This window comes from Leptidea sinapis, chromosome 21, assembly GCF_905404315.1.
Source record: "Leptidea sinapis chromosome 21, ilLepSina1.1, whole genome shotgun sequence".
Taxonomy (NCBI): Eukaryota; Metazoa; Arthropoda; class Insecta; order Lepidoptera; family Pieridae; genus Leptidea; species Leptidea sinapis.
In genome coordinates this window covers 5,001,075-5,289,432 of record NC_066285.1, presented here as the reverse complement: position 1 = coordinate 5,289,432, position 288,358 = coordinate 5,001,075, and the positions used below count along the sequence as shown (strand labels likewise).

Sequence of the window (288,358 nt, the reverse complement as noted above, 5' to 3'; positions counted from 1 at the left end):
GCTATTATATTATAATGTTCAACATGTTTATTGATTTTTGTTGTTATGGCTGATGTTAATATTTTATATATAGTTGGTAGGCATGTGATTGGTCTATATTGTGAAGGGAGTGGAGATATCTGTAATTTTGGAAGCATATAGGTTATTCCAGTAGCAATGAAATCTGGAATTTTCTGTTTACCAATAATGATATCTGTAATATTTTTGGCCATGATTTTATGTAAAGAAAATAATTTTTTATACCAAAAGTTATGAATTTTGTCTATCCCTGGTGATTTCCAGTTATGCAATCTGGCTGTAATGTTATTTATGTCTGTCTCAGTTATTTCTGTGAAATCCATTTCTTCAATTGCATTCCATTTATTTTCTTCTTCTATAATCCAATCAGCTTTATCATTGTGATGTACTTGTTGTTCCCAGATGCCTGACCAAAACGTTTCCAGTTGTTCTTGTGTGGGCACATTAGGATTGTTTACTGTATCTGTTTTTAGTTTGTGTAAGTTTCTGTAGAAATTCTTTTCGTTAGTGCTAAACATTGTGTTATCATTTTTCCTTTCCTGTGCCTTTTTGTATCTTTTAAGTCTATGAACTTTGAGTGCTAATTTTTGTTTTAAAGTGTCTAAGAATTCTTCCGGTTTAATGTTGCTATTTTCATGTTTAGTGTGTGTGTTTCCTGTTTTAAATATTGCTTTAACATGCTTAATGATTTTACGGGATCTATTGTTATTGATGTACTGGGTGAGTCGCCCACAGTCTGCTCTGAGTTTTTCTATATCCTTTTCTAACCTTATTTGCCATGGTGGTTTATAACAGTCTTTGGGCCTTGTGCTTCTAATATATTCTGTGACCTTATAGTTAAGTTCTTCAGAGATAACTAAGGCTACGCAATACACTATCGTATGTATGTCAGTTAGTTTTGTGTCGTCGGAAATAAATCGGGACAGGATATCGCTATTAAACATATTGACTAGTTGAAATAGGTGAGAATTGTATCTAAGTTTAGGCAATTTTGGACGGACTAGTGGGTCCATTCCTGAATATTGTGTTAGTGCTGTTTTGAATTTATAACAAATTTCTTCTATTTCAGTGTTCGTACCTGGGTTATGGTCTAATACCGTATCAATGTCGTTTTCCATCATTATAGTAACAAATTCAGTCTGTGTAGGCATATTATGTGATGTCTGAGTGATATATGAGAATGTTTGTAATGATTGAGTATTATATGTGAATGTATTTAATGATTGATTGTGCTGTGTGTTTGGTATTGTTTGAGTGGAAGAACATGGAATTACATCGTTTGTTGGTTCACTAATGTTAATATGGAATTGATTTTCATTTTCTATTTCTAGTTGTGACTTTATTTCTTCTTTAATTTGATTTAAAGTTTCCTGATTTAAGAGTTTGTTTTTTACTATTACTCTTCTTTGATCCGCAATTCTTTGTTCTGTAACGTTTAAGTCCGGATATTTTTGTAAGAAGAGTTCATGCAACTGTTTTCTGTAGGTGGTTAGGTCGGTCTCTAATTTCGTGATGTAGTAATAGGTGCGCATAATGAATAGGTTCATTTCTTTACTCCATTTCATGCGCACTCTCGGTTTACCGGCTTTGGTGGACGCGAGTAAAAAGGCATTTGCCTCCCGCGCAGCATCCAAGGTCGGTGTGGGTGAATATCTGCTTGAAAGGGGTGAGGAGGGAATGGATGGTGTATATGAGATGGTACATGGACTATAAGGTTCCGTTGGAGTAGTCCTGTCAGTCAGTCTGTCATTTTCGGCTGTAGTATTTTCGGATGATCCGGTGGGAGCCCGCCTGTTCAGCTCCTCACCGCTGACGGTTCGCATGCTGAGACACCCAGCGCCAGCTCCAGGTGTGCCCCGGCGATCGCCCCCGGGAAGCGGTCCAATTTTACGTTTTTTCATCGAGCGTGTCTCCATATTGAATGGGTTGTTGGGACCGTTGGTCGGAAAGGTGTGTCTAGGTGTTGGTGACTTTGTAAAGTGTTTGTGCCTTCTACCTTAACGAGATAGGGTTTGGTCAAGAAGTTAATGACAATTTGTTCAAGCTTTCCTTAAGCCCCCCCACCACGGCAAGGTGGTCCCCTGGGGGGGTATTATTATTATTATTATTATTATTATTATTATTATTATTATTATTATTATTATTATTATTATTATTATTATTATTATTATTATTATTATTATTATTATTATTATTATTATTATTATTATTATTATTATTATTATTATTATTATTATTATTATTATTATTATTATTATTATTATTATTATTATTATTATTATTATTATTATTATTATTATTATTATTATTATTATTATTATTATTATTATTATTATTATTATTATTATTATTATTATTATTATTATTATTATTATTATTATTATTATTATTATTATTATTATTATTATTATTATTATTATTATTATTATTATTATTATTATTATTATTATTATTATTATTATTATTATTATTATTATTATTATTATTATTATTATTATTATTATTATTATTATTATTATTATTATTATTATTATTATTATTATTATTATTATTATTATTATTATTATTATTATTATTATTATTATTATTATTATTATTATTATTATTATTATTATTATTATTATTATTATTATTATTATTATTATTATTATTATTATTATTATTATTATTATTATTATTATTATTATTATTATTATTATTATTATTATTATTATTATTATTATTATTATTATTATTATTATTATTATTATTATTATTATTATTATTATTATTATTATTATTATTATTATTATTATTATTATTATTATTATTATTATTATTATTATTATTATTATTATTATTATTATTATTATTATTATTATTATTATTATTATTATTATTATTATTATTATTATTATTATTATTATTATTATTATTATTATTATTATTATTATTATTATTATTATTATTATTATTATTATTATTATTATTATTATTATTATTATTATTATTATTATTATTATTATTATTATTATTATTATTATTATTATTATTATTATTATTATTATTATTATTATTATTATTATTATTATTATTATTATTATTATTATTATTATTATTATTATTATTATTATTATTATTATTATTATTATTATTATTATTATTATTATTATTATTATTATTATTATTATTATTATTATTATTATTATTATTATTATTATTATTATTATTATTATTATTATTATTATTATTATTATTATTATTATTATTATTATTATTATTATTATTATTATTATTATTATTCCGATGAAGTGTTTTGAAGTTGGTAGTTAATTTAACCTGAGATTATTATGTCGTGTTAGCATTAAATATTATTGAAGTATTTATTATATGTCATGATTTTTATTTTGGTGCCTCCCAGCTTCAAAAAGTAGAAAAAAATATATTGTTGAATGTTGGTATTCTTTTAACGTTTCTATTCTATAAATATATCATATTTAACACTTTTATAAGAAATATACTCATTCGTGTGAAGGTATTTCGGTTGTCAGCTTATATGATTCTTCTTGTTTCATCCTTTAATTATATCTCATTTTATTTTTCAGTTTGTCTTGTTTCCACGCTACATTTGTTGCCAATTGGCCCTGCAATGTAACTAATGATCGTCTGATACAGTAATCATCTGCTGTGGAGCAACCATTAATTTAATGCTACACTGAACGAAACAAAATACGTCTGAAGGAATAAAATTAATAAAAAGATTTATATGAAATGGTTGTTGTTTTGTACTTGTAACTTATTAGGTTCAATATATTTCACCCTCCTCTTATTCAGAATAATCAATCAAATTGTTCATCGGTTACTTGATACACGTACATGTTCCATACTTGATGCGTTACTGAAGAAAGCTTAGACGGTAAAATTTCTTTCGTAAGTGTCACGTCTATTTCAAATTGAAATATACAATAATAGTATTGCTCGTTTTCCTTTCTATTGTATATTGTGATAACTACATATAGGTATAATTACAAAAATTTTAACTACAATAATTAATAATTTTATAGTCATAATTACAATGTTGGAAATATTTTGTTTTATCTATATATACTGGTTTTTAATCATCTACAAAAAGTAAATCGATTCCTTCATGTAACGGTAATGTCAGCAGACAAGTCTTACTTGTATTTAACCAATTATTATTGTAGTGAGACTGTCTATCAATTTGATACTATCATCCACAAACATCAAACTCGTTACATCAGTGGTTTGGTCCGAGTCTGCTTTGGGATCCGTCCCGTTGATAACTTATGCTAAAATTAAATTTTCTTGCGACGATGTCATGTCAACTATAGCCGGACGGATGAATCAGGGATTCATTTGTTGATATGCTCCACCAATTGGTACAATTGGATGACAATGAAAACTATGAACTCCATGATTTTAATATATGGTTATCAAATGAAAGAGTTTGCTCAGAGATGTATAGAAAAAATTGCTACATAAATATGGCATTAAAGCCAGTAAAAAAATACTTTGAAATTGAATGTTATACGAATGCATAATGGCAACGTCATATAACACACACATTATATTAACGATCTATCTTTTGTGGTAGATGATAGCCATGAGATTGTATTATTTGCTGATGATATTTTACTAATTTTTAAAGTGAAGCGACGTGCAGATATTGATGAAGAGGTAAACAATGCACTCTCTAAGATAGTGCGTTTGTTTGAGACGAATAATCTGCCCTTAAACAGTAAAAAAACAAAGTGTTTACGGTTCATTACACCAAACACAGCGGAGGTACAAACCTACGTACTTATAAATGACTAAAGATTGAAACTTGCGGGCACTACGCTTGTTGGGTATCACATTAGATTTACGCTTGTTGGGTATCACATTAGATTTAAATCTTCAGTGGGGTCCACATATTGCCCAATTAGCAGATAGACTCAGCTCTGCGGCATACGCCGTAAGAAAGATTAAAGAATGTTGCGACCACTAGATTACTGTACTTTAGTTATTTTCACAGCATCATTACGTACGGTATTTTATTGTAAGGTCATGCCAGGTCATGCATATAGACAGTCTCTCAAAGAAAAATTTAAAGAAATAAATATTATAATTGTTCATTGTCAGTACATTTATGAAAATTTAATATAAGTCCACAAGGATTGTCACCTTTTTGCTCATAATAGTGATTTAAAGAAATAAATATTATAGTTGTTCGTTGGTGTTCTGAAATTATGGATGAAAATTGAATTTTCTGAAAGATAAACTTCTTAATGTAAAATAATTGTTATAGTTGTAAATCGTTAAATTTTTTATGTCATGTAAATTGTCATTTTTGTCTATGATAGCCAATGATATTATATATACAATAAAGAGGTAGATATTGCACTAGCGCGAGCAAACTGTTGCAGACAAATTCAGACAATTGTCGTAATTTCATTTAGTCGGCATTAGCCGACTAAATGAAATTATGCAAACTGCTATTAAGCAGCGAGCTAAGCGGAACGTTTTCGTGGCGTGACAATAATAATCTAAAATGCCAACCTGTGTGTTAAGAAAATGTAAACACTATGTTTGCAATATATATAAGAGTAAAGGTATTTCATACCGTACGAAAGTATATAAAAGAACGTCGTATGTGTATTTTATCACGATTTTATTTCTTATTTACAAATAAATCTCGAATTATTAACGTGGTGGTTCGAGCAAGATAGAGATTATGATGTCAACTGCAGCGCGACAAGGAAAAATAGTATGTGTCATAGATTAATCAACCAGAAGTGAAACCGTAGGCAGAATACATAGCGTTCGTAACCGCTTGATTGCGGAACTTGAGTTTTCTTGTTAGTTAGTAAGCGTCTTTCTTAAATAATATTATGATGATTATAATAAGTTCTGGCTTTCAAAGTCTTATAATAAAGAATGAGATTCGTAATCATTTTTTGTTTCTTCCATTATCTTACTGTAATAAACCCTCAACAAAAATACATTCATAGATAATATAATATACAAGAAATAATAATTGTAAACTTAAAACTTTTTGGGAGCCGTCGTAAAATTGTAAAAATGGAACCCTTATTGTTAATACATTTCGGTTTTGTTTTGATATGTCTGTATGTTTTGTTTATTTTAAGTACAAATAATTTATATCATCAATATGGCTATATATTATAATCAATATTAAATTATTTTTTTTAAATCAATAACACCTAATTTACCTAATTTAAATGTAGTTTTACTACATTATAACTTTTATTACATGAACTCATGAATGAATCGTATTTTAGGCATAAATCACGGTGTACGGTAAAAAATCATATCCGTTGAATGATTCTGTGTTTTTGCTATGCAAATACGAAGCAATTAGCAAATTAGACTTATCTCTTTTTCACTTGCGATAATTGCATTTACTATCCTTCTTTGACGTGTAATCGTAATGTAGTGTGCTATTGCAATGTTAAATTATTCATGTGTGCGTTTGGGAATCATTTACAAACATCGAATGTTATGTATACTTTTAAATATCATTGATGATAGCGCAATAAATGAATATTGTATTTAACCATATATATGCAAGTACTTTTATTCTGATAAATCAAGCAATTCGTGCGAAATTATTCCCTAACCATTCCATAATATTCAAAAATGCACAACGTTAATGTTCAAGTTTTCACTTCTGCCAGTACTCCCGGAGTGCAACCCGTATTTTTTTTATTTAAAAGTTCACTTACAATATAATACATAACTGGAACAAGTTTGGGTGTCAGACAGAGACAGCTCCTTGAGAAACGCACAACGTAAAGGCAAGTTCAAGATTCCTTAAGATATTAGGTGAACTCATATCTGCCTAGTTGTACTTTTGGACAACTACATAAGATAGACCTATTTACATATTAATTACAGTATATTAATAATATTTATATATAAATACACGTCAGCTACCACCTCAGATATCTTACTGCAATCTACAAACTACGGTCAGACACCATGAGGAGCCTATTATGTAAGTTACTTTCATTTATTTATATTTCTGTTTATCGTAAGACCCACCTAAATTTGACAGTCACCAAATTGAGTATTGACAAAGCGGTCCACATAAAAGGGGCTAATAGAGTAATAATTTGCTGTTTGTACTGAAAACTAAATCGTTGTTTATGACGTGTCTCACGGAAAGATCTTTTCAGAAAGAAAAAAGACAAAAATGTATTCATTGGTTAGACTTGCAAAAAATCAAAATTATACGAAACTTCTTTATTCATAAAAAATATGAATAATTTATACGACTATATATACGGTGTGTGTGCATTGATGCATCTTCTGTACTCAATAACTCTTGTTTTTCCGTATTTTTATTTTTACTTACTCGTGTAAGGCGTTCAGTGTTTGACGTTTGAGTATTATTGTTGCATCACTTTACATATACTGTAACTGAAATGATTTGTAAAAAGATAAAGCCGTTAATGTTGATTTAAAAGAAAGGCAATGAGTTTCTTGCCACTTCTTCTTATTATTATTGCTCAACTTTTCTCAGCTTTTCTTATATTCTAATATTATACTATATTCGCGCCTTGATATGGCTAAAGGCTACTGGAAACCCAAGCGTTCGCAGCTATTTCGGTCAACGGATCAGCCTAGCTATCCAACGCGGAAATGCTATGCTATATTCTTGGTATTTGCCACGTAATGATAGTTTCAATTTTATGTAGCATTATATTATATTATAGTATTGTAAATATACACACATCAAAAAAGTCTAAGCAACATGTACTAATTTAAATTTTTGGATAGTTTTTCACATAACAACGTTGTATTTTATTTTTAAAATAATATTTTTAGGGTCCTATGATGTAAAAATAACAGCTGTTGTCTTTTTAAGTTCTTTTAATAACAGAAATTAACAATATTAGAATATATTGCAGAAACTAAGGTACACATAAGCAACTAAACATTTTTTTAACAAAATAAAATTTCTAAAGAAAATTAATTTATTGTGAAAGAATAGGATAATTTAATACAAAGTATGGGCTCCTCTGCTATTGATTGAACCGGCAATGATTATTCATTGAATTGGAATTGGATTATTAATGGAATTGTAGCAAATCCCTCAGCTGTTGGGTTGTTGTCACTCCGTCCAAGTCCTTCAAAACACGTCTCTGGAGCATGCGTGCTCGATAGGGCTGAGGTCTGGCGATTGTGCAGGCCAGGGCAATACCCGGACGTTCTCCGTTGCCAGGTATTGACTGGTTCGCCGAGCTGTATGTGAACGCGCATTGTCATGCATTAACGTAAAATCGGAGCCAAAGTTTTGTGCTAATGGATGGACATAAGGTCTGAGAATATCCTCAACGTAATTTTCAGCGTTCATGTTTCCATTTACAAAAACGAGCTCATTTCGCCTGTTCTTCATAATACCCACCCATACCATAACTGTTGAGCCGCTGTATGGATGAACTTCCTGAATGCACCTGAGCCCTTCAGTATTTCCGGGCCGACGGTATCTCACTCGCACCCTTCTTGTATCAGGCCTAAACCCGAATCGCGTCTCATCGGAAAACCTAATTTATCCCATTGTTCCTGGATCCATGTTCTGCGTTCTCTACACCATTCATTTCGACGAGCGCGATTCCCGTAACGCATCGGTGGGCACCTAATTGTGCGTCGAGCTCGTAGGCCGTACTCATGCAGTCGATTTCGCACAGTTTGGGGACTTACATCAACACCACTTGAATTGTGTAGCCTCAAACTTATCTCTCGAGCGGTTAACATCGGCTGGCGTCTTGCAGTCAGTTGTGTGTCGAGTCTTGCCGAGTGGTTGTACTCCTTTTACGACATGAATGCTGTTCAGCGGGTTCCCTTGTGTTATTGTAGCGCTGCCAAACACGACAAATAACACTTCTATGAACAGGCATTCAACAACAACGAGCAACATTTAGGCAATGCCGAGATACCTGAGATTGATTACTTCCCGCTTGCAACATCCCTAAAGCACTTTGCATTTAATTTGCCGTCAAATGACGTCCCATGACGTAAAGAATATCTAACAAATCAATTTTGTCGTAAATTTTATTTAAATGGTTGGTAAAATTATAAAATCAAGACTAAACGTAGCACTTAGATTCAAACAAATTCCCTTTCATTAAATTATATGAAAAAAATAAAACACAATCGAATTTTTTTTACAACCAGCTAGTATGTCATCAATAACAAAAAAGTTTTCATACCTTTGAGTGAATAAAGACTTAAAAAATAATTAATATAAATGGTAAATTTGTAATATGATGCATGTTGCTTAGACTTTTTTGATGTGTGTAGTTATAAGATTTGTTTTGTTTGGATAAAATATTCATCAATTCTAAAGAGTTAAACTAAACAATTATTAATACTATTCATAATTTTGAATTTCAGTGATAACTGTAGCTTTGGCGTGCCTAGCCTCTGTAATGGCTCTCACAGATATTCCCGGATGTAAGGAAGCATGTCCACAAAACGTCGCTGTTGTGTGTGGGAGAGTTGGAGATAAAGTATATGCCTTCAGAAATCGTTGCTAGTAAGAATCAATTTTATTAGTATCATCAACAACTGGCATGACTTGCAATTTTTGTTACATTAAGCAAATAACTTAGTGAACTGGGAGCAAAAGGGCTGCGCATGAGGCACTAGGGCTCAGTAGAGAAAACTCACACATTATCACCAGGACACTAACGGGGCACTGCAGATTAAACAAATACCTCTCAATCTTAGGTCTCACAGATTGCAGAGCTTGTGGATTCTGTAATAGTGCAGATGAAACCCCGTTATACATTATCTCTGAATGTGGTTCTTTAATGCGTAAACGTAGCATCTCTTTGGGAAGTACAATTCTTCAACCACTTGAGATACATCAGCTCACTGCAAGAGATATAATAAAAATAATGAAAAGAATCAATCTTAGCAGTGAGCTTAGGTCGCAGTGAAACAGGGCTGCACTGAACTGTACCAAAGCCACTTTACAAACCATAACTATAGTGAACTGCGTACCTTATATAATTTTTTACTTTAGAGCAGATTATCAAAATGATTGTACCCCACTCAAGTCGATCGATTTACTTGAATATTTCTACATGAACCAACCAGCGCTACACCCTCGAAGTGTTAGTCTGAGGTGTATCGTATTCGATATATCGACATTTATTTACATTTCGCCTACTATATTTCTAAATCTCCTACAATGGGGGGCGAGTCTATTGCTATATATATTCTCTATTCTATTGCTCTGTTATTTTTTAACTACAACATCAAATTAAATATGGCTTAACGTACGTTTACCAGTAGGAGGCTCCTTTGCACAGGATGCCGCATAGAATTTGAGTGAAGAAGCAGTATGTAAGCATTATTGTGTTTCGGTCTGAAGGGCGCTGTATCTTGTGTATTTTCTATGTAATTGAGACATACGATGTTACAGCAAATGTAGTGCTACTCGCAATATTATTTTAAATCAAAACTTCAAAATATAGAAAAATATTTTTTGTCTGTATTTTAATAAGTTTTTTTAAAAATATAAAAAATACGCGAAATATGTAATAAGGCATACACAGACAGGGCAGCGAAATCGTGCACTCGCATTTTAACGTTTTTTATGATATTATGATTCTTATTGTTTCATCATTTAATTTTTTTTTTCAGTTTGCCTTGTTTCCACGCTACATTTGTCGCCAATTGGCCCTGCAAAGTATCGGAATGATGCTTAAGTTCGTTCAGTAACACTATCTGGTGAAGACTCTGGTTCTGTCACCACCACCTAATAGCTTCACAGAACGTTACTGATTATGCCATAAGGCTTAAAATCAAATAAAAGATTTATATCAAAAGGTTGTTGTATTTTTAATGTTCTGTACTTTCAAACTTATTAGGTGCATGCTGCAACATATCACACCCTTCACTTTTTCAGAATTTTCAATTAAATTGTTCATTGGTTACTGGTTTCAAGTATACGTACCGAACTTAATGCAGTTCTAAAGAATATTAATTAATCAAATGCTTAATTGGAGGTATTTTGTTAATTCTAAAATTATTTCGACTAAATTACTGCTCGAGCGAAAAATCGTACATCGATCGGTCAGAGTGAGTTACCCAGGAGAGCTATGTCAAAGCCAAACCAAGTTAATTTCCCTTTTACTGAGAATTTCTTTTGCATCGTTGTGGTTTTTAAGTCGATGAAACGGAAAAGCTGTCACGAAAAAAAGCAGACACTTATATTCATTCATAATATTAATATGGGAGGGAGATAATGAGATAGGAAGTATTATACAGTGTTTTGGTACCAGGGGAAGTTGAAGAAGAGATTATCTTATGTATGAAGCGAATATACTATAATATATTCTTACGCCATGCGCACGACGTTTTACATAGACACCAGAAGGACATGTAAATATTAGTGGTGATAGTAATTTCTTTCATAGCGGTTGAAATCATGTGTCCTCCTAGGAACACGTACCAGGACTACATATGCAGTGTAGAGGTTCATGCACAATGCAGTTTTCACTTCTGACATGTGCTCACTCCACAGACGCTGTTCTGTCAAAAGAAAAAATATGAAGTATCGTTTTCTTCCCTTACCCTGTCTAATTACTAGTTAAGAAAAATTCAAGCTATTTGAATAGTTATATATTAATTATTTATTCTTAATTAATCTAAATTAATATAATCATTACTTTTATTTTATGTTTTATTTGTATACAGTAGAACTAGACATTTTAATCCTTACCTGTTTCTTTTTTTTTTGTTTAATTTAATGTAACATTTAAACACCAGTTACACTGGTACAATATAAAAGGCTCATCAGATATTAATTCGACCTTTTGTACCTGCATTTTGTTGAATAAATAAATCATTCATTCATTCATACAAACAAAGTACCGGTGGAGTATAAAATTTGAAGCGGCGAGTACTGTCTGATACACTACAAAGTGCCTGGACCTGAAGCTGAATGCCTGAGGCAGGATATATCTACCATCATCCGAAAACACAAGACTCCGAAACAGACAGACAGGAGTTTCAGGCACTATTGTAGTTAAACAAAAATCCTGATATCCTCGTGTTACCAACAGATAAGGGCAACGCATTTAAAAGTGAATAAATATTTATTTATTTACACATGACTTAATAAATATCACTCTTCATACCAAAATCAATAAATTAAAACTTATAAAATTTAGTTTTTTTTTTTTTTGTTTTTTTTTTTTTTTTTTTTTTTTTTTTTATGGAATACAAACGAGCGTACGGGTCACCTGGTGTTAAGTGATCACCGCCGCCCACACTCTCCTGCAACACCAGAGGAATCACAAGAGCGTTGCCGGCCTTTAAGGAAGGTGTACGCGCTTTTCTTGAAGGTACCCATGTCGTATCGTCCCGGAAACACCGCACAAGGAAGCTCATTCCACAGCTTCGTGGTACGAGGAAGAAAGCTCCTTGAAAACCGCACTGTGGAGGACCGCCACACATCCAGATGGTGGGGATGATATCGTAACTTGTGGCGTGTCGTGCGAAGGTGAAATTCGGCGGCAGGAATCAGGTTGAACAGCTCTTCGGAACACTCCCCATGATAAATGCGGTAGAAGACACACAATGAAGCGACGTCTCTACGCAACGCCAAGTGATCCAGCCGTTCACAGAGTACTGGGTCCCCGACAATTCGAGCTGCTCTGCGTTACACGCGGTCAAATGGATCGAGCTGATACTGGGGTGCGCCAGACCAGAGATGACAGCAATACTCCATGTGAGGCCGGACCTGCGCTTTGTAGAGCGCTAGAATGTGGGCCGGCTTGAAGTATTGCCGTGCTCTATTTATGACGCCCAGTTTCTTTGAAGCCAGTTTGGCTTTGCCCTCCAGATGGCCACGGAATTGGCAATTGCTCGAGATTTCGAGACCCAGTATTCCGATACTAGGCGAGGCTTTAAGGGAAGTGTTCTCGAAGAGCGGTGATACGGCAAATGGGGTTTTTTTAGTGGTAAACGCGCAAACTTGAGTCTTCTGGGGGTTAAATTGGACAAGGTTCAACTTACCCCATTCCGCGACCTTCTCGAGAGAGGACTCGATAGAAGACACAAGTTTCTCCCGGCACTAGTCGACGTTTTCCCGAGAGAGACCTGCATGGCCCGTGTATACGGCATCACCAGTGCTGTCGTCTGCATAGCAATGCATGTTGGCGGTGTCCAACATATCATTGATATGCAGAAGAAACAGCGTGGGAGATAGCACACAGCCTTGGGGCACTCCAGCGTTCACGGGCTTGGGATTCGAGCAATAACCGTCGATAACGACCTGTATGCTGCGCCCAGTGAGGAAGCTGGAGGTCCACTTGCATAAGCTCTCGGGAAGCCCAAATGATGGAAGTTTTGCGAGGAGCGCCTTGTGCCATACACGATCAAAGGCCTTCGCTATATCCAGACCAACTGCCAGGCCTTCCCCTTGCTTTCAATAGCCGCCGCCCATCTATGTGTTAGGTATACCAGAAGATCGCCAGTCGACCAACCATGGCGAAAGCCGTACTGCCGGTCGTTGATCAACTGGTGACCCTCAAGGTATACCAAGAGCTGGCGGTTAATTATGCTCTCCATCATTTTGGAGAGTAGGGAGGTAATAGCAATAGGCCTGTAGTTTGCCGGATCCGAACTGTCTCCTTTTTTTGGGATCGGATGGACAAGGGCTGACTTCCATGAATCAGGGACTACGCCTTTTGAATAAGAGTGCCGGAATAAACGCGTTAGCACCGGCGTCAACTCAGGGGCACACATTCTAAGCACGATTGGAGAAATGCCATCCGGCCCGCTCGACTTCCTGACGCCCAACGAAAACAGAGCTCGCCTAACAGTTTTCTGTCGGAACTGTACTTCAGGCATGAAGCTCTGACACCGCGGGATGGTCGGTGGTGTTTTTCCGTTGTCGTCAAGAGTCGAGTTGGAGGCAAAAAGAGTGCACAGGAGATCGGCTTTCTCTTTTGCCGTATGGGCCAGGGTGTCATTCCTCATGTGCAACGGCGGCATGGACGGCTGGTTGAAGTTACCAAGAGCAGCTTTCGACAACGACCAGAACTTGCGTGTTCCGGTCGGGTAACTGGAAAGCTGCTCGCCAATTTTGACGACGTGCTTCGATTTCGCACGGGCGATTTGCCGCTTAAAAAATCTGGAGGCACGGTTATATTTCCTCTTCAGAACTTTGCAGTTCGGATCCTTTGAGCCCAGCGCCGCAACCCAAGTTCGATACGCCTGTTTTTTGCAGTCAGATGCTGCTTTAACTGACGCATCGAACCAGGGCTGTGATCTGCCACCAATCGGTACTACAGAGCTTGGTATAAAAATATCCATGCCCTGCAGTATCACATCGGCTACTGCAACGGCGCAGGCACTAGGATCATCCGAAGGGAAACAAACCCTGCCCCAAGGGTAGGATGCAAAAAAGGAACGCATCCTATCCCAATCTGCTGACTTGTAGTGCCAAACGCTGCGGGTCGCTGGTGGTCTGCGACGTTGGCGTCGGTTAGTAAACTATTAAAAGTAACTAATTACAAATAGTATATATCATGAAGATCGCAATCTGCCCATGAAGATGGCAACGTTTCAACTCTGTATTGCCAAACTTATCCTCTTACAGAGGCACGTGTGTATGGGGGCCTTTTCTAGCGATACCCAGGCATAAACCAACTGAAATTGAGAAGCTGGAACTGATCGAGAAGCGTCCCTATGTAAGTCGAAGGACCTGAAATGGCTTGAAGCTAGTAACTGGATTTTCGTTCGCTGGCAGCAATAAAATGAGCATGACCCGAAATATTGTAACCTGATACTAATATCATTTATTTGACTGATTTTGCATGGTACCTTACCACGGTACTTAGGGGCGACCCTAAGCTTCTGTGAACGCAGGTTTAAAGGAAATGTTCATTTGAAAAGGGAACCCTCCAAGCATCCTTAACAGCTTCTGCATGTACCAGCGGCAGGCATCCTAATGACGGGAAGATAATTTTATCATATGAATGGCCGATACTATAAACAGAAGATGTAAGTGCTGAGAAAGATATAGTAGAGATTCTCCGGATGCCAAATTCGACAAAATAAATGGGCAGTAAGGCCGGGCACCAAAAAAATCTAACAATAAACAATTCAAGTTTTTTGATAAGAAATTTCGCTTAGAATCGTGTGAATAAAATTGAAAAATTTATATCATGATTCCAACGAGGGCAACATCGCAAAACATATGCTAGTTTGGGCTAAAAAAGAAAAAAACCGAATTATATGATAAGCCAAGGGGGAATGTATGCAATAATATATTCTATAGTTATAGTGTTTACTACCGTTTGGTCTGAAAACGACTCTTCCAAAATTGGTACACCTAAAAAGCGAAGATCTCGATCTCGAAAAATGTAGAGAAGCCAGATGGCTTCTCTACATTTTTTAAATTTGGGGCAATAATGTTGAAATGCTTATTTATCGCATCTTTAGTATTAAACGCTACCAAATCTAAGATAAAACGATCATATTTCACAAAAAATATCAAAAACCGAGATCTTTAAGAACTGTGTTTGTTTCACCTCCCAGCACCTACCACGCTTTTCCGAATGTCCATGAGCGGAAGCCTCACCACTTCCCACCGTCTCTTTGCCCCCTCACATTAAAAAAAAGAAAAACGGCCCTCAGAAGTCATCCAAGACTTTAAAATAATTATCAATTGACTTATACGATTCTCCTTTGTGTGTTTACTTATATTACTTGAGGACTCCTCCCTGAAAGAAGTTCTCTATATCAACCTTTGCAAAACATAGCGGCGCTATAATATAGTGATGATTTAACAATTATGTCCATTTATAATTTGTTTGCGACACTTGTTTAACTAATTCATTGTCATCTTTAAAACGTAGTTTATACTTCCTTAACAGATCAGATAGAGTATTAACGAGGATAACGTAGCCTGTGAATAGTATAAAAGTATATAGTGTTAGACATATCCCCACCATATTTAAGTAATATTTCAACAGTTGTCAAGATCATCGGCTAGAATCGCCGTTTCCCAATAATAGCACTCTAAAATGGAAATTAAGTAGCTCTGAGTATGACATAGCTCTCCTCAGTAACTATGACCGATTTACCAGTTACTGCACCGGTGAATATGGCCCATCACTTACATGATTTTGCGCTAGAGCGGTAATGTTTTCGAAATACTTTAGAAAAAACGTGTGGACTACAATTATTGCTTATGAGCATTCTTGAGATCTGCGTTAAGTGCAGTTCATGTAAGTTAATCCAGTAATCTCTGAACAATTTGATTGAAAATTTTGGAAAAGAGAAGGGAGAAATATGAATCGATATATGAATATTGATCCTAAAAAGTTTCAAAGTGCAGAACATTAGTAATACAGCAACCATTTTATGTAAATCTTTTATTTGATTAGGCATTCTTTAGGCATTTTATTGGGTTCAGTGTAGGAATTAGTTGGTGACAGCTGCAGACTCTTGACCAGTAGTGCTAATCAACTTCAGCATCATTCGTTACTTTGCAGGGATAATTCGCAACAAATGTAGCGTGGAAACAAGGCAAACTGAAAAATCAAATAAGATAAATAAATTAATTTAATAACTAAACAAAGAAGAATCATAAAATATAATAACCGTACCTTAACACTAGTACAAGATTTCGCTGCAGTGTATGTGCAAAGCTTATTACGTAATTCTTAAGAAAATATAAAATAGGTATTGACGTACAAGAAACAACTAAACTCACAATCCTTCAAAAATTGTCTGAAGCAAAAGTCTGCCTACGCGTATAGACGCGTATATGGCTAATAGTAGCCAGAGTTTTCGTTCGGTTGTGTTTTGACCGCGCTTTGAATACAAAGCCACGCAATGACAAAGTATTCAGTGAAAAACTGTCCAAATAACAGCATATCCAAACTTAAAAAGGATTAAGCCTCTTCAAATTAACAAAATTATGTAACTACTTTAACATTTTTAATTATTTCGCTAAATAATTTTACATTTCAATTGCTAAAACAAAATACATCGCCAACGAAATATTCGGATCTGTATACAATATGGACATCCTGGTCAGGATACATGTACCAAGTAACTACTAGTGCTCTGAAGCTGTCTGTAAAACAGTTTCAGCCTCCTGAAAACCTGGGTAACTATGTATTATTTTCAATTTTGTACTATGTGCTAGAGCCTCTGAGGGAATGATCTGAAAACATATTTCAGCTTACTGAAAACGTCTCGAAGTTCTAGAAAAGTCTTGAATGTATCGTTGGCTCTTTGATACGTGAGGATATATTCAAGTAAATTGGACGTCTTCTAAATTACTAACATACAAACTTATTTATTTTTATTTACTTTGTTGGAGACAAAAACAGAAACTAAAGATTAAATACATATTCATATTGTAACGAACCAAGATAATTACAATTGTTCCCTGGGAAAGTCTCACTGAGAACATAGATGTTGAAGATAAAAGTGACAATGCACAATTTAAAATAAAAGTTAATTGCAGGAAAGATAAATAACACTTGGTAAAAGTAAGTAATCCTGAATATACAAAGCAAAAATAATAAGATTTAAGTTTAGATTATTATTCAAACAAAACAAAATCTTTTAACTATATTTACAATACTATGACTACAGAAAATTAAAACTATCATTACGTGGAAGCGTACCTAAAATACTGTCAGCATTTCCGCGTTGGATAGCTAGGCTGATCCGTTGACCGAGATAGCTGCCAGCGCTTGGGTTTGTTAGTTTAGATTAATTTTAATATTTTTTAATATTAGTTTTGTAGGTAAAAAGGGAGCACGAAAATATGTCACGTAAAGATACGTTCACGGAAATTAATTTCAGATAACATTTGGAAGGACTTAATCTCGTCATTACAAATTTTATGGGGCGTTACTGCGTCATTTAACCGTCTTCGGTTACTCAAGGATTGGGTATTACGTTTTAACAGTTCATTGTAAGAGCAGCGTATACGAAAACGATAACTAAGGGTTCTTAGAAATTTTATTTTGAACCATTTCTAATTTTTGTATAATTTCTAATTTCAGAATGTAGAATGACACATATTCTAAATGCGATCTAGCTGGACTATCAAAGAGACAGATAAACGTGTCTTTGCGCTCAAAGGGCTTAGTATTTCTTGTTATGAAACCTAGTATTTGGTACGCCTTATTATATACAATTTCTATATGCATATCAAGTGTTAGTTTTGCATCAAAACACACACCAAGGTCTCTGACAGTTTTTGCTGAGTTAAAAATGTGGCCTCCTAGTTGAAAACTAGTAGTTAATATGTTTAAGTTTCTTGTAAATGTTATATGAATACATTTGCAAGAAAAGTTTATTAATTTTACAATATTGTTCAAATCTCATTAAATTAGACTGTATTAATTTTATATCGTTTTGATCCCGAACACAGGAGTATATCTTTAAGTCATCCGCATATAAAAGGAAATTGCTATGTTTGAAACAAGATGGGAGGGATATCATTTTCAAAGAGTACAAATAGTAATGTTCCTAGTATAGATCCTTGAGGGACGCCCGATGTGGTAACAAGAGGGAAGACACATGCCCGTTAATAACAACAGACTGAACACGACTTTGTAGGTATGAACTGAACCAGCGCAAAAGATTGACTTTAATTCCGTTGTAGGAAATATTTTTCAAAAGTATCAGATAGTCCACCTTGTCAAACGCCTTCTTGAAGTCATCATCAATGAAATGTTTAACAGTTGAATAAACATGACCCTGAACTAGTTTTTCAAAACCTTTGGAATTATTGAGGGAGTGGATATGGGTCGACAGTTCACAATGTTGCTCTTGGAACCCGATTTAAAAATGGGTGTTATGTTAGCATGTTTCCATTGAACCAGGAATACACCAGCTTCCAGAAATTTGTTAAAGATGATTTCAAGTGGGACAGGAATAGTTAAAGACATTTTTTTTAAGAATACTGGACTTATTGGATCTGGACCGGGCCTTTAATGGGATCCAGACTTTTTAATGTTTTACATATCTCAGATTTGGTGAGGTAAATACAGTTTAGTTGCATTGGGCTATCAGATATAACATCGTTCATAAGATGATTAATGTTGTAGGCTTCGGGTGATACCGGTTCAAAAACCGATTGAAAGTATTTTGAAAACATCTCTGAAAGTGGTAGAATTATCTGAAGACTCATTTTCTAATGTCATTGTGTGGGGATATTCTGAATTCGTTTCTTTAATATTAGATGTATATTTCCATTTTTTTTTCAATATACTTCTTATAGCAATCGGAGAGTAGCAATTTAACTTAACACGATTGTTAAGTTTTGATTAATGTCTCAATGTGCTGATCCAACTTCTTGGGAACCAGACTGGAAACCTGGTGATACTTGTCTTTTAAGGGGTACGTGACACTTAATTATGCTATTGATTTTTTGTAAAAATTATCAACTGCATCGCGGGGAGCTAAAAAATTTAGTTCAGAGAGTCTGAACATTAGATATTACTTCGTTAATAATATCATAGTTAGCTTTAAAGAAATTTCTTTTAATTTAGGCTTAAGAGGCATAGAAGTTGTTTTATTTATTGAACAAAATAAATGTAGTGGTGGATGGTGAGGCACAGTATTAAGTAACGGATCGTCTGTAATATTGACCATGCAGTTTAATATATTACATAGCACCAATTCTAGAATTCTATCGTTTTGGTTCACAATAGAATATATTTGTTTTAACTTCATAAGATATATAGTATGAGTTAATAATTTTGAGGGTTCCGTATCAGATTGAGAAGGTTGAAGAGAAGGAGCAACAGTTGACCATTTTAAGTAGGGAAGATTAAGGTCGCCAAGTAATAAAAGGTTATTTAAATTCATGTTAGTATGAACATTGGAGAGTAACCAAATAAACGATGGTTTTGGATGCAGCCGGTATATACCATGCACATAGAAGTAATTCGTCATATGTAGGGAAATATAAATAAATTTCTTCTAAGTCAATGGCCTCCAAATCCGACCTCCTAATCTGTATCAATGATTTCTTTGACGAATACTTATCACCACAACGTCCCTTCCTATTGGTTTTGACCAAAGCTAAGTTCCGATCCTGACGATAAGTCACATATTCGGTTGATTGTAACTTTGAATCTTGTATGGCTTGGGAAGGGCAGGTTTCAACTAGAACTATAACGTCATAATTACAAACAAGCACATTAAGTTTTAGGTCTGTAAATTTTGACTTTACGCCACCACAGTTTTGGTATAAAATCGTAATATTATCAGAAATCATACATACAAAGAGTGTAAAATACGCACGCTTTGATTACTTATTATAAATAAAAACATATATAAGATACGCAGATATCTAAGTTATTTGCATACTTTAATAAAAATGCAAGATGATACTTATAAATTGATTCTTACTAGCAGCGATTGCGGTACAGAGATATACTTTTTCCAACTCTTCCACACACCGTTGCGATGTTTTGAGGACACCTTGCGATACATTGGCTAACAGGATCGAGAGCCATTACAGAGGCTAGGCACGCCAATGCTACAGCTATTACTGAAATTGATAATTGATAATAAAGCACACGTTCACGTCAAAGACGCTATTCTCTAATAAATAGATTCATTTTGAGTAATAATGCTATACATAAATTATCACATAAGAAATGTATTGGTTTCATAAAAAGATAAAAAAGTTGATATTAATATTTATCAGACAATATTTCGTCATTGAAACGGTCATTTAAACAAAATTTCAAATTTTAAATAAAATTTGAAAAACAAAATTTTATGAACGATGTGGGATTCAAACCCACGACCTCCGGCGTTCTGTGCCGGTGCTCTAACCAACTGAGCTAACCGTTCGAGTACCGCCTCGTTATAAAATTCTGTTATCTGTTCAGCGACATCTCAAGTCAATTTCCTAATATGCAAATATTGGGGTTGAGCAGGTTATCAACTGTAGATCTTGTAGATGAAGCCACAACCTGAGAGTTAAACAATGCAAACAGAATTTTATAACGAGGCGGTACTTGAACGGTTAGCTCTGTTGGTAAGAGCACCGGCACGGAACGCCGGAGGTCGTGGGTTCGAAACACGCATCGTTCATAAAATTTTGTTTTCAAATTTTATTTGTGGCCTTGTATCGTTAATTTGCTCCTAAGAATTGAAGAGTTCCGTTACTTTGTCATGGATCCCATCTTACAAAAATTCCTTTGAAGTATATCATTTCCAATAAAAAAAGAATTATCGAAATCGGTTGGCGCGATATTGACTTAATTCGTAAATTTTTCGCTCACATACTTATACCAAATTAAAGACTTTTATGGTTTTCTCATGGTTGCCATTTTCAGATCTGGACCAACCAACCAATCCACCCGGGAAGCACCAGCTTTCAAATAAAAAAAGAATTATCAAAATCGGTTCGTCGACAAAAGTTCGTTCAACCCAGTCGACAAAAACCTACCGACGAATTGAGCACCTCCCTCTTTTTTTAAGTCGGTTAAAAAGATATGAAAGTAACTTACAAAATAGACTCCTCATGGTGCCTCACCGTAGTTAGTAGATTTCAATAAAATATCTGAAGTGGTAGCTGGCGTGCATATTTATATAAATATTATCAATATACATTATTAATATGTAAATAAGTGAATTTATTATGTCGCAGTCTAAATGTAGTACTAGGCAAATCCGAATTCAGCCAGCATTTTAAGGAATGTTAAATACCAAATTGCACTTTTCATGTAAGCCTCTACTACCCAATTAATGTAATTGCGAAACTGAAGTGGTACTGGGCAGGGCACATAGTTCGACGGACAGATGGCCGTTATAGCAGTAAGGTCCTCGAATGGCCACCACGTACCGAAAGACGCAAGTGTTGGTTGGCCCTCCACAAGATGGACCGACGTTCTGTTCAAGATCACCGGAAAACGTTGCACGAGGGCACCGCAGGAACGATCGTCGTGGAAATCTTTGAGGGAGGCCTTTGTCCAGCAGTGCACGACTTCCGGCTGATGATGATGAAGATGCAGTTGTATGAAGTTCAATTCGAAATTATTATTTTTACTGGCTTTTATGCTATTCAAGGGGCCATAGCTAGTGAAATTGCTATCAATGAGACTTAACACCTTATATCTAAATATATTGACACACTTCTTACACAAATTATCTTGCCCCAAGTTAAGCATATATAGTTACAAGACATTGATATATTTAATACAATATACTTACTTAAACATATAGGTATATATTCATATAAACATACATATAAGCATACATAAATACATTTAAACATCCATGACTCGGAAACAAACATCTATATTCATCATATAAATGCTTGCACCTACCTAAATATCCCAATTATAGTAGTGCCGCTCAAAATTTTTGGGTTTTTCAAGAATCCTGAGCGGCACTGCATTGTAATGGGCAGAGCGTATCAATAACCACCAGCTGAACGTCCTACTCGTCTCGTCCCTTACTGTGATAAAAAAAATATACGCTGTAGTTTTTTCATTTTCCTGACAAACCCTTTCTATAATAACCATAACACAGAATTCCGTAGTATTCACTGTCATAAAGAACAATGGCGAAATTTTACCTGACTATAAGAATAACCGTTTAAGGTTAGGATAGTTACAAAAAAAAACTTTGCTGATGGATTGACTTGTTATATAAAATGTATTGCAAAAGGAACCGGGGAAATAAATAAAATATTTATTTTATTTCCACTTTATAAGTGTCACAACTATGAAATCACATCCATTTTATGTTACATCAAGGAAAGCTATCTGTCAAAATGACTGACAGCGATGAGCGAATGATCAATGAGTTTCTATACCTGTCACCTATGATCTACCTAATATATATATCTACCTAATATATATAGATCTACCTAATATATATACCTATCAATTATTGTTACCGCGGTTGTCTTGTTTTGTGATTTCTTTATTTTAATAAGTAGTTTCTTCTTTACCTGGCTTGTTTTTGGACTCGAATAATATCTTTCTCCCGTTTTAAACTCTCATTTTGAACTACTTCTGCTGTCCGCTCTATTACCGGGCTATGATTTGCCCCACGATTTGGTCTAACGGACTCTGTTTATCTATACTAATATTATAAAGCTGCAGTGTTTGTTTGTTTGTTTGAACGCGCTAATCTCTGGTACTACTGGTTCGATTTGAATGATTCTTTCAGTGTTGGGTAGTCCATTTATCGAGGAAGGCTATAGGCTATGTTTTTTTTTTCAAAATTAGGGATCCGTAATAAAATTGCTATTTTGTAACACAAGGTGTAAAATCGAAAACCTATTTTTGCGTGCGCTGCAAAAACTATTGACAATAGAACAAAATGATGTACAGGCTATAATATAGGCAATATTTTATTACTTATAAAACTATCCCGTGAATTATACTTTATATGGCAAAACAACGTTTGCCGGGTCAGCTAGTATAATAATAAACATAAAATAGAATCTTTTGCTTGATTCATTTACTGCTACCTACTTCTACAAAATAAGATATTGGATTGAGAAAAAGACATTAAAAAACTAGGTACTTATTTTACCAGATTTTTAAGATTATAAAAATGGAAGTACTTAGTTTAAAAGTCGACCAGAGCCTTAAAATCGGGTGTTGGTTAGGTACACTTTAGAAATACCTATCTACGAATATGGATTGCTCATTTGACTTCCCTTTTATAAATCCTCTCTCTGGTGTGTTGAAAATAAACTGTTATTACAATTACACCATGTTTACATTTTATCATAATATAATACTCAGAGATGTTAACCGTAGACAGTTTAGTAATAAGGTATTAAATAATATTAACTATTTGCCTATGGTAACTAGTTCCTATCCTTAAAGATTTTTGGAATTGGTGTTATTCAGTGTTGTTGTTGTTGGAACATGTTATTTGGAATATAATAGATAAGTATAAATTATAGTTAGAACGCTTAAGTAATAAAAAGAAAAACCTAACCTTAAAACTCAAACAAAATAATCATTTATTTCTCCATTATCCCGGTTCCAAATTAAAAATGAATAATACCAGTAGATTTAGAAAATTATAGTGAATTAATTAGTACACGTCAGTTCTTGAGACGCTACCATTCAATTTCAAATATTTTGTAGTATGAAACTTCGCCATTGTTCTTTAAAAATTCATGAAAAATTTTAACACAGTCAGCGGATAATAATAACAAATGACCACTGTTAAATGATGTTGCAAAGGTCTAACTACAGAAAGTTTTGGATGCAATCACTAATTATGACAGTAATCACGACCATCGTGTTCACGTTGCATCCTTACCACCAATTAATTCAAGCACTAAAGATTGATGCATCCAATAAACGATAATTTATATTTATACGGTTTATCATTTATTCAATTTTATGAAATAATTTATATTACTTAAACACGATTCATATATTGAATGCAGCACCATACAAACTAATATGTTATGTATATTACAGGCATTATAAATACTCGATTTGATTGAAAAGTGTGGCCAATGAGTTTTTACGAACATATGGTAAATTCAGTACTATAATATTGACTATTCAAAAGCGCTTAGTTTAAACTTAATTGAATAAACTTTATTTGACTATGCAAAATAGAAAAGCATACACGGACCAAACTATTGATGTGACGAGCTCGATAGGAGAGAACGATAGCAATTGGTTAAGTACAGGTTCGACCTGTCCGCCACCATTACCGTTACCTTAAAGGAAACGAATTACTTTTTGTAGTTATTAAACCTTCATGTATTATATTAAAAAACATAATTTCCACCATTTTAATTATGTATATGTAGTTATCACGATATAAAATTGAAATACGTAAAAAAGCAATATCAATATTAATTTTAATTTTAAATTTGGACATACCCATTGTTTATTTTGATTGGTAACATTAAAAAAGGCTGATAGCCTAAGCATATGATCGGATTTGGTAAGGCCGAACCATCAGAGGTGGTCTGGTAGCGGACTATATTCGATGGTATTGTCATTGTTCATCGCACAAACAACACCCGACCGAATTGGTGCGGGGCGCCCTCCGGACCGGACGCACGAAAAAGTATCTTCGTAGTTATTTGAAAACTAAAATTAAGTCTATCAATATGACCTTTTTTATTAGGTAAAATAATTATGGCAATTTACAAAGACTAGCTGATTCCCGCGACTTCCTCCGCGTACACACATGCTTATAAAAAATACTTGTTTCTTAATACTTTAATAACTTTATTACTTTATATAAAATGAAGATACCCACGGGTAACACTGAAAATGTTTAGAAAATGAAAAACGCCTCAATAGGCGTTTTTCATTTTCTACATTGGTAGAAAGTTGCCAATACTTTTATTGTTTTTCGAAGTAATCTCCGTTCCTCTCTACACATCGTCGCATTCGATGGAACCACTGAGAAAATCAGTGGGCCCATTCTTCCTTAGGGGTCTCTTGCATGGCATTTTCGTACGCTTTCACCGCATCTTCAGGGCTCGTAAAGCGAATATCTCGAATTTTAAATTTAGTTCTTGGGAATAAATAAAAGTCACAGGGCGCCAGGTCAGGACTGTATGGTGGACGACTCATTATCTGGACACCTGCCATAGTCAAATATTAAACAGTCCGTTTTGCGGAGTGCGCTGAAGCATTGTCCTGATCATGACCTCGACCAAAGAATGAGGCAATCATCTTTTTTCTTTAACTTTTTTAAATAAGTTAGTCTTTGACGTTTCACAAGTAAACATATAGGTTTGTAAGTTCCATATATTTTAATCGTATAAATAGTTTTTAGCTTACTTTTCAAAGTCCGGCTCTAATATAACCATAGTTTAAATTGAACGATTGCGTTTTTAGATTGTACAGTGATAAATAACATTTCGTAGAACTTCTAATTCATTTATAAACTATTAACAATATACAATTATGTGCGGGCAGTTAGTAAAATAAAAATGACGGTGACGTAAAATAATTTAATGCGCGTCTCCGTGCAGTTTTAGCATCTGTACGCATTACCTGAAGAGCGAGTACGGCTTGCATTACAATTGTGGCTCGTTTACTGCCGTTTTGTCATAGATTAAAATAACTCTGATCTGTTGGACGTTTTGTGGACCCAGTTTGCATCTGTGAGACCGAATTGTATTTTGAACTAGCCGTTGTCAGTTAAAAGTACTATGAACGACTTTTTCTCTTTGATGCAGGATAATTTAATGTGTGCTATCAACAAAGAGCTTCAGCCAATTAGATTAGAATTGTCCTCAATTAACGACTCAATCAACTTTATGAGTAACCAATACGATGAAATGAAGATAGATCACGAAAGTTCCAAATTAAAGTTAGCCGACCTTGGAAAACAAAATACAGCCCTTACTAATACTATAGAAGACTTATGTATGCGTATTAATCAAATGGAACAGCAACTTCGTCAAAGCAATATTGAGTTGCAGTGTGTACCTGAACGTAAAAACGAAAACCTTATTGATATTGTAACAGTATTAGGAAAAGTCATTGGCTGTAACTTAAGCTCAGATGTCGTACTTCATTGCACTCGCACAACGAAGACAAAAGCGGATACTCCTAGACCTCGCTCCATAGTTGTTCAACTTTCCTCTAAACGGTTTCGTGATCAGGCTATTCCTGCCGTCTCTAAGTTTAACAAAGATAACACTCAAAACAAGTTGAACAGTACTCATGTGGGTCTGCCGGGTAATATTGTAATTGACGACCCATATAGCCGAATAGTTAGTGACCCTGACTACTAAGCTAGAGGTCCTGGGTTCGAATCCCGGTAGGTGCAACCATTTATATGATAAATATGGATGTTTGTTTCCGAGTCATGGACTATGCCTAGTTTGGGGCAAGATAATTTGTGTAAGAATGTGTCAATATTATTATTATATAATACAAATTTTTGTAAATGAGTACTTGTCATCTACTAACAAATCCTTGTAAGCTGCGGCAAGAATTAAAGCAAAGGAGAAAGGATATAAATTCACGTGGATTCGCAATGGAAAATTTAATAAGGAAAAATGAGGGTTCCCAATATTTTCTCATCAATAATAAAAATACGCTGGACAATCTTATATAGGTGTTAATTATTATATTATTTTTATTATGAAACTAATTTAAAATTCGATAGTTAAATATATACTATCAGAACTCAAGAGGCTTAAAAACTGAAACACATCATTTTTATCACCAAGTGTTATGTAATAATTATGATGTGGTTCTAACTGAGACCTGGTTAAATAGCAGTGTGGCGAGTAGCGAGCTTTTCGACCCGAGATACATAGTGTATCGAAGAGACAGACACGATTTCAAATTCAGTTTTAAAAGTGAAGATGGTGTCGTACTTATCGCTGTGTCGAAAAAATTTAGTTGACGTAGAATATCTAGTTGGGAAACAGACTTAGAAGATCTTTGGGATCTTGTTGATTTACCTTTTTCTAAGTTGAAATTTACTCGTCAGATAGCTTTTTATGTAATTTACATGACTTCACCAGTTGATCGTTCTATGCTGAACGGCTTTTTGGATAAATGCAGCTCCATATTAGAATGTAATCAAACTTGTAAGATTTGCGTACTTATAGATTTTAATTTGAGCAGCATTAAGTAGACTTTACTGAATGACGTTAATAATTAAAAAGTTAAATTTCCTAAAATAGGTCGCTCCTTAATTGATTTTATGCATACAAATAATTCAAAACACAATATTAATATTTTTAACCAATCCGCGAAAATTCTTGATTTGATCTTAACTAATTTGCCAGGCAATCACACGATGCCTTAAGCACTATTGATGTCTTGCATCCTCCCCTGGAAATTGATATATTATTAATGCGTGAAAATAAATTACATTTTAATGAAGATAACCCGCAACCCAATTTTCGAAGGGCAGAATATGATATTATGCGTTCAAAATTAGCACAGATTGACTGGGAAACTATGATGAGCAAACATGACAACGTTAATGATATGGTAATAATAGGTGAAACGGTTCCTTTAAAAAATAAATCTAATCATTGATATCTTTCTTGGTATGACCGTTCATTAAATAATTGTTTAAAAGAAAAAAATAAATTAAGATTGCGTTTCAAACATTACAGATAGAGAAACCCCCGAGATCATATTTAAGAATTAAAGTTGATAAGTTCACGTTGTAACCCGTCTGGCTTCTGTTTGCAATAACCGATATTTAGACAATTTTCAAAACGAATTTAGGTCTAACCCAAAGTATTTTTGGAATTACATTAAATCGAAACGTGGTGGTACTAGTGCGTATCCGGCTCTTATGACTGATGGTGAGGTGATAACTTCAGATGGCCCCCAAATCTGTGAGCTTTATTTTTCATATTTTGGCTCTAGTTATACAAATAATAGTGGAGAACCTTACAATAATTGTCTAAGCTCTGAATATTTCTATAAAGTCAGGGATAATAGTCCGTTATTAGTACCGCCACAGATTGATAATAATGTGATTAAAAAAAACTGCAATCACTCGATATCGAATAAAGGAGCTGGGCCAGAATGGGATTTCTTAAATTTTTGGGGTTGAATGTGCGTATTTAAATAAAACACTTTTAAAGGATTAAAACGCGTGTAATTGTAACGGTTTTACATTAGATGTTTGTGTAAAAGTTACATTTTTATTTTAGTTAACCCGACGTTAACTAAAACGGCGGACCTGATAAAGAAACACTCAAAAACACTCAATTTTGATATAAAATCTTTAACCACCACATGTGCTAAGCCCCCAAAAATGTATGGTTTGCCTAAAATCCATAAAACAAACAATCCATTAAGACCAATAGTTAGCCAAATTGACTCACCCACTTACAAACTAGCCCAACACATTGCTAAAGTACTGACACCTCTTAAAGGAGAAGGACACCAGTACTCATGTGAAGGACTCTTACTATTTTGTTGAAACTTTGAGAGACCTCAAATTATCAAGCAATGACAGTATGGGAAGCTTTGATGTTGAGTCACTTTTCACCAACCTCCCTTTACTAGAATGTACCAATATAATAAAACAAAAATTGCAACAACACAATATGCCTATTGAATATGCAGATATTGTACACCATTGCTTATCATCTGGGTACCTAATGTGGAACAGTGAATTCTATGTACAGGTAGACGGAGTGGCTATGGGTTCTCCAGTATCACCCGTTGTAGCCGATATTTTTATGGAAGACTTCGAGGAAAGAGCCACAGCTCCTGTCAAACCTAGAGTTTATAAACGCTATGTAGATGACACCTTTTTAGTGTTACCCACGGATAAAATATTTGTATTTCTAGACCATATTAACTCAATTCATTCAAATATTAAATTCACGTTTGAAAAAGAAAGCAACAACCGACTGCCTTTTTTGGATATTTTAGTTATACGCAAAGCAGACGGTTCAATAGGCCACACTATTTACAGAAAAGCAACCCACACAGATAGGTACCTAAACGGTGAATCCCATCACCACCCATCACAACTTCTTTCTATCGGTAAATGTTTGTTTCAGAGAGCCCACCGCCTATGTGATGCTGACCATCTCAATGAGGAGTTGCAGCATATACAGAAAGTACTCCATGAGAACAAACTGCGGCCTCCTCGTCAGCATCGGAACAGAATCAAGGTGCCAACAGTGCCACGTCAACTAGCCTACCTGCCATATGTAAAGGGTATTACAGACAGAATTAGCAGGATCCTAAAACGTGCTTCAGTTAATACTATTTTCAAGCCACACAAGAAGATCCAGCAATTCTTGAGACCAGTTAAGTGTAATATTCCACTGCAAGATGCAGGTGTCTATAAACTGGACTGCGACTGTGGCCTGTCTTACATTGGGCAAACCAAACGTAATATTTCAAGCCGACTTAAAGAACACATTGCGGATATCAAACACAGACGTCACTCTAAGTCAGCTGTATGTGAACACATAACAGACCGTCCTAACCACTACATCCGGTTCGACCAACCAAAAGTTTTGGTAAAAGAGAATAGATATCTCCCAAGACTGGTACGTGAAGCCATCGAAATTAAAAAACACCCAAATTTCAATAGAGAAGATGGTCTAAAATTATCTAACACCTGGGATCCAATAATCTCTAAATTAAAACCCATAACTACACATACCAAAAAAGAAGAGGACACTGTCAGTAAATTTTGCCAAAAACCAGCTGTGTACAGCAAATACCACCTCCGAGGAAATAAATGGCGCTAAACTTCATAATGACAACTATGGCAAATACTATCTTTGACTCACTTCATCTGCAGTCCCCCTGAAAATGAGATCTGGAAAGGTCTTGAAACGTCGGGTTAACTAAAATAAAAATGTAACTTTTACGCAAACATCTAATGTAAAACCGTTACAATTACACGTGTTTTAATCCTTTCAAAGTGTTTTATTTAAATGTGTAACATTCGCGTTAATCAAAGAAAATACTATATGCTAAGTAGTTGGTATTACCCCTCTCATCTATCTACAATAAATCTCTTAGTACGGGATGATTTCCGTTGTATTGTAAAACAGCTAAGGTGGTCCCCATACATAAGTCAGGCCCTCAGGAATCAATTCAAAACTATAGACCAATCTCCATTTTGCCCACATTTGCCAAAATTTTAGAATCCTAAATTAATCCTTTCCTACAAAATCCCTTCAAATTGTTCTCACAGCATGGCTTTGTACCTTTAAGATCAACAACAACCAATCACGTAGTTTTTTGTGAAACTATAACCGAACTACTGGATGCATATTTGTCTAGTCGTTACTTTTTTGTGGTGGTGAATGGTTTCAAGTCCTCTCCAAAATTTATTACATCTGGCGTACCACAGGGCTCTCATTTAGGGCCCCTTCTTTTCAATTTTTTTATTAACGATATCGTCACTTCCATCAAATCATCAAAACCTTATCTCTTATACAAATTTCACTTAACAACTCATTGGTACAGTGCATATTGGAATATGGATCCGTAGTTTGGAGACCTCACTATGCGACACACATGTTAAGAATAGAGCGAATTCAAAAAAGATTTATTTGGTATTTAATTTATTCGAACGGACTTTCAAGAGTAAGTCTATCTTGCTATTCTAATAGACTCGTATTTTTCAAAATGATTTCCTTAGAAGATAGGCGAACTCTAGTCCTTTTAACTGTCCTCAACTTCTCAATAAAATTAATTTTCGTGTCCCTAGTAGGTATCCCCGGAAGCAAATTGTTCCGCTAGTTCCACCGGATCGAAGATGTATATTTGGAGCAAACTCTCCTGTTCCTAGGCTGTGTAAGATGGTAAACACATATTGTGATATTAATATCACGTCTTCTGTCCATACAGTACGTAAATTATTTGTATGTAAGTTTCGTGACTAAAATTTAGTCATAATAATTATATTTCTTAGTCAAATATATAATAATAGTTTATTACCAAATAATTTAACCATTATTACGTGTCATTGCATTCTAAGTGGATTATTTTCATCTTGACTTATATCAACTTATTATGTTATATCAAATTATAATTTTGTGTAAATATAAAATATATTTATATTATATTTCAAATTATTTACGTTAGATTTAATAATTAATAACGCTATTTATATAAAAAATAATAAAATAAACCTTAAATAATCTAACAAAATTAATAGGCTGAGGAGCATCTGACCAACATTTCGATTTAGAATTCATAAGGTTGACGTGAATGGCAGGAGATTTCCTGGAACTTCTCTCAGTATAGGTATGACAGAGTACCACAAGGGTCTATTCTTGGACCGTTCCTCTTTCTTATCTATATAAATGATCTCCCTAATCTTATAGAGTAAAAACATAAGGTAGTATTGTTTGCGGACGACACTTCACTGATTTTCAAAGTGAAAAGAAACCAAGCTATGTACGACGACGTGAGCGATATTCTATCTGACATCGTGTACTGGTTAAGCGATAGTAATCTATTGTTAAATAGCAAGAAATCGAAATATATAAAATTTACCGTACCAAATGTCAAAAATGTAGATGCAAGTGTTTTAATAAACGGAGAGGTGATAAAACTGGTGGAATCTGCTATATTTCTTGGCATTACTCTGGATTCCAAATAGCAATAAGGCCCCCATATTGAAGGATTGGCGAAGTTAAAAAGTTTAGACAATTAACTGACAAAGATACGGCGTGACGAGTATACTTTAGTTATTTCCATAGTATTATGTCCTATGGTATATTGCTATGGGGCAGCGCTGCCGATATTAATACAATATTTGTGCTGCAGAAGAGGGCTATTTATAACCTAGATCCTAAAGAATCACTGAGATCAAAATTCAAAGAATTTAACATCTTGACTGTTGCTTCTCAATATATTCTTGGTAATGTAATGTAACTATGAACAGTGAATTTGCTAGAAACTGTCATAACCATAATGCTAAGAACAGGAACAGACAATCTTATAATGCCTAATACTCGCCTAAGTCGAGTTAGTAAGTATTTTGTGGGGCGATATAATATATGCTTTTACAACAAGATCTCAGAAAATTTTCAAAACAAAAGTATTACGTTATTCATAAGAATTGGTAAAAAGCGCTTGTGCGATAAATGTTACTATAATATAAATGACTTTCTTACCGTGATACCACAGATTGGGAATGGAGCGACCGCCCACAGGCTATTAAATAATAAGTCTAATTGTACAAATTTACTTATTGGTGAACAGATTTTTTCTATGAAAAAAAAGGCCGCTGAGTTTGTTGCCCCCATTCTTCTAAGGTCCTCAGACCTCAGCATTCATTTTGGATTGGGTGGTAGTTTTTGAATTTCAATAAGTGATGTCACATCCTATTTTGAATAAAAATATTTGAATTTCAACCAGCACCAGCACCGTGTAACTTCAATGATATTGCAAGATTGTGATAATCCTGGTCTAATGCTAAGGCATCACCTGGAATCTGCAGGATGCCCAACTCGTCACAAATTAGAACAAGTGTTCGACGTAGAAACATTGGGAACGTGTACAAATACTTTGGTTGGCTGACTTAGACGAGAGAGAGCTACATAGAGCTGGCCGTGGGAGAAACAGCTGACGCTGAGGTCCACACCCGCAACACGCAGCGTCTGCCCTTGGGCTTTGTTTATTGTCATTGCGTAACATACACTCACCGGGAACTGTACACGTCTGAAACGGAAGGGGTAATTATTCAGTGGAATTCAGGGTATAAAAACTCTCTCGCCAACACCACATCCCGTCAAAATCTCCGCTTCTATTATGTTACGTTGCAGAGAAGTAACTTTTAGTCTTGTCCCGTTGTATAAAGGTGGGGGACTCAGATTTCATTTGAGAATAATTGGGATGCCAATTTTTAGATTGATTTTGTGTGATGGAAGTCCAGGAGCGCTCAGAGAATTAAGGAATTCAACTCGGTTGATAGAAGTATACTCCACTATTTCTTCTTCAACATTCGTAAGTATATCCAAGTTAATTCTTACGGCTTGGTTATTTCATCGTGTCAAAATTCCTCTTTCACAAAGCCATGAGTTCTCATGCTTTATTATTTGGCTTTGGTCACCATAAACAGAAGATATGAGTTCTTGAACTGATTTAACAGTATGGCAGAGATTATAAGACAGTAAAATTGCCAACAATTTTTAACAATAAATCACAAAACTCCTATGCATTTGTGTTGCCTTCTGTTCGCGCCCTTGTGTTCACTATTATGTGCATCTGTGTGATGTGTTGCCAAAGGCTTGAGCTATTTACGCACGCTCTTATCTCGTCGGCCTTTGTTCTCCGTAGTACTACTGGCAACGTTTATCTAAAATTCCCGCAATATAGCGTTGTTACACCGCCCATTCGCCCCAGATCGTAATGTTTCGTCTACTTCCGCTGAATGATAGTTTATTTCCACAGCGTATTCTCAATTAATGCGTTCCTCTTCTAATGTCTGTCTTGTGCCAGAGTTTGGCGAGTCAAAATCTCCTGAGGATGCCTCGTGTAGAGGCGAAACACCTGTCAAATTGTTTGAAAACGAATGTTGGCGAAATTAACTCTCAAAAAAACTCAAAATATTTGGATAATTATGGATTTCTGCAAAATAACGCCTACTCCAATAAATTTTCCTTGTGTAACTTTAAAAAGTCATTGTTTACATTCGCGATATTACGACGGTAATTTGAATTACGAGTCTCAGTGTTTAATTATTGCTCGCCGTTTTAAAGAATTCTTTGTAACCCCGAAAGTAATTCACATCGTTTATTCGTGCAAATATCGGTATCACACCATTATCACGACACTGTATCACTGTAACTGTAATACAAATTTGAGTTTGTTACGTTTGTTATATTATGTGAGTGTAACAGGATCTTTGAAAGTGATTTTCACCCTACTCATGACGTCCAATTTTTTTTCAAAGTTAAAGTCAAATTGAAAAAATTACTGAGGTTACCATATGTTCTCAAAAAGTTGAGCACGTGGAAAGAAAATAATATAAGAATCTCAACGGCCACTCTTTTCAATCAAATACAGGAATTTACAATGGCTGTAATATACATAATAAATTAGTTTGTAAGGACCTCTTTAAATGGTATAAACTATTTTATAAAAAGTTATAAAGAAATGAACTGTATAAATATAAATTCTCGTATATTGGATGCATCAACCTTTAGAGCTTGAATTTATTGTTTGTCCAAGGATGCTTCGTGAACACGATGATGGTGATTACGGTCACATTTAGTAATTGCATCCAATAAATACAATGATTTATTAACTATAACAGGTTGATCTGGCATTTAATTGAAAATACCGATCACAGTAGGTACAATATTATGATTTGTTTGGTCTTGTATCCTAACCAGGATGAGTGATGACCATAACATCGTATTCAGATCAGAATTATAAATTTTTGATGATCATCATTACGTACTTTTCAATCATATTTAATTGTAATACAGTATTTCACTGATTTTTTTTAAGTTGGTGGTATTTTTTACCTGAGAGTATTAAGTCATGTTAGCATTAAATAATATTTAAGTATGTTATGATTTTTATTTGTATTTGGTGCCAACTTTAAAAGGTGGAAAAAAATTATTTAAAAGCTATACTGAACGAAACAAAAGATTTATATGAAGTGGTTGTTGTTTAATCAATATGTTTTGTACTTCAAAACTTATTAGGTTCAATATATTTCACGCTCCTCTTATTCAGAATAATCAATCAAATTCTTCATAGGTTACTTGATACACGTACATGTTGCATACTTGATGCATTGCTGAAGAAAGCTTAGACGGTAAAATTTATTTCGAAGTGTCACGTCCATTTCAAATTCAAATATAAAATAATAGTATTGATCTTCTTTTTTTTTGTTGTTTAATTATATATTGTAATAACTATATATAGGTATAATTACAAGAATTGTAACTACAATAATTATTAATTTTATAGTAATAATTGCAATGTTGGAAATAATTTGTTTTATCTGTACATGGTGGTTTTTAATCATCTACAAAAAGTAAATCGATTCCTTAATGTAGCGGTAATGTCAGCAGACAGGTCTTACTTTTATCATAGTGACACCGTCTATCAATTTGATACTATCATCCACACACACCAACCAACTCGTTACATCAGTGGTTTGGTCCGAGTCTGCTTTGCTATTGAATACGGCACATGGGATCCATCCTATTCATAACTTATGCTAAAATAATTTCTTTTACGACGATGTCATGTCAACTATAGCCGGACGGACGAAGCAGGGTTAACTTGTTGTAATGCTCCACCGATTAGTGCAATTGGATGACAATGAAAACAATGAACAACCATGATTTTAATATATGGTTATCAAATGAGATATAGGATAGAAAAAATACTTTGAAATTGACCGTTATGGTGGCCATATACGCTACGAGAAATCGTTACGATTAGACTGTGCAGTTCGAACGGTACCGATAAATCACTACGTGTATGTTATAAAACTGTGCAGTTTTGTCCGATTTTTTAGCACTGTGCAGTTGAACGGAACAATACAAAAATTTCAATTGATTTATCGGAATCGGACGAACTGTGCCGACTGATCGAAACGTGTATGCGCTCGTTCCGTTTTCGTGTTCAATTTTGTCGTCGATCGACATTCGGGTAGACGTGCGCACGCGTCATGGCGTCTCAAACTAATCGCGAATGGCTTGAAGAATTTATTGAGTTATATCGCAGTGAACCTTGTCTTTGGAATATTAAAGGCAAAGAGTATCACAATCGTGACTTAAAACGTTCAGCATATAGTATATGCTGCTGGTTGAAAAATTGAAAACAGTAGACCCTAGGGCTGACAAAGGTGCTGTTGTAATCCATTCTTAGAAAATTATGCCAGTCTTTTGGAAAAAGCTTTAATTCCGCCAACAAATTGACATGAGAATGAACTCTTCTTTTCATTAGCCATTCTTTATACCAGATGCTACCATTTTTCCGCTTCACTTTTTTTTCCTTCTGGGCGAATATTAATCCAATAATTGCTAAACCGTCGTCCGTCGAAGCCATCACTGACACGTGTGCGTCGGCGCCGCTTATTGTAAGGTCTGATCGCAACGATGTCTCGTAGCGTGTATAGCTTGTATGCCAGCTACGATAAACTGCACCGTTCGAACTGTACAGTCCGATCGTAACGATTTCTCGTAGCGTATATGGCCACCATAATACGAATACATAATAGCAACGTCACATAACACACACATTATATTAACGATCTACCGTTTGTGGTAGATGATAGCCATGAGATTATATTATTTGCTGATGATACTTCACTTATTTTTAAAGTGAAGCGACGTGCAGATATTGATGACGAGGTAAACAATGCACTCTCAAAGATAATGCGTTGGTTTGAGACGAATAATCTGCACTTAAATAGCAAAATAACAAAGTGTTTACGGTTCATTTCAATACAGCGGAACTTATGGTCACTACGGTCTTCTTGGGTATCACATAAAAAGCTTCAGTGGGGTCCACATATTGCCCAACTAGCAGATAGACTCAGCTCTGCGGCATATGCCGTCAGAAAAGTACACGAATGTTGCGACCGCTAGATTAGTGTACTTCAGTTACTTTCACAGCATCATGACGTGTGGTATTTTACTGTGGGGTCATGCTGCTGACATTGATATAGAGTTTGCTCTGCAAAAAAGAGCTGTTCGTGCTATATATCAGCTTGGTTATAGACAATATCTCAAAGTAAAATTTATAGAAATAAATATTATCACTGTTCTTTGTCAGTACGTTTATGAAAATTTTATATAATAATAATATAATAATAATGAAGCTTTATTTGATTCCTTGCAAAAATAACAATTCTTTAATCTTACTCTAAGTTACTGTCTCTAACTCTGGTTTTGTATGGACCCCTTTTGGGTAAAAGCCTCCTCCAAAGAACTCCATTTAGTTTTTGTTTTTGCAGTCTCCATCCAACTTTGCCCCGCCACCGCCACTATTACATCTGTCCACCTACCACAAGGCCTGCCTATCTTTCTAATGCCTCGAGGACCAGACCATTTAATTATTCTGTGTGTCTATTTGTCGTCAGAGTATCTGGCCAAGGATGTTTATATATATTTATTTTAGAATTTGTCAATCACTTTTTCTGATAAGATACTGCTCTTTACTGTCTGCTTGATGCTCTTTAAACTTTCTAAAATAGAGTATATAATTTTTGGCAATATTCTTCAGCTTTACGATATAAATGATGGGTCCCTATTAATCCGGGTATATAAAAATTTAAGTTTTCATGGTAAAGCTCTTGTTCTTTTAAGGTTTCAGCTTACCTGGTGCCTTTGAAAATTTTCACCTACTTTTTCGCTTGGGGGGGGGAGAAGAGGGTCCAACTGTGTTTGCTATGGTAAGTTATGCTGTGTTGTCTTAGTTTGTCTTTGAGCGGTTTGATCTGTCTGATTGGAGATTAATTTTGGCTTTTGTAGTATGTAGTCTTTCATTTTGCTAGCTTTATTTTTCTTCTGTGACTGTTTATTTTTATATTGACCTTTTTGGCCGTTAGGGTGCGGTGTTTCCGGATTATGAGGGATGCGTTTATTGTTATTATTGTTACTCAGCACTATAAGCTTATCATATTTAATAAAAGCTGTATTACCTTTAATTTAAAATACGTTCACAAATATCGTCATTTGCTCTTAATAGTGACTTTCATTATTATAACACTAGAAATAAGGGATTGCTTTAACTAGTTCTCGTAGGCTTCATAAGATACATAATAGCTTTAAGAGTAAATGTACTAAGGGTGTATGTACACTTTTATAATAAAGTCCCAGCCACTGTTCAGGCATTATCTATAAATATATTTAAATGGTTTGTTAAAAAATGGCTCTGTCGTTAATCCTATATCCTTCAGCTGAATATCTAAGTGGTCGGACAGCCTGGGACTAGATTATGATTATTTTACAGCAATGGGAATGACAGTACAATATTGAATATTTAATTAAAAGAGCGCAACAAAAGAATGCTGGGAGAGTTTCTTGCACCGCTTCTTCTCTCTCAGAGCGCCATTTGTTTCCGAAGCGGTAGTAGTATCTAGCATATTAGAAATGACATCAAAAATAATTTTAAAGGAATCAATTTTCATCAAAAAAAAAACGTAAAATTGGCCGACCATTGAAAAATTACAATTCATTTTATTGAAGTTAAAACTTCTTTTAGCATGGTACGCGTATTTTTAGAATAAAAATTGGTACCAGGCAATCAAAGTTGAAGAAGAGATTGTCTTATGAATGACAAAGATAATTGAATCACTACGTAAGTATGACTCGAGTATACCCTAATATATTCTTACGTCAGTCGCACGAAGTATTACTATATAGACATCAGGAGAACATAAATATTATGGGCCTTTGTCCAATAAGATCTATTGATGGATCTTTTTCCACTTTTATGTCCACTTTGATCCATTAATCAAGATTAAAAATCCACTATGTATAACGCATAGTGGATTTTTAAGCACAAATGAGTGTCAAAAATCCATTATTAGGATAGAATACACCAAGTGATTAAAAAAATATTTTTTAGTATAGTGTTTATATCTAATTAATATATATACTAGTTTCAACTATTTACATTAGAATATCAATTCATCGTAAACAGGATACCATTACTTATGATTACTCTCCAAAAAAAACCGAAATTTTATACGAGTAATAGCGAATAATAACTTCCGAAGACATGTTATAACTAGCTAAAATTGAATTATTGTATTCGAATTCATCTGTTTGTTGTAAAATTTGTTAGTTAAAGGAATAAAGTTAGCATTTTTCCTGCTTTTGGAATGAAACAATGATAAACGCAGTCCGAAAATATAAACGACCCGAATGAAAAAGCAACCCTCAGTTAAATGCAATATCAAAGCTTAGTTACCACTACGTCTACGATTGACTAGACTGTGACCAACTGAATCATAACACGAAGGCTCATTTCTATTCAGTCCAATTGTCTAAGTTTTCATGCAACGAGCAATTTTATGTGACCATGTCTCTGAGCTGCAGACAATTTTAGACAATTCGATTGTCCAAACGGATGTGGTATACACACTTTTAGCCTTCTTCATACGGCTCATGTACTAACTGCTATATCACACACCTCGAGGAGCATATTTATTAGATTATTGTATTAGAGAGAAGAAAGCGATTTCCCAATGAAGTTGTCACAGGAATTAGGAAACTTGTCGTCACGAGAAGTTGTTCTACCCTACAGCGTCTGACGGTACCATTTCTACTTTTGAAAAAATCTGTCTCCACAAACCTTTTGTAAACTCGTGAAATCATGGAAAGATTTACAATTAAATATACAGCAATTGTTTTTTGGGGGCCTTGCTGCAAGAAAATAATATTTTTTGCGTTTCAGACAATACGATTACATTCCAAATAGAAAAGTGTGTTTTAAATAAAAAGATTTTACGAATTGAAATTGTATTATGTACAATGGAAACATAAAAAATAAATTAAATTACAAAAATTAATGTAACACGGGTCGTTTTATAAGAATATTTAATTTTTTTTTTGTGTCCGTTACATATTTTTTTGTGTTTAATTGCATATTTTATACTTTAATGTCTCCGCCAGTGTATTTCGTAAATTTTTCTAACAAGTGCCCAATACATTTATTTATGTTTATAATTTCAGTTTAATAGTGGTGAATAAAGGCATAAATTTGATTTGAGCTGTACGTCTTCTAGAGTTTATAACGCTGGTACTGTATGGTATATCCAGCCCGTATTCTTGTTATATGTGAAATCACCGCATAAAACGTTTAGTAAAATTTGTATTTCTGTTGCTATTATCACCAATAAGAACGCTAGAATCGGAGAAAAGCAATTTGCTAGATTTTCTTCTAATGGTGCAAGGTTTTGATAGATTGAAGTAATATAGTTTATTTGAGTTTTGTATATCACCACCCTTACATGTGCAATGGATTTTTTGACACTCATTTGTGCTTAAAAATCCACTATGTATAACATCTTGATTAATGGATCAAAGTGGACATAAAAGTGGAAAAAGATCCATAAATGGATCTTTTCAATGAATCTTAGTGGACAAAGGCAAATATGGTAGCAGTGATAGCGAAGATAGAAGATGAACAGTAGATGTATCACTAAAATAACAATAACAATATGAAAGAGAACATAAATTTGGTATTGAGAGTAAGCTAGATACATTACAATATTAGCTATCGCTTTCACGTTTGCGATTTTTTTGTTTGGATCCAGTTCTAGTGTCTAATAGTAGTAATCTAGTGTCTTCTATGTACGGGTGATAATAATGTACATAAGTATCCATCACTACTCTGAGGTAATGTCTTTCATAGCAGTTGAAATCATGTGTCATCCTAGCAACACGTACCAGGACTTCATATGCAGTTTAGAGGTTCATGCACGATGCAGATCTTAATATTATTAATCAAGTGCTCGTTGTTCGTTGGTGTTCTGAAATTATGGATGAATTTTCTGAAAGATAAACTTCTTAATGTTAAATAATTGTAATAGTTGTAAATCGTTAAATTTTTTATGTATTATAAATTGTCATTTTTGTGTACGATAGCGCAATAAATGAATATTGTATTTAACCACATATATGCTAGTACTTTTATTCTGATAAATAAAGCATTTAGTGCGAAATTATTTCCTAACCATTACAAAATATTTAAAAATGTTAATGTTCAAGTTTTTACTTCTGCCGGCACTCCCGGAGAGCAACTCGTATTTTCTATTATTATTTATTATCTATTTAAAAATTCACTTGCATTACGAACTTGATACATAACGGGAACAAGTTTGGTTGTCAGCAAGAGAAAGCTCCTTGAGTAACGCACAACGTAAAGACAAGTTCAAGATTCCTTAAAATATTGGGTGAATTCATATCTGCCTAGTTGTACTTTTGGACAACTACATAAGATAGACCTATTTACATATTAATTACAGTATATTAATAATATTTATATATAAATACACGCCAGTTACCACCTCAGATATCTTACTGCAATCTACAAACTACGGTCAGACACCATGAGGAGCCTTATTTGTAAGTTACTTTAATTTCTTTTTATTTCTATTTATCACAGGACTCACTTAAATTTGATAGACACCCAATTGAGTATTGATAAAGAGGTCCAAATATAAGGGGTTAATAGAGTACTAAATTGATTTTTGTACTGAATTAAATCATTTTTAGGGACGTGGTTATGTTATACATTTTTGCCATCTCACGGAAAGATCTTTTCAGAAGGAAAGAAGTCAAAAATATATTAATTACACGACTATATTTACGGTGTGTATGCATTGATGCATCTAGTGTACTCAATAACTATTGTTTTTCCGTATTCTTCTAATTTTTTTTACTTACTCGTGTAAGGAGTTCAGTATTTGACGTTTGAGTATATTTGTTGCATCACTTTACATATATTTTAACTGAAATGATACGTAAAAAGATGAAGCCGTAAATGTTTATTTAAAAGAGTGGCAATGGGTTTCTTGCCACTTCTTCTTTTTATTAAAGCGCAACCCTCAAGGCGGTGGATATAAAAAGAAAAGTAACCGTTTTATTCATAAGTATCATCTCTTTGACCTGCATGATAAAGTAATTTTGATTATGAAGATTAATTATTAAAGTTCATATTCTTGAATTCAAAAGATATTATAGCAATTTGAATGCTTTTCTTATATTCTAAAATTATACCAACTTCGCGCCTTGATAAGGCTACTGAAAGCACAAGCGCTGGCAGCTATTTTGATCAACGGATCAGCCTAGCTATAACGCTAGCCAACGCGGAAATGAAAAACGGCCAGTATTCTTGGTATTTTCCACGTAATGAAAGTTTCAATTTTATGTAGTCATAGTATTGTAAATATAGTTATAAGATTTGTTTTGTTTGAATAAAATATTAATCAATTCTAAAGAGATAACAATTATTAATACTATTCATAATTTTGAATTTCAGTCATAACTGTAGCTTTGGCGTGCCTAGCCTCTGTAATGGCTCTCACAGATATCCCTGGATGTAAGGAAGCATGTCCACAAAACGTCGCTGTTGTGTGTGGGAGAGTTGGAAATAAAGTATATGCCTTCAGAAATCGTTGCTAGTAAGAATCAATTTTATTAGTATCTTTTTATTTATTAGTAGTAATGGGGGGCGTATCTATTGCTATATTTTCTCTAATGTATTGCTCTGTTATATTTTAACTACAACATATAATAGTATATAACTTACCGTACATTTACCAGTACTTTGCACAGGATGCCGGCTAGATTATGAGTACCACAACGGCGCCCATTTCTGCCGCAAAGAAGCAGTATGTAAGCATTATTGTGTTTCGGTCTGAAGGGCGCTGTATCTAATGAAATTACTGTGTATATGAGACAGACAATGTTGAAGAAAATATAGTGCTGCTCATAATTTTTATTTGATCAAACCTTCAAAATATAGAAAAATATTTATATATAATAAGTCATACACAGAAACGGCAACAAAATCGTGCACTCGTATTTAAGTTCCTGACGTTCTTTTTAAATCTTTAATGCAATAGCATTAAATTATTATTATTATTATTAATCATAATAATGATTCTTCTTGATTTCATCATTTAATTTTATCTTATTTTATTTTTCAGTTTGCCTTGTTTCCACGCTACATTTGTTGCCAATTGGCCCTGCAAAGTATCTAATGATGCTGAAGTTGGTTCAGTAACTCTATCTGGTGAAGACTCTGGTCAAGACTCTGGTGCTGTCACCACCAACTAAAAGCTTCACAGAACGTAACAAATTATGCCAGAAGGCTTAAAATCAAATTAAAGATTTATATAAAAATGATTGCTGTATTATTAATGTTCTATACTTTGAAACTTATTAGGATCGAGTGACACCCTTCTCTATTTCACAGTTTTTAATTAAATTGTTAATAGGTTTCAAGTTCAAGATTTCGGTTTCAAGTACACGTACCGCACTTAATGCAGATCTGAAAAATGCTTATTTATTGAATGCTCAATTAGAGATTACGTTAATAATTCTGAGTTTATTTCGAAAAAAATTGTGAGTTACTCAGGAGAGCTATGTCAAACTTCAAAGCCAGACCTAGTTAATTTCCCATTAACTGAGAATTACTGACCTTAATTACCTATTGAATTGAAACTTCTTATGCGACTTCCAACATTGATATGCGTTAAACGTTTAACGCTACCATGGAGGGAATATGAAAGCACTGTTGCGTTAAGCGTTAATCGCTTAGTAATATTACTAGTTGCTAGCTAATTAACAAACGTCGTCATGATTTTCTCTCTGGGGGAATGCTGATCAGGACTTCTCGTGTCCTGCAGCAAGTTTCACCAACCGCCCGTGGAGACGGGTGGGTCATTGGGGTGGGAGCGGCTGTTCCCTGCTGTAATCATCTTTATAATTAACAAAAACAAATATTAAGTATCCTAACAATATTGAAACAGATATTTAAAGCGCGTCTTAGAGTACATACTGTATACTGGTGCTAGCATCATCTATCGGCAAACGATGTAGCCACGAACAATGATGATCGCAAGTAGTACTTATTAATTCACAATTAATTTATTTATTGAAGTGAAAAATTCTTTAGCATCGTTGTAATTTTAAAGTAGATAAAACGAAAAAGCAGACAAATAAATTCATAATATTAAAATGGGAGATAGAAAGATAGGAAGGTAAATTGGCGGCAAATCTAAAACTCTTGTAACACGTGAAAAGTAACCTAACGCGAGAAAATTTTTGGTCAATGATTTAATATTACTTTCGTTGTTGGCTTACTCAACAACAAAGCTATGATAGGCTGCGATTAGCATTTCTTAATGATGACCCGCGTGAAGAACGTCCTTTAACAGCGACTACTGAAGATAAGAGAGTGACCTATCGGCAGATACGAGCAAGCCTATGCATTGGTATGAGTCAAGTTCAAAAATATTAAACGAACATTTAGGCGCCAGAAAGTTTTGTACCAGATGGATTACCCATACTTTAACCGACGACCAAAAACACCTTCGCATGGACTGGTGTCGCCAAATATTAGATTAGTTCAACGGCGGTTACTCAAATGCTGTATTTGACATCGTCACAGATGATGAAAGCTGGATATATTGCTAGAAACCCGAAACCAAAAGACAATCAGCTCTGTGGTTGTTTCCTTTCGAGGATCGGCCAACTAAGGTAAAGAAAGGACGACGTCAAGGAAAAAAGATGATTGCCAGTTGCGCTAGAAGAGGGAAGGATAGCTACTGCAGACTGGTATGGCAATCGCTGTTTGCCTGTTGTCTTGGAAAAAATTCGACAGCAGCGCCCTCAAAGCAGGATCCTCCTTCACCACGACAATGCTTCAGCGCACTCCGCAAAACTGCTGTAATTTTTCCGAAATAATTTACAACAAACGTGTTACCTACTGTTAAATTATGGCTAGTAAGCATTCTTCAAGTCGGTATTAAGTGCAGATCATGCACGTAAATCTGAATCTGAAAAAAGGAAGGGTGAAATATGTTGTACCTTGATTATAAAAAGTTTCAAAGCACAGAACATTAATAATACAACAACCATTTCATATAAATGTTTTATTTGATTTTAAGCCTTCAGTCATAATCTGTTACGTTCAGTGTAGCTATTTGATGGTGGTGACAGCATCAGATCCCTCACCAGACTCTTCAGGAGATAGTGTTCCTGAATCAAGTTCGGCATCATTCGTTACTTTACAGGGATAATTTGCAACAAATGTTGCGTGGAAACAAGGCAAACTGAAAAATAAAACAAGATAAAATTTAATAACTAAACAAAGGAGAATCATAAAATATAATAACCGTACCTTTACGCTAGTACAAGATTTCCCGCACTGTATTAATGAAACTAGCTAATTAGGTATATCTTAAGAAAATATAAAATAGTTATTGACGTACAAGAAACAATTAAACTCACAATCACTCAAAAATTGTCGGAAATAAATCTCTGCCTAAGTGTCTTTTAGCCAAAGTTTTCGTACAGTTGTGTTTTGACCGCGCTTTGAATACAATACCACGCAATCACAAAGTGTTCAGTGAAGAACTATCCAAATAACGGCATATCTAAACTTAAAAAAGATGGAGTGTCGCATTTCAGGTAAGTGCCTGTTTATATTTACAAAATTATGTGACTACTTTGACGTTTTTAATCATTTTGCTAAATAATTACATTTCGATTGCATAAACACAAAATACATCGCCGACGAAACGTTCGGTTTTTTATACAATATGATAATCATCATATTGTATACAAAATCGGGATACATGTAACTAGTCCTGCTCTGAAGCTGTCTGTAAAATAGTGTCAGCCTCCTTAAAACCAGCAACTATGTGTTATTTCCAATTTTCTGCAATGTTTTATAGCCTCTGTGAGAATGGCCTTAAAACATATTTCAGCTTACTGAAAACCTCTTCTAGATGTTCTAAGTTCTAGAAAAGTACTAAAAGTGTTTCCTTAAACACGTCTTTATAACAATATTGTTCTTGCATGACTCTTAGATGCGTGTGGAAATTTTCAAGTAAATTAGACGACTTGAAAATCACGTTCAAAAATTTCCTTACACTCACACATACATATATAGAAAGAGTGTAAAATTCACACGCTTTGATTATTAGATAACTAAGTTATTTGCATGCTGTAACAAAAATGCAAGATGTTGATGATACTAATAAATTAATTCTTACTAGCAACGATTGCGGTAGAGAGATATACTTTTCCCAACTCTTCCACACACCGTTGCGATGTTTTGAGGACACCTTGCGATACATTGGCTAACAGGATCGAGAGCCAATACAGAGGATAGGCACGCCACTACTACAGTAATCACTGAAATTAATCATAATGAATAATATTAATAAATGTTATCTGTAGAATTTTTAATTTACATATTATTTTTTTTTAATTTAGGGACGAGACGAGTAGGACGTTAAAATGATGGTATTTAATACGGCCTGGCCATTACAATGCAGCAACGCTCAGGATTTAAGAAAAACACAAAAATTCTGAACGGCAATACAAAAGTGCTCGTCACCTAGACACATAAAATGTTAAGTCTCATTACACCAGTAATTTCAGGCCGAAACACAATAATGCTAACAAATTATTATTAATATTATATTATGTGAAAGCCAAACAAAATATTTGAGATCAATTATGTTTTACGTTACAAAAAATGATTTACTTTTCAGGACAAAATACCAATTTCATACTAATTAGCCCCTAATATTGTACCCACTTTGTCGAAAAACAATTTGGTGTCTCTCAAACTGAAGTGACTCCTAGGCTAATTAGAAAGAAATGAAAGAAACTCACACAATAGAAAATTCATGGTGGATGACTGTAGTTTGAAGATTTTAGTAATATATCTGAAGTGTTAGCTGGCGTATATTTATTTAAATATGTTATCAATATACTTTATTATTATGTAAATAAGCTAATTTATTATGTCGCAGGCAAATGTTGTACTAGGCAAATCCGAATTTACCCAGCATTTTAAGTAATGTTAAATAACAAATTGCTCTTTTCATGTAAGCCTTTAGCAAATTGATGTAATTTCACACTGAAGCTGCTATAAGCATCGCATTAATACATTTTTTTATGTAATTAAGGGCGAGACGAGCAGGACGTTCAGCTGCCCCAGCCCATTGCCGCTCAGGATGATTGAAAAACCCAAAAATTTTGAGCGGCACTACAATTGGGTTTTTGAAAAAAAAAAATTATTGATTTTTTTTATGTATTTTAAAACTTTATTATTAATAATATTGATATTTAATGCAAAAAACTTCAAAAAAATTTTTTTTCAATTAATTATAAACAATTAAAAATTGATGAAATTTAAATAAAAATCACGTGACTATAAACGCGCCATGATTGGTCACCATAGTTGTGACGTCATAATGTTATAGCTATTTAATAACAGTACAGCGTTTACGGCTATTACACGTGTCTAGACAATAATATTAAAAATTTATTGCTGAAATACGAGTTGTTAGTTGGTTTCGATTAGCTATGTGTGATAAAGGATTTATTAAGGCAAAGTCTGATAATATTCCTGATGTTGATATATTTATGATCACCGATTTTTTAAAAAATGACGTTCGGTTTAATTCTGCTGAAGTTCGAGGTGCCAAGGCATCAAGGTAAGTTTGTTAAAAAATATATTATTTTTTATATGATAAATGAAAATATTTAATTATTTATTCTCCATTACATTACATGAAAAGTCAAAAAAAATTCAGGATGTTCAATGCCATGACTGTGCAGCTTCAGCAGGTAATTTATACTCCTATTAAATTTAAGTTTTTTGATGTTGTACTATTTGAATTTGTAAAACTACTAGATGACAAACTTTTCTGAGTATCTTCCAATAAATTTGGATGTAATTTTTGACGCAATGGTTTTATTGGAGATGTTGCAGTACTTATGCTACCAGTTTTAATTGGTGAGCAGGATTCATCGATTCCGATTGATAAAATTTTACATTGAACTGATACGCTACGATACTTAGGACGACTATTTACTTGTACAGCAATAGTACGGTGGTTAATATTAGTTTGTGTTTCAACAGTGACCTTTTGGCCAGGTGTTACATTTGAAGGATCAAAGTCTACTCCAATGTTTTCAACAGTACTGGCTGATACGGCATCAATGTTTGGTTCTGGAGGATTACCAATTTCCATATTTTCTGAAGATTCATTTAAAATTTCTTGAATGATTTGTTGTCTCCGTCGTTTTTTTGCAGCTGGTCTAAGAACCGTTGTAGTGCCTTGTCTTTTACGATTAGGTTGACAGTCAAACTTGTGTGGTACCACATCAATTTTAATCTTTGCTTTACCTCCCATCGTTGTATAATAAATGTAATTTTCCATGTCATCTTTCAACTAAAAAAAAAAAACAGAAATCATAAGAATTATTTATATGTTATTATAACAACAGAAAAACCACCATAACATAAAATTTAAAAAATTTCATACTATAGTCAAATACATAACTTCGAACGTTATAAAATTATAAATATATCAAATTGAATCCCAATCATTAGATAAAGATACATAAATTTATTATTTAAGCACTTTAATTTATCAATAAAAAATTTTTTTAATGCTATGATTTTAAAGGTTATGATTTGGAGTCCAGTTAAAAAAAATTATTTACTGAACTTTACTTAAATATATAATAATTATTTGATTTATATACTTAGATAAATAATAATTAATAAAAATGGTATTAAGAAATACTTACAACGAAATGATCTTCACAACAAAAAAAATTTGATTTTGTTTGGGGATTATCACGGTGCACTGCTTGAAACCATTTATTTCGACGTTTGTCATCTTGGGGAACATTTAAAAACATTTTATCAGGAGTTGCCTTTGTAGTATTCTTACATAATCGACGTCGACATTTTTAATATAAATTTAAATATTTAATAATGACAACAAAATTAAATAGATCAAAACACTGTATTTATTATTTTTCTATCAACTGCAATGAGTGAAAACTAACATTATGACGTCACACGCGCTCGGGTTTGTTCGGGAGTTGTCGGCGTGTCTTCGGTACTGGATTCAAAATTTTTTTTTTATTTTGAAATAACTTTTGAATTATTGCGAAAAAAAAAATAGTTTTGTTATAAAACTAATATATAATCTTTCCATTTATCACAAAAAAAAATTTTTTTCAAAAACCCAATTGCGCTCGTCTGCTTGAGACATAAGATGTTAAGTCTCAATTGCCCAGTAATTTCACTAGCTACGGCGCCCTTCAGTCCGAAACACAGTAATCTTTACACATTACTGCTCCACGGCAGAAAAAGGTGCCGTTGTGGTACCCATAATCTAGCCGGAATCTCATGCCTCGAGGTTAAACTAATCCACGACGAATGCTGTTTCATCTACAGTGCATTTCTCAAGGAAAGTTCTCTGGCGGACAACTCTACTTGTTCCCGTGGTGTTTCAGGAGGCCAACTCTAAAAATCGATACTCGATATATCGTGGCATTAGTCGTGTCGAATCCTACTCTTAGTTACATCGTATTCAATGTCGAATTGATGATTGAACGACCGAAACATATTTCGATATTATCGGTCCTAACCATACTCTTAGTTGAAAATGTCAGCGACGAATATTCGAATTTGACAAATAATCAAACGTCACTTTTACGATAATACCAACGACAGCCTAGAAGGTGTCGTTTCAAGTTTTTGGAGACTGAGCGTTTGGAGACCAAATAAAACAACCGCTTGAGTAGTATGAAGACTGTGAGGAATATGTGGAAGATGATCTCGCTCTAAAACTAATGCTATACCGTATATATGCAGTAAACCGATGTCGCTCATTGATTAAAATTGCATGAATAATGATTGACGCCCCGACGCTTCAGTCGAGTACGCTCGGCCTTGCTGTGCGGTTGTGTAACGCGGAGCATATGACTGATCACGTGAGTGTATCTGCGGTCGTCGAGAGAACGTGACGATGACATGACTACTGGTGATCTGTATGATTCTATGACTTGATGTACAGCATTATGAAATGGTTCTTATCAGAGCTAGTATTACGGTATATAAAATAAAATGTTCTTTTCAGAACGAATCTTTCGGCATACGCTTATTACAGTTGATATGCACGATTAATATTTCTACGATCTTTTCAAGTTAGATATTAACTAAGCCTAAGCTATGTTTTGACTTTTGCCACTTAATAGCGACATAGCACAGATAATATTTCATTTTTCAAGGTTAGTGCATAATTCATCCACTCTAACATCGATAAAAAATCAAAATATTAGTCTATGGTTACTATGTTGTTACGATAAACGATATGGAATACGAACATTTCTTAGAGTTACCGTACAAATTAATATGTGATGTATATTCCAGCCATTGTAAGATACTCTATTTGATTGAAAAGAGTGGCCGTTTAGTATCTTGTATGTTCTTCTCACGAGGTCAACTTTTCCGAATGGTAAATTCAGTAATATAATAGTGACTATTTAAAACCGCTTGGTTTAAGCCTAATTGCCTAATTGAAGTGACGGTCTTGACAGGTGAGCAGGATAGCAATTAGTTAAGTACAGGTTTGACATATCCGCCGCTATTACCAATACCAGGAAACGAATTACTTTTTGAAGTTATTAAAATTCATGTATAAAATACATAATTTCCACCATTTTAATTGTTTTTATGTAGTATCACTATATGAAATTGAAATATGTAAAAAAACCAATATCAATAATATTTTATACTTGTATTTAATTAGAATTTTATATTTGAACGTAGCAATTTTTTATTTTGATTGGTATTGATATTCGATGGTATGTCGGATTGTCCATCGCACAAAACAACGCCGGACCAATTGATGCGAGGTGCCCATCGGAGCGTATTGAGCGTACGAGTATAGAGTATCGATCGTAAGTATCAAATCAAAATCAAATCAAATCAAAATCAATTTATTCACGAAGGTCACGGAAATGACACTTATGAATGTCAAAAAAATAAAATATTTATCTTATTGAATCTATCTTCGTAGGTATTTTATATTAAAACTCAAATCAAGTCTAATTAACAAGGATTTTATTTTCAGGTCAAAGATATGACACTATATATAAATATGTATATGACATAATTTCACATGGGCCACCATCTCGGAAGAGGTTAATATTTAATGAGAAATGTTAAGAAACTCATCGTCACTCCTTTAAATCCACATTATGTTGGAGCTTCAAATTCAAATATTTTTATTCAAAATAGGATGTGATATCTTATATGATACTTATTAAAAGTCAAAAAATACCACTCATTACAAAAAGTATGCCTCAGACCTGAGAAGAACGGTCGCAACAAACCCATTTTGGGACCTACTAATAAACAAGGGCCGAAACGGTTCTGGCACTCGCCGGCCGTTGCCGCCGCCCTCTTTTGGGCAAATTTAGGGACTTCTAATCAAAAAAAAAGTGAGAAATAGTTTTGGCAGTTCTTTCTTGCTGACAACCAAACCAACGACCGATACGCAAGGAAATCTAAAGATGCAAGATCAGGGCTAGATTAGCATGCTCTATACATGCACTGGATTGAGATTGGCACTAGGCCGATAATTACCTTTACATAAGAAATAAGAAAAACTACCAGTAAGCAAAGCATTATCTAAGGTATTTTTTTTTCTGAATCTTATTTGTCAATTTGATGGACAGGGTAGTAATCTATTGTTTCTTTTTTCCCGTGAAACTCGAATTGTCTTAAATATTCATTGCAATAATTTAGAGAGTTCGTTACAGAGTAAAGGACTTGATAAAATAAAATGAATCAAGTGTCACTTGAATTCAGCAAATATTTATATTAATGGCCACAACAACCTTCTACATATTGGAAAAAATAATCCCCTAGTATCATATTTGTTAGACAATAAGCAACTAAAAGCGGTTGATACACAAAAAGACCTAGGAGTGATCATAAGCAATGATCTCAAATGGGATGCACACATTGTGGCTACTGTGAAGAAAGCCAACTAATCCTAATCAGAAAAGCATTCTTCAACATCACCAAGAAAACATTTTTAAAAATCTATAAAACTTTCTTACTCTATCTATAAATCCATATTTTGTTAAGGATATATAATTGTTGAAAAGGGTACAGAGGCGAGCCACTAAGTTGCCTAGGGAACTGAAAAATCTTACATATGAACAAAGACTTACACAGCTTGGACTCAGCACACTCAAAAGCAGGCGAGAAAGAGGTGATCTAATTGAAACATACAAAATACTAAATAATTATTATAATGTCCCAAATTTTGAGAGCATGTTTCCAAGGAAGAGCAATCCTAGACTAAGGGGACATGATATGAAGCTAGAATATCTATTAGCATCATCAAATCCATTAAAACACTTTCTGACCAACAGAGTTGTTCATATATGGAATAGATTACCCAAGGATGTGGTTATATCAAAATCTGTTAATCAGTTTAAGAATAGACTGGACAAACATTTGGATAGAAATGGCAAATGATATAGACGCATCAGCGAAAGCTGCTTAGTCTATTATAAATAATAATAATAACAACTACATCCCAAGTACCCTTAATACCCTGGATTACTAATGCTTATATATAAAGAGCGAGTTATTGATATGGATAGGGCTATGGCACGTTACGATAAGTTGATTGTAAAAAGTAATTGTTAAGAAATTCAGTACGATTTTTTTAACAATTACAGGAATGGTCTGGCGCCGCAATATAGTTAGTCGGCGATGTCTTTCAACTGTCGTTAAGTGTCGAGTTTGAGGCAAAGAGTATACCAACGGGAGGCTCCTTTACACAGGATGCCGGCTAGATTATGGGTAACACAACGGCTATTTCTGCCGTGAAGCAGTAATGAGTAAGAATTACTGTGTTTCGGTCTGAAGCGTGCCGTAGCTAGTGAAATTACTGGGCAAATGAGACTTAACATTAGTTGTAGTCTCATTCAGAATTTTTGGGGTTTTCAAGAATCCTGAGTGGCACTGCATTGTAATAGGTAGGGCGTATCAATTACAATCGGCTGAACTCGCTGCTCGTCTCGTCCCTTAATTTAAAAAAAAAACCTCTGCCATAAAGGCCAGGGAGTCGCTCCCCTTTCATAGCGATTACAAGGACGGTTCGCTGAAGTTACCTAAAGCAGATTCCAACAACGCCTAGAAATGGCAATGTTTCGGACGGGTGACTTGAAAGCTGCTCGCCGATTCAAGGCTTTATTTCCTGTACAGTAAGAACTTTGTAGTAAGAATCTTTTGTGTTGTGTGACAGTTTCTGCCTTAAGTGATGCATTGACCCAGGGAGGCAATCTGCAACCGAACTTGGTATGAAAATATCCATACCCTGCAGAGTATCAGTATATAAGCTACTGTTAGGTAGATATCTCCCGAATTGATACGGGTACCCTCCTGGGGTGAATAACTAACCCTTCCAACAACCCTGTTATAATGAGGAAGAGGGATTTGAGCCGGCTCTCGACACCAGCCTTTGTAAAACATACCGGCTTATATAGTGATGAGTTGTTTGCGACACTGTTATTATAAAAAAGCTAAACATATGTTGAAAACTAGTTTAAGAAAGGTCCTATAAAAATTCTGTGTCTTTTTGTTGTATCTAACATAATCCTACTAATATTATAAATGTGAAAGTTTGTATGTCTGGATGTATGTTTGAACTTCTTTAACGCAAAATCTACTGAATAGATTATTATTAAACTTTACAATAATATAGCTTACACACCAGAATAACAAATAGGCTATAATTTATAAAGCTATAGTGTGAATTATACAAAATATAAAAGAAGTGTGATTGTTACTAATGAATACAACTAGCGCCATCTCTTATCAACTAGCAAGGAAAAGATCAATACAATTTATATGGCAAAACAACGTTTGCCGGGTCAGCTAGTAGATCATATTCGTATGGAAGTTGTATTTTATATGATGACAAATAGATGACAGCTGCCAAAATTGCGTATCTTTAATTGTTCCTGTCCACTTCAGTATATGTCGTGCTTAGCGACATTTTAGTTAAACACAAGCTAAACACTGTTTTGAAATAAAAAAATATAAACTCATTAGACGTCATAATTGTTAAATCACTGACGTTATATAGTCACTGTTTAATGAGACACGTGTCTAAGCCATTTTAAATTATTTTCTTGTAATAACACCGTAAATTTTTAACTCATTTCTTGTGATACGACACCTACAGTATACTAAATTAACAGAATTAGAGTATTAACTTCCTCACGGCGGCCACATTTAAGTAATGTTTCAGCAGCTGTCGTGATCATCAGCTTGAACGGCCGTTATCTGTAATAGCACTGTAAAAGGGTAATTAAATAGCTTTGTTTGTGGCTCACCTCAGTAACTCTTACTGCGGAAGTGAATACCTCCCAACTGTATCACTAACATGATTTTGCGCTAAAGCGGTATTTCGTTTAATAGGCTTCTTAGTATTCTTCAAATCTGCATTAAGTGGAGTGCATATGTAAGTATACAGTATAAAAGGCAGGCATTTATGTTCTCAAAATTGATTCCTTTAGAATTATTTTTGATATCATATCTAATATACTAGATACTACTACCGCTTCGGAAACAAATGGCGCTCTGAGAGAGATGAAACGGCGCAAGAAACTCTCCCAGCATTCATTTTTTGTGCTGTTTTAAATAAAAATATACAATATTGTACAGTCATTTCTATCGCTATAAAATAATCACAATCTAGTCCCAGGCTGTCCGATCATTTAGATATTCAGCTGTGGAGTAATAGGATTTACGACAGAGCCGTTTTTTATAAGACATTTAATTTTATTTATAGATAATGTCTGAACGGACTGTAGTGGCTGGGACTTTATTATAGAAGTGTATACATTATATATACATTAATCCATAGGTTATGAACAATTTAATTGCAAATTCTCTAAAAGAGAAGTAAGTAAGGCAGTATATCTTAAGTAAAAGTGATGTTGCACCTTGAACCTTAAAGTTACATAATATAAGACATTAAATAATACAACAACATATTTAATATAAATCTTTTATTTGATTTTCAGCCTTCAGGCATAATCTGTTAAGTCGAGTGTTACTATTGGTTGGTGTTGACAGAACCAGAGTTTTCACCGGATAGTGTTACTGAATTAACATCAGCATCATTAGTTACTTTGCAGGGCCAATTGGCGACAAATGTAGCGTGGAAACAAGGCAAACTGAAAAAAAAAAATATATTAAATGATGAAACCATAAGAATCACAAAGGCTGATAGCCGTAGGTACTTTAACACGAGTGCAAAATTAGGTGCACTGCCTGTGGTCGGCTTATAATATATTTCTTATAAAAATGTTATAAATATTTCTTATAAAAAATACCGACTTTAAACAATATATTATTTCGACATTTTGAAGTTCGGTCTAAATAATAATAATGATTTATAAAACTTAAATAAAATTTTGTGCTAATTTTGGTTTTTGGTAAATATTATTCACTTACTTCAAAAAACTGCACTGAAATGTTGTATTATCTCTAATATATAAAATTCTCGTTTCATGGAATTTTGAGTGCATATTGGGTAGGTCTGAGAATCGGACAACATCTATTTTTCATCCCCCTTAATGTTAAGGGTGGTTCACACGATTTATTTTTTTATTTTTTTGACATTTTTTTTTAATTTGTTTGATTATGAGACAGTAATGTAAAAATTACATACAACTTCAAATTTTCACCTTTATACGATCAACAGCTACTTTTGCATTGCGATTTTAATATCGGCAATACAACGTTAAGAATTCGAAGAAATCCTGTCCGAAAGCAAAAGATCTTATCTCGGGAGATGAAGATAGCACCTAGAACCATGTCGCGTATTTTGAAAGATGACTTAGGACTTGCGGCCTATAAAAGACGAACTGGTCATTTCGTAACTTATAATTTAAAAAGGAATAGGGTGGTAGAATCAAAAAAAGTGCTGAAGCAAATTCTTTATGGATGAGATTTTTTTTACAATTGAGCAAAATTACATTTTAACAAATGAAATGACCGTTTTTTTACTCAAAGCTCTAAGGAAGCTTCCCAATTAGTTAGAGTGCAACATGGGCACTAACCGAATTTAGTGCTGTTTTGGTGGGGTATTAGCTATAAAGGAGTGACCGAGCCTTACTTTTGTGAAAAAGATATCAAAACATCGGCACAAGTGTATTAACATACCATTCGCAAGAAGGTAGTGAAGCCCCTTAACAACTCCATGTTCAATAACCAAGAATGACCCTTCCAGCAAGACTCGGCGACGGGTCATAAAGGTCATTAAATTGTTTAATTTTTATGTATTAAACTAACACACTTTAAAAGTAATAAATGTTATTTGCAATATATTTTTTTTTACTTTGTTTCAGTATTTATGGCAAGACTAGATATGTAAGGTACTCAGTTCACTAAGATATTTGCATAATGCAGCAAAATTGCAAGTTATGTCAGATGTTGATAATAATAATAAAATTGTTTCTTACTAGCAACGATTCCGGTAGGCAGATACAGTTTTTCCAACTCTTCCACAAACAATAGCGATGTTTTGAGGACACGCCGCGATACATGCGTTCACATTCGATTGTCCGACGGCCAGCGAGGCTAGGCAAGTCAATACTACAGTTATCACTGAAATGAATAATATTAATAATTGTTATCTCTTTAGAATATACGAAGAGTATCCTCATTACTAGTATTTCATTAAATTTAAGAACATGAAATTTAGAAGTTCATCTTTTTACTCGTGTAAAATCTACAAATATCAAATGTACGAAGTTTATGATAATTTGGCCTTTTCTCAATTCGTACCAAAGAATGGCAGTTGATGAACGTCCGATTATCAGACGAATAAATAATAAGTGATGTCTGATATTTGTTAATATTCTCCCACTAATACGTACGGTGAACAATTCAAATTATGGCCCAAAATCTAGGGCGAATATTTATTGAGGATCCACAAAACAGCACACACAATATTACTTAAAATTATATGAAAGCTAGCAGAACCGACGGACGTTGTTCTGTAACGATTAAATAACATACTGTTTTTATGAATTTGTCACCAATATTTCATAACATCACTACATAGTATAAAACAAAGGCGCTTTCTCCGTCTCTATATCCCTATGTATGCTTAAATCTTTAAAACTAGATAGAGTGATTGAAGTGAAAGGTTTATATGTATAAAAACATCCATTAAATAGTAGAGAAATACTGTTATTTTTGAGGTTTCTAATGTGATGTCGTAAATAATTACATTTTCTCCGCTAACATTGCAAACGCAGGCTGAACCCTACGAGATTTATCAAAATAATGTACTAAGTATTGTACACATTGAAAAGGTGTACTGAAAACTCCGCCATGGTATATGTCTATCTCTTATGGATATCCCACTATAACATTTTTTTGTCATTTACGAAGCGATTTTAACCAAAACAGCATTAATCCTTATTTTATTAAATACCTTAAATACATTGTTACATTAATATAGATCTATATGGCCCTTTACAGCATATGATTTAAATGAATATGTTCAAAGATATTACAGTTTAAAAAATTGCGTTTTCGGCGGTTCCGGCCGGCCGGGTCGGCAGGAGCGAGCCTATAAAAAGCGCGTCGGAGGCCGCGGTTCTCCCTATAGCACTTTGTCAAAACTACTGGATCGATTTTAATCATTTTTTCAGTGAATGACATAGGCTATATATTTTACACCCGTGCGAAGCCGGAGCGGGCCGCTAGTCATACATAATTTCGCAAAAAATGCTCCCTGTTCTGAATTAGTTTATTATTAGTTAATTAGTTAAATTGTTTCACAGCAAAATTGTCAAATCAGGCGTCAATAAATGATCATTTCTATATGAAAGTATGTCCATACAAAACAAATATTGTAAATAAAAAAATGGGTACCAAATCGAAATAAAAACTATCCTTCCCTTAAGTAGGACTAAACTGCACTCCATGAAGTAAGTAATTAAAATCCGTTCATCAATTTAGTAATTCACTGGAAATGATTAAGAGTTCAAGTGGCGTAATTTGTTCTATCTGGAAGATGAACGCTGGTTACGATAGTAATGAGCATCAGGGTGAACTGCGACCAATATGTGACAGTCACTTTATATATTATGTAGTTTATCGTTATATTCATGTCTTCATTTTATTTGGTTGTTGATTGTAATGTTATTATATAACCATGTTCGTTGCAAATAAATTCCTATATTTCTTTCTTCTTTTCTTCATGAACTTCTAGTGAGATGGTAAAAATAAACAAATAATGTGGGTAGACCAAATTTATATTTTACGTCAAAAGAAAAAAAACGTTCGAATTTTCAATACAAAACCGCAATTTCGTACTTTAGTATATTGTTCGCTTTGTCGAAGCAGGAGTTAAGACAGATTGTAACTCTCTCTGACTTGGTAAAACTTGCTAAAAGACACAATACACAATTTAGTTTCATTGAAAATTAAGTGAGTGAAGATTTGCTTATGGATAATATAAAAAAAATAACAAACAAACAACTGACTTCAAAAACATTATTTAATAACAATATATCTAATATAGTGCATATATAATATAAAGTATAAAAATAATTGCGTATTTTTATACAACCTAATTAACTAATCTAATTCTAGTTACGATTATTGTCATATTTGGAATCGGTGTCCTTCCGCCGCGACTCACTTTCGCCTCTCGCCTCCTCACAACTCAAGCACATCTCATCTATAACTATGTATGTAGTTACAAACCTATCTTGGATGACACCTACTCCAAAAATTACAATAATCGAAACTAGAATTTATAATTACGATTATTCGTAATTACTTAGGTTGTATAAAAATACGCAATTATTTTTATACGTTTTAGTGCATATTATATCTATTGTTTTGTAATAGTGTTTTTGAAGTCGGTTGTTTTTTGTTAATTTTTTTTTATTTTATGGGTTTTAGTAAATTTGAAGTACACTAACTAACAATTCAATCATGGATTCCGTAATCAGAACCTAACCAAACTATCTTTGAAGTATATCCTTTCAAATAAAAAAAGAATTATCGAAATCGATTGGCGCGATATTGAGTTATTCGTAAATTTATCATCCACTTTGCTACACGTATGTATAGCAAATTTAAGACTTTTATGGTTTTATCATGGATGCCAATGTCAGATCTGGACCAAATTACAATGGGACCACACGAAAAGCACCAGCATTCAAATAAAAGAACTATCAAATTCGGTTCACCTAGTCGATAGTTTTGAGGTAACAAACATAAAAGGCATAAAAAAGAACATACCGACGAATTGAGAACCTCCTCCTTTTTTGAAGTAAGTAGGTTAAAAAGAAATGAAAGTAACTTACATAATAGAACCTTCATGGTGTCTGAACGTAGTTTGTAGATTGGAAGTAAGATATCTGAAGTGATAGCTGGCGTGTATTTATATATAAATGTTATCAATATACTTTATTAATATGTAAATAAGTGAACTTCTTACGTACTAGTCCAAATGTACAAATAGGCAGACACGAATCTACCTAGTTTTTAAGAAAAGTTAAATTTTTTTTAATGTAAGCCTTTACCTGATTTATGTGGTTTTACTCGAGGTTAAATTGATGGTTAAACCGAGATTAATGGTGTTCATATACACTGCATTTATGAAGGAATTTGTTCCAGTGAACAACCGAACTTGTTACCATGGAATTTCAGGTTTCATTTACGTTCTTGCCCTGTGCTTCCCCGGGGCGTATAAAGAATAATAATAATAAATAATATTGGAAAACGGTTTTGCAGTGATATTAAAATGGGTGGACTCTGATCCCGAAACTAGTTATAACTGTATCTTCGGGGTCCGTGATTCCTCGACAAATGACAATGATCAATGAAATAATTAATAATAAATAGAAATAAAATGTGTGTGTGTGTGTTTGTTTGGCGTTTAATACTTAGTGAGTAGACTTTCCGTTTCTAAATATGATAATTGTTTAAGATAAGCGGTGGTTTTCTTTTTTACCTCGAAATTGCTTAGTGTGTAGATAAAACTCTTCTCATGAATCTTATTGTATAGCTTAGAGGAGAGAGCATCATATTGACGTTTCACGAAGGCCGTTTTACATTTTATTATGGAACATATTTGGGTGCGGCATCGTCCAAGAACAGTTACGTTGAGGGGTAGGGTCGCATGTTTTCTTAATATACTCCGAAGAAAATATAGTTGCCGGACCGTTAAAACTTGGCATTCTGAGTAAAGTAGGTTGGTAGAATATTGGATAGGTTTGTAAAGCATTATCTTTAGGATACCTCTTTGAGCCCTTTCTAGACTTAACATAATTGTTACGCGGGCTCCACCCCAAACAGGGATACAATAGGTCAATAGTGATTGGCATAGGGCAAGGTATACAGTTTTCACCGTATTAGGATCAGTCACGTGTCGTAACGTCTTAAATATGTATATTAATTTCCGCAGCCTCACTTTTAACGCTTCTATTTGTGTATGCCATTTTAGTTTAGAGTCTATGTTGATGCCGAGGTACTTTACGCTAGAGACAATATTGAGAGAGGGGCAGTTACAGGTGGGTGTTATTGAATGACAAGTATGTATGATGATATTTGAGTTTTCAAGTGGAACCGAGGAAGCAGATGTTAAGGGAAAAGGAAGAATTTGTGATTTTCGGATATTTAATGTGAGTAAATTAGTTGCAAGCCAGTCAGCCACGATGTTAACCACTTGTTGGGCGTGCTGTTGGGCACTACTCCAGTCATTACCATGCACAACGAGTGCAGTGTCATCTGCATAGGCATATATACTGCAGTATGGTATGTTTAGTTTGCACAGATCGTTGACATACAGCTGGAAAAGTGTAGGTCCCAGAATACTGCCCTGCGGGACACCGTAGTCAATTAACTCCGTGTCACTGATATGCTTGTCTATTTTCACACTCTGTTTCCGATTCAAAAGATAACTCTGGAAAATTAACAAAGCCTGACTTCGAATTCCATAACGCTCTAACTTAGTGATTAAGGTCGGAATGGATACCGTGTCAAAGGCTTTGAAGAGATCTAGGAAGATGGCAAAACATTTTAATTTATCATCAAGTTTACTCACTACATTACTAATAAGATTTGTGGTCGCAACTTCTGAAGATATACCGGTTCTGAACCCGAATTCATTTTTAGCTATTATGTCATATTTATTTAGAAATTTAACAAGGTGGTTGTTCAATATTCTTTCCAGGACCTTCGACAGGACTGGTAGAACCGAAATCGGCCTATAATTAGATACGTCCCCTTTATCCCCTTGTTTATAAATGGGACTGAATAAGGCTCTTTTCATTACCTCGGGAAACACACCCGTAGAGATGGAAATGTTGCAGATATGTGTGATCGGAGGTATTAGGCCTTTTTTGGTCGGTTTCATTACTAAGGGTGTAATGCGGTCCCAACCCGAAGCAGAGTCGTCTCGTAGTCCACAAATTATACGTTCAACTTCATCAGTACCAATTAAAGGAGAACAAGGGAGTTGGGTTGAGTGGAGTTTGTCAATGACTCTATTATTGTGTTATTAGGAACAATCTTAGCTGCTAGATTTTTAGATAAACTCACAAAGGGCTTATAAACTGCATTAACTGCAATATGAGGATCATCGTGTACAGTAAGGAGAGCCTGTGAGGACTCTGGTTTCCGAGTTGAACATTGCTTTTGGATTTTTATGTGCTTTCATGAACTCATTTTTTTTAAATTCACATTTCAGTTTATGCAACCGGTTACTGAGAAAATTACGGTATCTTTTATAAGTTGTGTCAAGAATGTGATTGGTAGGGTTTTGATATAATTTTTTATGTAATTTGTATCGTACATCATACATCGGAGTAGACCTGGAGTTATCCAGGGCTTTATGTTATGGCTTTTTCGAGAAGTGACTTTTATAGTTGTAAAAAGGGTCATAGTGTTGGTAATTATAGAAGTTAGTCGTTTAGCTGCCAAATCTGCGTCCATAGTAGACATGACAGAGGAGAAATCGGTTTTATCGAGTGCCTTCCGAACACCTTCTTAGTCTACGCTAGTTCTAGTCCTGTTGGAATTATCACCATGATGTAATTGATCACGGTCGATACATAGAATAATAGGAAGATGATCCGTAACAGGGGAATCAAAGACTACAAGACAAAGGGAATATAGCTTTAGAAGTGAGGTTCGATTTCAGAAGCATGTGGTCTAAGCAATTGTTTATTCTAGTAGGGAATGTGTGGGCTAGTAACAAACCTAGAGCAGCCGTAGATGTCAGGTAGTAATCCGAACATCAACATCATCTTAATGTCTATATTTATATCCCCCATTAAGGTAATATTTCGAAACGTATCTAAGCTGGAGACTACAGTTGTAAGAGAATTTATGAAGTTGTCTATATTGGAATATGATGGGGAGCGATAGATACCGATAAACGCAAGATCTTTTCCAATTGGGAAGAAGGATATGGGAGTTACAGGCCCAAGGGTATCGTAAGAGGCGACTAAGGGTTTTTTAGAAGTGGGAGAGCCAGCACATTCCGGCCAGACTCGACCGGCGGGAAGTAGCGGCCAAGTGTTTTAGGTTTAGGTTTTATTTTTTTTGGTTTTTTTTTCCACCATTTTTCGCATAGGTTAGTGTCGAGGACCGGAAGCTAAAACAACAGGATTATGAAAGCGGTGCAAAAAATATACTATCACAGGAGGGTACCGACTCTACCAGTACCGGAGAAACTCTCCCCTGAGCATTCTCGTTCGGGCTACCCCTCGTATTCTGCGGAGGGACTGTACCTCGCATGGCCGAGGCCAAACGAGGCAGTAACCAGTACAGCATCCCGCTCCACACTTAATGTTGACTTTTGCAACATCAGGGGAATCCACATCAATTTAAACAGCATCCACGGCAGAAGTGTGCTTGAAGACAATGTAAGCACACTTTTCTCCTTAGTCTTATGTCAACTGTATTTCAATTACCAAGTCTAAGTGTGCTATAAAAATGTGCTCAAATAATAGGTTATCGACGCAAAAAAAAGATGGTGTGACTTACCGCCGGAAAGTTTATTTTACTTATATAAGATGTCCTGGCAAAAAGTGTGAATAATTTAGTAAAACAAATATATTTTCATGAAATATGTTACAATTATTGACAAGTATTCACATCCCTTTCTCTCCCGCTTGTCAGAAGGAGACAGATAAAAGGACGTCATCAGCAAACAGCAAGAAATGATAACTATAGAGTCGCTCTTTTCTTTAAGGTCCCGTGTCTAGTAACTAGTAGCAGTGAATTTGTCATTTTATATTTTGTGTCCAGAAAGTTACAATGTGAACAAACTAGTGTTATTTACATGTTATCAAAGACATATCATTACCTAGCAATAATTGATATTTATTTATACCGCAAATCTGTAAAAGCTTATCTTTTTCAGCTTTTCCGTACACGGATTTTCCGGTAAAAGAAAAATGACGCCAGTTGGTAGCAAGAGAGAGTATTGAAGAATTTTACAAACCAAATAAGTCATTTGCTTGATTCATTTCCTTAAGGCTGATTTATATCTATGTACTAAAGGATTTAAGTGTTTAAAAATTCATACTCAAAATTGAAATATCTTTCGAAAACCAATATAGTCAAATTTACGCAAACACAAAAGTCCAATTTAGCCACATTTATAATTTGACAAAAGCTGTCATACGTTGATGTTGATGTACATACATTATATATGTCAAAAAGATGGAACCCTGGAAAAGATGTCTACTCATAAAGACATATTTGAACAAATGAAATTTATTTCAGAGAACTTAATTGTAATAACCAGTTTACCGAATTGTTTCATGTAGATAAAACTATTTTATTTGAGTGGTTGTTTCTCCCATTATAGGTTACCTTCTTAACTTATAAGATCCAAATTCATTTAGAGCGTTATGACGTTCATACGTAAAAACCTCCGACTAAACATATCTTGATCTGAAAATAAGAACGGACTGACAAACGTTAAACTTATAGCAACCCTTCAGACTTCAAAAAAGGAAGAGGTTCTCAATTCATCGGTATGTTTTTTATGTTTGGTTAGGTTAAGTAATAATCGTAACAAGATTAGACTACTTAGATTAAATAATTAGATTGTATAAAAATACGAAATTGTTGAATACTTTTTAGTGAATATTATATCTACTGTTTTGGAATAGTGTGGTTTAAGTCGGTTGTTGTTTGTTAAAATTTTTTTTCGTCAGTTTAAAAAAAATACCAAACTGCTACTCCACTGATGTCAACTCAGGTACTGTACAAATCAGGTTCTAAATTCAAAATACGCAGCTAAACTAAAAAAATATTATCATTGCTGTCTATTGACCAATAATATTTTAAACAATTGAAGTAAACGTAGAAATATATAGATATGGCAGTTGAAGTTCATTATGGTGTCATTTAAGGCATGTGCCATATTTCGGCTATGTTTTTGTATGACGTGAATTATCTACATAGGCTGCACTAAAAGTATCGGGAATGGAATATTTCCACTGTTCCTGTCATATTAAAATCTTTTAAAATGAAAAATACTTGTTTTTAAAAATCGAATACCATTTATTTATTTAAAAAAAGATTCTCGGTCTTGTCACAATTCTTGTCGCTTGGTCGTCCAAAAACTGCAGTCACCAAAGAAAACGTTGATGATTGAGGAAGATCGACATGTGACATACCGCGAAATTCAGGCAACTTTAGACATTGGCATGAGTCAAATACAAATAATCTTGCATGAACAATTAGGTGTAAAAAAGTTGTTTTCCCGATGGATACCGCATTTGCTCTGTGAAGAGCAAAAAACGGGTCGCGTTACTTGGTGCGTCAGAACTCTCGAAAGATTCCACGCAGATCCTCAAATGCTCTATACAACATCGTATCAGGTGACGAATCCTGGATATACGCTTACGAACGCGAAACAAAAAACGAGTCACGAGTTTGGGTGTTCGAAAATGAGTTAAAGGCAACAAAAATTGTTCGTTCACGGAGTGTTGCAAAAAAAATGGTGGCCACGAATGGTATGCTAGCATTTGTTTGCCACAGGTCGTTTCTGAACTCCGTAAAGAGAACTGCAACCGCCGCATCATCCTCCATCACGATAATGCGAGTTCTCACACCGCGCACAGAACAAAAGAGTTTTAAGAGCAAGAAAACATAGAATTATTAGACCATCCGCCGTACAGCCCCGACCTAAGCCCTAATGATATCTATACTTTCCCTAAAATAAAGAATAAATTGCGTGATCAGAGATTTTCATCATCTGAAGAAGCTGTGGACGCCTACAAAACGGCCATTTTGGAGACCCCAACTTCCGAATGGAATGGTTGCTTCAATGATTGGTTCCATCGTATGGAAAAATGTATCAAATCTCGCGGAGAATACTTCGAAAAGCAATAAATACATTTTTAAATAGTAATGTTGTGTCACTTCCTTGATTCCCGAAATTTTCAGTACCGCCCTGGTATATGTATAGAACGTCATTGGTTGTGGATGATAGTTTCAATTTGATAGACGATGTTACTACGATAACAATTAGTTAAATACATGATAGACTTGTCTGCTGACATTACCGTTACATGAAGGAATCGATTTACTTTTTGTAGATGATTATTAAATAATCATGTATTGATAACACAATTAATTATTTCCAACCTGTATGTTGTTATCACAATATGTAATCAAACAAGGTAAAAAATTAATATCAATACTATATTATATTTCAATTTTGAACAAAAGATATAATACCCTATTTTGCATATCTATTTATTTTATCGAGTTTGCACACCAGGTGCAGGCTCGCCGACCCGGGGCGCAGGTCCCACGCATCATCGTTGTTCGGTTCAATCGTCAGATTTGGGGAAAATGGGAAAATTTGGGTTCAGGCAACGATCCACTAAGGATGCCGTTGTGGCAGCTGTACGGAAGCATTTTAGTAATTCTTTGTTAGTCTAAGTGAGATGTTCATTCATATAAATGATTATTCTTTCACCTCCCATTCCGAGCGACCTGCTTATAATATTACGGATATGGACATGGATGGCATGCTTACTCCATAAACGTTCATTTAAAATAAGTTTAATAGAGAAAACATTTACCTGCAGAATCGAGCGGTGGCATTTTGGAATATTATAAGAGACTCTATCTAGACGTAAAAATTATGTAAGCTATGTACTTCTATTTGCTGATATTTGCAAAATCGAAAATTCAACTGCAAATTAAAGGAAACTAATGTACTCTTCTTTATAACCAAGTATATCACTTGTAATATTAGTAAAGTGTATGTTAGTCTGTACAAACTTACCAAAGCTCCATATTAAATTTGATTTTTTTAATATTAGGCGTGATGGCTTTGAATTAAACGTGATTTGCCATAAGAAATTCAGTTCTCTTACGTCCATTTGTAAGAAATAATAAATTAATTGTTTCACATATATTTTAACAATAAAATAACTCCGACCGAAACATCTTTATAAACGATATTAAATTTTTTACATCCTCTTTGATGATAATTGCAGTTTGCATTCTGTTTGCAAGATTTGGTATTGTTGAGAATAAAATTTGCCCACATTGCAATTCAAATGAACTATGGACCACCTTATTTTCGACTGCCAAACATTATTTATTTATTTATTCACATGGTAAGTGATGCCTCAATTATAGGCAAAAATGACATGTTATTCAATTAAATTAAATTAAGCCACAAAATAAAATAAGAACTATAATATATTATATATCTACGAATACAATCTTAATATAAATTTACACAAAATATTATCGAAAAATAACGATTGAGGTCATCCCTCCCTTGAAAGAACCGTTTTAATATATCTTTTAAATTTATGTAAGTTGTGGTCAAATATGTTGACTTCATCGTGATGACTATTATATTCCCTGGTAATTCTATTCAAGGGAGAGAAATAGCCTAAATTAGATCCTGCATAATTACAGAGAAATGGATTATATTTCTTACACACTCGCGGTTGAGTTTTTGGAACAAGTGAGGTTTAGTTTCGACATAAGATATGTGGAAATTTAAGGAACATACTGTTGAGCAATATTCTACGGGACTTAAGTGAGTTAAGGTGGAAATACTGCAGTCTACCTGTATAAGAAGGAATTTTTTTCGCTAGATTATTATGATTAAACCTCTTCTGAACTGATTCTAAGCGTTTGTTATATACATCGTAATGCGAGTTCCAAACGACCGTACAATATTCTAAAGTGTTCCGCACTAGAGCATTATAAATGGTGATTTTTGCTGTGGGTCTTTTAAAGGGCTTGGAGTTGCGTAACACAAAGCCTAAACTCTGAAAGCTTTCTTTAGTAATTGCATCAATATGGGAATTGAACCTTAACCTGTTGTCGATTTTCTGATTGACAGACTTGTGCTGGCTAGTGAAATCAGTGACTCCAAAATTTTATGTGATACTTCATCCCGGCCACCTACTCTTGATCACTTACTAAGAGACAAAAGAAGTTATAAACCATTATATAAATATATTAAGAATACATTAAGTGAACTGTGAAATGAAAAGTAAACATATTTAGATAAAAAAAAAGACTTGACTTAAAGGTCTTAATTACCAGGTCATAAAATCCCAAAGAAAACGCATTCTGTCAATTCTATGTCAAATGTTACAAATAATCATATTGTTACATTAAAAAGTTTATATTGTTCAAAGCGCCAAGGTTAAATTGGGAATATTTGAAGGTTTTACGGTCGTCCCTCATAGTGAAAGGAACGACCCGCCCCACAACACTGCCACTAGAAATGACATTGAAGCGAGTATGACGAAGCCATCTATCATAATGAAATACTAAATAACTCTACTTAAAATTCGACTTTTTTCGATAAGGTTAGAATAAATTATGAACATCACATATATTTGTAATAAGAGCAATTAAAAGCTCAAATCCGTTAGGGCAATAATTATAAATATATTAAAAAAATTAAATAGATATGCAAAAATAGTGAATAATATCTTTTGTTCAAAATTCAAACATAAAATAGTATTGATAATTATTTACGTAGTTTAATTATATGTTGATAACAACAAAGAAGTTGGAAATAATTAATTGTTTTATCAATACATGATGGTTTAATAATCATCTACAAAAAGTAAATCGATTCCTTCATGTTACGGTAATGTCAGCGGACAAGTCTAATTTGTATTTAACCAATTGTTATCGAAGTGACGCTGTCCATCAATTTGAAGCTATAATTCACACCTATCAAACTCGTTACATCAGTGGTTTGGTCCGAGTCTGCTTTGCTATTGAATACGGCACATGGGATCCGTCCTGTTGACAACTTATGCTAAAATTAAATTTTCTTGCGACATTGTCATCTTAACGATAGTAGGACGTATGAGAAAGGGTTCACTTGTTATTATGATCCACTAATTGAGCTGTTTTAGATGATTTTTTAAATAATAAGACATGACTACGAACGCTCATGATATGGTTATCAAATGTTTGGTTTTCTCAGAGAAATAAAGGCATACAGGCATTTCTTCTCAAAATTGATTTCTTCAGAATTATTTTTGATGTCCTTTCTAATTGTGAGTATATTAATACAAAACACAACTACCGCTTCGGAATAAATGGCGCTCTGAGAGAGAAGAAGGGGAGAAACTCTCCCAACATTCTTTTTTTTGCGCTCTTTTTAATCAAATATACAATATTGTACTGTCATTGCTATTGCAATAAAATAATCATAATCTAGTCCCAGGCTGTAGGATCACTTAGATATTCAGGTGTGGAGTAGTAGGATTTACGACAGAGCCATTTTTTAATTAAACATTTAAATTTATTTATAGATAATGCCTGAACAGTGACTAGGACTTTATTATAAAAGTGTATACATTTACCCTTAAAGCTATAATGTATCTTATGAAGTCGACTAGAATTAGTTACAAGCAACCTCTTATTTCTAGTGTTATCATAATCACTGTTAACAGCAAAAAGGTGACAATTTTTGTGCACGTATATTAGAATTTCATAAATGTACTGACAATGAACAGTCATAATATTTATTTCTTAAAATTTTTCTTTGAGAGACTGTCTATACCCAAACTGATGTATAGCACGAACAGCTCTATTGCAGAGCAAACACTTTATCAATGGTAGGAGCATGACCACACAAAAAGATACCGTACGTCGTGATGCTATGAAAATAACTAAAGAACACTAATCTAGCGGTCGCTACTCTCTAATCTTTATAACGGCTTAAGCCGCAAAGCTAAGTCTATCGGAGTAACAAAACAACTAGCAGAGTTAGGCAAGATGTGGACCCTACTGAAGCTTTTTATCTAACCTGATGGTTTCATAAAAAGTTTAGTAGGGTATCAACCCAATGAATGAAATGTAACAATTACAATTAATATTGCATAAGAGATAGTTAAGAATACTTTTAAATGGAATGTAAAACAAATACATAATTACTACGCAGCATAGGGGATGTGATCAGTTGATAAACACCCGAAGACACCCGAGCCGGCCTCGGTTTGGGGTTAAAATATGTAAATGTAACCTGAAACGCTACTGTAACAAGTTCGATTGTCCACTGGAGCAAATTCCTTGAAAAAAGCAGTGTGTATGAACACCATGCATCTCGGATGAGTTTAACCTCAAGTACAATCACATCAATCGGATAATGGCTTACATGAAAATGCCAATTTGGTATTTAGAACTTTCCTTAAAGGACTGGGTACATTCGTATCTGCCTAGTTCTACATTTGGACTAGTACATAATAAGTTCACTCATTTACATATTAATAAGGTTTTTTGATAACATTTATATATAAATACACGCCAGCTAATACATCAGATATCTTACTGCAATCTACAAACTACGGCCTGCCACCATGAGGGTTATATTGTGTGAGTTAGCTTCATTTCTTTTTATATTAGCCGTAAGCAAATCTACACTCACTTTATTTTCAATGAAACTAAATCGTCTATTGTGACTTTTATCAAGTTTTGCCAAGTCTGAGAGATTTAAAATCTGTCTTAACTAGATACTGATTCGACAAAATTTAAAGTACGGAATTGCTGTTTTGTACTGAAACTTACAACATTTCTTATTTGTAATGTAAAATCATACGTTATTTACTTATTTTTACCATCTCCTAAAAAATTCTATAAAGGAAAGAAGAAATATATGTATTTATTTGCAACGAATACGGTTACATAATAATATATTACAATAAATAAACAAATAAAATTAAGTCAAATATAGTGATATACAACATAATATATATATAAAGTGACTGTCACAAATTGGTCACAGTTCAGCATGATGCTGATTGTCTAATTGGACGAATATCAACTACCATTATTTGGTACGAATTGAGAATAGGCCAAATTATCAAAAACTTCGTACATTTGATTTATGTAGTAGACTTTACACGAGCAAAAAGATAGATAACATTCTAAAGATATAGCAATTATTAATATTATTCATCTTTATTCATTTCAGTGATAACTGTAGTATTGACGTGCCTAGCCTCGCTGGCCGTCGGACAATCGGACGTCAACGCATGTATCGCGGCGTGTCCTCAAAACATCGCTATTGTTTGTGGAAGAGTTGGAAAAACTGTATCTGCCTACCGGAATCGTTGCTAGTAAGAAACAATTTTATTATTATCATCAACATCTGACATAACTTGCAATTTTGCTACATTATGCAAATAACTTAGTGAACTGCGTATCTTATATATTTTTTTCTTTTAAAGCATATTATCAAAGCGTGTGTATTTTATACGCTATGTATGTATGTGTGCGTGTATCCTAACCAGCATGATCATATTGCATACAGATCGAAATTATTAATTATAAATGATCACCAGTACTTGTCTATCATACATAATTATAATACAGCACTTTACTAAAGTTTTTTGAAGCTGGTGTTAATGTTATCCTAATACTATATTTAATTAAGTATTGTATGTCATTATTATATTTAAACCCAACTTCAAAATGTAGAAAATGTATATTGTTGAAAGTCGGTATTTTTTAAAAGATTTTATCCTATCAATATATCCCAAAATGCTTAACATTTTTATTGGAAATATATAATAAGCCATCCCCAAAAGAAGCTTAAAGATATCTTTCACTTGTGTTGAGGTCATTACGGTTATCAGGTTATATGATTCTTCTTTGAACATTTATTTAATTTCACCTTCTCTTATTTTTCAGTTTGCCTTGTTTCCATGCTACATTCGTTGCCAATTGGCCCTGCAAAGTAACCAATGATCGTAAGATACTTTAATGATCTGGTCTGGAACCTCTACTAACTAATAGCTACACTGAACGCAACAAAATACGCCTGAAGACATTTAATAAATAAAATGATTTAAGTATATGAAATGGTTGTTGTTTAATTTATATGTTTTGAACTTGAAACTTATTAGGTTCAATATATTTTATCCATCTCTTATTCGGAATATTCAATCAAATTATTCATAGGTAATAATAATTAGTAATACATTTTTAGATAGATTTACATTCAAAGTGTGTATAAAATAAAATATATTTCGGTAAAATGACCTTTTGCAAACGTATATAAAATATTCATAAATATTCTGACAATGAACAGTCATAATATTTATTCCTTTAAATTTTTCTTTGAGTGACTGACTCTATTACCAAGTTGATATATAGCACGAACAGCTCTATTTTCCACAGCGAACACTATATCAATATCAGCAGTATGACCCCACACTAAGATACCGTACGTAATGATGCTGCGAAAATTACTGAAGTATCCTAATCTAGCGGTCGCAACATTAGTGAACTCTCTAATATTTCTATTCGATGCATGCCGCAGAGCTGAGCCTATCTGCTAGTTGGGCAATATGTGGATGCTACTGAAGCTTTTTATCTACCGTGAAGAAGACCGTAGTGTCCACAAGATCCAATCGCTGGTTATTTACAAGTACGTACTTGTATCTTCGCTGTGTTTGATATAAGGAACTATAAATACTTTGTTTTTTTACTGTTTAAGTGCAGATTATTCGTGTCAAACCAACCCACTATCATTAAGAGTGCATTGTTTACCTTGTCATCAATATCCGCACGTCCGTGACGGCGGAGCGGGGCGATGCACGGGCGGCGGTAGAGCGGTGGCGGCGCGGAGCGACGAGAACAAACTAACTAGTTTGATTTCGTCGCTCGCGCGGGTACAGTGTTGCATTTTTATCACAGTAATAAACGGTAGTTTTCTCTAAAACATAATAGAATGTCTCCATACTCATTCTATTGTAGAACTTTCTTGAATGACAATGTAGCTCGTAATAAAGTGTAGAAAATTCTCCCAAACTGCATCGTCGTTGATTTATTGGATGAACACCATCTCTAGGTAATAAAAATTCTCTCATAGGAGACTGGGCTGCAATAGTTCTCTTCGGCGTGAATTCATGTTTATCACAACACTACGTGTTGAAGTTTGTTTCGGGCACACGCAAGACACCGCTAACTCATCGCCCCGCGCCGCACCGCCCCGCCCCGCCGTCGCTCCGGCCGTCGCAAGTTTCGTACCCGCAGACTAAGAGAGACAAACTTATGCAACAACTGTACAGCGTCATCCCAGGTCTCACACCGCGGACCACAGACAATTTTTTTTTCGTTCATTCTTCCTTAAGCGATTCAAACTGAATCTTAGCGATTCAGTATAGGTACCTAAAGTGAACTGCATCGGAATTGAATCGCTTAGCAAAAGTTGATGGTAGGCCTTCGGAGACTGGAAGCCGTTAGAAAGATTGGATAGTACACGAATGTTACGACCGCTAGATTAATATACTTCAGTAATTTTCACAGCATCTTAACGTACAGTATTTTACTGTGAGGTCATTCTGCTGACATTGATATAGTGTTTGCTCTGCAAAAGAGAGCTGTTCGTGCTATATATCAGCTTAATAATAATAATAATAATAATAATTTATTTCTCTTAAAATCATAGTTTACAGCAGCTAGTGGCCGGAGTCACCTTTTAAGCAAATAATGCCTGTACCAGGTGTCTCCGCTCTTCCAATTCAGCAATGTGTTATATTTAACAAAAGTTTTATTGACATGGTGGTGAAATAAAAATAAAGTTATGAAATAAATATAAATTTAAAAAGGTTATGAAATGAATATAAATTAACAATTTAAATATTTGGAAAGTTACTTTTGAACACCTTAACAATTACAGCGACAAAGATTTACAATTACGATTTTTAATTCTTATCGAACATGTAAGTCACTTTTTATTATTATAAACATAAATGATAAATATGTGTAACTATGTGTGAGTGTGTGTGTGCGTGCGATACTGTGTGTTTTTGTGAGTGTTGTGTGCGTGTATATATGTTAAGTGCGTGTGGAATATTTTCTGTCTGATCTATGTAAACATTGGATAAGTTATTATACTCTGTACATTATTTAAGTTGTTTAAGTAAAATCTCCGTTGCCTCATAGTCGAGAGACTTTAACCACTTCTCTACGATTTTTTTACAATCGTTATATTGTTTTGAGTGGATATGTAGTTTTTTATTTATTTTATTGTAAATTTGAGCTGAGAGACTATTGTATTGTGCGCTAGCAAACTTTGTTTTTGTTCGAGGGACTTTAGTTACGTTAGGTTGCCTCCTACTTTGTTTATTATTTACGAGATATGGTACTTCTTTATGTTTTTTGATTAAAACATGTTTCAGAAACAGTTTCCTCACAGAGAGTAAACCGCACTCAAGGTAAAGTTGTTCTGTAGAATATCTGTAACGTTTGAAATACATGGCCTTAATCAATGCTCGTTGCGAGAGCTCAATGTCTAAAAACTTTATTTTTGCAGCACCTCCCCACACTGGAATGCATTAGGTTAGGATGGATTCAACTAGTGCAGTATATATTCTCTTTAGCAGAGTGTTAGAGGAATCACTATCGTTCTCAGATTTGTCATTCCTTGGGACCACGTACCTCAGCGAGCGAAAAACCCATATTAATTTTCTGACTCTTTCAGCCAGTTGCTCAAGGTGAGGGTACCAGGAGAGCCTCTGATCAAGTATGACTCCTAGATATTTGAAATTATCTACTTTATTGATTTGGGGACAGTTACAGTTATTATGTTTGCTAAGTTTACAGTTATGAACTTTCAGATTAAAGTTGCCATCGGGCTGATTATTATTATAAATACTGAAGCATATATAATTTGTTTTAGAAGTATTTAATGATAGTAAATTAGACTTCAGCCAAGCAGATATTTGAGCCATTCCTTTTTCAGCGCTATTTTTTACGTCTGCCCAGGTACTTCCAGAAAAGACAACGGCTGTATCATCAGCGTACGAAAAAATTTTAGCATTATCTATTGTAAGATTGCACAGTTCGTTTATATATATTAGGAATAAAGTAGGGCCTAATATGCTGCCCTGAGGTACACCATATGTTACCTCTGTAGCTTCGCTGGAATACTGTTCTAATTTTACTTTTTGTTTTCTTTGAGAAAGATAATCTTTAAAAAGATTTAAAGGCATACCTCTGATTCCAATATTTTCCAGCTTGTTCACAAGAATAGGGACAGAAACCGTGTCAAAGGCTTTTTTTAAGTCTAGAAATACTGTTATACACTTTGAATTTTGATCAAGATGTTCGGTTACTAATGAAGATAGCGCAGTTACAGCGTCTTCTGTGGATATACCTTTTCTGAATCCAAATTGCGAGGGAGTTATTATTTTAAATCTGTTAAGAAAGTTAAGAAGGCGAGAATTTATTAGCTTTTCTAAAATTTTAGAAATGCAAGGCAAGATAGATATAGGTCTGTAATTATTAACGTCATTTCTGTCCCCATTCTTGTATACTGGGGTAATAATTGACTGTTTTAAGGAGGAGGGGAAGATTCCCTTACTAAAGCAAAGATTTGCAAGATGGGTTATAATTGGTACAATATCATTCTTTACATACTTTAAATACTTAGTTGGGATCCCATCCCACCCAGGAGCACTGTTCGTTTTAAGACTCTTTAACACAATATCTTCTTCGTTAAGGTCTGTTTCAAGAAGTACGAAAGAGTTTAATTGAGTGACTGTATTATTAATTAGATTATTGAAAATGTGCAATGGCGTAGGATCTATATGTTCTGCAAGTTGCTTACCAATGTCTGCAAAGAACTTGTTTACGAAATTTGCTGATTCATAAGGTGAAGATTTTGTGTTTAGTAACTCTGTGCTCTTAGATTTAGTTTTACTTGAGTATGTGATGTTTTTTATATTTCTCCAGAGTAATTTATTGTTAGCGACAGATTTTGCAATGAGATCTCTTTCGTATTGCCTTTTTAGTTTTTTTATTAATTTATTTACATAGTTTCTGTATCTACTATATGTTATTTTTAATATTTCGTTATGAGGATCATGTTTTGACTGCATTTGTAATTTATTTCTGTTATTTATACATCTAAGAATACCGGGAGTAATCCACGGCTTAATAATTCGTTTGCTCTTTGGTATTTTTACTGTTACAATATTATTTTTTATAGAATCTGATAATTTTTGCAGTAGCTGCTCACTCAACACATTCGGATCAGTGCAGTTAAATAATTCAAGTAATCCTAAGTCTTGTAAATAATTTCGAGCCTTTTCATAGTCTATTGTACTTTTTATCTTATTGGCTCTCATAAAATGTTTAATTTTAGACAGGCATAAAAATGTAGTGTAGTGGTCCGTTGTAGTTGTATGTAATATGGCGATAAAAGCCGAGATTTTTTGTTTATTTATTTTTAACATAATATTTTAGCTTGGTTATAGACAGTCACTCAAAGAAAAATTTAAAGAAATAAATAGTATGCTTCTTCATTGTCAGTACATTTATGAAAATCTAATATACGTTCACAAAATCGTCACCTATTTGCTCTTTACTAAGAGTGACTTTCATTATTATAACACTAGAATAAAGGATTTCTTGTAACTAATTCTAGTAGACTTCATAAGATGCATACGTAGGTCACACTAAAGGTTTTGAGTAATTTAAAAAACAACAATCACCACAAAACAATAACCTAAATATTATGTTTATTGCTTTTCAAAATACTCTCCTTTATATTTTAAATATTTTTACATGCGATTGAACCGTTTTTTAAAACAGGAGGACCACAAAAGGCATGTTCTACATGCTGATTGAACGCTATCAATCGCCTCTTCGGAATTGGTAAAAGTGAAACCTCTCATCAAATCTTTGATTTTGGGGAAAATACAGTAATCACAGGGTGCTAGGTCGGGGCTATGTGCAGGATGGGCGATGAGTTGTACTTTTTCGGAAGCTTATCATCACTTAGTTTTGTTGGCCGTGTGTGAAGAAGCGTTGTCATGATGTAGGAGAACGCGGATTTTTGCGAACTTTTTTTAACAGACTGGTTAACAAATGGTAGAATGCCACCTCTTTTGACCTTCAAGTGGAATTGTGCAGATGGGAGCTGAGAAAAAAAAGCGATCTTTTTTTTACCAACGTTTCTCGCCTGCCTCACTTTTGTTGGCCTGCGGGCCTACCATGAACTCTTATTGCGATTCAATTGACAACCTAAAATGAACTGCATTGCTATTTCGTACCACAACGTGATTACAGCTATCTAATTTAGGTTGACGTCAAATCAACTGATTAAATCGCAATGATGTCAATTGAATGTCAAAAATGATATCAACTGAATCCCAAACTGATTTAGTTCGTTCATTCATTCGTACCATGATGTGTTATTTCAACCTAAACTGCATAGCTTATTTGTCAAGGTGACTGATTTGAAAAAAGTTGCTACTTCCTAAGAGGAAAGTGAATCGTGTTGTTAATGACTTTTAAAAAATAGTGAAAACATAAAAAAGAAAAATTTTGTTGATTAAAGATGAGATGAGAATACTTTATTGGACTTTTTTGTAAAACAAAATACTGAAAATAAATACCATACATGAAAATTCTAAAGACGAGGCAGTAAGGGCCCGGGCTTTAGCCTGTTCGCAAGAACGAATTAAAAAAAATGTACTCTATGGTCCTGTCAAATCAAACATCAATGGAGGTGCGTTTTACGAAAACACATAAGCAAACATTTAATTTGTAATTCAAAGAACTATATTTATTTATATTACTATTATTTAATAAGTATGAAAAAGGGCTTAATGGTTTATAATTTGACGCAATTGCGCAATCTTAAAATGTATTTTTAGTATTTTCTACGCAAAAAAACCGCTAAAATCATATCATTTTAGGTTTCGAAACGCAATTTTATTTCGTTCATAAGCGATCCAAACGCCATTCAGTAAAAAGCACTTCATGGTACGAATTTTAGTGATTCAGTTTGTGTACCTAAACTGAACTGCATCGGATTCGCATCGCTTATTAAAAGTTGATGGTAATAATAATATTGACACACTTTTTACACAAATTATCTTGCCCTAGGTTAAGCATAAATAGCCTGTGTTATGGGTTACAAGACAATGATATATTTAATACAATATACTTACTTAAACATACATATATTCATATAAACATACATTTAAACATACATAAATACATTTAAACATCCATGACTCGGAAACAAACATCTATATTCATCATATAAATGCTTGCACCTACCGGGATTCGAACCCGGGACCTCTAGCTTAGTAGGTAGGTATGGTAGGCCCTCTGTTCTCATTTTCAAACTCCCATTCACAAGATCTAAGGATTAAAGATTTTTCGTTCTTTCTTTCTTTCTTTCTTTCTTTCTTTTTTTTGTTTTGAAGGGTAAAATATATTGAGTTTCAAGTACAAAACATATTAATTAAACAACAAACATTTCATATAAATGTTTTTATTAATTTTATTTATTCATGCATATTTTGTTGCGTTCAGTGTAGCTTTTAGTTAATGGTAGCTCCAGATCAGATCATTAAAGTATCTTACGATCATTAGTTACTTTGCAGGGCCAATTTGCAACGAATGTAGCGTGGAAACAAGGCAAACTGAAAAAAGAAATAAGATAAAATTAAATAAATGATAGTCATTAGAGCTAATAACCGCAGGCACCAATACACGAGTTCAAGATTTTGGTGTATTACCTGGAGACTGCTTATTATTTCTTTTAAAATGCTAAATAGGGTATAATCAAATCATTCACTTTACTCTTGTAGATCACGTAAATGACACTTATGAATGTCAAAAATAAAAAAAATCTTATTGAATCTACTGCTACTTCGTAAAGGGTTGAGCTAATGAAAAGAAGTAGCAAAAACTCATTGCCACTCGTATAAATCAACATTTACATTGTATACAAAACAAAAGTTATTGAGTACAGTAGCTGCATCATCCATACACACCGTAAGTAAATAAAGGTATTAATACTGTGAGGATTTTATAAGAGACTAGCTGGACCGGTAGACGTTGTTCTGCATGTAATAAATAAAATAATGTTTTTATGAATTTGCCAATAATATATAATAACATCAAGAATTATTTCATAAAATATGCAGCCTGTTGTTGTAATGAAATTGTTTCATAGCAGAACTATCAAACCGTACGTCAATAATTTCTATCATAGAAAATATGTCACTACAAAATTGGAAATAAAAATAATTGTTCGAACGAAATCTGGCCGTTTAAAGTGGGTCAAAATCGCGCCCAAATGAGTCGGTTACGAACGAACATACATACAGGTGAAGCTAATATAAAGCGTGTAAAAAAAGCACATAGCTTGAAATGGCACTACCACAAAGGATAACCGATGTAAAGAAAGTTCTCGCGCACGTACCGGTCTGGGTAATCGTCACTCAAAGATAGAAGGATGCATACTTTGTCTAAGGTATCGATGATCGAGAAGATGGATCTACATATAGATGGTTGTCAAATGTCAAATATTATGGTTGCGAAATTTAATTTGTGACAAAACTTATGATTTCAACCACTCAAAAGTACTTCGTTGCTGCTCTTCAAGTTCAGTGATGAAATTAACGGTCACTTAGGTAATCGCAAACACGTCTTTGTCCTTTTTATTTACTTCTCCCGCACTCTAAATCATGAATGCTTGATTTCGAAACTTGGAAACTCTGTAATCAGAGGCCCGACCCTAAGTTGATGTGAGGATTATTTCAAAAATAAGTCATTTTATGTTAAAATAGAAGATGCCAAGAGTGATGTTCTATCAGTTACTGAAGGAACAGCACAGGGATCAGTGTTCGGCCCAATACACTTTATCGCGTATGTCAATGATATAAATAATATATTAAGCATTGTACATCATATCAATACGCTGATGACACTTGTCTTGTAATCGCTGATAGAAACATTGAACAAGCACTTGAGAACCTTCAGTTTGAAAAGTCAAACGGTCAAAGGACCGCCTTAACAAATGGTGCCATGACAATAGGCTTGTTCTCAATGCCGATACAACGAAATTGATGCATATTCGATCACCATATCTAAAAACTAATTATGACACAAACAAGAAGCTTATGGCGCATTGCCATATGTGTTTTCTTCAAAAGCTACAAATATGTAGCTGTCCCACTATTGAAACTGTTGAAAATCATACGTACTTGGGTTTAGCTATCGAGTGTTGTTTTAACTGGCTCCCCCATATCAATAGTGTATGTGACAAACTCAGAGCATTTTTAGCCAATTTAATTTTAATAAAGGGTAGAATACCATATAAAATATTATTATTATATAACTCACTAGCCGATTCCATTATAAGTTATGGTATTACCAGCTATGGCAGAACATTTAAGACCTACCTAGATAAAATACAAAACATTCAAATTAGGATAATTAAAGAAATATTCTCCCCAGTAGTAAAAGAACAACATAAAGCGAATGAATATTACGATCTCTTCAGGCACTGTAAAATCTTACCAATACACACAAAATTTAATTATTGTCTTCTTAAGGAACAATTTTTCAATCATGAAATTCAAAGTAAAATTTGCCATAAAATAACCACTAGGAAAATCACAAATAATGACTTAATAACATTAAAGTCCAATAACATTTATGGTTCGCGCACAACACAATATTTGGTTCCTCGGCTATTAAATGATATTGATCCATCTCTAAAAATTAGCATCACCAGAAAGATTTTTAGAGATAAGTTAAATTTGCAATTTTTGAACAGCCTGTAGCTTACATTCTAAGTGGGTCAAACATCGGGTTCTTTGTCACCGCCCACCGGCCGAGCGAATAGACATATCGCTTTGCGTGTGCGACGGAATAGCGCGATCGAAAGATAGCGGTGTCCCGTTTTCGCATAGAGATATGAATCAGCGATGACCGGTTGAATGCGAACCTGATCTAATGATGCTTTGCTTGTAAACATTGTGTATGTACTTACTTAAGTTTTTTCTGTTCTTATTTTAATTGTCATTACGTACTCAACTCATGTTAGCAATCCGGACAAATCTTCGTGATTTTTGGTTTGCTGTTATATTTATATAAATTTGTAATATTTTAAATAAATATGTATATTAAAAAAAATTGCATCCCGTAGCAAAAATACAAGTTATGTCAGATGTTGATAATAATAATAAAATTGTTTCTTACTAGCAACGATTCCGGTAGGCAGATATAGTTTTTCCAACTCTTCCACAAACAATAGCGATGTTTTGAGGACACGCCGCGATACATGCGTTGACATTCGATTGTCCGACGGCCAGCGAGGCTAGGCACGTCAATACTACAGTTATCACTGAAATGAATAATTATAAACAATATTAATAATAGTTATATCTTAAGAATATAAGATGAGTATTCTAATAGTATTTCACTGAATGTTATATGAAATTTCAAATTTGATCTATTGGTGAAATAAACATATTTATTTCCCCGATAGTAAACGCTTCTTTCGGTGTTGGTTGGTAAGAAGCGGTTCGTTTTGAGAAACCTTCTCAAACAATTTAGCTTCCACTAATCTTCGGCGTACCATTTTTCACGAGACGTTTCTGGGGTCATCAGACAAAACACCTTCGTTTTTAATCTGGTTTAGCAACACGCACGATAAGCAAATCTTCTCTGGCCGATGTTTGTATCGGGTGAGTCATTCTAAGAACGTTGTCGATAATTCCGTGTCTTCTTTAATGGCCAATAGCATTAAAAACATTTCCTTACAGAACATTTCAAATGGTCAGCTATTCTCCTGTACGTCCACTTTTGATCGAAATGCAAATTAATAATTATTTTTCTAGGTGAAGCGTCACAACTTTTATTTTGGCCCATTTTAAACAAAACTTATTGTACACAAAATTCCCATTTGATGTTTCCCGCCAAGTCGGTAGAAAATGCGAAGAAAGGAGTGTTATTAATCCAAAAATGGAACAAACCATGGATGTTTATCTAAATTATTTTTAATTAGCCGTCCAAGCGGTCAGTTACAAAATAAACATAGAAAATTTTAAACTGATTTTTGTGATTAAAGTTTAAGGTTTTTATTTATTTTAATTGAGTGTATATATTCATGTATGATTATTAATAATTGGATTTATATATTTTTCACGAACATTGCACGTCGATTTTAAACTTCCAAAATTCATATTATGAGTGTTTCGAATAATATGTCCACCACTGTATGTTGTATATATTTGTGTCTTAATTTTATTTGGCGCACCACACTTTATATTTACAATCAATAATTGTAATATAATATTATATATATTATATTACGATGTTCGTTGCAAATACATATATTTCTTTCTCTTTCCTTCATGACCTTTATCCGCTTCGTCGAAGCAGGAGTTAAGACAGATTTTAATTCTTTCTGACTTGGCAAAACTTATTAATAGACACAAAACACAATATTCTTTGATAATTAAGTGAGTGAAGATTTGCTTATGGCTAATTTAAAAAGAAATAAAAGTTACTTACACAATAGAACCCTCATGGTGTCTGACGGTAGTTTGTAGATTGCAGGAAGATATCTGAAGTGTTAGCTAGCGTGTATTTATATATTCATGTTATCAATACTACAATACAATACAAATTTTTAATCAATATGTAAATAGCTGAAGTTCTTATGTTATAGTCCTAATGTAGAACTAGGCAGACACGAATTTACCTAGACTTTTTAGACCAGGGTCGATAATTTTTTAAACCAAATAAAAATAATATTAGGATGAAACCCATTGGTAAAGAACGAGAATATAACAAAAATTAAGGGAAAAATAAATTACGGGCGATCTGATTCTTTATGAAATGCCTTTTGATGGCCATAAATTTTCCGAACATTTACAATTGTAATTTATATTTTTTTTACACCATTGGAAAGTAAAGATGTCAACGAATAGAAAGCACATAAACTTTTTGAAAAAAGCTGATATTTTGACGGGCGAATTTTTGATTGAAAAAAAGGGTTTTTCCCGATATTTGAGTCAAATTAAGGTGAAGAATTAAATATTTCAATTCAAATAAATTACAGTGTATTTGGAACATTAAAAGGTAACTTTTTACAATATCACTTTAAAAATTGTTTTTTTTTGTAAAAGTTAAATATAAAAAACCAAAAACTTGGTTTTTTTAATTTTTCACATAAAGTCAAAAGTTGTAGATCTCTTTATTACCTACAACTTTGTCAATTAACTTTTTGCCATAGGACTTGTAGTTTTGCCGGAAATCGAGATAAACCATTTTTTACCCTAAAACACCCCCCCCCCCCCCTTTTCCACTTCCCGACCTCAGATCGCCTGTAATTTATTTTTCCCTTAATTTTTGTTATATTCTCGTCCTTTTCCAATGGGTTTCAACCTACTATTATTTTGTTTCACTTTTTATCATTTTCAAAGGCTTCGGCACTGGTCTACTTAAGGAATGTTCAAAGTACCGATTGGTATTTTATGTAAGCCATTACTCGATTAATGTGATTGTACTTGAGGTTAAACTCATCCCAGATGCATGGTGTTCATATACACTGCGTTTCTCAAGGAATTTTCTCCAGTGGACAACCGAACTTGCTACCGTGACGTTTCAGGTTCGAGTAAAATTCATTTACGTATTTAAGGGGGCCCATAAGACAGGCTTTGGGTGTTTCACGATTAAAAGACTCCTCTATGCTCGTAATTCGAAAGCTTTTACAAGGAATTATGTTTTTTTTCACATTCCAGTCAAACGTATTTCTAACTGTTTGAATTCAACATAAATTGTGATCGTTTCATTTCTATGAGAAAATCCTATCATTTGATAACATGGGAGTTCGCAGTGTGATTGTCATCAGATTTAAACATTTATCTAAAATTTCAACTCAATCAGTGAGTCCTACCATCGTTGGCATGACATCGTCACAAGAGAATTTAATTTTAGCATAAGTTGCCAACATGGCGGATCCCATGTGTCCATTTACTGTATTATATACCTATATGTAGGGCAAAGCCAAAGTGTTTAAATTTTCTCTGAACAAAGCGATCGTGGACCACTGAAGTAACAAGTTTGAAAGGTGTGGATGATAGCTTCAAATATATAGATAGACAGTGTCACTACGATAACAATTGGTTAAATACAAGTAAGACCTGTCTGCTGACATTACCGTTACATGAAGGCTGAAGGAAACGATTTACTTTTTGTAGATGATTATGAAACCATCAAGCATAGATAAAACAAATTAATTATACTTTTGTAATAAGACTCATATGTAGTTATCACAATATATAAATTCGTAAAAAAATAATATCAATACTAGTTTATATTTTAATTTAAACGACAGCTTTATTTGCATAACTATTTTTTTTTTAATTACTTAGCAATAGGTAAATCTGAAGGCGAATTTCCTTTTTATTTAATTTCGTAGGGATAACTTTTCAGATTCATTAACTATCGGCCAAACTTTATTTTTGCTGAGTTGGTAAAGATGCCCGAGGTCAAGCCTTATCGTGATAAAAGACTACCCCTTTTATATTGATCAATTCCGATCGCTTTCTCTAAAGTTCTTGCTTTAGCCTTATGAGTCGTCGCCACAGTAGATCTAATCCAACACCTGGATTGGTATTATCAACTATCTAAAGAATGTATGCTGAATGTATCCATCATATTATTAAACAATGTAGGAGACACAGCCTCGGGAAACTTCAGATATCACGGGATTCGAGTTCGAGCAATATGCGGCAACAAGGACCTGTCTGCTCCGTTCTGTAAGGAAGCTTGTGGGCCACTTGCAAAAACTCGGGAAAAAATGGAAAGTAGTAGAAATAAAAGCTTTTTTATTTATTTTATATTTAATAACTGGAGGCAAGAATTATCTGAAATTTCAACGTCAAATAACGGAATCTTCCTGGTCTTTTTTCGTTAAAAAATTGTTGATGATTTCGCTCAAATCCAGTTCCCAAAGTTTCAGTGCTCAGGAGAGGTTCCACTCCTTCCATCGTGGTTTCAAGGCTTTTTTTTATCATCTAAATGTGATGTTTTAAATAAATAAAGGCCATTTCAGATTGTGTGATTTCACTGATTGCCTGATTGGAGTGAAGATAATATGGATAAATAGATCGATGATTTCCATGTAGTTCTAAAGATACACCGTGTGTTGTACAGAACGTAGAAAAGCAGTTTCAGGAACTGGTTGTTTGATGGGACATTCTCCAAGAAGCGCGCAACATCTCCCAGCAGAACGAGAGTTAGTTCCATGAGGCTTTGATCTTCCTCCCATCCGTTACATTTAGCGACTACTTTAAACTGCTGTTTGAATACCGTCCACGATGTTGCATCGTCAAAGACCTTTGTAGGCCTTCAAGCTTCAAATTCAGCTTTACAAAGTCCCGTAAGATTTTGTTGGTTCATTTTAGCTTTCCTGCAATTGGATTGTGTTTAAGCATTGGCTCTCTGCATTTTATTGGATGGAATATTGGTGGTAGCGCTCCTGCAATCTTTCCTGCCAGGCCTGCATAGCACCCATAGTTATATTGAAAACTACATATGTATATTGAAGCCCCTTGAAATTGCGATGGTACCAACATAGAGTAGGAATGGATATTTACATTTATCAGTCAGTGCAGATACAGGGGCAGTTTTTGTAGGTGCAGCGGTCGGATGCTGACAGTGTAGCAGTCGTTTGCTGCGGAACAGATGGTACTCCGCTTCTGTCCCCAAATGTTAACACGAGGAACAAACTTGTTATGCCTACTACTCGGTTGGGTCGAGTAAGTAAGTCTTTTGTTGGGTGATGTATAAGCTTCTACAATATGGTCCCAGAAAATGTACAAAACAAATGTGTTACGAAATTTAAAAGAATTGTTAAAAAAACGTTTGTGTGGGAAAGGTTACTATAACATAAACGATTTTCTTAATGACACCACGGACTGGGGATAAAGCGAACACCCTCAGGCTCTTTAATTATAAATGTTTATTGTACGATATCACATTGTAATCCATATTTTTATATAAAAAAAACCCGCGCCCATTCTTCTCAGGTCTGAGGCTGTAGTTTTTGACGTTCAATAAGAGATTTTGAATCCTATTTTGGATAAAGGTATTTGAATTTGAATTTTAATTGCTATGAATCAAGACTACATGATTTGGATTAATTCCGCAAATAATTTAAAACATGTTTCGGTTCCAACAAAGCAGTAAAACACTCGCAGTAATATAAACTAACTTCGAATATGCAAACTGCATATACTTACTTTTAAGCATGATAACTAAAAAGTTTAAAATATTTTGTTCTGCAGCAAATATTATTTTAAATCACCAGAAACTTAAAAATTGAAGAGAATCCATCGAAGAGTATCAATAGAAATCGGTACAGAGCTGTAGTAACGAAACAGCAAACAACAATAGCGTGTAACAGCCCCAAATGAATCACGCAGTTTTTATTTTATGGAATAGGAGGACAAACGAGCGTACGGCGGCGGTGATCACTTAACACCAGGAGACCATGTGCTATGGTCACCTGGTGTTAAGTGATCACCGCCGCCCACATTCTCTTGCAACACCTGAGGAATCACAAGCGTTGCCGGCCTTTAAGGAAGGTGTACGCGCTTTTTTTGAAGGTACCCATGTGGTATCGTCCCGGAAAAACCGCACATGGAAGCTCATTCCACAGCTTTGTAGTACGTGGAGGAAAGCTCCTTGAACCGCACTGTGGAGGACCGCCACACATCCAGATGGTGGGGATGATATCCTAATTTGTGGCGTGTCGTGCGAAGGTGGAATTCGGTGGCAGGAATCAGGTTGAACAGCTCTTCGGAACAGTCCCCGTGATAAATGCGGTAAAAGACACACAATGAAGCGACGTCTCTACGCAACGCCAAATGATCCAGCCGTTCACAGAGCTCTGGGTCCCCGACAATTCGAGCTGCTCTGCGTTGCACGCGGTCAAATGGATCGAGCTGATACTGGGGTGCGCCAGACCAGATGCCGGACCTGCGCTTTGTAGAGCGCTAGAATATGGGCCGGCTTGAAGTATTGCCGTGCTCTATTGATGACGCCCAGCTTCTTCGAAGCCAATTTGGCGTTGCCCTCCAGATGGCCACGGAATTGGCAATCGCTCGAGATTTCGAGACCCAGTATTCCGATACTAGGCGAGCCTTTAAGGGAAGTGTTGTCGAAAGGCGGTGATACGACAAATGGGTTTTTTTTAGTGGTAAACGCGCAAACTTGAGTCTTCTGGGGGTTAAATTGGACAAGGTTCAACTTACCCCATTCCGCGACCTTCTCGAGAGAGGACTCGATAGAAGACACAAGTTTCTCCCGGCACTGGTCGACGTTTTCCCGAGAGAGACCTGCATGGCCCGTGTATACGGCATCACCAGTGCTGTCGTCTGCATAGCAATGTATGTTGGAGGTGTCCACCATATCATTGATATGCAGAAGAAACAGCGTGGGAGATAGCACACAGCCTTGGGGCACTCCAGCGTTCATGGGCTTGGGATTCGAGCAAAAACCGTCGACAACAACTTGTATGCTGCGCCCAGTGAGGAAGCTGGAGGTCAACTTGCATAAGCTCTCGGGAAGCCCAAATGATGGAAGTCTTGAGAGGAGTGCCTTGTGCCATACACGATCAAAGGCCTTCGCTATATCCAGGCTAACTGCCAGGCCTTCCCTCTTGCTTTCAATATCCGCCGCCCATCTATGTGTTAGGTATACCAGAAGATCACCTGCCGACCGACCATGGCGAAAGCAGTATTGTCAGTCGTTGATCAACTGGTGACCCTCTAGGTATACCAGAAGTTGTCGGCTACTTATGCTCTCCATAATTTTGGAGAGCAGGGAGGTTATAGCAATAGGCATGTAGTTTGCCGGATCCGAACTGTCTCCTTTTTCTTGGATCGGATGGACAAGGGCTGACTTCCATGAGTCAGGGACTACGCCTTTGGAAGAGTGCCGGAATAAACGCGTTAGCACCGGCGTCAGCTCAGGGGCACACGTTCTAAGCACGATTGGAGAAATGCCATCCGGCCCGCTCGACTTCCTGACGTCCAACGAAAACAGAGCTCGCTTAACAGTTTTCTGTCTGAACTGTACTTCAGGCATAGAGCTCTGACACCGCCGCATGGCCGGCGGTGTTTTTCCGTTGTCGTCAAGAGTCGAGTTGGAGGCGAAAAGAGTGCACAGGAGATCGGCTTTCTCTTTTGCCGGGCCAGGGTGTCTTTCCTCACGTGCAACGGCGGCATGGACGGCTGGTTGAAGTTACCGAGAGCAGCTTTCGACAACGACCAGAACTTGCGTGTTCCGGTCGGGTAACTGGAAAGCTGCTCGCCGATATTGACGACGTCCTTTGACTTCGCACGGGCGAATTGCCGCTTAAAAAATCTGGAGGCACGGTTATATTTCCTCTTAAGAACTTTGCAGTTCGGATCCTTTGTGCCCAGCGTCGCAACCCAAGTTCAATACGCCTGTTTTTTGCAGTCAGATGCTGCTTTAACTGACGCATCGAACCAGGGCTGTGATCTGCCACCGATCGGTACTACAGAGCTTGGTATAAAAATATCCATGCCCTGCAGTATCACATCGGCTACTGCAACGGCGCAGGCACTAGGATCATCCGAAGGGAAACAAAAACCGTGCCCCAAGGGTAGGATGCAAAAAACGCAACCTATCCCAATCTGCTGACTTGTAGTGCCAAACGCGGCGGGTAGCTGGTGGTGTGTGACGTTGGCGTCGGATGGGCACTACACTCCTGACCAGGCAATTGTCGGACGTTCCGAGAGGGGCGTCGACAAAGACTTGGTAACCATCGGGATGTGTAGTCAGCAGAAGATCTAATAAGGACGGCATCTGGCTATCCACATCCGGCAGCCGCGTTGGCGACTCAACCAATTGGGACCGACCATACGCCAATGCAAAATTATGCACAGATCGCCCTGCGTAGTCTGTGGTACGTTATCCAAGCCATTCGGCATTGTGCCCGTTGAAATCACCCAAGACTACGATTTCAACGGAGGGGATCTGTGCAAACACGTCGTCAATTGCCGTTTGAACGCAGCCCATGAGGTGATCGGTTTCTGCGTTACCACTATGGGACCTGTAGACGCCCGCATAGATGCGGTCGCGGTCCACTAAATCTACGCGGAGCCAGAGAGTAGACAGGTCCCTACCCTCCAAATTGCCGAGACGGCGACAGCTGATATCCTCCCTAACGTACACACATACCCCGGCATGAGGCATAAAATTGTGCTCAATTTTGTACCCGGGGTACGATAAATATGACGTATCGCTAGGTCGAGATATCTGCATCTCCGTAAGGAAACACAAGGCCGGCTGCGCCGTCTCAAGGTGGTGGTGGACGGCGTTAAAGTTGGAGTGAATTCCCCTGATGTTACAAAGTCCACATTAAGCGTGGAGCGGGGTGCCGTGGTGTTACTGCCTCGTTTGTCCTTGGTCATGCGCGGTACTGTACCCTCCCCAGAATACGAGGGGCAGCCCGAGCGCGAATGCTCGGGGAGGGATTCTCCGGCTCTACAGGAGCCGGTACCCTCCTGGGGTACTTTATCTTTATAGTCTATCTCTTTATATTCTGGGGTAGTTATATGAGATCAACAAGGAGTCTTACCCTTCATAAATTACTTAAAAACGGGAAGTTCTCTCCAATCAAGAAATTGCTAATGAATTTGCTCATTTTTGCAGACAGATGTAGCACGCGCACTTTAACGTCCACCGTTAATACGCTTTACATATCCGATGTATGTATTTCAGCTGCAAACTTTCCCAAATAATTTACAATGTTTATTCCAGCACCTTTTTTATTTACACAGGTGCAAAGACATAGTAAATGGTTGGTGATAACTACTTGATCTTAAAGCTTACTTGTCCCCGTATCTGGCATAACCACTACAAAAACAAACATTACAAACAATAACAATATAAAACAACATTTAATAAAACAAAAACTAAAAAACAAATTTTTATTTCCATCGTAAGCCGTAGAAACAAATTCTTTCGGAATACAAGTAAAATTTAATAATGTTTGTTGTACTAAAATAATGCGATGATGACAGTGTTAACCATGACCGAATTTGCCTGTTTTACATCTTGTAATAAAATATGTTAGGTTGTAAAAAATACTACAATGCGTCTATTACTTGTTATGTTGGCATTCAGTGTTACATCTTCCATATAGCACTTTGTCTAACCCGAACTGTTCCCTCTCAGCTGCCACCTTTGCGTCGTGGAGGAAACTTGATGGTATTAGGTTGGCCTTCCTTGTATTGGCCGTTGCGCGTAAACCATCCACAGTATCTAATTATACAGTCTGAAGTGGTAGTACCTAGAGGCAGCCCCAACGCACTAATTCGTTCCAACGCTTGAAATGGGCCAGCCACGATCTGCAAATAAAACTTGCGATAGACAAAAGAACAATACTGCTTTATTGAATGAAATACTGATAAGATAGTATATATTTATTTGAAGTGTGTCATCTACAATCATCTTCGCTCATCATTTTCAGCCGGAAGACGTCCACTGCTGGACAAAGGCCTCCCCCAAAGATATCCACGACGATCGGTCCTGCGCTGCCCTCATCAAACGCATTAAAGCTATCTTGACCAGATCGTCGGTCCATCTTGTGGAGAGCCTACCAACACCGCGTCTTCCGGAATTATTAATTAATTACTTATCAATTCTTCTTAATCATCACTACATGGAAACAAATAAACTCCAAAAGGAATTCGTTTTGAAATGAAAATAAAACACAAACTACAACTGTAAAGTAAGATGGTATGGCGCAGGCGTTCAAATATAGCATCATACGGTACACCTAATTATGAATACATTTATTTCGTACCCATTTCTAGTTTATAACGATGTATATGACTATATGAAAGTATGTGACAAATAAGCATTTTTTTCCGCTTATTCTAAGAAACTACATGCAGGTACGGACAGTGGAAGCTCCTGCAGGTACGTGTTTTTTTAAACTAATAGTAAATGTACGTTTAGGGAGTTAGCGATGTATCCTACTAATATTATAAATGTGAAAGTTTGTATGTCTGGCTGGCAACCATACTTCTTTCAATTCTTTACGTAATTTTAATTTTAACAGTGGGAAGCTCCTTTGCACCAATGGTATCAATAATTTTTTATATTTTCATAAAAAAAATGCTCATTTTTTCTCCTCTTCCATTAAATATTACTAATGTAATTTATATAATACAAGCCTCGAAGAGAACCTAGGTTTTTTTATGGAAAATGTGGACAAACAAGCGTTCGGGTCACCTGGTGTTAAGTGATCATCGCCGCTCACATTCTTTTGCAACACCAGAGGAATCATAGGAGCGTTGCCGGCCTTTAACGAAGGTGTACGCCCTTTTTTTGAAGGTACCCATGACGTATCGTCCCAGAAACACCGCGCAAGGAAGTACATACCACAGCTTTGCAGTGCGTGGAAGAAAGCTCCTTGAAAACTGCACTGTGGAGGACCGCCACACATCGAGATGATAGGGATGATATAGGGTCGTGCGAAGATGGAATTCGGTAGCAGGAATCGGGTAAAACAGCTCCTCGAAACACTCCCTGTGATAAATGCGTTAAAACACAATGAAGCGACATCTGTATGCAACGCCAAGTGATCCAGCTGTTCACAGACCACAGGGCTCCCGACAATTCGAGCTGCTCTGCGTTGCACGCGGTCATATAGATAGTATTATAACTATACGTAATGTGGACGTCTGACAAAACTAGTTAAATAATTCTTAAATATCATCACAACTGCTACTCACCCTTCCAAATACAACATGTTTTCCGTCAAACTGCGGCAAGGGTTTGAAGATGATGTTGAATTGTCCATAGACTTCGTTGTCAGACGACACTGCCATTGAGAGCACCCCTACGTTGAATTATCTTTAAATACTGTATTATTTGAACGAGATGAAAACAGCATAACAATTTATAACACATGCATTTTTGGATACAGTGATTCAGCAGCGTTCCATTGACGACCCCTATAGCACAGTGGTTAGTGACACCAGCCTACTGAGGTCGAGGTCCTGGGTTCGAATCCCGGTAGGTGTAAACATTTATATGATGAATTCGGATATTTGTTTCCAAGTCATGGATTTAAATTTGAATGTATTGTATTAAATATATCGTTGTCTTGTACCCATAGTAAAAGCTTTGCCTATATTGGAGCAAGATAATTTGTGTAAAACTATGTCAATATTATTATTATTATATCATAAGATATTTACATGTTTTTTCGAATTCACTACAAATTCGAATGATGAATATATTTTAATAATTTGGTGGACAGAGTTATGCAACGTCATTTGAGTAGTTGACTCAAGTGATAAACCACATTTTCTCCTAAAGAAATCTTCAGTTTTCTTCGCACATTTCCAATGAAAGTTAAATTAAAGACTTACTGCTCTCTTACTAGTTTTTTTTTTATGTACTTAGTATTTAATTTACAATTTGTTTATGTGAAGCCATAGTATTGGCTATTATGTAATTATAAAGGGTGGGCCATCTAGTGTCTTAGTTTGAATGGGCTTTAAAAAAAACTCTGATTATTTTTCCAAAGTTCTATTGTTTTGTTGGAAAGGTTGAACTTTGTCACTTAAGAATGGAACACAGTATCATTCATATGACCACCATGTCTGGCTCAGTATTTCCCTATTCGATCAACCCAATTTTTCAGTACATTTTCGATTGTTTTGGTTTGAATCTCTTCAATGGAAACTTCTATTTCACGTTTCAACGCTTCAATTGTCTCTGTATGGTTTGCGTATCATTTATCGTTAATGTCTCCGCACAGAAAATAATCCAAAGGACTCAAATCACAGCTCCGAGCACCTATTCAAAATAGGATATAACATATTGGAAGTCAAAAACGGCTCATTCGTAAAATTAAATTAAGTTTATATTTCCTAATTTTTTTCGAGCATATAGTGTCCCATTTTGCAAATGTAACACATAAAACTAAATTCCTGTCAAAAACTATTACACAATTAATTATTAAACAACGAATACGGCTGTACGGGCTTGAACCCTTTGCCTATCCTAATAATGGACAAAGAAACCAAAAAAATAATAACGAATGACGTAAACGTCAGAAAAATTTAGGAACCAACTTCACCCTGTTAATGTGTAAAATGTTAAAAAAGTAATGCGCGTGCATCTTAAAATTTCACTCTCATCATTTTTTCAACGCATTTAGAAGTATAATTTCAAAAACCTGTTTTCTCTAAGAATCTTTTTAAAACCAATTAACATACATACCCGGAACTGTGTGTTTTAATTGGAGAGATTCAGGTTCCAATGGTTCGTCGAAGCTCTCCGGCACATAGCAACCAAACCCGTTGTCCTTGAGGACGTCACCACCCCGACAGTATAAATCTGGTACAATTCTGTAGGTATTTATTAAATTTTTAAGTTAATCTCGTTATAAATAAAGCATTTTATAAGAATTAATTAACAGACGAGACTTTGGAAATCTATTTCAATTTAAACCCTCTCAAAATGAATTCTATATTTTTTATATTTTACAGTTGCTTGTGACGAGAATTTCTTGTTTCATTTCATACAATACGTCATCAATTTTGGGTGTAAGTTTCGCACAGCCTTTTTTGTAGATATTTTAGCGGTCGAAAGCACTCGGTGCAAATAGATTTTCTGTGATTCTTGTAAATCCTATTGAGTGAGTTATTATTTTCACATTACTCAATCAAAGAATCAACTTAATAAAGTACAATTTTTTTTTTGTAAATAGTTTCCCACCATCTATCAATGTTTGCTGAGGTTGTCATCACTAGTTTTAGTACCGCAGACTCTCGCTACATGGACAACAGCGCTAAAATGGCGGATTTTAAACAGGGACAAAAGCACTTTAACAACCGCCAGTCCAGTGGTATATAGTAGAGATCAGTGTCAAAAAGGATGTGATATAATGAAAGTCAAAAACTACCACGCATTCCAAAATGTCTCAGACCTGAGAAGAACGGGCGCAACAAACTCAGTGGGCTTATTTCTGTTTTCTTAAAATAATTATTACAAAGAAATATCGTACACATAAATTTATTATTTAATAGCCTGAGGGCGGTCGTTCCATTCCCAATCTGTGGTATCATTAAGAAAGTCATTTTATGTTATAGTTACTCCTACCACACAAACGTTTTTAAAAATTCTTTTGAATACTTTTGTTTTGTACATTTTCTGGGATCTTGTTGTAAAAGCATATACATATATATTAAAAGTTTATCTCTGTTCCTGGTGTTAACATTATGGTTATGACAGTTTCTAGCAAATTCACTTATGTGCCTTTGTACATACATTATCAAGAATATATTGCGCAGCAACAGTCAAGATGTTTATTTTTTCAAATTTTGCTCTCAATGGTTCTTTAGGACCTAGGCTATAAATAGCGCGAATAGCCCTCTTCTGCCCTATATTAAGTTTTTTCTATTACAATAAGGGATGAGATGAATAGGACGTTGAGCTGATAGTAATTCATACGCACTGCCCATTACAATGCATTACCGCTCAGGATTCTTGAATAACCCAAAAATTCTGAGCAACACCACAATTGCGCTCGTCTCCTTGAGACATAAGATGTTAAGTTTGCTCGTTTGCCCAGTAATTTCACTAGCTAGTCGCCCTTTAGACCGAAACACAATAATGCTTACACATTACTGATTCACGGCAGAAATTGGCGCCCTTGTGGTACCTATAATCCAGCCGGCATCCTGTGCAAAGGAGCCTCATACTGGTAAAGTAAGTTGTAACTTCTGTTAGTAACTCCAAGTAACTTGATTACGTGTTTGTAAATCCTAAATGACTCTTACCTGAACAGCCTGGTCCCCTGGTAGGCGTGACCTTTGGCATCACCTTTGGCTAAGCTTAAAAACAGATGACACGTCCTTGGCACTATGTCACTGAACAATTCTATAGTCACGCGGCCTATCTTGGAGCCTCCTTGAACCCAGATCTCCATAGATACTCTGAAAAGAGTCTCATTAGTGTTATTATATTTCATATTATTTTAAACAATATCTATCGTCATTAGACTACTTACACATTGAATTTAACAATTATTTCAATCACAAATTACTTAGAACACCGGAAAGCATAATGTCAGACAAAGGAAGTCTTGTCACAAATACTAGGATCGGTGAATGTTGATGATGAAGGATGGATCGTTAATCTTGGTATGTCTTGTTCAACTCTCAGGTAGACCAAGATTTACGAACCATATGTCTCTCGAATGGTTGGCTTAGAGGAAGAGTGCTCGGACGAAACTATAGAGGTCGCGTGTTCGAGTCCCGTATCGTTCATAATTTTTGGTAACAAATTTAATATTATACTTCTCAGATATGTCATTAATGAAATGAATAAAAGAAAACCTTAATTACTTAAATTACTTACTGGTTCCGTTATGTTTTTCGCATGAAATGAAAACATTTTACATATTCTTACTTTTAGTCACTTACTTTGGTCGATATACATGTAAAGGCTTATCAAAAGCTGGATCTCGTATGTCCCGATCGAGTTTTTCAGTTTTAAATAATATGAAGGGCAATCTGCAAGAATTAATAATATCCCATTATAACGTATTTCAAGCCATAGTCCAGACAGTCCAATAACTTTTAGAGCAGAACCATTACATACACGTTGCTAATGTGCTAAGCAAAAATTTGGTTCTAATCTTGTGTACATGCTACTCGTATCCCGTACTTATTCACGGACGTTCCCAATATTCAGTCTATCTCTTACTTGAGATAAAAATCGTAATTATCGTTGACTTTTCTGTCCCACTAAACTTATCGACGGTAACTCACCTTATCCGTACACGCTGTCTGTCAATGGGACGACGTATAGACATATAGGGTATATTGGGACAGCTTCAGATTATTGACAGCTAATTACTGACAGTAGAAGGTAGTAATTTATCTCTATCTGTAGATAGTATATTGGGAACAGCTGTAAGAATGTTATTGTATAATGATGTGTTGTTGGTGTAATCATCTGAATGAAATGTAGGAAGACCAATAAAACGGTGGACTGATGGCATAGCATCATCAGCAGGAAAACAATGAATACAGAAAGCTCTTGACAGAAAGTTGTGGATGAAGTTGAAGGGCGCCTTTACCCAATCTGGGATCCATATTGATCCAGGGTTAGAATCCCGAATATGGATATTTGTTTCCGAGTCATGGATGTTTATATGCATTTATGTATGTTTAAAGTATATTGTATTAAAAATATCGTTGTCTTGTACCCATAGTACAGGCTATGCCTAGTTTAGGGCAAGACAATTTGTGTAAAAGTGTGTCAATACTATTATTATTACTATTTATCTCAAAAATCGTACTAACAAACTTGATTAAGCAAATAGCACTAACAAAAATCTTACAATATCTAAAATGTATATTTTCAAAGGTATGGAATAAATATTATAATTATTCTAACTTTGTTGGTATAAAAAATATTTGACGTCAGACAATATTTGACAATACATCTAGATTGACTATGACAGCTGTGCAAACGTCGAAAAAATATACTTTAGAACTAACCTCTGTTTTGGGCGATCACGCACACTTACACAAAGTATGATACAAATCGCGAGTGTAAGACTTAGCCTGTTACGCACACTAAACTAAAAGACCTAGCCTGATTTTATCCGTTGTATAACAGAAAGAGACTATCTAGATGTATAAATTATGGTAAGATCTGACTAAATTAGTTCTTACGATGCACCCAAGATGAGTTTGTGTTTTGTGTCCTTCCACATTCTCTCTAATTCCTTTGTCAAAGGCTGCTCTGATCTCTGAAATAATAATCCGTTATCGACTCAGTGCACTGCCAATTTGAATTTTAAATCAAAAAATATTTATTCAAGTCAGCTACTTTGATTGGTAAACTGAATGTTGACTCCAAAGACTGGCGCCGTGTATGTCGATTTTGTATACGAACATTTTGTTCTATACCTTAGACCGTACTTAAAATCATGATTTGGTACTTTTTTTATTATTCATAGTTTTATTTTGTAATTGTCTCTAATTTATTAGTTTTAATTGGAAGACAGAACAAAATTACAACATACAAAAATACTATCAGTTAAATACCATTTAAATAAAACACTTTTAAAGGATTAAAACGCGTGTAATTGTAAATCTGTTTTTACATTACATTTTGCGTAAAAGTGACATTTTAAAAGAAATATTATTTTAGTTAACCCGACGTTTCAAGACCTTTCCAGATCTCATTTTCAGGGGGACTGAAGATGAGATGATTCAAAGATAGTCTGTGTCTGTGTTTGAGACGTCACTTAAGTCAGCTGTATGTGTCCAAACCACTACATCCGGATCGACCAACCAAAAGTTTTGGTAAAAGAGAATAGATTTCTCCCAAGACTGGTACGTGAAGCCATTGAAATTAAATTAAAAAACACCCACATTTCAATAGAGAAGACCAAGACCCACAACTACACATTTTAGTGTTTTATTTAAATGTGTAACATTGGCATTATTTAAAGCTAAATACCATACAAGATAGGCTACAACTCCCGTAGTGTGTACGCAGCACGTCTATCAGAAATAGATACATAATCTTAAAGCATTAGGTAATGTTACGGATAATTATATAGAAAAGTGAGAATAATATATATTTAGGCAAATAAACGTGAATAATAATGGTAAAATTTAAAAATAAAATTAAAATGCCATTACCATTATTAATTATATTTTTTATTTTATGTCTTTAGTCTAATCTATTTTAAATGTAGTAGATCTATTTGTGGCAATTTTTAGTTTTGTTAGATTTAGTTTCATTTCATCACAAACTCTACCGAAAAATATCTTATCTTTGTCGGATTCGTAAACGCGTCCTTAATAACGAAATTATGGCTGGACGTCTGCAGCTTTTTTTATTAAGAAGAGCGCAAAAAAAGAATTCTGGACAGTTGCTAGCGCCGTTTTATCTCTCTCAGAGTGGTTTGTTTCCGAAGCGAGAATTAAAAATGTGATCAAAAAGAATTCTATATACAATTTTGAGATACAAATATCTTTATGCCTTTAAAAGCTAAGTAAAATGGTTCCGTTGACACTCTTTGGGTACAAGACCCCAATAAGAAGGCTAATCTTACCGCTATCAACAGTCTGGAATAAAAGTAAAGATTTTGTTTTCGTATTTCATTAAGTGCTCGTTGTCTTTGTTTGCATAACAGCTTATTATAAGTATCAGTTGGCTCCGGTCGCATCCAGCAATCTACAAAACCCTGCAATATTTTAACATTCCTCGGTTATCCAATCATTCAAATCAAATCAAGAATCACTAACAAATTTCAATAAGCGTTTATTTCTATATTAAATATTATTAAAATAGGATGCAATTATCTCAAATCTATTATTAATGCTTAGATTAAGGATTCGTCTCCGCTCCAACTTGATACCGCACTAAGAACAATAGCTTTCTTATTACGGCAACTATTAGATGTTTGTGTACGTGGCATCTTGACACTCAATGATTTTGTAATATACGCTTCGTGGACTTTCACATTGAAATTAATAAAATACAAAATACTTACTGATGATATGTGATCACAGTGTCTTTCTTATTTCTTGTATTATAACATTTACAAAGTTTTACCACGCAATCGTGCGTTTTAGTTACAATTATGTATTAGCAAACTTTAACATAACATGTGGCACGTTACCATCAAACGTTGTTAGAGACTGGCTCGAGTATTCCCACTTGGGCGTAGTATTAGTTGCCGCACTTTGCGACTACGCCTGCGGTATCTAGTTGGAGCGCAGTGGAGACCAATCCTTAATCTTAGTATTTTTGTATTATAATGCATTCGATATATTATATGTCGATGATTTAACGTTTATGTAAGTATACTATTTATGAATCTTACACCAGTCCGCTGAATAATATTAATTCTTTTCAGTAAATCCTTGTTTACGTTCATATTTTCTTCTAGCTGCTTCGCATAATAGTTGAGTCGGCGAGGCTTCAGATACAGCTCGGGAAATAGTTCGGGTGGACTGTCGTCTACTCTATGAAGAGTCATTTGTAGCTGCAAAATGGAAAAAATCACGTAAATGGTTCTGATTGAAAGTTAATCCTTATAGTTCATGTATCAATAACGGCCGTTTTAACCACAGAACAGTTTAAAGAGATGTATTTTACGTATTCTGTGGTTTTAATAGCGTATCTCTAGTTAGGAATACATTGCTGTCACCGTTGACAAGATCTTAATATCTATCCATAGTTATGTCCAATAAAGTTATAGCCCAATGTATGTATATGTCAATAAGTTATTGAAATGTAAGTAAGCGTAAAAGGATAGATTTGTCTACCTCTAGTAAGTTAAACTAAGGATAGATAGGTTATTGAAAACGGCCGTAAATGTAATACTCTTTGTCATTTTCTTTTTCATTTTGACAGTCAAAGATAGCATGTGATATTACGAAACATTAACTTGAAATCAATGACATTTAAAAGTATAGATAGGTTACGTAGACAACATTCGGTGTTTGAAAATGATACACTAACGCACACATGAATAATTTAACATTGCAATAGCACACTACATTACAATTACACGTCAAAGAAGGATAGTAAATGCAATTATGGCAAGCGAAAAAGAGATAAGTATAATTTGCTAATTGCTTCGTATTTGTATAGAGAAAATACAGTTAATTCATCAGATATGATATTTTACCGTACACCGTGATTTATGCCTAAATTACGATCCATTCATGAGTTCATGTAGTAAAAGCTATAAAGTAGTAAAACTACATTGAAATTAGGTAGATATTGTGTCATTGATTTTATAAAAAAAATAATTTAATATTGATTATAATATATAGCCACATTGATGATATTAATTATTTATATATAAAATAATAAAAAACATGCAGACACCAAAACGAAACCAAAAGGTATCTACAGTAATGGTCCCATATTTACAATTTTACTAACAACGGCTCCCAAAAAGTTTTAAGATTACAATTATTACATTTTTTGTATCTTATATTATTTATGAATGTCTTTTTGTTGAGGGTATATTACAATAAGGTAATGGGAGAAGAAGAAAATGATCCATTGATTCTTCTGCAGTTAGCAAGGGATATACTGAAAAAACTCCTACGTAAACAAATAGCACTCACTGTCTACATCTGCTACCTACCCTAAAACTTGTTTTAGTAGTTTGATAGTTCAGCTACCTATATACGCACTTGTTTATTAAAAATTATTACATTCACTGCAACAATGAGTTTTTTACATCATTTTCTAAAATATTCTACCTCGATCATCCCGCAACACACAGCATAAATATTTTGTCATTTCTGTACGTTAATCTATGATCGGCTTGGTGGCGATCGGCGTTGTCATGGCAACATATTTATTTTGTTAGATAAATAATGAAATCAAATAAAATGTTATAATTCATGATTTTGTGTATGTAATTCTATGATTTTATTTTTACTTTCGTAACTAGTGCATCTTCCCATAACACAAGACGGCATTTTAATGTTGTACCTATATCAAATTGTAAGCAATTCTGTCAACAACAAACGCGTGTTTTTTTTTTATGGAATAGGAGGACAAACGAGCGTACGGGTCACCTGGTGTTAAGTGATCACCGCCGCCCACACTCTCCTGCAACACCAGAGGAATCACAAGAGCGTTGCCGGCCTTTAAGGAAGGTGTACGCGTATATGTGTGTATGTGTGTACCGTTTTCGTATCGAGAGAGCGACTACGACAAAAGGAACCAATTGACTCAATTTAGGCGATTGATTTTCGTCGCGCTAGTGACATATCTACCTCTTTTAATTCTATAATATCATTGCTATAAATATGCTTTCCTTCTTTTACTACAGTCAGCTTAAAATTCGCTACTAGGGTAGCAGGTATAATAATAAAAAAATATATATATATACTTTACTTCTTTCTGATGGTTGCACCACGATGCGTAAAACTCCTTGTCCAGTAAAGGAAATCTTGGAGGCTACAATAATAGTATACACAGATAAAATATTTAAAACAAAAATAATCACTTAAAAACTATTGCATAATCATTCGCGCCATTCGGAAGCGCTTGACCAATCTTAGATATTGAATACAATTTGGACCGATTTGGACCGGTAGATTTAAAGAAATCTCAAAAATGTTTTTTTGGGAATAAGTTTTAAACTGCTTTACCAATCGATTCCAAAACCTAAACAGCTCTTAACAACAAAAAATCGGTCAAAGTCGGTTGATTCGTTCGTGAGCTATCGTTGACGAAAGAAAACTGAAAAAAGTGTTTTTTCGGAAATACTTCAAAATTCCGAGTTCGTTCAAATGAATGATGATGAGGCTCAAAAATGGAGGAATGCCACCAATCGCGTGAAAATCGGTTCATTCATTCAAGAGTTATTGGAGTTTGAAAGTTCAAAAAAAAAGTGTTTTAATAAACTTTTACCAGACTTGAGCTCGAAGAGATCGTCATAAGTACAATTTGAAGCATTTAGGTATGGAATCAGCGGGAAATTGCAGGGATGACCTTTAGAGTCAACCATTTTCCTATTTATCGTACACAAAAAAATATTATTTAATAACCTAATAGCGGTTGCTCCATTCCCAATCTGTATCATTAAGAATAACCTTTACCACACCAACATTTTTTAACAATTCTTTTTAATTTCGTAATACATTTGCTTTAAACATTTTCTGGGATCTAAGACTTACTAAATCGACTTAGCCGACTACTTGGCTAAGTCGATTCAGTACGTTTATGTTTATGTCTGTTCCTGGTGTTAACATTATAATTATGACAGTTTCTAACAAATTCACTTATGTGCCTATGAACATACATTACACTATCAAGAATATATATTGAGAGGCAACAGTCGAGATGTTTATTTCTTTAAATTTAGCTCTCGATGATGCTTTACGACCTAGATTATAAATAGCCCGAATGGCGCGCCCTCTTCTGCACCACATCATAGGCGCTGGTGGTAGCATTTTGACCCATGGTCGAATTGATACGAAAAATTTATATACATGTAGGCATGTTGAAACACATTGGTTGATTTTTAGGTGACTGTAAATAGATATTTTTTTAAAACAATTAATAAAAAATTGATGGGCGGAGTGCAATCGAATCGAAAGGACACAAAATAAATTTACGTAGGTTACAAAACTGGTTATATATAATAATATACTGATATCATATCGGTTAATATACATAAAATTAAATATCTTGAGTCCGACATCATTATATTGATACAAAAAATTAAATAATTTGTCCCAGGTTATGAATTAATGCATAAAATATAATATCCAGACGACCGAGCCTTGCTCGGATTTTTAAGAATGTGTAAAACTTGAACAATAAAAAAAACTAATAGGACGTCCGGATTCAAACCGGGGTCTTCAGCTTTCCGGATCACCCAATGTCCCATCTTAGCTATTACAGTCGTGTATGTAGTGGCGAAATTTACCTTTGTATTCTAATGTTATAGTGCTAGTAAATGAGGTTATCGCAAACAGACACAGCGGGGGACATTCTTTTATAATATGTAGTGATATCAGCCATCAAATGACTAGAAGACGCAGGGTTCACTTGATGGTAGATGGTCACCCCGCCCATTACATCTAATCTGAATATTAGTATTCTGTGACTTTGTGTTAGCACAAAGTCACAGAAATCGCGAGTGTAAGGCATAGCTTGTCACGCACACTAAACTAATATTCCCGGCCTGTTTTTATCGGTTGAGTAACAGCAAGAGACTAACAGACGTATAAATTATCTAAGTATATAATATAGTTGATATACCTATTGTTTTCTTTTACCGTTATAACACGTTTCGTCAGATTTTAAAGCAAATTCAATTTTAGTAGGATATTATTGGGGTTGTACTAAGTAACAGCAAGAGACTAACAGACGTATAAATTATCTAAGTATATAATATACTTGATATACCTATTGTTTTCTTTTACCGTTATAACACGTTTCGTCAGATTTTAAAGCAAATTCAATTTTAGTAGGATATTATTGGGGTTGTACTAAGTTTTCCGTAGCACGAATGAGGAAGTGAAAATATTATCCATGACAGAGCTTTAGTCCACGATTATAATATTACAACTCTTATTACACCGTTGTTTAGAAAATAACGAAAAAAAATTCTAACCTTAAACAGCTAAGTCACGTAAATAAAACCGAGAGAGCTGAGCGTAGCGGGCCGCGGCTGGCGAGTGCTAGAAACGAATTCGAGGCGTTTCCCTTTCTTTCCTCCCCATAAAATGTCCCAACCCTTTAAAATGTCATAATTTGAGGATATAATATTTTTTTCTCTGGAATGGTGCATTACCTTGTTATTAGAATGGTAGCATTATAATCGTGGACTAAAGCTCTATCAATTACAATATTGTTAAACTCATTTTTCGTGCTACGGGATACTAAGTTTTAACCTTGTTGGCGCCATATTTCATTTGCTCATTTCGGAACGAACTTGTAACTGTCAGCGTCAACGTCAATTGTCAAGTTCTCGTTGTCACTCCCTACTTCCTCGTCCCTCCTTCCGCACCCCGGGCCCGCTCCCCCAACCTCATACATTTTCTCGTCGGTGATCCGCGTATTCTCTTAATGTAATGGCGGACGCGCCACCTAACTAACCTCATCAGTGATAAGTGACCTAGAAGTACTAACGTAGAAGAAAGGATTAACATAAAGGCCAATTTCATTCCCCCCGGGGCTACAGAGGAGTACCAGCATTTACCAGGTCAGTTCCCTCCGTCCCTGAATATCTTTCCTCACCAGCACACCCAAACCTCTTATTGGTAAAATCACTAGCCTACGTAAACTGAATATTTAAGTGAATCACCAGCTTAAATTCCCTCGGCTTCCTGATTCGTGGAGGCCGTGGCTTCTCAGGTTCCGGTGGAGGAGTCCGCAGGAGTGGGTTGTTCAACAGCTCATCACATTTATACTCACGGAGCGGATGCATTTTCTACAGCCTTTACAGAATCTCGCGGTCAACAACAGGAAAATAAAATGTTTATGTAACTAAAAATTAACAAGGCTTAAGATTTCAGAATGATACTTTACACAAGAATTTAATAGGTACATATATATTTGATTAAACTTTAGTTTTACGCCAAAAATTTTCTTTAACAACATTTCAATTCATCTGTAGGTGAATCTTTAAGTCATAATTGACGTCTTAATGTTTCTAGAAATTTCAAAAATATTCGAAATTGTCTTCTGAGTAATGAGTAATTCGTAGATTAATATGTCATGCAGTCGACACAGGCTTTCTGTTGTCGTGCACCAATAAAACGAAGTATCATTACTTCTTACTTACTAACAGGTACTTTTTCTTCTCTATTTAGAGAACCGGAAAGGAATGGAGTCTATCTATATTCAAATTATTTTTATTCAAACTAGGATTCAAAATCACTTATTGAACGTCAAAAACTACCACCCATTCGAAATAGAGTGTCTCATACCTGAGAAGAAAGGGCGCAAGAAACTCAGTGGGCTTTTTTTATATTTTTATACAATTACATTTATAATTAAAGAGCCTGAGGGTGTCCGCTTCATTCCCAGTATCATTAAGAAGATCATTTATTCAAATTCAAATATTTTTTATTGAAAATAGGATATAAAATCACTTATGACCTGAAAAGCACGGGCGCAGCAAACTCAGGGGATTTTTTTTTATAAAAATGGTAACATGATTACAAAATAATATCGTACAATTAAACTATTATATATATCGTATTAAATAATAATTTAATAGTCTGAGGGCGGTCGCACCATTCCCAATCTGTGTTATCATTAATATAGTCATTTATGTTATAGTAACCTTTACCATGAACGTGTTTTTAACAATTCTATTGAATATCGTTATACTTTTGTTTTGAACATTTTCTGGGATCTTGTTGTAAACCCATATACATCGACCCACAAAATACTTACTTTCTCGACTTTGCCTAGTAGTAGGCAATATTAGTTTATGTCTGTTCCTGGTACTGACATTAAGGTTATGACAGTTTCTAGCAAATTCACTTATGTGCCTATGTACATACATTACATTATCAAGAATATATTGAGAAGCAACAGCCAAGAGTTTGAATAACCTTATGTTATAATAACCTTTCCCACACAAACGTTTCTTAACAATTCTTTTAATTTTTATAATTTATTTGTTTTGTTAATTTTCTGGGATCATATTGTAGAAGCATATTCATCACCCAATAAAAGACTTACTCAATCAACTTAACCGAGTAGTAGGCATAAGAAGTTTTTGTTTGTTCCTCGTGTTAACATTATGATTGTCGCAGATTCGAGCAAATTCCTTAATGTGCTTATGAACATTATCAAGAATATGAAATACAACAGTCAAAATGATTATTTCTTTAAATTTTTCTCTCAATGATTCTTTAGGACTTAGGTTATAAAAGCACAAAGATGGTATTAATATCGGCCGCACTGCCCCATAACACTATACAATAGGACATAATACCATGAAAATAACTAAATATAGATAATTAAATTATATTATTATTATTAATTAATATATATCTATTATTTGCTATAAATCGAATACAACAATAACATTAAAAACTTTTCGACAAGGACAATAGACTCATATCAAAACTGTTTTCAGAATTTTGTCAAAAAACCATAGTGCGCTATTTGAATTTAACTCAAAATTTCAACTAACGAGAAATTTTATTGAAAACATACGTAAAACGACGACTAAACATTTGGAAAGCAATCTAAAAAATAGATCAATGGAAATGAAAACAAGCGGACTTGTTTTGTTTGTGTGTGCTGGCCTTTTACTTGTGAGTAAAAATAAAAAAAAAACATATTTGGTCATACAGAGAACAGCATAGATCTTGTACTAGACGATAGTGAAAAAAGATATAATAGCTAGATTAAAGGTACGGACAGACGTGCTCAAAAAAAGCGTGCTTTTAAGTATGCTTAAAGTTAGCATGCTCATGCAACTGTTCACATTTGCCAGCAATAAGCATGCTTTTGCTTGAGCATATTCAATAATAAGCATTTCGTGCAATATTAATTTTATATAAAGGAGAATGTGTGTTCCACAGACATTCGTAACTTCGACAATGTGACACAAACAGCAAAGTTTTTTCTTCTCCCCAACGCGACATTTTGAGGGTTCAATTTACGTTTTTATTTTAATTTGACGCAAAAACAGTCGCCCACCGCGGATCGAGATCAAATCGATAATAGCATGCTAATAAGCAAACCTGTTCAGACGCGCTCGAAGCACACCCCCTTCTACCCGCGCCTCAGGTAGCATGCTCGAAAATCAAACGTCGATTGATTTTTAAGCACGCTCTAAATAGGTATGCTCATTACAGTACACACGTGCTACTAATGAGCACATGCTCAATAAAAGCATGCTTTCGTGCTAGTAATGAGCACGTCTGTCCGTACCTTAAGGAATGGACGCTGCTGCGCTCCAACTAGATACTGCAGGCGTAGTCGCATTTGCGGCAACCAAAACTACGTCAAAGTGGGCGTACCTACTCGAGCCATTCTCAAACAATGTGTGACGTTGACGAGCCACACATTCTGTTAAGCTTTACTAATAATTAAAACTGGAATGTTGCGTAGTTAAGATTTTAAAAAATAGGATATAGGATACAAGCATCTAATAGTTTCCGTAATAAAATCTAGGTATCTAGTTGGAGCGCAGCGGAGACCAATTCTTAATCTAAGAATAGCTGCTTCTACCTGCAATTCGAGTAGTAGCGTTAGTTAATTTTCTTTATTGCGAATTTGGGTAATGTAACATTGGGTGTTGAACATAATATATAAAAATACACGAGCAGCCATATCTGCTTAATTACACTATTACAACATGCAACGTGAAAAAGCATATTAAATCTATAAGAAAATGTTTATTATCCTATCAACTAAAGTGTCTAACGTTCTTATCATTATTATAATAATTATACTAGCTGACCCAGTAAACGTTAGATTGCCAATTAAAAAAAAAAGTCAATAACTAAAATTTTTGGGGTATAAAAATAGATGACTGATTCTCAGACCTACCAAATATTATCGCACATAAAATTTATCGTACTACAATTATTATTGTATTCGATTGCCATCTTGCAACCCTTTTGCGGATCTGTGGATGGAACACAATAATATAAAAATGGTGATAAATAAAAGTGTTTGATCGTAGAAGGGTGAAATTTTGTATTTGTTTGTTGTTTTTTAATGCTGAATTATAATAAAATAAAAATAAAAAAATTGTCAAAAAATAAAAAAAAATATATTTAGTGGCGGGTGAGGGTGGGTTTTCATTTAGGGGTATGAAAAATAGATGTTGGCCGATTCATAGACCTACCCAATATACATACAAATTTTCAAACAAATTGGTTAAGCCGTTTAGGAGGAGTTTGGTAACAAACACCGGGACACGAGAATTTTATATATTAGATGTCAAAAATCTGAATAAATGTCAAAAATATTTTTAACTATTTTTAAATATCGGGATCTCCTGCGTTTATATAATATCTCTGGGTAAGTGATTATTATCAGAGCCCTTTCTCTTTGGCTCACGTTTCAGATAACTACATCTCTACAGCAGAAATAGATAATACTAATATTGAAAGGAGTGAATTTATGGCGTTGCCCACAGATGTCGCTTCATTGTGTTTTTTCTACCGTATTTATCACGGGGAGTGTTCCGAAGAGCTGACCTGTCCTACCTCCGAATTCGACCTTCGCACGGCACGCCACAAATTAGGATATCATCTTCCACAGGGCGGGTTTCATGGGACTTTCTTCCACGTACAACCAAGCTGTAGAATAAGCTCGCTAGCACGCTGTTTCCAGGGGGCGGTCCGACATGGGTACCTTAAAAAAATCTCTAAAAGATCGGCAACGCTCCTGTGATTCCTCTGGTGTTCCAATAGAATGTTGGCGACGGCAGAAGCCATGAAGCCGTAATGTGTTTTGGTTTGAAGGGAAGGTTCGCCGTAGCTAGTGAAATTTCTGGGCACACGACATTTAACATCTTATGTATCAAGGAGACGAGCGCAATTGTAGTGCCCATCAGAAATTTTGGAATTTTCGAGAATCCTGAGCGGCACTACATTGTAATGGTCAGGGCGTATCAATTACCAGTAGTTGAACGTCCTATTCATCTCATCCCTTATTGTCATAAAAAAAACTTAACATCAGGTATCTCAGGTTTGATCGTATGTACTCGTCTTCGACCAAAAATATATTTGTTTAATTCTACTCTCGCGTTGGAAGCTTTATTGGCCGAAGGAACAGCCTAGCTATCCAACGCGGAAAAGCTGCCAGTATTCTGGGTACACTTCCTAGTAAGCTTGATGGTATAATATTAAGTATTGTAAATATAATTAAAAGCCTTTTTTCTTTTCAATAAATACATAACTATAATATATTTTACCCTAAATTTGTAAATATTTCAAACACAGAGCGGTGGGGTTATTCTTAGTGTCTCGACGGCATGGAACATCTTCCGGATGTCCTATTACTTCTGGACAACTGACCTAGGTGTGGAGCTGGGGTCCAGCGTGCTTATCATATCTGGTGGGCTACTGTGCTTGCCAGTATGCTGGCTGGCTACCTTAGTTCCTTCCTATCCTAAGTCAGTACCCATCTTATCTACAGTGAGTATCATTCTTATACATATTTATTGTTATTATCCTAAAATATTTCGGAAAAACCATCTACACATCAAACTAGTCTGAGCACCACCAACAAGTAGATTATTTTGCCGTCATTTTTGATGAGACGAGCAGGACGTTCAGCTGATAGTATTGACGCCTTGCCCATTACAATGCAGTGCCGCTCAGAATTCTAGAAAGACCGAAAAATTCTGAGCGGGGCTCTTGCAATTGCGCTCGTCACCTTGAGACATAAGATGTTAAGTCTCATTTGATTAAGTCACTTTTAAAAAAAAAATTTATTTTTCATCTGTATTTTTATGGAATTACTTTTCGATTAATCGATTCAATTATGAGTTAATAATATAAATTATGTTGGTAAATATCAAGATGGGCGCTATTACAAAATTAAATTACTACTTACCTAGTGTTATATCTTGGAGGATGGCAAGGAAGTCTTCATGTGCAGACTCAACGCACACTTGACCGTTTTTTTAACTCCTACTAGTTGTTCGCTTCAAATATACTATGACAGCGAATAACCCCTCTACCTTCAGTCAACAACTCTCAAAATGTTATTACAAATAAAATTATATTAATTGAGTTATTTCCTTACTTTATTTACTAACGTACGTAGCTCATAGTCCAGGTATTGAATTTCATCATCATCATCATCATCCAGACGAAAGACGTCCACTACTGGACACAGGTGGGGAGGCCTGCACGACGATCAGTCCAATTTATTTCGGCAATCTTGACCAGACCTCCGGTCCATCTTTCCTACCAAAACTACGTCTTCCAGTATTTGGGACGAGAAGATCTTACGGAGCTTCCCGAACGCTGCCCCATCCAAGATGGATTTGACGAATGACCTATTTCGCGAAATTGGATTCGAAAAATTCATTGCCCCCACCGGCCACCTGTCTTGACTTTGGTTCTCCTACGGATCTCCTCATTTATCTATCTATTCGATCTCGTAGGAAAACTTCAAGCACAGCCCTTTTCATTTCCATCTGAGCGACCATAAGCTTTCTTATAAGGCCCATAGTTAGCGACCACGTCTCTTTTTCATATGTCATCACTGGCAACACACTCTGGCTTAAAATCTTTATCTTTAGACACTGTGGTATTTGGGACCAGACGGACGGAGCCTTCCGAACGCTGCCCATAAGAGTTAGATTCGGAGAGTGACCTATTTCGAGAAATTAGACCTGGCTAATTGGACTATTTGTCCAATCTAGACGGACTCGTCCACAATTTCGAGAGTGCCGGTACTCTCCTTCGCTCTTTCCTAAATTTAAGGAGCTTACGGAATTGATTATCTTTAGAAGTTTCTTTGTTTGTATTTCATGAGATATGGTTTTCTTTTCTTTAAGCATAACTTACAATGATATTAACTTATTTATGATTTGATCTATATTTCAAGCTAATGTTGTCGGTGACTGCTGCTCTGATAGTACTGTCGGCTGGACTGTCTTCAATGGTAGACTTGTCGAGGGCAGTACGCGACCCATCTGGTTTGAATGCCAGCATGATGCGAGCTATGAGCATGGAGGCTTTGGATCCAGCTGTTAAAGGAGCATTTGCAGCAATGCAAATCGAGGTATATATAATGCTTTGTAACAAGCGATTGAGCGGGAAAAAACAATCCGCGTCGGTAACGACTTCAGACACTATAAGGTTGTTAATAATATTTAATACGTTCACTGCGATATAAGGCTTAAATACCCGATGCATGTACTCCCACTCTGTGTGGAGGCGAGAAACAGTGATCTTCCCCTGGTGCGGCGGCTTTATTAATGAGAATTTCTGTATGTACGAACGAGACTAGTATAGGTTTGAGTTTAGGGCTTTAAGGGCTACTCGATAAAGCATTAAAAGCGTGCTAAGGTCTTCCAGCCTGATAACGCACTGGTTGTTTTTTTTTTTCGATTCCTTGTGATAGATCATACTTACCGTCATAGATCACAAGGTCTCTACACCCCTTCCCGCACTGTTTTAGGTAATTGAATTGTTTACTTTCTATTAGTGCTGTGACGCAAATACGATAGTGCATTGTTCTAGTGTTTGTTTAGATTTTGAGATTTTGCTATTGGTTTTAAACTGTTCATAATGCCTCACCGAAATAAACGATGTAGATAAATACTGGAATTATCGCTTCAGCAAGATAAAAACCGTGAAAGTGAACATTCTGACAAAGATAAATCGAAGTGGAGAAAGGTGTGTATTAAAAATGATATTAAAAATAATAACTTGCAGCAAAATCTCTCTGAAATTAATATCATCAACCCTGGACCAAGTGAGGAGGCGAGTGCTGCACCAGAGCAACAGCGTAACCACGCGAGTAGGGGTACAGCGAGCACAATTATGATTACCGCTCCTTTAAATTTCGAGCCGTTATTGCAAACTGATTTAGAAAATACTCCCAGAGCCTGGAATGTACAACTGTTGAATGAAGATGAAAGAGACTCAATTTCCGTTAGCCATAGTACTGGTAATAACCCTTCAAGTTTTAAAGAATTCAAAAACGTTATCTGTTACCCCAATTCAAAACAAAGATGAGTTACCAATATATAACCCACATCATCAATCCGTTTTCCATTCGCCGGCACTCTCTGGCACTAAAAATACACCGACGTTGACAAGCAGGTGTAGTCCGGATGACATAGAACCTACCAATGAAGACCACTCTGACACGTATGAAGATTTTGACCTCGATCTTTTTAATCTCCAATCCGATGCTAGCAGCACTTCTTCCGAAAGCGACTTGGTTTCGAGTGAATATGATTCCGATACCATTGAAGAAATGCAATCCACCATAATTCCTTCAGAAACAAATGCTAGAGACTAAGACGAGTGGCAAAACATAGATGATTCTTTAATAAATAATATTAAAAATAATATGTCGATAACACTTATTTCCCATCACTAATACTTCCTCAAATGAACCTATAATTCAGTTCGGTTTCGGGTTACAAGACCTTACATATATTTTTCCATATATCTCTCAAGTAAATAGTAGGAACCCGGGGCGAAGCCAGAACCATGACCACTAACTCATCTACAATCGATATCGATAGGTAGGTGCCCAAATTTTTACGTTTTGGCGTAGTTATAGTTATTTATATCGGTCAATACCTTACTAGGTCAATAAACCCGATATCGCCGCGGCGGAGACTTTAAGTACAAGTCCAACCGGCCAGTTAACGCACCGTGTTAAATCACTTTCATTGTTAGAGACAATCATAATGCTAACATGAGGAACAAACAAACTTGTTATGCCTACTACTTGGCTAAGTTGAGTGAGTAAGTTTTTTGTCGGGTGATGTATATGCTTTTACAACAAGATCCCAGAAAATGTTCAAAACAAAAGTATTATGATATTCAAAAGAATTGTTAAAAAACGTTTGTGTGGTAAAGGTTACTATAACATAAATTTCTTTCTTAATGATGACAGATAGGGAAAGGAGCGACCGCCCTCAGGCTATTAAATAATAAGTTTAATTGTTACAGTATTACTTTGTTAACATATTTTTTTATGGATAAAAAGCTCATGAATTTGTTGCGCCCATGCTTCTCAGGTCTGAGGCATTCTTTTTGTAATGAGTGGAAGTTTTTAACTTTCAATAAAGGATGTCACATCCCATTTTCAACAAAAATATTTGAATTTGAATAATAAAAGTGTGTTAAAAACGTAGTGTGGTGAATTGGAATAATATTTTAAAAAACATTGTTATGGATACCTCCTATTATCTTATATTAACACAGATCATGTAGAAACTCTTCGGTGTGTCTTATTTGGTTTTAGTGGAGTCTATCGTTCTTTTCGTGTTTGGTCTTGCCATGGTCAACCACATTTGATATACAACTTCATATGTCTTCGGTTAAGAAATAACATTCGTTGTTATAACGATAATTCTATTAATATAATTTTGTGTTGTTTGTTCTAGTTAAAATGTTGCGGAGTGGAGTCCCATGGTGATTGGTATAATTACCGTCAGACACTTCCGCCGGCTTGTTGCGGACGAATTTGGACTGGAAAGGTTATTTGGTTTTTTTCTTTTAGACTTTCTACGATCCAATTGGCTTACTGCTATGCAGAATTTGTGAAGAATTTTACGCAGAACTTCAGTGAAGATTATAAAAACATTCGTGCAACGGCTGGAGATATTTTATGAAAACGAGTTAGATTTTTGGTTTGACTATCGTATACTATAATCTCAAGCAAAAATTTTCTGTGTATAAGTTTACACCTTTTAGGTTATTCACTAGTGCTATGAATAGTTGGTTATTTTTAAATTCATTAACTATTTGTGTTTCTTTTTGTAGATTGGTGATCATTGTGACAAACGTACTTATATGCCGGGTTGTTTACGTCGAACCCTGGATGAGTTGAGGTCGTTCGTTAACTCTCTTTCCATGCTGTGTTGCGCACTCATAATCGTTATGGTAAGCAATTGTTTCATTATATGAAGCATTCATTGCCACTTTTATTACATCTTTATCTATTTTAGTAATAGCAGTTCCATTTGTGTAATGTTCTCCCGGGGCAGGGCTCCCACCGAACATAGTTCTGGTATTAAGAGTACTTGTACTTATAAGTAAAATAAATTTAAATCTATTCTTTACAAATCAATTACGGAATTACCAAAATTCTAGAATCAACAAAAATGGGATGCATTTTTGCTTAGCGTTTTCAGATCGAGTTGTCAGCTTATATCTACATAGCTTAAATACTTATAAGGAAACCACCTCTGGAGAGATCACGCGTTTGCTATTGTTTCGGTGACTGATCGGAGGTTTAGAACAGCATTTGAGCCACTTTTTATTACGTTTCGGTTTGAAAAGTGTCGGATTTATTACAGACTGAAGAAAATGAGAATTCAGCCGCTACCAATTTCTTGTTAGCCGTTTACATTAGCGACACTAACAGGCGCGACGTATTTTAAGCAAAAATCAAATTTCGCCAGTCGCCAAGATGACTTGAAGTATCTATCAGACCAAAGAGTATAATAATATATTATCAGACTGGCAAGTGTGAGATTTTTACCTATTCGATCGCGTAAAAGTTAGCTACGATTAGTATGGCGTCTATGGTGTTTTCCTCTACTTTCACTAGATGGCGCTCTTTCGATAATACACACAAAATTCTAATGAGAGATTCGTTTTAAGGCTCTATTTAGCTCTTTAGTTTTGTTGATTATGATAAATTATATTTAACAGGCGGTAACTCTATTCGCGACAACCTATACGCTAGTGAGTAATGTTGTGGATATTACCAACAAAAGTCAACAATCGCTCCGTATTGCCTATCTCTCCGGCAACATACTGCAGCCAAACCCTACGACCAGCACTAACGTATTTAGCCCTCCAAGTACCTTGCTCAACCCTCCACCTAACAATCCGACAGCAAACTTTTATCCTTCCTTACAAACTCCATATAACCAAGGATAAGCTGCTGAAGTATTTCGTCTCGCAGGACCAGTAAAATATCAGTTTTTTTCTTCGATTATGCCTAAATGATCAGTATCATGTTAAATTTATTGTAACTTATTATTTGTATTAAATGTATTTTTCATAATATATTTTTTATTTTGTTCGATTGTAAAGGACGACAGTTTCAGATTATTTTCAAGGAAATATCAGGCAATTCGTTTTGAGGTCTGTTTGTACATTTATTGAGTTTATTTGACACTATAATAATTAAAATAATAAACTATATAATAAATATTGCTGCTGTGGATATTTTTTTTATAAAAGCTGAGCCTTTTCGGATACATATTTAGCATATAGTTGGATTATTTGGCTGTAAATTTGATATTTAATGACTAATTAGTGTTCGTATTAATCCGTAGGTACAGATATGGATCTCAACTTAGATACACAGTACCTGCCGTTTCAAACTTCACTTTACCTAAACATTTTTGATTTTCAACAATTAAAAGTGCTAGCAAACTGGATTTATGAAGGGAATAGATTTTTACATTTTCTTTGGCGACTTCTTTAGAGAGTCGAAGTAGCAATAACTCTGTAAGAAAAAAAATTGTGGAAAATTTTTACACAGAGATGGACACGCTATAAACTCTTGTGTAAGGTGCATAGGTAGAATAAAACTGACTGTATACGTTTCTACGTTTTAATAACTCTGTTGAGTTTTAAATTTGTATCCATTTCAAGGTTTATAATTCCAGTTATTTGCCCTTATAATTCTATGATCTGTTATTTGCCCTTCTTCACCATAAGTCCTAACCCAAAATATCAGTATTCGAGAAAATATGAGTTCTCGTGATAAAAACTAATATTAGAAGCGTTACACAAACAAAGTAAACAACTTTATTAAACTAATTATTATTTTTGAATAATATCATGGGAAGAATAGTAGTATGGTAACTTTTAAATAGGGAATGTGCTAGGGTTTACGGCGCTCAATGCAATAAAGATTTGAATTTGAAAACTGATAAACATATTTCTACGGCGACCGTAATTGAACGACTTATATTCGATTTTCAGTTTCCAAGCCTTGCTTTCTGGACTTTTAGTACTAAATCTCGTCATAAAGCGATAAAATGTTGCAATGATAGCAGCATTTGTTTCTTTATGTCGTTAATCCATCTAAAATAAATTTCGTTTTATATTTTTTTAACCAGTGTTTGTTGCCAATGATGGTTTGCCAGAAGGTTCCCTGCGAGATCGAATCAGAAATGAGGAGATCCATAGGAGCACCAAATTCACCGATACAGCCCGGTTAATTGCGATATAGCTCGAGGGACAGTTAGCCGTTGAGGCAGTAAAGACCTCGAATGGCGACAACGTACTGGAAGACGCGGTTTTGGTAGGCCTACAAGATGGGCCGATGATGATGAAGATCGCCGGAATAGGTTGGATGAGGGCAGCGCAGGACCGATCGTCGTGGAGATCTTTGGGGGAGGCCTTTGTCCAGCAGTGGATATCTTTCAACTGTTAAAAAGAACGCTGTATAGGTACATATACAAATTGTTTACGCTTTATATTACAAGTCATTTGAGTTTCTAATGATAAAAACCCGTTTAGGGAGAAAGTCCCAACTTATCGGGTTTGAAAGGAATAGTCATGTTGTGAGGATATCTTTTTAATTAATTTTTTTAAACACAATACAACATGCAAGCATAAAAATGCTTTATAAAATTAAGAAACAATCATATTTGGTACCTATTTTTGGTTAGTATCAAATAATTCATGAAAACGACCATGTTTATACAAAGACAAACATAAACTAATATATATTGAGAAAATTTATTATAACATGGGCATCGAGCGCACATGCGAAGATCGCGAACTCTGCGATATCTTATATACAAACTTTATACAGATTCGAGATCTAGACAGATTAGGCCTTTAGGATTGAGAGCACGACGGTCTTTCGAGGCACCCCCGGCGGCGCGTTCACGACTCTATTACAATTACAACAACAGCTAAATACAGTTACAATCTATTATAATTAGAACAAGCGATCATATTTCATAATTTAGAATGGAAGATTACAAAATCCGGGTTGAACGAGGATAACCGGGGGCGCGAACGGTGTCCACCGGCCGCAGTCTGACTTCGGCCGACTGTATGTCGGGCGAGCGAACGTGCGCTCGAGACGTGACGTCCCGAGGTCATCGACAAGCATCCGCCGAGCCGAGCCGCTTGCACACGCGCTTTCGTGATTCAACATCAGCTCATTCATCGAACTTGTCAAAGTTAATATGATGAGACTGCAATAACTACAGTGTTTTTAAATTTTTTGCATTTTCTGAGAATATTTCCTAATATATATAGTAATGTTTTTTTTTACACCATCACAAAGTAGATATTTCAAAGAACAAAAAGCCCCCAAATGTTTTGAAAAAAGCTGATATTTTGACGTCAGAATTTTCGATTGAAAATTAGGGTGCTTTTTTGATATTAAGTTAAAATAAGGCGAAAAAATAAATATTTTAAGACAAATCAATTAGTGTATTTGGGACATAATAAGGTAAGTTTTCACCAAATTTCGTAGAAAAAAAATATTTTTAAAAAGCGCGTACATGTGGCGCACAAATGGCGTACGCCCATGTCGCATCATCCCGGAAACACCGCACAAGGCTGCAGAGCTGCTCTGCGTTGCACGCGGTCAGATGGATCGAGCTGATACCTAACACAGATGGGCGGTGGCTATTGAAAGCAAAGAGCAAGGCATTGTCGACGGATATTGCTCTAGTCAGCCAAAGCCCATGAACCCTGGAGTTCTGTAAGTTGTGTGCTACAATACTTTGATCTGCATATGGTATGTTTGATGCTTACAACACGTATTTTATGCACATGACAGTACCGGAGATAGCGTATACATCGGCCATGCAGTTCTCTCTCGGAAAATCGTCTACCAGGCTTGAAGAAACCTATTAGCTAGCTAGTTACGTAGAGACAGACTTTATTGTATCTCTCCTACCTAGGTAACACTGAAAAACGGCTTAATGTAGAAAGTTGCTAATACTTTTATTGTTTTTCGAAGTAATCTCCGTTCCTCTCTACACATCGTCGCATTCGATGGAACCACTGAGAAAAGCAGTGGGACCATTCTTCCTTAGGGGTATCTTTTTTTTTTGATTTATTTATTTATCATATTACATATACCGATATAAAACTAGGTCAAATAAGCATCTAAAAAAAACCACAAAGGTTAACAACTAATGCTAATAACACTTAATAATACGTCAATATAACTCAACAACAACTTATGCTATAAATTAAATGAACACAGTGAAAATATTTTAAAAGACTTAAAAACGAATAAATATAACTTATAAATATGACTTAGCAGGTTCAAATTCTCTTATCTGCTATAATTTATGTAATAGGTAATCCTTTATTCTATAATTAATGTTTTTAGTATTTAAATTTTGCCGCTCACTGAAGGGCAGCTCATTTTTACTATGGCATTTTCGTTGGCTTTCACCGCATCTTCAGGGCTCGTAAAGCGAATACCTCGAATTTTATCTTTAGTTCTTGGGAATAAATAAAAGTCGCAGGATGCCAGGTCAGGACTGTATGGCGGATGACTCATTATCTCGACACCTGCCATAGTCAAATATTCAACAGTCCCTTTTGCGGAGTGCGCTGAAGCATTGTGTTGGTGAAGGAGGATCCTGCTTCGAGGACACTGCTGTTGAATTTTTTCCAAGACAACAGGGAAACAGCGATTGACATACCAGTCTGCAGTAACTGTACTTCCATCTTCTAGCACAACTGTCGCGAAATGACCTTTCCGACCAAAGAATGAGGCAATCATCTTTTTTCCTTGACTTCTTCCTTTCTTTACCTTAGTTGGCCGATCCTCGAAAGGAAACACCCACAGAGCTGATTGTCTTTTGGTTTCAGGTTCGTAGCAATATATCCAGCTTTCATCACCTGTGACGATGTCAAATATAGCATTTGAGTCACCGCCGTTGAACTTATCTAACACTTGGCGACAGCAGTCCATGCGAAGGTGTTTCTGGTCGCCGGTTAAAGTATGGGGAATCCATCCATGGTACAAAGCTTCCTGACGCCTAAATGTTCGTGATATATTTTTTGAACTTGACTCATACCAATGTCTAGGCTTGCCCGTATCTGCTGATAGTTCACTCTCTTATCTTCCTCTATCATGCGTCGCACAGCACTGATGTTATCTTCAGTAGTCGCTGTCAAATGACGTCCCTCACGCGGATCATCATTGAGATTGCTACGTCCACGCTTAAACTCGTTAAACCAATTGTAAATAGTGGCACGAGATGGGGCTTCATTAAGAAATGCTAATCGCAGCCTATCATAGCTTTGTTGTTGAGTAAGCCCACATCGAACGTCATAATAAATCATTGACCGAAAAGTTTCTCGCGTTAGGTTCATTTTCACGTGTAACAAGAGTTTTAGATTTGCCGCCAATTCACAAAAACAAATGACAAATAAATGCAATATACTACAGTAGGTTACCAAAGAGTTCTAAAATTTATATTCAAAAAAAGTTTTCATTGGCAATGTTTCTAACTGGCCAGTTTTAAACATTTTCAGTGTTACCCACGTATTAATGCGGTAGATAATAAATATATTTGCAGGTTGCTTGGACTTAAACAATAACTCTCGTATTTATAAGAAAAAGCTCAGCTATAGTTACCACAGTGTTATAGTAAGGTAAAAACCAGAGATTTTAAAATTTTATATAAAAACAATACATAATATACAAAACACACACTTTTTCGCACTGCTAAATTGGAACTTTAAATTTGATTAATGAACAGCAGCAGGTGTGGGTGAAGAGATAATATGATCATCTCTTTCTATGTCTATGCTCAGATCGTGCGGCGCTCGGTTTCGATGGCTTATCTTTATGGCGTGATGTATCTGAAATATAAAAATAATATTCAATACGAAAGGTTGCATCCAACTACAAAGACAATTGTCGCATATACAATCGGCTGACATTGCAGGAAAGGCGTACTGTCTCGGACATAATGTTCTTACATGATGTGCTGAGCGTTCGTCTCAACTGTCTCTCTCTTCTGGCAGGAATATGCCTACGCGCTCCGTCGTTGCGCATCCGTGACATTTCTACTTTTCAAGTTCCTACTCGTCGTACTAATTATGGCCAGAACAGTGTTCTCACTCGTTGCACAAATGTATATAAAAAATCCTTCAAAGATATAGATCCATTCTACGGTTCTAGGTTGACCTTTAAAAACCACACCATAAAAAGTATTGTAGAGAAATCTCATTTGTAACAAATATCTTTATTTATTTATTAATACATTTAATCTGTAAATCTGTGTATGTATCATGTTTTCCTCTTATTTATATTCATTTTTCAGACTTATACATATAATCCATTATGCAACCAACGCAGGCACTTTTAAATACTTTTTTTAATTTCTCTGCTCGTGTGTTATTCATTGTTCATTTTTATTCTTTATTATTGTAAACACTGCTGTTCCTTCTATTAGATAAACTGTGGTAGACTATAATTGGCTATGTTTTTGTATTTAACTATAAGTGATTATTTTTTATTAAGCTGTTGTCAACCCCAATAAAATAAAAAAATAAAAATAAAATACGAAATGTATTTCTTGGTGTCACCTACCGGTGTTTCTGTGTTGGTGTGAGTTTCTATCCATCCCACTGAACAAGGCATGCTTCTCACGTCTGGGTTGCTACTGAATTATAGTAGTTTTACATCGGGAGGCAGGTATAGTGCATGACATACCAGTGGGAGGCTCTTTTGCACAGGAAGCTGGCTAGATTATGTGTAACACAACGGCGCCTTTTTCTGCCGAGTAGCAGTAATGTGTAAACATTACTGTGTTTTGGTCTGAAGGGCACCGTAAATTACTGGACAAATGAGACTTAACATCTTGTCTCAAGGCGACGAGCGCAATTGTAGTGCCACTCAGAATTTTTGGGTTTTTGAAGAATCCTGAGCGGCACTGCATTGGGTGGAGCGTATCAATTACCATCAGCTGAGTGTCCTGCTCGTCTCGTCCCTTATAAAAAAAAACATTGATAAACTTGGACGAGCCAACGATCCAACGTTCCTAAAATTTTTATTAGGTTCGCGAATTGTGTAATATGTATTTCAGCTTCAGAATGTCTCAGTTGGTGAAGTGTTATTGATAATCACATAACTGAGAATCTTACAGACATATCTTCCATTATTAAATTAAAACGTAACACCATTAAATCTCATAATGAAGTAAAAACAATATTCTTGGTCACAGATTATCCAGTTTGGTTGCAAGCACACTTTCAAATTTTAATCGGATGTCTTATTCACAGATCTAATTAATAACATACCTCGCTCTCTATCCTTGTGACGATGTCTCCTCTCCCGTGAGGAGTCGGGTGGGGATCTCCTGCGAGGTGCTGGTGGCTCCGGGCCTGCAGGCTCACCATTCCACCACCAGGGAGGTGCTGAGGCGCGGGAACGCAGCGGGGACCCGTGGTAACCAGTCGGCATCGAGGGCATTGACTGCATCTAACACACACAGTAACTGAGTAGAACTTACGTGTGTCAATCACACTCTCGCTCAAACCCATATTACTACACTAAATCAAAAAACATTTATGATGAAGAAGGATAACTAAGATCACCGCCTGTATCCCGTAAATACCCATATTGTCAAATCCACAGATGTTTCCTAAATAGTCTCCAAACTCCACAACTCAGAATAAAGTGTTACCATTACACTTGTGACAAATACAATTTCTTAATAACTAACACATCTATTTAGGTGTCACCCCATTTATTATAGGTGCAAATAGAAGTTCCAATTATAAATAGGATATAAATGAGAGAGCATATACGGGTAAATGGTGATTATCGTCTTCATCACCGCGCGCATAATCTTGAACCGACAGTCACGTCAAGACCTACGAACCAGTAAATCGTAATGACCTGCGGGCCTACCATGAACTCTTATTGCGATTCAATTGACAACATAAAATGAACTGCTCTGCTATTTCGTACCACGACGTGATTAGAGCTATATAATTTAGGTTGACGTCAAATCAACTGATTAAATCGCAATGATGTCAATTGAATGTCAAAAATGATGTCAATTGAATCGCAAACTGATTTAGTTCGTTCATTCATTCGTACCATGAGGTAATATTTCTATCTAAACTGAATAGCATATGGTGTCAAAGTGAGCGATTCGAAAAAAGTTGCTACTTCCTTAGAGGAAAGTAAATAGTGTTGTTAATAACTTTTAAAAAATACTGAAAACATACAGAAAAGAAAAATTTTATTGTTGAAAGATAAGTTGGGAATACTTTATTGGACTTTTTTGTAAAACAAAATACTGAAAATAATTACCAAAAATGAAAATGCTAATGACGAGGCAGTAAGGGCCCGGGCAATAGCCTGTTCGCAAGAACAAATTTAAAAAAATGTACTCTGTGGTCCTGTCAAATCAAACATCAATGGAGGTGCATTAATAACTCGTTTTTACGAAAACACCTAAGCAATTTGCAATTCAAAGAACTATATTTATTTATATTACTATTATTTAATAAGTACAAAAAAGGGCTTAATGGTTTATAATTTGACGCTATTGCGATGTTGGAGGTTCGGGTATTGAAATAATTATGGTCTGACTGCGATAATAAGCCCCTTTATTATGCTATGCAACTACTTATATACTAGTTGGAGAGATGAGTGTGTGTATAGGTGTATAATCTTCTAGTTATTTCTATTGAGCAATTGTGTTTCTCCTTAGTAACCGATTTATAATGTACATGGTCGAGACAAAGAAACTCATGTTGATCACAATACATGCGCGGCGCTGAAATTTGACTCGCGGACGACGCGGGCGGTCCCCGTATATGGCAGGCCATCACAGGTGGTCCGAAAGGTGTAAACAGAAACGGCTTGTTGTTGCTAATGATGATTTGTTACTCGAAACTGCTACTAAATCTTATTTTTGTACTACAATTTTTCGAATAAAACTAAAAATGATATAACATATTATGAAAACAATACAGTTTGTAATTTCTACATTATATGAAAACTCTTATCTTTACCAACTTAACAAAAGTTTAGTTCTATGAAGCTCATAATATGAAAAAAAAATTTTTTTTAGATAATCTATATTAAACACTGCTGTAGGGTTTTTAAATTTACATTATACTATCATGGTAAATAAATTAAATAATACATAAAAATTACTGAATGTGACTATTTCAAATTTTATGTCGAGCTGGTTCCGTACTAGATAGTGTTGTGAATCTTAGTTGTGAATTTAAGTTTCTAGGCACTAAAGTCGCATTACGTGAAAAGAAAAAATTCTAATAATTTGTAAACAAACAAAAACTTAGTTAAGGCGCGGACTGACTTGGATTGTAAACGCTACAACCAATAGTACAATTTTTGAGTTGATCATGACGCTAAGCTGCAAATGGGCATTTATTTTACTGATTTTCTTTTGTTTATTCAAAATATACATATTAAATTGAATAATTGTTCGGTTTAAGTTTTAGAAAAATACTAATTCTATTAAATTCTTTAAAGAAAGAATGTTGTTATCGCTGAAAATTCAGAGATTTTAAATTCCAAAGTTTATTTTTGGGAATGCTTAACCATATTATTATGGATCCTCTTAAACTAAATGTAGAAGATAAAGAAAAATAATACAAATATTTTTACTTTAAACGTTATTGTTAAGCTACCAGATCGAATCAAATAGAAGATAAAGCCTTCTCATTTTTTTTATTTGATTGTAAAGAATATATTTCTGGTAGAAATTTTTAGGATACAGTCTGTATATTGATAAAGCGGTTACCATTTTCGTATGTCCTTCTTGTTCCATGATATAAAAGGTTTATACTCACGGGTGGATAGGGCATATTGGGTGGCATGCGGTAGGGCGCCGAGGGCGGAACACCCTCGCCTTCAGCACACACTAGGGGGGGCTGTGGAGCCCTAGTGGGACTAACCGATGCAAGCTATCCAAAAATACAATATGTTACTATGTGTTAAAATATTTATGTGGAAAAGTGGAAATAACCTGTATTTATAATAGTGCAATTTCTATAAATTATTTTTGGCATCTTATCACATAGCCGTTACTTTATCTAATCCAACATAGCATGCATGCTTTTTACTTTACCGCATTAGTGTGGTAATTAGTACAAAAATATTAAAACGTGCCGGAATTGTACTTTCAACTACAACCCTATTGATAATCCGCGCCTTCGGATCTCAACAAACATTCCTTTTCAATACCCACTCGAAACTCGGACTGGTCCGTTGCCACTACTGCCACTTCCCTTCAGCCAAATGCGCTCATGGATACGCTCTCTCACCAACGACTTACACAACACCCGATGGGTTAATGTCTCAAGCTGTAGACAGTCGAAGGAGGCGATACCTGCACTAACAAACTGACACGTAGACTTATCAGCCTCAACAGACATGACATCCATATAATAGTGGGCACCCTAACAGGTCACACATCACTAAACAAACACCTCTTCAGAATCGGCGTAACGGACAGTCCTAAGTGCAGAGGCTGTCTGGGTGAAGACGACACGGTCGCTCACGTAATCCTGGAATGTGCGGGGGTGGCCAACCAACGGGCAAAAACCTTAACAAATACGAGGACGCTCCAGGAAGTCTGCGAACACCCCAGGAATGTTCTGAGCTTCTGGAAGGAGCTGGGCTAGTTGGAGTAACTGGCCATTACTGCACGCAAAATAGACCCATGCTAGTGGTCTAATTGCGGAAACAGGAGCCCCTATACCATACCATACCCACTCGAAAGATTTGTTGTGTTGTTTCGAAGTCGCCATATAACTTAAAAAAACACACTCATTTAAAAGGCCAGTAGCGCTCTCGTGCAATTAGAAACATTTACACAAAGACCGATTGATATCTATTACTCCAATTCTAATTTCAGCCAATTAATTAACTGATCAGTTTGATATTTAGAAATCGAACCGACTAGAAATCCCTCTTACGCCAAAGCTCGATCCACATCTTTCCAGAGTAGTAAAATTGTCATAGTTGTAATAATAAAAAAGGTAGGCTTTCCCATAAAATACCAGAATATTGTTTCTATTCCCATACAAATTTCAATGTACTTCTATAAAAACATTCCGAATTGTTCAGACATTTTCCTATCTTGGAATGGAACATTATCTGAACAAATAACGAATTCTAGTTCTAGCTATATTAGTACTTTATCTACACCCATGCTTTAAATCCTCTATTAAGGATTCTAAAACAGTTAGCTTATTTATTATTATTACATCATCATTATATTTATTACATCATCCAAACGAGTGTTGTAATGAAATTCAGTACAACATTATATCATCCGTTTTTATAATAACACTCCTTTGTATGATATTATGGTTACTAGGACTGGCTTTTTTACTGTTAGAAGTAAGCTAACTGTTTGAAAATCTTTTATAGAGGATTCATATTATGGGCTTAGATAGTCTTGCATGCAACTGTTGATAATTAGGTATTAAATCACTCATGTTATACTATTATCACACCAATTCCCATAATGAATAAATAAACCCACATTCGTGTTTTAATACCCCTAATTACACAACAGTTGCATAAATAACTATTAAAACTCGTACTTAGATATAATTTAGTATGCAAATACCTACTCTCATTTTATTTCACAGCAATATAAGAAACCTACCTGCTCCTTAAGGTTGTTGAACTCATTGCTCATATCTCGGTACCGCTGCAGACACTCCTGCCACATGCTCCCCATTTCCGCCATCTCTGTTCGTTGCTTGTTGATCTCCTCCTGTATAGTCTATAACATTATTATCGGTATACAGACATATCATGCTAATGTAAATCTTAAATATAATTCGAACGTAGGAAATTGGAAGACAAACTCAGAGCGACTTGCAATTTATGTAAAATAATTCCTTATTTGTAATGTTTGCAAGTAAATTCCAAAAAAAAAACATTGTTGTATCACTAACTAGACAGTACGAAATAGATACAAACATACAGCATCAAAGCTTTGTTCAAACAGCGGACGAACAGGACGGCCACGCAACACTGGCGGGACTTGAAGAGTGTTCGGCGGTCAACGAGCGATAGGAGTGCGGCAAGACGGGGCGCGAGCGCGGCGCGATGATCTTGTTGTGTTTTATGAATATTCGTCGTGTTGTTTTAATCTTAAGCCGGCAATACGGTCAATAAGAAATTACAGTGCTCTCGTAACTTCACCCCGATTTGAGATGTAGATACACCGCACTTATTGAGAACTCCTCATTTTCCGCGACTATGCCCGCGTAAATTTCGTTAAATTAATAACACTGTCACACACGCACATACACACTGTTGCTAAATTAATTCACTCAAAAATTCACAGTCAATTTCAGCGGCTCATAAAAAATACAAACATAAATAAAATTTAATGTCTTTTCTTACCAAACTATGTTACTAACATAGCTCTTGATGACAAAATATCCTGTCCTGTACTCTGATCAGACCCCTGGTTCAATACGTTTGTTAAATCAGCAGCTGCACTGCAAACAAAAAGCGTATCGAACTGCGCTAAGGATCCGCTAAATTCACTGCAAAGTTTTAAGGAGGAAAGAAAACCGTGCCACTGTGGGATGAGCATCTTTGCGCAGTGTTTTTGGAATTTTATACAAGTCACAAGCGGCACCACTTACGATCAGGGGACCTGTACGCTCGTTTGTCCCTTATTAAATAAGAAACTCCAGAAGAATGACGTACCTTTAGTCTGGCATCAGTATCCCCGACATCTCTCGCTACAGTCTCATAGCGTCGCATGCACTCTCGCCACAGCGTCAGCTGCGCTGCTGCTGACTCTTGCACGTTCTCTGCAGTCTCCTGAGCATTATACCAAGCATTCATTATAGACATGATTTTAAGGCCACAATATACTACAGACAATACTGAATGTTAGGCCATTACGGTATTTGAAAATTAACACTACGAGAGTAGGTTACATTTTAATTCGTGTGATTGTCATTTTTTATAAATTGTGATATCGTTTTGAAAATTGTGTTCCGGCTTTTCGTGAAGATCGCCCGGTGACTTTTATTACTGATAAAAAAAATTCATGTCAACAAACTCGCACTGTATTCAGTAAAAGTCAGGTTAGTAATGATTACATTAAATCAACTAGTCACTAAAAGTGATCATTTTCTCTTAAATTAAAAGTTAAAGATTTACTTACTAGTTCTTCTTTATCCTTGCATGGAACCGGCTGTACTCCTTTGAAACATCTCATCAGCTCTTTCCAGAGATTCATCATTTTGTCCATAGCCTCCCTCTGCTCTGTTATTTCTTGCTACAAAAAAATAGAATTGAGAAAATAATGTATATATGTATAACATTGTATTGCCAACTATTTGATAGAAGCATTTAATCTTTGTGGAATCAAAAATTATGAGGAAAAAAAATCTTAACTAACTTTAACAACTTTCAAATAATTGCTCCGTCCACTTATAGTGCTAGTTTCTCCATCAGCAACACTTAGTCCCGAGTCTCTTTCTCGTTCTACATATCTGTCTCGATCTTTGTAGTCCTCCTCCCTAGAAGCAGACGAGCTTCTGTCACACTTCTCAATATTCCGTCTATCACGTCTCTCTTTGAATTGTGAATAGTTCCGTTCTCTCAATTCTCTTTCACCGTAGTATCTCTCTTTTAAATGTTTTTCATCCTTCCTTCTGCCTCTTAAATATCGTTCATCATAATCTTTCGCTTTAAGAGAATCGCTTCGAGAGGACTTTTTAATATTCTCATCATGTATATTATCTTTTTGCATTTCAAAGCTTCTGCTAGTTTTACGTTCACAATATTTGGGTCTATCTTCGTAATAACCGTATCTTTCGTCTTGCAACTCATCGTAATCTTTGTAGTCTTTTTGCCGCGACTCATGGTTTCTATAGTACTGATTCATAGAATTTCTCACTGGTTTATAATCAGAGCTCTCTCCGTACCTGTTTTCATGTCTTGCTTCGTGTGCATTAGCTCTGCTTACATCTAATTTGTTTAAATATCGAGAAGACTCCTTAGCATATGGACTACATGGAAATTTCTCTTTATCAATTCCTGGGGCCGTTACGTTATCACGACTTCGAACCTTTGATGTGAAGTTATCATTGCTCCTCGTACATGCGGGTGAGATGTCTCTGGATAGTACTCGGCTGCGAATGTGTTTTGGTTTCGCTTCCATCTGGTAAGAGTCCTGCCTGGAGGTAACTTCGCACTGCAGGGACTTATGACTCAGTGTTCGTGGCTGAAATAAAAAGCGAGGTGTTCTCAAAATATAAGCTAACAAAAAAGTTAATTAAAATAAATCGACTAATGCTCTTTACCACAGCAACCACTTCATGAGTTGTACGTGCAGACTTTTCGGAGATTTGAGCACACAGTTTAGCGAATGTTTCTAACAGCACAGACTGATCCACTATGGGCTGTCGGCATTCTTCATTAGATCTGTATCATTGACAAGAAAAAAAATATTAGGCAGCTGAACGTTTGTCGTACAACATATGTTTATAACGTTGCGTAGCGACCTTTTTGCAACTTCTAATGCATGAGTGCCTATACAGGGCGTCCCAAAGTTATGGGACATGAAGGGAAAGTACGTTAAATATCGTAGATAGGGTATTTTACTAAAAGAAGACTTTGTTATTTTTAAAAGTTAGTAATTCTGCATTCAAAGATTTATTAAAAATTAACTTAAAAATACTTGCCTCGTCTGGGAATCGAACCGACTCAAATGTTAAAAAAATAACACCCCTACTTTTATGATGCCAATCGAAAGAATAGCCAAAAACTAATAACTCTTCTTAAGTAACATAGTAAAGTGTGAAAGAGTGAATCTTATTAATTGCAGCACTATAATACTTACTTTTCTTTATCTCGATAAGAATGGTCATCGCGAGTTCGATGACTGCGCTCCCGTGTTCCTGAGATGTCTCTTTCTCTGTTCGTTCGGCTCTCTCGCTTCTTTGCATGACGATGTCTATAGCAATATTTATAAATCGAAATTATTTAATCTTAGCATACGGTCTATTCCATTATTTATGAACATAGAATGAAATATCTTACTTTCGTTTATCCCTCTTCACTGCATCTTCCAAGAAAGCATAAATAAAAGAATCTTGATCTTTAGGAATAGAATCTAGGCAGTCAGGTTCCTTAAAAAAATAATGTGTAAGTATTTATCATCTAAATAAAAATTATTGTTTTTAAGTGTATATTTCTAATTACATAGAATACAGGTGGTATTCTATGTTACAACTTTTCCTTACAGATATTGGTATCCTAAGTCAAATTGCTAAACGTACACATGACAGGAATATTTAAATCTACTTTATTTTTTTAATATAATTGAAAAAATTTTGAAAAATAAAATATTTCTACACTAAGGCGTTTGGTATTTAAAAATGACGTTAACTCACCTGCTCAGGTGAGATAGAGCGCGGTGTTGAAACCAAACCTGCTTTCAAAGCTAGAGAAACACCGTCACGCCTATAAAACAAATATTTTTTTAAAGTAAAATGCATGTTTTAGGCCTAGGTTAATCCCTACTACTATTGGTTGTGAAAATGATTGTACGAATATCGCGAATAACTTTAAAATGCATTTTCATGTTGATTCTTTAGCGGTGAACATGTATATTATGAAACTGATTTTTGTAAGCAGGTAGATTTTGTAATTAAGGATCCTGATGTAGTTAGATCTTTTAAAAGTGTTAAGAGGTAAATCCTTCGGCCACGATAAATTAAATATTGAACATTTAGTGTATGCTGGACCCTCTCTAATCACAGCGCTAAATGCTTTTCTTAATTACTTCATAAAACATAATATATTGCCATTGGATTTTATGAGGACTACAGTTGTCCCTGTAACCAAAAACAAAAGGGGTGATCTTTCTGATGTAAATAATTATAGACCAGTATCTTTATCAACTGTACTTTCTAAAGTTTTTGAACAGATTTTGTTACCATTATTGGAGAATACAGTAAAACTTAATGAGCGACAGTTTGGATTTAGGCCTAACCTTTCAACTGATCTAGCTATATTTTCTTTAAAAAATTGTATTGCTTATTACATAGAAAGAAAAACATCAGTATATCCTTGCTTTCTTGATTTAAGCAAAGCTTTTGACCGTGTGGTGTACGATAAGTTATGGGGTAAGTTAGAAAGGGCTGGCGTGCCAGACGGCATTATCCGCATTTTGAGGTATTGGTATCAAAATCCAAAATGTAGTAAAATGGCAAAGTTCATATTCAGATCCTTACGTTCTAAACTGTGGAGTAAGACAGGGTGGCTTAACTTCTCCATTGTTGTTTAATCTGTATGTTAATGACTTGATTGATGAACTGAGTGAGACTCATGTTGGATGTCATATAGGAGGATTTAATGTTAATAACCTGAGCTACGCAGATGACATGATTCTCCTCAGTCCCTCAATCAGAGGACTCAGAGTGATGGTGGGAAAAATATGTAAGTAAACATGGTTTACTTTATAATGAAAAAAAAAGTAATGTTTTAGTGTTTCGGTCGGGGCGAGGTCCTGACTGCGTCTCTCCAATATATCTTAATGGAAAAGAGTTAGTAAATGTAAATCAATTTAAATATTTAGGCCATTTTGTTACCAGCAGTGATGATGATGATATAGAGAGAGAGAGAGAAGAAATTTGTCAGTTAGGGCGAACATGATAATTAGAAGATTTCAGAAGTGCAATAGGAATGTCAAAAAGCTACTGTTCACCACCTACTGTCAGTCCTTTTATACAAGTAACTTGTGCCGGGGCTGTACTAATATGTTCATCACTTACGCCGTTCTTCTACTACGTCGCGTCGACTCTCTCTCCCTGTGTCGGTGCCCTGTTGGGGACCGCGATCCTGAAGGACTACATTTCTCTTGGTCTCTACATAAAATAAAAGGAACATTGAGGATAGTTTGTTAAGCTTTCAGTTTAAAAGGCTTAATAGCTAGCCCAATCGTAAGTCCTCTTTGAGACAAGTAAATGTGTAGTTAGGTACCATGGTTTGACTTATTTGTATAACAATTCATTATTTTTATTTAGGTACATAAAACGATCACACAGTAAAATTCATGAAGGGTCAAGGCTTTACTTTTGGCACTAAACAAAACGTGTGTCTAAGTTTTTATATTTTTGAACAATATTATAGTATAATTAAGTATCAATCAATAAAGTATTTATTGAACAACAATTTTAAAGGTACCTTTGGTGAAATTGTAGGTATATGAATATGATAAAACATATTGTATATTGTCCGCCGACGGAATGAGATGGAAAACTTTATATAATTATTAATTTTTTCAATAATTTTTCCATGAGTATTGTTAATCAGGAACTTTTATTCAATAAGGATCACACCCATATATATACATATTTAAAAAAAAACGTTAATCAAATCTCCCATCTTGAAGATTATCCCATCCCGGCTTGAAGTATTATCTCATTCTCGTTTTTTATGGATGAGGAAGACGTTTGTCTGACCCTTATGTTTGTTGGTACGTCACCTGATGAAGTGATCACCGCCGCCTACATTCTCCTGCTTCACAAGAAGAATCACAGGAGCATTGCCTACCTTTGTAAAGGTGTCGGGTACACTTTGAAGGTCCTACCATGTCGTATCGTATCGTCCAAGAAACACCGCCTAGAAATAACCAATTACCATGACAATAATCACGCAATATTAAATTCTCATCTGCAACCGTTATTGTTGATACATTTGAAGAAGATCTTTCTACAAAGCGATAGGCTAGGAAAGGTATCAGACCAACATTTCAACGGCATTTATTTCTAATTCCAACGCAATGGGTGGCGAGACCATTGTCTTTTAACGGGCATAACTCCATACTCTGTACTGCTACTAAGAGTCTCAGAAAAATCTATTACCAGTACTTATGCTACACAGGGTACGAAACACAAACTTCTACTCCAAAAAGTGGGCCTTTTTTAATTTGATAATTTTAGTGTAGTTTAAATTACTTTTATTTACGGAACAATTAATAAATTCCAAATAGCGTTAAAACCCTCCAAGAAAATCGCAGTAATCTATCTTTTCCGCCATCCCTTCCCACATATAAATATTAATTATTTAGGGTTAGTTTTGTATGTTAAAACTATGAATTTAAATGTAAAATGAACTGTGTGTAATTACTACACATAAGTCCTTCGTCGCATCTGTCTGTTTGTTCTCGATTAACTCAAAAACTACTGCAGCGATTTTCACGCTGTATTTACCAATGGATAGGGTAGTTCTAGAGGAACCATATCTTTTGACAGAACACCGTCTGTGGGATCAGCTAGTATAAGATAAAATATTATTTTAATAAGACAACATGAAATTAACCTTCTGTTCGCGTTGATGTCTCCAGATATATCTCCGTGGCCATCACAGGTGGGAACATCTTGCGAGCTGCCTTTATTAGATGGAAGACCACGACCTTTGTTCTGACAAAATGATTTCTTATAAAAAAATGGCGTGTTTAGTTGCAGAAATATATTAAAAACTAGTAAACAAAACGTAATTTCAAATCATTTTAATTTTTTGGAGCTACATTAGTCTGGTGTTGTACCATCATTAAGTTCGGGGTATACTATTTTTTCAGATGAGGTACTTATTCAGAAGGTATTTTCAATGAGATAGAGAATCAGTAAAATGCAAGTTCTCCCTTTAAGTAGCTTAACAAAATTATATCAATTTTTTTAGTTTTTAATACTTACACCAGATTCGTCAGTAGCTACAGAGTTATTGTCCTCAAAGCTATTCTTCCTCCCACGTTTACGTTTAGACGCGTCAAATACTTTAAATAATTTCTTACTATCACTATTCTGCAATTCCATCTTAAGCTTAAATTGGGATCCACTGACATTTAAAACTAGTCTATTCCCATAATTAATAATTGCGTAAATTTTCAAAATAAATCATAAAACAAAATCAGAATTTATCTAAATTGAAACACCAAAAAAAAGGAACATGGCGTGCTAGATGTGAATGTAGATTGAATAAAGAACTGTCTTATTTAGAAAAATAGAAATATGCCAGAAATATTTTCTGATGCCAGAGATAAGGATAGCCGCTTCTTCTTTTAAAAATTATACTTGAAAACTTTTTGCATAGCTTGACAATGGCCAAAACAAACGCTCAGCACGAGCCAAAATAAAAAAGTAGAACTTTTTGCTTACCTCGTGGATTTTATGATTAGAGAAGACTACTCTTTATATGCCTATAGAGAGAGTAATAAAACCTGTCTAATGAGAGTCGAACATTACCGAATCCGTAACACCGTACAAAGATTTTTTTAAATATTTTGTATGGAAAATAAAAAACGGGCCAGTTAGACCAATCCTTTCCGTTCCGGGAAACTGATCGCGCGGTATATCACAGATCGGCGTGATTTTGTTATGTCAATGCTTATTATTTTACAAACAGCAATCGATTGCTAATAATTAGAATTATTTGAGTGATTGTATCAGAAAGCTTTTGAAACAAGCTATAAGACCATCAAAATTTAACCATCATATAAACATAAAAAGGTTCAGAACTTAGTCAGGGAGTAGGGTGCCATACGGCACACTCGGCTTATCTGAAAAATCTAGTGCCTTGGGAAACTGCCGATTTGGGAAGAATAAACAAGAACAACATAAGATTCTAGAATGTGTGACAGATAAAGAATCTCTAGAAAATTTTTACTGATTAGGTAACGTTCTTTCGATATTAAAGTTTTTTTGATATCTGTAATAGTTACATATTAATCGCCTGGTCACACTTAACGATTACACGTATACACGGTGTAACTAGGGGGTGGATCAACTGTGTCAGGGACAGGTGCGTCCATTCCATATATACCAATAGGTATAGCCTACCTACCATAGAGAGTCTACTCTACCTACCATACTTAGAGTCTAATTAATATACCTACACTAGATTCCAAGATAATTCAGATAAATTTAGTTCTTTTATTCTATAATCGAACTTCTATTGAACACCCAACCAGTAAGTTTTTCGTTACGCGATATACTAAATACTCACAGTAAGCAGTTCCGATAATGCTTACTAGAGCCTAGTAGAATACGTTCAATTTCTATAACAAAATTTATTTGTCAAGGTAATACGACCACAGCAAAAAATATACAATGACTATGTACAGTCCGTTCACAGTTATTTTACCTCTGACAGAAGTCATTATATGTTTTCTTTATGTTGGTGTTCCTGTCGAGTCGTTCAGTGAAGTTCCTAGCGTTTTCCTTTCATATTTGTAATATTTCATCTGTTAGCATGCCGAAAAGAATTCAAAGTAACGGAAGAAATATACTATCGGTGCGTGATTTCTGTGAAAGAGAAAAATAATATAATGCTCCTTTAATTCCATTTGGAAATGTTCGTCAACGAGTTGCCGCCATGACGGCTGTGTAAATTAGGGCTACCCATCTTTAGTTTTTTTCCCAATTTTAGTGGATACTTAATGTCCTAGCGTTACCGTCATCAGTACATAATTTATGTCGCGTCAACTTTGATTTTCTCTCACCATAAATGTTAGACTGCTTGTTGTTATTCTTGCGAGTACAGTAACTATCTTGTGATGTTTTTTGTATGTTTTATTTTTATAGTAATATAATCAATCATTTGCTTCAATTTGATATACAAGTTCTATGTCCTTTATATTTGTCTTTTTAATAAATTATATGATTTCATAATTTAATAGAGTAATCATTGTCAATTAGTACTCGTATTAGTCGTTTTTTTAGTTAGAACTACAATTTTCGTTTAGTGGCATTTGATACGATTAGGTAAAAATGTAAATAGGAACATTATTGGTAAGAAATAGCTGTCTACATATGTTTACACAGCTATTTTTAATTTAAAATAAAATAGGCTTTATAACATAAAACTTTTTTCCTGTTTCAGAAATATCTGAATAAACCGTAAGCACCATAACTAAAGAAGGCGAAGTTGCTTTATCCACTTTTCAAAAAATTTCTACGCCCAGAAAAACACGCATCCAAGAAAAAAAAATATTTTGGATGATATTGATCTGTGTCCAGTTCGAAATAAAATACTTGAAATGTATACCGTCAGAAAGGAGGTACCGACTTTGGGGAAACTCTAAGCGCAGAATTAAAAATTGATATAAATTTTCGTGGAGGTTGAACTACATTATGGTAAATTATACCTACCTACGAAAAAATGCTGTGCGAAACTCTATTTCACTATTTCTTGTGAGAACGTGAAATATCGTGAAAAACATTTGATAGCTATGAATGACAGGTAGCCTAAAACGCAAATAGATTACTTTATTTCCGATTAAGATAATTATCCGGATGAATATATTGTGGTTATTACTGTGTAACTAACGAATACAATAACAAATGACAGCTTACAATTAATACACTAAACGTGCTTTTTTATTATTATTATTTTTTTTTTAAATAATATTATTAGATAGGCATATTCTTAAAGATATATAAAAGTATAGTCTTACATTAAATAACAAAGTGAACGGAAATTAATATAATAAGATAGGTATAAATAATATTATAAGATAGGTATATTTTTTATCATCGGAATCCGAACAATAAAACTATAAAAATAACTTGTCGTATTATTTCCACTCCTTTACCTGATACTATTCATTCACTGCATAAAAACCATTAAGTTCAATCGTTCATGCGTACGATGATTCCCATCTGTAGAATTATCTCTCGGTACAATCTGGTTCTCTGTACGCCACATTTGTTAGGAAGTAAAAACTGACTATAATAATAAATATATCACAATGATGTAATTATTATTGAAAATTAACCTTTGAATAACAAAAATTAAAATTTGGTTAGCAAATTTCTGTAATGACTCCAAATATAAATTTAAATGCGTTCAACCGTCCCGATAACAAAAGATCTTATTACAAACTTTACGTTCAAATAATTATATTGTATGAAAAAAAATATCATCAATACCGTAAAATTTAACTTGTCGTTTGAGGGAGTCATAGAAGCTAAATATGGCAATATAACGCTCAGCTTAGCTAACCTAACGACTAGAGGTAAAATAACTGTGAACGCACTGTATATCCTTCTTATAAATGACCATCGCAATTTGACACCTTTAACACATCGGGGGTAAGTAAGCTTATGACACTTCGAAATGACAGCCAAACTGTCACGGATTAAACCAACGAAAGAAATGATACCTACATTAAGATTTATGAGTAATTATTATGACGTGTCTCGTTCACTTAGTGTCCGAGTTTCAACCTTATTGCGCTCCCATAAGAGTGTTGACATCGCACATGACGTGATTCATGATTGTGAGATATAAAATATGACATTTCCGGAAATAAAAATATATTGTTCACTAATCAAGAATGGATAAAGAATGAAATTAATATTGGAATGAATATTGGAAAAAGAAGTTGCTGTGTGTTTTGTGTTTAAAATAGGTAACTAGTAAGGAATTAAAATATAATGGGGGAATTCCAGTGTCGGGATTGTGGCGAAAATACGATTTGTTTACATAAATTAGGTATGTATTCTATTGCACAATTTTCGTTCGTAGATAAAATAAAAATTATTTCTCTTTATAGACCAATGCAAAAATATTAGTTTATCTCAACAAAAAGGTAAAATTATGAGATATTTCAATACCAAGTATTACGAAAAATACACTTGGCTAGCTGGATGCCGCCATTCCAAAGTCTTCCCCTGCTGTTTATTTTCTACAACGAAAACTGTGTGGAATGATACTCGTTACGGTGACTTGCATAATTTGACAAATCTTGCTAAAAAACACGATCAATCTGACAGAACCGCAGAAAGAAAAATGTTGGTAAGTGAACCTATATTTATCCTTAAAACAGGAACTATTTTTTTTAATATTAATCGCAAATACGACTAGTTGGACTTCAAGTGCCTACCGCGCCGGAATACTAATGCACGCCCCTGGTCAGGGATGGGGGCGACCTCAGTACCTACCAAGTTCAGCAATAAAGTGGTTCTAGATGTTCTAGTTCTAGAGATATTTGCGAATCCTATAATCTTACACCGAAAGCTCATTATCCACAAATGTATCCATATTTTATGAACACTGGGTGGTTCTATATTTCGGCGATTTGTGTGTAGTCATATATTTGGTGCTTTGAATGTAGCTATGTTTATGAAGTTAATGGTGTCCCGATATATTTGAATACTTTGGATGACGCTTTCTTTTTAGTCACTTTCGGTGAATCGATGTATATGGTAACTATGGGTGTTGCCATGTTTTTCAAATTTCAATCAATACAATGGTGACGCTATTTTGACGCTGACTCTACTAGGTGTAATATGTATAAAATCATATTAAATATTTGTTTTTCAATTTGCAAATTGAAATTATTTACTAGAAGTAAATAAGATTTGGTATTAAATTTTAAAACATATTTATAGATATACCAGTCCTTATATTATGTACAAAGAAACTTACTATGAAATATGTAATGACTTGCTTCAGCTTGCGATTTCATCCTCCTTAAGTTCGTATAACACTCCCGCAGGAGCTCGTAAAAATAAAGTTGGACAACATGAGACGACAGGTACAAGTAAAATTCTTAATGACATTTCAAGTGAATATAAACCAAAATCTAATATGAATTATGGTGTAAAAGAATAATATTATATTATCATTGTTTCTATTCAATAAATAAATAAATAAATTATCAATATATCACTGGAGTAATTGGCCTCGAAATTGAAGTACTTACCGTGACAGATTGCTTTCTTTTGCCAACCTAAAATCGTATTGAGCTCCCTCGAGATAAATGTACCCATTTTCTGTTCCATAATGTGTGTGCAAAACATCATGATCATCACTTAAGCAGTTCAGAAGTGAAAGCGTAACAAACAAACTTACCTACATACATATTTATGATGTTCAAAAGAATAGGTAAAAAATATAGGTTAGGTAAGGTTAATATTAAGCTAGTATGTTTGATGTTACCTTTTCTATTTAGTAAATTTTAACTTATAGTGAACTGATAACACAATAATAATAATACGTCACCAATATTAATCAGCTTGTGACTACAAAGTAAAGGTGGTTTGAATTTAAATGCCAATTCGAAAAGAAAATAAAATCAGATTCAATTTCAATATATTATAGATTATTGTAATAATTCACATTAAACTTAACTAAAACTTATAGCCCACATAAGCTCCTCGTCATCACCTCAATATTGAAGGCTCTAAAGGTGTTTACACTAAAATATCCATCATAAAACCAATCAACAGATTCAAGTCCCATTTTATTATAAAAATCAAAATTACGAGTTATAATACATCTGTTTTTCAATCGAACAATAGAAATCGATTATAGCACATTGACATTGTAAATAAATCATCGTGGACATAAATAACAAAATTCAGATTGTACAGCTAACACTCGGACACGTCTAAGTGTGAGAGCGGCGCGGACGGGCCGTATCGCTATATGTACACGGGCTCGCTCCCGCGCTCCGCCCACTCGACGCACTGTTCACTCGCGACTAGCGTCACTGTCACTTCACTCTTCCCGCACTTCGTCGCACTCGCTCCGGCTGCAGTGGTACAGCACGTCGGCCAGCTCGTGCGCCACCTTCTGGTCGAGGATCTGGCTCATGACGAGCGACAGCAGGCGCCGCTCGTGGCGCCGGATGAGCGGGCGGTTCTCGGGGTGGCGCGCCAGGCGCAGCAGCGTGGCGGCGGCGCGGCGCAGCATGTCCAGCGACGTGCCCATGGCGTCGGGGTTGTCGCGCAGCGCGCCCACGCCGTGCTGGTTGGCCACGCCCAGCGCCGTCTGCTCGGCGCGCTCGATGAAGGCCACGAGCTGCGCCACGGCCGGCGCGTGCGTCGCCACCTCGCGCGCAGCCGAGCCGCCTGCGCCCGCCAGGTAGTGCAGCAGGTTGACGGCGAACTCGCGCAGCACGGGCCGCTCGGGCCGGCACAGGTCGCGCGCCAGGCCGGCGCACAGCGCGCCGATGCGGCCGCGCGGCGGCGTGGCCAGCACCAGGTCCACGTTGGCGTCCGTCACGCACAGCTTGCAGAGCGCCTCCAGCGCCAGCCGGCGCGGCGACAGCGGCGACGCGGGCGAGGCGGCGGGCGGCGCGTCGCCGGCCACGGCGGCCGGGCACACGGCCCAGTGCAGCAGCCCGTCCAGCAGCGGGCGCGCCACGGCCTCGGGCAGCCCGCGCAGCGCCACGCCGCCCGCCACGTTGGCGCAGCACACCAGCGCGTCCTCGCGCAGCTGCGCCAGCGTGTCCCACCACCACTCGCCCTCGCCGCGCAGGCTGGAGCAGCTCGCGCCGGCGTCCGCCTCGTCGCGGGCCGCCCGCTCGTAGGCCCGCGCCCGCGCCGCGCGGGGCGCGTGCTCGTGGTGCAGCAGCAGCAGCTTGCCGGCCAGCGCGAGGAAGGCACCGGAGCGGGCGAACTCCGCCTCGTTGCCGGGCACGAACGTCAGTCCCCGCAGGATGTTGGACAGCGCTATGCACCGCTTGGCGAGCGCGTCTCGCGTTTCGCTTATCAAGTTGAGGCTGGGCTCGTCGCGCGTGTAACACTCGTCCTCGTAGTCCTCTAGACGTCTCCGCTTGAGCACCCCTGCGGGATCTTTGATTTGTAACGTTGGTTTTCGTTCAGGCTCGATATCCATCGGTTCAGATTCTAGGTTGTCCCCTTCGTCAGTAGTGTGCGTTGTTTCTTCGGGGTCGGGGGGCGGGTCGCTGAGGTCGGGAGGTGCGGGGGGATCACTGGGATCTTCGGACCGCGTTGACGCAGGTGTTGCGGGCGGCGATGCTCGCCTGTCTCCGGGCAAGACCCGAGCGAAGGGCAGGTAGACGAACTCGGCGCGGAAACACGACATCATATGAGCCGAGCTCGTCGCGTCACCCGCCTGCCAAGGCTCCATTATGTCATCTACATTGGAGTCTGGTTCGGGGTCCTCTGGCGCGAATAGAGATTCGTCATCAGTCTTGCTCGCGAATATGACGGGGACCCGACGGCGGGATTGTAGTGTGTAGTTCTCTCCGCTTATAACTTGTATTCTATCATTAGGATCTGGTGGATCGAAACGCTTCGTTGAGGGTTTGGGCGGTTCGGGACTGGGAGGCGGCGCGTACCATGGTTCATTCTGCGTCGGGGGCGAGTCGAACACGTCGCTAATGCTTCGATGGAAGTGTTCTAGGAGAAGGTCTAACAAACCCGGCATATTATGGAGACCAAAGTATGGTATGCAATTGTCATCAAACAGGAGAATGTTGAGTATGTCGAGCCCCCAACAAGTTTCCGCGAGTAGGCCGGACTTGAGCGCCATGATAATTCGCCATGCGTCGACGGGTGCGACATCTCCCTTTGTCAACCGCCGTCGTTTTTCAGGCGCCGGTACCGTTGCCTCAACGCACTCCGCAGGGAATATCAACTCTCGCTTTAATTGTCCGACACCCGTTGAACCTCCCTGTTAAAAAACAAACAATAAATATGTTAACACTTACAAATAATCTGAAATCGAACAATAACAAAATAAAATTTCATAAATCTGGGAATTAATTACAATAAACAATAATATAATACTAATATACAATATTTTCACTCGAATAATATATAGAAATTTTAAAACAATAAAAAAGAGATTTTGCTAATATAAATGTGATTTTAAAAATTAATTTAGTTTGTATTATTTGATATTCTATATGCTATGATGGCCCTTTTGACGTTTGTACACTCATGAAGTTTCGTATTAATTAGTAATTACATTGAAGGAGCAAATTACTGTTCTTTATTGTCAATAGTGAAGTGCAATTAGTCATAAAAATTTATCGAATGTATAATTTTAGGACACAAAATTTATTTATTACATTGATTTCTAAACTATATTAGGGTCCCGCGAACATTTATTTTTTATTTTTATAAGATTCTAATTATCGGAGTACTTATTTCCCACAAAACACGGTATTTGTTTTTCGAAATTCAAAATTTTTAAAAATGAAATCTATTTCGATCGTCACATAGGATCGCTGGCCAGCACAACTACAACCTCCGGCAAACTCGCGTCAATGCTCAATGCAAAAAAAAGCAGTTTCGACTTCACGTTGCTTCGAAAAGTACAAATTGTGAGTGCACTGCGATTGTGATATAGTTTTGACCTGGCTTTGGATTTAGGATATTGATACTGCATTACTGTTGACTCTTGCTCGTTAATTTGGACTCTGTTTACGCCTTTTGTTGTGGATTTCGTCGATATGGCCGAACGTACGCAGAGAACTGTTCTAAGCAGTCAGACACGTGAGTTCGTTATACGCCTTTGTAACTTTTTCGATCGTGAATCTCGATATGGAGGGCCAATTTTACACATAACGTCTCATCATGTCGTTTGACGAAATAGCGTCAGAACATGGGCACAGGGTTAAACGGTTACCATCTTACCATTGTGAATATAATGCAATTGAGTTGATGTGGGCTCAAATTAAGGAATATGCTGCAAGACGCAATATAGAACCCCCATTTACCACAACAAAATTGCTAAAAATATTAGAAGAAGCTTGTGAACATGTGACTAAAGGAGACTGGGAAAAGGTTGTGAATAGAACTGTTAAATTAATAAGGGAAGATTATGAAAGAGATGTAAAAATAGATAAAACGAACTTATAATTAATGTAGGTGATGATAGCAATGACGACAGTGAAAATAGCAGTATGGACGAATCTGATTAAATCTGGCCTTTTGTTACACCTTTGTTTGGTCTCTTTTTGTATTCATATATTTCTTATGTGCATATAAAGTACGTATATTCATTTTCATTCCAATATTCAGTTCTTTCAAAAATATTAAGTAAACATTTATATTTTTATTTTATTAAACCTATCAGGTACTACTTGTAACAAAAACTAATAGATTTGACTATATTTTTTTCGAGAATAAATTGACATTTCACATCACTATTATAAAATGTCAAAACGGCCATCAATGCGTGCCGCTAGTATAGTTACAATAATTCCACAGTCCGATTTGAAATCCATTCATGTGAGGCATTGACGTACAATAATGTGAGGTTGATATTACTCATATTTGTAACGCTTGCACTTTGTAATCTTATTTTTTTTTTGTGAAATTCTACTAACCGGCGCATGATAAGCCTGGTGTTGCTGATGTTGCGGTGGCCATCCCGGCTGGTGCTGATGCGGCATCGGCGCATGGTGAGGCGGTCGCCATGCGGGCGATGACGCGCGGGGAAAAGCCGGGCCCCAGGCGGCCCCAAACCGGGGCCCCGCCGGACTGGGAGCACCAGGCTGTGGTGCATTGTAGCCCTCGGATTTTGCGAAGTCTGGGTGGCGACGAGGTGCCCCGGCAGCGCCTGGAGGCCCCGCATTCACAGGAGGAGGTGCACCTTTGCCACCACCATACTGTTAAAAAAGATATTATTCATTAAATATTTTATTCGACACACTAATAAGTAGTTAGATACACAATAACTAAGCAATAGCCTGAAAAATTATATGCAATACTAATTGGATATACCGACTGACATAATAATAAAAAACACGCACAACAAGGCTGTGTTACTACTACAAAGTATTTGTAATTCTGAAGATACAACACTGTTACAATTATTTATAAAGGAATTTTTACAGGGTTTTTCTTGCACTTGAAGAAAGTGGTAGTATATAATTTGTGAGGATTTTGTATACATAAACGACATTTGTTGAAGATGTCCGAAAAAAATTAGAAGTCTAGGAGCTTTCAACGAAATTGCCTTTGAGATGTAACAAAACAATGTATGGTGGAATTTTGTATCTTATATAGGGCTACAGAAAAGTCCGCGATGGCATATATCTATCTATTAAGGATAACACACTATATCCATTACTTTGAAAAAATGGCAATTATAAAGCGGTAATGTAAAAGCTGTTAACACAAATATGATATTAATACTTTTCATTTTATTACTGCTTATTATAAAATCAGTCAGAAATATGTTTTAGTTTCAATTTCAATTCATTCTCTTTGATTACCCATGACTTTACGTCTGTCTTTGTATCTGTCGGGTCAGCTAGTATAAAATATTACAATGTGTTCCTTAGACTCAATCAGTCAACACAATATTGTAAACATTATTTATGCCAGTCTGGTTATATCAATTAAATTCTTATATATATTATGGAACAAACTAGTCAATTGCTCAGCATTATGTCTCAAATATAGTTTATAAATTTCAATAAAGATCAACCAAATTTCCAGGTGAAATCTACCAACATGAGACTGTATTACTAAGAAAGTAGACATCAATTTTATTAACATCATTGTTAAACCAGTAATAGAACCCACACATATTTACAAAACGAGTGATTAGCGCAAAATGTACAATGTTTAGAGCGAGAAAGGTGTATCGGCAGGACCTTTTGCACGTTCAATTGAGACAAAGCGGCTACAGATGATAAACCTAGACCTGTGAAAGCATGCAAATGACTTAGTCTACATTATTTTATGTAAAGCCACCACCACACACTCTATACCATATCTTCCACTTCAATATAAATGGTTAAATTTTGAATAATGAGTCGGTGTCTGTGTACTTGTGAGATCTTTAGCGAACGTGAATTGCGTTACTCTTAAAGCCAATTATTCACAACGCAAGCTACAATTTATCTTAGTTCACACTTGAGATGTTTTAAACATATTACGTGAGAGAGCTCTGAATTTTGTTAAGTGAGTGGTATTATTCGGAAAAGTGGATTAAATGAAGCCAAAACCACGAATGAATTCGGAGACATCCCCTTCTGATGTAACGCATAACGCTTATATCGCTATTTAACAAAATTTTATGGACATATTATGAAATATATAAAGAGGAGTTAAAACTCATCAACAGAAATAAGAAAATATAAGGGAAAATTATATTTTAAATATTTTTCTCAAACAATATCGATCACATGACCACACTGTTGGTAAGTCAAAAAGCGATAGGGGCGTTATGGTGGTATGAGTGAGGAGATAAAAATAATGTCCATGTGTGCGGATGTACCAGACTCCGTGCACAGAGTGTTGGACACAATTGAACGTAACACGCACGTATCAACGCTTACACACTATTTTACTAATACCCTCTCTAAATTTAACAAAACATGTCGTAGCAACACAGTACTTCAGAAGTCGATACTAGTTTGTCTAATAAAATGACAAAAATGTTAATATTAAAAATTTATATTTCCGGAAAACTTTTAATGTACCACGATAGATTGTGAGTTGTAATTTGGGATAAGTAAAATTTGCGTGCACGTTTTTATACACACGCAATTACGTCCGCGTGTGAACATCGATCACTCTGTGTTCAGTGTTAGAGCCAATGGGTGGGAAGCGGTGTGGAGTGCGTGTTACAAACGGTGGTTCCGTACGTAGGGTCGCGACGCATTCGGCAGCGGGGCGACCAGCTGGCGCGCGAGTTGAGAGCTCATCAGGTTGCCGCAACCAGCCATCTACACAGCGGCAAACAATAGTACCCGGGCTGACTGGGCCGCACACAGATCATAATAGCAATGCCACAATCATTAAAGCGCCATACTCAAGAACACCGACCGACGAGAGCGCTATCACACCAGGCAAATAGTATGCGACAGTAATAATATAAAGGTGCGTTATTTTGCTATAATATACCAATTGCTGCATTTTACTTGACTACATAGTAAAGAAAATACTGTCTTGAAAGTAATTACAAATATAAGGGAGCCGCAAACTATGTGTCAGGTGAAGCCTTACCTACTACGCCTACAAGTTAAGCCACGTATTCATTAGTTAATATTTGTTAATAAACGCTGTTTATAAACTGTTCATAAACAATGTTTCATCATCTCTGTAAACAGTTTATAAACAGTTCAGAAACATAGGTGATGAAACATTGTTTATGATACGTGTTGCCGTGCTCCCCACTACGAGTGGAGAGCAAGACGAAACAACTAGTTTATAAACTCAATAGGATGACGAAATTTCGTTTCTTTTTTCTATTGGTGGTCCAATCAATCTTAATAACATTTCAAAATCAGTTGGTGACATTCTGGTGAAGTTCTGAAATGATTTATCAAATCCGCGGAGGTCATTAAATACATAACTTCTATGTGAACAACTGACAATAAGTTTCAGAAACATGTGTTTATTGTAAACTTGTTTAGCGCTAGTCATAAACAGTTTATCAACAAATGTTTACTAGTGAATACGTGGCTTTACAATGACATTATGTATATATAATAAGTAATAGAAGGATTTAGTGGCATTGATACCGGTATGCGGCCTCTCTTGCAAGTTCGCCGACATCAACGATTGCTTGCCTATAACAATCACTTTGTAGACACTTCGTATACAAATGAAATTTTTAACAACCAAATTATACCAACTTAAAACTACATCTATAGACTGACAAAATTACCGATAACATTCCATACTATACATACACAAAACAATTAAGTATTTGTGAAGCTTATTCTTTTTGTCATTTTGTGATACAAATTCTCTTTATAATATTTCTCAATCCCAATTATTCATGCACTGATACATATGACTATAAATCATGCTATATTATCATAACATTTGTAGAAACTATATCAAGGGTCATTATAACAGTGGGAATATTTTCTGTCAAATATTATTTTAATTGTCAAGTAGATGTAGATAAATGAACAATCAGCAAAATAATTGTTTTATGATATTAAAAAGTCGTAGTAATTATTATGACCTGCTACAGCTCTTATTACAAGGAATGATAAAAGGCAAACGAAGATATGCCCGTAGACAAACATCCTGGTTTAAGAACCTTCACCAGTTTGTTCAATATGAGTACAAAATCACTGTTTAAGGCAGTTGTGAACAAAATGCATTCAGCCTTAATGATTGCCAACCTCCAATAGAAGATGGTACAAAAAGAAGAATTAAAAAGTGGTCAGTCAATTTTTTATGTTTTATTCTAGAATAGAATAAAGATAATTTGTATAAAATATATTCTTATGGGTTTCAAATTTTTACGTTGATATTAGTACTATTTGAAGTGGCACCATTTTATGAGTTGAAAACCAATTCAGTCATTTAACAAATAAATCTATTCTCTCATAAAAATAATAAATATATGTTTATTTCTGATGTTATACATACCTCGTGCGGTTGTTGTGGCGAGTGTGGCGGATGTTGCGGCGGATGTTGCGGCGGATGTTGTGGCGGATGCTGCGGCGGATGCTGCGACGGATGCTGTGACGGGTGCTGAGGTGGATGTTGAGGTGGATGTTGCGGCGGGTGTTGCGGTGGATGCTGCGGCGGGTGCTGGTGCGGGTGCGGCGCGCGGTAGTAGTCCGGGTAGGGCTGCGCGGGGGGCGCGCCGCCGGCGGCCGCGGGGGCAGCGGGGGCGGGCCCCGGCGCGGCTCCGGGCCCCGGGGCCCCCGCGCGGTACTGGCCCCCGTAGCCGGCGTAGCGGTACTCGCCGGAACCGTAGCCCCTGGAAACATCACATTCATAATTAATAACATCTTATAAATGCGAATAACAGACGAAATAACAACAACAAACACTGAAATTCGTAACACAAACGCCATCTTGGATCTTGATTGAATTGGTGTCATATTTGTAACTAACACTCCCGAAAATCTCGAAAATTATACCTATATTGATTTTATTAAAAAAGTCATATCCACCATCTTGTGTCTAGAAATAGATGTTAATTGTTCACAATTGACACTCGGGAAAACAATAATTGCCCCGTCTAGATATGTTCGTGGGATGACTGCAAGAAAGAGTTTCTTAAGACTGCGGTAAAAGTGAAACTTCAACGGACAATGTTTAAAAAAACGGACAAAGTTAAGTCTTGATGCGACTCCAACGTCAGATTACTCTCTCTGGAAAGCGACTAAAAGGTAAAAAGACCAATCATACACCAATCTCCTTTAAAACAAGATAATGGTAGCTGGGCCAAAAGTGACCAAGATAAAAGCGATACTTTTGCAAAACATTTATCTCAAGTATTTACTGCACATGAGCGTTGTAGTCCAACAAGAGAAAAATCAGTATCAACATCAACACTTCTAAATCCCTGAGCATCAATTCGGATTTAGGCAACATCATGGAACGATAGAACAAGTACATAGGATAGTGGAACAAATAAACAATGCTTTAGAACAGAAACTATATGTATCATCAGTGTTATTGGATATTTCACAAGCCTTTGTTAGAGTGTTGCACAATGGACTCTTCTATAAGATATATATTAACTTACCCATCAACTATTTTATGTTAATAAAATTGGAGGAAGGCATTTCTACGTTAAACACGGAGACAGTATTAATAACCTCATTAATATCAAAGCAGGAGTACCCCAGGGTAGCATCATGGGTCCCTTATTATATCTGATTTATACATATGATCTTCCGAAAGCAGATAATGTAATCACCGGTACATATGCTGATGACACAGCCATATTAACAGATGATGCAACTCCCACTGGAGCGTCTCAAAAATTACAAACATATTTGAACAATGCATCTGATTGGCTGAAGGACTGGCGGATAAAGGCGAATGAAATAAAGTCCGTGCATGTGACCTTTACAATGAGGCGTGAAACCTGCCCCGAGGTAGAACTTAATCAAGTTAGGATCTCTTAAGCCGATAGCGTCAAATACTTAGGCATTCACCTAGATAGACGTTTAACACGGACTAAACATATTTTCACTAAAAGAAAAGCCCTGGGGCATCAAGTGAGAAATTTGTATTGGGTCCTAAATCGAAAATCTAAATTAACACTACAAAATAAGCTTCTCCTATACAAAGTTATAATTAAACCGATATGGACACACACACAGCCTCAAACTCGATTATTGAAATACTGCAATGGTTCCAATCCAAAATGCTTCGAATGATCACTAATGCTCCATGGTACATTAAAAACGAACGTCTACATCGAGAGTTAAATATAAAAACTATAAAGAAGGAAGTAGTAGACTCACTACGAACTTACCATAAACGCATGCAAAACCAACTTGCAAGGAACTTAATGAAAAAGAAACCCGGCACAACATTTATAAGATTGAAAAGACAAGCACTACAACATCTGATGGACAAGTGGATTATGAATAATATTTGGGCAAATCACTGGATTCTGCTCCAAACACGACCCTTCATACAAATACCTAAAGTCCAGCTAAATGTTATTATTGACAGATTGCATGAAAAATAAGAGTTAAAAAAATATTAAATATGTAACAGTCATCATGTAGATTATAATATTGCATTAATACATTGTATAGCTATCATACATACACTATATATAAAAATCTTACGCTTTTTACTTTTTTACGCTCCGCAAGCCATAAGGAACTTTGTTCCAATACTTTCTCCTTTTTAAAATCGGTTAAAAAATAACCTGACAACCCTATTGCTTCAATGAAGTGTATGCACATGTAGGTAAGTATTTTATCCACAAAGCTTGGTTTCCATACTGGTACATATGTCTACTGTGCCTATAGCCCCAGTAGTTTAAGTCTGTGTTGTTGAAATATCAGATTGTCAGTCAGGACAAGTAATTAATAATATTTATATCACTATGAACAAGTGTTAGTAAGTGTAACGTACCTGTCACCCTCAGGACCATACGGTGGATATACAGGCCTATTTGAAGGATATGGTGATCCATACTCATAGCCATAGCCTTGTTGGTAACCTGAAATCATACATTGACAGTTACTACAGTTACAAGTTTACAAGCAAGATTTGATGTGAATTATTAAATCACTACACGCTTATGATTGATGATAATTTTTAATGGAATAATTTGTATTAGTCCATTAAAAATAATTTGTTATTAAATCAATATCACGCAAATAAATCTTAAATAAGCGCTTAAGATAAAAAATACTATATGAGAGATAAAATAAGCGATTTTATAGTATTATAATATATCTAATATTATTATTATATCTGTCCTTGCATTATAATATTATGATGTATCTAAGAGTGCGTTTTATATTATTAAATATTAAAGAAATAGATGAATTGACTCATCTTCTATGAATAACCAACATACCAATCTCAGCAAGACTATTTTAATTTGTGAAACAGTTTTCGACAAAAAAAATATGGAATCAATATTAGTGTTTTATATGTACAGACAAATTTTACATAAGTCACTGCATAAATCCTAAATCCTTAAGATCTAATAGATCATATAATTAGTGAGAATAAACAAATTAGAACACCCACTTACAGTGATTAGGATTTGATTAAATAGTTGAGATATTAAGTATATATAGTTGACATATTTACATGCTAGATGTGTGCAAATATTATTCATCGTGCATATGATTAATGAAATAATTTATCAGTTAATCTACACACATATTATATGCCCATATAAATACTACTATCTCATTTTTTTAATATAAGAAAGCATAATATATATCGTAAATTAACTGATAATTCTTTAAAGATTTATTGAGAATGTGTTATCAAATGCTTCCGACAGACTGACGCGTTCGCATGTGCTAGTATTACGCTTTTTTAGAACTAATGTGTGTGTTGGCAATTGCAATAGAGTTCATTAGAGCTAATATGAATAATTATTATAGTCAATATTCCATTGTGATATTGATATAAATCCGCCAAAATATTGATATAAATCCACCATTAATTAGATATAGTAGTTGAGAAAAAAGTTGAAGTCGCTGCTCAACTGGTTCATTGTGGTCTATTGAACAATTTTTTTTTTAATACATATGCCAAATTCTGTCTTGTCGAGTCAACATTTCCCAAGGATGGCTCGTGTAGAGGAGAATCACGTGTCGAATTGATTGAAGACGAATCTTAGTGGAATTTACACTCAATAAGGTTCACAAGATTTGGATGTTAAGGATAATAATGCCCAATTCAATGTTTTTTTGTTAATAGATGTCACATGCTCTATGGATGGATATATTCAAATGAATGTTTGATGTATAGTCGCAATGCGCGCGCGTCAGTCAGCGAGGCTAGAGTGTATGTAAGTACCTGGCGGTCTCCGAGGCCCGGGCGGCTCGTCGAACGGGTTGGAGGCGGCCAGGTTGTCGCCCCCGGGCCCGCCTACAACCATACCTCGTTATACCAACCGCCGCAACCCGTTATGCCCATCGAGAACCTACTGACATCTTGCGTACAACAGCGTCAATATGTGACACTTGGTTTAACTGAGCTGCGTTAGCTACTTTTAATCGAAACGCTAATTCATTGTTTTATTTTTTCATTCATTGGATTATCTTTGTAGTTATCAAAGTAAGTATCGCACATGAACTCGGAAACGAAATGTTTGATGTCAGAAGGTTTACGACGGAGCAAAAGATCATAAAAAGGATAGATTGTACAAAATCTAGATCATATTAACAGTGCCGTTATCTAGTGAAAACGAAGTTTAGTTCAAGCATTTATCGGAAATAAGTGAAACATTCGAACTCAAGTGATGTAACATTAAAATAAGATTATTAAAGTGAATATTAATCCACTAATAATGTAAAAAGTATGCATTATCACATGACTTATTTTCGAATCCCCGTAATGTTAATCTTACTAGCTAAATAAATAGAACAAGCAATGTCAATTATTGTGTACTAGTGTGCTTCGGTAGATTATGTTACAATATGGGCAACATTTACAGCAAATTCTACATACAAATATTTGGATTGGTATAAGTAAGTTAACTTTTTAGTAATTTCCTGATTGTTGATCAAATCAATGATATAAAATATGTAGATTACACAGTACTTGCGGCGTATATCACACGAACGAGTGTCGGCAGACATAAATCATACTTTGTAAAATGTAACATGATAATTGTTTTCTCAGTTACATTAATAATCACTCAATTTTTATTAATTTTAAGTAAAATCGCATTTAAGTATTGAACTCATATTTAGGACAAACGAGACATGCTCACTGCGAAAATAATGAGTTTTTAATTTTAATTAAATTAAGCAACTATGTGTGAAGGTACCATTACACTACCGCAACGCTAAAAAGGAAAACCATTTTATTAAGATGGATCATTTATATTACAAAATAATGTTGAAGAGTTCTTTTGTTTGTTTATTTCAATGTACTAATCTCTGGACCTAACAGTCGGATTTGACTATTTCTTTTTGTATAAGGTACATGAGTTATAATTAATTCTCAAGGCTCTCATCTAGTCTTAAATATTGATTTCTGTGTTATATATATAACTATCAGGCTAGTGATACGTAGATACATTTGCTCTACAAAAATAGGTATTAATTTACGAAAAAAAAAAGATGCGCGGGTTACGCCGCGGCCGCGGGACACAGGTATTATATCATACAAGGCGTGTCGTGTACGTACTCTGCGTCGCGGGCTGCGGCGGGTAGGGCGCGTAGTGCGCGGGGTAGCCGTCCATGGGCGCTGGCGGCGCTGCGGTCGCCGCGCTGAACTGTTCCGTGTTGTTGGACCCACCTGCGGTACACGAACAACACAGTATATTACCTTATCTATATATATATATACATATATGTATAATAATGAAAATGTTTTTTTTAATAATTAATGGTTCTTACATGATTACATTGATATGCACTTTAACTGTAACGTTGGAATTTTTTTATGGAAAAGTAGGAAAAACTAGCGTACGGGTCACCCCGTATTAAGTTATCGCCGCCGCCCACATTCGTTGCCGACCTTTACGGAAGGGTTACGCGCCTTTTTAAAGGTACCCATATCGTATCATTAATTAATGTTACACTGTTGCAAGTGGGTAGGTAAGTAATCAGACGCTGACGGGCAATACATGATGACACTTTGTAAGTTGGCACCATCTAGGTCGTACTGAAAGTATTAATTATCTACTTTTTTATGAAAATAAGGAACGAAACGAGCAGGACGTTCAGCTGATGGTAATTGATACGCCCTGCCCATTACAATGCAGTGCCGCTCAGAATTTTTGGGTGCCGCTCAGGATTCTTGAAAAATCCCAAAAATTCTGAGCGACACTACAACTGCGCTCGTCACCTTGAGACATAAGATGTTATGACTCCATTTGCCGAGTAACTTCACTAGCTACGGCGGCCTTCACACCGAAACACAGTAATGCTTACACATTACTGGTTCACGGCAAAAATAGGCGCCGAATTAGTAGGACTGACCTGCATTGGCCGTGTTGTTAGCCTTGCCGCTCTTCTTCTTGGTGGAGGCCTCGACCTGGTTGATAATCGGCTGAGGATCGATGCCGCCGCGGTCGAAGTGACACTCGTACGCGAGTAGATTCTTCGTGTAGTGCTTGCGGAGTGTGTACGCGGCCGACGATGACGCTCCAATGCCCAGCAAACCAGCTATGTCTTTCCATGTCTTATTCTTTGTAACCTGAAATTTATATTTTTTCTTCTTTATATGAAATTGATGCATAACTCGTATTAATTAATTGTTTACTTCACTGAAGTTCGCAACACTTTCGAAAACAAATAAACTTATACTCATTACCAAATTCTGAGAGCAAAAGTATTATAAAAGAATATCGGAATTATAAAAGTGACGGTGATTAACCACAATTTTATTTATTTTTGACGGTAATATTTTTTATTTGAATCTACGAAAGGGAAGCAAGTCGACTAACAGCACAGCGTTATTATTATCGCATACAACCAGACACACGTCGTACTGCGCGCGTCCTTCGAAGTCTTACAGATGGAATGTCTGTAACTCCCAAAATTTTTGACTTTGTGGAAAGATGAAATGATAGAATAAAATGTGTAAATGAACTAAGAAACTGATTACTTCTTTAATCGATACGCGTCGAATTATTGTGCGATAGATCGTGTGGAGTGAAGTATTGCAATGGTTGAATGATAAAAATATATAGTTTTATAGTGAAATATGAGTTTCAGTAATGTGACATTGTGTGACTGGGGGATGAAAAGCTTTGTGACTTTATGCCATAACTGAAATATTTAAACCGATAAGTGTATGTTTTGGAAAATTAAAAAAAAAATACTAACTCGGTCTATATTTATAAGGCTCACGTAGGTTTTATGTTGCTGATGTATACAAAAAGTGGATAAAATTAATATTGATTTTATTATTTATAAAAATAAAAATTAACAAAATTTGACATCCCAGCAGGGGGGAGGGGTGACTTCCTGTGACGAGCACGGGTAGGGTGATTAGGGGTGACTTCCTGTGACGAGCAAGGGTAGGGTGATTAGGGGTGACTTCCTGTGACGAGCAAGGGTAGGGTGATTAGGGGTGACTTCCTGTGACGAGCACGGGTAGGGTGATTAGGGGTGACTTCCTGTGACGAGCACGGGTAGGGTGATTAGGGGTGACTTCCTGTGACGAGCACGGGTAGGGTGATTAGGGGTGACTTCCTGTGACGAGCACGGGTAGGGTGATTAGGGGTGACTTCCTGTGACGAGCAAGGGTAGGGTGATTAGGGGTGACTTCCTGTGACGAGCAAGGGTAGGGTGATTAGGGGTGACTTCCTGTGACGAGCAAGGGTAGGGTGATTAGGGGTGACTTCCTGTGACGAGCACGGGTAGGGTGATTAGGGGTGACTTCCTGTGACGAGCACGGGTAGGGTGATTAGGGGTGACTTCCTGTGACGAGCACGGGTAGGGTGATTAGGGGTGACTTCCTGTGACGAGCACGGGTAGGGTGATTAGGGGTGACTTCCTGTGACGAGCAAGGGTAGGGTGATTAGGGGTGACTTCCTGTGACGAGCACGGGTAGGGTGATTAGGGGTGACTTCCTGTGACGAGCACGGGTAGGGTGATTAGGGGTGACTTCCTGTGACGAGCACGGGTAGGGTGATTAGGGGTGACTTCCTGTGACGAGCACGGGTAGGGTGATTAGGGGTGACTTCCTGTGACGAGCACGGGTAGGGTGATTAGGGGTGACTTCCTGTGACGAGCACGGGTAGGGTGATTAGGGGTGACTTCCTGTGACGAGCACGGGTAGGGTGATTAGGGGTGACTTCCTGTGACGAGCAAGGGTAGGGTGATTAGGGGTGACTTCCTGTGACGAGCACGGGTAGGGTGATTAGGGGTGACTTCCTGTGACGAGCACGGGTAGGGTGATTAGGGGTGACTTCCTGTGACGAGCAAGGGTAGGGTGATTAGGGGTGACTTCCTGTGACGAGCAAGGGTAGGGTGATTAGGGGTGACTTCCTGTGACGAGCACGGGTAGGGTGATTAGAGGTGACTTCCTGTGACGAGCACGGGTAGGGTGATTAGGGGTGACTTCCTGTGACGAGCACGGGTAGGGTGATTAGGGGTGACTTCCTGTGACGAGCACGGGTAGGGTGATTAGGGGTGACTTCCTGTGACGAGCAAGGGTAGGGTGATTAGGGGTGACTTCCTGTGACGAGCACGGGTAGGGTGATTAGGGGTGACTTCCTGTGACGAGCACGGGTAGGGTGATTAGGGGTGACTTCCTGTGACGAGCACGGGTAGGGTGATTAGGGGTGACTTCCTGTGACGAGCACGGGTAGGTTGATTAAAAATGCATATAACGTGCGTGACATTATTTACAGATGACCCCTAATCTGTTTTTTTATGCCATTACGGTTATTATAGCTATTTGACGAGTGCCTCACCTCGACGAAGCCGCCGCGGTCGCGCACCAGCAGGTACAGGCGGTACAGGTCCAGCGGCTGCTTAGAGATGGTGGGGCAGGCGGCGATGGGCGTGCGGCGCTCGTCCATGAAGGCCAGCAGCCGCTCCACCCAGCCGCGCCGCTCGGGCGCGTCGTCCATCTCGTACAGCTTGCCCAGCGAGTCGGACTTCTGGCCAACAACAACACGTTAACACGAGCTCCGACCGCTACATACTGGCGATCATTGTGTTGCCGCCTAGGGGTTAGGCTACGGTCTCCTATTTATGCCGAACGCAGCGTCAATACGTCGGGCGCGACGCGGGTAGCTGCACCACTATTTTTTTCCCAACATAGGTGCTTATAAATATTGTTTTTATGATTCTTGTCACTTTTATCATACACTGCATTATAAGATTTTACTGATTCAATCAACAACTCGTCTTTTCCTTTATCAAACCTCTTCATTTTATGTGACGCAAACGACAACCTGCTCGTTGCAATGGTACGAAATGACTAGAGACGCGGCGCACGGTCTTCGAATTCCGGCGGCAAGACGTCAGCGTCGACGTGTGAAAAGAGACCACAACAGTACATATATTTATAGTCAGCATTGTGACGCAGCTTACACGTAATGAGACGTCGCGTTCCGCGTGAAATAGGAAACCATAGCCTAAGAAAGCAGAAACGCAGGCAAATGATGATAATTACAAAATGAGCAGAAACTATAAGAATGCGAATAGCGTCAATCGAGTCAGTCCCAGTTGGAGCTCTTTATCGATGACTAGTAACAGTTGCTAACACAAGTTTTCTTATAATATTAATGATACAATTATTTTTACATAATTTCGTGTGTTAATGTTTGGCGCGGTGCATCTTTGGTTGCTTTATGAAAATATAATATATTTTCAGTATTAAAATATTGTTTATAGACAATGTTTTGTTGACCTGAGTCCTAAAGCTAGACCTCAAAGATAATGCTTCTTTAAAACCATGAGAATTTAAAGTAAAGGGGCGGCCATTGATGATACTATAAACAACTGGAATCGCGTATTGAAATGTCGTCAAAAATATCAGAACTGCTTGGATATACGTATATATTATTTTTGTAAAGCTAACATTAAAACATTAATTCAAATTAACACCTTATTTTGTGGCAATAATGTTCAAAGTCTACGCTCATGACAAGCTCATTGATTATGGAACGAAATGTACCAAATAGACATACGTCTCTTTCGCACATTTTGTCGGCAATGTATTGTTATAGCAATTGAAATGTAATTATTTAGCAAAATCATTGAAAACGTCAAGTTAACTTATACAATGTTGTTAATTTAAAGGAGCACTTACCTAGAATATTACAATCCATCATTTTTAAGTTTGTTATTATTTGGACAGTTTCACACTGAACACTGTCATTGCGTGGCGTTGTATTCAAAGCGCGATGAAAACACAACTGATCGTAAGCTCTATTAGACGCTTTTGCAGAGTTTTACTGCAGACAATATTTGAGCTTGTTTATGAATCTAGTTGTTTAATGTATGTCAATATGGGCGGCAGAGAAATAGCCCTTCGGAACATATGCAGTAGAAGCGACATTGAAACAATGTCCCTATCATAGATACTAGATCCAATACTTTTAGTAAATTATAAAAACAGTCATCATAGCATGCTACTAGTGTACATACTCCTACCTCACATAACCCGTTCTGTCGGGTGGTAGCTACTATTACTACATCAATTAAATTAACACTTATTTTATTTTAATTTATCAGTAAGTTCTACATCTACACGGACTTTGCGGGATAAAATGATATTAAGCAAAGAGAGGGTTTCAAACAGAGGTATTCAATTAAATACCCTATTCACTATTATGATAAATGTCATTATTAACAATAGCAAAAAATACTCTGATGAATAGAAAGTCATATTCGTATTTTATTATAATAAATAATCAAATTAAAGACTATAATGGAATCTAATGATATTTAATTTACTAAAGAAGAACAAACGACCATTTAAAGTAAAATATAATAATGTGATGAAGTACTTGTAGTTTTAAAAAAAATACTGCCCAAACTCGAAGTAAAATAAAATTTATAACTCAATTACATTAATAGCTATGAATGACAAATCTTGAGCCAACACCAATTGAAATAGCACAAGCGCATATTTTGAAATATTAAATTTTGAAGCTCAAGCATTTTTAATAGATCTTAATTAGAAGGCGCGGTAATGTATGTTTGTTACATAATATTATGAATGTCTACCATGCATTAAAGGTCGAAAGATGTACGTATAGCATAGCTCCGAGCTCTACACATGCGAATGTATTCCAACTTGATATAAACCTTTGTTCTGTAGGACTCCGGCGCTATGTGACTGTTAAACACCTGAAATACGACACAAAGCAATGCTTACCGTATTCTGTACACACTTAAAAAATAAATAAAATCTATAATTAAAGATAGAGAGTTAGAGGTTTTATAGTTTATAAATGAGCCGAAGTATTTATTTCAGCTATATGAATTAATTGCATTAAATACAACCTCAACTAAATAAATGGCTTACAAAATAATGAATTTATAAACACAAATAACTTCGGGAAAAACCCATTTGTCTATCACAAGTATAAAAACAAAAATCTGTGTCTACTATAGTAGCGAATGTGGCTTTATCTTATGAGGCGAAGCCGAGTGCGATAATAGTATCACATGAGTGTTTTAATACCTAATTATCAACAGTTGCATACAAGACTTTATCTACACCTAAAATATGAATCCTCTAAAAGATTCTGAAACAGTTAGCTTACTGCTAACATTAAAACAGCCAGTAGTAACCTAATATCATCCATTACTGATTATATAGAAATAAACTAAGTATTAATGAAACAATTATTTATTTTAGTAGTAATTTACATTTTGTATAGTGCAATACTTAAAATTCACTTGAATATTATGTTCTTCTGGAAATAAATCGCTCATTTTTTGTAAACAAAACAATAAAAATATCGAAGAAAAATGGCGGGGATTCGAATAACATACTTTTTTATACGGCGCGCGACGTTCTGGTGGTGTGGAACGCGCGTAAATCAAAATGTTCTTTTTTATGAAATTCATATAGGTGCCACGCATCGAGCAATAAGAATGTGGCTGTCTGTTAAAACTCTTTGAGCATGATGGGAATGAAAAAAAATAAGAGTGTTGTTATGAAATTCAGTACAACATTACAACACTCTTTTGGGTGATGTAATGGTTATTAGAACATTGGGTGTTTTAATGTTGGCAATAAGCTAACTGTTTCAGAATCTTTAATAGAGGATTTAAAGCATGGGTGTAGATAAAGTAATGAAATCTATCCCTATGTATGGGTTATCTTCTAAGATGTTCTTTATAGATTCTAAATCTTAGGTGTTTTCTTCCAGGGGTATGTTATTTATTTCTTTGTCAAACTAGTGGTTACAAATATGAGGGATGGATCTATATTTGTATTTAGGAGAATAACTCAGGAGCATCTCTGCAGGGACTTCTCCCGGGACGAGTAAGGGCCTTCGCCTTCAGAGACGATGTGGTGTTATAAGTCTGGAGATTCATGTTGGCGATTGAATCATCAGGTTTGGAATTCCACAGGTGTATGGTTTGTGATCGCTGGGCGTGGTAGGTGTGGTAGGTGTGTGTACCGGGCTGGAGGGCGGGCGCGGCCAGGGCGAGGGCGCGGGGTCGTAGTCGTCGTGCGAGTGCGAGCCGCCGCCGGGCGAGGGCGAGGGCGCCGCGCTGCCGTACTCCTTGCGCGGCTTGGCGGGCCCGACCGCCTCCTCACCCGACGCTGGAACAAACACCGCGCAATATTATAATACAAGGACAGTTCAAGTATAGGATGTTGACTCTACAATATTAGTCTCGATAGTCATTTCTTTAAATGTTCTGCTAATACCGAAGAATCTCGAACATCTCGATGACTATTATGACTAGGCTCTCTGTTGACTAGCCTCTTTAGGCTCTCGGTAAAATTGGTAAAAGGTACTATATCTTACGTGATTAGATTAGATTACGTGTCACGTTGTTTATCCGCGATGGACTCCTAAACTAATGAACGGATTTTAATGGGGATTACTTCATGGAGTGCAGTCCAATAGTCCAACTTGAGAGATAGGATAGTTTTTATTTCGACTTGGGACCCATAATTATTTATATTTTCAATATTTGTTTTGCATGGACATATTTTCTATGAGTGAATTTAGTGAAGTACGGTTTGACAGTCCCACTGTGAAACAATTTTATTATAACAACAGGGAACATTTTTACGAAAAAATTCTTGATGTTTTGAAATATTATTCCCAAATTCCTATAAAACTTTTTTTCATACCTGCTGATGCATTGCTGAGTGTACTTTGTTGGCTGGCCTCGTCGAGCGCACCGTCGGGCCCAGTGGTGACGAGTGCAGTAGCGGGCGGAGCGGGTCCATTGTCGTGCGCCTCGCCTGGCGCCGTGGGAGGACCCATGGCCTCGCCGGGGGGACCCATGTGCCGTCCAACACCCGCCTGCTAGACACACAAAATATGTTCACGTTTGGTGGTATTTTGGCAAGTTGCGTTCAAGGCTATTGATTGCTACTCGATCAATCAAACAGCTAGACATATAATTATAAATGCAATCGCTGTGTCTGAACTTAAAAGGCATAATTTATCGGAGAACAGCACTCAGCGTATCAGCAAGCAAAAACTACATAACAAAGAGTATGTAGGCATAGAGCAGGATCTATTTCAATTTTTTTTTTAATTTCATGTCTATTTCTTATAAACTAACATTCATAGGTTTCATTTGTGCATGGATGTCAGTGATCACATACAATTAGGTCCCTTGCCAGAACATATCAAATTTATTCCACATTTTGAGAGATGAGAACTGCACTGCGTATGAAAACCACACTTGCAGGGCTAAATTTAATTTAGTAGACCATAGTGCGATGATTGAATCTGGTTAGATCGCTCAACGGAATACTGCTCGCGATAGATGAATTAGAAGACATAAAATTATAGGGCAAAGGAGGCACAGTTCCACTGGAGGCCCGGTAGAAGTGAACCACAGCGTCGCCTGCCGCCAAGCAGAAGTAGTCTGTAAACACTACGAGTTTCGATTCAAAGAGGACGGTAAATGAATTGCTGGGCTAGTTGATACTAAATCATAATCGTAGTGTGGGGAACAATCTCGTCACTTGTTGTCGACGTGTGCAATGTGCGTGGTGTACCTTCATGGGCGGATAGTGTTGCGAGGGGTGCGGCGGCGCGGGGCGGTAGCCGTACGGGTAGGGGTGGTGGTTGCGCGGCGGCGGGTAGCCGTAGGGCTGCGGCGGGTAGGGCGCCGGCTTGTAGGGCCCGTGCGGCGGGTACGGCGCCGGCAGCAGCGGGGCCCCGGCCTGCGGGCCCCCGGCGCCCGGCGCCCCCGCGCGCACCGTGGGGCCCCCGCCGTCCGACAGGGACGATGACGGCCGCGGTGGCATGGGAACGTTCTGCGTACCTGAAAAGTTAAACAAACACTATGATTATTGGACTATTTATTACATGACGACCGATATAGCCGAATGGTTAGTGACCCTGTCTTCTAAGCTAGAGGTCCCGGGTTCGAATCTCGGTAGGTGCAATCATTTATATGATGTATGTTAAAGTACGTATATTGTATTAAATATATCGTTGTCTTGTACCCATAGTACAGGCTATGCCTAGTTTGGGGCAAGATAGTTTATGTAAAAATATTATATTATATAAGTCATTTACGAATTGATTACAGCAATTTGTGGTAGTTTAATCGGTAGTGAACAGGGAAAAAGAAGCCCCATTTAAAAATCATTCTTTGAAGTTTTGTTTACAGTCACATTCAATGTAACCATGTGTACTATGTCACGGAGTCTGCACTAAGCCTCATACGAGAGTGCAAGTGCCTGCGAATGTTTCAGTAATTCAGTGATCGAGCCGCCACTCGACGCTCGGTTCACACGATTTGAATAATATAGTTGACGAGGGCTCGGCTAGGCCCGCATCAGTCGCGGGGAGACGCATCGGATCACTTTCGTTGTCGTGGAGCACGTGAGCGGCCGTACGTACATGTACATACAGGCTGCGGCGGACGGCACATGCAATAAATACACTGACCGAGCCGAGGCCGAGATACGAATAGAGATTTGCGAGGACGAAAGTGGTATTACCGCATTTGTAATAGTGTTACGCGGTACATAACTCAACAAGCGGCTTTATGCACGCCCTTGATAATGGCACACGGCGACTATGTGGTATTCGCAAAGGTTAACAGCGTTATTAAAATAATAATATAATATTGACACACTTTTACACAAATTATCTTGCCCCAAACATATAAATGATTGCAACTACCGGGATTCGAACCCGGGACCTCTAGCTCAGTAATAAGGGTCGTCAAAATGATTCTATAAGTAAAAAGAAACAATCAATCACAGCTTACTTCTAAAAAGTGACCCGTGATGGTCATCTAATCTCATTATGAGGCCAGCAGCGCATTATTATAATTATCTCCTGTGAGCGGCAAGGCGGCGGACAGACAGGGGGACGCCCCGGTGACTCATAGATAACGCGGATCATTATAGTTCCATTGTTTAATTCTACATTGATGACCGCATGCGTACCGTTGGATCACAGATGCAACTATAAATAGACTTGCCTTTGGCGCACCGTTCATATAAACCGCAATGATTTAAATGCGTTTCAAAAATGACGGTTTTGAGTAAGGTTTCATTCGCACTGAGCGCTTCAGCAAAATCCGTTAAAAAAACATTGAATTCAGCACTTGAATGTGTCTATTATGTCAGCGCTCGGCAGATGTCGTGGATTCAATGTATCAATCAATAATTCCAACTATTCGTTTTACGCCACGAATTGTTAACTTTAAATAAACAATTATGTATTAATAACACTAAATATTGCTAAAAGTATATTACTTAAATCCATTTCGTTCGCAGGAAGTGGTTGCTATCTATAATTTATCTTTATATTTATCTTTCTAATTCCGACAGTCGTTTCACCGGATATAATTGACCCCAAAATATGAGTTAAATGTGGTCACTTCGCGATATTTATTTATGTCGTAATATGTAATATAGTTATTGTTGTAATAACCAATGTTATTTTGAAAACAAAAAATCAAACAGGAAAATATAATATGTAACATCGAAAGCAAAATGCCTGACTGAAAAACAACATAAGAATACCAACTGGTGTGAGCAACAGGCCCGCTTAGATCGGCGCAGAGAGGACGAATGTGTGTACTGCACTCACCTAACAACTATGTTAATTTTATGATCGCGTCCGAGCATTGTCATGTCGGCAGGCGCACGAGAAGGATGCTCGTAATAAAACAATAACGAGAGGCTATTCGACTCAATATTTTACGTTACGACTTCAACGGCTTAATATTGTAATAATTGTTTATTGCAGAAAATCAATCCTATTAACGTGATATGAAACTTAACTTATTGAGCCATAAATATGTACAATATTGTTAAACGTGCTTGCTATTTTATCAATCAATCTCACCATTCAATCCGCGTTCTACATAAATGTATGGAATTAACTTTTTTGCGTAGAATATTGAGGTTTCCGACAGACCCGTAGTCATGGCCTCATCTGCCAGTACGGTATTAAATCAATCTATTGCTATCGGGACCATCGGCCAAGGATCAAGCATCTAACGTGGCCGCCGAGTGCGTTAGCGTTCTCGGTTAAAGAATATATTTTACATAACTTTCTGAGAAAACTATTAAAATTTAAATTTACATATAAATGCCGTTAGCAATAGTTTAATTATGACATAACAGGCTATTGTAGGAAATAAATTACAATGTTACAAAGTAAATTTAAATGTTGGTAGGTACTGGGTTTACAATTATTACGTGTTGGTGGCTAATCTATAAAGTTCTAGAAGCGAAAGTCAAGTTATTACTAGTAAAAACAAAAAGAAATGTATTCTTTTAACCTCTTGGATATAATAACAAACTATACTTAATTAAGTAAAAGTATTAACTCAAAGATTCGATCAAAATAAGTCCAACCGTATCGTACACTAAACGAACGTAAGCGATCACTAAAAAAATTCTGGTTTAGTTACGTTACACAAACTTTAAATATAGATAAATAATGGATGAATGAAAAGGGGGCCAGATCAATTTTCACCATACGAAGGATGCCAGCCCTTTGTGAGACAGCCGTGACTCTACATAAAGTATATAATATATAGATCGTAGTATTTTCTTTAATGACATGAATAAAAACGAGATCTGGAAAGGTCTTGAAACGTCGGGTTAACTAAAATACAAATAAAAATGTAACTTTTACGCAAAAATCTAATGTATGTACAGTTACAATTACACGCGCTTTAATCCTTCAAAAGTGTTTTATTTAAATATATAGATCGGCTAAAATTAATATCTTACAACTTTGAAATTTGAAGCATTTTACAAATGACTGCAGACAAAAGCATAATATTCAACAAAGCAATCAATTATAGTCCTTTAATCATCTAAAATATAAAACAAATTTTGTATAATTTCTCCGCCGTTACGTTCTCTTTGTTATTGAATCATTTGTAGTTGATAAGCTTATAAATAATTCTCAAAAATTAAAATATTATTTATATTGGTTTAGTGTGGTGAGTGCCAGTGGAGTGGCCGCAAGGTCTCCGGACTGCAGCCACAACCAGCTCTCTGTCAAGGGCAGCCCTCACCGCGCCGATATGACCTTCCTAGTGCCTTACTTTCCCACACACTCCACCAATGCTAGCCGGTGATTCATTAATATCGTGTTGGAAATTTGTACGCACATTCACTTTTAAAAACAGGGCCAATTTAATTAATTTTTTTTTGGCTGTATCTATATAATATATCGCCTACTGAATACAAATATGTATATTAAGATGAATACTTAACTCAGGTTTTATTGTCAAGACAAATCGACGTTTTACGTTTTTCTTAAAAAAAAATAATTAAAACTCAAGAACATACATATTAAACCTAAGAGTAATAAGCTCTTTACGGTGGGTTCAGCAATACTAACTATAATGGTTAATTAGTTCCTGGCTTATGTTCTGAACAAATCCGCTGTCAAAAAGTGTCTCCTACCTTGTACCTATCCTACAAAATGTATTATTTTGTTTTATGTTGTCACGTCACCATTATCAACTCGGCGTATGCGTGACACTTGACGAACGATTACAAACATTACATAAAACTCAACGTCCACCGCACCAAACCAAATGCGTCCCTCTCCGCTAGACGCTTATTGTGTCATTTTGTGTTTCGCTGTTGAAATTTCACCAAAGTGGTTTGGTGAATCCATTTCAAACTATTTAAAGAGTCTAATTTTTTTTTCTGATTTTGCTGTTTTAAATACTAAATAGAGCCAAACTCTAGGAACTCATCGAAAACACATACATGACCAGCCAGACCTGAGAGAAAAGGATTCCCGCGCGCATTTCCCCGTGAATATGGTCAAACTATTAGATCTATCCAACTTTTCATTTTTACTTAGTACTCCACGGTGTAAGTCACAACTGCTCACAAATTCTGTGAACTATGTCCTCCTTAATACGCAGTACTCATAGTTAAAGTAATTTCGAAGCATTGGTCCTAGCTTATATCAGGATCACATCCAGCCATTCATATATAATCCATCCATAAATACCCGATATGCACACCAGATTTCATACACATCGGATCAGCTGTTTCGAAGGAGTTTGGTAACAAACACCGCGAGACAAGAATTTCATATATTAGATTATACTATAATAGTCTATTCGAATCATATTAACGACACGCGTAAGTACCTCCATGTCTTTATTGATAATGCGATAATAGGATGAGTCACATTGTTGTATTTCAACCATGTTTGTCACCGCAATGAGATCGCAACAGTTTAAAACAGACGCAATTTCCTCACTTTCTGACTCACTACTCATTTCGCGATTTGTAACAGATTATAAACCTTGACATAATGTGTTTACGGTTTCGATTTCGAACATTAGTTTCAATATCTCGTATGATATAACAATGCGGTAATATATTATTCATTTGTCCTATAAACAAGATCAACGGCCCGTTGTCGTATAAATAACGCTTATTATGTTTATGTATGCGTGTGTGTGTTTTCTTCGAGCGTTAACGGGATGGATATAAAAATGTCATAATTTAAGGTTTGTGTGTTACTCTACGTCTTTATGGTTGTTTAGTAGTAGCAGAGGCAGATAGAAATAAAGTGCCTCAGCATCTCTCATCTCCCTATCAAATTGATAACATTACTGGATCAAGCCTTCCATCTTACTCCGAACCAGACTGAGACGGTTTTGGGTTTGCACGATGAGTATGGGCGGCAATGATCATTTACCTTGTGTGCAATACGGGTTGTATTGCTATTTATACTTTTCTCCCATAAATAATATCACTCACGAGAGATGAACTAAACATTAATCGATTCACTCGCTATACCACCTGATAATAAAACTCAGGAAGTGTCAGTGTATAAGTAATCGGAAGGAAGGAGTAAAGATAAGAGTAACTAATATAATACATTAATAAATTGTGATTGGTACAGGTGTGCTCGTGAATATATTAAGTTTCAGGTTTATTTTGACTGGTTAATAAAAGGTATTTACTCTCTCAAAATTAATTCCTTTAGAGGTCTTTTTGATGTCATTTCTAACACTACCACCGCTTCGGAAACAAAGAGAGAGCCCCTCTCCCAGCAATCTTTTTCAAGCGCTCATTTTAATAAAATTTACAATATTGTGTAATGTGGTTATAAATAAAAAAGATGGTTATACATAGGTAATAGCAACTGCAGCATACTTATTCTAAGTTTATTTTAGTATAACTGGAACTACATTTATTAAATAAAATAATATTATTTACCTCATAAATACTTAAACCATTTTTATCGAAAGGGCAAATTATTTTGATGTCCTGTAATACGAATACACATTAATATTTTACGGTGACGGCTGTATGGATCAAAAGTTATTTGAAATTATAAATAATTTCGAAAGCTATAACACTTATACTGACGCTTCTAGGAATAATTAAAAACCGTAATAGAAAGGTTTTCCTTGGACCAGTCAGAAACATATTATAAGCCGTACCCTATTTTTCTACCAGTCTTTTTGTAACGATAATTTAGTTGATAGAAAAATATGAGTTCTTCTTCTTCCGACTAATGATTCTACTGATACAGTTATTCATAAATGCAGCTTTGGTCTGCTTTGACGAGTACATTTATATTATAGACAGAGATAAATAACTACGAGATTTTATTCAGTACAAGTCTCTTAAAAAACTTGCATAATTTTATTTATGAAGTGACATTCAGAAATAGAAATAAATAGCGGCTTAAACGGGAAAATATTTCTCATAATTCAATACTGTCCATACAGCAGTGAGTCACATTGATTTAAATCCGGCTTTCGATTGAGCGGTTTCCTTCTCACTTAAGCAGTGAACAGTGCGCTCAGATGTTCTTGATATTCAGATACCTCCTACTTTCATGTTTAAACCGCAGTTATAAATGCTTTCTGGTATAACATACCATAGAAATAACCACTTCCAACAAGCATATACTTCTACCATTTTACCCTTTAGTTACCTGATTTATAGTTAGGTAATAAACAGGTAAAAAATGATTGTTTTTATTGTTATAAAATGCAATAACGTTCTATATGTTTAGTTGGGCTATAAATTTCCCTCATTTCCTCATTGATTCTATCAATAAATTCTATAATTCGATCTCAATTTTTACAATGGAATCTATTCGTAAGTATAAATATCTGTAACACGATTTTTCAAATCGGTTCTTAAACGGCGGCGATATTACAATGCAAATATACAACAAAAACAGTCGATTTGCGAACCTCGTCCTGTTCTTAAAGTTGGAAGAAAAAGAAAACATTTTATTCCACAGTTGTAGTCGTATTGCGGTAGATTTCCAAGATATGCCCGCATATACGCGGAAGCTTAATTTTATATCTCCCTTGACACACAGTAAATATTAGTATTGGTTGCGGTGTATCGATACAATATATCCCACAACACATCTCAGCTCCGCGCCGCACCGTTGCGATGGCTACCAAACTCTACCGCAATTTGCGGCTCTGTACTAAATAATACTTAAAACGCCAACCAGCTTCGTCAAATACAAATAACATTGACACCGAACATTTAGAAGAAAGTCACGCCTGCTAATATAGTGTAGTTTGTGGGAACGCAATAATTCTGTAATTCAACTAAAATACCATGTTAAAGCTGATGTTTGCCGTTATTGACGAAAAAAGACAAATGCTTACGCAAATAGCGCCATTAAAATCATAGACGTGTTTCACTCTACTAGCAGTGTTATGTGTATGGAAGTGTTTGGAACAGAGATGGTACTAACATGCTACTGAAAATTAATGTTAAAGATGCATATTTTATAGTGTTTCTTATACGAGAGGTCACATGAAAGGGTGGAAGCTAAATGAAGAACCCGGGAGGTGTAATTATATGTACTAGAGGCTGCTCATATCATAAAGGAAACAGTCGTTTAGTATTGAATTTTGTCTTCTGACATTCATCTGAAATAGCATCTTTTATTTGACACTGTTAAATAGAATATAAACAATATCTGAATTTTCAATTGATTCTATTAATTTCTAATATAAATTACAATATTTTTCGTTTTAATTTTCGCATCGCACACGCATGCATACACGTAAAGATTGCTTGGAGAGTTTCTAACGCCGCTTCTTCTCTCTCAGAGCGCCATTTGTTTCCGAAGCGTTAGTAGTATCTAGTATATTAGAAATGACATCAAAAAGAATTCTAAAGGAATCGATTTTGAGAAAATAAATGCCCGTTTATGCCTTTTATTTTTATTTTATGCATACAGCAAGTACAAGCACTAAACGCTATCGGCTCTACAAGTGGTATGTCCGTGTACAGGTACATAGAAACAAAAGTGGAGAACGTATGAAGGTTATATCAACGTCGGTCTGTTTGCTAGTCAACACGAGAGCGAGTTGTGAGCGCGACGCTAACAAGCGTGTCCCAGTTGTGATAAACGGCGGCGTCAACAGGCCGGCACTCCATTAGCACTGCACTGACACCGAGCCCGTACGTTAATACACAATGTTTCAGCTGCTTGCGTCAATTTTATGAAACTCATTAAAACGATGTCTGAAACAAAGTGTAGGTCTCATGTACTCATGGTACACGTTTCACCAAATATATATACATACATAGTGTTTTATATTAAATCTACGAGGAACAAAATCATTAGGCAAGCGCGACATCTCAAGTCAATTTCCTAATATGCAAATACTGAAGTTGAGCAGGTTATCAACTGTAAAGCAGATCCTGTAGAATCTACAGTGTAGATGAAGCCACAACCTGAGAGTTCAACAAAGCATACAAGACTAGAGACAATAAACTCGAACGGTTACCTCAGTTGGAAGAGCACTCGCACGGAACGCGATAGGTCGTGGGTTCGAGTCCCGCACCGTTCATAAAATTTTGTTTTCAAATATAAATTGTGTAACAAAATTATTGTTATCATAAACATCAATTTGACAAATTGAACGCTATTCAAAGTATTTTGGCAGCCTAGCATAATTTCTGATATAAGTGAAGCTGCTTAATGATCCCTCTACTTATCTATCTATACTATCTATCTATCTATACTATCTAAGAACATCACAGAATCTACATCATCGTTGCCACTCTGTATGGGACTGTTATAAGTTAGATAAATAACACTGCGTGCGTGAATGTTGCGCATACACATCATAATTTTAAGGACGATTATTTCAAAAAAGTTTATAATTGAACATACATTTTGCTGGAAATAACCTGTCATTTGGGCTATGTCGGTAACTTTGGTTCTCCTATGAATCTCCTCATATCTGATTCGATCTCGCAGGGAAACTCCGAGCATAGCCCTCTCCATTGCCCTCGGAGCGACCATGAGCTTTCTTATAAGGTATAAATTATTTAAGTTTTCTTTAGTGTTAATTCCGCCAATATTTGTCTTTAAAACAATTCGACACGTGTTTCGCCTCTACACGAGGCATCCTCAGGACGTGTTGTCTCGCCAAAATCTGGCACGAGTCTCGTGACACGTGTCGAATTGTTTTAAAGACAAATATTGGCGGAATTAACACTAAAGAAAACTTAAATAATTTGTATAATTATGGATTTCCGCATAGTAACGCCTAATTCAATAAATTTTCTTATAAGGCCCATAGTTAGCGACCACGTCTGCGTACCGTAAGTCATCACTGGCAACACAGACTGATTGAAAACTGAAGTGGCAGTGGGCAGGGCACATAGTTCGACGGACAGATCGCCGTTGGGGCAGTAAAGTCCTCGAATGGCGACCACGCACCGGAAGACGCAATGTTGGTATGCCCCCCACAAGATAAACCGACGATCTGGTCAAGATCACCGGAAAACGTTGGATGAGGGCAGCGCTGGACCGATCATCGTTGAAATCTTTGGGGGAGGCCTTTGTCCAGCAGTGGACTTCTTCCGGCTGGTGATTATCGTGATGATGATGAACCTATAAAGTATGCTGATAATGATACCAATTGCAATCTAAGAAAATCCTAATCAAAGTTACAACGAAATTATCGAAAGCAAGATTTAAGGGCAGACCTATTCGCAAAACAATTCCACTAAATATAAACGTAATCAACAAACTTAGCCAATGAAGACAGCTAGGTATCTAATCCGAAATGTTAGGAAACAATACTTCCCGTAGACAGTAAAGTATGCTGCGAAACAGTACCAAAAGTAAACACAAAGAATTACCATTGGACTATTTAGGTTAAGAGGTCGTTAACATCGAGTGCGGGCGGGTGATGTAAGTGAAATGTTTTTAAACAGGCGAGAATTGCGAGCCGAAAGAATGTCCGCACCATTAGCTAAGGGTGGAACGGGGTGAGTAGCATGTCGAACCCTCGGCCGACCTTGACTCACTGAGATTTATCACTTTTCGTCTTTATTTGAATACAATTACGTCCCGCCACGTGACCCCAGATGGCAACAGGTTTTATTTATTCAATCGCGCGACCTTGTTCCCATTTGTTTTAATTTGAATTACAAAAATTATATCACGGAATTGTGAAACGAACGACCTCGATGAATATCTTTCCTTCTTCTTACACTCCACTCTCCGATATTGAGGCAGAAATGCAATATTTAGGAGAAATAGTTCACCTGAAGGTGAGTGATGCGTCCGGCGCATTACAATTCAGTGCTGCTCAGGATTCTTCATTGAATCCCAAATCACTAAGATCACTATTGTGCTCGTCACTTTAAAACATAAGTTGATAAGTGGCATCCGCCACTAATTTCAATAGGTAAGGCGCCCTTCCACAACGAATAAAACCCAGATAAAGGCTTTCGTTTCATTCCTTTCTTCCATCGTCGTTCGTTATAGTATGTGGATGAGCCCTTAAACGAACTTAACTACGCTTTTTAAGCTTATATAGCATTGGATGTCAAAGGAATATATTTTGCGAGACTTTGAGGTGACGCGTAAGCGCTAGTTTTAAACATCCATACCGACTTGGATTGGGAGAACATGAAAAGGAAGTTGATTCCAAAATTTACGCCTCACATACAGATGTTAAAGATGGTACGGTACTTTACTGAGTTCCAATTAATTGAATGCTGGAAATCATCGGCAGCAATATCAAAATACAGATGCGATCTTTACCACCAAAATATAACATCAGACGCAACGGAGCCATATAGAAATAAAGGTAATTCAATAAAATAAATCGAACAACCTGAGTATATCTCTCAAAAATTTTATAGCACACTTTTATTAGGTGAATTCAAATATATATAAATTGTACACAAAAACGCGATTTTATGGATCTGGATGTCATAAAGCAACTATTGCCAACAATAAAACATTCGAGTCGGACCATAAACGCCAGCAGTTAGTTCGAAACAATAATATACGTAATATTCACAAATTGAACAATAAAAACGTTGCATTGCATGTGCATCACTGCCTTAAATGGAAATCCTGCAATTTAAAAATGTGTTTAGATTAATCCAAAACCTCCTCGGGCCCTTTAATGACTCCCATTATTGAAATATATCTGCTTTACAGGCAAGATCGAATTAGAGTCTGATGTTAGCAAAATATAACAATATTTTTTTACGTTACTCGAAATAACGACTGTACTGTAACATATATAACGATGATTAGTGGAGGTAGAATGCGGTTTCAGTACTTGTGTCTCAGTTTTTAGAATTTCCAGATCCAATTAGTCAAATCATCAACGACCCCCCAAACGCTATTATTCTGTTGACAGCTATCACAAGGAAGAACTCGAAATATCTAAAAATTTCCGAGACAGTCCCCAAAAAGTAATTAATTGGTTTAAAGTTTAGCTAGATACCTAATCAAAAGCGCTCGCGTCATCTCAACACAAATCCAATCCCGACCGTTCAGACAATTGGCCGCGAGCTCGTCCACCTGTCAAAACGTCACGACTCACACAACAATGATCCAATCAACTTATGCAACACAAAAAGCAGTCCGCAGCTAAACTCCGACGCATGATTTACCTCAGAGCGATCTGAATAAACATAGCTCGCTGGCATTCAGGGCAAAAAAACTTCCTTGTTTTTTTTTATTTATTAAAAGCGGGTCATTGTCCCCGGCCAAGGACACCAGCCACGTGCTTTTGATAGCGGTCAGGGGCGATAAGAAATACAGACAGGTGCGTAGTTAACACGAGCGTCCCTTTTCTGTTGTTTGATTAATGGACGTACATTAACGGGTTTTGTTAACTGAATTTAAATGAACAACCAAAACGGGAATGAACTGACACTGGCATGAGCACTTTTGCAACAAGCGCGCACACCTACTAAAAGACAGGCAGCGCTCCTGAGATTCCTATGGTGTTGCAGGAGTGTGGGCGGCGGTGATCACTTAAACATGAGGTAAACTGTACGGTCGTTTGTCTCTATCTTCCATAAAAAAGCTGATGAATAAGAAGAGCCCTTGAAACGACTTGATCTCATGATGCTTCACCATCACGTGAATGTCGAGGCAATCCAGCTCCTTGACAACACTGATATAGTAAGAAGACTAAAACGAACAAAACCTTTTGAGTTAGTGTAGTGCTAGTGAACAAGTGTTACACAATATAAAAATAGTGATATTATTAAAGATACATGAACAAAGTGACTTCCCTTAATAGAGACATTAAGAAATGTGTTAATGGACACATTCTTAGTTTAATCTATCTAGCAGTTTAAGTTAAAGTAGAATTACTTATTAGTCTAAGTTAAGGCTAAATTGTAATGCAAGTGGGGCAACATTATAATAACTATACTATTATGTTCCCTAAGAAAAAAAATGATGCTTATGGGCGTATAGCAACACTTGATTTCTGTAGCGATGAAGGTAATGCCGTCAGCGAAGTCGAAATCCGAATACCAGAACATAAAATATATAAAATAAATAACATACTTGTGTATAATATATTCATTATGATTGTGTAAGTTATTACACCACTCATCTAATTGTAAGTACCACACGCTTTGGTGTAATGTGTTCGAATGTTTCTAGAGAGTTAAGTATACACTTACAATAGTACTTATAAAACACCGTGGGATCAGAAACAAAAGAATAAAGATTATTCCACTCAATAATTCGTATTTAAGCGATATGGTATACGTTTAAGGAAATACTGTATGGTTTAAGGGTTCTTCTTAAAATTATTCTGTCAAAGTTACCAACAGGGGACGCAGACTCCGCTATGTGTTCATCCATTCGTATTTTTAATAGTTGATACAGCTGACAGTCTGACAGTGTATATTATTTATTACTATTGCCGCTCTAACAACAAGTTATATTAATGAAGATGGCAAAAAAATACAAAATTTTTAAATTTAAGTACGTAGATAGTGTTTTAGTAGCGGTGCTTATGAAGCGTGACTGCGTTCGAGAGTCCACTTCCTACATAACCCGATTTTAAATAATCTTGTCAAAACTTTAAAAAAATGTGAGTGATAGTGGTCGCACCACTTCTTTGATGGCCTTTTATTAGTCTCCTTCTTGTACTCTGATGTAGATACAAGTTTTAACAAACATTTTCTCTATTTAATTTTATCATCGAAATTTGGACAAATATGAATTTGTAAGTAATATTTTACGAATGATATCAATGTACAGAATAGAGAACCAGCATTAAATTCCGTCCCAAAAGAAAAGGTCAACAAAATAATATATTCCAAGAACCATAGAAACCAAGTTTAAATTTAAAGGGACACTCATAAAAAAGCAAAGAATGTAAAAAGTATACAAAATTTGGACACCGAAATATCTTGCGTAAATTTAGCCAGGGCCAGCCTTATCGAGTTCGTAAGCATTCCTTCACCCAAACGACACGCACGACAGAGCGACTGTGAAATGCTTTTAGTGCCCGTGTACGACCATAGTAGCAAACCAGCGAAAATAGCCCCTTATTAGATTGCACATAAAGTATAAAGTCATTGCGCCCACGGAGGTTTTAGCATTTATAAGGGTTCTCGCAAACTGAGCCTTATTTGTAGATGTTCAAGGGTGCTTTTTCGAGTCACGTTCGCATGCGGGCAACGAACAATACGCTATTCACCTTCGGACGCGTCGCGTCGTGTTGCGGCTTCATTGTGTTCCATTAACGATGGAGCTTCGATTCGAGACGAGCACAATAACTTCGATAAACAATCTTTATTTCATTGCATTAATAGCTATTTTCATATCAGTTGATTAGTAAGATACACGAAAGTCACAGAAGAAGAATTTCGACTGTCCAGAACTTAAAGAATGGCATGATGCATAATTATTTATTTATTCATGTGAATACCTACTCATTAAGTGAAATTGTTGTTTCCTGCGTATCAGATGAACCAGTTCGTAAAATAACCAGAATAATTATTGGTAATGACAAACGGACACCAAAAACATAAAACTTTTCCTGTATCGCTCCGTATAATTCTAGTCGAATGGGAGCGTTCGTTTCATATTATATTCACTAGTTGTTTGTCGTGAGTCGTGAAGCCCGACGAGCCGAAAGGTTTACGTCATGTTGGCCTCCTATCCGAGCCCACGGCGCGCTAGAGAAACCCACCAAGTGCGACTTACACTGCGGGTTTTGTATACGTATGTATACTTGTAAAGCTAGTTTGTTGGGTATTGTATGCCGTCCAATGCGGGCGAAGTGGAGGCAAACTCGATCTCTGGTGGCGGTGTATTGCGGTCACATTATAACCGGTATTGGAGCTCGAGTCGAGCTCGCTCGCCAAGTCTAAAGTTTAACATCGATGTTTTGAGAAAGCCACGTCCATTGGACGTTAGGAAAACACGGTTTGCATAATGCTACGTTCGCCGTAACGAGCTACGGTTATGATAAACTGAAACGAATGTGCTACATTATTACATTACAAAGTTGAATAATGAAAATAAAATTACTTTCGCTGCCTATTACGATTATTGGTTTAGTTTTTAATATACGCTACGACTGCATTTAAATTTCAACAAATAAGTATATTTAAAAGCGAAACAACCCCATTCGTAATTTACAAGATTCTACTTTTCTCATGGCTATACCACTATATACATATAATGCGCTCTATGTCTATAATTAGGAGTATTTTTGTAGAATTTAGTAATAAATAAATGTTTTATACTTATAGACATTTATTATATTTTATACAGACAACAATTCCACGAGTTTCTGTCAGTCTGTCTGTACATCCTAATATAATATTATAAATGTGAAAGTTTGTATGTCTGGATGTATGTTTGAACTTCTTTAACGCAAAAACTACTGAATGGATTTTGATGAAACTTTACAATAATACAGCTTACACACCAGAATAACATAAAGGCTATAATTTATAAAAATATTGTGTGAATTATCTATACAAATAAATAAAAATTGGATATTATGAATATATATACGGTACACATACATCAAAATAACATTTTTTGCAATTTTTGTCTGTCTTTCTGTCTGTCATTTATTGGCAGGTAGCTGATGTAATAAGGAGTAACTTAAAGTAATGTTGCAATGTCCAAGAAACGGTCTAACTTTAAAAATAATTTATATGGCAAAACAACGTTTGCCGGGTCAGCTAGTCCTTTATAAGTCGAGAACAGAGTGCACGGATTTATTAATGAATTAAATCAATTCGTGCAATTAATGAATTTATGAAAATAAGATATAATCGGCCCGCAAATTAGTCCGCTCAGATTCGTTATCGCACATCCTCGGGAAATTTCGGACATTAAATGTAAAATGGAAACAACGCACCTTTCCGACTCAAGGTGTGTGTAAATTTTTCCTTATTGGCTGTGTAGTGAAGCGTGACATTTAAAGTTAAGGAGCGGACTGACTAGGATTGTATACGCTACATACAACCAGTAGTACAATATTTATGTTGATCATGTGGCTAAGCTGCAAATGGACATTTATTTTACTGGTTTTCTTTTGTTTATTCAAAATATACATATTAAATTTGAATAATTTATTAAATTTAAAAAAATAATGTTATTATCGCTGAAAATTCAGAGATTTTTAACTCCCAAAGTTTATTTTTGGGAAACAACTTCCAAATTTTTTATCGGACATTTCAAATTATATATAAATATTCTATTCGGTTCAAATTTTTCTTTAAGTCCTTCTTTATGTAATGTATTTTTTGCGTCGGAATATTTTTATTGCGTTTTGTTGTAATCGACTCTCTACGAAATCAATTTTTGTGGATATTGTGGTATGACCGCGCCTTAAGTGAAAGAATACCGCCTGATATTCTTTCTCGTTTGTTTAAACGAACAAATTCATTAAATATACGATATTATGAGTTCTGTTTTGAATACCTACATATACTTACATTAGCATTGGTTGACATAGCTAACTATTGAATCCAATCTACAATGTGCTTTTATAACAAACACCACAGCAAAGGTGTAAATTTTTATAGTAACGGAAAAATAGAGCCATGGTGCATTTTATATTAACATAGATTTAAGTCTAGACTGAAGAAGTAGCAAGAACAGCAAGTCGAGACATAAAACGATTCATTTTGGCAAATATAGTTATTATAGGGAAAATATATGTTCGCCTATAGTAAAAACTGATTGCGGGTTAATAATTTGCATAAATCCAATTACATGAACCAGAGTGTTATTCAATAAGATACGTATATAAGTAGGTTTTACAAATGTTATAATACATGCATATTTGTTCTTACAGAAGCCCGCTCAGTGTCATGCACCTTTTCATATGATCCATATCGTAATGGGTGGTACATCCCGACTTTTAATAAGTGATACAAATATTCAATACTGAATAAATTTCTTTGAATTAAAATAAAAAAAAACCCAGATCTCCAAACAAGTAGGAAACTAGAGCGCGTAAAACTGCATTTAAAGCTCGAAAAAAGGCTGTGCATTCACTTGCAAACGTCAATACGATGCAGCCGTATATTATGAAATAGTATGTAGGTAGTTTGGAGTGCGGCATTCATGAATGGGGATGGAACGAGATCAAATATCTAGGTTAGCACATAGTCGTTAAACATTTCCAAGATGTGGGTAACTCGGGTGCCGGGTACCTCGCTCATATAGAACGGGTATGTAGGGAGTACAACGGGCACCCCTGTCATTGACCCGAGAATACATTAACACGTCACTCTGGCTCTCCATGCTTACTTTCTTAATCTTATCGCATCTGTTCCGTTATAGTAACCCACCCGTATAACTAGGAGAAGGTCATTACATTATTTACATTTTACATTTGGTAAAATAGCTGGATGCAGTGGCGGTGAAACGTGATACAAAAGTCCTACTGGTGTATGGACTATATTTTTATGAAAATAAGGGACGAGACGAGCAGCACGTCCAGCTGATGGTAATTGATACGCCCTGCCCATTACAATGCATTGCCGCTCAGGATTCTTGAAAAACCCAAAAATTCTGAGCGGCACTAGAATTGCGCTCGTTAAGTCTCATTTCCCCAGTAATTTCACTAGCTACAGCGCCCTTCAGACCGAAACACAGTAATGTTTACACTTTACTGCTTCACGGTAGAAATAGACGCCGTTGTGGTACCCATAATCTAGCCGGCTTCTTGTGCAAAGGAGCCTCACACTAGTAAACCTAACTTAGGATGCATTTATAGTGACAGTTTGATTGGATTACTGGGATCCAAAAATCAATAAATTAAAACCCACAAATACACATACCAAAAAAAAGGACACCGTCACTAAATTTTGGCAAAAACCATCTGCCTATAGCAAATACCACCTCCGAGGCAATAAATGGCGCTAAACTTCATCATAACAACTATGAAAAATCTTTGACTCATTTCATCTGCCGTCTCCCTGAAAACGAGATCTGCAAAGGTCTTGAAACGTCGGATTAACTAAAATAATAACAAAAATGTACCTTCGAAGCAAAATTCTAATGTAAAAACACAGAATTACACGCGTTTTAATCCTTTAAAAATGTTTTATTTAAATGTGTAACACTCGCGATAATCAAAGATAATACTATAGTTTGATTGATTTATTGCAATATGTGACGCCTTTCATAGTGGCAAAAAGATCTGAGCTTAGTTGCTCACAATACACCTCCTCTGAGAGAAAAATATCAAAGACGTAGTACGTCTCATGTGCCACTTATGATTTGAGAATTAAAACACTTTGCTACATATTCATTGCGCAGGCGATTCTTACAAATTATAGTCCAAGTATAGGCTAAGTTCAACAGGGATTGAAAAAACATAAAATTGAAGGGACAAGTAAAATTATTGGTTAACGTTTGACTTCACCGTAATACTGGTCACCATATCGTGGAGTCTGTTTGAATCGAAATATATAGTTTTTAACGAGACTGGGCATTGAGTGACAACATACGGTATGTTGTTGTAAACGTAGCTTTATTCAACCTAATAATGATAATGAATTGTTAAGATTTAAAAATGTTTTGTATGAAGGAAACAATTTTGTCCAGTTACATATATAATGACGGTATATACGGCAAATGTAAATCTTTAAATGACTTATTCGCTGGCTAGGATTATTAATGATACCAGTGGGAGGCTCCTTTGCACATGATGCATAGATCGCCGTAGATAGTGAAATTACTGGGCAAATGAGACTTAACGTCTTATGTGTCAAGGTGACTAGCGCTATTGTAGTGCAGCTCAGAATTTTTGGGTTTTTCAAGAATCCTGAGCGGCACTGCATTGTAATGGGTAGGGCGTATCAATACCATCAGCTGAACGTCCTGCTCGTCTCATCCCTTATTTTCATAATGAAAAATAATAATAACTAGCATTTTGTAAGAAATAGTAAACATAATATAAATAGTAATCGATGTATAGTTAGTTGGTGAGTCGGTGACTTAGGCTCGTGGATCATCATTCGCATGGAATGAATGAACAAGTTTGTTTGTATATGTGTCGCTGTGTAATGTTTGTCGGGCGGCCAGTCGTCAAGCGACTGTGACGGGCCCACGCTAGACATCCGGCAGTAGAAAGGTCCTGTTTTGCGTGCTCAGAGGTGGCGGGTAAGTTTTTCACGAGGCCTTATATACCGCGACCACCCCGTACCCACGTACATAAGGTGGGTGGCGGGTGGATCGCGCCCGCAAAAGGGGCAAAATACGGTGTACTCTGGGCGCCCGTTCTATGTGGGTCAATGTCGGGAAATCCCGCGTCTGCCAGTGACGAAGTATGCACAATGAATCCGATCAACACGCCTTTGGCGAAACTACATAGTTGGCAAACATTACTGCACACACCTCAACCCTTATCACGCCCGCATAGAGCTCATTTTTGTCCGTGCCGATGTGGGCTGGCATTGCGAGGTTGCGGCGGAGGTAAAATTGGATATCAAAATGCAATTAAAGCACGAGAAATAAATTTACGGAGAGCTTAGCGACATCACCAGTTGGTTGAAATGGAGTCATTATTTTTGGAATGTTGTAAAATAATATCGATATTTACATAAAAAAATTATTGATGAGATGTTTCTTATGTGTAAGTATATTTCGTAAAGTCGAAACAATTTCTCTAGAGTAAGAAAATAATGGTATCATGGGCCTCACCTCAGTAATTAATATCATGATGGTAGTGACATCGACATTTAAAATGATCGCTAAATAATAAAACGGCGCCATGAATATCATTTCAATTATCCCCTATCATCCACAATTACCTATTAAAAAACTCATACCTTTGCAGGGTTCAGAGCATCAGAGACTTAGGTATTATCTTCGACTCAAAATTACTTTTTTATGAACACGTGGATTCTATTATAAAAAAAGCATCGAAGGCGTTAGGTTTCATACTCAGAACGTCATCGGAGTTCAGTTCTCTTAAAACCATTAAAATTCTGTACTGTGCATATGTACGGAGCCACCTCGAATACGGTTCACAAGTATGGAATCCCCAATATAATGTCTACATTAACCGTATTGAAAGAATACAAAAAAAGTTTGTCAAATCGCTTCAACACCGAGCCGTATCGTTTTCACATACCTACTTTAATAAGTGTAAAAAAAATTCATTTGCTACCGCTTCAGCAGAGGCGTCGTACAGCAGATTTGGCGTATTTGTGCAGTATAGCGAACAGTAAGATCGACTGTCCAGAGTTACTTAGCATGCTTGGACTAGTAGCGCATGCCTTTCAAATTCGTAACCCCAGCCTTTTACATACTCCCATGGCGAGGTGTAACTATCGTGCAAATAGCTTCATTACTAAATCCTGCAGAAGTTATAACGACTTGTCAAATGACGTAGATCTAGATTTATTTTCTATATCTAGTACTAAATTAAAAATAACTTTATCTAACAAGTTCTTCCAATTTAAATAATTGTATTAATATAGTTTTAAAGCGTACAATTAAATAATATCAATAGTTGTACATAAATTTGGAAACTTTTAAGTAGCCTTCATTAGTTTTAATTATTTCATAAGTTATAATTGTAAGCTAGCTGTAAGTCTCCCAAATATTAATAAATAAAAATAAAAATTAGATAACTGTGGTACATTCCACTCGTTTATTGTATTACTTCATATGAGTTTACAGCTGTGTTTTGTCAGATAAGGCTGATTCCATAAAATTTTAAAAACTTTTGTTGCATCCAAGTATGCTTTTTTCTCCCACCTGTTTCATGCGAAACATTTATATGTTTTGAAATCAGATCTATAAATATTTCTTTGTGATCTTTTTTCACTGTTCATTTCTGTTTCTTTAACCGCATTCTCGGAACAAAAGTTTATGTTGAACACAATTCCCCAATTATGATTTGAATCAAGTTTTTACAGTCATTTCTTGGAATGCCCACTACATTTCCGGTGATTTGAAACAGGGTTGAAAGCTACTTAAAAACGTGTATAAATTTTTGAACAATTGTTGATATAAATAAATAGCACCAGAATGTTTACTGGAATTATTAATTTCGGAGTATTTTAAACGTAATTCTTTTATGCCTGGCATTCTTAAAGTATATCTATTTTATTTTATTTTATGAAAATTAGGGACGAGACGAGCAGGACGCTCAGCTGATGGTAATTGACACGCCCCACCCATAACAATGCAGTGCCGCTCAGGATTCATGAAAAACCCAAAAATTCTAAGCGGCACTACAACTGCGCTCGTCACATTGAGACAAGATGTTAAGTATCACTTGCCCGTTAATTTCACTAGCTACGGCGACCTTCAGACCGAAACACAGTAATGTTTACACATTACTGCTTCACGGCAGAAATAGTCGCCATTGCGGTATCTTATATTGGTTTAGTTTTACAACAAACTGCACCTCTCCGTCGTTGTTTTCTTGCCCTACACATGACTTTGATTACATAAGAACATACATCTTTGCACGGGACGAACAACATAATGAATAAGAGGGAATTGTACCGGCTGAGGTCAATATTCGCGCTGAACTCCCTTAACATTAATTTAAATATCATTTATTTGTAACCACTTTTAATAGATACTGTTTACTTTTTCTTCTCATTATACGGTCTTTATACCTTGTCTATTGTCTTGTCTATGGTATAATATACCTTGCAAAATGATTATCAATCACCTTTTGACAAAGAAACAACGTAATTAAATTTAAATTAATTTAAATTTAAAAAATAATGAGTTTAAGAGACGTGTACTGTAGTTAAGTTAAATTTTACAAGAATATTTTCACACAGATTACAAAATTTTTCAGAACGATTTAATGTATGTATTTACGACATAAAATTTCTTTTAAATTTTGTTTGTGGTTCCATTTTGTAGTTGTAAGTCCCTTTCCATTTCCTTTGCAAAGGATTATCTATCGTCTTGTGAGAGTAATATCGTGTGTTACATCCATAACACACTCAACAACCTTTAAATCACACACTCAATCATGTCAAGATAAAACATAACTTGAACAGTACATTTTTAGTCCATTCTGCTCCATTGTATATCGCTAGCGAAAAATATCGTCAAGTCAAAAGTGATTCAACTTATACATCCATTACGAAGCAGTTTTTCAATATTTTTGTTGGTTGCTTAAATTTGTATATTTAATCCCAGAAGTGAAATCAATCTGAAATCACTTAAAAATAACAAATTGTTTAGATTTGAAAGAGCAATATCTCAAATCAACTTCCTCATATGCAATTAATGGGGTTGAGATTGTTGATAACCTGTATCAACTGTAATATATATCCTATAGATGGCGCCACAACTCGAGAGTTGAACAAACATACCATGACTTGTGAATAATGCGGCTTGCTAAGTGGTCAAAGCACTGGGGCGTATCTCGAGAGGCGCGGGTACGAATCCCGCATCGGATCTATACCATATAACATGTATATGCATAGTGTCTCCATTTACTACTGACAGGACCTGCAAGCTGCCCTTTTAGGCAAATATTTGTTTGTTTCAGTTGTGTCTACTGAGTTGTAACAACAGTAGTGTGTTTGTATGTGTGTGTGTGTGTGTGTGTGTGTGTGTGTGTGTCTCAAGTACTGACCGACAGCCGGTGACATGGATCGCGAGCCGCTGGAGCCGGTGGGGCTCGGCGTGGGCCTCAGGTGCGGCGTGGTGGAGCGCCCGGCGCCGCCACTGCCGCCAGAGTCATTGCTGTTCGGCCCGGTCAGATCCTGTACCAACAAACACAACCATTTAACAAACGACTTACTTAATAAATACCATCTCATTAATAGGAAAATTTCACCACAAAATATTTATTCTATCACAATACAATCAATATTTTATCACATTTCGGAAAAACGTCTGTATGTACATATAAATTTACTAAATATGTACAAGTTTGATACAATGCCCGTTTTATAGGATACTACTACTACGCGATATCGTCCGCATTTATCAAGCTAACCCTATTAGTTGGTATTCCAATACGGCCACTCGCACACATAAAACAATCACATTTCTCTCATCGTTAAGGCAGTGTTGGTAAGAAACGTTTTCGTTGAACCGTTTTGCTCCGACTTACGTATTTTAATTTTTCGGCAGAATCTCTTATATATATATATAAGAAATTTCCCCCTATACATTGACTCATCACGTATCTCCGGAACCATAAAGCCCAGACTTATATTTGGTAGAAATATTCCTCTCGTGGTGTAGAGGTCAGCTAAGATAGGAATATACAAATTTATTAGTTTTATTACCATTATTTATTACGAACTAGAGGAATTGTCAACACCTGTACTTGTGTTAAAATCGACGAAAGCGCAGCCTACATTAAAGATCTATAAAATGAGATTTTCTTGTGTTGTGTTCCTTGCGGTGATTGAGCATGAAAATTATAATTAAAATTATAATTAATAAAGCCTAAGCCTTCAACACAATTGTCACATATTGTCAACACTATCATTGTACTGTTATTTTGTTTAAAATTATGATTTGCGATCAAGCATTTTGAATTTAAATTGGAATTTGATTTCTTCTCACACAAGCCACACTCTTGCAACATGGAGAGTAAAACCATAAGACTCTGTAAGCTCTGTACATACAACCAAGTAGGTAACGTTTCTTCCTGTATAAACCGAATTCTATGCGCACAAAGTTCCAATACCAATGTACAAAATTAAATCCAAAAGAGCTTAATATTAAAATGTTGCACATTTGTGATGCACCAAATACCTAGTTAAACAAATTTTCTTAATTGCACATTAAGTATTTTTAATTTGCATAAGGTATTTTAAGGCAATTTAGTCATTATTGTTGGCAAAACACTAGACATTTTGAAACTATCGCAGCTAACTTTTCCTTTTCAAGCTAGAACAATAGAGATAACATAATCACAAAAGCAGGTAGAGCCTGTTTACCACGGCTACAAATATAACATGATTCTATGATTTCGGGTCAACAATAACAGACACGTACTCTGTTGTCTTTGTGCGAATAGACTTGAGGAAAATCAAGTCTACTACAAGTTTTTTTTTAAAGAAAATAAGGGACGAAACGAGCAGGTCGTTCTGCTGATGGTAATTAATACGCCCTGCCCATTACAGGGCAGCGCCGCGCGGGATGCTTGAAAAACCCCAAAAATTCTGAGCGGCACTACAACTGTGCCCGTCACCTTGAGACTTAAGATGTTAAGTCTCCTTTGCCCAGTAATTTCACTAGCTACGGCGAACTTCAGACCGAAACACAGTAATGCTTAAACATTACTGCTACACGGCAGTAATAGGCGCCGTTGTGGTACCCGTAATCTAGCCAGCATCCTGTGCAAAGAAGCCTCCCGCTAGTATAGCCTCTCACAAGTGTAGGTATACTATTGTTTACAAAAATGGCTTGGTATAAGATGAGACTGTTTCGCGTACTACAGAGAGTTCCGCTGCAATTTTTTTAAGAACATTCGCGTCGAGCTCAATACATTTTGTATTTTTTTCATATATAAGTGGTTACGAGATGCGTTGACGGCCTTAAAAGTAATTATAAATTAACAAATAACAATTATCAGGGTCTATGTGGGCAACAATTAAAGTTTTTAATTTGCTACCTACCTGGTGATAAATAAAATATTACAGCTAAAGTGGCCGTATCATTAGATAGGGATGAGTTAGAAGCCTGATTCTTTACATTCAAGGAAACAGAAGTATTAATTTCAACTTGATACCTCCACGCGCTCCTGAGAATAAGGGTCTCGAGTTGACAGACAGATGGACAGCTGAGCGGCAATCATTTCTATAACAGTTTTTTGTTTTACAGAATTTTTGCTATCAGAGCTTGGTCTTTTTTTACTTTTATGGGGTAGGCGGGCAATCGTTACTTGATCTTAGAGATGAGATTAATTTCAAGTGGCCAACGAGAATTTCTTATTACTTTGCTTACTTCTGAATGTCAATAATAAGATCAATAAGAGCTCTTAAAGGTCACAGCTATAAAACGCTCATGACAGACAAAAATGCCTAACAAGAGATGGAAACGGGGTGACCCTTTTAGTTTTTTACATTCATTTTGACTTATGAAACCCTAAAATTATTCAAAAGTGCGTTTTGATATCAGTCTAAGCTATATAGGTATATAGTAAAGACTATGGTAGATACTACGTAGTAAGCAACTAGCAGCACCTTGACACTTACTCTTCAACTTGACAGTTAATTAACATCTCGTAAACAACTGAATGACACACAAGCACAGAACCGGATCGAAACGATAATACCAACAATATCGATATCCGGACAGAATAATAACTTATACAATTAATTATAGTCGCCTCGTAAAAGCGCGCGCAGTTATGAATGTAAATCATCACAAGATACAGCTTATCGAGACAGATAATATCAAGACAATGTATTACGAAGCGGCCGCGGGTGCGTTATCACAAGGTACTCACCGTTGCAAAGCAATGAAAGTGCCGCTTGCCCGTAAATCAACAGAAGATTCCTTTCGATTGAGAAACAGCAACGGTATAGTCCCGATAGTCCAGCGGTGCCATAGAGTTTAAAATCGGTGAAAACGAGCCGTCAAACACAGTACATAAATGAAAAGCTTTGTAGAGTTAAAACGAAGGGATAATATAGAGGCAGAGAATGTAGCTTGTTGGAAGGAGCCGGCCGCGTCGCGACCCCCCGCTCAGAGGTGAGTGCGGGGGGCGCGGGGCGAGGCGGCACGATAACCGCGCTATGTTTTTGCCGTGCTCCGCGGCCCGCGCCAACTCGCTCGTCGGCCGCGTCGCAGCGCGCGTTCTTCATTTCGTACCAGTCCATTATCTGTATCTCCGTCCCGCTCGCACCGGCACAGACCCGTCGCGCCTCGCCGCACCGGCCGCTGTTTTATTGCCAGCCGACGATTTTAACTTGCGCTCGCAACGTCCGGAGCACAAAAGTTTTTATGGAAATTTCATTCCGAATGCGAGTCGCTCGCTGGCTTGCTCGGGAACGTCAATATAAAAGCACGATAACGAACGGACGAGTCAATTAATTATTATTGTTGCAAGCTGTCGGGACGTGCCTTGTGCCCTTCTCCGTGCAGACACAGCATGTTTCAGATGCAACTTGTATTCACGTCGAGGTTGTGTTGTAAACTATAAATGATTTGCAGAATGCCTCTAGTTTTTTGCTTCTCTACATTATTCCAATACATCACAATATCAAATGTTTGATTACTTGGATAGTTTTAATCTGTATACTTGTAGCATATACACAGATACCTAGCACAACATGTATAATATTATAATATAGGTTGTTTTGAAATAATGAAGCAGGTACTTACTATTTAAATAGATCAATCAATTCGAATAAGTACAATCGAAACATGATGATGATGACGATGTGTCGTAGTTATTTTAAACTTGAAATGTTATATCAATTTGTTAAAAATTTATATTTGCACATTATATTATACAAAAAGCAGATATTATGTATATAAAGCAATCTTTCGCAAGATTTCTGTACCTACATAGAAATTTATGTACGTACCTATTATTACTGCTATCTTAAAAATTATCCTTTCACAGAAGGATAGGTCAAATTGTCCAATAAAGTAATGAATTAATTGTATATATATTTAATAAATAGTTAAGTACGGTATGAAGAGCACAAGGTATAAAAAGTTAAGTAACGATTATGTTAAAACATATTGCCGTTTTTAAGTTGAGAGTTGAGACCAAGAGCATATTATAAAACTGTTTTATTGAGCCCGCCACCACTCACACACCACACGCATCTTAAATATTATATTATAAGTAAATAGATTTCTTCTGAAATGGATATAAAGCAAAACGTATCAAGAGATGAAAAACAGAGATTGGATCATTCATTGTCCATCTATCAAAACATTTTTTTACTAAGAACAAAATGAGATAGGAAGTAGATAACTGACATCAGAAGCCAAAGACGACTACATAACAGTTTGGAGCTGTGAAAAGGGGACTATGTCGCAATCAAAGAGATATATAGCGGTTTGTCCACATAGCTTATAAATATAGCCCTAATCATGTATAAATATTTTTATATCAATTTTCCAAATATTTACATTTGCAGTAGGTTAAGAAATTATATAATTCTAAATCAGAGAATATATCCGCACTGTATTTAATTTTTTCTAGAATCCGTATTAAATCGACTTAGCCAAATTTAAAATTGGAGTGTGTTTGACCGTCGGGCCGACTCATTACAAATTTATTCACAAGTTCGCAACCCTCGGTGTACAAGCCAGTCTCACCTGTATCTGTACCTATTAATACTTTTCTTTGTTTTTTTTTTAAATCGAATAACATTTTATTTTTTATTTTTAAAGCAATTTTAAGAGATTTGAGATCCGGGGAGGCGAGGTGGCTCGCTGCGCTGTGGTTGTATTTGGTTGTACATTGTGATGGACATAATTAAATTATAACTTTTAGATTTATGAATATATATTGTAACAAGCGTAATTATTTTCAAATAATACGTATTGGATGTTATTGTCGCAATTTATTTTAGTAATTGTAGCAGTTATACATTGTCTTAACGAGATTTATGTTATTATGTTTGTAAAAACTTTAATAGGCGTTCCTTCTTTTTCCTAGCCTCAAAGTTGTTTAGCCTTCTCATGTTTAATGTTCAAACGTAAATCGCTGTACATTTCCGTTGTAATATCATTTATCAATAAGGAATTTTGAAATGAAATGAAGAGATTTAGATACCACATGCATTGAGAGGAATAAGACTGTTGTCGTTCTAATTTTATGTTAAAAGGTTTTCAAAGTCAAATATTTTTTTTCAATTAGGTTTAAACTAAGCGGTTATGAATCACCGCTATAAATTTCTTTTAAATGACTGAATCTTTATATTATGTTCGAAAAAAGTACAGCTAATGAGAAGAACGTACAAGAAACTCAACGGCCACTATTTTCAATCAATAGAGTATTTTACAATGGCTGTAATATACAATACAAATTAGTTTGTAAGTAGCTGCATCCAATATATGAATCGTGTTTAAAGTTAAAAGCGTTTTAAATATCAAATATTTTATGAAAAATAATAAAGAATAAACTATGTATATGAATATAAATTATCTTATACTGGATGCATTAACTTATTATGTTTCGGTCTGAAGGGCGCCGTAGCTAGTGAAATTAGTGGGCAAATGAGAGTTAACATCGTATGTCTCAAGGTGACGCCGCTCAGAATTTTTGGCTTTTTCAAGAATCCTGAGTGGCACTGCATTGTAAAGGGTGTATTAAATACCAAAGTATAATTCGTGTATTCAGTCTTTTTCATGTTCAATGTGGCATAGACTTTCATAATAGAGGTCATATGGGTATTCCAAAGACCGCCACCGCTTTTATTATTTATGTCGTTCTAAATGGGACTATAGTCGGTGATCCCGTACTACCAGCCAATTACGTCACTGACAATTGCAACAAATTCAAATTTTTGCTGCGACTTAATTTTTAGTCTTAATTATTCATTAAAATCATATAAACATCACGTTTTCCTACTCTGCAAACAGCGACCGCAACTTGCCAAGACATAAAGAACTTAGTTACTTGGCACACTGAATATGTTATCGTATGACATCTCAATTGTTTCACGGTCAATGAACTTCACACTTAACAACGACGATTGCAAATTAATTCGTTACGTTTTATCATTAAATTCATTCATTAATTAGTCAAGTGCATTCCAAATTATTTTTGTATAAGCTGATATTACAATTTTCTTAATGACATTCCATTGATAATGATAATAATAAAGCCTATATTTATTTCTTACAAAACACAATATATGAATTACTAATCATAATTATATAGCATCATGACGTACGTATTTTACTATGGGGTCATGCTGCTGACATTGATATAGTGTTTGCTCTGCAAAAGAGAGCTGTTCGTGCTATATATCAGCTTGGTTATAGACAGTCTCTCAAAGAAAAATTTAAAGAAATAAATATTATGACTGTTCAATGTCAGTACATTTATGAAAATTTTATATACGTTCACAAAAATAGTCACCTTTTTGCTCTTAATAGTGATTTTCATTATTATAACACTAGAAATAAGGGATTGTTTGTAACTAATTCTAGTAGGTTTCATAAGATACATAATAACTTTAAGGGTAAATGTATACACTTCTATAATAAAGTCCCAGCCACTGTTCAGGCATTATCTATAAATAAAATAAAAAAATATGTCGTAAATCCTATTACTCCACTGCTGAATATCTAAATGATCGGACAGCCTGGGACTAGATTGTGATTATTTTATAGCGATAGCAATGACTGTACAATAATGTATATTTTTATTGAAAAGAGCGCAAAAAAATAATACTGGGAGTTTCTTGCGCCGCTTCTTCTCTCACAGAGCGCCATTTGTTTCCGAAGCGGTAGTAGTATCTAGTAGTTATTAGAAATGACATCAAAAAGAATTTTATACTATATTGTAGTTATCTTTGTTTGTAAGAACCTCTCCACGGATGGAGGAGGTCCAAGGAGCTACAGCGATCGGTCTCGTGGGCATATTGCAACCAGTTTGTTTCAGCCGTATTTATGATGTCGTCTGTCCATCTTGTAAGCGGACTTCCTCTCAGGCGTTTGTCACTTGGGCCTCTTCAGCGTTTCACCCTAGCCCATGTCTAGGGCTCGTCTGTCAATCTAGCCACTTGCCCCGCCCACTCGCATTTCATATTTTGAGCGTAATTAAGGGCATCGGTACCACTGGTTATGTTTGGTTATGTTTCTATTGTTTGTGTTGCGTTATTTTAATATTTTTTCTAATTTTGATATTTCAGTATGTCATTCATTTTCGGAGAACGAGTTATAGCTGATCGTAAATTCTTAAAATAGGACCTACTTGAATTCAAATTTCAGACTTATAATTTTCGTTGAAAATGATGTGTGTTGCCGATCTCAAAATGTTACTCACAGACGTGAACATTACAATTACTTTGGTTTTTGATATTCAAAATGTTCACCTAGATTTTTATTACATTTATTAATAGTAACAAAAGTTGTAGTGCGATTCGTCTTAAATATAAATTGTAGCATGCCCTTAGCAAAGCTTACATTTCCTTCACTTTGGCAGTGACGAATTTCAAGTACTTAATCCATTGTTCTGACATAAGGTTTACTATGACGTTAATAGTGGAAGAAAGTACAAAAACAAGTTCATTGCGTAGTGCACAGACACAGGCCGACACGAGAGCAATAAGGGCGCGCAATGTGTCGGGGACACGAGAATTAATCGGCGTAAAAGCGTTCCAAGATCACTCGTCGAGTTCAACGGCCAGCGTGTGAAAATGTTGGCTCGTAAATAAATAATTCACAAGGCTAGTGTTCTCTCGGAGCACGTGTTGTGCCGCCACGTGTGCATGTACCTACATACGTAAACATTTACATTACATAACCGGCTCGTCAACGGTTGCGGCGACCGCCTCGCCCAAATGTTACCTTTATTGCGATTTGCCCTCAGTCGAGATTGTTCCAGTCGACGGCGGTACACTCCACGCTCGCCCTATTAACTTTTCTCTTTGAGCCTTACCATCAATATTGTATGTGGACTGTGTCGAATAATGTCGTGTACTTCGCACCACGGAATGCAAATTGTGTCTAACAATACATAGTCAATATCTGTTGTTATCATTGTATCTATCTAATGCCTCAGGAAATCCCTTATGTATCTATCTAGAATTGTATCGTAGCTCAAATTTCAGTAGTATGCATTAAGGGATTAGCTTTGAGAAGACTCAAATAAGCACAACAAAATAGTTGGAAAAGATATTGCATTACGTGCAAGTTTAAAAGTACTATATTATTATACTTCCTCGTAAGTTATATTATAGTAAGATGTTATGTGTATATGTACAGACTATTTAAGTTCTCTTTACTAGGAAGTTACTTCTTTACAATACAAACTTGTTTTCTTATAATAACGCGCATCGGCAATGAACATGAAGAAGACAAGATGACAGTTCGTAGATGGGAAAGCAAAAACGTTGTCTATTCAGGGCCATACATTTTTTTATTATTATTACTTCTTATGGTTGATGACGAACGAGCGCTCTGGTCACCTGATGATATGTGATCACAGCCGCCCATACTCTTCCGCAACACCAGAGCAATCATAAGAGCGTTGACGGCTTCATAGAAACTCAAGAGGAGAAAGTCATATAGGTAGTGGTGGTATGATGGTTCTTTATACTTAGTGCGAAATATAGCGACGCTTTGCTTTTCAAAGAAGTAACATAAATTAGTAAGTAAGAAGTCGTATCTAACGAATGAAAGTACGAGTGACCCGTTTATGTAAATATAACAAGAGACTGGCGGGCGCTGCGAGGGTAATAGCGACCGTAAGCCGCCACAAGTACGATCACATTCCGTCGATACAGATTTTTGTTGGCATCCGCGTCTGTGTGCGTTATATTTCGTTGTAAATAAGCCTTGTGAAGACAAGTGCGGCACAGTTTACTGAATGGCTTAATAGACCACCTGTTAGGTCGACAGAACAGCTGATCGGAACCCGAATTATTATTACTCTAACAATGTTTGTAGCGTTTTTGAGGGGAGTGATCGAATGCAACTGGGGTTGTTACCTTAATATGGACATAATGTTTTTTAAAGTATTCAAAATATATTATATTAACCCTCATAAGATGTTACCTACTCCAAAATAACAACGACGAAAAAGCATTTAGCAACTGAGAATACAGGCAGCCTTTTAAAAATTCCTGAGGCTGTCACACAGTTCGTATATAAATTGCAAATGGCAAGTAGAAAACTAAAGTCCAGATGTTAGAAATGAATTTTCACATAACTTTACTGTTTTGTATATTTGTAGGAAATAAATAACGGAGTTTTAGCCCAGTTGTCACATTAATACAAAGGCAATTTTCTATAAATTGTAGCATACATTATATTATTAAGTTATACTTAAAGCGTCATATTATTTGTTCCAAGTTAAATCGTATTATAAACAAGAACATTACGGTTTACAAGTCAAGAACCTCCATCCGTCATAATATTGAATGAATTACCAGTAACAAACTAGTACATGGTTATAGTACTTTTATATAGATCCAGAGTTCTGTGGAATGAGCTGCCTTGTGCTGTGTTTCCGGGACGATACGACATGGGGTACCTTCAAAAAAAGCGCGTATTCCTTCCTTAAAGGCCGGCAACGCTCGAGTCTAGACAAAATATGCGCCAACAAAAACCAGTTAAATTTTAACAAGATTGATTTCCATGCGTAATGTTTCGCGGAGCAAAAAGTGTACCAGATGAAATGAAAACCACGTTACGCTGTGATCGTGGCGTTGATTGCCGTTACCCGTTCGACTACGGTAACCGGTAAACGATTAATAATTCTCAGTAAATTATTATTTACCAAAAGCAAGTATTACGTATTGGTACTCCATAAACTAGTCACAGTGATGACTCTTTCCCAGTTTAGACGGCACGAGTTTAACTTATTGCAAGGGTGATTAACGAAGTATTATGCTGCTTTACTGGTTTATGTGAAATAAATGGATTCTAAATTAGTTACACAAGGACGTGAAGAGATATTGATAAAAAATATTTCTATTTATAAAGACTATGTGCTGATTATCAAGATAAATAGATTCTTCTTATCACTACTATTTAGGTTCAGACCATATTGATTTGTTACAATAGTATTTATTGACTTTGTTAAATTTGCAAGTGCTCTACATCTTGATGTAGAGTTTATAAGTCACTCGCTCAACTGGCGTGTTAATTGTTTAAGTTGTCACTAACAACGGTAAAAAATAATGAAACTGTGGCAAATAATATGACCAGAGATATTTAATATCTATATCAGTTATGCTTTATTTTTGCGTCATGGGTACACTAAATAGAGCATTTTTGTCCAATTTAAAATTAAACAAAATTCTGGATTGTTTTAAAACTAAATGTTTAATGTCAATCACCAACGGTTGAACCCAATATTCCAAAAGATTTTTACACATACTTACATAATACACATAATTTTTCCATAATCCAGAACTGATATTTTTTGTTTTTCAGATATTTGTCAAAATAATATATAGTCTCTTGACAACTTCGTGTACAAACAGAAAACTTTAGTTCTAGTTATTTTGTTGGTTTAAGTCTCAAACCATAGTACATTATTATACCCTATATAGTGCAACAGCGATTCTCTTATGGCGAAGAAATATGTTGAGATGAAGTAGCTTCTTATAATCAGCTTACAAAAGGTTCCAACATTTGAGGTACCAACATTTTTAAGTAAGACAAATTGAAATGAGATCTCGGGCTAATTTCAGTGTGCGCTTCATTTTGTAAGAAACCAAGTGCTCTAAGTAATAAACGCACTTGGCACCAAAAGTCAGTTATCAGTCCTAAATCAACTAACTAGCTGGTTATAAATAATTTACTTACCTATTTAATGAACATATTTAAATTAGAAACTACTATTATTGATAAAATGTTTTTTTCTTTCTTAGGACAATATAACAGAAAATCGAAAAAATGCCGGGTCCCATACGATTCATTAACAGTTCACACTGTATATAGGTTGTAATACCTCTGTTGCGGTTATGATTCCATAGCGAGAGTTCAACCGACTGATTCAGTGAGGCTCAGCTGGAACGAAACGGCCCCTGTAACCCGCTTGACAAGCAACCACGTATTCTATTGAGCGACGGGCTTTTTAAAACCTTAATTTATTTTGAGTTAGAGCGCTTTCGCACTACATCCAAACAGAGTCCGATCCGTATCCGTGAAAACACGGTTTCTACGGTTGTCGGAAAGAAGTCGGAAGCCGGATCTAGTGTGTAAACTACCATAGAAACAGTTCTACGACTATTTCGGACTCTATTAGCGAGAATCTCTTGATGCAAAGGCGACTATCGCTTACCATCACGTGACGTAAAAGACTGCATGCTCGCCTGTGTCAGTTCTATGGACTTCAAATCACAGAGTAGTCATGTTCAAAACAAACTCAAACAGCGTGCAACAACATGCACGATGTATTCGTTACAATAATATTTCCGGCGAGGACGGGCGCAGTGTAAACACCGACAACAGCACGTAATTACAGCCGCCGCTGGCTCGGTCGCCGCTAACGACGCCGCACAAATATCATGCACATGTAATTGACTGCGATGGATAATCATGCGACGATAATAGAGCCATGTATAAGTCGACTCTACTTTGGGATTAGTGCCCAGGTGCATGTGAATGAAGATTGTATATAACGAAATTTTCAACGAAACTAAAAAAAACTCAGAGATGCTTCATTAATGTGTTGTTTTGTCTGTAACAAACGCGACATCAGATCTTAGAACTCAATAAAAAAAAGAATGCGCTTAGTCTCATAATAAGACTAAGTTCTTAGTGAATTATCAGCCGGAAGACGTCCACTGCTGGACAAAGGCCTCGTAGGCATTCCCACGACGATCGGTCCTGCGCTGCCTTCATCCAACGTATTCCGGCGATCTTGACCAGATCGTCCTTCCAACACTGCGTCTACCGGTACGTGGTCGCCAATCGAGGACTTTACTGCTCCAACGGCCATCTGTCCTTCGAACTATGTGCCCACTGCCACTTCAGTTTCGCAATCATTTGGACTATGTTGGTAACTTTGGTTCTCCTACGGATCTCTTCATTTCTGATTCCTCGCGAGCATCGATGATTATTCAGTTTTCAATGATGCTTCAGTTTTCCTATGCTTTGAGCATATTCAAAAAAGAATATCAATTAATAATAAAAATATGAAAAATAAAGCCCCTTTTAGGAACTATTTATAATATTGATGTTTGTATAGTGTGACTAATTTAAAATGGTCACTGATTTATTTTTCAGAGAATCTATCATACAGACTATTGGATTGGAAAATTTATCATTTATCTTTGGGACTGCACGTATCCGCTGTGCTTAATGTTCATAGAATTAACTACTTAACTAATACTCCGATGTATCCGATTACTTATTGCAAAAACATTGTATTGTTTTCTGTTCGATTATGTCTTTTGATGTTTCTAGCAAATTACTAGGAATTAATTTAATAAAAAACTTTTTTTAAGTAAGTTTTTATTTAAATCAGAATGTAGTATGCAAATCAAAGCGAAATATATTTAAAATTTTATATAGTTGCCAATTAAATAACCTTCATATAAAAACTTAAAATGAAATTATTGATTTAATAAGAATCGCATTTCCGAGTCCTGCTGACATCAATTAATGCTAATGCTTTGTAATGCAACATGCAAAAACACCTATCAAAATCAAAGCGACGAATTCGAATAAAAAACCATACAGGCTAACAATGCGACTGTCCAATTAAACGGAGCTCGCACACGTCATCAAAGGTGTTCCCCGAAGAACGTACGTACGCACACACACACACACACATACATACAGGGATCAGCTGACTGCTCTGATTTAAACGACTATACATACGCGGCCGTGTATTAGAGAACATAAATAATGACAGCCCACCTAAATACCTACACTATACATACGCCGAGCGGCCGACAAAAGAACGTATACGCCAGTTTTCTCCACGGTTCTCGTTTACACAAGGTCCTATACATTTCATTTGGATGGCTGTTGTGACATTTGGTTGTCGGAGTGAGTGGAGCGTGAGATCGCATTAAATAATCAGTTTCTCATAAACACAATAAGCACGCACACGCCGCGCCGCTAACAATGCTACGGCAATATCGAGAATACAATTTCTAAAGTGATTATATTTAAAACGAACTGTTCTGATATTGTTACAATAACAAAAATGTGAGGTGAGACGTTGACACGCCAGGAACGAAGTATTACTTGGTGTGTCAACGTGATAACAAGTTTCTTTAGTTAGATATAAGTGCTGTGAGGAGCCATTAGACTCTTAAATGGTGGTCATGTCAACGGCTCGTTTGCCAAGCAAGAGAGTGCAAGCACTGTTCCAGTTTCGGTTTGAAGAGGGCCGAGTCATAGCTGGTAAAATAACTACTGCTAGTGTGACCTTACTTCTTGTCTCAAAAAGGTGAGCGCAACCGAGGTGCTGCCGCTTGGAATTGTGAATTTTTCAAGTGAAATACTGAATTGTAAATGGGCAAGACGTGGTCTCTTTTCTATCAATCATAAAAACTATCATCAACCCGACATTCTTTTATATATTATTTATTTACTATTAGCTTTTAAGTAAACCTTTTCAGAACACATACATTTATTCCACAGACGTGTTAAATTATTCCTGTTTTTCCAACCCTAACTCTAAAAATATTGAAACCAAACTTAATATTATAGCTCTATCTTATTTTGTAAGCGTACAATGACATCTTGTAAATAATTTACAATTTATTAATAATCGTTTACATTATCCTCCTACGAATGCGGAACAAAGTATTAAGTATTAACCATCTCATGTAATTTTAAATTAAATACAATAAAGTACTAAAAAATTTTTATTTAGTATTTCATTATTATTTCAGAAATCATTTGTAGCACATTTTTGGGGGGTCATAATTATTAAAAATTATTAAAAAAAAACGCATAAGTTTTTTTTAATAGATAGTTTAGTAACTATAAAACCTATAATCAAATAAGTATACCAATATCTCTATACGTATTAAACTGTGGAATTTATATGAAATTTAAAAAAAAGGCATGAAAATCAAACGAGGTAGAAAATGTAGGAAAACGGAGCTAAAGCTGGAAAAGTAGAGTTCGGTGAACAAATAAGCCTACAGGCTATTGCCGAGAACCGAGTTCCGACGGTAAATGAAGCGAGGTCGATACTGTGTACCAGATGTGGCCTCAGCGTTCTCCGTTCTCTGCTACATTATCAGAGAGTTCGACTTAAACAAACACTATCATGCAGAATAATAATTTGATACAAATTTCGAAATATACGAAAAATGTTGAACAGAAGAAAGATGTTTGTTATAATACGTAACAATTCAGCTATATAGAAAATCAAGATCGAACGAATAGCAGAGGCTAAGTTTCTGACAGTCATCGGTCATATGATAATAAAAACAAACATCAAGTCGTTCCTCAGAGCAAACAGAATATCTACAAGTATTGAGCCCACGCACACACACAAAGAGCGCGCTCGGATGTAGTCGCACAGTGGCCAGCCACACAGGCGTACTTGGCCGCACGCACACCAGTGTACCGCCCGCGGCCCGAGCGCTGTAGATAACAATCGTCCCATTTTACATTGAAGAGTCATGCGGCCGAGGCTGCGGGCGCACCAACTCAACCGATACTTACTATATTCGCAGGCAGCTTAATCACGACGGCCGTCTTGAAATGTTGTCACAACAATAATTATAATACTTAGGCACTGATCGGGACGTTACACACTCACACGCACGCACACATGCACACACATACACACTGATGAACACAACAACGACAGTTGTAAAAACATCCAACGATTAAAAAACGGATGGGAACAAGCGATCCGTGAAGTGTCGCGGAGGGATAACCGAGTGGAGCGGGGTATTTTATTGTGAGGAGATATCGCGCGGATTGAATACGGCTGGGCCTGTATTGCAGTAACAGTGCGCGCGTTTCAGTTGGCGCACAGCGACTGGCGCAGAGGAGGTGAGCGGGGCGGGGCGCGGGGGGCCCGGCGGCGGGCGGCGGGGCGCGAGCGATCTCACCGCGTTGATATTGCGACGACCGACTGGCGGCGGTGGCTCGCTGGCTCGCTGGCTCGGGTCGCGCTGCGAGCACGCACGGACGGCGGAGCCCGCGCTCGGTGCGGCAACATACAGCCCGACCGACAACGGCAATACTTATTGCACTGGCTTTTGTAACAAACATTGCAAATCGCCTTAGTTCTGCTATGGCTTTAATCTCTACTAACTTCACTCGCACATAAAATACAATTATAAACAATAAAACGTTCCATTGTTGGAATCTAATCTAATAATAGCACAACGATAACGATGATAGAGACTTATCAATCCTCGCATACATTCAGACGTAAGTGCAAAAAAAAACCGCTGTCAATTAAAATATCCATTCATTGATACACAACTATTTGCATAACATGTAGTAAGTATACAATATCTGAACGCGGTTGAATCACGCAACGAATCCTAACTCAGTGATAACATTAATTACAAGCATTAAATTAATAACATCATGCATATGTATCTATCTACACAGAAAGAAGCGTATCACGGACTTACCTTGCGTTTGTTTTTCATCGTAGGCGCAATATAATTGTGTTAATTACGGTAATATTTTAATTAGTAACACGCTTTTTGATTCCGATTAGAGTTATCTGTGAGCGGACATTACTGTGATGAGCAGTGCACATGTGTAATTGGTCAGTATTGATCGGATCGTCGCGTCCGCGGAGGTTGTATATTATGCCGCGATGTATGACGTGCATCTCATTACCGTCGCTCTACATAACTATAATAACTGATTCGGAATGCGCTATGCGGGTCAGTGTACAACACTAGACTGAACAGTGTTGTACCGAAAACGCACAATAATCACTTTATAGCCTTGCATTATTCGCAATTTGATAATTTCATATTCCTACCATCAGGAATACTCATTGTATAATTATGTTTATTATTAGAAGTTTGTGGAGTAGTAGTAAGTCGTCTGATTTTTCTGCTGTTGGTGATGTTGCAGTATAATATCATGGTCAACCTACCATTAAGTACAGTTAAATACATAATTGATTTACCAGTGGGAGGCTCCTTTGCACAGGATGCCGGCTAAATTATGGGTACCACAACGGCGCCTATTTCTGCCGTGAAGGAGTAATGTGTAAGCATTACTGTGTTTCGGTCTGAAGGGCTCCGTAGCTAGTGAAATTACTGAGCAAATGAGACTTAACATCTTATGTCTCACGGCGACGAGCGCAGTTGTAGTGCTGCTCAGAATTTTTTGGGTTTTTCAAGAATCCTGAGCGGCACTGCATTGTAATGAGTAGGGCGCATCAATTACCATCAGCTGACCGTACTGCTCTCGTCCCTTATTTAAAAAAAAACATAATTGATGTATCCACTGTTCTCAATCACTTAATGAGGCTTTATATGACTTTTTACACTTATTTTTTATACTTATGTAAGTTGGAACGTTTATTTTTGTTGTATAGTATGTATTTAAAATATATATTAAACATGATGAAGCTGTATATTGATTTTAAAGGGTCTCGCGCTACTTCTTCTCATTAAAGCAATAAAATCAACATAGCCGAAGCGGTGGTAAATGTATTATAAGATTAACATTCGTTGTGTTATTAATTTGACCTACATGAGTAATATTTGGGGTGTGAATATGAACTTTATGTATTTCTAGACCAGTGGGCTCCTTTGCACAGGATGCCGGTTAAATTATGGTACAACGGCGCCCTTTTCTGTCGTGAAGCAGTAATGTGTAAGCATAGTTGAAATTACTGAGCAAATGAGACTTAGCATCTTGTCTCAAGGTAACGAGCGCAATTGTAGTGCTGCTCAGAATTTTTGGGGCTTTTTCAAGAAACCTGAGCGGAACTGCATTGTAATGGGCTGAACGTATCAATTACCATCAGCTGAACGTCCTGCTAGTCTCGGCCCTTATTTTCATAAAATAAATATAAATAGTTTTCATGCATTGTTAAATGTTTGAAAATATTATATTTTGTTTAGTTTCTTGAAAATATAGAAATAGTATTTTAATAAATAAACATAGTTTCCTTCTTTCTTAAATTATAGTCACCTATATATTCTTTAAGCTGAATTATATCTGTAACACAGCTAAAAAGACAATCGGATGTTTTAATGAAAACAACATTTATTTTCGTAGTAAATACTAAATTGTATTAAGTGCCTTCGGAGAGTTGATCGAGCAGCAAATATTACGCAATATGCGATATATTAACTAACAAGAGCGACAAGATATCAAATAACCCTCGGAATTTCCAGTGTCGTGTCTGCGTAGACACGGACGGAGAGTGGTTTCGTCTTTGACTTCTGATTTCGAGAACCAGTTCTCGGAGAGGAGAGCGGTCGAGCTAGCTGGGCGGAGGCAGCGCGCGCAAAATAAAAGAAATATGTTTTAGTAGGTTAGCGAGCGTGTTTACGATCGCATTCCTGGCTCGAGATTATGTTGCCTTCACTTACATAACAGCCGAGCTACCTTCATTAGACAATAATCGCACAGAGACTTAAACTGCGATGAAATCTACTCACAAAGTTATACGTTTCAAATAACTAGGTTTGATATAGGGATATTTTCAATAGCAATCGCAAATTGGCGATCCGAGTTCATTTTATCTTCTGCCTTTACCATTTCACTAGCTGAACTATCAAATGTCTTGGCGGTCACTTTTTTCAATCCATCAATGGGTTGACGTATTTTTTTTTTTTTTGCGTCTTATTTCTATGAAGGTGGCAATTAAGCGTATTTATGACAAATTGATTTAGAAATTAAGAAAATGCAAATTCAGGATCGATTCGAGGGACGGCATAAAATCTGGATTGTAAATAGTATTATACTTATACATAACAGATCGAATAAAGTAATCGTAGAAAGCAACAGATAGTAAGATAATGTGACAAACTGTGGATATCAGAGCGGCGGGCGCAGTATGAAGTGATTGGGGTCGTACTGTGAACTCCGAAACTGTCAGTCGTTATGTGATAATAAGTTCCGACAACGGACATAATCTATCATTGTCACTGTTATGGGATGAACATAAAACTATCATGATATTTAGTTTAAAGTTTAAAATTTTAATTATTCTTAAATGAAATTCTTTAAAGGAATTGATTCCAATTTAATAGTCAATAAATAGTTGCAAGTGATAAACGAACAACCAAAACTTAAAAACAATTATATTTGTAATACATTGAATAACAACTCGCCAAGCGACGGAAAGTTTTAAAAACTTGACTGCGGTGTCCGAAGGCTACATTGTAATAGAAGGCTGTGTCGCCATCTGTCGGCGGCTCGGCAGCACGGACCGGATGCCCGACCAGTTGAACTTAACTCAGCACCTGCAACTTGCAACTAGAGCCTGCTGTTTACTACATCTACTGCGCAATATACGTACACACGCTACTTTGTGCTGTTGCATTTTGAAACAATCGACACACAGCAAACTGGAGCTTATCATAACACAGTCAAAGTCTAATAAACTTTATTCAATTAGGCTTTTGAATCGTCACTATAAATATTTGTTTTAAATGACCGAATCTACAATATGTTCGGAAAAAGTAGAGCTCGAGAGAAGAACATATAAGAAACTCAACAGCCAACTTTTTCAATCAAATAGAGTGTTTTACAGTGGCTATAGCATAACAAATTAGTTTGTAAGGTGCTCTAATATATGAATAGTGTGAATCTTACGACGAGACTGCCAGAATACATGTTTAGATAATCACAATGATCTTCTCAACAATGGCCCTAAGATGGTTAAAGACTACCTCAACAAGAAGACAACTCTTTTACAATAGATCTTAACATACATAATATAGAAATTGAAAATAAATCCTTAAGCAAATAAAGTTAGAATCCCCCCCAACTATACACTATTTTTTTATGGAAGAAGAGGACAAATTAACGAGCATAATAAATACGGGTATTTTTCCTTTTGTTGCACTTGAATCACGAGAGTGTTGCAGACCGTATAAAACGTGAAAAAACTGTATTGGATGGAAACGAAAATCAAAACACATTGGATACGTGGCGGGCGAGGAAGGAGGCGTCGAACCGGGGCCCCGTGGTTTTGTCGCGACCAACGATTCAAATCAAAAATCTCTCAGCTTGTGTAAATAAAAAATAAATTGTCCGTCCTGTATTTTCATAGTTAATGGCCAAAACAAGTACCTACTAAGTAATTAATCCTGGAGACCAACTCTCCCTTGCAAAACCAAAAGAATCACGAGTCGTTGCCGATCAAATATTCTATGCTTTTATTGATCGCCCCGGAAATAGTAAGTCTATATTTATAATCTTACCCGAGCTATATGAACGGTAAATATAAAACTGAAATGGATTAATAAATGGGATGCAACGGATTAAGGTAAGCTTAAACTTATTAAGAATTTATAACAGATGATTGAAGTTGATTTACGATTGATGTATTTTTGTTCTATGGAAGATAATACGAATAATTTTTTTATAATAGAGCAGGTACAAACGAGAGTATGAGTTGCTTCGTTGATCTCTCGCAACACCAGATGGATCGTAAGAGTTTTGCAGGCCATTTCGTATGTTTTTTTTTAAGTAGGTACTCTTTCTTCATTTCTTATCGACCCGGAAACACCGCACAACGAAGGTCATTCCACGGTTTGGTGGTCAGTAGAAACAAGTTCCCTGTAAGCAGCACTGGTGTACGTAACTGGGTACTTTGCTGCTACCATAAATACGTTGACGAGTACAGGTAAATGAAATAAAATTTTTGTTGGTATATATTCGTGAAATAGCCAAATCAAAATATAATGATGGTAAAGATTTTGAAAGCGCTTCCTCAAAAGCAATCTCACTGACAAAGCACCATATGCAAGAGTACAGAGGTGCCGAAAACTTAAAAGAATGAAGGCGTATGAGGGCACGAACCTCTGAGGCTTGGGGAGATATGGTTGGAATATTTGCAATCAATAATATAACATAACAATATGGAGAATCTCACTATTAAAAATGATAATGTTACACATTACATGTTACACGTTAAACACAGCCTCACGTCGGTTTTCATTTTCCTTGTATAAAGCGCTATGTATCATTCGGGGGAAAGTGCGATTCCACTACTCGGATGTATTGAGACCCCCCAATTCGTCTCGTGTCTACAAATTGCACCCTTATTAGGAGTCGCTAAGTTTCTCTGCTTGATTTGTAAAGTAAGTACTACAACAGAATCATATCTAATTAAAGAATCGATTTAACAATTGAATTACTACGTAAAAACAATCAAGTGAAACTCTATAAGCTCAATGTCTTAAAATTACCTTATATCACGGGGGTGTACCAATATATAGAATACATAATAATGCAACAGAGCAAAACGAAATTGCAAGTCGCTCGCGGATCGGGTGCGGCGCGGGCGCAGAGACAATAACGTGGCTGTTACGTAATAATACGCAAGACGCGTCAACGGTATCTCGACCCTGCCTCCAGCTCCGACCTTACTGACCCACATATCACATTATAAGTATTACTGTATTTATGATAACAGCTGCCGCAAACATTACGTGATGATAGCCAACGGTTCCTTATTTATATTCTGACATTCTTTATTTCTAGTGTTTCTTGTCTATTACAATTCTTGTTTTAACATGAGCTACGTGACTATATGCCCATAACAGTAACATGGTCCGATCGCAAGACTTCGCTAAGCCACCTTAGCTTGGCGTAATCCAAAAAGAGCCCAATCAAGACCCACTGCACCCGTCACCTTGATACTTTAATGTGGAATGTCTCATAATATGTCTGTTATCAAAATGATGCGGTACTCAAAATAGTCAGATAGATTGTTCCTGTTCAAGATGTGTGCATATATCATAAAGGCCAAAGTCAATATTTTTAACAGATGTATCAGAGCAGTTCCTAAACCAGGGTACAATAATAACTTGTAATATATCATTGTTTGATAAGTAAAAATCTAAATAGTCCATCTTACATATTGGAATAGCTAACGGATAGGCCAGTATTTTTTTATATTTATTTATTTATTTAGGCACTCCAATGGATACATATTAGTACATTTACAAATATAAGTTTACATTATTTACAGTACTAATATGTACACTTATAACAGAAATGCACAGCATTGACCAATATAATTTTAAAGTAAATGATATTTAACTTTAAAATTATGTATTGTCGAACTAATGAACACTCTTTGATTGTCCAATAGTCTCAAATTATAATTATAACCATGAAGCCCTAATTTTTCTATTATGGGAATAGAAGGACAAAGTACTGATAAAGTGATAGCCGCCGCCGCCCATGTCTCTTGCAACACCAGAAGTATTACCTACAGGAGTGATGCCGCCGTTCTTTTAGACGTATGTATTATGCTGTTTTCGAAGTGAAAACTTATTTAGGCAATCTAATGTGTTCTACTCGTATGCTCTTTATGACCGAACGAGATCGGGCAGACCCGTTCATTCATAAAGACGGATTTGAGGGTGTGCGACAGTAAAAGTATGCAAGTCTCATCGACATGGAAGAATAACGTTGTATGTTGAAACTTCATTGAAAAACCACGGAGGAACGCCACCCATCCAGTTGTTCAAAAAGCTCTTCGAACACTCTCCGCGAAAAATGCAATTGTATGACGCGACTTCCATATGCAAAGCGAAGCCTAGATGGCTTAGTTAAAACTTAAACCTAAGTTATACCTGAGAATAAACCAAGAATATGCAGTGTTGATTATATCGCTGACAACACTGTGAATACAATGATTATTCTGAAGTTTTCTGAATGTCAGGCAGCCTTGCAAATAAACACGAGAAACGTTAATAAAATAATTATAAGTAAAATGTCTATTTGTAAGATTTTTGCATATTCTTGGGTTATTGTCAGTTATTACTTTATACCATGTTTCTTTGTAAGGCCGTTAGAGTATTGAATCCCTGATTATTCGAGCAGCTCTGTTTATTACTTAATTAAGTTTCATAGAAACAGAGCGATTGTGCCGAAACACAATATCAAATAGGGCGCAACTATTTATATCATAGTATTTCAGAAACAAACCGGGAGCCAACATGATTATTCGACTAAAATTGCTAATTTGATTTAAAACTCTTACCGTAGCAATTTAAACTTAGGGGAAGAATAGGCGCTCTATCATAGAGGGAGGCCCATAAATTTAACACCCAGCTGAAACTAAGCTTGACTTAAGTTTCATTAATGCTATAAATTATATTATTGGCATTAGGAAATAATTCAAAAAGCAAATACATTGCATTTCGTTTCACAACTCAAAAAACAAAAGTGTAAATTGCGGACGCGAAGGTCAAAACAACCTTAAAACAACGAAATTTTTACTAGTGATTTGACATTGCTCCCGCCAAATTACGGGATTCTAAATCTACGGTAATTACAAGATAATTACGGTGTGACTAGGAGAGGTAACCCGAACATGTATTTTGAATTCATTTCATCATTAATTTGTTGCTGAAAAATTGGCGGTAATTGCTGAAAAGTGTATATGCACTTTTTATATTCGCGTCAAAATTAATATAGTGGGAGAAGTTTTCTCTCCCTTAATGATTTTCGTTGTAGTTAGGACTACATTATCATACTAATTGGAGTCAAAGTTTATGATAAGCAAATAATAAGGATAGACGAACTATCCTTTCATATTGAAGCCCGAGAGCGTTTACAAACTGATGACCGTAAAGGACGTCTAGCAACAGCAAAATCACTACTGCACAGCGCATGAGACCGAGTGACTTACGAACTGATTCGGAAAAACTTAGGCATGGGTCTCATACCAGGTGCAATAAAACTAACAGGATCATTATGCGTATAATTTGATAGAGCACCGAAAGTTCTGGCGCGTAGATTGGTGCCGCGAAGAGATGAAAATAATGTTGTATTTGATATCGACTAAGTTATGAATTCGAAACTATAACACAGTTTGCGCACTGGGTGGACTTGCCGAAAAAAAAAGTGGAAGAAAAAATATGAATTCTTGATTTATTGGATCGACAGATCATTTCGCGACAGTTGCTGAGTTGTTGTTGTGTAGACGACAAAAGAAAAGTTACTGCAGATCGGTATATTAGCAATGGTTTGCCAGGTACATATGAAAGTTTCTAGACTGGAGGTTATTTCATGACCAAGAAAAAAGGCCAATAAATAAAAAAAAAGCGTATCACTTATGTTTTTTACTTATACCGTATGAGACTTATTTAGGGAACAAATCAACAAATCAAGCACTTGTATACAGCAATTCCGATTTGGTGAAGAAATTGTTTAAGAAAATATTAAATGGCCTCCGGCTGCTGCAAAATGTTGTTAGATAATTTAGTATTTAGTTACCTTAGTATGTACATATTTACAGTTGGTATTTTAATTTTATTTATAAGAAGACATGTTAGCTATATGTGCATTAAGAACTTATTGTTCATTTTAAAACAAATTTTGTGGTTACAGTTGATGATTTTGAGTTACTAAAATTTTAATAGGTAAGAGTGATAAGAAGGGCTCTATATTGAAATATACAGTTACATGTTGTGTCTTCTTTGCCAATAAAATCTTTGAAGTAGGCCAGATATGTGATTCGTGTGCTGTGTGAGCTAGAAGAACCCATAAGATGTTTGCAGATTTAACGATGTCATGTCAAAAACATCAAAAGAATATTTCTTGAGACTAAGCCCATATATTCATATGGGTACAATATGTTTGTCAGAACTTTGCAGATTGGGGGCTGGATGATCTTGTTACCGGGAGGTCTGCTTGTTTGTTTTTTTATTATTATTATTTCCTTTAAAGTTAAAGTTATTATATATTTTATTTTATGAAATGCTCACATAATGCCTCTATTTATTTACGGTATGTGTGGATTGATGCATCTACTATACTCAATAACTCTTGTGTTTATAAGTACTTATTAATATACTTATTTTTCTTTTTTTGACTTACTCATGTAAGCCTTTCAGTTTTTGACATTTGAGTATTTTTGTTGCGTCACTTTGCATATATTGTAATTAAAATTATTAAGAGTGTCAATGAGTTTCTTTCTACTTCTTCTCATTAGCTCAACCCTTTACGAAGTAGTGGTAAATTCAATAAGAAACAAAAATTTTTTTTTGACATTCATAAGTGTCATTTCTGTGACCTACATGAATAGTGTTTTTGAATTTGAATTTGATTAATATTTGGATTGCCAGCAATTATTTAATTACATACATGGTTCATGTTTTGTTAGTTTGAATAGGACAATTTAGTAATTCCTCACTTATATTTTGCAGGAAAACACTAAACTGATTCAGAAGTTAAGCGTGTTTTATTCCAATTCCAATCGTTTGGAAGCAGTGCACTTATTTGTTCAGTGAATGTATTCAGACGCCAAAATGACTTCTCTGTGTACAGTTTGCTATTGAATCAGATATTTGAGACAATTTTCGCGATTATGTATACAATTTCCTAAACACACACACCAACAATGACTTAGAATAACTATAAAAACAAACTAGCACGTGGAGACAATGTTTAGCATAGATAACACTGTATCGATTCGTTTTTTATTGCGGAGATAAACACATGATTAAGTAGAGCAGACAAACGTCCTCGGCCTTGGGTGATGCCCGTGAATGTGATAGATAGTACAGATAAAACGCCTCAATATACACTATAGGGAGGCGGCCGCCGGTTACCGACAACTAAACACGTGACAGCAATATTTATGGCACATCTGACAGAACGTGAATGAACATTTCTTTCCGTGACGAGATAGATGAGCGCGTGTGCGTGTGCCGGTGTCGATGTAGGTCACTGTCAAGGTCGAATGTTTAATATAAAGTCTGGCGTCGGGACATTAAAATGGTCCCTCCCCGAGACCCCCTCGGCCCCAACTTGGGCGGGCAATCGTTGCACTCGTTATTTATTATCAGAGAAGGCATCCCCGGGCGGCGAGCGCCTCCAGTGTTACACAACACAGGCGCTTATATAAAAATGCATTCGAGTACAATAGGCCGGGCTTATCACAAGCGCTCGTATCGTGGTACGGGGACCGAGGGACGAGCGAACAGCTGATGTGATAAGTCACAACGGCCCTGACCTATTCCTAGCACAAACATAATTGAGCGTCATTATGATTTCCTTCAACATTACAAATTGTGTGGGCGTGCTCGTTATCAATAAGCGGTGTGTGTTTAGTATAGTGTGACGTAATAATTATACAGTTAACAGAGCTCATTACAACAATTTGGATAGCTACCTCGTAGTATGGGTCGTACGACAATAGGATCATTTATTGGTTATTGCCAATTGATCGCGTCACTTTGTGTATGTCATTGAGCATGAGAGCCTATTATCACTTGTGGAATATCGGCACCGTCTTACACTTAGGTAAGGTTTAGATGTATGAATAAGTCTTAAGCACAGAATAGGTGAAAGAGATCTTAACGTTACGGTATGCTATTGTCATTGAGATAAAACTCCTCATCCTAATACATATGCTAACGCGATCAGTTCACTTCCATTGCTGTACGCACGACTAACGACAGTTTGTCAGGATTAACCTAATTACGGCTTAACTTACTTCTTCTAAGTGTTCATCGTACAAAATACAATGGATACGTCGCCAACCGATTTGCCTTTTACTTTGAAAGTAAATGTACTCTCGCAATAAATTGCTATTTCTTTTCAGATGATTCTTGAAGTGAACACATCTTTTAGCGCGTTGAGTAATTCATTTTGTGGGTATTGAATATGGGTATGTGTATTCGCCGCAAGTCGACTCAGTGTTGCATAAATTGTAGACACGTGAATTGAGTCGCGAATAAGATGGATATGAAATATTTAATTTGGTTATTGCAGATGTCCATGGGCGGCTGCTACGGGGATACAAAATATAACATGCCAGCCAAATACAAAACCCATACAAAGACCCTAGATTATTAATGAAACAAATTGTCCCGTTTAGCAAGTTCGGTTAAAGAGCAAACTTTTCTCTTCTTCGTATCGATTGATATCACCCCCGCCAACACCAGCGTAATTCTCAGCATTAAATAAAGGCACGAATTTGATACGTCGCGACGTCGCGTCGCACTCAAAACACACTTTAACCGTTCCCGTAACTTAGAACTCTCGCTCTCGTTGAAGAAAGACCGGGTGCCGTTTGAACGAGTACAATAATGATACGTATACCTACTATACTCGTATACATAAACAACATAACCTTGTAACACGGAATATTATGAGCATTGACATTCGTGCATTACGTACAGCGAATGCGGTAACGTTTTATGATGTAATTGTTACAGTACACACCTAAACGGTTTAATAATAATAATTATGTGGCTCAAGATTATCAACGGAATGCACGCAAGTCCGCCGGCGTAGTGGCGAGATTAATTTATTGAATGAAATAGATCTGCGGTGTGTTTACGTTACATGTTAATGAAAATCCAATTATATGAGTGGCGTTAACGGTCTGTGCAGAGGGGTTCCCCGTTGGACGTGCGCCAACAGGAAGTCTTAAATACACAATGGACGTGTTACGATTGCTATGCGAAAATTTGAATGCATTGAAGCGTCGGTGGCATGTCGCGATGATTTTAACGCTATATTTAAATTGATTTATTTTCGTAACATTTATTCAATTTAAATTGAAATAAAGGTTGTTCCCAATATGTTTATTATGATGTTAACCGTTGTTGGTTGACTCCTTGCGTTAAAATTTTACCAAGATAAAATAAAATCGGCTTCTATAATTGAAGGCACACCCAAACTTTATATTTGTACTGTAGACAGAAGAAGAGTTTCCAAAGGTGAAGCTAATCCCAGATTTCAATCCAGGTCGTGATTCACATACCTTACAAATATATGACGACCGGAATCAAACCAGCATCTTTAATTTCAGCTAAATCAGTTGAGGATAAGGAATTAAAGATTCAGTTGCTAGAAATGACCCGCACAAACATACAAACAGCGCAAGTTATTAATTTCAAAAATGCGAAACCCCTAGAAGTCACGCTCTGTTGAAAGGTAAACTAAATACTAAAGTCGATACATCATATAATACTATGTAAGCCAGAATACCTGATGATGTACTATAATTTTAATAAGCTAATATGGAAACCATTCCACCTGATTATTATAGCATGTATTCGTAGAAATAGAAAAAATAAATAACGAGTATGCTTTAAGACCACACGACTGAAGTAAACAAAATATTAACTTAAAAAATTGTTCAAGTACGAAATTAAATTATGAATAATCAAGAAATCACCGTTCGTGTAACGCAAGCGTTCGTGCGTAACGCTCTAGTCACGAATTCACCAGCTTACTCCCCAAGTCAAGAAAACACTTCATCAAAGCCTTCTTAAAAGAAATGCCTGAATAAAACTTTAAAAACAAAAACAACCCTTTTCGAATGAGAATTTTACCATTTTTTTTGTTTATTTTATTGTTATAAAAGTTGAATTGGACAACAGCACGTAAAATTTATTCATCATGCCACCTCTTTCACCTGAAGAATATGTTAGGATCATGACTGAAGTATGGTGGGTGTGACGTTACGAACGATCTTGAAGGTGAAGCAAAGGAACGAGGAGATTGGAGGCCAGCGAGTGGCCCACACTCGACAGAGAGCATAGAGAAGCGAGACTGTGATATGCTCGTGAACGCATACAGGGGGATAAAGAAGAATGGTCACCATCAGTTTGATACATAGTTTTTTAGGCCACTGTTTTATAAAATTTCCGAAAGTTTATTAGCAGCATAGCATCATCTGCCATGAATGGAATGCCATAATGGAAGACATACAACACGGCGTTTTAAGCTGATCGTTAGTCGCATCTCGCGACTCGGAATGCTGCTTGTTCGGCATCGAGTGAGGCCAGGTATGCGACGGTGCACGGTCGACGCTCCAATATCTATCGCGAGGCACGCCCGTCTGTGATGACATCATACCGAGCATGATGTATCTACTATTGTCCCAGCACTAGAGATCTTTATCACCCGCGACGATACTTAACGCATTAATACTCTTTTAAGACTAAATCATACATTACTATGTTGGAAAAATCTTCTAATCCTACATTTATGGATAAATCAAATCATAATTACTGCAATTATTAATTTATTATGCTTCATTAAGTTTACTAAACCAAAACGATCAGTCAATATCACAATGTAATAATATATTATGTGAACAATGATTTATTGCCTCGACGGAGTTTTGTCAAGTATTAGGGATGAAATGTTTTCCCAACCAGACAAAAATGTGTTCATATCTACGGGCACAAGGTCTGCAGATGAAGTACTCTCTAGAATTTTCGGATGATTTTATGTGACTGCTATAGTCGAATGACACTGAATCTTTGCATCTCTTTCCGCAACATATTAAAATCATTGCAAAGGAAATTCGACTAACGGTTACTCAAAAACTTGATGCACCAAAGATCGTCTTGAAAATGAGCTAATAAAACGTTCCATGATCAAAACGTTAAGCAGTCCCATCGGCAGGATATGCAAAACATATGATAATAGACGAAATAGTGTCATAAAATAAGATTGGATCACTAAATAATTTAGCTTAATAACAGCTCTACTGCGCGCGGCCTGCACTGCGCTAAATGATTGATGGATCTGCGACAGTGGTTGCGTCAGCGCCGGTGGGTTGTGGGGTCGTGAGGTCAATGCCGCCATTACCATCGCGTAGGTAATAACAACATTATCGCCCAGCTATAATTGATCATGTAGTACACTTAATTGCGCATGTTATGTAAATCACCTCCATTATGCTTCATTGGGAGCGAGTGTCAGCCTAATTATCATCTAACTAGTTGGTGCCGTGTTTGTTTGTCTATTGATATACGAGTAGCTTTAACTTGTGGAGCTGATGATGAGCTAGTCAAACCTTTTAAAACACGTATTGTTAAACCACGTATAACTGGAGTATCCGTTACGATGTTTTCTGACGTAGTCTTGACTAACGCACCATGGGTTCCTTATAAAGCAGGGGATACTGTCTAGTCACTAAAAATACTTTTTACATAGGTAGTAATGAAAATTTCAGACCTTTTATTTTTCACTTATATATTTTGTCATATTAAGTATGAGTCAGCGGAAATATACATTTCTTTAACTTTCGAGTGTCAAAATACATATATAAAACCCATTTGCAAAAAAGCGAGTGGTTTTGATTTTTTCCTGTCTGACAAAATAAAACAGGAAAAAGATTTTATTCTTAAACTTTTAACATCGTGGAAATTAACATAGTTATTATTATTAGGGGTACTCACGATATAATATACTTTATTTATTTAAAGCCAATATTTCGATCCAGCGCGAGCGGCGAGAATCCTTTGACAAACTGACACTTGTCACTAATAGTAAATCTATCCGTCCATATGGCACATAGACTATTTAGACTCGCCAAAGAAACTAACTGCTGCTATTAATCAAAATTGTTAAACTAATTTGCTTATATTATGTTAATTACCTGGACATAGGTAGACCCAATTAAAAGAAATTCACGATAAAGTATTACAGTTCCAGGTGGGCGAAAATCCACTCGGCTTTATTGAGGTAGTATTTGAGCGCGCAGTATGACAATAATTCTCCGAAATAAGAAAATCAAAAGAGTTAGTACTAATTCATATATTTATCTGACAAATTTATCTAAATTAAAAATTGCTATATTTTCTAGTAGCATAATATTATTGCCGACCGAATAGGCGAATGGTTAGTGACCCTGACTACTAAGCTAGAGGTCCCGGGTTCGAATCCCGGTAGGTGCATTCATTTATATGATGAATATGGATGTTTGTTTCCGAGTCATCGATGTTTATATGTATTTATATATGTTTAAGTAAGTATATTATATTAAATATGTCGTTGTCTTGCACCCATAGTACAGGCTATGCCTAGTTTGGGGCAAGATAATTTGTGTAAAAGTTTGACAATACTATTATTATTATCGATTAGTCGATAAATGTACCTATACGGCCACTGCAATGAAAAAATTGTGCCACTAAATCGCCCTCCACGGGTTGTTTACCTTTCACATAAAAACAAATTTAGGGTGGTCTTTCTCGGCCACCCAGCTTTGTGGCTGATCAACCCCGTTCCTGACGGTTCGAAAGCCGCTATAAAATCATCCCTTTCATCACAACACACACGAGCATTAGAGTAGATATTCTAAAACATAACGGAGGGACCGCGCCGCTTTGATGTCATAAACGGCTCTTGTAAACTCGATACAGAATGAAGAAAACATCGTTTGATGTCGAGAAATCATTTTATAAACACTTATCTCAGATTTATTTTAAGAAAAATCTTCGATTGGTTGTAATCTAAATGTGTCCGTAATTTTTCATTGTATGTTTTCACTAAATTTTTTTGTTGATATAATTAACGAACATTTCATGTGTGATATAATACCCATCTTTATTCTACAATTCCCAAAGGACAATGTTTACGTCGCATCAAAACAGCGTTTTATTGTATAAAATGAAAAATAAATAAAAAAAAATTAAGGAAGAAAATAACCGAACATTCTATTAAGTTGGGACATTCAAGGTGCTAGCTAGACAAGTAAAGGACGCTTTCTGACCCCAGAAGCTCATTCCCTTTATATATATTTATTATTAGGAAGTCTGTTGATCGGCAATTAAAGGTAAAAATTAAAAATAGAAATTTCGTACCGAAATTAAGAAGAAACGAGTAATAAAAACCGTCGCGTCGCATAACGCTCGCATTTCGGAGTGAAATTAATACGACAGTGTACGGAGAAGCGGGCTCGTTAAGTTTCTTACATATGCATATGCATTGGGCTGATTATCAAGAAACAGCCCACTGTCGTTCGGGGGACACTGGGCGCGGTTTTAAGGCGACTACACACTACCAGTTCGCCGGACACTAGGTATCCGCCATTTTTTCGATACCAAATTATTACTCATATTGTTGCTATAGTTGTATGATAATGATATATGATGTTATGTATTCCGCAGGACCCAGGTCGCCGGCGGGCGAATTATGGTATAAAACTGTCGACTGCCGCCTTGGTAGGCAATTATAACAAGCGGTTGATATAGACTCAGCAGAGCCGGCCGCCTTATACTATCACCATGCAGGCGAAATGCCACTGTTTGCTCAACTTTAAATCCTCGGTAGGTACAGGTAACGTTTATGAAGAAGTTAGCTACATTCCGGCGAATGTCGCTCAAATTGCAGCTAAAATAATGTATAGCGTGTGTCAACAGAGAAAAGAACCTAAAATGGTGGCATATACTTGCAATTACATCAGTACGGTGAGCAAAGAGAAATACTTGCTTTCGCCTACGATTTCGCTCCTCGTTTGATCTAAAGATTTTTATTATAATTTATTTTGTTATTATTGTACTTATTTATTGTAATAATTACGACACCCTTAATTAATTCATTAGAAATAAAATATTTTCTTTGCGGTCTGTTATTTTCCAGAATTCGAGTCAGATTGTTGATTACGACCATACAAATATAATATTACGTTGCGATGTTTTTGACATCTCTGGAACTCAATCACACAAAATAAAAACAAATAATAGAGGTGTTAAAAAACTATATTTAGGTTAATCCAGGTTGACGAATGTGGAGTATAGTAATACGAGGGGCCGGACGGCTGAAATGTTTTTGAGCCTAAGCACCTTTAAGTGCCACTAACGACTTGCACTGTATATCACTAATTCAGCATTACCTATTTAGTATAAATGTCGCGGGTATATTGTCAAAGCCGTGATATTATAATTTCACCAGTGATATTATAATTAACCGGTAGATTGTCAATCGACTCCATTTTTTGCAATTTAACGGCTTGGTTTTGGTGAAATTATAATTTCACGCGTACACTATCGCAGGACCGATCATCGTAGAGATCTTTGGAGGAGGCATTTGTCCAGCAGTGGACGTCTTCCGGCTGATATTTAGACATTTTTTACATAGAAAAATAAATTTCTAATACATTTTAACAGCTTTTCAATACCCTAGGCTCTATTCTATCCTCGTAGAATGTGAGACTACGAAATAATGATAAGTAACGGCATTTTAAATCATTATCTACACAGACACGAAAATGAGTACCGAATTGTAATTTGCAACGTCAATCTATACGTAACATACAATTGGATTATTTGCAAATTATGCATTCAATGCGAAATTAATATTCGTCAATTGTGCACAGGGATGAAATGAGAGGCGGAGTAAATATATTTTTATGATTTAATTACAGGTAAAGTAATGGTTATAAAATTCTTAACCAAAACATTTGCGACATTATAGATCTGCTAATAGCGCATACTTGCGTAAACTTTAGTCTCAAAGGGATTAATGGTGATTAGAAAATATTCGGCATTTTTCTTAGTTTATTTGGGGCATGCCCTTCCTAGACCATACCGTTGTCAGAATTTTCACGACAAAATAGTAAGATCACCACTACAATATCCTGTAGAATGCCATTATTTATGGCATTCAATAAGGTGGAGGAATTGGCGTCCAATTCAAAGAACCTGTATGCCAATGAGACGCAATGTGTGCTCCACATGTGCATTGTAACTCAAGGCTAATTTGTGTGGGACGAGTCAGTGCTAAAACCATGGAGACCTAAGAAACAGACCGTGGTAGACCATGACGAGATGATCACCTCTATCATGTAATTATTATACTACTTAATTTTCATTGATAGATTGATATAAAAAAATCTTTGCAAACAATAATTAAATCAGGGCAGGTAGGCTGTGTACAGATTTGATTTCTTAGATGACATTGCATGACCAGATACAAAAGTAATATACTATGAAAGGCTGGAATCTGGTTTGAAAAAATAAACGGTACATTTACTTTGAAATTCAATAGGTAACCAATACAGCCTATATTTAAAATAGTTCACAATAATAACACTATAATGCTTTATTCATCGGTTGCGAGTTCAATTATTAAAATGCAAGTATAACGAGCGACCGCATTCTGCAGCGGTTCGGCCTCGCGGCGCATTATCGAAATCGGACCGCAATAATTACATTCGACCGAATGCGGCCGCTCCATCCATCCCGCTGTCCGCTTGCTAAAAATATATGTGTCGCGATCAATCGTTATCGTATCCATTCGTCCGGAAAGCCTCGTGTCTCTATAAAGGCTTTAATTGCGACAAGCCAGTTTTAAATTAAGCCCAGTGACGTCACTGAGTTAAATTAGCCTTGTGTATATATATGACGGCGCGGGAAAGTGTATAAAAATAAGTACAACGAGAACTTGTAGAACGAATAATAAATGCATTACGTGGGGCTGTAACTCGGAGCGCACTTGCGCACAACACAATTACATACTGGACTGTGCACTTTAATGTTAATGTTTTAAGTAAAGGACTTTGGCAAAAATTACTTTACCGTTTCTAATTTACTGTGTCTATATTCGTTAGCTTTTTTCATAGACTTAGACTAGACATGGCAGCGGTTTTATTTTATTAACAAGAACATTAGCTGAGAAATTAAATATTAAACAAATTATAATTACTGCCTTCTGAGCTAGAGGTCCCGGGTTCGAATTCCGGTACAATCATTTGTTATGATGAATTTGAATGTTTGTTTCCGAGTCATGTATGTTTAAGTAAGTATATTGTATTAAATATATCGTTGTCTTGCAACCATAGTACAGGCTACGCCTAGTTTTGGGCAAGATAATTAATTGTGTAATTTAAGATTAATTATTAGTGCAAGGAATAGGTACCTACATAATTAGCCCATACAGTAATATTCAGTAGGTGCTTATAATAATATAGAGGTTAAAAATAACAGACCTCATATGCATAAAATGCCATTATTTCCCGAGCGCGAGACAATTTAAATTCGAATTAATTACACGACTTTCCTTTAACAGAAACGAAAAAAGTGGTCGAACGTGAAACAGATTGCATGTTATAATTCAATGGAGATAAAACGAGGCGAGGTCACAGCGAGACAAGTGCGGCTCCATTAGCGACCGAATATACTGTAGCTGTTCGATTAATGTTACGTATACATAATATTAATATTTGGTTCTGCATTATTTATTGTATTTTATGGAAAGAGCACTAACGTCACTGCCCACTGCATCATACATTATATACATATTCATACTCAAAGTCATACTCTACATTTGGTATTTTCTTTGATTAAAGCGAGTGTTACACGTTTAAATGTGACGACCCATATAGCACAGTCGTTAGTGACCCTGCCTACTGAGCTAGAGGTCCCGGGTTCGAATCCCGTTAGGTACAAACTGAATATGGATGTTTATTTCCGAGTCATGGATTATATGTATTTATGTTCGTTTAAATAAGTATATTGTATTAAATATATCGTTGTCTTGTACCCATAGTAGGGGAGCGGGGGGCACGTTGTTACAATTTTTAGATAGTTGTTAATATGACAAAAGCTATCAAATAAATTATACATTAGATGACTTGTAATGTTAGTATGTCTATTTAGCTATTAAAATATGACTGAAGAATTATAAAAATTTATGTATTTTTTTCACAATGGAGAATTTACCTAAACAAGTAGATTGTAACAACTCACCCCGGAATTGGGGCTAGTTGTTACATCATCGGGGCACGATGTTACGGTAGATAAATAAACAAAATCATCAGTGATACATATTATTTTATTAGTATTTCAAAACCATATAAACAATAGAGATCACTTTATACAGTCTTCTAACATTTATGAGTAATTATAATATCTATTATGGTAATTATTTAAGTTCTTTTTGTAGAAAAATCACTTTGGCAGGAACATTTTTAAATCTTATATAAAAATTCTATTTCTGTCATCCATCCCGAAGAATTGCCCGCTCCAATCGCATCTACTGGTCCAGTACGAATAAAAAGATCCACGTATCTCATTTTGGGAAGCACGAACATCGGCGGAACTGAATTCCCAGCAGCATTTATTGCACATGCAAGAGTAATAAGTGTCCATCTTTCGGCAGATATGATCGCACCGACCTGTTTTTGACCCCGGGCAGTTTTTCTTTAGGCTTCTGTACCGTCGTGACACCTATTTCGTCAACGTTCCATATTCTTGAAACAGCGAATTCATATTTTTGGAACAAGCCTTGCAGTTTGTCAAAAAAAATCTTTAACGTTGGTTTTGTTGAACGATGTTGCTCTACTCAAAGATGTAGCTTCTGGTGTTTGTAGAGATAGTTGAGGATCTATCCTTAAAACTTTTAAACCAGTCCGGCCCAGCCGTATTATTTTTATGCCAGCTAGGGGGAATATTTTTTAAGTCGAGTTTTAGAGCACATTGATAAGCTAGTTTGCGTACTTCTGTTGGTAGTAAACCAAAATATATTTCTGAACCTTTGAGTAGGTAAGAAGCTAATTTATGTTCTGTTTCTTCTGAGAATACCAATCTAGGATTAACGTAACCCAATGATCAACTTTCGTTGTTTTTGGTTTTTCTGACATACCTGGATAAGGACATCGGACACAAATTAAACATCTTGCTTGCTTTACGAATGCGCGTTTTATTCTGCAGTACTTCTGCTGCAGCAGATTCATATAAACTTCTTTACTAGTTGTACATCTTTCTGTTTTTCTTTTATTGTTTCTCATACTGGAAAAACAAAGATGAAATAAGAAAACGAACGGTACAACACCAGATATGGTAATATTTTTGTTACATGTAACAACTTACCCCAAACAATTGTAACTACTTGCCCCATGGCACGTTTTTTAATATAAATTGAAGTCATTATTAATATATATTGATAGTAGAATAAAACAATATTGTAAATTAAAGGTAGATATATTATAAACGTTCAACGTTAAAAAGTTTGACAAAATAAAAAATATAGTCATGAGGAATCAAAAATTTCGTAAAGGATTTTTTTACTTACTTGGATGAAATCGGGACAAGCAGCTCACCGCTTGGCGGGTCACTGATTGTTTTTATCTAATGCACAATGTTATAAGAAAACGAATCAGTCCAATTATATCCATAAAAGAGTTTAAAATCCCGGTAAAAAACGCGTGTAACTTCTTAACTGTAACAACGTGCCCCCCGCTCCCCTACAGGCTATACCTAGTTAGGGGCAAGATAATTTGTGTAAAAGTGTGTCTATTGACACATTTTAATCGTATATAAAGTGTTTTTTTAATAATATTTTATTAAAAAAAACACTTTCTATACGATTAAAACGCGTGTGATTTGTAACTATTATTTTTAAATTCGTGCTCTGAGAAGTACACGAAACATCGGGTCAGCTTAAATAATAATAAAAATGTAACTGTAAAAACACAACTCTACATTTAGTTTGGCCTTTTTGTGGTTTAGTAATTATTTGTCTTACTTCTGGGTTTTTATTAAAGCAATTTTTTTTTGGTGTACCGTAATTTTTGGGTTATGTTGTACCTACTCTTACACAAAACCGGAAACTGCCAAGATTTATGATATGATTATCAGACGGATCGGATTAGCGGAAAGAGAGAGGCGTCATATCAAGATGTTCAAGTCCGACTTCCGCATAAATTTGAATATAAGTAATTTAATTAGGTATATATTTCTAATATGTTCTTTCTATAGATTTCTAATGTATTATGAAAAAAAATGTTTGTAGTTTTTTTCGGGTTTCAAACAGACTTTTAATATAAATTTAAAAAGGCAAAATTTATTCCTTAAGAATTATTTTTGATGCATTTCTAACGCTACTACCACCGCTTCGGAAACAAATGGCGCTCTGAGAGAGAAGGGGCGGCGCAAGAAACTCTATTATATATTAGTTCGCAGTGGTCACATGACACCAAATCAAAATATATATGGGAAATTTCGGTTTGTGTGATATATAATACTAACATAATAACATCACGAAAAATGATGAGGTAGTATTTTTGCAGTGACGCAGCATTAAATTAATTGGTGAAGCTATTAGAGCTCGAATTCAGAAAACATTTGAAATTATATCCAAAAATAATGTGTTGTTGATAAATGTGACTGTGGAATAGAATTTTTTGGGAATAGAACCGATGAACCATTTAATTATAACAAACATGTCAGATTACGTCATGAACGTATCATCTAAATATTATTATTATAACAAGGTTACCTACAGTCTGTGGTCGAAATACGACCCCGGTCGCGGTGCTTCCAATTGGTAAAGACGTTTTGTATTGGACATTTAATAGGTTTAGGTACATTTCAATTAACCCGAAAGCTACGAATTCATTATACGAAACTGTATTAATAATTGTTTAACTGCGATTTGATCGGAGATGGACTGGAACGGGTCCAGGACCAAAACTAGGAGTATTTTGGGAAACCAGCTCGAGTCTACGGCAAATTATACTGGTAATCTTTGCCTAGCAATCTTGAAGAAAGACGAGATTATAAGTAATAAATAATTAAGTGCCTGACTTTTTCATCAATATTCAGACTGCGCACGGCCTAGCTTCCCTTCAACAATAGTTCCTGGTGGAACGAGGGTAGTCGCTCGTAACGTTGACGTTGAGCAGATAATACAGTTTAATCTAAGCCACGCAACAGCGACGGGATGAAATTGTTTCACAGATCGCAGTCGCTTTGTGTTCCACGTTTGTCAACAACGCGCTCACTGGTCTGATTATTTATTAGCAACACATCCAGCAAGCCAGAACAGTCATGTAGCCTGTATAACAAGTTTATTATTTAACCAGCAGTGCCATGAAGTTCTTGATTGAAAAATAATCACATTATTGTTAAGGCGCAAATGCAAGGGATTCCTACAAGGGTGAACTTGGTAGGCACGACGCGAAGTTGAGGATCTAAGTACACCCGATATTAGGCATACGAAAATAATAATAAAAAAATTGTAAAATCGATTGCCAATATAAATTAAAACTTAGAAACTGATTTTCAGGCAGCTTTTTAATAAAAGGTTTCATGGGCTGTAACCTACATAGTTTGTCTATAATTCTTCCGTTAATATTGTATTAATTCTTTCGATTTCTGTCAAAATATTAAGCCAAACAAAAAAGATAAAGAACACGTTAGTAATGGTTTTCAGACCTAAAATTTTTCCGCCCCCATATTTATATGAAATAATTAATGACGCGGTTTCCTCTCACACGGTAACATTAATATTATGGCTCTATCCGAAAAGGTGCAGCAAAAAATATAATTTTATAACAGAACATAAAAGAAATAGAAAAAAATACAAGGCCTAAGGAGTTACCACTTAGTAATTATAAAAGCACAAGACGCCATACCAATGCAAATGATTTAAGTTTTCTTTATTGTTAATTCCACCAATATTTGTCTTTTCAACAATTCGACACGTGTTTCTCCTCTACACATCCGAGGCATCCTAAGGACGTATTGTCTCGCCAAAATCTGGCACGAGACTGAACGGAAGGAATTAACACAAAAGAAAACTTAAATCATTTGTATAATTATGGATTTCCGCAAAGTAACGCCTAATTCAATAAATTTTCTACCATACCAATGGTTGTTTAAACAATAATTAATGTTCATTAATACAAAAATACAAAAACATAAGTTGGTGGTTTATGGAGAGACGAACGACGCAGTGGTCCTATCATATTAAGCATTCGAATGCTTAATACATCTATAACACAAGCTGTGAAAGTTGTTCTAAATCCTGGAAACTAAATACTTAAAAAAAATTATGCCATTGATATGACAGACCAATTAATAAGTACGTACTAAGTGTAGAGTAAAAATCTCGATGATATGAAATCAACAAGAATGGTACAGGGCTGCACGCAAGTTGCACAGTGACAACAATAAATAGGGACCCGCAACAGACGTTCTCAAAGAGTCCCCCGGTCCTGCTGATGTTTTCTTTGGAGCCGTCATTCAGCGATTCACGTTGCGTGAATAAATAGCCCAGCTCGGGGCCCCTCCGCCTCTCGTTACTCGCTACGAATATTCTCTACGATAATAAACGCTAATGACGTCATTGTTGTGCTTAGCCTGAATTCGGCTCTCATACTTACTTGAGTATACACAGCTATTATTGTTACAAAAACCAGTTTGTGAAATATTTATTCATCAGTTATTTACACAGAATTGGTTATTCATAAATGTAGTCTCATATTATATGAGAATTATTTAGTTAAACAGGCCCTTGCTTCTATTAATAGTGAATACTGACTGCCCTATTCAAGTTTATCACCATATATATATATTAATGAAGAAGTAGTCATCGAACACATTGTAAATTACTATTACATCTTAGAGCGTGAAGCTTAACCAAGTAGGTTGCAATATCATCATATTTCAAACAATGTAAGTCACAGACGTTGTCATTTTAATACAATCCCGCTGACTTGGTTCTTTTACGAAACCCTAAAAAACATCGAATAGGAAACAACGTGCTCTATCGTCGTTGTAGCATGTAGAGCTAGGGCTGTACCTCCCCTAGTCGCAGTAAATTGATTACAAAAAACGCCACATCGCAGTCCCGGGCTTAATAATTCCTCTCATTCGGTTCCCCCGAGCGGGATCTGCGCTCGGGCCGCTAGACAATACTTGCCCCGCTAACGGTATCAATCAACATCAAACGACCCCACTCATTGTAGATAAGACTTAGGGTTGCGTGCCCGTGAGTTCCTTGAGGCGTAATATTTTTAATGTGAGACTGAGAATGTTATATTAGTGAAAACAATGATGCGAGGGTTGAAACAAAAAAATCAATAAAAATCAAAAAAGCCGCAGATCCATAAATATAGGACAGTATTGGTGTATAAACATAATGACGTTTAATGAAGTCAACCTCCGCGAACAGCTGATGTTTTAAAAAATCTCTCAAAGGGGTAGGAAATACTGTACTGGTTTCTTCCACTAGCATCAAACCATTCAATCATGCACTAGTACCTTTTACACACCCGAATACACACCCGACCTGACCTTGAAACGTACGCCTAGGTCGACCATTGAACCATTTCCATCCAGATTAGCTTTATAAATCTGTGCAGTCAATATATTTTCAGCCGCTTTTTATCCATGACTTAATCACCCCAACGTCTTACCACTATTACTACCTCTTCTTTTACTCCACCATCGCTCTCATACGTCACTGTTTTATTGCAAATTGATATAATAATCAATAATATATTGATTTTTAGGCCTTTGTAATTTTATATCAAACGAGTAGCAACCCTCGGTGGTGAAAGTCGAGATTGTCATCGACATTCTATCAAGAGTAATCCAGGCAGCAAAGAAAAAAGCGCTCCGACCGCTGCAGGCTGTGTACCCGGGAGACATCAGCGATACATTGCGCGCTTTGATCTCTGCTTAATGAAATACCTCGCCCTTAGTGGCGAAGCTCATTACCAATCTATATAATTAGACTTGGCTAATAAATAACATTATCAATTACTCTAATTAGGAAAGACACACATAATTCGTTGTAGACTAAGGATGTGATTCGATACTATATATCCTTACATAAATAAGCTTTAATATTATTGATAGGAATATATAATTAATTTGTGTGTTTTAAAAATCTTTTCACTGGCGTTAATTTGACATATTATGCTTCGTGTGTACTGAATACCTTAATAAGACAACGGGCTTTCAGACAACCGTAGGGGGAATGTAGGTAGGTACAAGTTTTATCTTTCAATCAAATAAGTTCCCGTGTGTGTGTAATTTATTTTCTGCTACACGGCTACATTGATTTTGATCATCATTTTAATACATTCCAGGTGACTTAGATGGTCTTCAACCGTCGTTTATCACTTAAACTCAACCCGGCCAAAGTTGCGGCGGGATATAAGATACAAAATATGGCACGAATAGAAAAGTTACCAACGATTAGGAATTAAATAAATCCAAAAGGGTGGCAACGCTCCTGGGCGGCGGTAATCACATACCCTCAGTGATACGTTCGTTCGACATAAATTGTCAAGGCCCAACGCTTAAAACAAATTAAAGCTTGTAATTACAAAGACAATTAACTAGGTTATTCCCATTCAAAACTTTACACAAAACAGTATAGAACGCAGCTAAAAAAAATACCTCCAAATAAAAAAAACTTGATGAAATTCGCCGCCGCTAAGCGCTCTATAAATAAAATTAACGGCGGAGCAGTGTTCGTATATCGTCGAGTACGTCACACAATTAAGCAGGGCTTAGCGCGGCTGTCAACTGGCTTCATGAAGTGGCCCGGCGAACGAGCGTTTAGACACAGTGCACTGTGCTCACGCGGCGCCCTAATGAATGCACCGGTTGACAATTATAACGACACTCGCCCGCATTAAGGTCACGTTCGGCGCACAAAGGATGCATCCAGATTCCAGATGTTGCACCTACAATTCACACTGACGGAACTGTTGCGACGACTTGTATGAATAATCTCATAACTTACTACCAACTACGTTACTTACTAAACGATAATATTTGCATGTGTGAAGTTAGTTTGAGAGATAGATTGAGTGTAATTATAGAGCTATGTGAAGTTACAAGATGTTGGCTCAGTTATCCCTACTAATAATATAAATGTAAGTTTGTTAGTTACTCTTCTTCAGTTCAGAGCAACTGAACCGATTTTGATTTTGGTTTGGTACAGCGATAGACTAGGGCTAGGGAAAGGACATAGGCTACATTTTATCACGGAAAAATCCATGGTTCCTGCAGCATTTGTCAAAAACTGAAATTCACGTCTATGAGCTATTTATTATAACTACCTATACCAATATTAGGTTTAGTTTGCCATAGAAATCTACTCGGACGAAGTGGCGGGCATCAGCTAGTAGAAATATAAATTTTGCGATGGTTGGAGGGAATGCCGGTGATGTAGAGAAAGGCTGAAAGTAGCTACTGCACAAGTTTATAAAGCGAATATTTAAGTAAGGACTGAAGGAGTACATTTCATCATCAAAGGCACTGCCACTCATGGGAGACAACGTCATTCCGATATTAAAAAAGTGGCTTGGCACATGATGTAGAGTCGTAGTAGAGTCAAGATTAACCTAAGTGATTAGGCTTCTTTGCACACCATTCTGGTTAGATAGGGGTAGTGCACAAGCATTACATTTTTTTGTTTTAGTTTAAAAGCACTGTAGCTAGTGGAATTACTGAGCTTTGATATAGGGTTTTTCACGAATCCTGAGAAACAATGCGTTAAAGGCGGGGCGTAATATAACCATCAGGTAAAACTTGTTGATCTCGTCAGTTTTCTCTAAAAAAATGCCTACGATACATGTTATTGATGAGGTCCGCTTAAATTAAGGTATAATTTTTTTTAAGAGAAAATTATTTTAAAAACTTACCGAGTCCTGCTCATGCGCATTCGGTGTGGATGGCTGGGGCGGCCTTGGCTGCGGTGCATATCCCTATAAAGAGCACTTGGATTAAATATCACGGCATCTTCATTAAATGTAGTTTATGTAGGCTTTTTTTACCTGTTATAGGACAATTTCAGATAACTTATAACAATTGCGAATGTACGAGGTCAGATCAATATAAATCTAAAGATAGAGTAGAGACAGTCTCTGGTCGTTAGATAATAATTAGCAGTACATAAGGTGCGTTTATAGGTATTTTTAAACCTTTTTAAAGTGGGTTGTTTTTTTACATTGTATGTTTTCATGTGTATTGTACAATTCCGGCATAAAATATGAGCAGTAGATAGATTACTATAACTTGTTGTTGTCAAAAGATTATAAAGAGCTAGTTGGTTGAGTGCTTAGAAATCATTATTCCATTCTTGAACATTTCAGAACACAGTTTCAATTCTGGATATCAACCACTTTGTTTAACTCCTCACGAAACGAGCGTACGGGTCTATCTTTTGGTTGGTACGTTCATGTCGTTTTAACGGAGTTAACCTGTTAATAAAGGTGTTTTATAACCTTCAGTAACTCCAGTAACGTTTACATTCCGAACAAAATAATAGATATAATCCAATTTACATCGATAACTACCTCTTAATATTAAAAAAAACCCTTACCAAATTCTCCATGTAATTTTTCCTCCCTTTTTTGGAAAAGGAAAACAAGGGCATACGGATCACATGATTTGATTCGGGTCAATTGATCACCGCCGCATAGTACCAGTGGAATTTCAGCTTAAGTACACAAAGGTACTTACTTATTGTTATGCCTATATTTTCCGGGAAGTATGTTCATTTGATTAGGTCAAACAGGGCACGAACCACCTATTTAACAGAATTGGTCCGTATTCGTGTCGTATGTGTGATTGTCAGTCTTCATAACTGTCCATACAAGAGACAAAATACACTTGGTACACAGATTACATATTGACACGCCTAATGGAATACGGCCCTACATTCTCAAGTTTTAATTGTAGTTTAAGTTTAAGAATTTTCCCAGGAATCGATGTTTGAGTAAACATGAATACGAAGGTCGTCCACCTACAGTATGCATGTATGTATTATCCTTTTTAAAACAAGATACTGATCAGAGTGGAATAATCTCAAAGCCATTAAAGAACAACCAAGCAAGATGCGTTTTTAAAGTAAATATGGTTAGCAAAGCAATCTCGATATGACCAGAAAGACATAGGCTCAACAAGCCACCTAAGGCAAAATACCTATATAATACGAAGTGTGATTGCTGATTGCAACTTTTAAGTATAATAAGAAGTGTCTTAAGAAACCAAAGTAAAGAGAGGACTGGCCGCTTCTACTCGCAGCTACGAACGAGGCGACGCTGACCCGAGCGCGAGCTTCAAAGTTCAATCTCGGGGAATTTAAAAAGTTTACAATCTCGAGAGCAGCGCACCGACATCTCACAAAGCGATATCGTTTAATTCCACTCATTGAGCTCGCTTCTGCACGTGCACGACGCGAAACGTGCATTTCATCTGAAACTGAGTTGGAAAAGTATTGCTTACCTACTACTACTTGGTCGTATGAATGTGAGGGTAAGATAAAGTAACTCATTATCGAGATTTAGAGCGAAATTATTTTTTATTCTGCGTTATTAAAACTTATATCCTCATGTTCCCCTGAATAGTAGACCTTTCGCAAGTTACGGCCTTTTACAAAGTTTTTCAAAACCAACCTTTTAAATTAGGAATTAACCAAAAGAAAGAGCTTTGTTATTTTTAAAGTTATATCCCATACTTCTTGGATTAATTATTATACAACTTGTAACCAAAATTTATGAACGATGCGGGACCCGAACCTTACCAACTCTTACCAACTGAGAAAAGATCGTAAATATTGGTATGTGTGTTCAACTCTCAGGTTATAGCTGCATCTACAAAATCAGCTTTGCAGTTGACAACCTACCCAATAATTGCATATTCGTAAATTGTCTTGAGATGTCGCTCTTTCAAATCTAAACAATATGTTATTTTTCATGTGATATCCCTTACTTCTGGGATTAATTATTATACTAATTAAATTTATAGAAAAAGCTTAAATTTATAACCGAATTTAAAATACACATCGAAATGACGATCGAGCTCCAGGACAATTGAGCTGCACACAACCTCCGAAAATCTATCCCGTGCTTTCTTCAAAATATCTGGATAAAATTATTTGTCCATATCAAGATCAATTCACATTGGTTGCATGGTTTAATGAATAAAGAGAATATAGACAAAAAAAGGATTGTGTGGTTTTATGAAACCACGGTAAAAGCGAAACTTTTTTTCACATTATAGATATTTAACTTATAACAATATTTACATTAAATCAGTAATAGTCTATACACTACACGGTCAGCAGCTGTGAACTATAGGCGCCGCCCGACCCTCACGCGACATGCAACACACAGACGAAAAAGTTTGAGACGATGTAATAAAAGTTTCACTTTCAAAATAAATATTTCAAATTCTAAATATAACTATACCTACCTATGGTTTTCAAATGAACAATGATAAACACGAGCTGATAGATTCGCGATACTCGTCACGTGACCGCGTAATTACAATCGTGTATAACTCCGTAGACAGACAGCATTGCGGCTAATACCGTGCGGATCGCGAATGAAAAACGTACTTTGAATCTGTATGATTGGCTCCTTTGTTGTGTGTGACACGCTGTATGGAATCGGACATGCGGAATAAATGAAACATGTTTACGTTTCAGTGTTTACTCATTCCATTTAACATAATCCTACGAAGTAGCATACACAAATTATATTCCTAATACATGTATTAATATATTACGCATAAAACCTAGGTACTTACAATTAGAAGACTGCACAAACCTTAAAAATACGATAGTTGTGAGTGTCAAAGAAAAATATGTGTTTTACTTTTATATAAATGAAGAAGTGGCAAGAAACTCGATGCCACTCATTTATATCATACATACCTACTTATACACATAAACATTTAGATTAATGACTTTAGTGTATATCTAATAGAAGCTTCTTGTAGATTTATAGAGCAAACCAATCCTAGTAAGATCGTACCATAAAAAGGAAGAAACTGCAATGTTTTACAATATCAAATTAAAATCACAAAATATACACGCGCAAGATGTCAAATAAGTAGGTAGTATCAATAGTCGTCATCTCAAGAACACGTCGCCGACACATTAAATAAGATACGACTTATCGCAAGACATTAACATTAGTCAAGGCGAAGGCTAAAAATAAATTCACCTTGCGAGTGAAAAGTATATTTAGATTTGTGCCATAAATAGATTAACTTTACTAAACTGTGTCAAATGTGACTTGTGTCTACCTACACAAGCGTTCGTTTATTTGTTATTCAGAATGCAGATACCTCTTGCAATGGAGAAAAGGAATTCTTTAAAATCAAACGAACAATATTGTTTTTAGAGCCTATCATTTTGAACACCTGATCTGACTAGAGTTGTCAATAGATCACTTGTTAGTGATAAGGCCATATAATGTCGGTACAAACAACTGCTTTCTGTCGTCTGTTTTGCGAATAGAGGTCATTATGTCCGACATAAATCGTTACTAAATCAGCAGTGTCCATTACCGTTTACCTCACGAAGTAAATCGCTGTGGAGTCAACTTGTTAGGGAAATATATTGCTGGCTAGCAGTAAAACATCTCTTTTTATTCTGTCTGACTTATGAATTGATTCCTAACAATGATGGGTGCAGTTCCAAAAACTTTCATCGACATGGTTTTAAAAGCCTGAAACTCAAAATGATCAACCCGAATAGACATAAAACCCAAGCACAGAAAAACTTCATACGTTGAACAAAACAAGCGCAAAGTTAAAACAATAAATAATAGAGGTACCCATTCATAAACGTGAAATAAAATGACAGATCAAAAACGAACGGATGCTTGCGAGTTACAAATTTAAATGTATTATCTCGCAAAGGGAGAGAGCGTTATAATTTATCCGGCACAACAATTCCCGACGACACCCTCTCTCCCCCCACGTTACAATCCTACATTCCCATCCCGGAATGTGCGCTGCAGTCAATGCTGCCGGAATGGAAAAACTAAGCTCCGAGCAAATAACATAATTTTAATCACAATATCAAACAAAATGTATCTCAACACTAATTGTAAATACTTATATATAATTTATCTTGTTAATAAATATTTAAGTGCCTAAAGCATTGTGCCATAAAACTTAATACTATCAAAGCGCAAAGACGTAACACGAAGCCGAACATACGCCAAAATGAAAAAGTAAAAGTTTAACCGAGCCAAGTTTGTTGCTTGGAACAACATTAACCTATAAAGTTGCACTTAAATCCCGCCACTATTCGGTCCCCAAGTACGGCGAGGGACTGAGGGAAGCAAAATTTTTGCTTGCCGGGCCAAAATATGCGAAAGTTTAAGAATTTTGTATTTTGTTACGAATTGAGCTTTCTGTACCTACTCGAATGATGATAACTGACTGTTATACACACATTTATGGTTCCCAACCGATATTAAGGTTTCAAAGATATCATTTATCATTGAAATAAAACGCCTGCCAGATAATTGAAGATGTATTTGATTTCTCACGGTAAACATACCTCTTTATAGGTGTAAAAATATTCCAGCAGAAAAAGTATCTAAACTCTTTCAGTTTATTCCTAAGTCCTATAAGATTCCAACATAATCACAGGATTAATAGCAGAAGAGATGTTTAATGAAAGAGCTATTATATAGTAACGCGACTGACGTATTTAAAGAAAGCTTATTATAATACGGCGAATTCAAAATTATTCAGATTCGTCTATTTTGTCGTTAATTCGCAGAATGATATAAACATAGCAATTCAATAAGCCATTTAAAACACATAAAAGCTGCGAACGATTAATCAAATAGCTTTGAATTTTAAAGCCAGTATCATAAAACGGACTGTCAGGAAACTTTACAGCTCTAATTTCTGAAATCTATTAGGACAGGATGGTTTTTTATGTCAGCAAAAATATAACATTTCTTTATAAAAATAAAATAACAATTGGGGAAAGGACAAGGCAAACAGCGATAGAGAAATAGCTGTCGCATACATTCGGCGCCGCGAGGTGCTCCCACTGTGGGGGAATATTTAAACGGACTATATCACGACAGAGTGAACACGATATCATGTCAGTCCCCGTCCTCTGGGTAGTGCTACGTACTCTCTGCAACGAACTGCAAACACGAATTTATCGAGTCTGATATACTTTAAAGGCCAAACTTTTTAATAATATTGTGCAACATCATTATTAAACATGCAAATTATCGATGCGTGATAAAACATCGACAAATTAAAATAAACAGATTTATTAGGGCATTTGTGATAAAATACCGCTGTAATTAACTTTGTTTAAGTGCTAGAGTCCAGTAAAATATAATTAGTGATTCCTCATTACCGCGTGGCGTGGCCTGGCCCCTCTGGACGTTCGTGCGTCTGCTGGCTTATGGTTATTAATAACACCGAGCGTCTCCTCCTCCCGGGCCCCGGACGCCCCCTCGCGAACCCCCCAGCACGCCAGCATTGCTGCACGTCTGACATTTTAATTCCGAAGCCGAAGCTATATGTCCACATGCCTACGCTATCGACAAATAATTTTATCGATACTTATTTTAAGCATGGTCCGCTAGGCAAATGTATTTTATTTATCTACCATTCAAAAGTCAAACCTAAATAATTTATTTCCTTTGAAGCCGACATTCGACGTTTCTAGACATTCAATTGCTGCAGATAATAGACTTTTAATACCAGTCGTTGGTTGGTATACGTTTGGGGACTATAAAAACGTTTACAATAATATCGAGCGAGGGCCGTGAACACTGAACATCACTAGCTGTACGAACGCTACAATGGCGGTCGGGCGAGCGCGGGCCGAGCGCAACATGGCTGCCGGGTAGGCGGTTCGAGTGAGCGAGACACAGCACGCGGCATCGCGCTCTCCTGCTCGCACACGCGCGCCTAGCTCGCATCGATCTCCGCTCGCCGTTCTCGCCCCCAGCACCAGAAAGGCGGAACTAACAAAATTACAAAGCGCTTTCGAGCCGCTAATCATAAAATAAGATACGACGTTTCATTTCGACCGTACGTACGACTCTCGAGCGATCACGATGCTGGAATGGCCCTTGACTCTCAAAATTCTCCACTGACATCGTCGTGGAGGTATTAACCGCGCGTCGCTGCGAGTTCTGTCTAACATCAAACCAACTTAGATTTATATTACTTGGCGATGAATTTGAACAAGCATTTGTAGATTTTGGTCGTTCGTTCGGCGTATGTTAGAAAATTGCTATCGCGGAGGAAAATTAGATAATGGTAGTTCAGTTGGAATGCTAAACCAGACGTAGTAATTTTTAATTACTTCGGAGAGCAAAGGAATTTCACGGATAAAGAAACATTTCTGAATAGAAAACCAGCGTTTGTTGCGAAGTGTTATTTTCACCTGGAAGTAGCGAGTTATTTTGTATTAAATTGACAGCAGGCGTTCCTCTAGTTCTCTCTTTTTCTCCATCTGAGTCACGAATCAGGATATTCGCGACGTTTTAATTTTTTTGTGCTCCTCGGGTTTGTTTTAAATACACAGCACCTATATAATATGTATAGATGCGTGTATCGCATAATACGATTTTGTTAAAAGATGGCGTAAAATTAATATTGTGTATCTGACAGAACTGCTTTTATTTAACCAAGCGTGAAAATTATTTCAGATTAGTGCCACCCATATAGGGGGTGCCGACGAAGCCTTTGAAAATGATAAAAAGTGAAACAAAATAATAGTAGGATGAAACCCATTGGAATAGGACGAAAATATAGCAAAAATTAAGGGAAAATAAATTACGGGCGATCTGAGGTCGGGAAGTGGAAAAGGGGGGGTGTTTTAGGGTAAAAAACGGTTTATTTCGATTTCCGGAAAAACTACAAGTCCTATGGCAAAAAGTTAATTGGCAAAGTTGTAGGTAATAAAGAGATCTACAACTTTCATTATTACACTTTTTTTACATAACCTATAATTTAGGTGAAAAATTCAAAAATCCAAGCTTTTGGTTTTTTATTTATATCTTTATCAAAAAAAAATTTTTCTACGAAATTTGGTGAAAACTTACCTAATTATGTCCCAAATACAATGTAATTTATTTGATTAAAAATATTAATTTTTTCGCCTTATTTTAACTTAATATAAAAAAAGAACCCTAATTTTCAATCGAAAATTCTGACGTCAAAATATCAGCTTTTTTCAAAAAGTTTGGGGGCTTTTTGTGCGTTCAAATATCTACTTTCTGATGGTGTAAAAAATATATAAATTACAATTGTAAATGTTCGGAAAATTTAAGTCCAACAAAAGACATTTCATAAAGAATTCACACCTGTTATTAAGTAGCAGCAAAAATATGGATTAGAAAATCAATAAAATTGAAAAAAAAGGTTAATTTAACACTGAATCATTATCCTTTTTACATTTATAAATAGATTTGATTAATCGTAATCCATATTTTCTGCTGCATTTTACCCTAAAAGGGGGGGTCCCCTTTTCCACTTCCCGACCTCAGATCGCCCGTAATTTATTTTTTCCTTAAGTTTTGTTATATTCTCGTCCTTTACCAATGGGTTTCATCCTACTGTCATTTTTTTGCTTTCAAAAATTATCGACCCTGGTCTAATAGTATAATAGTAGATTTATTATGGATGCATATTGGAAATTAAGGGGAATTAATTATAAATTTAGATGAAATTATAATTCTAAAGGAAACGAATAAAAAAACATATTTATTTAGTTATTTTTATAATAATCTACATAAAATTTCAAGGAACATAACAAGAATCCTTTTAGATATCTCTAAAATTTACAGGAACATCTTTTTTTGTAGCTATTGTAATTGAGCAACGTAACAATGTAAAAGTTAGCAAGGTGGGCTAGTTTTAAGCTTTCAAGAGTTCGAATTTAATTTGCTGTTGCAAGACGAGATAATAGACGCAATGATTTTATGTTATTTAAAAATTATGATAATGGTTTCGGACATTTTATGTAGGTACGTCCTTTTAATAATAAATACACCAACAATCACTAGAATAAATTAATTTAAATAATAAATAAAGCTCCTATCGATATGTATCTCATTGCTATGTCGATTAAACAGCAAAAAGCTAAATCATTATTTACCAGTGGGTACCACAACAGCGCCTATTTCTGCCGTGAAGCAATAATGTGTAAACATTACCGTGTTCGGTTTGTAGGGCGCCGTAGCTAGTGAAATTAGTGGGCAAATAAGACTTAACATCTGATGTCTCAAGGTGACGAGGGCAATTGTAGTGCCGCACAGAATTCATGGGGTTTTTAAGAATCCTGAGCGACACTGCATTATAATGGGCAGGGTTTATCAAAAAACATCAGCTGAACGTCCTGCGCGTCTCGTGCCTTATTTTCATAAAAAAAAGTACATGTGTGAGGTAGTGCAATATGTAATTGCACTACCTCAAAATACCCATCTATTAACGCATTTTGGTGTCAATTAGTTCAAATAAAACGCGCATGCAATTGAAATTGAAAACCTACAATAATTACGTTGTATTTCGTTTTTCATTATTGATCTAATACTTGTTACAATTTTAACATATTTTTATGTCAGCTGCCAAATGTAGAGCATAGAGCTGACCTGTTTTATAATCGTCGTGCATTTGATATTTTCACATGCCTTTTTATCCATAAATATGTAAATTTAATCTCCTGAAAATGCCATATAAAACTAAATAATTGGGCAATCAAGGGCCTATGAAGACTAAAAAGACTGAAACTGCGACGAAGCCAACAGCGTATTAAGAAGCCAAAATTAAATAAAAATAAAAAATATTCTAACCAGGCAAACATAAATATGACGACGTAATATAGTGGAAAAAATTTATGTTTATCAATAAATTTGTGTTATTTATAATCGCCGATTAACCCGAAAATGCCCAGCTAAAACCTGTTTGATAAATAAATATTGGCATTGAAGTAAACACTCATGAATCGTTAAATTGAAATAGTTGAAAAAGCTGAACGGATAAGTCGATGAATGAATCGATTGAGTGTGCATGAATTACCTAATATAATTTAGACCTATATAGGTGTCAATAAAATGAGTAAACAAAAGCTTGCAATTTTGTACCACATAAATGAGAAAAAGGGACTCGCCCATCCAGAGTTCCGTAGCAGCAAGTAACATAATATAAAAATTCTTGTAGTTTGTTGTAACAATTTATGACGTATTGAAAACTTACTACTAGATCTCATCAGATCATAAATATTTTTAGTTTTATCATTCTCTTATTGTAAAAGTTACAAGGGGGGACAAACATTTTACCACTTTTGAAGTGTCTCTCGCGCAAACTACCTACTCGGTTTAGAAAAAAAAATTTTAAAAACTTCAATATCAGTTTTGAAGACCAATTCATAGATGAACCCCCACGCGTATGGGTTTGATGAAAGAAATTTTTTGAGTTTCAGTTCTAAGTAGGTATGAGGGGCCCCAAAATTTTGTTTTTTTTTTTTTTCAATTTTTATGTGAAAATCTTAAAGCTGTTCACAGAATACATCTGCTACCAAGTTTCAACAGCATAGTTCTTATAGTTTCAGAAAAAAGTGGCGGTGACATACGGACGGACATACAGACATGACGAATGCATAAGGGTTCCGTTTTTGCCATTTGGCGACGGAACCCTAAAAACGAGGAAATCATATAACAATAAAGTATATTTTAGTAAGTACCTACAAACCAACCCAAAATCTGATGATGAGATGCGCCTCGTTTGCTGGCACTGCTCAAACAAATTAACAATCAGTTAAATATACTTCATCAGCGTTTATTTCGCTAACGACGCGTTCTCGAAATAAAATATCTATCTATCAGTTATACAAGGCATACGAAGAAATGATAGCGAGCTGACGGGTTGTAAAGTATTATCTTTTCGAAGTACGGTGCGCAAAACAGCAAACAAGTTGAAATCAGAAGGCTCGTGCACGGTTCAAGATGATCGGTGCGGGTAACGCTAATTAACATAGCCGCCGCAGCGACACTGACGTCAACGGGCTCGCTAATCGTAAATCATCATACGTGACTTACCACTCAATTCAAAACACGCCATGAAAATTTTTGGTAGCATTTAAAATTCTAATTATAATGACTATATTTGATAATTACTAATCGGTAATTTCGCAAAGTATTGTATGAACGAGAGACGAGCAATGACTTCACAAAATACCGCTTAATTATATAACTAGTATAGACTTTAATCAACTGAATATTCAAATTTAATGCAAAAGTTAAATACCATGAGCAGAGAGTAATATTACGTATCAAACATTTGAAGAAAGATTTACTTTAGAAAGTACCTACTTATATTATAAACTAACGAACATAGCTATAACTATGTATATCACTTGGAATTGACAAGCGAAACGATCACGTGATGTAAAGTGACACAATCATCACATGCAGTGTCGCTTAGGATTCTTGATTGTAGGTACCCAATATTCGGAGCAGTACCGCAATAGCGCTCCTAACTTTGAGACATAACATGGCGTTCAATCTCATTAGCCCCGTAATTTGATTAGCTCTCCATACCTAGTAGGCCCATTAAACCGAAACACCTAATGCTTCTAAGTTATTAATGTTTGCACAATGTACATTACTGCTTTAAGGCAAAAAAACGCGGCGACATGATACCAATCTAACCGGCATCCTGTGCAAGAAAGCCTCCCACTGGTACAAATACGCAGACGTGACCACTTGACTAGACGTTCAATTAATAGAAGTTAAGGAAAGAAAAATTGGATAAACAAATTGCATTAAGCAAATTATGACCCATAATTTTACTTAGGTAGGTACATATTGTTTTATAAAATATGTACTGCAGTGTTCGACGGACATTTAATATTAAAAGTAAAAAGTATGTTTACAAAAGGATAATAGTACCTTCACAGTACCACCTCTATTGTTTGTAAGCAGACAGCATAAGCAGTTCATAGAATAGATCAGGTTTTTAATCTCATCCCTGCGAAAATCGCTCCTAATGGGATTTCATTAGAACCTGTATTTCTGATGAATACACACACACACACACTCATCATTCATCATCAGCCGGAAGAAGTCCTCTTTTGGACAAAGGCTTCCCTCAACGATCGCCGCTGCCCTCATCCCACGTATTCCGGCTCTCTTGACCAGATCGTGGGTCCACCTTCTGGGGGGCGTACCAACACTGCGTCTTCCGGTGCGTGGGCGCCATTCGTGGACTTTTCTGCCCCACCGGCCATCTGTCCGTCGAACTATGTGCCCTGAACACGTGAACACCCACATACTCTTCAAAATCCACATCTAGAGCATATCAAAGGCATGGTCCCGAAGGTTGAAGTATCGGACGGAGCGGGTCACTGCAAGATTTAAATTTTTGGACCTTCCTGGCTGATAACGAGAATTTTCATTCATCTGAGTCAATGCGGAAAGAAGCTGGAGTCGCTCGAGCTGGTTTCGCATGACCCACAACAGTGATGAATTTTAGTAGCTTTCTATCTTGTAGTGGTGTGACATTTCCAAATACACATTCGTTTCTTTATGAATTTAAATGATACTGTCAGAAACTATCACAGAATTTTATCGTGTTGTTGACTTTTGTGATATGTGTATAATAATAAAAATAAAAGTTAATATAGAAACGTTACCGCCTATGAAATATATCGTTCATATAGATATGTTAGGGGAGGGTAATTTAAAAAAATTGCGCACATTCAGGCTAGGAGGAGTTTTAACGGCAGAACATAACAGTAAAGTTCATAACGAAAACGTTCCGTGGATTACTCGACCATCCCGTATACGGGAACTACAATTTTGTTAACGCCACAGATTTCCATATAAAATAACGTGTTGTGGCTTCATAAACGAACGAGGAAGTATTATTTGGGGTATGAATATGCAATGGCCGTACTATGTAAATGGGGCGAATAAAAATTACTCCAGTTATTAGCAATAAAAATCGTAAAAGTGAAAAAATAATAAGTCTATATAGTTATAATATTAATCAATGGTGATGGTTTTATTTATAATGGTTACGTACTTAAAACGTTAATTAAAATCTATTTAAGTAGACGTAACATTTTTCAAAGTATTTTTTTTTAACACAAAAATAAAAAGGTTTTACGTAATATGAGATAGATTATTTGAAGAGTTTTCTTGAAATACATCTACATATATTAAGTTATAAATGGAAATTCGTTATATTCGACAGTTGAAGAGAAAAAAATTGCCTGTCCTTAACGTGCCAAGAGTAAAGCACAACCTCAGATGCTTTGCGGCATCAGGCGTGTAATTAACTAATACCTATATGACATCGATTTTATAGGAAGTTGATTTAGTATGAGAGATGCCATGCTGGACTATGTTTTTGAAAAGTTTGTTTTTATTAAATTTTATAATACTCATTGTTTGACCGGCAGGCATGCCAAATTTTACTAAATTAGGTGCATAATTTTATGATTTTTTAACTATCCCACAGGAACTCTAATTTTCCGGGATCAAAAGACCGCTATCTAAGATGTTGGCCGGGGATATAAGGTACCACCATGCAATTTCATTTAAATCGGTCCATCAGTTTCAGAGATTTGCCCGTAAAACAGATAGAGAAACAAAATTAAAAAAAAACTGCAAATTTCCTATTTCTCTTCTTACATATCCCTGACACGGTTTTCAGTCTTTTGTCCTATGTACAGACTGTGGACGTTCCTGGAGGAATGTGGATCACTGGACAGTGCGGTTTTCAAGGAACTTTCTATAACATACGCAAACTCCACAGTTTTTTTATTATCTTCATTGAGCTATATTAAAAAAAAATGGGTACCAGTACCTAAAAGGCTGACAATGCTCTTGAGATTCCTCTGGTGTTGCAGGAGAATATCAATGGCGGTGATCACTTATCATCAGTTACCCATCAGGAAACGTCCGCTCGTTTGTCCTCCTCTTTCATAAAAGGAAAAAGATTGTTAAATAATTATAACCAACTTCATTTTCATGAAATAGGCATTTATTACCTAGTATTAGTGAAAGCTTTGAGGAATGTGCGAAGCTGACTTAAAACAACTTGTCGATTATTATATTATACAAATATTTTGGTCCCTACTAAGTATAACAATATACGAGGGTAGCACTGAAAATTTCGGGAATCAAGGAAGTGGCACAATATTACTATTTAAAAATGTATTTATTGCATTTCGAAGTATTCTCCACGAAATTTGACACATTTTTCCATACGATGGAACCAATCATTGAACCAACTATTCCATTCGGAAGTTGGGGTCTCCAAAATGGCCGTTTTGTAGGCGTCCACAGCTTCTTCAGGTGATGAAAATCTCTGACCAAGCAATTTATTCTTTATTTTAGGGAAAGTATAGAAATCATGTTTTCTTTTATTTTGTGCGCGGTGTAAGAACTCGCATTGTCGTGATGGAGGATGATGCGGCGGTTGCAGTTCTCTTTACGGAGTTCAGAAACGACCTGTGGCATACAAATGCTAGCATACCATTCTGCATTAACCGTTCTTTGTCCCACAAGAATAGCATCAACGTTTTCTTTGGTGACTGTAGTTTTTGGACGACCTTAACGGGGATCATCACTGAGCTTGACACGTCCACGTTGAAATTCAGCAAACCAGCGATAAATTGTGGTTATGGATGGGGCTTCATCACCAAATGCAGAAATCATCCGGTCAACACACTGTTTTTGTGTTAAACCACTTCGAAAATAAAAATAATAAATCATCGCTCTAGAATTTTCTCGAGTCAATTCCATTTTCTCAACGACAAAACAAGTTTGGCAAGACCTTGTGACAAGACCGAGAATCTTTTTTTAAATAAATAAATGGTATTCGATTTTTAAAACCAAGGAGTTTTCAATTAAAAAGAATTTAATATGACAGGAACAGTGGAAATATTCCATTCCCGAAAATTTTAGTGCAGCCTATGCAACAATTCTAAAGCCATAGCCTACTATTTTGAACATCAGAAAAAAATTGTATTTTCATTATTTACGTATTAAGGGTAGATGACTAGTCTCGTTACTGCTGATTTAAATAAGGCATCAGAATCATTGCGATTCTTTTGTTCAACATTTAGGCCAAAATTTATTTCTAAAAATCGTTCCATTTTTATTTTACCATCTGAAGTTTTTAAATGTTATGGTGGGAATGTCACAATAAAATTTCTTAATTGATCATCTTGTTTAGAAATTAGTATTTATTTGTAAAGTCTAAATAAATTATTTTCTATAAAGTATAATATAGAAAATAAAATAAATATTCAAAGCATTTCACTAAGGCCAAACACTTAATTAAAAAACCACTACCAGTTAAGACGAAATATGTGCCTACTTCTATGTTTGTAACATCCTTAGCTATGTTTGATGCAAATAAAGAAATTTGGCTTTGAAAAAAAAAGCGAAAATTTATTTTTATACCCTCCGAAACAGTTATATTGGCCGGAATTTCGCGGAATAAAATTAAATCCTAGGAAATTATAATCTATAATAACAAAAAAAACAGCCGTTTCCGCTCGCTTCGCTGGGCGAATTATTAAGGGAAGGAACGTTGAAATTCGAAAAAATAAAAAGAGCCATAAACCATCTAGGATAAATTTCGTATCGAATGGTGGTAGTGTCTTGTCGATACGATCAGTGGTTTAGGCGTGATTGAGCCTCAAACAAAGACCATTTTCATTATATATATATATATATATACTCCACATTATTTTCACACCAATCTCAAATTCACTGTAACACACAAAAAATCATCAAAACCCGTCCAGCCGTTTAGGAGGAGTTCCGTTACAGCAGACGCACAAAGTAAATATAGGTATATATTAAGATTAGGATCCTATCCGAAAGTAGGAGTTACCTGATGAGGCGGTGGCTGCGCGGCCGCGGCCAAGTGCGGCGGATGCTGAGCGTCCTGGTTGGGCGACAGCGAGCCGGGGCTGGGTGGCTGAGGAGAGCCACCGCGCTCGTATCCCTGGACAAGAACATCACACTGTATGTTGGTTACAACGGCAACCATTGGCGCATTTCATATTTAATGTTGCCGATCAGGTTTTAAAAGTTATACCTCTTTAGGCGCGTTGTGAAAAAATGATCAGAATCAAATTTTAAGATGTACTGTAACACAAAAGTAACAGGGTGAAAAGTTGGTTCCTAAAATTTTCTCACGTTTGCGACATTCCTATTTTTTTTTTTTTTTTTGGATTCTTCGTCCATTATTAGGATAGGCAAAGGGTTCAGGCCCGTACCTGCACCCGTAGTCGTTATTTAATAATTGTCAAAGCCATCGTTGCAAGATTTTTACTTTGTTAGACCAAAGAAGCATAACTTCTTGCGTACATTCACACATTTTTATTTTAAGTCTGAATATCTAGAATAGGTCCGGGATAAGCATACATATAGGTACTCTGGTACAGTTTTATAGACGGGTAATTGAAATGGAATATGTAATGATTCAGGTGCAAATAGGTTAATTTTAAATAATATTGAAGAAGCAAAACCTCGTTGTTTTGTTTGCGTGCGCCCCGTATCATAATAAGCCGTTTGTGATGCACACCTGCTGAAGGTCCCAAAGACCGAAACGTGCAATTGTATTTTGATATCTTTTAAGTTCGAATAACAATAAAAATCCGGCTAGATCTAAACATTCCTCATTTTTATATAGAAAAGGAAGTTAAAAGATCATTCGGGTCACCTGATGTGAAAATGCTCTTGAAACGAGGAATTACACTACTGTTGCCGATCTTTAAAATAAGTGTACTCTAGTAGGATACCAATAATTGCAGTTTGATACTCAGGTCTAGAAATTAGTTTGAAAAACGCATGCCGTGATATTACAATTGCATCGTGACCTATCAGGCGTATAACCTTGACGGTACTGGAGAAGCTGACGATTCAGATAAGTAGATCTTCAAAGTTTCTCTTAGTACCCACTGAATGATCTAATACGAACTATACTTTTGGTGATGAAATATTAACTAATAATTGAGATTGCGTATGGGAGTTTTATAGAGGCTATTTGTTTCCTTCTCCCCGCCAGCTGTCTCCCACTGCTAATGACATTCACGTCACATCGTCAAGAACCACCCTTAACAGAAGTTAACTGACAGTTTGCCAGTAAAAATTATTTGTTTAAGTAGGTTATATATAGGAGGTGTTCTCCCCTATAGGATCGTCGGGGGTCCTACAGTCAAATAAGGACCTTGCTCTGGGAATGATTGACATAAAAAAATTAAGTTGAAGCTACTAATAAAGCCTGTCTTCCACATACAGGACCTCCGTTTGCTACGGTCCTGACATACTACTTACATTAGCATCAACCCTTTATATAAGTTCTATTATTAAGTTAGTACTATTGACCTGTGTTTTTAAATTAGTTTGGGTAAAAGTAACATTTTTATTATTATTTTAGTTCACCCAAAAATGTGAAACTTCACTATTTTGTGTGTCATCCTTACGCAGTTCCAATAACTTACACGCGCTTTAATCCTTTAGAAAGTGGTTTATTTAAATGTGTAACACTCGCATGAATCAAAGAAAATACTATAGACCTGTCCACATTTTAGTTCATCCCCAATCCGAAATGGACTGGACGCCTAGGTCTATTTTTTCAATCACTGCATACAACATTCGCTCTATAGAGTCATTGTGCAATCAATCTGTGTTCATCCACTCCTACAATCTGCTATCTATTATACTGCTTAAGAATGTTTTATGTTAGTGCTAATGTCTGGATCTACAGTTGCATTAGGCTAGACCTAATGCTACAAAAAGTGTTATCAATTAGATCAAATCCATTTTCAATAACATAGAGAATACCTACTCAAACTATATTCCACGAAAATATTGATCCTAAGCGCATCACTAGTGTGAGGCTTCTATGGACAAGATGTCGGCTAAATGGGTACCAACAGCAAGCACCAGCGGTGTTAAGCAGTTATGTACAAACAATAAACGTGTTTCAGTTTAAAGCACGCTCACAATTACTTTTTCAAGAATCCTGAGCGGCACCGCATAGTAACGCCGCAGAGCGTATCACTTACATTCAGGTAAACGTCTGGCTGGTCTCTGTCACTTTTGCTAATAAAAAAATATAAAAAAACATTACTTAAAAGAAAACAGAGACACGTATTCATGATACGAGATTATACGAATGTATAACGCATAGTATTTTCTATGGAAGAAGAGGATACAAGAGCGTACGATTCACCGTGGTGTTAAGTGAAAACCGCCGCTACAATCTCTGGCAGAGGAATCACGTGTACACACTTTTTTAAGATAGATAAAATTGAACCGTATTGTGATAATAAATAGCAGATACTTGAGTTACTGCCACATAAAGCACAATCGTAACAAAGCACCCTCATCATTCGCAGAACTATGTAACCTGAGAGTATCATCACACACCCACACAAGCACAAACAGCCGTTAATACGCACACACGAGGGCGTGAGATGAAACAATAGAGCACACGTGCTCGTTAGAGGCACGATCGTCCTTGACCGTGCCTCCATTATGCACAACTACTTGCGAATAAGTGCACCGCGGCCGAACCACGAGCGATGCGTTTGTTTCTGTCCGCTATTAATAGAACATCCAACTAAAATACGTGGGGCGTTCAATAAAAGTGAGAATACATAATATGTTGCCGGTATTGTTTTATTAAATCTGTATTTGTAAACTGAATGTTTTAATTTTTAATAAATTAAAAAAACTCCATCCTAAACACCTAAAATTTCCTTCCTGTAATGCAGCGACCAGAGCTTCATGACCTTCCAATCTCTGTGCTTTCAAATAATCCTTCGAACGTGGAAATAGATAGAAGTAACTTGGGGCTAGGTCGTGTGAATACGGAGGATTCTCAAGCAATTCAAATTGAACATGGGCATAATTTTGATGGAACATATAACTTGCCGTTTCTCACGAATTTCGTTACGCAGCACTTTTGCATATAAAGAGTCCAAAACACGCTCCAACGAAAACATAAGACTTCCATTTCTAAAAAAAACACGATTTTCTAAGAAATTGTTTTTAAATCTAATAAATATTCCAGCTTCAACAGCCAGTATTTCCTTTTTTAATTCTCTTTATATAAGTATAATTATTCGTACTATAATTGAATGCCTTTCATACAATATAGTTCAACGTTACTGAGAGCGTCTCGTTTTAATTGGTTCTAATTTATCTTCTATTTTGGGAGTTGCACGGTATGCTATTATATTATGCATTTACGGCCGTTTTCAATAACCTATCTATCCTTAGTTACTTATCTTATCCTTATACTTATCCTTAGTAACTTAATAGAGGTAGACAAATCTATCCTTTTACGCTTACTTACATTTCAATAACATATGGACATAACTATGGATAGATAAGTTCTTGTCATTAAACGGTGATAACATATATCCGCAACTAGAGATTTTCTGTTATTGAAAACGGCTGTAAGCTGCTATAAACAAAAAAGTTGATTATTCATTCGTTTATTCAAAAGTTGAGTATTCAAAAGCATAAAATGTCAACATTACAGCAAATCATTTTATTTTATGCCTTCAAAACACAGACATGACAATGAATCAAGAACACAATAACTCGTACAGAACAAGGCGCAGTATAGCGAATTCTACACACATCTACGACTGGGCATAGCGCTTCATATAAAAGTCACGTACCAAATGAACCCTATGGGAATTCGTCTAGTGTCACATTATTTGTTTGGCCTACAATTCTCCGATTTACTACTGCTAGCGTGCGAAAGGTATATCTTTTGTTTTTATTAAATAACATGCTCGGAAGGACTCCTTACTTCAAACTCTTTATTCTCTCAATCGTATAGTTTGTTTTTTAAAAAACAAAAGCAGTATTTTAAATGCTTTCAATTAACTTCACCTGTATGTATATTTGTTTGTAACCGACACATTTAGGCACTTTCGACCCACTTTAAACGGCCAGATTACGTTCAAACTTCGTAAATTTATCTAGAACCGATGACAATACATTAATTTGATAAAATTATTCCATTTTTCAATGTGCAAAATAAGATTTTGGTTGATTTATATATTTTTTTCATCTATCTATCTATATAAGACAGGAATTGATAATAATTTTAAATTTCAAGCAGTGTTTTTAGTTTTTTTTTAATATTTTTATTCAATGTTCGCTTCTGCTCCCTTTATTGCTCTTAATAAACAGTTATCATTTTATCTAGTTTCGTCAAGTTATAAAATATCAGACGAACATTACGAACAAAACAATAGATTATTTTAATACCAACGATAGTTCGCGAAAATATTCCTTTGTAGATAACAAAGGTGAAAATTCCGGCAAGTTCACAACTCGTAAAAAGTTAGTAATATGCGAAGCCGTTCGCGTTCAGCAGCTGCCGACATTTGGCTTTTTGCCTCACGTGAAAATTGCTTACTAAACTTGGTGTATTTATCGAGGATGTTTACAAATACCAGCATAGTAAAGATGTCATACTGATATATGGTAAGCAGCAGTCCTTTTTTCAGATGAATCAACTTAGTGCTGTATAGCAATTAACAGGTTAATATTTTTAGTAAGTAATACCAAATTGCTGCCACGGTTTTTTACATAATATTTATATCAGTTACTTCTAAGCTTGTAGAATGATCATATTTGTTATATCACTGTATTTACAGTCGACTTATCGACCTTTTTAACAAATGCCAATATCTCTGATATAAGTATTTATGAACTGAACTATTACTGAACTTTTTTCTAGATTATTTTCAACGTGATAATGCGCTGTGAAATAGAGGTAATAAAGATTATTTGATTTTTCTTTCTTTTTCTTTCGATTTCTACAAAATAGTTTTAAAAAAAATGATGTGGTGTCGTGGGACACCAGGTAGGAACGATTTCCACGGATTTTTTCTTACGGTTTTACTTTCACATTTTTTTCAGTTCCCTAACCCCTATCCTAACCAAAATCCCTATCCCCTCCAAGCCTGCCGTAAGGAACTTCGTTCCAATAAATATAAAAAAGTGCGTTCGTGGGATTCCGTTCACGAACGAGGTTCCTAACGCTTTTCCATTAAATCCGAATGTGATTAGAACACAAATACTTCTTACCAAAAATTCATAATTAATATGGGAAGGGAACTGCCAATTACGTAATACAATGCCAATTACATTAACGAACTGCCCAAAGAGCTGCTAGAAATGTAGGTACATAAATACCACGAAAATCAAAACTCTCTATATAAGATACTTCCTGAAAAAAGAACATATTTTGAAGAAAAAAAATAATTGAAAATTAAAAATATATTGAATGGCTCTAGGTACCCAGATAAACACATGAGGTTTTCGTTGTACTTATTTCACAAAAATGTTATGTATTTGTTCTGTATTGGCCAATAAACAAAAAAAAATTAATATGGATATGATGCATGATACATGACCTAAGAATAATTTGAAGTTGTATGTATTCTTCAATGCTCAATGATAATGAAATAAAAAAAATTGTCCAAAAATTAAAAAAAAAATGTTAAGGGTGAACAGCCCTTATCACTAAGGGGTATGAAAAATAGATAGTAGCCGATTCTCAGACCTACTGAATATGCATATAAAATGTGGTAAAAATCAGTAAATCGTTTTGGAGGAGTAAGGTAACTAACACTGTGACACGAGAATTTTATATATAATCTTACTTTATTACCAACAATTTTGACACGAACATTTACACTATTTTTCCACTGCTTTAGATGCACATTAACTACACAATGGTTGAAATATGTAAATATGCGCTTAACGATTATATAGATGACGGACGGACTAACACTTTCACTGTTCGTGACATTATCTGGCTTTTCGTTCTACAGCAAGCCGCGTAAAAAAATGGCTCTGTCGTAAATCCTATTACTCCACAGCTGAATATCTAAATGATCGGACAGCCTGGGACTAGATTGTGATTATTTTATAGCGATAGAAATGACTGTACAATATTGTATAATTTGATTGAAAAGAGTGCAAAAAAAGAATGCTCGGAGAGTTTCTTGCACCGCCTCTTCTCTCTCAGAGCGCCATTTGTTTCCGAAGCGGTAGTAGTATCTACTATAATATTAGAAATGACATGAAAAAGAATTCTAAAGAAGTTCGTTCTGAAGTTTCTAAGGAATGTGGAGTTGAAATACTAAAATAGTTCCCAACAACTATTACGCCACACTCGGACATAAGTCCTGATGCTAGCCCCGCAATAGTATCGCGCACGATTCATTGCTAACAAATAATCTAGAAGACATTTCGATTCACGTTTAATTCATTCATTAGAACAGAGCGTCCTCGACACAGTTCCCGGCAGACTCATTGCATCAATCGCACAATGCTTTCACTCGCCAACTAGTTTCCGCGTCACGATTCAAGGCTAGACCATAGATAACGACTGATATTAACCACAACAGCATGACTCATTCGCATTTCACACTTCCCTATAACTGTACCGAGATTACATTGCTGTTGTAATAACAATACGCCGTAGATCTCTGCTACTGCCTTGCTTCCACTTTCTCCTCCAAGTTTAAGGATATGATAGTAATGTAAATGACCAACATTTTCTAGACAGATTTACCAGTGGGAGGCTCCTTTGCTCAGGATGCCGGCTAGATTATGGGTACCACAACGGCGCCTATTCCTGCCGTGAAGTAGTAATGTGTAAGAATATTGTGTTTCGGTCTGAAGGGCGCCGTAGCTAGTGAAAATACTAGGCAAATGAAACTTAACAGCTGAACGTCCCGCTCGTTTCGTCCCTTATTTTCATTAAAAAAAAGATTCATACACATATGTAGGGCGTTCAATAAAAATTTGGAGATGATGGTCCCTTCCATGTCAGGATCATAATGACGCGTCACTTCACGCAACATCCACAGAAATAATCTAGATAGTAATGTAACAGTTCCCAAAAGCTCAAAAAATATTGAGTCTCATTTTTTTTGTGCATCGGTAAGCATGCATGGAACCCAAAATGGCGGTATCGTTTTTCATCCGTAAGCATTCGTTTGAAATACAATGTTCAGGTGAAGTAGCAAAGATTTCGGCTTGGTACCTACCACTTCGGCTATAAAAAGCACTGTGGCACCACGATTACCAAAACAATTTTGTCAACTTTTTAAACCAATTGTTCAATAGCTACCATTGTTGGGCGAACCGAGCGAGGCCTGTCCATGGTGGATATTCTTTCACGTTAAATTTGGCGCACCAACATGACACCGTAACGTACAACGTATCCAGAACATCTTGAATAAGTTGTTCCGTACTGAAATAATTTAACCAACGATACTAGGTCCCTCGAAAAAATCAACAATATTCTAGGTGAGCACTAATCCGCTTAAAGAGAAACTTATACAAAGTTCAAGTAAGAGTGGCCTTCGGATGTTCTCACCGTAATTGGATACGTGTGTCTCATTTACGCGTAAGCTGATATTCCAATACGTTTAATTTTCGTATAAATGTATCCGATATCATTAGGTAAAACAATCGGGAATATTACAGATTTCTGTATACAATAAAATTATTTGTTATGTTTTCAAATTGATCACTTCTGGGATTAATACACAAATAAAAATTGAAAGCAAAATTTTGTGACCGATGCGGGACTCGAACCCACGACCTCTCGCGTTCCGTGCGATTGTTCACTCTCTCATTCATGAAGTTCATGAAGCCATAACCTGAGATTTGAACAAAGCATACAAGATTTTATGACGATACGTGTTATACTCGAACGGTTAGCACAGTTGGGAGAGCACTTGCACGGAAGGCAAGAGGTCTTGGGTTCGAGTCCCGCATCGTTCATAAAATTTTGTTTTCAATTTTTATTTGTGTAAAATAAAATTATAAATAAAATTTATGTGTATGTTTTATCAAAATAGCAACTTTTTACTTATTGCATACCAATGTTAACACAATATGGGAAGTACCCGAGAAGGTTTTACATTAAAACTGACCAAAGCTTGCAACCGAACCGGTTAAAGTGCAACGCAACTACATTGAGAACTTTATATTTGGTTTTGTTCTTTCTACCTTCAACTATTTACAAAGAATAATATAGCAATACTTTAACGTTTCCGAATGAAGTAATAAATACAGTTATAACCCTTAAATTAAAAAACCGGTTCCAACCAAGCCTTGCAAAATGAACAATCAATGATAGTGGTATTATAATTATTATACTATCAAAATAAATCAGCAAAGCCTCTAAGACTTATAGTCGAAGTATGTTGAAGTTTAAAGGCCTTTGTCCAGCAGTGGACGTCTTCCGGCTGATGTCAGTCGGCTAAGTCGAGTTAGTAAGTCTTTTGTGGGGCGATGTATATGCTTTTACAACAAGATCCCAGAAAATGTTCAAAACAAAAGTGTTACGTTATTCAAAAGAATTGTTAAAAAACGTTTGTGTGGTAAAGGTTACTATAACATAAATGACTTTCTTAATAATACCACAGATTGGGAATGGAGCGACCGCCCTCCGGCTATTAAATAATAAGTTTAATTGTACAATGTTACTTTGATTGTAAAACATATTTTTTATAAAAAAAAAGCCCGCTGAGTTTGTTGCGCCCATTCTTCTCAGGCCTGAGGCATTCATTTTGGAATGGGTGATAGTTTTTTTTCACTTTCAATAAGTGATTTCACATCCTATTTTGAATAAAAAAATTTGAATTTGATGACGATGATGTTGAAGTTAATAAATGGAATTATGGCAATTGGCACCTAATTACTACCGGAACTAATCTAAACCTAAGCGCTGGACATTACCAAAACAACGGAGATACATCGGTCACATTTATTAGGCATCCTCACATTCACGAATATATTATGATTGACAGCTGCGAGCTTCTTTTTTAGTCTTTATTGACGTCTTATGCAATACAAAACCAGTAAGAGATATGAGCCAATGAATTCTTAGATTTATATCATCTTTTCTTTTGGCATGTGTGGATGGATGTGGCATGGATACATAAAACTGCTTCCTTTACCTCTCTTCTTTATGTTTTGCAGCAACCTTAGCGGGAATTCATATTTAGATTTCACTTTGCTCATACAGTCTCTCTTTCGTTCTTTTTGTCAATAATAGTCGCTAATTATGAAAATAATATTTTTCGTTCCAAATCAAAAGCTGAGAACTGTCAACGAAGTACTCTAAAACTATCTACAGATCCCAGTAAACATCAAAATGGCATAAGCAACAAGTATCGGTAGCACAAAATTACATAACAAGCAACAACCCAACCTAGGTATGGTAGCCTGATTGTTCTGGATAATCTGTCTTGACCGCCACGGACCGCTGTTAGCGGGAATTTCACTAACAGAAAGCACATATTAATTCATATACAACAAAACATAGTCAGTTTGCCACGTAAAGGAAACGTGATTAAAGCCGCCGGCGGGAGCTCGAAATAATAAGATATGTGAGAACATAAAACAATTATAGTATCAAATATTCAATGAGATGAGAGATGATGAGTAATCTAGAAGCTAGGCAATGAGTTAATAATCCGTGTCACTGGAGTAGATTTCGATTGGGGTGATGTGGGGGGAAGTTCCCCGTGGGTTACACAAAACAAAAATTCCAACAAGTTCAGCTGAATAATAAAGTGAATCATAAAAGTTTTTCGTATTATGAAAACAGGAAATCGAGACAAACGCCTAGTTGAGTTTGGCCGTGTTTCAGAGTGGTTTTAGCCGAGGCATCCGCGTCAGTCGCGAACCAATCCATCAAAGGAGGGTGACTGGTTCGGGGGTGGTTACTCCCTTCACCCACATAAATATTGTGGGTAGGTGGAGTACAAACCCTTTGACCGAGTTCTGTTTACTTTCGTTTTCGCTCAGCTGACGGGGCCGCCACCCTACCACTACACTATTATTATGATAATTAGAGAGCCATTAGTTCTGTGTTCAACTAATTTCATACCCCGTTAATTCACTGCAATTGCGGTGCTAGAAACCTTGACATACAGTTCAATTAACGCAGTAAACACGGAAACTAAACAATCCTTACCCAATTATGTATACTGTAAACAATTAATAAATTGTAAACACAGCATTCTGTTGAGTCTTATTGTACTTGGAAGCCTGCCCAGATAACTGGAATCTCTTAGAATGTTGAATAAGCTAGGTATGAGTAGGTTAACCAGTGGCCAGGTATCCTTGAACGTTCTGGTTTATCGTAAAGAGTATACAAGATTGTAGAGTTCGGATGTGGCAGACAGGGCGTAGACGTGCATTATTAGGTGGGTGCCGGAAACACCCGCGGGTGGTAAGTGGGGGTGGGTGGGTGAGTGCGCGTATCGTACGTCATCACCTGAGGCGCGTCCTTGAAAACGTCGTCGCATTCATTGCACTTGCTGCGTCCCGGATTCACGCGATACTCTTACACAAGGTCCGCCACCCCTTGCCGAACCACCCACTCTGCCGCAAATCGCAACGTTAATTCGTGTTAGATACCGCTTTCCGAACCATCGACACATGGCTGTGGTCAGCAACTGAACAGAAACTCAGCATCCTGTGAGTTGTACGGTGATTAGGTAATGTAGGACCAAGATGCTGCGTTACCTGATGAGAAGTGATCACCGCCGCCGGTAATTGCCACATCAAAGGAAGTAGCCTAGGTAGCTAATAATGATGGGAGTTTACATGCTGCTGGAAGAAGTGAGTTTCTTAAATTGATGTTGAGCAAGTAACAACCACAAAAACTTTTTGAAGCCGAACTCAAAGCAACAAATATTTATGTGACATGACATAAGTCATAACCACTCTAATAATATTTGGGACTATGTTGATACTTAAGAGTTTTGTGTTGCTGCTATCACCTCCAGTTCCTATGGCGGGATGGCCAGATCATTTGTTACGTTATTTTTGCGGAGAATTATACAAGCACGACATTGGGCAGATTAATGCTACTCAATTTCCAGACGTAGGATTGTATGGCTCAAATTTTATTCTTTTTCCCCGACCCGCCAAGAATTTCTGCCGTTGCACCGTTGTGTTCCCGCAGTGCATGAGCCGCGATGTTCACTAATGTAACATACATAAAAGAAGCCTGCCCACATTTGACTTTAATCTGAATAGTAAATACATAGTCATATCGGCAATTTCTATAAACTTGGTACTGAACTTTTTTCGTTCCGTGCGAGCGCTCTTCCACTGAGGCAACCGTTCGAGTGACGTAACGTTCATTAATCTTGATATGTCTTGTTCAACTCTCAGGTTGATGAAGAAAATCCCTTGTAAACGCACTTTGGAGGAACACTGTCTTCTTTATTATTTTTCTTCATTTTATTCAAGTAGTAAAATATACATTCAAAATAATAATTCTGATAGCGTGATAACAGACGCTTAGCGCTGTGTCATTCAAGACAGTTTGAACCGAACTCAACCTCAGCAGCAATCTCTCGATCAGCCCGTGAGGTTTATTACCTCACATTGGAATGATAAATGCTTATTTATAACATCCATTCATTCACTTTGTCCTATAATTACATACTTAACTATACTGCCACAAACAGTGTATTTTCTGCCACAAAAAATTTAATTTCTTCCAATTAAATACATAAAAAATCTTACAAATAAACACAGCAAATTAATTATTATTCAGAATAAATTTAGAAGTAAACAGTTTTTTCTAATAAATATATGAGTAGGTACACAGTAACATTCATTTAATAATCTAAACTTTATTAATACTTACAATATTGGTGCAAATGGTCTTGCGGAGTTTGGCTAAGGAATCAGCAAATATGTCAATATGTTCGCTATAAGAATTAAAATTTTTACATAACCGTGCGACTGGGGATTTGCCACCAAGGATCGTTCGAAAAAGTGGAAAGGACAAAGGCTTAGGTACTTGGAATTCAGACTGAAACTCTTAGGCTAAATTTATTTAGCAATTTGGGGCAGTCAATAAAGCCGTTCAATAGTTTGAGTTAACAGAAGATCCGTTTATATCCAATGCGGTCATTTCGTAGAAGGCCAACCTTTCTGTGTAAGAAGGAATTTTCTTGCCTTTAACGCCGGTTTTCAGTACCGACTGTAAGCGACATGCCACAGAATCGTTAATCGTTTCTGAATACGTTCCAGTCTTAGGATATGAGTGAGGACGTTAGACAACTGAACCATACTCCAAGATATTCCAAAAAAGGAGCTTTTAAATATTTAGACTTTTAAAAGTTATAGTGTTACGTACATACCCGAGCACTTTACAAGCACGTTTTACTATGTTTACTATTTGGGGAAGAAAAGTCATTTTTTCATCGACAGTCACACCAAGATCCACCAAGATCCTAAATAAATTGTAAGGCTGGTTTGGATCAACTAACGTTTAAGTACCGGTTAAAATAAAATGTGTTGCATCATTTGACAATTTTTAGACGTCAATATAATTTTAACTGTTTACCGTAACAAGTCAATCTTCGCCGTTTACAGCAATTGTTAATGTTAAACATCGACCTGTCACAAGATTCAAATAAATATTCGATATGAACTTGATATCCTACGATCCAATTGCTCGATTCTGTAGTGCTGTACATCTGTTTTTTTGATAAAACTAAATTTAAATGGCCCTTTTTAACTCGCAACCATGGTTTATCAAAAATTGGAAATATAATATAATATAAAAATAATAAGAATCAATTTTGTATTAAGATTTTAACAAAACAGGTGACTAAATAATCAACAATAATAGTATACCTTTTACACCTTTTTTACTTGTAGAAACGATAATGTTGCAGCTGACTGAGAGCTGGAAACCATAATTTTTACAATTGCTTACATAATTTCAATGAAACTGCCCGTAAAGTTTTATGTCACTTTTTAACTTTAACTATGCCAAGGAATACGATGGTGCAACACATTCCGCAATCTAGGTTATAGTCAGCGTTACTGTTATCGTTAAATTTGAGCTTAACTATAACAGCTAATATGGTGCATACCAGCCTTAGGGAGTTAGCTGACATACAACAACAGATTATAAAAACAAACATTGCTTATTTCAAATTGGCCACATGCAAATTAAAAAAGAGCCCAAAAGAGATTTACGTCTGAAAGTTCGACTCATGCTTGACCGGGACTTCGAAGATAATATATATATAAGAGATCACCACGTATATAGTCACTCATCACGATATCTCTGGAACCATTAGAGCTAAAGACATGAAATTTGGTAGGAATATTCTTTTCACCAAGTAGAGGTCAGCTAAGAACGGATTTTCCAAAATTCCATCCGCAAGAGTTAATTTTATTATGAACAGAACAACGTCTGTCGGGTCAGCTAGTAATATAATATAATAGTCTAGACTAATAGTTACATATGATGTAAGCTTACCACGATTAGAGTTTTAATAGTTTAACATATTTATCGACCAAAAAAGTTATACATAAAATATCTCAAAATTGACCAGGGACACCTCGTAACCTGAATAGAAAGCGCCTGAACTCAGGACATGTTTTTAATAAACATGAATTTTTTACTAAAATACCATTAATTTGGACGACTTTCTCCAAGCTTAAACCGTATAAATCTGATCAGTCTGGTCGATGTTTGCGATATAATCACATGCAATCAATATTATCTTGAGCAGCAATATCAACTCGATCTCCAATCCGCAAAGCATCGAGGATGACAATCTGACTGGATGACAGGTGCTAATCTTCTAAAGTTGCACCTTTGTTGTACAATATATTTTGTTCACTTTGAAAATGGTTATTAACAAAATAATAAAAAACATATATATATATAAAAATGAATTGATGTTCGTTAGTCTCGCTAAAACTCGAGAACGCCTGAACCGATTTGGCTAATTTTGGTCTTGAATTATTTGTGGAAGTCCAGGGAAGGTTTAAAAGGCTAATAAATATGAAAGTGTTCGGAATTAAATAAAAACAACAATTTTGTTTTTCCTTTGATGTGTCCATACATAATTTCTATGAGAGAATTTATTGACACACGGTTTGAGAGTTCTGCTGTGAAACAATTTCATTACGACAGCAGGGTGCATATTTTACGAAGTAATTCTTGATGTTATGATATTTTATTGACAAATTCATATAAAAACATTATTTTATTTATTATATACAGAACAACGTCAGTCGGGTCATCTATAGTCCAATATATAAAATTCTCGTGTCATGGTGTTAAACTTTGAACTCCTCCGAAACGGCTTGACCGATTCTCATGAAATTTTGAGTGCAGGTAGGTGTGAGAATCGGACAATATCTATTTTTCATCCCCCTAAATCTTAAAGGTGGTCCGCACAATTTTTTTTAATTTTTTTGACATTTTTTTTTTAATTTGTTTGATTATGAGTCAGCATTAAATACATACATACAACTTCAAATTTTCACCCATCTACGATCAACAGCTACTTTTGTATCGCGATTTTAATATCGGTAATACAACGGTTTCAAAACTTTACTTACAAGCCTGATGGCTGGTAAGTAAAGTTTTGAAAGTAACGAAAAAGTCTGTATAATATATATAACTTGAGTAGTTTTGACATTCAGTTATTTCATATTCTATTTTGTATAAAAATATTAGAATTTCTTCTGTATTTAAGTTTTTCAAATTACAACAGTTTCATGTTATCCAATTGCCATTAAATATTGATAAGATAATGAAGATAATTATATTACTTTCAAATATTTACTAATTAGTGATAACGTCTATTAATATAATTTTATAACGGAACATGCCTGTGGCAGCAGTTGCTTTATAACAGTGACGAATAAACGATAATATGACCCCCTGAACACATCACACTGTGTCCTTTGTCCTGAAAGTATAAGGCTAGTCAACAAGTTCAATAACGTGTTAAATCTTCATAAAACTACTAAAAGTATGAGCGACATAAAAAAATACGTATCATAAAATCAAAAATTACTTCGTAAAATATGCACCCTGCTGTCGTAAGAAAATTGTTTCACAGCAGAACTGTCAATCCGTGCGTCAATAAATTCTCTCATAGAAATTATTTAGGAACACATCAAAGGAAAAACAATTTTTTTTAATTTACTTCAGCAGCATTCTCCTATTTATTCACCTTTTAAACCTTCTCTGGACTTCCACGAACAATTCAAGACCAAAATTAGCCAAATCGGTAGAGCCGTTCTCGAGTTTTAGCGAGACTAACGAACAGCAATTCATTTTTATATATATAGATAATCAAATTTGTACACTTAATATTTATATATATATTTATTGTTTCAGAAAGAAACAATTGCCGTAATAAGGGAGACTTAAAAAACATAATAAGCGACAATTTGTACGTGGAAAGGTCAGCGTAAGAAAATAGATGAATGATGGTGGGGTATTACAGTCAATAGTATGTACTTTAAGACGTTTAGCCAGAGGGCACGGTTTCTAAACGACCTTGCGCGTTGTCAGAATTTCCCAACGTTGATTTCTAGACGAGTTCGCTCCAAGAGCCCTGCTTCAAACGTACCTCTAGCTTCGTTGCACAACGAGCTTACGTCAGCGAAGGCGTAGAGCGGCTTACGTCATTCGTGCGCACCGGAGCGGGCAATAGAAGAGCTTAACTTGAAAGCGGTACGGGCGATATTCCCTTGGAGCGATCGTGAAGTACGATATAACATTTATGTTCACGTGAGTGGATGAGGCGACGCGACGCCGCCGGCTCAACGGTTCTAAGAAACGTTCGAGGCTCTCTAGTTTCGACTTGAACATGAATCGTGCAATGTGACGATGAAGCATCTCCTTTTGAACGGAAGAATGTAAGGAGCTCATTTTATATTCGACTACATTTCAAAGATCATTACACAGCTTGCATTTAATATTCATATGTAATAATTATTATTCAACAACAACTTTTTAAAAATAGGTATTGTATTCTATATCATGGTATATGCTTTATAGCAACATGTAATGTGATTAAAATATATAGAGAGACAACCGTGTTATTCAATTGTTGGCAGCAGAACATTCCATTGAAGTTCAAAAGTAGAAGATAATGTACTACGACAGACGTTGTTCTTGTACATAATAAATAAACGACTGTTTTTTATGAATTTGTCCATAATTTTTCATAACATAAGAATTAGTTCGTAAAATATGCTCCCTATTGTTATAATGAATCTGTTTCATACCGGAATTCTCCAACCGTGCGTCAATCAATTATTTCACAGAAAATAATATGTCCATACAAATCATATAGCAGAAATAAAAACAATTATGGGTCGCAAATCTAAATAAAAACTATCCTCCTATCTCTCAAGTTCGACCAAACTGCACTCCATGAAGCAACCCCTATAAAAATCCGTTTATTAGTTTAGGAGTCCATCGCGGACAAACGTGTCACGTAATTAATATATATTAAGATTAATTTCAATTAATACAATATATTATATTAAAAAAACGATATCAATATCAAAAATATGCTCTATCTTAACATAACCTACCTCAACTTTGATTTGCTTATTATCTAAGATCTAATCACCTTTTTTTTTTATTATTATTGTCAATTCCTTTACTCATGGCCAAGCTCGAGTGCATTTATGTTCTATTTCAACCGAACCTGCCTTTAGTTTTGGGCCTTACAATTAGCTAAAATATTTAATATTTGTGTTGACATGGGTCTTCCCCAACCTGATGAAACTAAGTAGAATAATTATACCACCGAGAATATCAACACTTACCTATAGCGATTCTACCAGTGTTTAGTAAAATCTTTGAAAAACTAATACTAAATCAATTGCTTTCACACTTTACGGTAAATAATCTACTACACCCCAAGCAATTTGATTTTACATGGGGAAAGTCAACCCTGGATGCTGGAATGGCACTTGTTAAACATGTTTTTGACTCTTGGGAGGACTCCCATGATGCAGTAGCTATTTTCTGTGACCTTTCTACGGCTTTTTATTGCGTGGAAATAAATTTATTTCTATCTTTAATCTAGATTCTGTTACATTGTTAAAAACAAGCTAATCAACCGACGAATCATTCTTAAAAACACAAATTCCCGGACAAATAATTATAAATTATTTCTCTGCGTACATTTTTTCACAAACATTCTTGGAAATTTGAGCATAATTTTAACAACCTTCTCTGAGATAAATAGAAATTGAAGTACTGGCCAAATAAATCCATATCTGTGGTAGTTTTGCGGCCCAACTATATAGTAATTACATAGTAAACTCATATCTGTTATGTAACTTAAAAATGGAACGATCTTTAACTCCGAAACATGGTAACCAAGGAATTAACTTATCAAACGTTTTATTTAAATTTCGAACAGGCTTGCAAATACAAAGATGTATATTGAAAAGAAATAAAAACAAATTAATACTTTTAACGCGGGAAAAATTACTATTGTTTCGCCATTGACTTTTTAAAAGAAGTATTTGACAAAATGGGTTCAAGTGAAGAACTTACTTTAACGACACCTGAAATTCAAGAGGCGACACGAGCCGTATTATTTTAATTTCAGCGCATTATTTGTGAAAAGTACTGTATAAAACTTGGCAACAACTAGGAATTGGTGGAATGGCTATGAAAGATAGACTAGGCAATGAAAATGTGGGCCGAGCCAAAGCCGAAGAAGATTCTTCCATCAATGCCTCTTTTGGCCGCTGCAATAATTTACTATTTATATTGTACTAGCTGATCCGGCAAACGTTGTTTTGCCATATAAATTGTATTGATCTTGTGCTTGCTAGTTGATAAGAGATGGCGCTAGTTGTATTCATTAGACACAATCACACTTCTTTTGTATTTTGTATAATTCACACTATAGCTTTATAAATTATAGCCTATATGTTATTCTGGTGTGTTAGCTATATTTTTGTAAAGTTTCATCAAAATCTATTCAGTAGATTTTGCGTTAAAGAAGTTCAAACATACATCCAGACATACAAACTTTCACATTTATAATATTAGTAGGATAGTACATAAATAGGACAAGCAATTGTTAGGTATGTCATTAAAAAAAGGCAGCAAATGTAATTAGGTTATGATAAATTCATAAAATGCAACTGTTTAATTCGAAAATACTTGATACATTTTATGAATTGAAACATTTATTGAGCAGCAATCAATGTCGATTCAATTCTGCCCGGTTGATTCATACCTATGATATACAAAGATTTTTAAATGTTATTTAGAATTAAGTACCAATAAAACAAATTAATTCTGACGATTCCGCCATAGATTTACAAGTTTTATAAGTTTGTCAATTAATTCATTCGTATCACGAATTACCCAGATGGATATAAAAATCGTAAAACTATTTATCAATGTAAAGCTGAGTCAATTTATATGAAAGATAAAATCATAACCGCTTCCGATTATCTATGAGTAAGATAAATAAGAACCTCACTAGCTAAAGGATTTTGAAGAAAACGGTACTTTTTTAAGTATCGGGTGAACATAAGCGCAATCTGTCATCATTTTTAGACCAAGCCTGGAGAATTTGAATAGATGGACAAGGATTTGCGCCAACGCCTGGCGCACATGTCCGAGGGGATAGGATAGGGGAAATACCATCGGGTTCGCTAGATCGATATACAAGGCCCATTTTTACGCAGCGCTTAGCTGGAAACCTAACTTAGCCACTAGCACAGATAAGTCACACCGCGGAATAAATACCCGGTGAAATACCTAATTAACCGTAAAAAAATCGATTCGTATATCTTAATACACATAAATTACGTGTCACGTTGTTTGTCTGCGATGGACTCAACTAAAGAACGGATTTTAATGGGGATTACTTCATGGATCGCAGTGTAGTTGTAGTCAACTTGAGAGATAGGATAGTTTTTATTTCGATTTGGGATCCATAATTATTTTTATTTACAACTAGCTGAGCCGACCGACGTTGTTCTGTATATAATAGATAAAATAATGTTTTTATATGAATTTGTCAACAATATTTCATAACATCAATAATTACTTCGTAAAATATGCACCCTGCTGTCGTAATGAAATTGTTTCACAGCAGAACTGTCAAACCCTGCGTCAATAAATTCTCTCATAGAAATTATGTATGGACACATCAAAGGAAAAACAAGTTTGTTGTTTTTATATAATTTAGCAGCATTTTCCTATTTATTCGCCTTTTAAACCTTCTCTGGACTTCCACAAATAATTCAAGACCAAAATTAGCCAAATCGGTCCAGCCGAGTTTTAGCGAGAGTAACGAACAGCAATTCATTTTTATATATATAGATATTTGTTCTGTATGGACATATTTTCTATGAGAGAATTTAGTGACGCAAGGTTTGACAATTCTGCTGTGAAACATTTTATTATAACAACAGGGAGCATTTTTTACGAAAAAATTCTTGATATTTTGAAATATTACTGGCAAATTCCTATAAAACAGTATTTTTTGTATTATCTACAGAACAACGTCTGTCGGGTCAGCTAGTATATTATATATGTCATACTCATGATTCATTAATTAACACTTAATCAAAACTAAGTAAAAACAGGAGTGTTCCGAAGAGCTGTTTAACCTGATTCCTGCCGCCGAATCCACCTTCGCACGACACGCCACAAGTTAGGATATCATCCTCACCATCTGGATGTGTGGCGGTCCTCCATAGTGCGGTTTTCAAGGAGCTTTCTTCCACGTACTACAAAGCTGTGGAATGAGCTTCCTTGTGCGGTGTTTCCGGGACGATACGACATGGGTACCTTCAAAAAAAGCGCGTACACCTTCCTTAAAGGCCGGCAACGTTCCTGTGATTCCTCTGGTGTTGCAAGAGAATGTGGGCGGCGGTGATCACTTAACAACAGGTGACCCGTACCCTCGCTTGTCCTCCTATTCCATAAAAAAAAATGATACAATAAAATGGAGTAGTTACCTGATGGGGGGAGAACGGCGGTCTCGAGTTGGGAGCGCCTGGCGGTGGTGCGTACCGCGGCTGGTACGACCCCGGAGGTCCGTAGGCACCCGGGGGCTGCTGAGGACCACCAGGCGCACCCGCACCATACGGGGGCCCGTAGCCTCGTGGTGGCTGAAAAGTGCGTACAACATTAACGTACATTCTATTAACATAATATACTCTTGACCTAAAAAGAACATTCCTAATAGATTCCAGCCAAATACCCAAGCAAACCCTAGGCTAAGAACCCCAAGGAAAACTCAGAAGTGGACCAGAATAGAACTGGCTGTTAATTTAGAATGATGAAGGGATGGATTTAAAACAAAACAAAAGATTTCCTTAAAGATAATCTTGTATTAATGCTCTTTGAAAAGCTTACTAAGGCCGAAGTCGCGATTCGGGCTTAGGCCTTATACAAGAAGGGCGCGACTGTACCGTCGGCCCGGAAATAGTGAAAGGCTCAGGTGCATTCAGGAAGTTCATCCATACAGCGGCTCAACAGATATGGAACGGGCGGGTATTATGAAGAACAGGCGAACTGAGCTCGTTTTTGTAAATGGAAACATGAACGCTGAAAATTACGTTGAGGATATTCTCAGACCTTATGTCCATCCATTTGCACAAACCTTTGGCTCCGATTTTACGTTTATACATGACAATGCGCGTTCACATACAGCTCGGCGAACCAGTCAATACTTAGCAACGGAGAACGTCCGGGTATTGCCCTGGTCTGCACAATGAGCGGACCTCAACCCCATCGAGCACGCATGGGACATGCTCCAGAGACGTGTTTTGAAGGACTTGGACGGAGTGACAACAACCCAAAAGCTGAAGGATTCGCTACAATTCCATTGGGAGCGAATAACGCAAGATGACATAAACAGTCTCATTAATTCAATGAATAATCGTTGCCGACAAGTTATGAATAGAAGAGGAGGCCATACTTTGTATTAAATTATCCTATCCTTTCACAATAAATTCATTTCCTTTACAAATTTCATTTTGTTAAAAAACATTTTTAGTTGCTTTATGTACCTTAGTTTCTGCAGTATATTCTAATATTGTTAATTTCTGTTATAAAAAGAACTTATAAAGTCAACAGCTGTTATTTTTACATCATAGGACCCTAAAAATATTATTTTAAAAATAAAATACAACGTTATTATGTGAAAAACCATCCTAAAATTTAAATAAGTACATGTTGCTTAGATTTTTTTGATGTGTGTATATTCATAATTATTACAAGTCACACAGACGGACACGGACCGTGAAATGAGCCTGGATATTTTCTTAACGACAACAACTAAGTTTAAATTGAACCTTCCGTATTTGCCACACGTGTAATTTATCCACAACTTGTCCTGCAAAAGATCACTAAGTGAGATAGCTTAACGCAAACTGAGATAGTTTTCAAAACTTAAAAATAGCCATGTTCGATTTAATACCGCCGATTTGTAAAGATGTTTCTGTTATCAAGCAACACTTTATTCTAAACATGATATCACAAACTTCAATATCATTTTTGAAGACCTATCCATAGATACACGTATGGGTTTAATGAGAAAAAATTTTCGAGTTTCGGTTCTAATAGATGGGAAAGCCCCAAATTTTTTTTTACTATTTTTGAGTGAAAAATCTTAGTCCGGTTCACAGAATACATCTACTTACCTTACTTATTTCAACAGCATAATTGTTTCGAAAAAAAGTGGCTGTGACATACGGACGGACAGACAGACATGACGAATCTATAAGGGTTCCTTTTTTTCAATTTTTCTACAGAACCCTAAAAACTCTTCTACTATAAACTTCATCACTCATAATGTTTCTTCAGCAATGACTTATTTAAATAAAATATAAAACTACCTACTATCGCCATCGCACAACAATCCAGATCCGTATTCATAAGACGAAATGATACAAAATCACCAACAACCCTACCAAGTAGGTGAAACTTGATTTCCAAAGAAAATGAGTTCACCGAAAACCCCTCAACCAAATAGACAAATAGCTTTATGACGACTTCATTGAATATTCATGCTCAAATATCCGACGGCACGGTTTGTTTACTGCATAAACTTCATCGTATTTTATATTCGAGTACAAGTGGCGGCCCACGCGTTCACGTTTTATTTTAGGAAACTTTTCATGAATATGGGCCTTTGTTTAAATAAACAATCACATACACCGTACATACGTGATATCATACAATGGCGAATTATACATTAATGTATTACCGTGTATTAATTAAATAAAAAATCCATAATTTATGCTACAATGTATACAAATATACTCTCTCTTTTTTTATGACAATAAGGGACGAGACGAGCAGCACGTTCAGCTGATAGTAATTGATACGCCCTGCCCATTACAATGCAGTACCGCTCAGGATTCTTGAGAAACAGAAAAATTCTGAGCGGCACTACAATTGCGCTCGTCACCTTGAGACATAAGATGTTATGCATTATTTGCCCAGTAATTTCACTAGCTACGGCGCCCTTAAGACCGAAGCACACTAATGCTTACACATTACGGCTTCACGGCAGAAATAGTTTCCGTCGAGTAGCCCATAATCTAGCCGGCATCCTGTGCAAAGGAGCCGTCAAAAACTCTCTGTAATTACATTTTCTTTTGTGATAAATATAAAATAACATTAGTCACTGAATGAGAGATAGGCCATGATGACTTTTATAGTGTCCGCGATTTCATCCCCATAAATTAATATTGTTGTTGTTTTGAAATATATTGTATGTCCTTTCATACTATAATGTACATAGAATTTATGTAATGCAAAATTATTTATATACACCACACCATCTTAATCATAAACATAAAAATAAATTTTAAAAAATTTTGAAAAATCAAAAACTAATTAATTGGTTGTTATAATATCAAAACATAAAACGTCATCATAGCGTAAATTATAGATTTATATATATATATATATATTTTTTTTTTTGACCGCACAGGCTTAGGTCTAATTGGGCTGCCAGTTGCAATTGCAACCAACCTTAAGTTTTAGTCTAATGCTTTGGTCTATAAATTATGGTGTAAATGGTGTTCACTTTTTTAAGTCTCTAAATAAAAAAAAAATATTGCGTTTGTAACCCTATGTTAATTCTACACATTTCTAATCCCTTCTTTTGGATTGCGTTGGTAGCGCTAAAGTAATTTGTTTTCATTATTCCATAGTGTTATGATGGCTTGTGCGTTACTACGTGCGTTAATACAATGGAGTCGCGGTTTTCCCTGATGTAGGTTATTACAATATCTTATATCTTTAAACGAGCAATTCTTGTATATATATATAATATCTGAATCTCGGAAACGGCTCCAACGATTTTCATAAAATTAAGTATGCAGGAAATTAAGATTTCGGGGGTGATAAATCGATCTAGCTAGGTTTCAATTTAAAAAAAATGGTTTTATCCATGTTTGAATGAGAAACAGCTACAATAACATTAGAATACAAAGGTAAATTTCGCCACTATATACAAGACTATTATAGCTCAGATGGGACATTGGGTGATCCGGAAAGCAGAAGACCCCGGTTCGAATCCAGATGTCCTATTAGTTTTTTTTTTGTTCAAGTTTTGTACATTCTTAAAAATCCGAGCAAGGCTCGGTCGTCCGGATATTATAATTTAAGTCTGTCATTAAATCTATTGTCATTTGTACATAGGTATTACAATATTATAAATCTTAGGAAACATATAATTTTTACGAACTTTGTATTGCAGTCGTAAATATGGGTGTTAGTTAGTTAATTTTCATGCTTTATGCAAATTCCAGGAAATTTGACTTCTATATCGGTACTCCGGGGGTGTTAATGGATATTATAAAAGAACTTATCATTATTGAATCCAATCTACACCATGCCTATTATTCTAACATGTCCATAACTTCTATTTATTTTTTTATTAGCCTATCGGATCCCACTGCTTTCTTGGATTTCTCCTCTCCTTTCCATTTAATTTACTACATTTACGTAATTAATTCCAATTATTTTTAAATAAATGTAACAATGAGTAGGAACAAGTAGGAACGAAAAACGTTTAAATAATAAAAGCAAATGAATTGGCTGCGCCCCGAGCGGCGTTATTTAATGCGAAATTGCACATTAACATAACAAACCCCTTTCGCTAACGAGTAACAGGCTCATTTTATCTATAAAATCAACATGCTTTTACTGTAATATCAATTTTCAACGAGATAAAACGTCTAAATAATTGACGTCCGAAGTAATTCACTGCGCCAACAATGCCGCCCGTTTCAGTTTTCAGCTCTCATTTTGTTCTATGATGAAAATTCAATTATTTCGTACGAGCCGGGCTCCGAGGGTGAGCGAGCGCCCGCAATGCTCGGGATGTCTTCGATATAAACGTTCTACATTCGGAGCGGCGGCGCTATCGGCCGTCGCATCCACAAAAGCTGCGAGATATCTTGATACGAGATTGTATGCCAATTAGAGTTACATTTTTGCGAAAATTTGGTTATTTTATGGAGGATTCCAATGATTTACGAGGGCGTTGTGTCGGCGGCGGCGCGGGGGTGCAGCGGGGTGTTGGAGGGTAGATGGGGCGAGGGACGCGGCTTGCGGGGCGCGCGGGGGTAGGGGGTAGTGGGGGGGCAGGGCCGCCTCGCCATTGGCGGGTGTGCATCGATCCGCTGCGAGCGGAGCCAGGCCCGCCCATACCATCCAGCCAGCCGTCCTCCACCTACGTTAATAAGTAATCATCCCCGCGATACCTCGCCCAGCTTTCCGGACATAGCTGGAACCACTGAGACGGGCCTCGTATCTCCACTCGGCCGGAACAAAGAGCTGCCGCACGGCGCGACATACATATTGATTTATGCAGTAATTGACCTGCGGGTAGGTGCGCATTCCCTCGCACACTCACCTCCCGGTACGCACCTTTAGGACGCACCGCGACCGCCTCACTATCTTTATTGAATCACAAATACAGTGCATAAGACTAGGTTTGACTCGATGTGGCTGAACAACACAAATCGGTTTAAGTGAATCTATAGTAAAACAACACTGAATCTCCTCACAAAGACAACTACGCACACACGAGTGTAAGACGTAGCTTGTCACGCACACTTAACTAATATTCCTGGCCTGTTTTTATCGGTTGTCTCACAGCAAGATAATGTAGACGTATTAATTATCTAAGCGGGCACCATTCCGAGTCCTCGAGCACTGGTCTTTATGCATTTTATGAATTAGATAGTAATAATAATTAGAAATATCATTCTATAAAGTACTAATGGATTATTATAGGCCGTTTGTTTTGTAGATTGTTACACGATATAGATTTGTGGTATTTCCAATAATAAGACGATTTTATTTTAATAAAAAAGCAGCCTTTACACAAATATGTGAAATATCCCTGATCTTATTCAAGAGTAACAATAGATAAGTTCACAAATTTATAAAGAAAGAACAGAAAACGGCTTGATCAGATTTATGACAGGTGGTGAGCAACTTGTCCCCTTTGTCTCCTGTAATATACAAATGACCTAGCAAAAGAGAGCTATCATGAAAGGATTGACTGGCGCGGAAAAATCCAAAGAGCTAAGTCAGGATCTGGTAAATGGAAATCCGTAAAATCTGCTATATAAAACGAAAATATTCGACACCTTCCTATCAGGCACTTCTACTAAGAGTAAATCATGGTCATGATTTAAGCATACAATTGCTTTTAACTAGGCAGTGTTACTATTCGTCTCGAAAATATATTCGAACATACTTGGCGTAGTTGTGAATGTACAATAAATAATATTCAAGCCACTATTTAATGATGTAAAAAACTTAACAATCACCAGTCACTCTGTTGGTTTTCCCATTTTCAAACTTATTTAATATCATCGCTGCGAGGCTTTGATGATTGTTAGATACACTTAAAGTACGTCCATCAATTTAAACGAAAGCTAAAAAAAATAATGTTGAGTTAACTCTCACTACGGTGCCACTGATTTGATCTTCATTCGCCACATACCAATGTGTTTTTGGTTTTCGAACGTTTGTTTTTGTAACGTTTATTCGACGTTCTGTAAAGTCGGCAACGCTCCTGTGATTAATCTGATTTTACACGAGAGAATTGGCCGCGCGGATCACAATCCTCCAAATAAAATAATTACCGAGTTAATGTAGCTACAAATAAAAAATATTGCACGTAAAGAACATTCGTTTCTTCCAATGCCAGCTAATATTATGTTATGTTAACTACAATGGTCATAATTCATGACCGTCTGTAAAATACAAAAAGCGGCCATTAGACAAAAAAAGGAGAGCGCCTCCTGCGGTCTGCGATCGTACCGATTCATTCGATTGCAAATCGGTACTCGTATTTGGGCGAGTCAAATATTACGAAGTCAGTTTCACGTGTTTGGTGTACTAATGCCAATATTTATTTAAATTTAGTACTTGCTTACTTAAAATATGCCACCTGTGCTGTAGATCAAAACTATATGAAGTTTTTGACAACCCTTACAAAGTTTTAGCGACTAGACGTCGAGACAGCGTTGTAGTATTTAGCAGAAAGAAGGAGTTGACCTATTTGCATTATTACACATATTGACTGTAAATGTAATGAACCGATAGCGTATCTGCTGGCTGACTAAATATGTTTGAATATAATATGAATGTAGTGCAGTTCGCAGCGCAGTGCAAGTGCGAACCGTTAGGAATGCGACCGGATTCCTACGCGGCCCAGGTACGGCGATGGCCCCCGACTATGTCGTTATTATGTCATTATCGACAACATAACATTAGCCTACTTAACGCAATATTTACCCACCGATACTAGCTATAAGTGAACGGTTGAATAATAATTAATCTTGGTTGCGTAGTCAGGAGTATGTTTATTGGGGCAAGCAATTTCATTTGACCTTTTTGAATTATCGTTCAAGAATATAAGATTGTACGTTTAGGCCTCAGTTTCAAGGAAGTTTTAGCCACATACATCCAAACTGTAATGAGATTCCTTACGCGGTGTTGTCAAGAGGTAGGTACAAACCTTTAAAAACCGCTTACACCTTGCTAAGAGGCCGGCAACGCACATGTGATTCCACTAGCATTGCAGGAGAGTGCGAGCGTCGGTGATCACTTAAAATCAGATGGCCTGTACGCTCGTTTGACGCGTTCTTCAATAATCACTTTTTTAGTTATCGACAACTTTATTAAATATCGCTCAACATATAATATACGTAGATTAATTCGTATCATTATAATCATAACAAATAAACGCGAGCAAATTCAAATATAGCCAAGGACACGAAAGCAATTTAAATGTGTAAAACGTAAACACGATATTACTGAAATGCTAATGACCTATGACTAATGCATGCAACCACCGGCTAACTCGTATAGTTATAATATTCATACAAAAGTTTAAACAGCAGCAGTGTCTGTACGTGAACAAACATTATATAATACTCTTTGATTGTGTTTGTAAAAAGTTGGGAATTCCCTCCACTACATGCACACTTATTCAGATATATTTGAACGGGCGTGTGTGCGTGTAACCTTGCCTTCCTTTACATATTAAACGCCAACGGGCTATCCCTTTGCGTATCTACAAAAAAAGCGGTGCCATAACTGTATTGTTGTGAGAAAAAGAGGAAATGAACGAGATGGGATTGATGTTGTTGTTATTATTACTTGATTTCGGCGCGCTTCTGTGGGACGCGATAAGGCCCGATGACCGGTTTACTTTTTGTACTTGTTCGAATGAAATGTCAACAATGGGACGTTAAACGTATTCATAACTAATCAGCTGTTCGCTTACAACTTCCGTTGAGTACAAACAGCACATGGGCATGTTTTCGTACCTTCTATTATAATTTCCGAAGCTGTATTTAATAACATATAAAATGTTATAAAACAGTATGCTGTTTGTAGACAAAGTATATTATGGCGGGTCTCGTTGAAAGTTATAACTTTTTAAATGGTCGGTAACGTTTGGAAATATAGCAATTGCCTATTTTACTATTTACTAGTTTTTATGATGAAAAGCACGATGTTCACGTAATGGTAAATCATATGCCCTGCTTCCTACAATGCACTACCGCTCAGAATTGTTGATAACTTTACTAACTGACACATAAAATGATAAGTCTCAGTTGAGTAATTACATACTACCCTACAAAACTAAGAAAAAGTGCTTTTCACACTACTGGTTTGTAGCAGATAAAGGAGGTGCTGTTACTCCAGTGTGTTACTCCGCTGGGGCTCATTTAGCCGAATCCTGTACCTGAACATGGGGAAATTTGCTGGTGAAACCGGAATTGTTGTGAACCCCTTTACACCTTCGGTTTCGAAAGTGGCACATGGAATAGGTACAGTTAGTTCTTCTGATATATTTAAAAAATCAATCATTTTAGTCCGATCTCAGCCAGAGTTGAAGAAGTAAAGCATACATTTACCAGTGGCAGGCTCCATTGCACAGGATGCCGGCTAGATTATGGGTACCACAACGGTGCCTTTTTCTGCCGTGAAGCAGTTATGTGTAAGCATTATTGTGTTTGGGTCCGAAGGCCGCCGTAGCTAGTAAAATTACTGGACAAATGAGACTTAACATCTAGTCTCAAAGTGACGCAAAAGCGGGCAGAGCGTATTAGTTACTATCAGCTGAACGTCCTGCGTAAAAAAATCGAGACATGTAAACTAACAACCCATACACAGAAAGATGATTACAGCATTTATTGGGCTAGTGTGGATGGTTGTTTTGCTAAAGGTCGAAAAATACTCCACGATTAGATCAGGGATGTGAAATAGAGAACCGAAGATACGAGCAACAAGAATAAGAGAGCTTCCATAAATGGCTTGTAGGTATGTTTATGAATAATTTTCGTTAGTTACTTTGTTTTTGTATACTACGAAGTATTAACCCGCAAAATGCTACTAGAGGTTATAAAACGTCATAATAAAATCATATATTACTATTGAATCACTCCAAAGAAAAGTTGTACATGATAAAGGTTAACAAGAGAGTGGTATTCCCTGAAGTCGAGCAATGTTACTTGACATGGAAACACATATTATATTAATATTTTAACGCTTCCCACGCCTACATTGTATTTATATAATATGTACTGTCAAGTTTAAATAGAGACATTACGTGTTAAACGAGATATGTTACGAGCGCGACTATTTTGGTCCACTGCGTCATGGTTACCACCAATGTCAAGCTCGCATCGCCTCACTCTCGCATTTTAAAAAACAATCGATGCAACAATTGTATTTGAGGACAAGAAAGTTTTCATGTGTGGTAATTTAATTTTAGTAGTTTGAGTACATTGAGAACTTTATAGTCGGTTTTGTTCAAACTTTAAGGCCGGACCGCATTACAGCGACGCTGCGCAGCACCGCACAGCGCGGCACAAAGCGTCAATATATTATTTCAGTAATTTCATATGGTGCAGGTCGTATTAGAGCGGTGCTGCACGGTGCGTTAATTGATGCGCGTCGCGGCAGAGTTGTCTCCGAGAGAATATTTAGGGTTAGGCGCCGCGACCCGCAGTGCAGCGACGCTTAGTGCGAGACAGTAAGTCGCTGGAGTACCTACTGCTCATTGTTGTTTATAGAATTTTGTCTCCGAAATTATGAAGTGTGATATCGTGCAGAATCATCATCTTCTTCTGCAAACAACAAAGAAATAATGACCAAATCCTAGTCACTATCGCTCATCTTACCGTCAAGCGTCGTGATGTGACCGCGCCGCGCAGCGCTCTAATGCGGGTCGACCTTTAACCACCGACCGTTACGGTTTTTGATTATTTAACTTTAGTTAAGAAGGTTTCGTTGAAAAAACGGTTTCCTTCCATCTTCATCGCCTAGTCATTTGAGACATCAATTTTATTTTTAGTGATATTTACTCACCACTTGATCGTCTTGTTTCGACTTTGGCGGAATAAAACGTAAGTAAGTAAATCGCTCCTTTAACGTTTACATTTCGAACGAGATAATTACAATACAAAAACCATAGAAAGACCAAAGACTGAACTAAACCATTACTGCTATCATTTAAATGTATAATTTTAGTGCTACCCTAACTAGTCCATGACTATGTTGATGATGTGTCTCAAGCCAGAGAGGCACTTGCCTTTTCTCATTATTTTGATTAATTCAATTTCCTAATAACGACAACAAATTAATAACCTTGCAATTGTCTCTGTCTATATTATTTAGAAATCTGTAAAACAAAACAACAACAAACGATCACTAAATGAAGTTTCGTTGCTCGTTCGTACGTAAGATGCGAAACCGGAATCAATATCTTGCATGCAACAAGTGTAAACAAACAGATTACAAGTGTTACTGACCTAATAAACCAACCCCTTTTCCCAAGCAAGACTTCAATAAAGAACTCCCTTTAGTAATATGACGTCTCGGGTACATAAGAACAGCGGTCGTGACCTTTTAATGTACTAAACCCGAGTTGTATAGCCATAGCCACCCGACCCGTTATGTACAAATTCACGGATTAAAGAAATATTCACCCCTTCTGACTTTATTCTATTATTTTTCTGCATCCCAACGGGGAAAAATTTCTTATGTTGAATTATATTTTTAAAAAGTTTTTACTTTCAGCTTCATGTTTTTAATATTGGATGGAACGAAGAGATGGTCTACCTGATTTGAGCCTTGAATTGGAGACCAATCATCTAAGTTTTTTGATGTTTTCTGAATAGAAAGACAAACACAAATCCAAGGTAAAATGGAAACTATTACCAAACATTGGGACCACACAGGACAAAAAAAAAGAAAATAAAATATTATGCAGTGACGTTGGCGAGAGTGGCGCAGTATTTACGCTGCCCACATGATGAAAATTGCAGTAAGCAAAACACGCAAATTGGTTCCACTTTTAGTCGGAATTTGCAGCGGCCTCACAACTAAGTAACCAGGCTAACGATCGTTTGACCTCAATTCTAATAAGAGCAAACAGTATTTTAACGCAAAAAGCAGGCGACATTTTAGACAGAAAACACTAACGAGACAAAGGAGGATAGAAAGATCTAGCATTAAAGCTCCGTGACGTGTTTGAAACACTTCTTTATATTATAGAACGTTGGTATATACGAGTCATTTACCTTTCCGAGTGCGTTCGGAGGCGAGTCCTTGGCAGTGGCCCCTTTTGCATTTATATACACTTATCGATGTGCGTTACGTCACGTCGTTTGCATTTATTGTGCTTGTAATTATTACTTTCGAGCAACAATCACGAAGCGCCGTCTGCGTATTGGCGGTGACGTCACGCGTAAGCTTATCACATTTAACGATGCGCGCTAATGTATTACAGCATTCTCTATTGAATAATGAACACATGTATATATGTTCAATATATTAAAATAAAGACAAGCATCTTCTATCAATCACGACGCGATTAAAAAGTGGATTTTTACGCGGTCTGCTACAATAGACCATGACGTAAAGAGTGGTTAAATAATATCCCTTTCTAAGGACAATTTCAGGTACGGGGTAGTGTATGTTTTGGTAGTAGAGTTTACATAGAGTTCAGAAAGTTAAAACGAATAACATTTAAATGTGTCTGAATCAACAATTACAACATTACATTTTAATATTATCAATTATCTATACGTCAAGTCATAACGTCATACGGTGACAATTGAGCGTTGAATGATAATGTTCTTGACCTACACAGGTCTCCCTTGTTATTAATCCGGCATTTTGATTTGAACCGAGGAATGGTACAGGGGACCGGCAATTAGGTGACGTCACGTCGGTTAACGACCCCATTACAACATAATATAAATTGTATGAATGAATGCAAACCGTGACGAGCGACCTTTTTTGTCTACTTTTGTGAGTCGTGATCACTGCCTATGACGCGATATCAGGTTCAATTTGTAACAGTAGGCCAGTTGTTCTTGATTGTAACTAGCTGAGCTAATTTCAAGACAAGAAGGCACACGTTATTGCGGAGAGCACGACAAAGGTGAAATGCACGGGATTTTCATGGAATTAAGGAAGTAGATTTCAGAGATACGACAGCCTATATATTAGGTAAATGAAAATCAGCTACTAAAATCAAGTCAAAAAGCTTAACTCTGTAATTGCTTCTTTCTGCTGACAATGTTGACTGAAAATGTTGACTTGGTATTCGATATGGACCAAAATTATTATGTTTTAAGATATGAAGACTAAGGTTTTATCGATACTTGATGCGATTGGAAGGAACCAGGGATGTTCAGAGCATGGCTGATGAAAAAAGAAAATATCTGCCTACCCACTTTAGGTAGGATTTATGTGTTTGATGACCTTCACTTTCTTTTTATATAAAACTTTCACTCGAATCCTTTTATTGTCATGACGTAACAATGGCACAGTTCCCGCAAGTCCGAGATAGATTGCATCGATTTCACGGACAAATCCACACAGCGGCCTCGAAACGAACGATCTCCGTCGGCCCATTCATCTCGTTTTCATGTACACACCGCTATTGCAATACGAAAGTGAGAGCGAAATTTGCTCGGGCTTCAACTACGCACCCGCCTCGTACCGCCCTAAATACGATGAGAATAGAATATCGATCAACGCTGAGTTAATTGATAATGCAACATTTCTAAGCGAATCGCTTGCTAGTGTCGAACGCATGACACTAGTGCGGTGAGAAGCGCACTTCATGCATTCTAATGACGACCATTTCTGTTCACCTAATGGTAAATGATACGCCTTGCCCATTAATCAAAATAATCAAAAAATTATGAGCAGCATCGCAATTGCGTTCGTTGCTTTGAGACAAGATGTTAAGCATCGTTAGCCCAGAATATCACTAGCTACGGCGCCATTCAAACTCAAATGGTGCTTGTCGGTAAATAAACGGAAGTGATAACGGATGAAACTAATGCTCTTTACAAGTGACATAGACAAGGCTTTAAGCATTTGACTTGACCTATATTTGTACCGCAAAATACCGTAGCATTTGTAATGTTTTTTATTACAAGTATAATATTACACGACATCATAAAGCATCAAGGGGGGAAGTGACAGTCGTTGTGGACTGTGGTGAGACTAAGAGAGATCATTTTGGGTGCATTACAACTCACATCATTTTCTGGTGGACAGAAGGTGCCGCTCGACACAAGGTAACATCGGTTACAAACTTTAATTTAATCCAAACCATCTCGAAGTGTGGCTTTCGTACACAGTGCGGTTTTTCTGCTTGGCACCTTCAAACAGCGCGTACGGCATCTTCAAAAAGACGGCTACGCGAGGAGCAGAGGAAGGCCATCTGGTTTTAGCGTCTATATGGTTGCGATGATCACCTAACATCAGGTGACCACTAGGCTCGTTTGTACTCCTCTACCATAAGAAGAACCGGCAATAACAAAAGAAACAAAAAATTTATATCTCCACCACAACTAAAGAATCCATAGAACCAGTAAGTCTTCGCATAATAACAACACACATTACCTAATCGATAAAAGGAAGCGACGTCAAAATCGTGGAGATCAATGGAATTAAATGAAACACATTGTGTACATCTCATCACAAAGCTAAATCTAAATATAGCGGGCGCCGATATCAGCGGCTCGCCCTTGAACCAGTCGCACGGAAACATTTTATTATTATTACCAAGCTGTCGGCGAGCACGAGTATATCGGGTCGACGACCTCGCAACCACGTGTCTCCTTATCGACAACTATCTAATGCGATTGTGGGTAAACATGGAGCCGAGATAAATGACTAATTCCACAACACTCGTTTGTTTGTGTCACCAAATGTAATCAATGATACAACGCTGGCGATTTGACAATGTCGTGTCCACATCGGTCGGCGTATATTATAACACTTTCTCGTATATTCTGTACAAGACTTGAATTGAAATACTAATAAGAACATCCACATTAAGATTCTCTAGGAACTTTCTTCTACCTACGTTCGACAGGATTAGCTGATGGAAGTTAAAACATCCGCAGATGGATATCTGCAAGACCAGAGGTCAAATTATGCGTTTCCGGCCTTTAAATTAAGGGTATGTTCGAAGCTTCAAGGTCCCTGAAGCATATCGCTTCGAGATTACTGCGATCGGCTTCGGATTTCACAAAGTGGCAGTGCAATGCAGAATTTTTCGTTCGTAACGCGCAGTTTTGAAATATACTGCACGTGTCACAATGTAACGTGATGTCCCGTAGTGAAATTCGGCTGCTGGTAACCATTTCTCCGAACATTCAAACTGAGCATACGATTCTAAAATTCCTCAGAGCTTGGGCAACGGTGATAGCTAACCATTATTATTTAGAGTCTGATTTCAGAGTGCATAAGTAAAGAGTAAAGATAAATAAGAAAGTCTATAATTTAAAAATGTTCTTTCCTTCAACTTTTCACATTGAAATTCATTTTGACGTGAATGGTTGTGGTTGCGTTCCACAAATCCCAAGTTATGGATTTATTTTGTGTTACATTAATGGGCATGGCTTACATAAATAAAAGCCAATAAAGTCAGTTTATGTAAAAAGAGTATTTCAGCAAGTAAGTACTATTAATGTTATAGATTATATAGTGCCTAGATGGAGTACAATATTTGCTCTATATTATAGTACGGTTGGCAGCTCTAATGTAAGTTCACACTTACTAAACGCAAGCGGTGTAATTCACAAAACATGCAAACAATTGTGAAGGAGACTTGACGGAAGGAACAACGCGGCATCGTGGGAAGTGGGACATTACGTAACCGGTATTTGTTCGTCGAGCAACCTACACAGGTACATCCTTACAAATGCGTCCGACCTTGGATGTGAACTCTAAAGTGTAAGCCGGCCACGTGTTCATTGCATTGTTTTATGGTGCATGAAGATCCGCCCGCCTCGACAATTGGCGGTCGGCCGCAGCAACCGAATACCGTAATTTGAATACATGAAAAGGACGTACACACCTCCCTATACTTGTAAGTAATTTTAACATGTTTCAACAGTTACGATGAGGCGTTCAGTTCGAAAAACTATTTATGCGTCCAACTTTAGAGTGAATTGCAAAAAAATAATCAACAATCACCGTTGTAGGAAGATTTCCTGCTTTGTTAAATCAACCGATGACAAAAAAAGCTAAATTAAAAAAAAATCCCCCAATCATTTGTCACTTCGGTCGGAATTAATGATCTATTGGTTAGTATGAATCGTGTTGAAATAAATACATTTTGATCCTAATACCAGACTCAAAAATATTGATACATTTGATATGCATATGCTACTTTCAGTACAGTCTCCAAAGTATCAGAAGAATCAAACACCCTTATCCTCGACTATTTCGTTATATTTCAGCTGTAAACGACCTTTGCGTTCCGCCAACAAGGCATATTGCACGTTTAGTAATTGAGAAGCCGAACGCACGAGTCTCTCCCTACAAGCGGGTAATATTTGCCTACACATCACTCTCACTATCGTTGCACTTTCGTTTTGATGTCCGCTAGTTGGGAGCTGGCTTTGTTATTCCTCCGTTAGATTTTTTCTTTTGCACCAGACACACACGTCCGTGACACAGGCCTTTGATGGGCCGCGCAGGCTTTTCACGGCTAAACTTTTCAGACTCTCGTTTTTATTTACATTGTCTAGCCAAGCCGCGTTGTAAAAAAAATCCAATCGTGTAGAAAATGTTAAAAAGGTTTTGATATAATACATTTTGTAAATGGTGCTTATTTACTGCAGCTATTTTGGTTAATTCTATAGTTCAGCTTAAGTTTTACGCCTAACACAAATGTGGACAAGACAATGCTTCAATGTAACAGTTGTGCCAATCCACCGCTAGGCAGGGTCAGCATCGGACAGAATGTCATGAAGACTTTACCCGACAACCCTCGACATAATAATTCTAAGAAGCGCTGACTGTGCTAATTGAGAAAAGTAAGAATAGATATTAATATTTACTATGAATATGACCGTCTTGTTGAATAAATATCGTAATTTTATTTAATTGTTACGACGACTATGTATTTAATATATTGTGATGCAATAACTTTAGATTCATTTATAATAAATGTTTCCGGAAACACGTGCCCGAGCACGGGATAGTTTAAGCATAGTGTAAGTTAACATAGAGAAGAAGTGCAGCTCAAATGAATAACAATGTAACATGTGTTTACAACATTCCACAAGAAGTTCTTTGCATTAAGTTATAATGCTGAATCAGATGACATGTCTTCGTCATTATCGCAACCCTGTGAAACAAAGTAAAGAACTAGAATCTACTGTGAGACCTCCACACCAGAATAACTAAACCGCATATCTTATAAATAGGAGGATGTCTAGTCCACAATGAAATGGTCATTCATGTAATCATGGAATGTTTATGTAGCCGACCAATTGACAAAATCCTCGTACATAAGAGATCTGGAAAGATCTGAGCAGGTCGGAGTAAACAGCCAATACTCAACATTAAATGAACACAAGAGCTTTATTACATACCGTAGATAGATAAATATGGTATACATAACATTCAAAATTTTGTAAAAATTAAGTTATAATCTGAAGCAAATCAATGACCCATCACAATCCTAAGATAGGTAATTTGACTATTTCATTTTGTATCTTGGCTATGATTCTAAACTATAGAAACCAAATATTACTGTTATAATTAAATTTAAATTCAAAATTCAAATATTTTTATTCAAAATAAGATATGACAGCACTTATTGAAAGTCAAAAACTACCACCCATTCCAAAAAGAATGCCTCAGACTTGAGAAGAACAGGCGCAACAAACTTAGTGGGCTTTTTTTTTCATCATAAAATATGTTTACAAAGTAATATTGTACAATTAGAGTTATCATTTAATAGCCCAAGGGTTTTAGCAAGTCATTTATGTTATAGTAACCTTTACCACACAAACATTCCTTAACAATTATTTTGAATATCGTAGTACTTTTGTTTTGTAGATTTTCTGAGATCTTGTTGTAAAAGCATATACATTGCCCCACAAAACACTTACTAACTCGACTTATGGCTGTTCCCAATAGAGTTCTTACTATAGTTCTACAGATAGAGATAAATTACTACAAGTTTATTGGTACAGAAAAGTCAACGATAGTTATGATTTTTATCTCAAGTAAGAGATAGACTGAATATTAGGAACAGCCTTTAGCCGAATAGTAGGCATAAGTTTATGTTTGTTCCTTGTGTTAACATTATGATTGTCACTGTTTCTAGCAAATTCCTCTAAACTCTCTGGATTGTTTTAGTTTATTGAGCAAACATATTCAGTAACCTCTACTTGTACTCCTACAAGAAGCCTGTAAATGTCTTGGCTTAAGTTTGAGGGTGGATTTGTTGAATATACAGGGGCATGCATTGGTTTTCTATCAAGGTGGTAGTTGTTGTTGCGCTTTGGTCTGACAGTACAACATAAGTTGTATGAAACAGTGCTTGCTTCATATATGCAATCTTAAAAATGCCTACCATAGGCAGTAAATTTACTCTACCACTGGTGATATATATATTAAGGTTCATAACTAGATAGGCACTGCCTAATTGCCTATATGATATATTCACAGAAAATGAACTATCAACTCCAGCAACCTTCACTAACTAGACCCAATATTTCTACAATCTTTTATAAATACACTTTTCCTACATAAACATAATAAGCTTCCTGAAAACACATATAAGACAAGCTAAATTTAAATCAACTAAAGATTAATTAAGTTATAGAAAAAATAAACAGAAATTACATGTTAGTATAAGGAGTACTATTAACCAACAAATGGAACTTAGGAAAGCCACAATTACCAAAGCAGATCGAAACCAATCTGAGTCTGACAAATAATGTCATGTATGTATGTATCAAGGTGCTCTAGTTTACATGATAACATAGTGAACATAAGCTACAAAGAGCCTGAATCATCTTTTGGCAGTGCACAACATCTCTGGAAAACATTATAATTTATAATAATAAAAATTGTGTAATTGTTTGACTAAAATTTTTGGATGTACGGAATTATGAGGACAATCCTATTAAACTATATGGACAGAAAAGAAACAAAAGAAGATCCTCTCTGAATATCAACTCTGTGAGATGATACCTAAAACATAATATATCTTGCAAAATAAATATAATATACAACTGTTAATAGAGACAAAGACAAGGCAAGTAACAAACACAGACAAACCATTAAGATGGTTTTGTGGGACCATTTTTTTAGTTACTGTTATGTCAAGCTATAATAAATAAATAATAAAATAAAGTAATTGAGAAAATACTGATATTTAAAAAATCTGCCTGTCTGTATGCCAGTCTGAATTGTTTCCAACAGTAAGGAAGTGTAAAGAGTGCTGAAAAATAAAACCATATTGATGATGTCAGTGCAAATCTAAGAACATAACCAAACCTCGGAATTAATTGCCTCTGAAAATGGTGACTCTACAGTGGATTAAGATACATGGTGGTTTATTAGGTACTGATGCAACAGATAAGCAGCTAAAAGGGGGCTCAATGACATAGGTGGCCTATGCCACTTCTCTTCAGCAACATAATATGGTAATGAAGACAGGATTCATAATTTCCCATTCATTCATAATGCTCACTTAAATGGTTCTCATGGTGCCTGTCCATCCTCCGTCATCAGCAATAATGCAATGTTTGTAATATAAAGTTTTATATTATATATGAACATGCAGCTGTAAGCTTACTTCTTCACATCCAGAGTTAATTTTTAAGCACCAAACTTTTTAATAGTAGCAAGTTGTTGAGTCTGTTCTTAAAGGTTTCAATAATAGGTTTTAACATGACGGCCACTGGCAGTGAGTTTCAATTATAAATCACTCTTTTGCTGAGGAAATGATGGTTAACCATGGTGGAGGCTTGCATTAAACATAAATTGTGCCCTCAGGTCATTCATTGTCTTTCTTTAGAAGGATATCTTGTATTTCAGGCAGTTTGTACATGAGGTTACTACTGAAGCATGTTTCTTCAAGAGTAGAGATATTATGTATATGTAATCTTTGCTTTTTTGAAGAAGATCCAAAGAAACTGCAAAGTATGATCGAGTCACTATGCAAGGAAAGCGAAATGGTTGGTTTAACAATGAACACCACAAAAACAAAATTAATGACCAATTCAATAAAAACAGAAATTAACATAAATACAACCTTCCTAGAATATGTAGAAGAGTACACATACCTTGACCAACTAATATCTCTGGTAGACCTCACAAGCAAAGAAATAAATACAAGAATAACCAATGGAATGAAAAAATATTGGCCTATGAAGTCCACTAATCTCAGCATTACCATTAATTAAGAAAGATATTTAACACATGTATCCTACCCTGCATTACATATGAATGTGAGACATAGGCACTCAACAATGAGCACCGAGACAGGCTTTAGTACTGCCAAAGGTCTATGGAATGAAGTATGACGGGAACATAGAGACTAGACGAAATTAGAAATGAAGACCTGAGACAAAAGTATCCGACATACTTAATAAAATAGATCAGTAGAAGTGGAGATGTACTGGCAACATGTTGAGAGATAGCTCGGAGAAATGGAGCAAAATTGTCACTAATTAGTATCCAAGAGGTTGCATTGGCACATGGAGCCAGAGGAGACCTCGAACAATATGGCAGGATGAACTCAAATTCACATCGGGTCCGAACTGGAGATGAGTGACCCGCGACAGACTCCAATGGAAAGAGCTAGAGGAGGCCTTTGCCAAGCGGCACTCTGAGTTAAGAGACATACTCTAACTCAGAATAAAAGGGCTGAATAGAAAAGAATCTTTGCTCACAGGACACTCAACATGAGAGTCACACTTTCTAGCAAGTTTATAAATATCTCCACACCTGAAGACTATATTCAAAGAGTGGCCACATATATGTCTTATAGATTTTTTAAATTAATTCAACAGATATGGTTTGAAAAGACCTTATCAAACACATAAAAGATTTTGCATTTTGTAGAATTGCCATGATATGCTCAGCCCACTTTAAATCAGAAGTTATAAAAATTACTAAGAAATTACTACATGTTTTGTTGATAAAATTGCTCACATAATGCCTTTATTTACTTACTGTGTGTGATGCATCTACAGCACTTCCAAGCATTTTGAGAAATTCTCAAAATACTTGGGATACAAAAATATTTCATTTTTTTCTTAACTAACTCAAGCATAACTACTTAATATTTATGTAAAATGCTATTGCTGTAAATGTTGATTCAAAAGTATGACAATGAGTTTCTTGGCACCACTTCTTATTTGATATTTACTCTCTTTATATTAAATAGGTACTTTCATCTAGTGTAACTACTATACACTAGAACTTTTTATCATACAACTAATGATGGACCTTATCCTAAGGAATATTGAATTTGAATGTAGTATAGTGTAGACTCCCTAACTCAAAAAAATCTAGGGTAAATAATTATTTTCTTGTTTCTGGATAAGTTATTTTTTTATATTAGTTTAAATAGATCATCCCACAAAAAACATGTAAACATACCATATTATATGGAATCATGGGAGCAAATCAAAATACAGCAGAATTTTATGCTGAAATCCATATTTTGTATATGATTATGACAGCCATGTTTCATATTGCCAGTGAACACACACTGAAGGGCACTAAAAAGTGAACCGAGATATTAAGAGCTCATAAAATCATCATGAATGAAAAATGGTAGCTTTATTACTTTTTGGAATGGGTGGTAGTTTTTGACTTTATATAAGAGAAATCACACCCTAACTTGAATAAAAATATTTGAATTTGTCTAATGAACATTTGGCTGAATTGTGTCTTTGAAGGTTAGGTATGCGTCATGTAGCATCCAATCATACATCCATATGAACATCTACTTACCATGAGTTGAGATCGCAAGACTAACCTCCGAGCCCATCACATAAAATATGTGTTCATACATTCCAGTTCTAAAAGCTTTCTCATGAAAGAATCCCCATTTTAAACTGTCAATATCAATCTAAATGATATGGGTTAAAACTTAGTATCAAATAGCATGAATTAGGAGGTAAGAATATTGTAGTTGATAGAGCTTTAGTACCAATTATAATGCTTCCACTCTTATTATAAGGTAATGCAACATTCCACAGCAAAAAGCATAAAAATTGCACTATTTTTGTTGATAGAGCTTTGGCTGATGATTATATTGCTTCTACTGTGGTCTCTTTTTACAAGGTAATGTACAGTTTTAGTGAAAATAATGAAAAAAAAATGGTCTTCAAAATGTAAAACACATAAGTAAAACACTACATGAGCGCTGGCATTGCTGCGGGAGGCTAAAAGCTGAACATGAAACAGAACACCGGAACATCCTCGCAAGTATGATATGAACAGAATAAAAATTTAAGGAAATAAACAAAAATTTTTTTTTTAAAACTGGCTTCTAGCCATTTCAGTCTAAAAATTATTATTGATGAATCTGTCTAGTCTGTCCCAGACTGATACTGATTGAATGATTACTTTTTATTTCATTGTGTTCTAGGACTCCTCAGGACAACATGGTGAATGTGATAGAAGATACAAAGTAATGTCTCTTTACACAATAGCTGTCAAGTGGGATGACATGTATAAAGTTAATGTAGGATTAATGGGACACTTTCACATAGTACAAGTAGTTTTCATATTTTGATACATTCTGGAGAGGTCAAGAGTTATGAAAAAAGAAAGGATTTAAGTCTTTTCTTATTTGAAAGACTCGCCAGACAAAAGCACACTTCAGAATGGAGGCAAGGTAGTGGTATTACTTTAACCTGAAGTAATTTTGATGTGGTTAAATCATACTTAATTTATACATATTACTTACAATTATTTAGGTGTATACTTATAGTTTTCTGACCCTCCACTTAAAACACATTAAACAAATCTTATATTTCTAAATAAAACAAAACTCAGGCCCTAATTTTAGAATAATGGCATTGATTTTTGATTCAAGAGTGCTTTTTGTTTTTGGATTTAAATTATACAACCATTTTTGGGTTGCCTGTGTTGTGTTATTAAGTAGCTTCTTTTATCAGATTCTTTATAGTCAAAACATTTGGACAAATTTTCAAGATTGATACATCACTAATTATTAACTACCATAGTAAAACAATCTAATTCTTAAATCGGGACCTGCTGCAGATATTTTCAAACCAACAATGTTTTTGCAGTCAAGGGCTTCAACATTTGTAATTAATTAAATAAATATGGCTGATGTATGTCAAATATCATTTAAGTACACAATATTTGAAATATATCCTATAACAGAAATATCCGACTCTCTACCATTAAATAGACATTGATGAAAACACGCAACATTATTGTTCAAACAGCCCAAACTATTTTTGTTTGTTGATTGTTAATAGGCTGTGTATTGTAATAAGTAAATTGAAAGTGATTTATTGCATTTCTTAGATACAATAAACTACCTATTATGTTATTTATACAAAATATTATTGTTAATTCAAATAAAGCTTGAGAAAATGAGAACTATCAATATTTCATTTGATACTCATTCTCTTGTGTTTATGAGTTTCAATACTACTTACACTACTTTAATAAAAATTAAACAGACTAAATACTCACAGTTGAATTTCTATATGGACTTCCCTGGGGATTGTAAGGAGGCATTGGCCTTGGTGGTGGCCATCCTGGATTAGGTCCATAGCCTGCGGGGGGCTGCTCATAACTGTTAGGATACCGGTGTGGTGGGGCTCCACTTGACTGAAGCAATGAGTTGAGAGTGGGTGTAGGGCCAGGGGCTTGAGACACTGCCTGACCGGGGAAGAATCGTTGTTGTGGCGGAGGTCTCGGTTTGCCGGCAAAACCCGGCCGCTGAGCAAAATATGGATCCGCGCCTTCCGCGTACCTATACGCTCCGTATTGCTCCGGCCCTGGCCTTTCTCCGCCTCGCTCGAGACCTGGCACCTCTCCTGCGTCTCTATGCTGGCCTGCCTCGACTGACATCGGCGATTTACTCTTTGTATTCACAACGCCATCGAGCGGAACGCGCCCGACAGATTTATCAGTGCCGTTTTGTAAAAGAGCGTTTCGAGATTCATTTAGCTGCTCTGGTGTACCCTGATCTACGTTCGTCTCGCTTCGCTGAGACTCGGCCTGCGTAGCAGCCATGTTCGGCTGGAAGCGGCCGTCCCTGCTTAGTGCTTACACTACCTCTAGCGATCGACCGGCTCACTTACGTTACATCGAAAACAGGCGTCGGATTGCTAAATCGCGACGCAGACACTTCCATCACTAAAATCACGAAATACTTCTCACTATTTTAAAGCGAAATGACGAGAAATCGTTCACCGACGCACACACATCGATCACATATCTACTCAATTCGCTCCAACGAGGTTATAGAAAAGGTTACACAGCTAGCGGTCGCTTTTGTCATGATCGTTTCGGTATTCTTATATCACAAATATTAACAACACATTTCAAAACATCTAATTCTAAACATCAAAAACTAGATTTTACTGACAGATAAAAATTTATACAGAACAATAGAACCACGACACTTTCAAAATTATTACTGTCCGCCATTAGTGAACTCCAAATCCTACAGCGCTACAATGCGCTTTTGCCTATCTTCACATTAGTCACAGAACAGATTTTTAGTATCATTATAAAAAAAATACAACGGCAAACCTCAAATGTATAATAATAGTAAATAATTATTTATCCAACGCAACTTAATTTAAATTAAAAGCACTAAAATCATAAAACTAACGAAATTATCTGTGCATGTTTACATTTCCGTTGCGACCACGTAGTTATTACAGTGATGCCAACATCAAAAATATATTTCCGCGACTCGTTGAGTCGTTACTCGTAAGGCAAGGTACGCATGTGAATTGAGATAAGACAAGTCGATCACACAATGTCATAATAACATATAAGTTAAGCATTTGAGAATGTTGAACTAGAGAAATGTTAGTTGTTTTTTTTTCGAATTGTCATTTTGATGTAAAAACTTGTTTAGGCGGTTTGAGTATTTTATTTTATGGGCATGACACTAAGCCGTTGTAAGGTTCGAGTGGACAAGGAAGACTCGCTCGAGGAGCTTAAAAATATCAAATATTATTAAACTTGTTTGTTGAAGGAGTTGTCACTTCTCTCGAGTGGAACACACCATTATTTTGACTTATAAATCCGCTGAGCCGAGCGTGCAAGCGAGAGCGCGGAACAAGTGATAGAGAGGTACGATCGGTCTATGCATTTGGCTTGTGACGTATCTATATCTCTTCTAGTAAGACACATCGGCTGATGGTTTCCATTGTTGCAACAACAATTGCGGCAAAAAAGGTATTTAATTCATGCATTTTAAGAATTTGATTAGCGATGTAATCTCACATATTTTTTCTTTGACTGTTAAAAAAAGTAGCATTGGTAGGTGAGTACAGTAATAATACCTATTATATATATTAACATAACCTCATGTTACAACTATTTTGAACAAAATATTATTATAATTAATATAAACGATCATATAAATAAAATTCAAATGACGTTATCACGTCAAACTATGTTTCGCAACCCGACTTTACAGACCATTTTTTTTGTAATATCAATAGAACCAGCACCATAGCACCACTGCCCTACACTCTTGCGTTCTTGTTGAAGGTGTCACGTCAATAATTTATATAAACCAGAAGACACTAAAGGGTCAGTTTGGATGTTATTGGAAGGAAGTTCCTTGAGAACCTCAGTGTGGATGCACGCCATACATTCAGATGGTTTCGAGAGACCACTCTCGCTTGCAATTAGTGACATAAATTTAGTAAAATAACTCTTTGGAACTCTCCTCTTGATAGGTATGGAAACAGACGCACGATGATGGAATGTTCTTTTGCGTTTCACGTGGTCATATTATTCGTGCTTAGGCTGGGCTTAGTCCGACCAAAGATGAGATCGTGTGCCATAAGTGACCGGAAATGCTGGTTTAAAGACCCTTTGTGATGATGATTCGGAGCCAATCATGGAATACCTGCAGTAAGCTATAATTATCTAGATGTCACTGACTAATAGTCGCGTTGAGGTTGACAGAAAATTATTAAAAAAAGGGTAAATGTAGAGGTTAAAACATACATATAAATTTTATACTTACCTTTTAAATCTTCAATCAGCATAATATTTTTGCCTAGGCTCAGGAGAATAAAATGAAATATTGGAAATAAATAAACCGAGATTTTTATTTTTATTTATAATTATTAGAAGAAAAATGGGTACAAATGGGTCACTAGCTTTTTGGCTGATCGGAGCATCAAGGTTGTTATCAACGGTGCATGCTCCGACTTAAAACCCATAAACTCTGGTGTCCCGCAAGGCTGTGTGCTATCCCCTACGCTGTTTCTTCTACATATCAATGATATGCTGCAAATCAGCAATATTCATTGCTATGCAGACGACAGCACGGGCTATGCTTCCTACACCGGCCGTGCCAACATGTCCCGGGATAGCGTCGCCGTGAACCGGATCAAACTTGTGTCTGAAATCGAGACTATGCTTTGCAAAGTCTCGGAATCGGGCCGACAAAATTTAGTCCAATTCAACCCCAAGAAGACACACGTTCAGTTCCGTGGTCACTTGGAATAGAAGGCCAAACTGGCTTCTAAAAAGCTTGGTGTACTCAGTAAGGCGAGACAGTACTTCACTAAAAGCCACCACCTGCAACTTTATAAGGCGCAAATTCGGCCTCACATGGAGTACTGTTCTCACCTCTGGGCGGGTGCTCCCCAGTAGCAGCTTCTTCCATTTGGCCGCATACAACGAAGAGCAGCTCGAATCATCGACGATCAAGTCATCTCCGATCGGCTTGATTCTCTAGTATGCGTAGAGATGTGGGTTATCTCTGCATCTTCTACCGCATTTATCACGGGGACTGCTCAGAGGAGCTGTTCGGGTTGATTCCAGCGGCCAAATTCCACCATCGGACATTACGTGCAAAGTACCATCCGCATCACGTAGACGTCTGGCATTCCACAACCGCGCGTTTTCTTCGAAATTTCTTGCCTCGCACAGCCACTTTGTGGAATCAACTACCGGCAGCGGTCTTCCCGAACAGATACGACTTAGGGACCTTCAAGAAAAAATCATACTCCCACCTTAAAGGCCGGCAACGCATTTCTTGACACACCTGTTTTTGCCTCACCTCTCCCCATCCCGTGAGCCTCTTGCCCGTTTGCCCCCTCTCATATAAAAAAAAATATTATAAATATCAAAATGAAGTTTAATTTAAGAATTCATTACATTTGCAGTTCCTTTTTTATGGGATGCAGACATGACTGAAGGGCCACCCTTAAGAATATTGACACGTCCTTTTTAAAATATATTTTTATTCATATTACTAATGTACCAATATGTTTCAAGCCTAAGTTTAGGTGTGTAGGCCCACCAGCCATTGAAAAAGTAGACTGTTGTCGCATTTGGTGTTGCCAGTAAAAATAAATTTTGGAGGTGAGTAGGAACGTAACAAAAATTTTTGGATAAAATCTTAAAACAAATGGCACCTTTTATCCAAATAAAATTCATATTTGGTTAATTCATTGCAAAATAGCTTAGTTAGCTAGTTAGTCGTCCCTTTTTGCCACCTGTCCTGATAAGTTTGTGGCTTTAATTATATTATAGCGCTAATCGTGTAGCGCTAATGTGTAGCGCACTTTAGTGAGCGACACAGAATATATAATAGGCTTTAAATTTGAAATAAAGTAACACACGTTTCTACGTGCGCTAATATTTATGTTATTCAATTCTTTGAATAACATAAATATTGGCGCATTACTACACATACAATAATTAGAATACAATTAGTATCATTGCGCTCAAAATAAGAAAATAATTATTCAAAAAGTTGTGTAATCGAAACATGGCTGAATGGCGTGACACCATTGCATGTTGATCATAGATTCATAGCCCATGCAGTTTTGCCAACCTTACCCATCATGATATACACTGTACAAGTACGTAGTCTGTCTGTCCAGCTATTTGTCAGTCATTATGAATTTGTACCGTCAAATGTATATTGTACATAATATATGGAGGGTAGAAGCAAGGAGAATGGTCTCATAAGGGAGAAAAGTTGAGTGTCCAGTTTATGCTGTAAATAACAGTTCAAAAAGCTTCCACAATGGCGCTATTGTAGGCACAGAGCATGGTATGAAGTATGGTGAATGTAGCAATTGCAATTGAAGGATAAACAATTTAATATTATTGTCGACTAAAGAAGTTATATAATGAAAATTTCAACAACTTATGTTGTACAAAATAATGTAGTAAATATTACTTAAAGAATTATTGGAAAGTGCACCTAGAGTGATTAGTATTATTTTGTATTTGGCGCTTCTTTTAAGATTTACCCTGATGCTACTTTGGCGCCACCCTAATTTATTGCATTTTGACGGACACTTTTTCATATACACAGATGATTCGCCTTACCTCATATTATTGTAGCAATATTATATTGCCGAAATAATTTGAACTAAAAAGCATCTTGGGTGCCAAAAAATTTACAGCAGTACGACAGCGACCTTTAAAAGCACCTTAGTGTAATACCTTAGAATATTACTTATTATAGAAAAAAAGAAAAGTCGTTTTCAACCAATTCGGAAAAGTTTAGCTTTAATGAGAAGTGGCAAGAAAGTCATCGCCACTCTTTTTAATTTTTATTTACAGTTTCAGCATTTTACAGGTTATTTTATACAATGTATGTAACCAGGCACCACAAGCGCCTGTTCACAAGCATGACGCATCGACCAGCCATCGCTTCCCTCGCATATATATTAGGGAAGGTAACGACCCTCCCTATGACGCCACTACGAGCAATGCCATTTTAGCTAGAATGATAAGCATTGCCCTTGAAACTCAACAAAAAAACTACATATTTTAGAATTTGTGACTCTTTGTGATTGATAAATTGTTTCTGATATGATTTATGAATATATTCATGGGTTATTTAAAAGTTTTTTGATAGTCTTCGAAAGTTTTTTTCTTTACATGGCCCTGTTAATATTTTAAGGATTTTACAATTTTGAGGTTAGTTTTACCGAAATTAGAAATTGAAATCGACCTGGCAATCATAGAGGATAACGAAGGGACTGGGGTGCAAATTGAAGAGGATTTAAATACTAAGTAAGTAAGTAAGTAATTTAACTTATTTGTAAATGGAGGGTTTCTTTTTAATTTGAAATTTCACTTGACAGTAGACAATAACAAAATGACGGCATCGTTTTTGAAGAGAAACTTCTTTGCGCGCATATAGGTAATATTTACGGATGCAACGTAATAAAGTGCCACGAAAATGTGGGACTGATGGAGAATGAGAAAGGGCGAACGTAGCATGAAGCACATACCGCCGCTAGTAAGTAGAACATCTTCCCTACTAGCTTTGTATCGTGCAGATTTAGCGTTCTACTTGTAGTGAGACTTCTTACTTACAATAACTAAATTTTAATTGAAAAAAAAATTACGTAAGTAATAATTTCTTGTATGTATTGACAAAAAACATTAGATTTAGAGAACAGATTAGCATAAATATAAAGACGAGATATAAAATACATATGTTTGCCAAAGAAGTTTCACTTGTGACATACATAATATATAGTTTTGGAACGCATTTTGTACGCACGCATTTTTTTTATTAAAATTCTATTATTTATTATGACATTATTTTGTTTGAAGTGTTTTATGATTAAAAATTATTTAAACTTTATAATGGAATTCTTTTTTTCCCAAGTATACCTACATCAACTTTGTCAGTGTCGTACTATGAGTATGTAAATATTACCTGACAATAGACTGGAGTGCTAAACATAAAATTTAAATTCAGATCAGTATGAAACGTGTATTGAAAGTTTTTAAACGTGCATTAAAAGACGTCGTTATTATGCCACTCCAGGCCATGAATGAATTAGCGACATGTCGATTTAATAGATGTTGAAATGTCAATACGCAATTTAATATCACTTTTTGGTACACCAAACATGTTAATCGTGGCAAAGGTAGTGTTCCAGTTAGTTGACTTTTTGGCTGGGTTCTGGCTACGGCTGGCTACTGGGGTCTTGAATACCACAAAATACAGAATAGCTGTTCATTCGCATCTTAAAAGTTCGTATTCAATTTTGCGAGCCCGGCAAGAACAGATCGGTAAATGGTGGCGCGCGAGGATTAATAATGTTTTTAAAATATTTAAAATAAATGGGTTCCTAAAATTTACTGAAAAATCTCTACGGGCAAAAAAAATGTTTAAATGAATCGATTTTGTAATTTTTTAATATAATATTTTCGGTATTGGGCTCTGTAGTGCACTTTAAAACTTTTCTGCTGGACAAACGCGTAAAATAACACATTACAATAGTTGTATTCGTCCTGAAAAATAAGAGAGGTCTCTGACGTCTATTATCGTGAAACGCTATTAAGGGATTGCCTTCTCTTTAAAAAAAACTATCATATAAAATATATATTTATACTCTGCAGTACACAAAATCATTATAATCATTGAATACCTAATTTGCTCACATCATAGCGATGCAGCTCTGTAAAAAAATATTCCAAAACAAAGTTTTCGTCGCGATTAAAATACGCGCTCATAACTTACTTGATGCGTCAATGCGTTCTGGTTAATGATGTGGAATTGAAGGTTTAGAACAGCCTAGCTTTTCGTGAAATCCATAGGCAAACCCTCTGACACTCTCAAGACTAAATGCTTCTGTTAGCCGGTGAACACAGGTATTCGACTAGATTACCTGCAGGTATCCTAATCGTGTCGTAAAGACCCTTCGATATGGTCGTTATGATCACCATCTATCTCTTAGTGGGTTCGATTAAGAAGTCGACGCAAGCTGCCGGGGAATATATGATTCCGTGGTGAGAAACTGGATTCTCGATGTATGAGCGGAGAGAGGACTCGGTACAGGTATGTTGTTGTGTGCCACAGTACTTGCGTCTCTCCAAAAACAATTTTATCCAATGCAAAGATTGTTCACAGTTCAGCATGCAAACCCGACGCATCTTATTAACCTCTGAGAACTTTGCACGTAACTGTGAGCTGCTGCTGCTTTCGTCTCGACAAGGCTAAGTCTGTATACTTACGATTGTGTGTGAAACCCAAGTGTTTGATAGTTCCTGAGATCGATATAGAGATATCGAATCACTGCCTATTTTATAATCGACCACTATTGGGTACCACATTTGATTGAGTCATGGCAAAGCATTTGTACGTATTAAAAGCCATACGGTTCCTCAAACTCCACTGGAACAAAACTTGCGGTTGGAGGGCCACGCAATCTTTTTTTTATGAAAGAGATGGTCAAACGAGGGTACGCGTCACCTTGTCATATTATTAAATCTATATCAGATTTAATATCTCTGAAGAGTTTTAGGTCATCCATAAAAAAAGGCACCGGGAATTATCAAGCTTCTCAGGAAGATAAAATGTGGGCGGCGGTAATCACTTAACACCACGCGATCCGTACGCTCGTTTGTCTTCCTTTTTCATAAAAAAAAAAAAAACAATATATCACAGAATGGAATAGGCCCCAGTATGGATCCCTGACTAATCCCAAACCAAATGTGATAAGAGCTGGGCTAGAACAAGACTTTGTTGTCGGTCAAGCAAGTAGTCCTTGATAAGTTGGAGGATTCTTGGTGTAAAACCAATGATGCTGTTGTCTTCCGGAAGGCAAAGTAGAGCACGTCTACAGATATTTTTGGTCTAAGACCGAGCTGTTCACCACGAAGGTATTTGTTCACTTGCTCGTATATGTACTAGTGAATTATGATTTCGAATACCTTTGCAGGCGATGATAATACTGCTATAAGATGGTAGGTACTCTTCAACTTTCGACTTGTCAGAACTAT

At 36.1% G+C, this 288,358-nt stretch overlaps 4 protein-coding genes, 7 long non-coding RNA genes and 1 other non-coding gene across 29 annotated transcripts; 4 read left to right on the top strand and 8 right to left on the bottom strand.

Annotated features, from left to right (window-relative positions):
- The first annotated feature begins 6,850 nt into the window (after positions 1 to 6,850).
- LOC126970433 (uncharacterized) lies at positions 6,851 to 10,859 on the top strand. The gene is made up of 3 exons (XR_007730642.1): positions 6,851 to 7,015; positions 9,418 to 9,559; positions 10,675 to 10,859. It is a non-coding gene; the product is annotated as an uncharacterized LOC126970433 (long non-coding RNA).
- Positions 10,860 to 16,406: 5,547 nt separating this feature from the next.
- LOC126970435 (uncharacterized) lies at positions 16,407 to 21,614 on the bottom strand. The gene is made up of 3 exons (XR_007730644.1): positions 21,543 to 21,614; positions 20,431 to 20,572; positions 16,407 to 16,580 (listed from the first exon to the last, which is right to left on the bottom strand). It is a non-coding gene; the product is annotated as an uncharacterized LOC126970435 (long non-coding RNA).
- On the bottom strand, positions 20,807 to 20,880 carry Trnas-aga (transfer RNA serine (anticodon AGA)). The gene has a single exon. It is a non-coding gene; the product is annotated as a tRNA-Ser (tRNA).
- Positions 21,615 to 41,419: 19,805 nt separating the features above from the next.
- On the top strand, positions 41,420 to 43,333 carry LOC126970432 (uncharacterized). Its single transcript, XR_007730641.1, has 3 exons — positions 41,420 to 41,548; positions 42,465 to 42,606; positions 43,135 to 43,333. It is a non-coding gene; the product is annotated as an uncharacterized LOC126970432 (long non-coding RNA).
- Positions 43,334 to 45,069: 1,736 nt separating this feature from the next.
- Positions 45,070 to 46,984, bottom strand: LOC126970436 (uncharacterized). Its single transcript, XR_007730645.1, has 3 exons — positions 46,838 to 46,984; positions 46,210 to 46,351; positions 45,070 to 45,264 (listed from the first exon to the last, which is right to left on the bottom strand). It is a non-coding gene; the product is annotated as an uncharacterized LOC126970436 (long non-coding RNA).
- Positions 46,985 to 55,052: 8,068 nt separating this feature from the next.
- Positions 55,053 to 59,501, bottom strand: LOC126970430 (uncharacterized). Its single transcript, XR_007730639.1, has 3 exons — positions 59,396 to 59,501; positions 56,528 to 56,672; positions 55,053 to 55,237 (listed from the first exon to the last, which is right to left on the bottom strand). It is a non-coding gene; the product is annotated as an uncharacterized LOC126970430 (long non-coding RNA).
- Positions 59,502 to 69,837: 10,336 nt separating this feature from the next.
- Positions 69,838 to 71,420, top strand: LOC126970431 (uncharacterized). Its single transcript, XR_007730640.1, has 3 exons — positions 69,838 to 69,932; positions 70,531 to 70,675; positions 71,250 to 71,420. It is a non-coding gene; the product is annotated as an uncharacterized LOC126970431 (long non-coding RNA).
- A 6,417-nt stretch (positions 71,421 to 77,837) lies between these two features.
- On the bottom strand, positions 77,838 to 82,004 carry LOC126970434 (uncharacterized). The gene is made up of 3 exons (XR_007730643.1): positions 81,891 to 82,004; positions 80,574 to 80,718; positions 77,838 to 78,004 (listed from the first exon to the last, which is right to left on the bottom strand). It is a non-coding gene; the product is annotated as an uncharacterized LOC126970434 (long non-coding RNA).
- A 7,329-nt stretch (positions 82,005 to 89,333) lies between these two features.
- Positions 89,334 to 103,557, bottom strand: LOC126970419 (uncharacterized). Of its 5 annotated transcripts, none has more exons than XM_050816296.1 (10): positions 103,255 to 103,557; positions 100,332 to 100,394; positions 98,293 to 98,454; positions 97,519 to 97,650; positions 96,125 to 96,201; positions 94,865 to 94,954; positions 94,220 to 94,375; positions 92,658 to 92,785; positions 91,160 to 91,266; positions 89,334 to 89,767 (listed from the first exon to the last, which is right to left on the bottom strand). In XM_050816296.1, the coding sequence occupies exons 1-10, from the start codon at positions 103,375 to 103,377 to the stop codon at positions 89,591 to 89,593; spliced, it is 1,215 nt and encodes a 404-aa protein (XP_050672253.1). In that variant the 5' UTR covers positions 103,378 to 103,557; the 3' UTR covers positions 89,334 to 89,590. The 5 variants fall into 5 exon arrangements, with proteins under 5 accessions (XP_050672253.1, XP_050672254.1, XP_050672255.1 ...); XM_050816297.1 differs by having other exon boundaries at positions 91,160 to 91,248; XM_050816300.1 differs by having other exon boundaries at positions 89,699 to 89,767; positions 91,160 to 91,280.
- A 1,524-nt stretch (positions 103,558 to 105,081) lies between these two features.
- LOC126970425 (uncharacterized) lies at positions 105,082 to 113,642 on the top strand. The gene is made up of 6 exons (XM_050816309.1): positions 105,082 to 105,223; positions 107,870 to 108,064; positions 109,488 to 109,664; positions 112,012 to 112,104; positions 112,391 to 112,510; positions 113,285 to 113,642. Exons 1-6 carry the CDS (start codon positions 105,170 to 105,172, stop codon positions 113,513 to 113,515), a joined length of 870 nt encoding a protein of 289 aa, XP_050672266.1. The 5' UTR covers positions 105,082 to 105,169; the 3' UTR covers positions 113,516 to 113,642.
- Positions 113,643 to 118,243: 4,601 nt separating this feature from the next.
- Positions 118,244 to 131,589, bottom strand: LOC126970408 (serine/arginine repetitive matrix protein 1-like). 7 transcript variants are annotated; one of them, XM_050816241.1, is made up of 15 exons: positions 131,315 to 131,589; positions 130,941 to 131,056; positions 130,173 to 130,241; positions 129,392 to 129,484; positions 128,009 to 128,078; positions 127,656 to 127,744; positions 127,456 to 127,569; positions 126,917 to 127,037; positions 126,010 to 126,837; positions 125,773 to 125,886; positions 125,307 to 125,423; positions 124,246 to 124,365; positions 122,420 to 122,533; positions 119,885 to 120,065; positions 118,244 to 118,441 (listed from the first exon to the last, which is right to left on the bottom strand). In XM_050816241.1, the coding sequence occupies exons 1-15, from the start codon at positions 131,432 to 131,434 to the stop codon at positions 118,368 to 118,370; spliced, it is 2,340 nt and encodes a 779-aa protein (XP_050672198.1). In that variant the 5' UTR covers positions 131,435 to 131,589; the 3' UTR covers positions 118,244 to 118,367. The 7 variants fall into 7 exon arrangements, with proteins under 7 accessions (XP_050672198.1, XP_050672199.1, XP_050672200.1 ...); XM_050816242.1 differs by having other exon boundaries at positions 119,885 to 120,059; XM_050816243.1 differs by having other exon boundaries at positions 124,246 to 124,356.
- Positions 131,590 to 136,698: 5,109 nt separating this feature from the next.
- Positions 136,699 to 281,272, bottom strand: LOC126970401 (trithorax group protein osa). 8 transcript variants are annotated; one of them, XM_050816223.1, is made up of 18 exons: positions 280,085 to 281,272; positions 257,527 to 257,679; positions 237,560 to 237,673; positions 222,568 to 222,630; positions 180,250 to 180,379; positions 158,420 to 158,688; positions 157,538 to 157,715; positions 156,852 to 156,997; positions 155,524 to 155,565; positions 153,177 to 153,365; positions 150,733 to 150,949; positions 149,936 to 150,046; positions 148,598 to 148,669; positions 147,188 to 147,275; positions 144,725 to 145,061; positions 142,981 to 143,061; positions 140,710 to 140,991; positions 136,699 to 139,046 (listed from the first exon to the last, which is right to left on the bottom strand). In XM_050816223.1, the coding sequence occupies exons 1-18, from the start codon at positions 280,628 to 280,630 to the stop codon at positions 137,124 to 137,126; spliced, it is 4,941 nt and encodes a 1,646-aa protein (XP_050672180.1). In that variant the 5' UTR covers positions 280,631 to 281,272; the 3' UTR covers positions 136,699 to 137,123. The 8 variants fall into 8 exon arrangements, with proteins under 8 accessions (XP_050672180.1, XP_050672182.1, XP_050672181.1 ...); XM_050816225.1 differs by having other exon boundaries at positions 153,177 to 153,362; XM_050816224.1 differs by having other exon boundaries at positions 157,538 to 157,712.
- Between the last annotated feature and the right edge of the window lie 7,086 nt (positions 281,273 to 288,358).

Excerpts from the sequence above, each read along its gene's own strand:
- LOC126970419 (XM_050816296.1), bottom strand. The coding sequence starts at position 103,377 with ATGCATCCGCTCCGTGAGTATAAATGTGATGAGCTGTTGAACAACCCA. Across the intron at positions 97,651-98,292 it reads ATATTATTCAGCGGACTGGT|GGTTTTGTAGATTGCTGGAT; the intron begins GTAAGATTCATA and ends AAAATATTGCAG. Across the intron at positions 91,267-92,657 it reads ATTAAAACACACAGTTCCGG|GGGTGCTCTCAATGGCAGTG; the intron begins GTATGTATGTTA and ends AATTCAACGTAG.
- LOC126970401 (XM_050816223.1), bottom strand. The coding sequence starts at position 280,630 with ATGGCTGCTACGCAGGCCGAGTCTCAGCGAAGCGAGACGAACGTAGAT. Across the intron at positions 180,380-222,567 it reads ATGCGCATGAGCAGGACTCG|GATCTGACCGGGCCGAACAG; the intron begins GTAAGTTTTTAA and ends TTGTTGGTACAG. Across the intron at positions 150,950-153,176 it reads ACCGCGGCGGCTTCGTCGAG|GTTACAAAGAATAAGACATG; the intron begins GTGAGGCACTCG and ends TATAAATTTCAG.
- LOC126970425 (XM_050816309.1), top strand. The coding sequence starts at position 105,170 with ATGGAAATGAAAACAAGCGGACTTGTTTTGTTTGTGTGTGCTGGCCTT. Across the intron at positions 105,224-107,869 it reads TGTGTGCTGGCCTTTTACTT|AGCGGTGGGGTTATTCTTAG; the intron begins GTGAGTAAAAAT and ends TTTCAAACACAG. Across the intron at positions 112,105-112,390 it reads GACGAATTTGGACTGGAAAG|ATTGGTGATCATTGTGACAA; the intron begins GTTATTTGGTTT and ends TTCTTTTTGTAG.
- LOC126970408 (XM_050816241.1), bottom strand. The coding sequence starts at position 131,434 with ATGGAATTGCAGAATAGTGATAGTAAGAAATTATTTAAAGTATTTGAC. Across the intron at positions 125,887-126,009 it reads ATTATTTGAAAGTTGTTAAA|CAAGAAATAACAGAGCAGAG; the intron begins GTTAGTTAAGAT and ends ATTTTTTTGTAG. Across the intron at positions 120,066-122,419 it reads CCAATATGCCCTATCCACCC|ATGCAGTCAATGCCCTCGAT; the intron begins GTGAGTATAAAC and ends TGTGTGTGTTAG.